This window comes from Mesoplodon bidens, assembly GCF_964165515.1.
Source record: "Mesoplodon bidens genome assembly, chromosome: 5".
NCBI classification, from domain to species: Eukaryota; Metazoa; Chordata; class Mammalia; order Artiodactyla; family Ziphiidae; genus Mesoplodon; species Mesoplodon bidens.
The window spans coordinates 29,947,183-30,235,540 of NC_138161.1; the positions used below are offsets into that span (position 1 = coordinate 29,947,183).

General features: G+C 35.4%; 1 pseudogene across 1 annotated transcript; it reads right to left on the reverse strand.

Annotated features, from left to right (window-relative positions):
* Nucleotides 1-202,511: 202,511 nt before the first annotated feature.
* Nucleotides 202,512-202,769, reverse strand: LOC308617599 (U6 snRNA-associated Sm-like protein LSm5; annotated as a pseudogene). Its single transcript has one exon. The product of its transcript is annotated as a U6 snRNA-associated Sm-like protein LSm5 (transcript).
* Between the last annotated feature and the right edge of the window lie 85,589 nt (nt 202,770-288,358).

Consider the following 288,358-nt stretch of genomic DNA (forward strand, 5'->3'; position numbering starts at 1 on the left):
ACAGTATGACTAGGGAATACTTCTCTTCAACAAAAAGACCAAGGTCACAACTCCACCTCTTTAGAAGCCAATCTGCCCTTTAAAATGTCTGGCTACACAGAAGAAGTCCCACTCATTGCTGGGCTTAAAGTAAATGCTTTTCATGTGCACCTTCCTATAGCAAATGAGGAGTACTAGGGGAGGCACAGTCTAAGAAGCAAGTAAGAATATCTGGTAGATTTTCCTAGGCTGTAAATCTTTACATAACTCCAAGCCTAATGAGGTGATGTATTGTTCTGTTTTTCGCCGTGAATTATACGGACACTTCTTTGTGATCATACTGCAGAATGGAACTAAATACTAAATACCAAATAGAATTCCCATGGTTCTTACAGATGTCATTCATATGGCATATTTAAGCTTTTTTTTTTTCTTTTTTTTGCACTTGGGATTATATTCCATTTTTAATTTTATTTTTTAACATGTTTATTGGAGTATAATAGCTTTAAAATGGTGTGTTAGTTCCTGCTGTATAACAGAGTGAATCAGCCATATGCATACATATATCCCCATATCCCCTCCCTCTTGCGTCTCCCTCCCACCTTCCCTCTCCCACCCCTCTAGGTGGGCACAAAGCACCGAGAATGCGGCTGCTCCCCACTAGCTATCTGTTTTACATTTGGTAGTGTATACATGTCCATGTCATTTTTTTCTGATATAGCAATTCTTCTTCTTAGCTTTTTGGTTGTTTGTGAATTTTTTGTCACTTTAATAATCTTATTCCATTTGAGAAATGCAAGTTGAAAATTCTAAGGGGAAAGACTATCTTGATTTATACTGGATGCTTTGTGACAAAAAAAAAAATACTGAAAAAAAAAACCCCACACCCTGATTCTTTATAGTACTTGAATATTTTTGGAGCTACTTCATTACAATTTCTCATGGATAGTATTTGGTATTCCCCTTATTAATCTGTTATACACTGTGTTCCAAAAATTATTGGAGAGGCTTAAAAAATTGGTCATGTATAAATAAAGTTAATGAAATAGAAAGGGAACCACAGTCAGGAAATGGAAGGTGGAAGCAAATGTATTAACCATGGGGTAAACAGAGCTTCAGCTTTGGAGTGGCCGACGTAGCCAGAGTTTAAAAACCTTGTCTGATTCACTAGCTCTGTGACCTTAGGGAAGTTACTTAAAATTTGTGAATCTCAGTTTAGTGGAGGCTATGAATGGCAACTTCATAGAATTATAACAAGTATTATATAAAAGACTCCACTTAGTGTCTGGAAGAAGGAGGTCATAAGGTTTATAAGATTACAAAGTGTTAGTTACATTTTTGTTAATATTGCCGTTATTATTTTCACAATTATGATATATTCTTTCCTTGACTATGCAATTTGGAAATGAAGGGCATTATAAAACGGTGCTTCTGACGTTTAAATGTGTATATGAATCATTTGGGTCTTGTCAAAATGAAAATTCTGGTTCAGTAGGTGTGGTTTCTGAGAAGCTCCAGGGGATGCTGATGCTATTGGTCCACAGACAGACCACACTTTGTGCAGCAGCAAATCTCCATATATAGAACGTCATGATTGCCTTAGAAGTGGACGTATGTCAGTTTCTCACATAAAATGGAATTACAGGTGAAAAGACTGATCTGTATGTCCTCACCATTTAGCATTTGTCTCTCACCACTAATGGTATAATTCAGACTAAAAATCAGCAAAGAGAAATATTCAGGTAATCTTCCTATGTTTATTCATTCAGTAACCATTGGGTTACTACTTCTGGATTACTTGCTGTAGGTGATAGAGAACTTTGACAGAGCTCCTTAAGAATCCCATTACAAGCTTATTTTATAGGAATCTGAAAGGTTTTACATAAATAACCATAATTCAAGAGAGAGGCTGAAAAGTACAATAAAACATCTAAGCAAAGGGCTAGAGGAGGTCAGAGTAGGGGGGAATGATCCTAAAACAACATCTATTTGTCACATTAATCTGGCTGTCTTTTCCGGGCAGCCTTCAGCCAATTGTCAAAGTGAACTTTTAGGCTCCCTTATATCTTGCCTTTAAGTTGCCTTATCGTACTATTTCTGGAAGTTCTCAGTTTCTTCATATACTAATAGCAAATACTTAGTGTATACTGTGTTATCAGAAAGTATTCTGTGTGTTTTATTTGCAGAGATTAATTGATCCTCACAACGAGCTAGAAAGTGATTATCATTATTTTCCTCATTTTACAGATGAGGAAACGGAGAATCAGAGTCATGAAATTAACTCAGGTTTCTAAAATATCAGCCCTCGCCAGGTTTGTTTATCCCCTCTAAAATCCTAATACTCCTTGCTGATTCTTTGTGAGGTCCCCTTTGCTCTCACCTTTTCATTCTCCCCATCACAGCTAACCTCTCATTTCTCCAAGTAACCTCTTTTATGAGATGACTCCACATTTGCTTGTGCATAGCAGACTCTCGAACGTCTTTGTCATATAAAGTAAATGGATAAATATATAAATGCATACTAAATTTTAGTGAGTGATTTAATAGCCTAAAGATTTATTTACTCCTCTGCCAAAAAAATTTGATTTTAGTATCAATCTCCCGCCACATTCAAAGGTATGACTCCAGCAGTGAAAAGTTTTGCCTGTGAGTGAAGAAGATGGTAAGCCATGGTATGTTCTAGTGACAGCTCACTTTTGTAGTACTGAAGTATATTCCTCTTTCTCCTATGTGTTTATCAAAAAAATACATTTTATTTTCTGAGGTGTAAATGCATGTCTCTTTTATTGAAAAAAAAGACGTATGGAAAACTTTAAGGGTTAGATCCAGTAGACATTCTTCACTGATTTATCTGCTCTCTTTATTTTTATGCTATGCTTTAAGCCTGTAGACAGTGTATAGAATTATGAACTATGAGCTTTTAAAAATGCCAGTTAGGTTGCCTTTTCCTCTTTCAGAACTTTTTTGATTTTTGTGAAATTTTTTTTCTTCCAACTGCTTACTAGTATATACTCCCTTCCCTAACTCCACTTCATGAATACTTATACACAAATAAAATTATGACATTTAAAATATTAAAGCCATTTTAGGAGACAATTTTGGTCATAAAATATGATCAGGTGTGAGGTGCCTTAGCCATCCTAGGGCCTGGCTGTCAATCCTTTCTTTAATATTTGAAAAAGATCAAAAAGCAAAATGGGTGAAGGGAGCCAAAAGGTACAAACTTCCAGTTATAAAACAAATAAGTCATAGAGATGTAATGCATAGCATGGTGACTGTAGTTTATAATACTGTAGTGTATAATTGAAAAGTTGCTAAGAGTAAATGTTAAAAAGTTCTTCATTGCAAGGAAAAAATGTGTATGGTGATAGATGTTAACTAGACTTATGGTAGTGATCATTTACATACACATACACAATATATATTCAATGAATATAAATATTGAATCATTGTGTTGTATATATGAAACAAACATGATGTGATATGTCAGTTGTACCTCAATAAAAGAAAACACGACACCACTGCCAACAAAATATTCTGATCTGAATTGCTGTGATAGCCCCTTGGATATTCTTCCAAACATCTTTTCCCCTTTTTCCCTTTAACTTCCCTTTTCTGATTTAAAAGTAAACACTTGCAAGTTTAAATCCAATCCAGTGTGGATGTGTGTGTTACTATGTGATGGTAATCAATAAAAGTAGAAAAGGAATTTTATCATTGTAAGCTAAAAGCAAAAAGGCATCAGAGAAATGAGCTAGAGCATGAGAATGACTCATAGACAGTTGTTCAGTGCAAAATATTTTCACCAGAAAATCCATTAGATTCAGCTAAAAGTTAAAACCATTTTAGAGAAAAACAGAATGAAGTTTGTGAAAACAGTATGTGAAAAAAATGTTATACTCTGGGCCAAGACTAATACTGTCCACAGTGTTGAAAGGTTTGTGGTCTTGCCTTTGAGGAAGCTAAAAGGTCAGAAACCACAAAGATGCGTGTATGCTGTCATTTGCACAGTTACTAATTTTTCTCATTATTTCCGTAATGAGATGTACTATTTCAACAGAGAGTCCCTTTTGGCAGTTACTTTTAGTGTTTTCAGGCAGGCAGCTCTTTTGCTTTTATGTTATGGCCTTGGCCAAGGAGTTCAGATAGACTTTTCATTTATTCAGCAAGAATGTATAAATTTATTATTGTTTGTTCATTACTCTTCATTACTACACTGTAAATTCCATGAGGTCAAAGACATATCAAGTTTGAACACCACTGTGTTGATACATCCCAAATCTTATGCAAGGCTTAGACAAAATTAGAATAAGTACATATTTTTGAATAAATGAAGGAATGATTAAATTAAGTTTAATCAAATGCTTTGCTCTCAACTCTGGTCCAGGGCTTTATATTGATAATGTGTGAAAAACATAAAGTTTGCAGGCAAAATCCCTCTCCTTTAGAAGCTTTTAGTCTACTTGAACAGATGAAAGATACACACATAAGATCTTAAAAAAAAATACCTAGGCTTTTGCATGTATTTGAATATTTAGCTTAAATCTTCTGTCAATTCAACCCATTTTATTAAAAGTTCTCTTATTTAAACAATGCTGATTGTTTATATGTGGACAGAACTATAAAAAGTTGAGGGTAAGCATTGCAAAGAATGAAAAAGTAGAGTGTTAATGTTCAAAGGGGGAAAATACTTACATTGGACACACAAATCAGAAAGATTTATGGGTACGTGTGCACTGAGTATCGAAGGATAGGTATGATATCATTATGCCCAAATAAATATTTTAGGTAGGAGAAAAATGTAAGGGTACATATTATCTTTGCATTTCAATTAGATGTACTAGTAATATAAATAAAATAGAATACAGTTAGTCATACCTTGACCAGAGTCTTTTATGATTGTTTATAAGCATAATTTACTCTTAATTAGTCAATTAGTGATTGGCATTGATGTAGGTGCTTTAAAATTGCTCACCTCCTGTGAACCAATTACATCTCTTTTTATTCCTGAATTGCCTTGAAAGTAAGGAGAAATAAAGACCACTTTGAATAATTTCTGTAGTGGAGCACAGAATGAATAATCAGGATGAATTTGGTTACAGGAAATCTGACTGTACTTGTTTTACTTAATATTTCCTTCCATCTCTACAAAGAAAAATATAACACCCATATTATAGTATTTCATACCACAGGAGGAATCTTATCCTTTGCCTTAGGAAGGAATACATAATGATATGTTGAATTGAATTGAATTATTTACTTTATTAACTATTTATGTTTCTATAGGTCTAAGTAAATTTAATTTTCAGTGCTATTTAATATGCTAGAAGCTTGAATGGATAATGAATTTTTCATATAAGTTTAGCTGAAATGAATGACTGCTGATAGTTTTCTTAAAATTTAATATTAATTAGTAATTGCATTCTCTTAATGGGAAACAAGTGTGTTGGTTTAGTACACTTTCTTCCATTGCAAAAAGCATATCCCCATTTTAGGCTTCTTGGAAGAGCCAATAATCTGGTCTTTTTTTTTTTTTTTTTTCAAGTGTGAAGTTCAACTCACATGTGACTGAAAATTGATTCTAGAGATTCTGAATATTATTTGCCTTTCCTAATTCTGACTGTTAGTCTTTCATAAGTAATCACCATGGTTAGCATGCATCTGAACTGTTGTTACTCGGAGTACTTGACTGCTCACAAGACTCACCATGATTCTGGAAATTCAACAGGCTCCTGGTGTGTTTTTGTTGATCTATTATCTTTTTTTGGTTTGCTCAATGTCATCTAAGATGCTACAAAACATTGTACACAAGGTGTGGATTGTGGGACATAAAACTTCAGTTATTATTTAGGCTCAGAAACTTAGAATCTCTGTGACTCTTTGGGGTTTTTTTTGGCCATGCCATGTGACTTGTGGATCAAACCCAGGCCTGAGTCCTAACCACTGGACCACCAGGGAATTCCCTGAATCTCTGTGACTTTCCTTGAGCAGATAGATTATGCCTCTCTAATTCTTAAAATACAAAATAGAGTTGCTTATACTGCTTCACAGAATTGTAGTAAAGATTAACTTGGAGGGAAATGAGGTTATTCAATAAAGAGCCTGATATTTAATAAGTATTGGTTGCCTTTCTGTAGGAGTCTATGTTGTCATGACTAGTAGATTGCTAGTTTGGGTTAGAAATCCCCAAGCACACTCCAAATGGGTCGAAATAACCACTCTTTGGACTTGTAGTCCCAGAATCTAGCCAAGTTACTATCTCTGTACAAAGGATAATGCTAATACACATATGTCCTCAAACCACTCATTTACTTTTGGGCATATGTGAATTACTGGATATGTTTAGGAAGAAGTCTGAGGTTATTGATCGTGTAAACCGACAAGGGAATGTTAGATGCTATGGGGTGCAGCTGGTGGCCTCCTGCAGCCCATTTCTCCGGTGTCACGTAAGGCATATCTGCAGCTCTGCTCCTGGGATTGCAGTGTCAGGCGCGGGGGACTTGCGCACCGCCTGCCCGCCCGGGAGGAGCTGGGAGCCTCCTGATTAGCACCACGGACAGCTCGTGCGTCTGGAGGAGGGAGGTGGGAGGACTCCGCTTTCTGCGCCGCTGCTCGGAAGAGGGAGTGCAGTAGCGGCCGACGGGGGAGGATAGAAGAGAGAAAAGGAAGGAGGACTCGGTGGGGAGTGGAAGAAAACCGGGAGCAACCAAAGCAGCAGGTCCGGGGGTAGGTGCTCAGCTCCGCTGCCCTCATTATTCAGGCAAACGCTGCTGAGCTTCCCGGGTTGCTTCCCAGCTCCTCTGGGCGGAGGCTGCCGTCTAGACCTGACGCCAGGTGAGTTAAGCAGAGAGATGTACTGAAAGGTCTGGAGCTACAGGCTTGGAATTGTTGAGATTTTGCCGCTTTTCAAGCGCTGGCGGCTTTGCAGTATTTCACAAAGTCACAGGCTTTCTGGTCTCGGCATTGGCCACACAGGCTGAGGGTGAAAGGATAGGCAATGAGGGGTGGGGGGTTGTGATCCTCACGGCAAGGATGGGGGGATTTGGAAGGAGTTCAGCTGAAGTGACTGGGCTTTAAAAAATGTCCCCAAATGCACGCGTTACATGTAAGCTTTCTAGACAGTCATTTGTTTTCCTGGCAGCATATTTTATCCTTCCGTCTTCCTTCTTTTTGGCTCGTGCCCAGTTTTCTAAGCCAAGTCAAAGGATTTCAAAGGTGTGGAGTTAGGGAGTCTGAGTACACAAGGGGACAGGGCAACCTTGCCCTCTAAGTGGGGAGTGGTATTTCTTTTTCCCTGATTTTTCCCAGAGGGTAAACCTCTTGAGTAACCGGGGGTTCTTTTGCTCTGTACCCTCCATAAGCTTCTTAAAAGAGAGGGAACTTAAGGCTCTCTAGACAGGCTCTGGAGTGTGATGGCAGTTTAGCTTAAAAGCCATGTTGATGCGCTCATCTCCTCTTCATCCTTTGTTCTAAAGTTGTTACCATTTTGGATTTCTTTAACAGCACAACTTTTAAGTGTCTGCTTGACAGGTAATATATTTCTCATTCTGCAAATAAATGGGAAAAGCCATGAGTTCACAATAAGAGGAGAGCAAGTTTATTTTCATGGAAGGACTTTGGGGAAAGGGATTGATGAAGAAATTGTGGGAATGATATTAAGAACACTTCCCACAGAACTTCTTAATTTTTTTCACGTTTGCTTAATTTAAAAAAAGTCTAATATGTGTGTGTGTGTGTGTGTGTGTGAGCAGCAAAATCCCTAAAATGTGTTATGAGTTTATTTGGTTTAGAAGTTACTTTCTTACTAGGAGCACTAGTTTATAATCCTCATGGCCACAAGAGTGTTCTAAATGTTTTGCTTTTAGGTAGTTGGGGTAGCTATTTTTGTTTTTGGATTCAATACTTACTCCATGGACCTAGCTGGATACTTTTTAGTAGAATTGGTGGGCATACAATGAGTCATATGGGCTACTGTGCATTTTAATAGTAGTAAAGTATACAGATTATACATTTAGCAAGTAAATATTAGAACCCAAATTTGTGGATGAAATTTAAGTATCTTTCAGATATTTACTGAACTCTCTACAAGGGCCCAGTGTCATTTTATACTTGAAAGAGAGCTTACTGGTTTTTCACATTGAGACATATGCATCTCAAGTTTTGGTAATTAAAATATAATATTTTACTTTGCTCTTCTTTTAATTTAACATCAGCCTGGGTTTAACAAATTATGCTTGATGTCTACAACTGTAAGCCAGGTTCCTTCACATGTATTCCATTTCTAATATCTTGTAGAGTTTAGAGAGAACAGTAATGTTAGCTCCATTTTTCAGGTGAAGAAACTGTGACATAGTGGGATTAATTTTCCTAAATTTCTATAATGATTATGTTATAAATCAGGAATTTAAGACTCAGTTATTCAACTTAAAATTCAGTTCTTTTTCCCAAAAAATGCACAGCTGCTTTTGGTTGGGACTATTGTAATAGTGATATATGAGTATGACTTATGTGAAATACCTTAAAATATTTCTTGTTATTTTTCTGGTTATTTATTCAGACTAATTTCACTTTTTTATATAAAAGATACTTTAATATAATTGTACCGAGTTACACTCATACTCTCCTCACCTTCAAACAATTACTTAACTCCTAACAGTTAACTTTGTGTCCTCCTTAATAAGAGTAGATTGAAAGGCAGACTCAATATTATAATAAGGATGTTCTTGGGAATAATTTATGGCTTATAATCCAGATAGAAGACTGTCCCCATTTAGATGCATTTTAAAACTTCTTAGTGTGTATTTGAAACTACAGCTACAACATGCTTTCAGAGTAAACTGCCAGACTTGACAATGAACAGTCTTTAAGATTCCTTGAGAACACTGGCAGATAGTGTATGTATAATATAGGATTTATGAGAAGAGGAGGGTTAGGAACTGAATGGTTTTATATTTTAATATGTGACCACATTCATAAAAATTTTCCCATGCTGTATATACCATGAGTGCTTCAATGTCTGATATAGTCTCGTTCAAAGGAAGCTCATTATAACTCTTGTGGGAGTGAAAAAACCTATAACCTTGATTCAACTTTTTCCTTTTCATTCTTAAGTGGTAAAACTCTGCTGTACATTGGCCCTTGAAGAGTCCATTTGAATTTCAAAGACAGTTTGTGATTTTCTGCCCCGGGGAGGTGTTATGTGTGTGTGTGCATGCTCAGCAGACAGTGTAGGCATATGAGAAGAAAGTGAGCCGGAGCAGTGAATACTAGACAGAGAACTTCTTGGAGTCTCATATACTTTGAAATTCTTTCTCCATGTTACACACATAGCATTAATCGCTGAATTTGGGAACTAAAGATGTGGTATGCAACTTTACATCTGATTGCAGGAGTCCATGTGTACACATCACTCAGGTGTTCTTGAATGAATCTGGATAATAAGTTCTATGACTCCTGACCATCTGACCAGTTCCCTTTAGGTTCTGGCACTAAAAGGATGGCTTAAATGATTTTTCTCAAATCTCAACATCTCCTCTTGTCTCAGAACCTACAGAGCAGCTCAACAGGGTGTGTGTGAGGCTTCCCATAGCTTTAACCTTTCTGAGAAAAGGGGTCCTCTTGAGAGTGCTGACCAAAGCCTTATTTCTCTTCCTTTGCAATTCTTTCAGATAGACAGCTGAGCAAGGGAGGAAGAACAGAGGAGGATGAGAAGAGATACATCATTTTATCCCTCAGGAAAGAATAAGGACCATTGTACATATTTATCCAGAAATATTTATCTACAGACATTCTTGATCAAGAGAGATTTGCATACACACTGCAGTAAAATACCTAGGCAACTTCTAGTCATTTCTGTGCAATATAGGGAGTTGGAAATACGGTGAGCAATAGGACTCGATCCTGTTGGGGAAATATGGGAGACAGTGCAAAATATGTACAGGGCAACGGAATGGGGTAGTTTCTTTCCATAATTTCCCATCATTGATTAAGGGCTGCTCTAGGAATGGGCTTGGGGGGGCGTTAATGCCCTAGAATTTCTGGAAAAGCATATGCACAAGCTGAGACAGCTCTGGTGATGCAAGAAAGCCTTTGGGCAGAGTCACTGCTTATCCTTGACATTGTTTGACCCACATGCATGAGAATAGTGAGTGCTGAGGAGGTGTGGGTAGAGTAGGGACGGATCTTGTTATAGGAGTATAATGAACATTCACTTATGAAAGTGAGTTCTTTATTCCACATATGTGATGCACATTGGGTCAAGAAACTGGTTAAAAATTTGCAGTGGTGTGAATTGAATTTTGGATTTTGCTTTCCTGTAAGGGCCATGTTCACTTGGTTGCTCATTTTAACAAGAATAGTTCAGAGGAGGCATGAGATACCAGGGAGATGATTGAACATCTTAAATTTTAGTGTATATACATTCATTGTGAACTTCATCCCTGATTGCCCTTTGTGGTGACACTGATGGCATAAGGGAATATTATGGGACATTTAATGCAGAAAATATGGAGACATATAAACAGTGGACATGGTTGGCAACCACAGTATTCATTGCAGTTGTTTCAATGTCAGGGTAACTTTGGACAAACATCTTTTATTCACGACTAATAAGAGAAGGTGGAGAAATTGGTCTTAGGATGTTGACTTTAACACGAGTTTTTAATTCTTAAAATGGGCAGCATTATAGCAAAGAAAAAGAAGTCACTGAACAAAAATTTTTGTCATGTATAATTCATGGGTTATTCTGATTTGTTGAATCAAATCTTTAAATGTATTATTTAAGCATAGGAAGAATTATAGAAAATTATGTTTTTTTATACAGATATACAATTAATGAGCTGTACTGAAGGTATGGGAATGAACAACCCAATTATTTTTTACCGAGTGAAGAATTTCCTTTTTTAAAATTCTGAACTAAACTAGCAGTTTACTGTGATGTGCTATTTATTACTTGAGCTCCAAAATTTGCAACCAAAATGGATACATATGTTGAACTTAGTTTTTCTTGGAGAACTGTGATATGAACGAGCAGTGAAATTGCAGAAGACAAATGAATAAGTTTAATAATTCCGATACTAAATAATAATAAGGTTAAATTATAACACACTTATCAAGTGTCAGACATTCACTTAGGGTTAGCAAGAATTATCTCAGCTAATCATGGAAATAATGCATATGTATCTTGGAGTAATAAAATGTCTTACACACCTGGATTTGAAATTGTCTCTTGCTAGCTATGTGAGCTTGAAACAAATGATGTAGCCTCTCTTCCCCTCAGTTGCTTCTTCTATGAAACAGGGAGATTAATAGTATCTAACTTATAGATTCTTTGTTCATGTTTTGCTTCTTAGTGTAGTTCCAGGTCCAATTAGGCTGAGGCTGCCAGTTTTATTAATGCCATGATATTTAACCTAGTTCTGCCTTTTATTAGTTGTGTGACATTGATCAACTTCCCTTTCTGTACTCTCCTTTCTTTATCTATAAACTGAATAAAATGCCTGTTTTGTAGAGTTTTCATTAGTATATTAAAGAGATTCAATAAAATCATTTATGTAAGAGACTTAGCACATGGTAGACATTCAATAAGTATTTTTCCTGCCCATTCACATATTGCTGTGGAGATATTCTACATATTTTCCAGTTTCATATTTCTCTTTTCAAACTCCTTGTCAATCTTGTACAAGACATTCCCATCTCCTGCTTCTCTTCTGATGTTCTGTAATCATTAAGCTCTAGAAAAGTTGAAAAAAGTATTTTTATAACTTTTACTGTGCTTAAGCTTTTGAAGAGAAGCATGCTAGGTCTCGGGACCAGTTTTGATAAGAAAAAGGAACTATTTATCCCATACAGCATTTACTCCTTCCCACCCCTGACAGTTTTGTACGGTCATTCTTTCAGCAATAAGTGAGATTTTTCTGTTTAAGAGGTTTTCTATTTGTGGTGGCATAATTCATGTGTGGACTTCATCCTATTAACATAAATATAATGGAGAGTTGGGCAACGATTTGTTTTTAACAAGAGGAAAAATTGGACACAAAATGTTTCTAATATTGCTTTGAAAATCTCTCAAATTAACTTTGATTCTGTTGGCAAAGGTAACATCACAAACTCACTCGTAGGTGGTGTTCTTGAAAAGTAATGTTTGAATCTTCTAGGAATTGTCCCCAGACTGGCTTAATAGGATTTAATTTTGGTTGTAACTTATCTGCTAAATAGGAAGATTCTTGCATGAAGATATTAGCTTCCTCAGATATAGGGTCGCTCAAGGCTTTCTGTATGGGATTAAAAAAAAAGGTTGAAATAGAAAAATTTCATCTCTAAATTAAACATACTGGTGTATTCATATTGACTGTATGGTCATGATAATGATATCAATAATATGGCTCATATAGACAAGTAATGTATAATACAGTTACCAAGATAAATCCTGTTACTGAGTTTAATACCCCATTTTTTTCCAGGATCTCTCAAATTCATCACTCTTTCATTTTCGTTCCTTTGCTTATTATACTGGTGTATTAGTTTCCTACTGCTGATCTAAGAAATTACCACAAACTTAATGACTTAAAACAGCACAAATTTATAGTCTTATAGTTTGGAGGTCAGAGTTCCAAAATCAGTTACACTGGGCTAAAGTCAAGATGTCTACAGGGCTGATTTGTTCTGGAGGCTTTGAAGGGAGAATTCCTTTTCTTGCCTTTTTCTGCTTCTAGTGGCTCTCTGAATTCATTGGGTTATGGCCCCTTCCTGCATTTTCAAGATGCATTTCTCCTATTTTTGTCTCTGTCTCTACATTGCATCTTCCACTCAACTCTGAATTCTCTTCCATCCCTCTTGCAAGAACTCTTGTGGTTATGTTGGGCTCACCTGATGATCCAGGGTAATTTCCCCATCTCAGTGTACTTAACTCAGTCACATCCACACATTCTCTTTGATTATGTAAGATAATACATTCACAGAGTCTGGGGATTAGGAGAAGAACATCTTTGGGAGGCTATTATTCAGTAACCACAAATGGGAATCGTACTTTTGTGCTCTGAGACCCTGAGAATAATGTTCTTGCTTCCCCATGGAAAAAGCAATGTGCATATGGGATTTTTAAAACATCCTTAAGGAGACATTGATGGAGACTTTTCCTAACAAAGATGTTAATCAATTAAACACCGTGTAAATTATTAAATCTAGTGTTAGTAAAATGTAGGTGGAATTATTTGCACTTCTAGGGTCAAAACTATTAATTAAATCCATAGTCAATCAAGGGCAACATCTGGATTACTTAGGTTTAAATTACAGAGGGCAATGTCTATGATGGTTCTTACTTATGACGTTTAGCTCTTGTGTACAAAGCCAAATCCATAAAAGAATCCACGGAGAGCTTGGTTCTCTTTTAAAACTTGGCAGGACATAATTTTCAAGGGGATGTCAGACAGCGGTTCCATAATAATTGGTGCTCTTCGTAAATGTGCGTTGTGACTATTTTACCTCATGAGTTATATATACTAATTGTAGACTTCCAGGAGAAATTGAATGATGGTCATGTTAGCTTTCAAATCTTTTCTGTAACCCAGAAGAGGACTGTTGCATGAGATGGATTTACTTTTCCCCCATACCACTGTTGCCAAAGGGAACTTGAAATATCCTGTTCACATTAATTTAATGCAAATGAATTCTTGCTGCCTCACAAATTTGTCTTTCATTTTTCTTAAAATTATGTGTAAATGGATGTGACATGCTTTACTGGTTGTTGTGCAGGGAGCATTGTCCTTTCTAAGAGCTCCCTCATTTGTCAAAAGAAGCCATTAGGAGAAAAATAAATTATCTTATCTGATTACAGTATTAAGAATGACCTTAAAACTATAAATTGTATTATCAGTACAATAGCTGAATGGTCTTTGCAGTTGTGGAAACTCCAGAGGAAACCCTTGTTTAGATACAAAGCTATTATAATCATCCAAAATCCATGTTTATTTTTTACCTTGTAAAAGGTAATGTATGTAGAATACAGTTTTGCCTTATAGCTCTCTCCTTGCTTTCCAGAAACTAGTTCAAATACTCTTAAGTTTTTAAGTGTTTTTCGCTGTCTTTAATATTTTTAATGTCAAAGAAACAATGTAATTTTTATGGAGACCCAGGCAAAAATAAAAGAGAGGTTTGTATAACATGGAGTTAAACAAGGATGATTATGAATGGTCATTTTTGATAGGGGACTGCACATCTATCCTTTTGCATGTAAATGCAAATGCATTATTGAGGGAAGTCAAGATTTGACTAAGGAACTCTGCTGATGTTTAAGTAAGTCTTAATAAGAAGAGTAATGCACAAGCATATTTTTAACTTCCATGCCCAGAGATATAGTAGTTGTACAATAAATGGTCTTTTTCTACTACTGAGGAGGCATCTTCTCCAGCCATGCTATTCATATAAGCAAGAACTTCGACTGAGTTTTCAGCAACCGTAAGTAAAGAGGATGACGTGATAGGCTGCTTGTACATATGGCCCTCTTTAGCAGGCCAGCTGTTACTTTTGTCCACCCACATCACTGAGGACATATGGCATTACTTTGGCTGTGGCAACAAGTGTGTGTGGACGTGTCTCCCTGTGGGCATAAGACTGCTGACTGTCTTCCTCTTGTTGCTCATGCAACCAACTGTCTCGGGTGGACAACTTATTATCCATAGCACTAGATTTAAGGATGGTAAATTATGTTACTATTAATTGATATTAAAGTAATATGATCAGTTTTCTCTTCAGTTTGATTACCAGACCTAATGTATGTTTGCTTTTATAAAGCTTACAGAAGAAATGATGGCTTTTCCAAGAATAGTAGTCAGGGCTTTTCAAAAAAAATCTGACTCATTCAAAAGTACAGAGTTATATAGAACCAAAATAGGGGCATCAGAAATGCTACTGAGATAATTTATTGTGGAATAATCAATTAATGAAATGTAACAATGAATCTGTTGTTAGTTGTGGCTATGAGGAAAAAATAAGGAGAAAATGTGATCAGATAGGCTGGAATGAAGAGTCTTCTAATCCTTGTGTGACTTATTTCACAGAGTTTGCAGTGTTCTATAAAACAATGTTTTTAAATTGGATTCATTTTTTTCAGAACTGTGAGTTCTAAATTTGCAAAGTGAGGTATTTAAATACTTGCAACAAGTGTATGCTTTTCAGTGGTGGCCCTAGAATTCCTATGTACAGGGACTCTTAAACTGCCTTCTCATAGGAAGGCAAGACGAGAGGGCACTTGCTGAGGGCATGTGTGCAGAACTTGATTTAGATTATACGTCAGTTCTCTAAAGAGAAGAATGGGTGGTGCTGCTGAGGATTATGGAGAAAATAACAACATTGCAAGGTACTTTTGTTGCCACTACTGGAACATTTTTATAATCAGATTTGTTTTAGATCTCTCTTATAAAATCACACAGTAATTTCACATGCTACATTTGGCAAATCTGAAAATTGTTCAGTAAGACTGTATTTACTAAATATTAGGTACATAAAATCAAGGTTTGCATCGGTCATATTGACAAGCAGTATTTCCAGATGTAGAAATAATCAATTTTCAAAGTGCTTTTGGATATCACTTATCTACAGAGTCTCAGTTTCAGTACTGTGGCACATCTATTAATCACCATTAGGCTGTATGTGAAATATTTGGCAATACAGGTATCAAAGATTTGTGGTAATCATGATGGATGCATGGAATACAGCATCATTATTATTATTCGCTGGCCTTGAGAACTTCAGTTTTCATCCTTTTTCACCTTGCTGTACCATACTGACTGACAACTTTAAATTATTTGAGCCATAAAAATATATATTCTTGGAACTCACTGATTTATTTTTTATTTTTGGGGTCATTCTGTATTTACTGTGATGAAGTATCAGATAACCAATGTGGCAGTTTAGATGGAAGCAAGCAGAATGTAAACATGTTTACTACCAAGAAATCTACTACATTAATTAATTAATTAATTATTTTTTAATTTTTATTTTTTTTTTGCCGTGCGCGGGCCTCTCATTATTGTGGCCTCTCCCGTTGCGGAGCACAGGCTCCAGACGCACAGTCTCAGCAGCCATGGCTCACGGGCCCAGCGGCTCCACGGCACGTGGAATCTTCCCGGACCGGGGCACGAACCTGTGTCCCCTGCATCGGCAGGCGGACTCTCAACCACTGCACCACCAGGGAAGCCCTACTATATTAATTTTATTGACAGAAAAAAATGTACAGATAATTTTACTCAGAGTTTTTGCTAAATCTTTTTGTTATGTGTGTATATGTTTACATTTGACCTTTCTTTGTTGAGTGTGTTTGTGTACACAAAATCAATCTTAGAGATCTTAGCCAAAGGGTGGATTTCTTAAGGTGACTGTTTCAAATATATATAAATTATGGCATAATAGTCACAAAATGGCAATATAAGGAGCCATAAAAATGGGCATAAGATGGGAAATAATGGTTAAAAACACCTGCAAATGAATAATTTATTTTGTTTTAAATTCTCTTTGGTTTTTAGTTGAGAAAATGAATAGAACTGAAATTATTATACAAATCATTTGTTTTATATTTGTATACATATATGTGTATATTATAAATACAAAAAAAGATGGTATATTATTTAGCATATATATTCTTACTCATCTGTATACATATATGCATCATGAAAATGAGCATATGTGATATATACGCATATTGTACACTTTCATTTTTATTTCTATTTTCTCACTTTTTTTTTTTAGCAACGAACTAAAGAAAACAAGGAGAAATTTTTATTTGGTAATTTGATCTTTCATATTCTTCTTTTTGCCTCAGATTTATGGTTTTCTTTGTGACTAGACCTCTGAGATCAACAAATATAATCCTTGTGGATATTTTGAAAGCAGTGTGCCACTATAAAGTGTGCATGTGCAAAATTGTGTGAATGAATGTTTTATCCTTGCAGAGAAAAGCCAGTTAAAATTATTTACTGTGGGGCTTCCCTGGTGGCACAGTGGTTAAGGATCCACCTGCCAATGCAGGAGACATGGGTTCGAGCCCTGGTCCAGGAAGATCCCCACGTGCCGCGGAGCAACTAAGCCTGTGTGCCACAACTGCTGAGCCTGTGCTCTAGAGCCCGCAAGCCACTGAGTCCACGTGCCACAACAAGTGAAGCCTGCGTGCCACAACTACTGAAATCCATGCACCTAGAGCCCATGCTCCACAACAAGAGAAACCACCACAGTGAGAAGCCCGCACACCGCAACGAAGAGTAGCCCCTGCTCACTACAACTAAAAGCCAGCACGCAGCAACGAAGACCCAACGCACCAAAAATAAATAAATAAACTAATTAATTAAAAAAAAATTACTGCGTGGTAGCACCAATGCAATGAAAAATCAGATATCTATCAGTGTAACCATTAAACAAATGTTTTTGAGCACCTATTCAGTACCCAGCACAAATTTAAGTTGTGGAAATATAGCCATAAACAAAATTAAGGTCCTACCCTTAAAAGCGAATGTGCAGGACAAAAGAGTGGTCAAGCTGAAACACAGTTCAGAACCAGGAATTAAAGTTTCTGTGTAGTTCAGATATTATTTAAACCATGTTATATCACCCACTTAAATTACAAGAAAGCAGTTCCTCCATCCATCCCTTGGGGAATAGTGGCAGAGAAGTAAGTCTGTTATGCTTGAACTTAAATGATTCAATAAATGTAAAATGCTATATATGATAAAGGCAGTCTTTCAGATTACTGGGAAATGATTTTTAAAAAAGCATAAAATGGTGTTGAAGTAATTAGCTATATGTGTTTCTTAGTCGCAAAAAGGTATAATGAACCATTCACAAAAATTACTTCCAGAGTAATTGTCAAGTAAACTCTTCAAAATATAAAGAAAAAACCCTAGAAGCAAATATCATTTATAATATTAGGGGAAAATTTACTTTCCTAAGTACAGCCCCAACCAATGACAGAAACAATAAGGAAGAGATTGATGAACTGGACTTTGTTAAAATAGAAAACTTTTATATTTCAAAAGACACTATAAGTAGGTATAGAATGTAAGTGCCAAATCAGGAAAAAATAATTGCAATTTATTTGACATATAAATAGTTCCAACAAATCAGTAAGAAAAGATTAGTAGTCCAATAGAAAAAAAGGCAAGGTACATTGGCAGGAAGCATCAAGAGCCTCATATGAACAGTAAATGTATTAGAATTTCTGTTGTTCACAAACAAAATGCAAAAAACAATAGAGAAAATCATTTATATGGGGATATTTGTACTATTTTAACAAAATTATAGTATGAATTTATTCATGTTATAAATATATCTGTGAAACTATTTGCAGGTTCATATTCATATAGTTTTTCTCTTCTTTTCAACTTCTGCATTTTCAAAGGTATGTTCAAACCTCAGAATACACCCTTTGTTGTTGAAAGCAGCCTTTCAAATATACACTCACATATCATTTTCTATAAATTTTATAGAGAGTAAGGGCCAAAATGCCTTATCAGAAACTATATTTCAGTAATGATTTGTTATTGTGTTTAATAGTTCGTACTCTGGGTTTAACTGATAAAGGAAGATTCTTTTTTTTTTAAACAAAGCTTTCTGACATACCTTTTTATTGGAAAGAGCTTCTATTTCCTTAAGTGTTTTGTTGCCTAAGCGTGAGGAGTATCCGGCAGTGGAATTTAGTGGAACAGATGCTTATTGTGATATATGAGATGAACTTGCTTCCCTAAGCATGCATAGGCATGAAATGCGTCTGGCTTCTGTACATAAAAGTCAATTATGTTCCCAAATGCGTTTCTGCACATTACAGACTTTTAGGGGTAGCAACCTTACTATTCTCTCACATGGGGGCTTTGCTTAACTGTGAAGTTTAATTTAGAGTAGAAATCAGAAAATACTAAGTTCTAGGCTGGAGACAGAGCCTAATCCAGTGATATTACCACTGTGTACTAAGGTGATAAGTCCTGCAGAGGAAGCAACTTCTGTGGGGAAAAAATTTTGTGCATAAAACTAGAGAATGTTGTAAAGCAGAGTATAATCAAGTGTGTGAGCATGTGGAATACATAAGAAATAAAATCGAGTTCAGAGGAGACAAATAAGGAGAAGCTGAAGAAAAGAAATTCATGAAGGTAAGCCTGAAAAAGACTCAATGTAAATAGTGATGAGAGTGAAGGCATTTGGTAAGCTTGGGGAAGTAGCATCCCGACAGGAAGGAATTTGGCATGTGTGCATACTGACGGGCATACCCTACAGAAATCAGGCCTCTTGAGGCATAGCAACTATATTCCTTTTCTATTGTCCAGATAGCCTTGAATATTCCTTTTTTATTTTAAAAAGACCATGTGCTGTGTGTAATGAGTTAACATCAAGGACATGAGATTTTTTTTTCTAGAATATACGAAAACTTTAATCAATAATCTACAAGCTAAAACATTTAAAAATAGTTTGTGATAGAGATCTTCATAAAATGTATTATTTCATTGCCAGAATTAGTAGTGCATTATACATAATTTTATCTTGCCCTAATTTTTTACTGTGGTGGGTAGAATAATAGCCTTCTAAAGATGTACACATTCTAATACCCAGAACCTGTGAATAAGTCATGTTACATGGCAAGGAGGAGTTAAGGTTGCAGATGGAATTAATGGAAAGTTCTAATAATCTGACCTTAAAATGGGGATATTATCCTGATTTATCTGTGTGGGCTAATGTAAGCACAAGGGATCTCATGAAAGACCATAGAAGGAGATAGACTCTCTGAAGCAGAGGTTGGAGTGATCAGCTTTGTACATGGAGGCAGGGGTTGGCATCCAAGGAATACACTTGACCTTTAGAATGATTCTCCCCTAGAGCCTCCAGAAGAACAATAGCAACAAAAACATATAGTCCTGAGAATGATTTGATCTTAGCCCAGTGAGACCCATTTTGGACTCTGACCACCAGAACTTTACGAAAATAAATTTGTGTTGTCATTTTAAGCCACTGAGTTTGTGGTTCCAGTAGGAATAAGAAACTAGAAATCACATTTTTTTTTTGCTGTAAATGGTGTATTGAATTGAGTTGGACATTCAAGGAAATAAATGAAAATTAATTTTCTTAAGTCCTTCATATCAGAATAATGAGAACTGTAGAGATGAACTATTTATGAAAGATGATATTTACAAACACTATGTGGGGTTAGAAAGGGGTGTCATTTGAAGACTAATAAACTCATAGAAGTGTCGTCCAATTTTAGGAGGCATAGATGTTGCATCAAATGTTGTATTAGATAACCCATACTCTTTCTGGCACTATTACTAATAATATTAGTTTAAGAGTACCATGGTTCAAGACCATTGGACCAGTACTCCCAAAGATGGTTAGAGTTGTGAAAGCAGCTTGAGTTATTTGAATTGAAGACCAGAATGTTAGGCACTAGGATATGCTGTTGGTAATCCAATTTCTGTTGTCCTTTCTAGTAATACATCACCAACCATTTATGTATGGGACATTATGTTAAGTAATGCAGACATAGTCTAGTGGAAACAGATGAAAAGTGTGACACTAGTGGTAGGGAAACTTCTGTGGAGGAGCAAAGTTGAAAAGTTGGTGACACTTGACATTTCTCCAGAGCAACAGTATTAAAAGCAAATAACATTATGAAAGGTTGATTTCATTCAAGATCTCTAACTAGATAATTGGTCACTAAACTAGTCATAGTTTCTTCAAACTCAAAGAATGTTCCTTTTGATGAAAGTTTTCAAATATAGTGTACCTTTGGCTTTGATGTTTTTTTGTGTTTTTTTAAAATCTTTTGTAAACTGCTCATAGGAAACCAGAGAACAAATCTGACATATGTTGATCACTAAGTCTGTGTGGAGTTCATCCAGGGAATAGAGACTTTGACAGCCAAGAAGTTAAATTCATAAAATACCCCTGTAATATGGAAGGTATCTGGTTGAAATTATTAGCACAACTTTATAACAAAGATTACTTTCCATAAAGTTTTACAGTTACTTTTTATTTTCTGATTAATGCTATCAGATTCATAAATTGAAATTATTTTTCAGTAACTTAACTCCCTCTGGAAGGTTTTTTAAAAAAATTGTTCCCTAATTTCCCAAGTCTCCTTTGCTAAAACCCTCTCTAAAACACTGTTAAATAAAGTACATTCACTCTAGTGCATTATTATGAAAAAACACATCTTCTAGGTTTGAGCCATTTCAAAGTTTTTAAGGTGTTTATAAGGAATCGTATGTTCTACAGTTTAAGGTATCTGAATAATCTGATTAAATATTGGCAGCAAATTGAATTCGATAAAAAGGTAACAGTGATAAATCTCAGATCATGACTTCAAAGGTCTCCATCAAACATTTTAAAGCAATTTTTAAATTCATTCATCTGAGTCATTATACTTGGCCCTAATAGTAGAAGCCCTTAAAATGAAGCTGAATTGAACTTGGCAGTTATTATACACTAACTTTTTATAGACACAATTCCTGTGCCTCATTAGGAAAATGGTTATTTCCAGAATCCCAGTGCTTTGATCAGAAATGTATTTATTATTCTCTAGCACTTTTATTGAGAAATTATCCTGATTTCTCATTTGTGTAAGCTCTTGCAGCTAAGATTCTAATTTTTGAATGTAAAGAAAACTTTAGGGCATTGGAGGCACCTGGAAGATAGGAATGAAAAGAGAGGATCCTCTTCTTTCCACATTCCATATCAAGGCCCTCTAATGAGCTTATAACCTTATGGAACTGCTTGATTTTGATATGTTTAAATAGTGAATTATACATAAATTTATTGGTTCAGATATTTCCCCCTGCATTAGAAGGGCATCCATTTTTACTCCTCTGAATTTCCTGAAGTTGGGAAAGAAAATAGGAGTCTTGTGGAATAGTGAAGTTTAGAAGACGCTCTGTGTTATTACTTTACTGTTTAGCAGGATAAGTCTGTTGAAATCAATATAAATGTAACCTGTGGGACAAACTCATCCCCTTCAGTTTACTACTAAAGAGAATTAATATTTGGTTAAATAGCTATTGCAAGGCCATTTACACAATTAATAGCCTGCCAGGTTTCTTAACTTTAAGACTATTGCTCATCAAACTACCTCTTCCACAGAGTCATGGGTAATCACGAGCTAACACTAGCAGGTAGAACAAAATGTATGTTGCACATAGAATACAGAGCAAAACAAAGCATTGTTTTTCTCTTCCCTTTTCCAAATCCACATGAACAAAGTGTCTTGTGGAGTTTCCCAAATTCCAAGATGGCTACATATAACAGAAATCAAATACTCAGACTTTCAAACTGTAGAAACTCAAAATTATAGAAAGCAAAGGACATACTACATTGATTTACATCTTCTAATTTTTCCACTCATTGTAACTTGCCCTGAAATAAAATGCTATATATTTGTTTGCCTTGTTTGCAGTCAGTAGTTAAAAGAAGATAGTGTAATGGCCGAAGATCTACAGCAAATTCCAATACACACACACGTGTATGTGTGTATTTTATATATGATATATATACATATCATATGATTATACATTTATGGTATATAAAATATATAAATATATATACCATATATAGCATAACTTTCTGCTAATTTCATGTGTTTTTTGGATAAGTTAGCTCTGTCTAGGAAAAAGCAGCAACTTATTTTTGTAGAAAGCAAGTATACACTTATCCAATAGTACAAAACCTATGCCCGCCTATGTCTCCCTAAATAGATCTCTTATTTTAACAAGTATCTACTTCATCTTCACAAAATTTGAGTCAGTGAACTCTCATCCAGATGCTATATCTTGGCCAGGTAATCTAGAGTTGAACCCCTTAGACAGGTGACTTCCACTTCCTTTAAAAGGCTCTGAGAGCCCTGTGTTACTTCTTGATGCCATGCCAGTGGCACAGGGATGACTAAGCTGAGTCAGCTTCCAAAGTTGGGCTCTTCCTCTTTTTTCTTGTACTCAAGTCTAACTTTTTATAAAAGACACATTCCAATTTCTCAAAATCTCCATGCTTGTAGGTTATGGAATGATTTATTTACTTTGTTTATTTATGTATGTATGTATGTATGTATTTATTTATTTATGGCTGTGTTGGGTCTTTGTTGCTGTGAGTGGGTTTTCTGTAGTTGCGGTGAGCAGGGGCTACTCTTCATTCTGGTGCACGGGCTTCTCATTGTGGTGGCTTCTCGTGTTGCAGAACACGGGCTTTAGGCGCACGGGCTTCAGTAGTTGTGGTGCATGGGCTTTAGAGCACAGGCTCAGTAGTTGTGCTCCACAGCATGTGGGATCTTCCTGGACCAGGAATCGAATCCATGTCCCCTGCATTGGCAGGCCGATTTTTAACCACTGTGCCACCAGGGAAGTCCTTTTACTTTGAATATAGCTTCAAAATATCATCTACAGATGGATAAGACATGTATGCACACTTGAGTGTATGTGTGTATTTTAATGGACTAATACTGTTCATTGAATAAGATAAAGCAAATTTTGTAGTACAAGAAGAAGTTTAGAAGAATAAGGAATTATATGGTTTAGGAGATTTTGAAGAGGATTCTGTGCCATTGGAATTTTGCTATACCTTTGTGTTAAGTCTTAATTTTATATAGTACTATTTACTAAGCTACTGAAAACTGTAAAAATGACTATTGCTAATTGCCTTTTTAATTCTCTTAAAATGAAACTTGGTTGACACCAAAGAAGACTTTTCTGTAGTCTCCATAAATTGAGACTTGTCTTTTTCTCATACTCCACATACTTTTCAACCAGAAGTTATTCTTGCTCTCTATTACAACTTCCAGACTGCTATTTTATCTCCCCCTTGCAAATCATACTCTTCTTTTGAAATGCAAACACTTTGAAAATAGTAGCCATGTTCTTTTTGTATTGTTGACATCAGCAGACCTCCTGGTCACTCTTGTCATTTATGTAAGGCTTTAGATCCCCGCTTACATCTTCTTCAGCCTAGTCATCTTGTCATTTTCAGTGACTTCAGCATCCACAAGGAAGGACCATCAAAATCCTATGTTTTCTCTGTTTCTTGGCATCCTTATCTCCATTGCTTGTTTTCCTTTCCACTTCACTTACCCCTCTTATGGTCAAATCTGAGATCGATAACAGTAAATGTACCACCGAGATCTTGATGGCAAATATCCCACCTTCTGGACATCATTCTCCTCCTGGCTCATTTGCTCAAGTATCATCATTTCTACAATTCTTCATCTTCACTGACACACCCTAGGCCACAGCTTTTGCCATTCCCTCACAATCCATCACTACTCCACTGTCTTCAACTCCCACATTTTAAATTTTAGGTGTTATGGTTCATATTTAGCACTCTCTTACAAATATCCTGAGCTCAATTTCTCCACTATTAATAGGACAATTTTTTGATTCTGTTCCCCCATCTAGCATTTAAATATTGATTTTTCTTTGGGCTCCATCCTAATCACTCTTCTCTCTCTACACACACCCTCCCTAAGAACTAAACACCCTTTCTATATTTAAGAGCTAGTGATTTCTAGTTGTAGAGTCTGGCCCAGACCTTTCTTCTGAGAGTCCATGCCTCACTTGACAATAGCACATGGATAATTCAGAAGCAACATATCCTGTTAAATGTCACCACCAACCATTTGGATAATTAAGCCATGAACTTATGGGTCATTTTTGTGTCCCCCCTCTATATTCCTATGATATCCAATCCAATGTTCATTTAAAAAATACTTTGGTTCCAAATGTATCTAGAATATTTCCACTTATTTTTTTCTAATGTCCAGTGTAGCCAGATCCAGATCTTTTCTTATCTACTCTATTATCCTATCCTCATCATTATTCTAATAAATTTCATACATAGAAACAAAATTGATCTCTTAAAGTGTCTGTCAGTTCATAGCTCTCCCTACTTTTTCAGTGTACTTGTGCTAACACCTACATTCTTTGCCATTACCAATAAAGCCCTGTATAATCTCACATCATATCTTTTTTTTTTTTCTTCTTTGTGGTACGCGGACCTCTCACTGTCGTGGCCTCTCCCGTTGCAGAGCACAGGCTCCGGACGCGCAGGCTCAGCAGCCATGGCTCACGGGCCCAGCCGCTCCGCGGCATGTGGGATCCTCCCGGACCGGGCCACGAACCCGTGTCCCCTGCATCGGCAAGTGGACTCTCAACCACTGTGCCACCAGTGAAGCCCTCACATCATATCTTTTAGTCACATCTCATCAGTCTTTCTTCTTGCTTCACTTAAACCAGATTCATAGTTTTCATTCCTTCCACATGTCAAGATTGTCCTCATATCAGGGCCCTTAAATATTCTGGTTTCTTTTCCTGAAAGACTACCCCACTGTATGCAAAGCTAGCTCTTATTCTCAGGTCTAAGCTTAAATATTGTTGCCTGAAAGAAGTGTTTAAAGTAGATATCTGACGTTTCCCCCAAACCCTTTTTGGGTATACAGTTCTTTGTTTGATTTTTCATGTGAACACATCTTGTAATGATTTCTTCTCTGTGTTTAGTTGGATTTCTGCCCCTAACTTCCTCTCTAGAACTCAAGCCCTAAAAGTCCAGGGACCTTGGCTTTCTTGTTCACTACTATAGCTCAGTAACTAGTATAATATCTGGCACATATTTTTTGAGTGGATTAACTAGATCCAGTGGAGTCCACAGTCTGTTCACTTCCTATAGTTTCCAAGGCTGAAAGTCTCCTTGCCCTATCTTAAAAAAAGAGGTGTGGGCCAGGAAATCTGGGCTGGGGATGGTTCCTCTTTAAGTCCACTTGAGAGGATATCAGGACACACAGGAATGGTTTTATGCTATGTCAGTAATTCCACAGAGTTTAGGAGGATAAATCACTCTTCCTCTCTGGAAAGACTTTAGGCCCCTATGGCTCTCTTGGACTCTCACACTTTAGGGTGATTACTGCTAAACTTGTTGTTTTAGGTCTCTTACTCATTTGAAATTATACGTAGATGAGTAGTCGTATTTCACTGAAAAGTCAGTCATTAAGATTAGAAAGACTGTAGATTTCTATGAAATCTATTTATAATTTTTTAAGTAAGTGCCATGGTATAAACTAGTTATTCCCAATTTTATAATTAAAAATAGTCACTTGAATGGTTTATTACGGTGCATATTCCAAGGCTTCATCTCCAGGGGTTCTGATTCATCATGTCCACAGTGATGTTCATGCCTGTACATTTTACCAGGCATCCTGGATTATTCTGAAGCAGAATGTTGATGGACCACACTTTAGGACAGAAGTACATGTTATATTACATTTTGAGATGTCTGTTTTTTTATAATGCCAAATGGCAAGTGATTTATCTGTTTCTCCTGAGCCAATGACATAATAGAATTTTCACACTTTATAGCTTACAGGAATTTTAGAGGTTTGTCACATATCCTGGAAACTGAATCTTAAAGAGGTTAATTAATTTGTCATAGATATTAAACAGGGTCAGCATATAAGTGTCCTTTCATTGTTTGGGCTCTTTATTCTAAAGCATGATGGCCGAGAGTAATACTTTCAGCCACCAAGTTTTATCCTATTGAAAAAAAAATGTATTCATGTATTGTGTCTGTATATATAATTTATATAAATTGTACTATTAGTTTGGATTACACCGGACTTTGTCACTATTATATGTCAGGTATAGTTTGGACTGAGATAGATCCTACCTATGAGAATTTACTAATGTCAAAAAGACCCCTTTTAAAAATGACTCCATGGCATTTAGACCAAGGACGGTGTTAAAGTGAGGCTCCAATATGTCTTAATCTAAGTTATTACTGAATGTAAGTCATGTGCTGGCTTCTAATGAAAATTTCCCATTGAAAAAAATCAATGTTAATTACTGGAACTCGAGATCTGTAATGGGCTCTGCTGTTTTTTTCTGGCTTAGATAGTGTTCCTATAATATGCTGAGAAGAGAAATTGATGACCTATGAGCTATGGTCACTTCCCGATCCCAGTTGATTCTTTGGTCTTTAGTTTTAAAAGCGTGACCAGATAGGTTGCTTTATAATGGAGAAGTTGAGTGAAAAAAACATCAACCTGGAGGGTCACTGGCACATCCCAACACTCCCTGAAAGTGCACTTCAATGAGGAAACCAGTTGCCAGGAGAGGGACTTGCAAGGAAACCTTTTTTTCCAGAAAAGAATTTTCTTTAAGGAAGCTGTTGTAAAATGTATCCTAGAAGGTGACCAGAGCCACTCTCTATAGATCACAATGAAATAGCAAATCTGAAGGCATTACCTGTATGGTTGCTGAGATAGATTTGTATATATACATACAACCTAGGCTGGTTCATTGGGTCTGCTGGCTAGGGAGGAAGAAAATATTGAAAAGATCCACATGAGAGGTGGAATGAGTGGGAGAGGGCAGAATAATTTTTAGGAGTTGGCTGCACATAAAACCCAGAGATGGTCTGTAACAGGAGTGGCTCTATTACCTAGAAGTCTTCACTTCCATTGATGGTAGGTGTTCTACAGCCTAACAGTCTTATTAACTTAAGACCGTCCTTCCTAGTGAACACCTCTAGATATGAAGCAACCCTCAGACCAGGTGGTATGACTGTGGGCTCCATCTGACAGAGCAGCATTCTGGAGAGAGTCTATGGAGCCATAGCACTCCATGACACTGTCTCATAATGCTATTTGCTCCAAAATCCTTGCATCGCCAAGTTCTAATTCTCTGCTCATTGAATATCACATTTATTGCCAGAAAAGCACAATGAATCCAACTGTCTGTGTTTTCGGACTTATTCCAGTCTTTAAAGAGTAACAGGTTCAAGTAAAGTTCATAAGAGAAAGCAGCTATTTTTCACTTAGTTTTTATTTTCATATGCATGAAAAGAGTGTTTCAAAAAAAATTTAGAGAAGTCCATTGCATGCCTTTATGGTACATGATAACCTTATTTTCTGGTTCATCTAGCATACCCCTTTCTAGCTATTTTGTTTTTCCTTCATAAGAATAAAGAAATGGACTGGTTTTACCTTATGTGAGTCCATTAATTAATATAAAATTTCATAGAAAGTCATGATTTTCATATTTATAGAAGGGTAGGAATAGCATATAGATAATACATTGTAGAAACTTGGCATTTAAGAACTATTGGTTTTCCATAAACATCAAATTGGAAAGGAAGGTTACATTTTCTTCTGATTATAATAACAATTTGAAAGCCATCTGTTCTTTAAAATTTTACTAAAATGTATAATGGAACTGGTGTTTTATATGCCAATCCTTCTTGAAGAGTATTTTAAGATTTTTCATATACTGCCTCAATTCTATGTAGAATAAGAACAGAATGCCATTTAAAATGATTATGGTGTATAGGAGTTAAGGAAACAGTAAATTAAAATAAATTGCAAAAATAGTGCATTTGAGGGTGATTTAAATGTGAATTTTGACATTATTGCTACCAGATAAAAATGGTTACATGTTGATTAGAAGGGAACAAAGATCTATCAGTTAGTGGTTAAAAGTGTGTGTGTGTGTGTGTGTGTGTGTGTACACACAGACATTACAGATGCATACCACTAAAGTTGGTTTTTGATAATAACCTCCTACCCTGCCCCTTGCTCCCTAAACAAATAATCAGGCATCAATCACTATAGCCCTTCTGTAATATTATTCATCTTATTCTTCAATGTAAAATTATTAGTAATGCTAAGGTGTGTTGGGAAGATGTTGAGATTTGCTCTGGACACCCCATGTTACTCTGGAAAGGGCTGATGCTTTTTTTTTTTAACTGTGATAGCTCAATTGTCTTATGTTTTAATGATTTTCAATTTGAAGATGTTTATTTGGGATAAGTACACAAGGTTCTCTATGTAAGCAATCTCCTTTTCCTCTTCTCAGCATCATTTTCAGAGTGATTCCTGGACTGTAGCTGGGAGATCTAGGACTAAATTCCTGCACAGTGATTGCTAGTTCAGAGGATAGGCTTTGAAGTCATCCTGTTTTGGCTGAAGTCACAATAGTACATACTAATTACATGACTTGGGAGTTGTGTGGCTTTTCTCTAAATCTCTGCTTTCTCAGCTATGAAATGGTGATTGTGATATTATCTCGTAGGGTTTCTGTGAGAATGAAATGGAACTAGGAATGTAAGGCAATCAGTATATTAAAATAACCTGGGAAAATATAAATTTTCAAGAAATATTTCTTAGTACTAAGACTATCATCGCCATCATCATTCTCTTGTTACACGTGAACTTGGAAATGTCATTCCAACCTTGGCCTCTTTGCTTATTTCAAATGAGGAGGATGGATTAGTTGGCTCTAAATTTCCCTTTAGCTTTGACATTATGAGTCTGAAATAAATAATTCAAAGTGAGTAATTAAATCCTCTTAATGTAGAAGAAAGGGAGAAGAAAAAGTTCTGATGCCTGGATTCCCTTCTAAATTTACTAGAATTAGGATTATGTAGCATTTTGAATATGGAATTTATTCAGGAAATCATTAAATTCACTTTCCTTAGCTCCATATTTTGTTAATGTGGAAACACTGGAACTTAGGGGTAATCTTCTCTGAAGATTCCTCTTAATGACTTTATAAATTTTAATCTTGAAATTTCTTAATTTTGGAAGGTGTTTATCATTCTTATGGCTTATTATGTTATATATGTAAACATGTATTATGTTTATATGTATGTTTTATATATAATCGTATATAAAATTATATTTTTATATATTTATATGTTTACATATAAAAGACATATTATTGAACCTATCATTTTGCAACTTGCTATTTTTGTTTAAATTTTTATTTTTGACACTGATCCATTTTGGTAAAAGTGACTTAAGTCTATTCATCTTAGCTACTATATATATCATTCAACTGTATGAACAAATAATATCCCTTTGGGCATTTAAGCATTTTCATTTTTAGTATTAAAAACAGCATCAAAACGAATATTCAAGTATATTTTATCATTTTATGTGTATGACTTCTTATATATATGGTTTGTATATTTGGAATTAGAATTGCAAGTGTTTTGTGGTTTCTGTAATTAATTGTACTCTCAATTTTAAGTACACAAGATTAGTTTTGTGTACATGATGAATCTCTATGCTGTTAAAGTTACTGATTAGCTAGAATATCATTTTACTCAAAACTACAGAGATATGAGGTACTTATGCTAAGTTTATACAAATGTGTTGAAAAGTCTTATTTGTATATGTTTGTAGAGATGATATAGTCTTTTTAATACATGAATTTACTGAAATAGCGACTTATATAGAGTGTCCATGTACAATGTTTTGCTTGACTGTAGTCCAGTGGGTATTTTGGAAGTCCTTTTTAAGCATTCATAGATTTAATAGCCGATTTTGCAAACTGATATTGAAAAATATTCAAATGAATGTTGAGAATATGAGATTTAAGATGAATGAGCTTTCATATTAATCATCATAGTGAGAATACCAAAGAGAAGCATGATTTTCAAATGCATCCCCTTGTAAGCAGGGTGATTTGTAAACAAACAATGCCTATTAGATATGGGATTTGAGTGATAATACATTTCTTTTAGGTTGTAATTTATTATACTTTTCATGCCCACTCCTCTCAATATGCAGAATTTAAAATGCAATGGCCAGAATACAAGGAGATGTCACTAGAAGAATGTGGACATGGACTCCAGGACTGCTAATGATGATTGTGATCCTTTGGAGTCAGCAGGGGAATGGACAAGGTCAAGGTAGGTGCAGGCATGTTTTACTATTTTGAGAGCTGGATATGAGATTTGAGATTACGTGGACCTTTGGTTTGATGTTTTAAGTGATTTGTTGTAATCTTTCCCCAAGTTTTTTGTTGAAGTGGACTATAATGCTTACAAAAGCAGTTAAATTGAGCTAGAGTTTGGTGTATTGGTGTATCAAATTTGAAGCCATTGCTTCAAGACTGGCTTTACTATGTTGCAGTAGATGCTATATACGTAGATATATTTGTGTGTGTGTTTATATGACTTTACAAAAACCTATTAAAGTTATTATATTTTTGAAGTGAAGCTTTTGGATCTCTTTAGTGACTTTTATGTTTTCATTTTTTAAATTTCAAGAACATATTCATTAAAGGTTGTGATGTTCTTCAGAAATTAAGTGGAAAATTTGATGTTCCTCATTGCTTTGCCAAGTGTATTTGGAGGAAATTAATGATAGAGTGGAGCTGCAGGTTTGTTGTGTCCTGAGGTGTCCTTTGCAGAGTTGAAAGGGATCATAGATTTTGTAATAAGGTTTTTCAGTATACTGATTTGATCAGTAGCTCTATGGAGTGGTTTATGCCAAAGCTAGTGTCTAGAAAATGTGTTCTGTGATAAGTATTATTTTTGGAGGTGTGTTGCCTACTCAGATGCACATAGCAATTTAATGTTGTATATGATGAAAAGAAGTCCTGACCCCACGAATTTTGTTTTCTCTTAGAGGAGAATCCATTTTGACATTGTTTCTGTATTTGTTAAGCCTTGAAATCTGTGAGCAGGAAAATATGAGGGCATTGCTCTAGATAAAACTGAAAATGTATAGTGGTGTTGACCTTTTGTTAGTCCTATGGTTTCCAAAATATCCATTAAATATTGTACATATTCAAGTAAGTTTATTAACTCTTTTGAAAAGATTGTTCAAAAAGAACATTGTTTCTTTATAGTATATAATTTCATTCATTAATTTTTGAAATAAAGTAGGAAGATGCTTTTCAAAAATAAAAATACATGTGTGTCTTGCATGTGAATAGGTATGTATACATATATGCAGATAATCAATTTTAATAATGAAATAAACTTTGGTTTTTAGCTTTTCTTTCAAGCCATTAAGAATTTATGTTAACAACTAGTTGAATTCTCATTTTGCTTTTCTCTTTTGTTAAAAGTAATGTAAGAAAATCATATTTAACACACGTATTCTTTTCATCAAAGGTCTAAAACAAGAATCTGTAGGCGGCATTTCTGTTGGCTAGGAGAGTTGTTTATTCCTCCAGCAACGTGTCGGATCACTAAAATGCAGCAGGACAACTGTTTCTCTGCAATAGTGATCCAACAGCATGTTTAGTATTACAGGAGTTTGCCAAAACCCTTTCTGTGGCCGTCATTTCCAGGGATTATGGTTTTTTCTCATTGGTTAAGAGCTTATTGGATATTTCAAATATTTGAAGAAGAATAAAAGTATTGTCTCTGTTATTTGCCCATGCTCTTTATTCTTTCTTCAATATTGATTGCTTGGATATTCTTTCCTTTGATAGTGACCATCATTCGTAAAAAAACATGCCCCGAAATCGATATCATGCTAAGCTATAGTGAAGCTTCTAATGGTAAATGCAAGTTAATTAATTTAATTTCTTTTTAAAAGTATAAATTAAAATAGGCAATGATTCAAAGGACAAAACAACTTAATAAAAAAGATAATGGAATGCTTTAGTACTATGTTAAGGGAATTTGGCTTCCTTTACAATAGCTAGATTGAATGAAGCAGATTTCTCAGGCATGGTAAGCAAATCTTAGAATTTCAAGTACAACCCAAGCTACCTATTACCATTTAGATCAATAAGCCTCATTAAATATTAATTTTTCCTCACTTTGGGACATATAATTAAGCAGGATTTTAAAATAAAAGTTTCAAAATTAAAACTTTGTATTACTGGATATGTTTGTAAATAAAAATCTCTTAGTACTTTACTATTGGTAAGAAAATAATACATTAAAAATCTGTAAAGTTTTTTCTCTATTAAGTTTACAACTTTGTCTTAAACTTTAATTATTAGGACCTCCGGAGTTGTGGTTACATGTTAATGAGTATGATTTTTGTAGCAAACATGCATGCAAAATTAATAAAATTATTTTCATGTAAATTTAAATTTCTTAGGAATGATAAGCAAAGTTAAATTGTATTTTTTATACAAGTGCTCCATATTTATCAGTAGATTATATTCTAATTATTTGTAAGTCATTGGGAAATCTGGATGTTCTTTCCCATAAAAACCGTGTTAGAAATGGTAATTAAGTTTGAGGACAGAAGACAAAAATCCACTTATTCTAGAATGTATATGAAGCGTCATACTCTATTAATTCAACTGTGTACAGCCATCACTTATAACGAATGCTATAGGAAATGCATTCTGAATTCTAAATAAGAATGTTGGCCGATAATCCCCCTGGGGGCATCAGGGTCAAATAAGAAGAAAAGAGTGGAAAGAGTAGGTGGGAATCAAGTAGATGTCCCTTGTCAGTTTTTTATATCTGTCAAGAAAATCATCCACTTGAGGACATCTCTTTTCCTGACATTTGACTTATGGAATAGTAGATGCTTATCCTTACACTAGCATTCCCTGACTTGGACTCTCCCCATTCCTATCCTGCCTAAGTGGCTAGTATATTAGAAACTGTGTAAAAAGTGAAAATTAAGTCAATCTTAAGATAAGTAGAATATACATCATTTTTAATAGAAAATATGTCTACTATGCAAATAAAACAAGTAACATAAATGTTCAGATTTATTTTTGTCTTTAAAGGAACTGTTACAATTGTACACATATATGTTTCCAAACACTGAATTAGGCATTGACTCTGGGGATAATCTAAATAAAACTGAACTAATATCCAATATGTATAGGTGTAATTTATAACACAACAGGTAAAATCATGGGACTTTTGACTGGGAAGAGGGCTATAAAGGCAGCAGAGAGTCCAGTAGATTTACAGGATTTTCAGAAGTGCAGGCAACAGTTATTGTATTCAGAACTGAGAAATTTTTTCCAAACTCAGAAATCACATTTCTTTCTTTCCCCAACAATATGATCAAGTAATAATGAGATGTGTATAAAGGTAAAAGTGTAATTTATGTAATATGTTTAAACAGTCACTGAGATGCATGTGAATTTAAAGGCAATGTGAGGCAGTTTGGGATTAATATGAATACTTGTTAAAAATAAAGAAATTGATTTGACTTTAACAAACAAACCATTCAGAAATATTGCTTGGTAATTCATAAAAATATATTTCTCTCTTAATGGCGTCAATAAAGGAGCTCTATTCTGGTACATAATAAAGGTATGCTATTTTTCTGGTACAAATTAAGAATAATAAAAAGAAGAATGAATATGTCAGTCTGTTTCTAAAATCAAGTGTCAGAGTTTTTGAATTAGCACTAATTTCCTGATTTTTGTAGCTAATATAGGGTTTAAACATAGTGATAATTTTTAATATATTATCATGAGTGCCCACAGAATTTTAATCAGTTTGGTTTCTATGAAAATTTACATGTTGAAATTCCAATTGGTCACCCTGAAGCTAGATGTAAGAGTTTGAAATTTTGAGGAAACAAATGGAGATCTCTCATATAACAAAATTCACTTTTGAAGACAAATCAATTTATCTTCCATTTTCATGACCAGATTTTGTGTAATATATTGAGCATTCAAAAAATAAAATCTGATAATATTTAGCAATTATAATCTTTACTTTCATGATCTTCATCATGAAATATTTTAGTTAAGAGGCAAAAATTTTGGAAAAGTAAATTATTTGGCTGTCCTATTTTTCAAGTTGTTAAACTATATTATCTTTGAATCATTATATTTACATACACAAAGCTAATCACTTGTGTTTTGCATTCATCACACATCCATTTTTTTTCTCTAGAGAGATCAGAGACAAGCTTTGCTAGGATGGATGGATGGATGGAGAGATAAAGAGTCCTCTCTCTATATCTTTCTCTCTTTCCCTTGAAATCTTTTCCCAGTGTGTGCCAAAGCTATTTTTATTGTTTCTCTCATTTTCTTTCATTCAATAAATTTAAGTGATTATGTAATTTTGTCAGTAAATGAAGATAGTATCCAACTTTGAGTTGAAGGTTTACAGTTATAGCTTTTCAATTAGAATATCTCAGAGAATGTGATCTATGAATTTTAATATATTAGAATCACAACTGGTAAGGAATAATTACCTTGAAGGACCTTAATGCCACCTAGAGTTTATGTTTTTCAAGTTAACTCGGGTAAAATATTTTTATCTTGTAACTGAATATTGTTTTAAGAGAAGTAAGCTCAGTCATTTGGCAGTGAATATTAAAAGATAATTATTTGTATGTCTCAGGAGACCTGACCTTAAAATATCATCGAGCTAAATAGTGGTGAAGTTGAACTTTCTGTATAATAGAAGCCTTAATGTGTCCACCATTGTTTACCAAATGTAAAGAGTTTTCCATTGTTCTAGATAACGTGTATGTGTGTGTGTGTGTGTACACATACAAAAATATGTATGGCAGAATTTAGTCTATGGCAGAATTATGTTACTTATGTCCACTTTTGGTTTTGGTTTAAACTGCTTAAAGTTTAAATGCAAATTATCCCAAACCTGAAAACCCGAATAGATGCCCACCTCAACAACATTTAAAATTCTTCCAACAATTCCTAACAGCCTCTTCCTACAAAAAAAAGCCAGCCATTTTTAGCAATTGGATGCAATACACCATTTCCATAACTTGAAATATTCATATTATATTGTAAATAGGGAAAGTAGTGATTTAAGAATGCAAGTGGATTTACCTTAAAGACAATATTTTTGAAGAACTTGTCCTCAAAATTTGGATTTTTGAGAAAACTATCTGTGCATTTCAGGTTCTTCGCAGACACCTGAAGGTTATCTTCCTAAAATAAGCCTCAATGCACGTCCCCTCATGCAGTCTGCATGGGAGCCCGTGAAGTAAGGGAGGTGATACCATAAATGTCTAATTATAAAGAATTGCTTTGGAGTGCTTGCTTATATATATACATATTTTTTTTCTGCAGAAAGGAATTCCTTTTCACAATTTAGATTAGATGCTTTTAATGAAATTATGACATAGTACTTTTTTTAATGTTTTCAACTGTCTTTTTGATCATCAAAGCCATTGCCATGGGGAGAAAAAAGGCTAGGTATGAAATATTACATTTGTATGGGGGAAGAACATGGCAATTGATACCTCTTTATACTGAAATTATATAACATTATCCAACATTTAGATGACATTTGTTCACAATATTTTAAAACATATTTTTACTGTGCAACATAATAAAGTATGTTTGTTTTTCTTTTTAACATCTTTATTGGAGTATAATTGCTTTACAATGGTGTGTTAGTTTCTGCTTTATAACAAAGTGAATCAGTTATACGTACACATATGTTCCCATATCTCTTCCCTCTTGCGTCTTCCTCCCTCCCACCCTCCTTATCCCACCCCTCTAGGTGGTCACAAAGCACCCAGCTGATCTCCCTGTGCTATGTGGCTGCTTCCCACTAGATGCCTATTTTACATTTGCTAGTGTATATATGTCCATGCCACTCTCTCACTTTGTCCCAGCTTACCCTACCCCCTCCCTGTGTCCTCAAGTCCATTCTCTGGTAGGTCTAAAGTATGTTTTAATTCCCATTTATTTTATTCTTTAAGGTAAATCTCACTTTATGAAGGTTCTTCTAAGCTCTAAAGTTTAAATTTATTTAGGAAAAAAATATTTTAAACACTGTTCCAAGTGCCCTTAGCATTTGTTATTGGGGAGCTTTAATGTTCTATGTTTACACATTTAAAGGCAGTGGGCACTTGGTTTAGAATTAAAATTTCATTTGAAGCTTTTTGTTGTATTTGAAATTTGTTATGGCATTTGACTTGAAGAATAGATAAGTTTACAAGACATTATCTTCTATGTGATATGCTAGCCTTATCTTTCTCCCCAGCCACACATATGGAGAGAAAAAAGAAGTTAAACTGGGAGTAAAGTAAGACCATAAATAGCTAAAGAGATAGAGGAATAGAAGAAAGTGGTAAAAACAGGAAAAAAGGGAGAAGTGACAAGAGCCGGTGTGAGAAACACATAAGTTAGAAATATGTAATTCTAACATATGCTAATAATAGTAAAACGTGATGTAAATTCTGAAATTTATCTGCATATGAAGTTTTTAGTAGGATTTTTGCCACCAAAATATAGAAATAAATTGGAAGAAGGCTGAGGAAGGCAGTGACTCCTTCCCCCACGCAGGCACTTACCCTACTCCACCTGAATTTGTAGTCAGCCTTGTAGCCAACTGGTGGTATGAAGTGTTAAACTGTGCTTTAAAAGCAACTGAAGTTCTTTGTGTACTAATTAAGGACAAACAAACTAGACTCCTTAGACATTGGAGTCAAGAGATTCAAAATAGCCTGTGTGTGAGACTGGGCATCTTGGTCTTTGGCAGAAAATACTGCTTTTTCTTAATTCGTTTTGTTTCTTTCTACTGCTTCAACCTATAATGTCATACCTACCTCAGCGTAAAGACATACTTGGGAATCACTTCTCTGTCACTTATTAGGTGTCCTTTAAAAAGCTCATGAATTACACATGAATTTCAATGTTGCCAAGTTAGGTTTCAAGAGACTTTAAAAAAATTAATCTGGCACCTTTCCATTATGAAGGCTGTACACAGTGTTCAAAAGCTGTGTATTTTCTTTAAGGGATATGTGCCTCATCCACCAGCGACTTTGCTTCCCAGAATCATCATGTATCTTGTCTAGAAGATTTTCTGAAAATTTAGAAACACAGGTTTATATTTGGTCATGTCATAGTGTGATCTGTTTTTCAACTTAGCTTTATCAAAGTATAAACTGTGTTTGGTTTGTATAGTTAATTGTATAAAACATAATGGGATGCAATATATCTTACGTTTTTTCTTTCATGTGATGATTTTTTTTAACTTACTTTTCCTGCAGTAACTTCTGATGCTCATTTGTAAGATCTTGCTTTCTCTCTTTTTTCCATCTATCTTCCTTTTCTCCCTTAACTCAGATATCACCTATTCTGTCTCTGCCCAGATTCTACATTATTATTTTGATGTTGCTTCTGGCAGTTTACAAAGCTCCCCATATACAATATTTCTCAGTCTGCCTTATAATTGTTCATTAGTGTCTTTTCCTTATTTATGTATAAGTTCCTTGATGTCTCAGAGTACATATTCATTTACTCAACAAAACTTCATCAAGTATTTACTTTGAGCAGTTTAGAAAATTGGCAAAAACCCCTGCCATCATGGAACTTGCATTCTAATGTGGGATACAGATGACAGACAATGAGCAATGTAAATATGTAAAGTATAGCAAGTTAGATGGTGAAAAATAATGCTGTGATGGGGATCAGATAATTCTAAGAGGGTAATTTTTAATTGGATAGTTAGGAGTGACCTTATAGAGAAAATAGCAATTGAGAATACAAGGCAGTGAGAACCTGAGGCACACAGAGATTCTGGGCAAGAGTATTCCTTGCAAGGGTACAACAAATGTATAAATCTTGAGTAGGATCATGCCTGGTGTTATGTAAGAACAGCAAAAAAAAAAAAAAAAAAAAAAAAACCCAAGAAAAACTATGTGGCTAGAGCAAAACACAAAGGGTGGGGAGTAAGAGAAGAGATAATAAATAGCATAGGGAGGAAGGGATGGAGACTGTTGAGAGTCTTACTTGCAGTTGTAATGAGTTTGGGTTTTGTTTGGAGTGAAGTGGGAAGCTATGAAGGGATGTTGAAATCTCTTCTGGTAATTCACTTTGACTTTTCAGATTATTCAGTGGTCATTGTTTAGGAGTCAGTAATATCACTTTATTGCTCTCGCAGTCAACTGCAAACTACTGTATTAACATGATGTTAAATTTTATTTTAAACTGATTAAAATAAGCTTTTATTTTCTCCTTTCCATTACTGAATATCTCTTTTTACATTAGTTTGAAAGCTTTCTAGAATAGTGAGCCAATGCAAATTTAGCATGATGTATAACTAATTCTTCATCAGATTTAGGTATTTGGTTGAATATGCTAATTAGAAAGGGCATTTGTTCTGTTGGAAAATGTTGATAAAACTTCTTTTGAATTACTATCATGTCAGTCAATACCATATTAAGTTGTAGACAGTTGAAATGAGTTAATAACCGTAAGTACACATATTTCATCTCTATGTTCAAGTCTGCCTGAACATGGGACGATTTACTGGCTTCAAATCTGGGAACCAGGAATAACCAGCAGTGTTTTTGCTTGTTTGTTTCCTGGTGGAATGGCCCTTCCATGGGAAGGTGTCTCCTTACACCAAGGAAACATTTACTCTATTTTGTCTTACCTTATGCCTTTTTTTTTTTTTTTTGCCAAAACAGAGGTTTTTCAGGAAATTATTCTCTCATTATAGAAAGGAGAAATTCTGAGGACATGAAATGATATGCATTTCAAAATTAAGTAGAAAGCCAAAGGAGAGATAAGGGAGACAAATACAGAGAGGGAGAAAGAAAAAATGTGTAGCAAAAAGTCAAAAGGATTAGCATATACATTGTAGTCAACAAGGCAATTAAAGAATAGTTATAGAATGCTTACTCTATGCTAGGCACTGGGGTTGTAGCAATGAGGTAGGTAGAGGCTCAAGTGGTTAGTAGGGAGAGAAGGAAGAAGAAGACACACAAATATGTAACCAAGTTAATGCTGTGAAGAGTACTGCTGTGAAGAAGATTAGATGTGATAATGTGGATGAGTGTAACTGACAAGTACAGAGGCACTGATGTAGCTAAGGAGGTCAGAGAATTCTCTGAAGAGGTGATAATTTCAGTTGAGATTGGAATGAAGAGAAAGAGGCAGGTCCTTCGAAGATACAGGGTGTTCTGACCAAAAGGAATAACAAACGTAAATTTCTGAAATAAAAATAAGCTTGGTTAAAAAACCAAAATCAAAGAAATTAAATAAATGAGGAAGATGGAAACTCTGCTTTTGAATGTTAAGAAGAGATTACATATTTTTGACTGTGACTTTTAAACTGCTTTATCAGTTAAATAATTCTCTATGTTTATGATCGGGGCCATTATTCCTACTGAAGTTGAAAGCTAATGGAAACGTTGTGTCTGTAAAGTATTCCCTCTTCAAAAGGAAAGTTTCTTGGTGCTTTGATGTGAGCAACACCTCATCTGCCTTCTTACACCGTACAGTTCATTCCTATCTAGGATTTCTGATAGTCTTTAATATGCCTCTTTTCTCTAAAGCCTCAGGCAGATTCACTCCACACTTAACGGCTCTTTGGATCAAGTGTAATTATAGATCTTAGACTTTCAAAGTGTTGTGTAAAAAAAAAAAAACTCTATTAAGACTATTTATAATCTTACCAGAGTTTTGTGATAAGTAATTCATACAAGAACCATCCTGTTTTTTCTTTTAATCTTTTATGTGACTTTACAAGACCTGGAAAACACTGAGGTGTGAATTATCCAGATCATGTAATGAAATATTTTGTTCAGGGAAATAAAATCCTAACTTTATCAAAAACAAATATGCTTGGTAGTTTCTTAATAAGAAGGCCAGTTTGGCTGGAATGAAGGAAGGGCACGGGAGAGACATGAGGATAGGAGCTCTCAAGGGACTCGAAAAATTAGGATTTTGTAGGCAATGTTTAGATGCAAAACAAATCCATTAAAAGGTTTAAGATAGAAATGTGATATGATTAGATTTACTTTTACACAGTTCCTTCTGTCTACAGTATGGAGGATGTACTGCTGGGAAGAAGTAAAATAGTAGTTGAAGAGGGACCATTTAGCTGACCATTGCACCTGTCCAGGTGAAGGATGACAGTGGTTGGAATTATGATTGTAGCACTAAACTTGGGCAAAGTTTGTTGAGATTGCAAATTGTTTTGAAGGTAGAGCAGATAGGATTTACTGATTAAGAATTACAGGAGGCGTTTGGATTTAGGGTCATGGGGTGTTATGGTGTCTTACTGGGATGGGGAAAGTTTGATGACATGGGGTAGATTCCAAGTGGCAGTGGTGTAGGTCAGTACATGGGTATGATTGATTTTACTTTTCTCTCCTGATGCCTGATAGAATTCAAGTGGAAATATCAAGTTGACATCAAGAAGATGACTTGGCTAGAGATGTAGGTTTGGAAATCATAGGCCTATAGATAACGCTTGAAGTCATGTGTCTAGGTCAGGCATTGGTGAGCTATTATAGCCCATGAGCCAGATCTGTTCTGCTGCCTGATTTTATGTGACTCATGAACTATAAATATTTTTTTACATTTTAAAGTGTAAAATATAAAATATACAAAAGATTATCTGTCTTTCAACACAGACAATTGCACAAATTTGCCTCTTGGCCCACAAAACTCACAGTATTTACTCTCTGGCTCTTTACCCAAAATTTTCCTGACCCTTGGTTTAGATGAAACTGTAAGAAGAGAGTACTGACAAAGAAGAGGGCAGCATAATTATGGAAATTAAAATTATGTCAACTATAGTGGGCAGGGTGGAGAATTTAAGCCTGAGTATAATGGACATTAAGAGTTTAAAGCAACAGTTTAATTATCAGCATGATCAGTGAAAACTTGGGGGGGTAAAAAGAAAATATCATCATCAGACTATTCTTTCTGTCATACAAGGAACCTAGGAAGGAAGTGAGCTGTGTTTGAGGAACTGAGAGAAGGCTAATGTAGTTTGAACAGAGAGAGCAAATGGGAGGATGACACCAAATACTTCAGGCTTTTTAAAGTGAACTTTAGAGAAAGAGGAAGTCATTAAAACAATCTGAAGGGGGAAGAACAAATCATATCTGGTAGGAGATGGTCACTCTGACTATATGTGCAGCCAAAATGGAAGGAATCCAATATGGATGAGGAATTAAAATTGCCCATTGGTATTAGTGAAGACCCCAGGTAACCTTAAGGGGAGGTTTGATAAAAAATCCATATGGCATAGTCTTAAAAGTGAATGGCTGGGAGGGTGGGAGGGAGGCTCAAGAGGGAGGGGGTATGGGGATATATGTATACATATAGCTGATTCACTTTGTTATACAGCAGAAATTAACACAACATTGTAAAGCAATTATACTCCAATAAAGATATAAAAAAAAGAGTGAATGGGATAAGGACCTAGCTATTATGTTTAGTGAAATTTTATCAGTCTTCTTACTGTGTTAGGATATATAGGTGGTCAAAATAAGGAACTCCCAGGTTGTTTTATGAACTCAGATTTGTGACTCTAACCCGTGGAGATTGTGGTATCATAAGTATAGAGTAGGGCTAGAATATTTTTTTTTCTAAACTGCTCTAGTGAAGAGAATGTCAGTCATGAATCTAGTAATACTGAAATATTTTCTGACACTTTATATTTCTTATACTTTCATTATTTTTCCACATAAAGGAAGTTTTGCCATAGCCCCACGCAAATGCATAAATTTACCACAGCTCAAATATGTCCTTCCATCTGCAGTTTCCATGGTCCTCTCATGGAGTACAGCTCTCCCTGCTCGGGCCTTCCCTGTATTGCCCTCTAAGATGAGATCCTAGTCTCATAACAGAGCCATCACATTATATGGTAATTACCACATCACCCTCACTTGAGGATGGCCTCTCCATGAGTCCTGAAATTTCATAGTGTTCCTCTGAGATGTAATAATATTTATATTCAAATAATTAAACAAATTCTTCTACTTTGAATGTACCATATCTTCTAATTTGAATATCCCTTTTTTCATTATATTGCTTAGCTACTGAGTTATATTATGGAAACACATTTTAGCTGTCTACAAATACTTCCAAATCTAACCCTTACAGGAAAGATTAATGTCTAGTCAACATGTGTAAGTATATTTCTTTCCATACAGTATTATAGCCTTTATTGTTGTTTTTAAAATGACTAATGTTTATTTTGGAATAATGCACCATGAAGATTGGAATGATAGATGTGTAACTCTTATACAAATATATTTTTATATTTTTGTATCTAAAATACCACTTATCAAAAGAAAAAGCCAAGTGTTATTTGTTTTTGTTTCCATTTGACTATTGAATCAATTTCAAGTCATATTCTCAATATGAGCATATTTACTTATTTTTGCTGAAATAATTACACACTATCTTTGGATGCTTTTTCTCTTAACATGTCTATGTGTCACTCACCATCTCTGCCCCACCCCATACCCATTCCTTGATTATCTTTCCTTGGTAGGCTTTTACTTTGAGGATTCTTCCATTTTGGAAATTTTGCTACTTTCTAATAATTATTCCCTTTCTTGCAAATAAATAAAATGGGAAAGAACATCTATGGATGAATTTATCTCAGAAGCATTCTGCATGTGCCTTTTACCCATAGCTCCTCAGAGGTCTCTTTTGAGGATACTGATTTAACATGTCACCTAATGTAAAGCTTCAAGAACATGATGTTTGCAGACTCTTGCTTTGACATAGTTTGAAATGTTCACTCAGCATGGAGTAGTGGAAAGTTTGAGGTATTTTTTTTCCCTTCAGTGTTACATTACCTTAAAAAAAATCCAGAAATTTTGGTGTTTCGGAAGGTAGCCCCTTTCTGAATAAAACAGGTTTTTCATCCAACTTTGCTTGTCAATGTTGAATACATATCGTACTCCATGTGCACTCATTCACTGGACTGGAAAACATTGCTGTGACAAACCAGCAGAAAAATTAATTCTGCTTGTTGTTCACATTCCAAAGATGACTCCTCTGAAAGCTATTTGAATTTATTTTAAATAGTTGTGTTTGTATAACTTTAATTCATTTGTAATCTGAACTTTATGTACAGTTCATTTGTTTTCATGATTAATCATTTTTGTATGCTAAATCATTTAGAAACAAATGGTTTGTCCTTGAGAAAGAGTTTTAGTGCTAACGTTATATTAAGTGTCAGCTAGGATTCTGTGCCAGTAGCTTTATCAAAAAAAAAAAAAAGATTGACAAAATTGACATGCAATCTCTAAATCATAGATAGTATTCCTGCATTCAGAGTTGTCCCTCAAATTTAAAATTTCATCCTAAAATTCATAGTTCCCTTTGTAAAACTAGTTCTCATTTGTGCAAAGGAAGGAAAAATAAAACAAGAAACAGTAAACTCAGTAAACAATCAGAGGTCAGATTTCTCTTGCAGGCTGTCCAGTCCCTTTCTTTCCTCTCCACCCTCCCCACATACCCACATATCAATATATAGTTTGTAAATTTAGAGCACATATAACGAGAAAACATGTTCACCATGCTGAAAAAATGTAGTATTACACAATTAAGATTATATCTTAATTATAAGTAAAAGATATATGTACATATAATCTAAATTCTATTTGTGATATAGTTCTAGTGTGTTTTGTGGGTAGACTAAGAACATATTTCCGGGGAATTTTGATATTATTAGGAGACACACCATATGAAATAGAAGAAAATATATGTATGCCACTTAATTTTGAAATGATTGGAAACAACTGGTCCTTTTTTGGTAAGATATGTTTTTGTTAGGATTGACAAACTTTTTTTGTAAAGGACGAGACAATATTTTAGGCTTTGCCGGCCATATTTAGTCTCTCACTCTCTTCTTTTTTTTTTCTCTTCCTCTTCCTCTTTCTTACAGCTTTGTAAAACTGTGAAAGCCATTCTTAGCTCTCAGGCATACAAAATAAACCATGGACAAAATTTCGTCTGTGGGCTTATAGTTTGTAGATCCCTTAAATCATCAGAGTGCTATTTTTCTTTTTAAACATAATATGTTAAAAGTCAACGGTGCTTCTGGTAGAGAGACATTAGCCCAAGTTAGCTTTGAGGTTTAGAATGCAGTGGACGGTGGGGGGTGGAGGGGGTGGAGGTAGGATGAAATGGGAGATTGGGATTGACGTATATACACTAATATGTATAAAATAGATAACTAATAAGGACCTGCTGTATAAAATAAATAAATAAATAAAATTAAATTAAAGAATGCAGTAACTTTTAAAACAAGTTACACACTATGCATTCATTCTGATATTAGAAATACATGAGAACTACTTATTTAAAGGGCTTTCCTTAAGTTTTTCAGTACATCTACTCATGTTTGGTGGAACAATTTCCCTTTCAATTTGAGTTTTCATGCAATGAGAAGTTCCAAATCCGATTTTTTTTTTTTCTGAACAATTGCTGTTATCTCTACTGTGCTGTATGCACATTTTGCTGCTACTTTTCGGTAACTATAATGGTACAGTCTGTGCATTTTGTTTTTTCAAGCAAAGTGAAATAAAAACTTTAGGTAATATTTATATTAAGGTGAAGGATAAGGTAATATGAAAAAAGAAAAATGCAACAAAATAAATTGACCTTTTGATAACTGCAGAGGACAGCAGATCAAAGTGGAGGAGTGTACTTTAATGTCTTATACTTCAAGATCTGACACAGTAAGTCCACAGTATCCCAGCAATTGGTCTTAAACCTAAATTGCAGTGCCTCACGGTACTATCATAACTTGGGGTTTGGTGGAGAAAGTGAAGTTAATGTGTCCCTCATTGTGTTTCTCTTTGTATCAAACAGTGTTTTTCACCTACAGAATGAGCTATTTGGTTCTAAAGAGCAGATTCTGACTTTGGAGGTGAAAGTGTTTTTACTATGATTATTGAAATAAATTTCTCTAGAGATCTGCTCTTGTTTTACAACATAAAGAAAGAATTTATATTGTTGAATGAAAAAGAATCTAGAAAAGCAATATAAGTACGATTGTCAGGCACTTTCCAAACTTGTGCCAGAGTTTGTTTGATTAGGTGGAAAAATCTGCCCTACTTGTTTCAATAGACTAATTTTTAAGCAGTTTTAGGTTGACAGAAAAAAAAAGGAGTGAAAAGTACAGAGTTTCCATTTACCCTTTACTCCCACCCCAATTTCTCCTATTTTTAACATGTTGCATTAGTGTGATATATTTATTACAAGTGACCCAATATTTATACAGTTAGTCACTAAAGTCCATAGTTTACATTAGGGATCACTGTTTGCGTTTTACATTCTGTGGGTTGACAAATGTATGAGGATGTACTCGCCATTATAGTTTCATACAGAATAATTGTTTCACTGCCCTAAAAATCCTCTATGCTCCATCTGTTCATCTGCAGAGCAATTTTTTTTTCTTTACTTTAAGTGTAACGTCAATTACTTCTTTGAAAGATTCTAAGCCTAGAAATGTAGAAAACTTTCTACCAATTAAGATAACTTAATATTCAGACAAACACTACACAGGAGTCCTTGAAACAGTCATGTAGTCTGAAAGCTCTCGCATCCAAACAAAACAAAGCAAAATGACAAAAAAAAAAAACAAGAGCAAACAAAAATGACTCAGATTCTGATTCTATTTGTTCGTTCCTCATTTTCAATTCAACAGCAGATTGTTGAACAGTATAAGCAACACATATAGTCATTATTTTTGCAATGAAATACCTTATGAAAGTTATCAAATCACCTTGAGTCTGATCTACATTATTGTTATTAAACCTAAATGTAATTAACCATACATAAATCTTTTTGTAGTAATTTTTATTCAGGTGTATCTTTTAGCTTTTTCAGTTCTCCATTGCTGTTTCTCTAGTATGGTCACCGGTATTGTTTACATGGGCTTGTTAATACCAAGTACTTTAGGAATACAATTATTTTCCCCAAACACTTCAACACCCTCTCTGTTCATGAAGTCAACATAAAGGAAACATGCCAAGAGGAAAGCATGTTCCATGTGACTTGTTAGCTTGAGGGGAAAGGTGGTAAGACCATGTCTGAGCTTCCTTCTGTGGCCTTTGTTCCATTTGAGGCATATACGTTTTCTATTCCTCAGGCTTCCCCAGCCCTGCCACACTCAGTGTTGCTTGATACAACCCTGAAGCTACTTCTTTATTGTATCCCTTTTTGCTGCCAGGCCAAGGGTAGGACATGGAGAAGACAGTGCCTGTACCTTCATTTTGCAGGACACAGGGCAGACACATAAGCCTTCACAGCCAGTGTGTCTTCTCTTTAACCATTAATCATCCATCCCTTCAACTCCTACCACTTAAAGGACTAAACCAAATTCATGATTCACCCTCATTTAAAATATTAAGGACAAGGGAAAACCTGTGTTATTTTCCCCTCAAACTTGCCTTAACAGGGACATTCCCAAACTACAGTTAATGTATGTCCTCTCTCCCCAGCCCAAACACAGTTTTCTAAGAAAACTAGATAAATTTAGGACAAGTTGTGTACTATTATCTCTGCTTAGAATTCCATCATTTGCTGTGGATAGTAAAGCTCTGAAAAAAACTATAGAAGGACTGTATTTAATATTTTTTAGCTAGTATTTTCCAAACATTTGTGAGGAATATTACAGAGCTAATGTTCTATGAGAAAACTTAGCAGAAAATCAGATGTTCTATGCAATAATATAGATATATACAAAATTTAATAATGATATAAGTGAATTTTTAAAAAAGTGTCAGTGATCCATTTTATTTTTGTTGTTGTTCCGGTGAGGAGGTTAGAAGTTAGAAAATTAAGAAAACATAGAACACCCCAAGTTAGAGAGAGGAATGCTACTGCATGATGTCAGTAGAAGGAAATACTAAAGAAATAAAATAAATTCACCCTTTTGCTCTCTTCCTATTTAGCTTTTTGCTGGTACAAATAGAAACAAATCAATTTCATGGTTTTGTCATTGTAAATGTATAACTCAGCAGTAGCTAGAGCCAACACTCAATATATACAACAAGAGATTATATGTAGGTTTAACATTGTTATTTCGTTTATTTGCATGAATGCCAGTGAGGAATTTCCACTTATGTTCTTGTTTTCAAGATGAGTGTTTAATTGAATTACAGAATTCATTTTACAGTACGACTCTGAGTGGCATATAAATTTCTTTTCAAGAAAAGCATTTTGTACACATGGGTCTGAGAGTTTAACGTAGCTATAACCCCATTCCAGACTTCCATTTCCTACTTTTTCAGAAAAGGAATAATCTTATAGTGTGGTTGCAAAGGTCATAAAAGATAATGCTTATACATATACTGTTTTCACTCAAAGTGTACTCACTTCATTATTGTTACCATTTTGGGTTTACGAGACTACCATTTGTTGGCAATCCAAATATGACTCCGAGTTAGGTTCTCAGTGTGGGAGACGATGCTTATCATTTAGAGCGGCAATCCTGAACCTTTTTGCACCAGGGACCAGTTTTGTGAAAGAGTTTTTCCATGGACCGGGGTGGGGGATGGTTTCAGATGATTCAAGCGCATTATATTTATTGTGCACTTTATTTCTATTATTATTACACTGTAATACATAATAAAATAATTATACAACTCACCATAATGCTGACAGGAGGCGGGGCTCGGGTGGTAACGCGAGCGATGGGGAGCGGCTGTAAGTAGAGATGAGGCTTTGCTCACTCGCCCGCCTCTCACCTCCCAACAGACCTCGGGTTGGGGTCCCCTGGTTTAGAGCATAGGATGACAACTAGACAATCTTAGTTTCCCATCCTGTGCCACATACCCTCACTGTGCCCTTTCCTAACTGTTTGAAACAGCTTTTTATCATCTGTGAGGTAGGCTGTGACCTCATATGGCTGTCTTAGGAGAGATTAGTATTATATAAGAAGGGCTTGAAGCAGTGGTTTGTGTCTAAGTCAAAAATTATTGCTATGGCTGAGTATTTGCCTAAATTAGAATCCATCACACTGTATGCTGTATACTCCATGCTTACCAAGGTGCCTAGTATACAGTAGGCACTCAATCTGTATTAGTGTTTTGACTGCTCAGGGGTTAATTATATCATATTTACCTCCCTCAGGTGACAGCATATCCCAAGATACCTTGTTTAGTTAGAGCAAAAGCTGGCACTTGTTACAAATATAAATTTGACCTTTTAAAGTTGCCTGATTTCACAGAGCTAAGGGAGTTCCATCTTTTGGAACTAAATCATTGTGATCAGGAGGAAAACTACATATTTTGGTCTCCATCCTACCAGGTTTTATATTGCTGGAGTCTGACACATAACTTAAGGGATTTTCTGCAATGCCTTTCACCTCAACAAAATTCATGAGATCTGCTCCCTGGGTTAGGCTTTTCTGTGCATTTGGAAACAGGCTGCCCTAATGGCATTGGAAAGCCATTTGAAATGACCCATTTTAGTTTCCTGTGAAGTTTTTATGTCAACCATAATTACTTCGAGCTTTACATTTTAATTTGGTGATATTCAAATCTATTAGCATTATCCTTGAAATATCATAAAGATCATATAGGATCATTGAGGTAAATGTGAAAATATCTACCAGTAGAGATTTTACCAAGAAGTTTTGACTATATTGTTAATACTGCTGGGATTATATTCTTTATATGCTCTCCAGTTGAATATAAAACAAAAATATTGGTTTCGTGTGGGCAAGTATTCTTATTTGCTTAATGAAGAATGACTGCACATAACAGTCACTCAATTAATATTCATTGTTTGAACTCATATTGAATGACAGGTCTTTTATTTACCACCAGTGACTCTCACTAGCATTGGCCCACTGTGTAAGGAAAAGAAAAACTGGACAATATATATTGAGACTTTCTGAGAAAATATTTTTTTCTTTTTTTTCTTTATGGTTATAACTCTAGTTGCTATCATGGTCTTGATTTTATTTTAGACCATAAAATGGAGGATATTATGCAGTTTGCAGTTTACTTAATAATACTTTGAAGCTTTAAGTTTTCACTTCTCTATAAATACTTTATTTTATGATGGAGTTGATTATCTTAATTGGTATTAATACCTACGTATAAATATAACAATTATATCATAACCTAATTTGAAAGAAAAGGTAGTACTTTTACTAAAATATTTTTAAATGGAACATATTTAAGTAAAATTACAGGTAATTATATATATGTGTGTATATAGACACAACTATATATATATATAAAGTTTTTCATTTGGCTTCTTTGTTCCTTTTATTGAAATTCCTACTCTAATAAACTTATCAGTTTATAGGATTCATTTTAAAAAAACAGACCTACAGCATAATTCGTTTGCTTTAGTGATTATTTTTCCTTAATTTATAATTAAATAATTTAATAAAATATGCAAGGGCCATTTTGTATGAATGTCTATGCAAGCCACCCACATCATTTCCTGCATAAACTCTTAAGTAGAAAGGTTTTTTTTTTTTTTTTTTTTTTTTTTTCTTTAGTGTCCACGTTAAAGTCAATCCCATTGAGTGGTTTTTATTTTACAGATTCAAGCTACTTAATGTGCAGAAAGAAAGCCTTCTGACTTTTAAGGCAATAGCTCTGTGATTCCTGTCTGTAATCCAATTAAAATCTTTCCCAATAGAATAGTTATTTCTGTCAATATTGCTGTCAGTACTGTTAAGAATAGAGTTTGTCAGGACATAGTATTCTGCTCTTACAGTTTATATGAAATGTCTCACTTTTCCAAAGAGCATTAGAGGAGAGCTATGCAGCATCATATGCAAAATAAAAACATAATCAGAATGTGTGTGTAAATTAGTGCAATGCGATGATGCTCGTTATCATTATTATTATTTTTTTTTTTTTGCGGTACGCGGACCTCTCAGTGTTGTGGCCTCTCCCATTGCGGAGCACAGGCTCCGGACGCCCAGGCTCAGTGGCTATGGCTCACGGGCCCAGCCGTTCTGTGGCATATGGGATCTTCCCGGACCGGGGCACGAACCCCGCGTCCCCTGCATCGGCAGGCGGACTCTCAACCACTGTGCCACCAGGGAGGCCCGATGCTCATTATTTTATTGATGTGTTCCTGAAAGTAGAGTCAATTTGGAAAAACATTGGCAAAAGGGATTTTTGTTTTATCTTTGAAGAGCAACTTGAGATAAATGATTACATTTGGTCTTTGCCTTCCTCCCTGCCCTCATCTCCTTATCTTGGATCTCTAGCTAAACTTGCACTGAGTTTAATATTATATTTTATCTTTCTTATCGAACTGCTAGATACAACTTTGTTCAGTTTATATACTGCACAAAGGGAATCTCCACTTAACTTTTTAATCTCTTATTTACATAACAGATTAGTTCACCTTCAAATTTATAATCTTTAAGGAGAGAATTTATTAGAAATGTAAGAATTTTACTTTACATGTAATGTTCAAGAGAAAAAGAATAAAAATTACTGCGTCAGTGGCTTACATTTGTCATCCTAATAGAGAGCAACTAAGATTAGGAAAGGTAACACCATATTACTGAATGTAAACCCTGTTCCGTTTTGAAATTAGACCATAAACCAATTTTAGTACTTCATTGCTACAATCCCTGTTATTTCTAATGTGATTTTTATACAGTGTGATTAACTGCCATGTCCTAGCCCCAGGATCTCATTCACACTTTCAGTAAACACAAAAATACCTATTTATTCAGTAACTTATTCATTCCTTCATTTATTCAACAAATACTTATCATTACTACTACAGAGCAACACTCTTATAAGCATAGGATTTAAAATGCTAAGTCATATCTGATACCTGCATTTGTGGAACTTACACTTAGTGGAAGAAATAAGCAATAAAGCAGAAATATCTAAACTGTATAATTATAAATGGGATATGATTTTATGAAGGAAAATGTAGCACTATGAGAAAAAATTATAGGGGAGATGAAGTAGGTCAGGGGTTTCTGGGGTCAAAGAATGAAAGTCTGAGATGTGAGTGCAAGAGAGTGGGAGAGGAGGTCAAAGTGATAGAATTTTATGTTTACAAGGGGTGAGCTGATATAGCATCACATAATTTTGTATTTAAAATGAAAAATTAGAACAAAATGTGGCTGACAGTTTTCTGAGCTTCTTTAATTTTTGACACTGTTTCAAAAATTATTATAATACTTGATAAAACAAAATAAATGAAAAAATGATCAAGTAGACACCTAAATATGTTGCTAGCATAGTTGGGTACTGAGTTTGGGAGATCCATTAAGTCCTTTAATCCACAAAAGTTATCCTGGTATTAGTTTGCTAGGACTGCCATTACGAAATACCATGGATTGGGTGATTTAGACAACAGAAGTTTATTTTCTCATAGTTCAAGTCCAAGATCAAGGTGCTGGAAGGTTTGATTTCCTCTTAGGCCACAATGTTCCACGCTTGTAGATGGCACTTTCTCACTGCTTTGTCCTCCTATGTTCGTCCCTCTGTGCACACATACTCTTGATATCTCTGCGAGTCCAAAGTTCCTCTTCTTAAAGGGACATCAGTTAAATTAGATTAGAACCACCTAATGGCTTAATTTAATTTAGTCATCTCTTAAAGACCCTTTTTCCAAACACAGTTACATTCTGAGGTGCAGGGAGTTAAGCCTTCAACATATGAATTTGGGGGTTACACAGTTCAGCCTGTAATACTGATATACAGTAAGGAGCTATTTCCCAAGTTACTCAAGTGACTCAAAGAAGATGATTCACCTAGTTTAGAGAAAACGATTTTTTAAAAAAATTCTCAGCTGTAGATCAGACTAAAAGTGTGTTTCAAACAGAAGTAGCATTTTAATATGTTGTAAGAGATGTAGCTGAACCCTAAATATAGGAAACTGTGATTTTTTTTTACATTTCAAATCCTCTTTGCCTATATTAGGGTGTTTTAGAAGAATATTAAACACAATCTAATGAATTAATTGGAGGGTACAGGAGCAAGAAACAGTTATATTTTCAAAATAAAACTTTTGCATGATTCTCTCAAAAACATAGCTGTCTTATTTACCTCATTCTTCATATAGATATTAGAATATATTTTGTTAGTTTTTGATTCCCCTGATTATTCTAACGATGGTTCTCCCCAAAATCACCATTTGTTGCATTTTGCTAAATTTTATTATAATATGCATATAATCTCAAAGTTTATATTTTTGTCTCCATTTTATACATATATATTTCAATTATAAAATCATGTTCCTAAATAGTTCCATTATAATGGAGACTATAAGATTTCATACTTCTATCTAATTGCTAACTTAGTTTTCCATCTACACTTACCTAGTTAACACTCTTTACTCTGTGCTTATCTTAGACAGTTGAAATTTTCACCCAAGCTTTAGTCCAGTTAGAAATATATTTTACAATTCAAACTCCAAAGTGTCAAGTTCATACCTTTCTACAACACAAACATATTTTCACTCCTACTCAAACCCATACCTTTCAAACTCTGTGTGGTAGATATGGCTCATCAATAAGCCATGCTGGTTAACAGTTTACATGCGTTGGCTATTTTGTATTTCAGTGATTATTGTCTCTTAGGCAATGGGTGTGCTTAACTTGTTCTATAGTTACCATTCATGGAAATATTAAATGTGAGACATTTACTGGATATTAATAATTCAGATATATAATATGCACAGGGATCTTTTGTGATGCCATGTGATTGGTATGCTTATGAATACCCATCTTGATTGTGAGTTTTTTGACCATTCCAAACTAAACTAATCACTCTCTAATTAACTTTATGCTGTAGGTTTTTTTTTTTCCTGGTAATTTCTGTTAATGTCTATATCTTAATGAGACATAAATGCTTCAGACTACATGAAAATATCTCCTTAAGGTTTTCCATTTTACCACAGAGTGAGGGTAACTAAGGCACATGATTTAAAAGATTTAAGAGTTAACTAAGTAGAACAGGCTTGGAATTCTTAGAACTCATATCTATTCCTGTATTTTTCTTATGAAAAATGAAGTATCAAGAAACAAAATAAATACATTAAAGCATCTTATTTCGGGCTTCCCTGGTGGCGCAGTGGTTAAGGGTCCGCCTGCCGATGCAGGGGACACGGGTTCGTGCCCCGGTCCGAGAAGATCCCACATGCCGCGGAGCGGCTAGGTCCGTGAGCCATGGCCGCTGAGCCTGCGCGTCCGGAGCCTGTGCTCCGCAACGGGAGAGGCCACAGCAGTGAGAGGCCCACATACCGCAAAAAAAAAAAAAAAAAAGTATCTTATTTCATACAACTAAATGGTACTTTGAAGAAGACTTTAATGCTCTGTCTCTTGACATAGAAGTAAAAAAGTGAGTTTATCTTGAAATCCAGTAGGATAATGATATTAGTAGTTATGTCCTCACATTTTGTTGCTCTTTAAATTGAAAAATCTGAATTATTTCTCCAAGACATCACAGATATGTTCATATTAACTTGGCTACTATAGAGACAGGAGTTTAATTAGTTCATTTTAAGAATCAGTCAAACCATTCATTCCATGAATGGGTAATTAACTAATCCTATTAAAATAGAGAGACCATGCCTAAAATTGGCTGGGTGGAATCATAAGACATAATTTCAGGAAGGTGAGATAGCTTCTCATTAGCACTTTGTCTGAGGAATACATTTTTTAGTATCTTATGTGCAAAAAGAATATGAGTGCATACCTGATTAATTTGTTCATGGTTCCTCATAAAATAGTCACAATAGCAATCAAAATAATGATAAATTAAAAGTTGTGAATATAGATCTTTTAGATGAACAATTTTCTTTTAGTTTAATTCTGGCTTATTTTTCTGGACTTCCATACAACCTTTATAGTTTTTCTGATATAGATTTATCTGTAGTTGGAAAGCAGTGGTTGCATAATGGATGGCATATAGACTGTGTAGCTGACATGTCTAGATTTGAATCATGCCTCAACCACTAACCAATATGGCATAAGTAATGTGAAGTCTCAGAACCTCGGTTTTCAAATATATATATAAAAAAAAAAACAGACATAGAGACACTAAACTCATAATGTTGTACTGTTTAAATGAGATAATTTATGTAAAATGCAAAGCACAGTGCCTGACATATAACAGGCACTCAAATATTAGTACTTGTTTCCTAATCCTGAGGTCTTCACTTTTCTATTCCTACAAATGATAAAAGCAGCTTTATTAAAAAAAAACATTTTTCCACTCTGTACTTTCTATTGAAGAAAAATAGAGGAATCAACATTTTCCTCTCTAGTAACTTTTATCTCTTTCTTGAGTTTTTAAAGTTAGATGTTATCAGATATATAGTTAATTTGACCTCATGCCTCTACAGATGATTTTTTTTATCCACACATTGTTCACTGTCATTGGGTTTTGGCACATAGGCTCAGGCTCATGTCTTTGATTTCTATGGGATATGTGTGCGTGTATTTATTTATTTATATGCTGTATATTTTGCCATTTGAGTAGGTGGAAAGAAGACGGGAGATATCATAAGTAAAAATTTTACTCCAAAATAATGTTCTAACTTTTCTTTGAAGGAATATTTAACAATATAATTATTTAAACTTGGAACCTGTTAAACTATACATTTTTTCTCTTTTCTTTGTAAGAATCTCAAAATGACATGACTGTCAGCAGGATGAGGCACATGCCAGTATATACTGCCAGCTTGAGATAGATCTTATCCCAGGACATTTTTAGAATTGTCTATATGCCAATATTGAGAAAAATCTCAGTTGCAGAGTTTTCCTGTGTGTGGAAGTGAATTCAGTTCACATATACTTGACTACTAAAACTGCATAAGTCATTTTTTTCAATAACTGGGGCTAAGTGAACCATCTTTTCAACGAATTCTAGATGTCTCTTGGCTTATTATATATATTAGTCCAAAAAAGGATACTATGGTAACTACAATAATTAATTTTTTTATGTGTGTGTTCCTTACTACATGAGTGACATATTTCTTTAAGGAATCACTTGAGTAAGTTGCCATTCCTAAGAGTGATTGGAGGTGGATATTAATGAAAACAATATTTAACATCTCATAATCACTTTGAAGTAATGGTGACTTGAAATGTCTCGAGTACCAAGCAATGTTCCTGGCATGCAGAAAATGCTTAATTAGAATGTGTTGAACAATTTAAAAGGTTTTTAGAAACGAAGAGATAGCTAGAATCTTGAACAAATAACTTCAAATATAAATTTCACATGATATTTCTAATGTGTAAGATACACAGTGATTTTTTAAAAAATTATGGTGACCAGGGTGATATATACATGTATGATCATAGAGGCAGTCTGTTACAATAAATACTGGAATCAATATTCATTTTATGTGTTGCAACAATGACGTGTTTGAGCCAAACTCTTTGATGGTTTGACTGTAAATACTGTGGATGTTCTTAATATGCCCACGGGCTTCACAGATTAGTCTGTATTTATGAGATTATCTCCTTCCTCTTTTTTATCTTCAGTCATTCTCACCCTCATAGTATTGAAGAAGTTGTAAATTCCTATTTTAAAAAACAGAACAAAAACACACCCCTGTTTTCCCTCCCTCTTCTTAATAATAGAAGTTGATAATAATATATTAATAATTGTTGTAGTAACCAGGATTTCTTATGCAGTTAATACTTTCTTTGTTCATGAAATATGCTATTACCTTACTTATATGGTCTTATAAATCTTCACCATAAACTTTGAAATTATGTCTATTATCAACTTTTTACAACCTAAGAGACTGACACAGAGAGAGAAAGTAACTTTCTGAGGACAAATAGTGAGTAAATGGAGGGATGTAAACCCAACTCAGTTCCATCTTACTTTGAGTTTTTTCCTGTTTTGGAGACCCAGTCTGTGTCTCTTGCCTTTTCTTCACTTTCTTACCACCTATTAAAATACCTCCTTCTGATTCCCTTCCCTAGAACCCCCAATCCTTAAAGCACCCACAGAAAGTGCCCTCCCCTAGGTCTTCAGTGGTGTCACTATTGTTAAGGGTGTCAGTAAAGTCTATATTTTACTTGCACTCTTGCAGTTTTGGACTATTTTGACCCCACCCGTAATCTAGAAATGTTCTTTGTTTATCTCCTGAACACTCACAGTCTCCCTACTTCAGTTTTCGCTGTAGGACCATGCTTTCTCAGCCCCTTTTTCATGCTGATCCTCTTCCTATATTTCTGCCCTTAAATGTTGAATCTTCATTAGGGCTTAATTTATACACACCTAAGAAATCTCTGTTCCCATGACTTCAACCACCAGATAGTCAAGAATAATTGTCAAATCCTTGGCTGTTCTGATTATCTCCTCCCAGAGACAGACCCTCACTGCTACTTCTTCACAGGGACTGTTCCCTATTCTTTGCTCCTTTTTTTTGCAGAGCAACTCCTACTCATCCTTCAAGGCTAAATGCAAATCCTCCTTCCTCAGGAAGGCCTTGGAGGCCTTGTAGATTCAATTAGATTGCCTTGCTGTTTGTTCTACAAGGGGTTTATTTTCTTTCTCACTCAAAATTCTACCTTTAAAAGACATATCCAATAGAATATATGGTTTGCAAGAGTGAGAACAAAGTCTAACTTGCTCCATAAGCTTTATTGAAGTGAAGGAATTTTCGTGACACGCAATAAATGCTGAGAAGGATTTGTTGAATTCAGTGAAAACCTGCAACTCATGTTTATTTTTTAGTTGTGTGAGGTATGGATACCCAACATTTCCATGATAAGGTTTTGCTTTCTTTCAGTTATGTGGAAGAAATGCCAAGAGAGTGTCATATCTAGATAAAATGAAGCATTCCGAAGAATATATATGGTTTATTTGAATCGTTTGCGGGGGAAGGAAAGACAATTTTCTAAAGGCTGTTTCTTCTAAATTCTGTCTTAAAGCTGTTTGTAAGCAGAAAATTGAGTTTATAATACTTAGAAGATAGTATGAAGTCCTCATTAAATTCACTGTGCAATCTTTAATCAAATAAGTAAATGCGTTATTTCCAAGATTAAAGCATATATTGTCTTCAACTGGAATGCCAGTTCTGGAGGAAAACACATCTAATAATATATAAAACTGAAGGATGATTTTACGTTTCATCATTCTTGCAGCATTTAAAGACCTAAAGCCTGTCTTACTTGTTGCATGTTTTCAGTAAATATGCTTTATAGAAATTATAGCTATTCTTATGCATATGAAATTAACCTCAAAAGTAATTTATTTTTGAACATTTCATGCTAATGAAAAATCCTGGTATGAAACATTTTAATACTTTAATGTTTCTCAAGCAACTTTGACAATAAATTGACTTTCAATGGAGAATATTTAAAATGTCTGCTAGAGATTAAAAACCTTCTTTTGATCAGCGAATCCCTATATTTCAAATGCTTAAGACATGAAGAATTAGATGTGACTTTGACCACTAAATAACTAAGTAAAATATACATCCTTAGATTAGGGAGTTTAAAGGAAAAGAGCTTACAAGAATATCTTGATGAGATCATGAGCCTCAAAAAAAAAGAAAACAAATTGTCAAGTTGTACATCAAAATATATTAAATAAGCTGTCATCTCAATCAGAGACCTTTGAACACCATCATAAAAATTAACATACCTCTTTTTAGTGATATTGGAGTGAGAAAAGCTATCACAAACTTGGAGCAAAAGAAGAGCTTGAAGCAGAAGAATAATAGAAACAACTTAGGCCCAAATCCTGGTTCAGTTGCTAGTGGCAAAACTTAGACAGCAGTTAGCCTCTCCTTTTCTCCTCTTCATCTGTAAAGAATGAATAACTGAACTCATCCTACTCTGTGAACCGTTTTTATGAGGAAGTTGCATAACTGTAACTTTTGTGGTAGCATATAATTATTTAGCCAGCTAGATTAATGAAAACTTCTTTAAAAATTAGCTCTTTGATTTGAAATAAAAATTCCAACTAATTTCGTAAATCTACCTTGTCCAACTTTGGAAAATTTTAGGCGATATGGCCACATCATGGGGAAATACAGCATATATATATATACTAATATATTCATATTTCTTGTAAACTTTTAGAGATTATTAAATTTTAAAGATTATGCATTCACAAAAGGAGTTGCTACATATAAGAATAGAAATCCTTCAGCCTCTTCTATTAATTGGAAAAAACTGTATAATTGAAAAATTCTACTTGTTCAGAGTACATAATAGAAGATAGCACTCTGAAATAAATATTTATTACTTTTCTATTGTTTATATTGTGAAAGCAAGGCAAATTAAAGGCAAAAATCTGTTTTGTCCATAGAAAAATTATATTTCTGCCCAATATCATATGATTCACCTTCCTCATAGAAATGGAAAGTGGTGCTAAGTCAGCTATATGTTTGTTCTTTTTTCCAAGTCACTTGTGGGTCCAATAAATTCTCATTGAATAAATGCTTATCAAAAGGCTATTTTGAGTAATTACTTTAGAAGCAAAAATTAAGATACACTTGCATTTGTAAAAGTTATGAAATATGCATAGAAATGGTCAGTAAAAAGAAAAATGTGTTAAATACCCCAAAAGTGATATACCAGCTTGTTATGGGAGCCAAATTTAAGAAAGTATTCTCGGATGAATGAGGAGTCCTGGAAATTTTTTGGCCATTGACCAGAACTGTATTTTAGTGGAAGAAAGAATAAGGGAATGGTGGAAGGGCAGGAATACTTGACATCATGTTAAGGGAAAAGTAAAGAAAAAAAATGCCATAAAATGAAAGGCCTCTCAAGAGGAAAACAGTTTGTATTTTTGCTACCAGTTTGATTTTGTTGACCTGAAAATAAGAGACTGCCAGATATTTCTCCAGCAAAGATGGATTTATTCAGGATCAGCAGAGAACTGTAATTCAGAGTCTGCAACCTTGGCGAACCCCGTGGAAGTCCCGTCACAGCAAGGGAAGCAGAACACTTTCAGAGAGGGGAAAAGGAAGCTGGGAGGGCTGTACTAACCAAAGAGTCCACCCATGGCTTTTCTTAGGCTGAATCCTTACCAGGAAATGAAAGGACTCTTTCTTCTTCCCATTGGGCTCTACTGTCTTCAAAGGACATGAGAGCTCCCCTCTGGTCTCTCTATTTAATTGGGGGTTTTGTTTATTAATTTTTTACAAGTTATTTGTCTCTTATAAGCAAATTCTAAAGAAATGAAATCACTTCATATGATTATTTTAGGGATTACCTGGACAGAAACATGCATTTTAGATACACTTAGGGCCTGTCATCATTTTTCTGAAATTAAAACTTGTAGACTAGCGATACTCAAAATGTGGTCTCTGGGTCAAAAGCATGTGTCACATTGAGACAGAAATTCTTGGACCCCTCCCCAGATCTACTGAATCAGAAACGCAGCAGATGGATTCCAGCAATCCCTTTTGTATCAAGTCCTCCTGGTAACTCCATTGCATACTTGAGTTGGAGAATCACAGATGCAGACAAACAACCCAAGTCTCTGTAAGCTTGTCTGGTACTAACTGTGGTAGCCCTTTAAGTGTGGCTCCTGCAGGACTAACCTTGTTCATCCTATCTAAAATCCAGTGACCGAGGAAAGAATGACAAATGAGAGGACACAGCTTTGTATATAAAACAAAACCCATGGGATAATCTATTTTCAAGTCTTCTGACTAGAAGACACAATTGAATGTTAAAAAAACAACAACAACATATTTTATTGATATGAGAAAACCCACTGTGTGCCAGGGACTATTCCAAATACTTTACATATACTACGTCATTGAACTCACCTAAGTTTCCAAATATCAAGAAAAAATTATCTTAAATCCACATGATACCATAGTATGTGGTTATAAAACTATAAAATCAAAAATCAAGATGCAAAATCTTACATAGAATGAATTGTCAACTTTGTTAAAATAAATACATGAATAGAAAAAAGGACTAACATTTAATTTAGCAAAGGGATGCATAAAGCTGATTATCTGACATTGGTTCATTTATGGGCAATTATATAATAATAATTTTATATGATATTTTATATATTATATAATTAAAACTGTATATTATTTATTTATTTTTAATATCTTTATTGGAGTATAATTGCTTTAAAATAGTGTGTTAGTTTCTGCTTTATAACAAAGTGAATCAGCTATAAATATACATATATCCCCATATTTCCTCCCTCTTGCGTCTCCCTCCCACCTTGCCTATCCCACCCCTCTATGTGGTCACAAAACACTGAGATGATCTCCCTGTGCTCTGCACTTGCTTTTCACTAGGTATCAATTTTGGTAGTATATATAAGTCCATGCCACTGTCTCACTTAGCCCCAGCTTACCCTTCCACCTACCAGTGTCCTGAAGTCCATTCTTTACATCTGCATCTTTATTCCTGTCCTGCCCCTAGGTTCTTCATAACCATTTTATTTTTTTCTTTAGACTCCATATGTATGTGTTAGAATACGGTATTTGTTTTTCTCTTTCTGACTTACTTCACTCTGTATGACAGACTCTGGGTCCATCAACCTCACTACAAATAACTGAATTTCGTTTCTTTTTCTGGCTGAGTAATATTCCATTGTATGTATGTGCCACATCTTCTTTACCCATTCATCTGTCGATGGACACTTAAGTTGCTTCCATGTCCTGGCTATTGTAAATAGAGCTGCAATGAACATTGTGGTATGTGACTCTTTTTGAATTATGGTTTTCTCAGGGTATATGCCCAGTAGTGGGATTGCTGGGTCATATGGTAGTTCTATTTTTAGGTTTTTTTTTTTTTTTTTTTTCCTGGTACACGGGCCTCTCACTGTTGTGGCCACTCCCGTTGCGGAGCACAGGCTCCAGATGCACAGGCTCAGCAGCCATGGCTCACAGGCCTAGCCGCTCCATGGCATGTGAGATCTTCCCAGACCGGGGCACAAACCCGTGTCCCCTGTATCGGCAGGTGGACTCTCAAACACTGCGCCACCAGGGAAGCCCTATTTTTAGTTTTTTAAGGAGCCTCCATACTGTTCTCCATAGTGGCTGTATCAATTTACATTCCCACCAACAGTGCAAGAGGGTTCCCTTTTCTCCACACTCTCTCCAGCATTTATTGTTTGTAGGTTTTTTGATGATGGCCATTCTGACTGGTGTGAGATGATACCTCAGTGTAGTTTTGATTTGCATTTCTCTAATGATTAGTGATGTTGAGCATTCTTTCATGTGTTTGTTGGCAATCTGTATATCTTCTTTGGAGAAATGTCTATTTAGGTCCTCTGCCGATATTTGGATTGAGTTGCTTGATGTTTTGATATTGAGCTGCATGAGCTGCTTGTAAATTTTGGAGATTAGTCCTTTGTCAGTTGCTTCATTTGCAAGTAATTTCTCCCATTGTGAGGGTTGTCTTTTCATCTTGTTTATGGTTTCCTTTGCTGTGCAAAACTTTTAAGTTTCATTCAGTCCCATTTGTTTATTTTTTGTTTTTATTTCCATTTCTGTAGGTGGTGGGTCAAAAAGGAACTTCATGTGATTTATGTTATAAAGTATTTTGCCTATGTTTTCCTCTAAGAGTTTGATAGTGTCTGGCCTTACCTTTATGTCTTTAATCCATTTTGAGTTTATTTTTGTGTATGATGTTAGGGAGTGTCCTAATTTCATTCTTTTAAGCTGTCCAGTTTTCCCAGCACCACCCATTGAAGAGGCTGTCTTTTCTCCATTGTATATCCTTTCCTCCTTTATCAAAGATAAGGTGACCAAATGTGCATGGGCGTATCTCTGAGCTTTCTATCCTGTTCCATTGATCTATGTTTCTGTTTTTGTGCCAGTACCATACTGTCTTCATTACTGTAGCTTTGTAGTATAGTCTGAAGTCTGGGCGCCTGATGCCTCCAGTTCCGTTTTGCTTTGTCAAGATTGCTTTGGCTATTTGGCATCTTTTGTGTTTTCACACAAATTGTGAAGTTCTTTGTTCTAGTTTTGTGAAAAATGCCATTGGTAGTTTGATAGGGATTGCATTGAATCTGTAGATTGCTTTGGGTTGTATAGTCATTTTCACAATGTTGATTCTCCCAATCCAAGAACATGGTATACCTCTCCATCTGTTCGTATCATCTTTAATTTCTTTCTCAGTGTCTTATAGTTTTCTGCATACAGGTCTTATGTCTCCTTAGGTAGGTTTATTCCTAGGTATTTTATTCTTTTTGTTGCAGTGGTAAATGGGAGTGTTTCCTTAATTTCTCTTTCAGATTTTTCATCTTCAGTGTGTAGGAATGCAAGAGATTTCTGTGCATTAATTTTGTATCCTGCCACTTTACCAAACTCATTGATTAGCTCTGGGAGTTTTCTGGTAGCATCTTTGGGATGCTCTATGTATAGTATCATGTCATCTGCAAACAGTGACAGCTTTACTTCTTCTTTTCCATTTTGGCTTCCTTTTATTTCTTTTTCTTCTCTGATTGCTGTGACTAAAACTTCCAAAACTATGTTGAATAATAGTGGTGAGAGTGGGCACCCTTGTCTTCTTCCTGATCTTAGTGGAAATGGTTTCAGTTGTTGACCATTGAGAATGATGTGGGCTGTGGGTTGTCATATATGGCCTTTATTATGTTGAGGTAAGTGCTCTCTATGCCTACTTTCTGGAGGGTTTTAAAATAATATTATCATTTGCGTGTAGCCTATTCTAGTGTTTAACAGAGTAGTCACTAGAGGCCGACTACTAGGTATAAATTTTGTCCCCATCTCTTTCTTATTTTGTGAACTTGAGTAAGTATTTGAGCATCTTAGAACCTTAGGTCCTTCATCTATAAAATGGTAATAAAAGTGTTTACCTTAAATTAAAAACTGAGTTAAACTATTTATATAGAATAAAATGGTGATAAATATTATAATTACTCAATGAATGTTATGTCTAATAAAAATTGTTTTAATTTCATATAAATAGAAAAATTCTGTTAAGGTTACATGAGGTTGAAAATATTTGAATCTGAAATTGTTTATAATGTAAAGATAAAATTCTCTAATTAAAAAAGCAATAAAGCAGTAACATGCAGATTAGTTAGTATTCTGTGGCCAGTATGTCAGTAAGAACATAAGGCTGCACCTAAAGGAGCCATATTGCTGTCCAATTCAATAAGTGTTATAGTAGCTGAGAGTAAGTTGAATTTGCATTCTGCTATGACTAGGGACTGTTTTATGGAGGCAAGTTCAAGGGCATTTCTTGGATGATATATCCTGTGCCCTATGACAGTTTGCAGTAAGATTGAGAGCACAGATGTTTAAATGCTGAGATATGGTCCATGCAAAGCATGAACATATAAGGGGTTGTTCAAACAGTGATGTGTAGAGTTGTGGCCACTTGTGATGGCAGACTTGTCTGTGTTTGCCAATTCTAGTTGGTGTTGATCTTGGCCAGACTACCAGGGAATTTGGTGATGAAGGTCAGGGAATCTGGAGTCAGAGTATAAGGAGAGAATATGACTTCTAGGAATATTAATACGATGGTAGCTTGTGTTAAGAGCAACAAGAAGGAGAGATTGGACTGCAGAAGACCTAGGAGTCTAGGAACTAAAAAGGGGAGGAATGGTATGGAAAGAATAAGAGAGCTGTGAGATCTTGTTAACAACAACAAAGCAACTGATATAATTTATTACCTGAAAACATATAAATGTATGGGAAAAGGAGTAGTCAAAATGTTATCTGGGAAATTGGTGGAAATTCTGAAAATCAGGAGAGTAAGAAAAGAGAACAATTGGAATGTTAAGTTTAATTTTAGATTAGTCTGAAATGAGAGTAGGACATGGAGATGAAAGTAGCTATGCAGCAGATGGAAATGCTGATATCAGGTTCTAAGTTCTATCTAGGTTCTAGATAGACTGGTATGTGAGTCATCACATAGAAATAATATTCAAGATCTCTGAGGTAGAAGAAAAGAGGATCATTTAAAAAAAAAAAAAGAGGAGGGCTTCTCTGGTGGCGCAGTGGTTGAGAGCCCGCCTGCCGATGCAGGGGACACGGGTTCGTGCCCCGGTCCGGGAAGATCCCACATGCTGCGGAGCGGCTGGGCCCATGAGCCCATGAGCCTGCGCGTCCGGAGCCTGTGCTCCACGGCGGGAGAGACCACAGAAATGAGAGGCCCGCGTACTGCAAAAAAAAAAAAAAAAAAAGATGGAAAAGTATTTGGGGCTTCACTGGTGGAGCAGTGGTTGGGAGTCCGCCTGCTGATGCAGGAGACACGGGTTCATGCCCCGGACCAGGAGGATCCCACGTGCCGCGGAGTGGCTGGTCCCATGGGCCATGGCCGCTGGGCCTGCATGTCCAGAGCCTGTGCTCCGCAAGGGGAGGGGCCACGGCAGTGGGAGGCCCGAGTACCACAAAAAAAAAAAAAAAAAAAGAGGAAACTTAAAAGCAGAAGATTAAACTGAAAGGACCAGGTTTAGAGAAAGAAGTGGTGAAAGAGAATCCAATAGAGATGGTGAGAGTGGGCTGATGAGTCATTAGGGGGATGAGGAGACAAAAATTGTGGGAATGTGCCAAGTGTAGAAGAGAGGAGAATTTTTTTTTAAGGAGAAAGTAAGGAAGAGAGCAGTGTGTGATGAAGAATCTCAAATACTGCAGAGAAGTCAGCTAAAACTCAAAGGCCATCAGGGTTAGCCATTGTGAGGTCATTATTATTGTAAATATAAAGTAATTGGTGAACACAAAATATAGAGAGTGAAAGGAGTGTGTAAAAATGTTTAAACACAAGAGAGAAATGAGTGCACTCAGTAAATGTAGAAGGTAGTGGGCAAAGAAAACAAACTATAAAAGTGCATGGAAGGAAGGGATAGTAGGTTCAGATGAATAATTTTTTGGTTCAGAAGCAAGCAGCTAGAAAGGGAAATCATGTTTACTGTTGCAATTATGATCAGCATAAGAAGAGGAAAAATTACATTCCCAGTATTTTTAATAATAGGTGTATGTGAGGAATTGAGAGTAGCTACACTTTGAAGTAGCTAATGTGGAAGTGTTACTGGGGGTTAAAATACATTAATAAAAATACTTCCTAAAAATTAGTCAAAATACTGTTGACTACAACAGACAATTTAATTTTCAATTTCTATGGCTTGCCCCAGCAATCCCATTGACTAATTCATATGTAATTAGGCAAAATGATGTTTTAAACTTTACTGTAGTAACAGTTATCCTGTTACGTGTATGTTATGTTATATAAATATTTGTAATATTTTCAATTATTTGAGTCTAATTTCACAAGTGACTTCTTGCAAACGTTAGCATGTTTTATATTTCTGTAGTGTAAATAGGAATTATTTTTGAGAAGCTAATATATTGTAGGTATATTTGCTTTCAGTAACTTTTTAGTCTTAATTCACATAATATGTTTTCAATAACAAAAGGAAAGAATTTGTTGATCTTATGTATATACACAGATGTATGTTTATACAGATGGAATATCTGATAAATTGATAATAGCTTTGTTTATCTTTATGGTACCTTAGCATATTTCTTGATTATGTCCTCAAAATATGAATAAAGAATAACAAGTAAAAGGAGTCTATGATAGTCTTTTTCACAATAACTGAAAACATTATTTTTAAGAGTCTTAGTGTATGCTTTACATTTGGAACAAGATACATTTGGTTTGGAATTGGCCAGATATAAAATATTTGGTTGATATCCAGAGGAACATCACTGTGTATCTTAGTCTGTTCATTTTGCTGTAACAGAGTACCACAGACTGGGTAGCTTATAAACAACAGGCATTTAATGCTCACAGTTCTACTGGCTGAAAGTTCAAGATCATGGATCTGGCATGGTTAGATGAAGGCCCTTCTTTAGGTCACAGACTTCTCATTGTATCCTCATATGGCAGAAGGGACTAGGGAGCTCTCTTGAGCCTTTTATAAGGGCATAATCACACTCAAGTAGGCTCCACCCTCATGAGTTAAGTACCTCCCAAAGGCCACACTTAGTAGTACCATCACCACTGGGGCTTAGGACTTCAACATACGAGTTTTGGGAAGATGCTTTCAGACCAGCACTGTCATAGATTGTTTTGTTTTCTAATTGGGTATGATAAATGAATATTGGTAAATTAGGTAAATAAGATTTGCTCAGATACAAATTTAATTAAAAAATATTTGTACCAACTGAAGTTTGTTGGCCTTTCCCTAGATAATTTTGTAGGACCAAATACCTTTTCAGATTATTTATATAAAAATAAGTATTATATGTAAATGATTAAGATATTTGTATATTCAAAGAGAAACGTCATCTACCCCTTATTTATAGCTATTAATAAGTTTCAGAAGTCCCTATTTAGATTATTTTTAAATGATATTCATTAGCACTTCTCCATTTATCAGACTTTTTTCCATTATTCATCTGCTGCTACTTACTAATGTCTGTTTTCTTCAGTATGCCCCTTAATATCAACAGCTATAACGATTGATAACATGGCTTAGAAAATTACTCATCCTCTCTGATGTAGTGTCAATAAGAGGGGATGCTAACATGACTATATAAGGTTCCTGTGTAAGGATTACATTAATATTGTTGGTGAATCTATGGTTAACAACTGATTAGCATGAACTAGCTAACCAGCGAAATTCCATCTGACTATAATTGGAAGAGATAATTAATAATATAAGATAGGAAGTAGTATTAATCTAATTTTTATATAACCGGGAGGCTTTTTTCTTGTTGAGCACAAGCTGGAGGTTGTACTAGAGACCACCTAAAGAACCAGGGACCATTAACACACTAAATGCTACTTTGCAATTGTGAAAATCAGTATAGAATAGTAACTCTGAATGTATATCACACAGAAGCACCATTGTCAAAGTAATGGGGATCTGTAGCTGTTGCTTTGAGTCTTTGTTGGAGAAACTGGGACTACCTCAAGATCTGTACAAATGGGAAGATCAGAAACACAAACTGTAAACATTAAATAATTAAAAAGACAACTCTGTACTTAAAATTTACATGTTTATATGCATATGCTATGACTTAGCAACCCAAAAGAAATGTGTACATGTTTTCAAAATAAAAATGTACTAGGACTTTTGTGTCAGCAGTATTCATAATAGCCACATGTTGGAAACCACTCAAATGCCCAGCAAAAGTAGGATAAATACATTAATTGTAGCATATTCATGCAGTGTAATACCACAGAGCAATAAGAACGGGCTACAACCATAAGCAGCAATATGAATGACTCTCACAAGTAGAATGTTGAGTAAAAGAAGCCAGACACAAAAAGCACACCCTATATAATTTAATTTATATAAAGTAGAAAAGTAGGAGGCCTTTCCTGACTGGAAGTGGCAAAAGGGGAGCTTCTGGGTCACTGGTAATATTTCATTTCTTGATTTGACTTTTGGCTACCTAAGTATGTTCAGTTTGTGGAAATCACTGAGCTGTACACTTACATGTTAACTTTTCTGTAAATATATTACACATCAATAAAATTTTTTAATCAATTTTTGTTACAAAAAGAATGAGGATTTTCAGTAATTCATAGTAAAAATCTCACATCTAAGGGAGTTTCCATTTGATGGAGACCATTGTAAGATATAGACTATGTAATATACAGAGAGGAATTAGAATCAACAGACTCAGGAGGAACAACGAAGACAGAAAATTCACATATGACCAGCATGAAGACTTTTCTTAGCTACACATCTGTGGAATGGGTACTTCACACTGTAGACTGGAGTGATTGAAGACATTTGCTGCATGGTATGATTTTAGTTGGTTGCATCTAAAGTTGTTTTACCCATTAAGCAAATTGTTTAGAGTTCTCATCCCATGGTTTAGTTTATGTGCTTTTAATTATCCCTGCTTTCTTTATAGAATGTTGCATTAAATAACTCTTTCATGTAGTATTAAATAATTGCTAATTACTTTTGTGCCTAGAATTGTATGATATGATCAATAGCAACCATTTCAGAAAGCATGCTAATAAACAACAGATCAAAGCTTAATGAAGTTAAATCTTGCCTGACAGCACTCCGTCTTGCAATAATGCCGGGCAACATATAAGAAACTTAGGTTCTGGGCTTCCCTGGTGGCGCAGTGGTTGAGAGTCCGCCTGCCGATGCAGGGGACACGGGTTCGTGCCCTGGTCTGGGAAGATCCCACATGCTGTGGAGCGGCTGGGCCCGTGAGCCATGGCCTCTGAGCCTGCGCGTCCGGAGCCCGTGCTCCACAACGGGAGAAGCCACAGCAGTGAGAGGCCCGTGTACCGCAAAAAAAAAAAAAAAGAAAAAAATGAAACTTAGGTTCTGGAGTAACCAGACCATAGATTAGAGGAGATGTCCAAACATATACTTAAACAGGTAGCTAAGTGGTGAATTTGCAAAAAATATATGTATGTATATGTGTGTATATATATATTCCTAATTTGTGCTTGTTAGAATTATTGATCTCAAAATACTCTTAAAGAACATGTAATGAAAGGGTAAGTCATTGCATATAAAAGTGTTGAGTTGCATATCTGTAGTTGGTTTTCAGTTGATTAGATAGAGAACCAAAGTTTTCATAAGTCAAAGAACAGAAACTCCTCCCTTTTGAAAGTGCTTAGAAATATTTTTCTACCATTAGCAAGTCTCTCTATATACTGTATTTTATACCACTTAGATATATTTTTAAGATAACTTAAAATTTAAGGAAGTATATTTATCTAAAGAAATGAATAGAGGTATGCTAGTTCAATTTAACTAGGATCAATAAATATTCATGATGAAGGCATTTGAAATAGTGAAGTTGCCATATTGATATATACACTTCAGCAGGGAATTTGGACTCTTTTCAAAGATCTAAAAAACATAAAAATTGACAAAGATGGATCACATTATATATATTTTTCTGCTATTATTTCCACCATTTCTTACTTGTTATAGTTTTAGTAACAAGATGAGACATTTTTGTATACAGCCAAAAAGATTCTGAAAGCTCTGAGTAAATTATTATGGTTACTTTAACATTTTCTCATTGAATTTGTCAGTTTAGAGATACTGTCTTAAGACCAACATTGTTGAAAGATGACTGTACTGTAAAGGAATTATAAAAGAAAAGCAAAAAATACAACCTTATATGACATATATTCCAATTTCTGAAAAATACTGATATATTTCACATAAAAACAGTTTGTTAAGACTATACACAAAATCAGCAATAATAGTTTTAGTTGAGAGTAATGAGAGAAACATGAAGCTGAGACTAAGAAGAAACAAATATGTGACATTCAGATAATATTTCAAGGAGGAGAATGTGATCAACTGAGTTTAGGTCATTTGTTGAAGATAAGTCCAGTCATGTGAGGACTTGGAAGTGACACTGGATTTACAGTATAGTTATCATTGGTGACATTGATAAAAGAAGTTTCGATGGATTTGGGGAAATTAAAGCAGACCAGAAAGATGGGTTCAAGAAAACCATGGCAAAAGAAACAGGTGTGAATGGAGGGAAAATTTTTAAGAAATGTCATTAAGACATGAGAGATGTGGGAAGTAATTAAAGAGGAATACAAGGATGATTGAGACTTCTTTTAGAAAGTGGGGAAATATATAGATATATATGATATATATATATATCATATTTTCATATATAATGGCCTTGCATATTTAGTTATAGGCTAATTATCTTAGCTGCTTAGCAGGAGAAATGCTAAAACAATTTCTTTGAATAGGCGAGAGGGAATAGGATCCAAGATGTAACTTGAGATAGGTATAGGCGGTCTATGGATGATGATGAAATCCATGAGACTGGATAACTTTATCCAGTAAGTGACTATAAATGGTAAATAATTCCGAGGACAGGTTCCTGAACACACTAATGGGAGCATGTTGAAATTCTCTTCTGATGTAAAATTTTTAGTTATTAATGAAGTCTGAAGACATAATGTGTCTGAAAATGCCTTGCCTGTGGGATGTCCAAAATAAAGTAGGCGCTTCCTTTGTTTCTTTCCTCCCTTCTATTTCTATATTCATTTCACCTTATGAACCCTGTTGTCCTAAGTCATGACCTTCAGCACACATCTCTTACTTCTTCGTAAGCCTTGAAAGCTGTATATTATTTTTTGTTAAATTCTTAATTGCTTCAAAAGTAGAAGTTTTGTACAGATTGATGTTGATATCATTTATTCCAATATATGTCATTTTATCCTGTCTTGAGTTGCATAGTCTTGTTGGTCACATTGTTTTTCAAGATGTTCTATTTCCTAAAAATATTCATGAGAACATTAGAGAGGACTATTAATGCCAAATTATATTAATAATAAAAATTTAAAAATCAGTAAGTGATAAAATTTTAAAGTTTTAATAGCTTACCATCAACCAGATGAAATGTTGCATCAACTGAAATCTTCTCTTTCCAAATTTCCAAATGATGTAAGGGAAAGGCCTTTGTGATTGAGGGCTTAAAATTTTATACAGTGCTTACATTTCTCTTATGAAATGAAATCTCAGAATCCTAAAGAATATGAATTTTAAGAGTATGTGGAACAAAACCCTCCCCCCTCTCTCTGCTTTCAGAACAGTGTAACTCCTTGTAGAAAGAAAATACTTAAATACTTTAGGTTGTCAAGATCAACCAAATGCTGTTGATATTTATTCCATTAACTATCTTTAAAAGCTTCCATGAGAATTTTTGAATTTGATTTTCAGTAGGAGCCAAATATGTATGTCTTTAAAACTATTTTCCTGCTCAGTATGCACTGTCATACTTACTGCTGAATTTATAAGCACTGTGGTGCAACAAATGAAAGTGGAAGGAAAGAAACTTTTATCTCAGATCTTCCTCATATTTATTTTTGAGCATCTTCCAAGCATAAGTACCCATGGATGTGGAAGTAGTAGTAGTTTATTTTTTATAAGAAATATGGTGAATTTCTCTATTCAAAGGTATTCAAAGCTGGGCTGCACCTAACTACTGGTATGGATTATATAACATGTTTATAATAATAAATTGGAAGACTCAAAGCATTGCTAGTCACTAAAATCCAAATTGGATCAGGATGAACACATGCATTCCTCACTTTAAAAAAAAAAAAGTCCTAGTATAGTATAGATATTTGTATTGGCTCTCCTTGATTTCTAACCAATAATTGTTCCCCTTCCATTTCTCTCACTCTTTTAAGAAAGTAAGCTGTAAAGTATAGGGACAAGCATTACTAATGAGAGAGAAAATTATAAGCCTATATGGTAGAACATTCATTGACTTGAAAATATATTGAATTAGTGTTCATATTTGAAATTTTACAACTATGTTCACCATGTGAAGTAGTCAAATAAAATATTACTTTTGTGTAGTAGAAACAAGATGGTTAATACTTTTGATATGATAATATTAAACTAGCTCAAATATTAGCCAAGCCTTTCAATTTACATATCAGAAATTAATGAAAAGATTGTATCTGCTGTAATGCAGCCTTATTCTCAGTAGAATGTAAGATCATTGAAGGCATGGGCCTATGTGTTTCTCAACAACATTTCATAGAGAGTCAGCATCTCATAGTGGTGAAGAACCTTGCCAAAGGAATCATACAATCTTACTTGGAATAAATTGCTTAACTCTTCTGTTTCTCAATTTCCTCATTTGTAAAAAGGGAACATCCACATACTATATCCTATATCTACATCATAGGGTTGTTGTGAAGATTAAAATGACTCATATCAATCTTAAAAGACAGTGTCAGTTCCATAGTATATATTCAACCAATGCTATTTTTTGTCATTATTCACAAACAAAAATTCAGCAAACTCTAGGTATTGAATGCCTACTATGTATGAGAGGCTTGGGCTACACTTTACATCAGTGCTTTACTTTCACTATTAAATGTTAACATTTATATTAATATTAAATAAATGCTGTAACAAACTAGCACATAGAATAAGTTTAGTCTTTAGTTCTTAAAATTCAAGTCTTTTAGCACTAGTTAGAGGATTTTGCTATTTTACCTTTGTAATTTCAACCACACCTTGTGTTTTGCATAATAAATTGTGGCTATCATTGCCTTCTCTCTAGGATGAATGTGAAAGTTGGATCACACTTTTGACACTTGACTATGGAGTTGCCTGCTAGTCACCTTTCAACCTTGCCAGCAAATCCAATCAACTTAAGAGCATTTTAATGTACCTATGTAATTCCTCAGAATTTAAGATTAGGAGAGAAAAGCAGGTCTTGTGACCTTCATAAGCAGTATTCAGTGGTTACTCTGGAAATGATAGAATTAGTTTAATTTTAGCTGCAATTTGATTGAAATGTTTTCCAGCTTAAAATCAGATATTTGACCAGTGCCTGCAATGTGAGGGAGGTTATATGCAGTGTATTTCTAATGCAATAGAAATGCACTCGAGTCAAATAAAATCATTTTGTCATCAGTAATCAGGAAGAGGTTGCCCTAGATGTTTTAGATTCCAATTTTTAATTGAACAAGAAAGCTTAAGTGTAGAGTAGTGTAGAGTATACACGACTCAGCTCTTTTTATGTAGGTAAAAAGTGCACTATTTTACTTCCCTCTGACCTTGAGTCAAAACTTTGTGAAGAATATGATTCTGAGTGGATTGAGGGTGAAATGAGATGAGAAAAAGGGAAGAGCTGCTTTTAACATGACCAGATGGTAATTTTTACTAGTTGGCAGTGTATTAAAACACATTTTCTGAAAGGAAACTATACATTGTAGACTGGCATCACTAAATGTGTAAAAGCATCCCAAAAATAGATTAAAATATTCTTTAGCTTTGAAGTAAAGTTTTGATAAACTTGTATGAATGTATGGTTATCTGTAGGGTAAAGATAGCAATGAAGACTAACTGTACAATCAAAGATCCTAGAGGAATTAGCACTGAGTTGACAATATCTAATCTCCGATGTTATATCTTACAAAACATGAATCATGTTCTTTGTGCTGGTTCCAGGATAAACCAGGTATAACACTTCAGTATTAACTGCTTTCTTGCCCTACTGAAACCATGATCAGTCTCACTAATGCACACCCTAGATTTCCCAATTAAATTTTTGAAATCAACTAAATTTTAATCATCACAGGGGTAGTCATCTTGGAGTCTGCTAAATTATTCATTAAATAGTGTATTGCTGTTCTTTATGCATACTGAGAAAGTTGCAATGACATAACCTGAAAACCATTAAAACTCACTTGCCAAAAGTCCAGAAAACACAAATATTTAATTACTTATGAACAGTTACTCTATAATCAGTTTCATGTGTCTTACTTTTGGCATGACTACTCTGATTATGCCAAAATAATTAGGCAGACACAGTGACTCTGCCTAATCCTTTGATTGTTGACATGATAAACTCTTTAAAACATGTTGGTAATTTTTAAACCTTTCTAGTAGTGGAATATATAAATATTTTATCTGGAAATGACTGAAACACTAAGTTACACCATTGCGAGTTAAAATTAGAGCAGTCTCACATTTTGGTAAAGGCTACTGTAAAAATTTTATAATATTGAATAGATACAATGTATTCTTACAAGGTGTATGGATCAAATCAGAGCAGATTGCATTGTTGAGCAGCCATATATGCACTGTTTGGAAGCTCATTGCTTGAAAGGAGTTTTAAACCAATTATTGAGTTGATTTCTCTTTCACTCTAGTTTTTGTAATAATCGGTATGATAAAAGTGAAATGCCCATCATGGTGATTTCTTTTTTTTTCATTAATTGTAAGAAACCCAATGTGATATTTCTTCTTTACTTGAATTTTTTAGAGCATGATTGGAAAAATGACTATAACACAGATTAGAATCTCAAGATACATTACATAATATAGAGAGAGCTGAGAGCATTTCAGTACTCAGTACTGTAAAAGAAGCATAAGTATTTTAAAATAAAATTTTAGTATACATCTTACTTTATACTGCAGTCATTTATTCAGGGGTGAACACAGTTCATCTTATTTAATATAGCTCATCAAGGTAAAAACAATAATAATTTTAAAAGAACCAATATTTTTTTCTGCATGCTATGTGATACAAACTGTTTTGTGCAGGTGTACATTTGTATTATACATGCCTTTACATGCTTAACTCTCACAAGAAATTTATAAGGCAGAGAGAAGTTAACTGGCCAACTTGCACAGCTGGTAAGTGATAGAAGACCTACGATCCCAATCCAGGCAGTCTGGCTGCAGAGTCTGTGTCTGACCATCATAAGATACTGCTTTTCTAAAAAATTAGAAGAATCTAATTGTCTACAGTGATTTCACCTTAGTTAGTGGCATATTTTATATATTGGTGTATTTTACAAGTATAATATACACTTGAAGCATCAAGATAATGCTGGCTTATTTAAATAAGCACCAATCCTACTAAAGATCTCTAATCCCTGTTAATATCTGTGTTTCTTTGGAGATCTTTATTTCAGTCACGTAAAATATACATACACACAGAGTGCAGACAGCAGAAGCAAGAAGAACTACAATCCTGCAGCCTGTGGAATGAAAACCACATTCACAGAAAGATAGACAAAATGAAAAGGCAGAGGACTATGTACCAGATGAAGGAACAAGATAAAACCCCAGAAAAACAACTAAATGAAGTGAAGATAGGCAACCTTCCAGAAAAAGAATTCAGAATAACAATAGTGAAGATGATCCAGGACCTCAGAAAAAGAATGGAGGCAAATATCGAGAAGATGCAAGAAATGTTTAACAAACACCTAGAAGAATTAAAGAACAAACAAACAGAGATGAACAGTACAGTAACTGAAATGAAAAAGACACTAGAAGGAATCAATAGCAGAATAACTGAGGCAGAAGAACGTATAACTGACCTGGAAGACAGAATGGTGGAATTCACTACTGTGGAACAGAATAAAGAAACAAGAATGAAAAGAAATGAAGACAGCCTAAGAGACCTCTGGGACAACGTTAAATGCACCAACATTTGCATTATAGGGGTCCCAGAAGTAGAAGAGAGAGAGAAAGACCCGAGAAAATATTTGAAGAGATTGTAGTCAAAAACTTCCCTAACATGGGAAAGGAAATACCCACCTAAGTCCGGGAAGCACAGAGAATCCCAGGCAGGATAAACCCAAGGAGAAACATGTGGAGACACATAGTAATCAAACTGACAAAAATCAAAGACAAAGAAAAATTATTAAAAGCAACAAGGAAAAAATGACAAATAACATACTCCCATAAGGTTAACAGCTGATTTCTCAGCAGAAACTCTACAAGCCAGAAGGGAGTGGCACAGTATATTTAAAGTGATGAAAGGAAAGAACCTACAACCAAGATTACTCTACCTGGCAAGGATCTCATTCAGATTCGAAGGAGAAATCAAAAACTTTACACACAAGCAAAAGCTAAGAGGATTCAGCACCACCAAACCAGCTCTACAACAAATACTAAAGGAACTTCTCTAGGCAGGAAACCCAAGAGGAAAAAAGGACCTACAAAAACAACCCCAAACAATTAAGAAAATAGTAATAGGAACATACATATCAATAATTACCTTAACTGTGAATGGATTAAATGCTCCAGCCAAAAGTCACAGGCTTGCTGAATGGATACAAAAACAAGACTCATGTATATGCTGTCTAAAATATACATATATAGATCATTTTTATTTTGATTCACATAATAGGATAATGTAATCAGTGATGAGAAAATTATTTTTCATGTAATAAATCATGGAAATTTTTCTTTATGTATTGTGTCTCTGTAGTAAATTCTGTGACTGACTCTGCTCCACCTGACAAATATCCCTATTCATTCTATTATGGTTCTCTCTTGCTTCAGGCTGGCCAAAAGGCCTAATATAGGCAATAATAAGTGGAAAACAAAATGGTAATTGTACAAAATTCTCTATGTGTGAGGTCTATGTAAAATTATATATATATACATATATATATACACACACACACACACATGTACATATAGTGGTAGAATACACTTGACATTTACCATCTTAACCATTTTTAACTGTATGATTCATTGGTATATTCACATTGTTATACAACCATCACCACCATCCATCTCCAGAACTCTTCAGTTTGTAAAACTAGAACTCTATACCCATTAAGCAATAGCTCCCCATACCCCTCTCCCCACAGGTCCTGGCAACAACCATTCTATGTTTACTCTCTATGATTCAGACTACTCTAGGTATCTTATATAAGTGGGCTAGTACAGTATTTTCTTTTTGTGATTGGCTTATTTCACTTAGCACAATGTCTTCAAGTTTCCTCCATGTTGTGGCATATGTTAGAATTTCCTCCCTTTTTAAAGCTGAGTAATATTCCTTTGTATGTGCCACATTTTGCTTAGCCATCCAATGGATATTTGAACTTCCATGTTTTAGCTGTTCTTTTGAGTATATACCTAAGATCATATGGTAATTCTATTTCTAATTTTCTGAATAGCTACAATACTGTTTACATTAGCAGCTCTACCATTTTACATACCCACCAGCAGTGCACAAGGGTTCAGATTTCTCCACAACCTTACCAAAACTTGTTATTTTCTGTGCTTTTTTACTTCTTTATTTTTTGGTAATGGTCATCCTAATGGGTATGAGTTATTATCTCATTGTATTTTGATTTGCATTTACCTAATGGTTAGTGATGTTGAGCATCTTTTTATGTGCTTATCGGCCATTTGTACATCTTCTCTGCAGAAATGTCTATTCAAGTTCTTTACCCATTTTTGAATCAGGTTGTTTTCTGTTTGTTGAGTTTTAAATGTTCTCTATTTATTCTGGATATTAATCTCTTGTCAGATATTTGATTTACAAACATTTCTCTCATTCTGTGGGTTATCTTTTTTCTTCTATTGATAATGTATTTTGATGCACATATTCTGGTTAAAATATTATATGATTTTATTGTACATATCATCTGATGTACATGCCTCCAGGGTATAGGTCTAGGTGTCTAAGAGAACCACTAGGTCAGAGATATGGATATCTTTAATTTGAAGGAAAAAATTTTAATTTTCGTAAGGTTCAATCTGCTAGTTTTTCTTTTGTTGCCTGTTACTTTTGGTGTCATATCTAAGAAATGTTTGCAAATCCAGTGTTATGAAACTTTTGTTCCATGTTTTCCAAGCGTTTTATAGTTTTAGGTCTTATTATAGGTCTGTGATCCATTTTGAGTTAATTTTTATATAAGGTATTAGGTAAGCATTCAACTTTATTCTTTTCCATGTGGATACCCAATTTGCCCAGCACTGTTAGTTGTAAAGACTGTCCTTCTGTTGAATGGTCTTGGCCTTTTTGTGAAAAATCATTTGAAAAAGCTTATTTCTGGGCTGTTAATTCTGTTCCTTTTGTTGATATGTCTGTCTTTAGCTAGTACCACATGGGAGCTTTGTAGTAAATTTTGAAGTCAGGAAGTATGTCACTTGGTTTTGTTCTTTATCAATATTATTTTGTCTATTCAGAGTCCTTTTGAGACTCCATATGAATTTTAGAATAGATCTCTACTTCTGCAAAATGTTTCATTGAGTTTTTGATAGGGATTGAACTGAATCTATAGACTGCTTTGGGTAGTATTTACATTGAACATAGGATGTCTTTCCATTTATTTAAGTCTCTAATTTCTTTCTATTTATATCTTTATATGTTTAAATTCTTTCTAAAGTTCTTTGATTTATTTACTGTTTTGTAGTTTTCATTGTACAAGTCTTTTACTTCTTTGGTTAATTCCCTAAGTATTTTATTTATTCTTTTTGATGCTATTTAAGATGGAATTGTTCTTATGATTGCCTTTTCAGAAAGTTCATTGTTAGTGTATAGAATATAATGGATTTTTGTGTATTGACTTTGCCGAATCAGTTTTAGTTATAACAATTTTTTGTGTAGATTTTTAGGATTTTCTGTGTGTACAATCACATAATCTACAAAAGAGATAATTTTTACTTCCTTTCTGATTGGATAGGTTTTACTTCTTTTTCTTGCCTAATTGCTCTGGCTATTTAATTTTGTTGACTAGAAATAGTGGCAGTAGGTATCCTTGCCCTGTTCCTGATCTTGGAGGAAAAGCTTTTATTCTTTCATCATTGAGTATGACATTTGCTGTGAATTTTTATATATGGCTTTTATTATATTGAGGTAGCTGTCTTCTATTCTTAGCTTGCTGAGCGATTTTTATCACTAAAGGATATTGACTTTTGACTAATATGTTTTCTGCACCAGTTGTGATGATTGTTTTTTTTGTTCATTCTGTAAATGTGTTCTATTACATTGAACAGTTTTTGTATGTTGAAACATCCTTAAATTTCAAGAGTAAACCCCACTTGATCATTTTAATCTGCTGCTAAATTCATTTCACTGTATTTTGTTGAGGATATATGCATCAGTGTTCATAAGGGATATTGGTCTATAGTTTTCTTTTCTCATAGTATGTCTGGCTTTCGTATCTTAGTAATGCTGGTCTCACAGAATGAGTTAGGAAATGTTCTATCCTCTCCACTTTTATTGAAAAGTTTGAGAAGCATTGTTATTAGTTCTTCTTTAAATGTTGGTAGAATTTACCAGTGAAACCATCAGATCGAGGGCTTTCCTTTGTTGGTAGAATTTTAATTACTGATTTAGTCTAGTTACTAGTTATAGATCTACTCAGAGTTTCTATTTCTTCATGATTTAGTCTTGGTAGGTTTTGTATTTCTGGGACTTGTCCATTTCATGTAGGTTATCTGATTTGTTGGCATACAATTATTCTTAGTACTCTCTTATTTTTATTTTCTGAAGAATGGGCAGTTATGTCCCCATTCTCATTTCTGATTTCAGTAATTTGAGTCTTCTAATTTTTTCCTTAGACAGTCTAGCTAAAGTTTTGTCAATTTTATTGATTTTTTAAAAAACTTTTGGTTTTATTGATTGTCTCTATTGTTTTCTATTCTCTATTTTGTTTCTGTCTGCTCTGATCTTCATTATGTCCTCCTTTCAACTAGCTTTCAGTTTAGCTTCTTTTTCTAGTTCCTTACATTGTAAAGATAGTTTGTTAATTATTTCTTCCTTTTCAATGTGAGCATTTATAGCTATAGATATCCCCTTTAGCACTGCTTTCATTGTGTCCTATGTTTTGGTAGGTTATGTTTTCAATTTCATTAGTCTCTAAGTAGTTTCTAACTTCCTTGTGATTTCTTCTTTGAGCCATTGGTTGTTTAAGAGTCTGTTGTTTAATTTTCACAAATTTGTGAATTTTCCAGTTTTCCTTGTGTTATTGATTTCTAACTTTGTTCTGTTGTGGTGAGAGAAGATATTTTATATGATATACATCTTTTAAAATATGTTGATACTTAATTTGTTATGCCCGGTATATTTTTAACTTACAATATTATAAAAATTATTTCTAATATGATTTGAAATCTTATGATGTTGGATATGTTTATAAATCAAAAGTAAAAGGCTGCTTTCTCTTGGTTTTGTATTATAGATCAGACTAACATTTCATTACATCCTAATATACTTGTTAACCTTAATGATGTTTCTTTTCTCCTCTGTTTTTCCATGAACTATTGCATTACATAACTAAAGGACCCCTATATATCATGGACATATCTAGAAATTGGTTAATTCAATAAAGTGATCTTGTTTCTCAAATACAACTTATAATAACTAGTATGTCAATAAATCCCACTGAATATTAAACTATTTTATAATCTACAGCCAAGAAAAAAACTAGATATAAAAAAATTGATAACTCGCCTAGGCTTGCAGGTTTTCAAAGATCAGGTTGAAGATAAGTCTGGATACTTTTAGGGAAGATTTGTTTCTCACACTTCTCTGCTCCCACTTCAGCTTTGCTGGAGCTGTGTTAACATTATGAATAATGCCAATACCAAAATAAAATTTGAAGGTAACCTACAAAATTCGTAGAGATATCAGAGGGACTGTGGATGAAGAATTGGATTAACATATGAGAAGTTGTAGAAGTATGACTAAGAATGTTTAATATAAATTCTGATATTGGTGACAATTTTTCATGTGAACAGTTTATTTGGTAGTATTTCTGCCATGATGTTACTGATCACAGGTTGATCACTTAGTTGGTATGTTTTTTATTCATTCATCCTTGAAATAAATAATTGATTTCTTAAGATAAAAGAAAATTGTCAAAAGGTCATCCTACAGAATTTCTAAAATAACTTTTTATTTTTTTACTAAAAATCATTGTTAAATCCATTAAAAAATTAAACAGACTTATAAAGTGTGATTCTAATACTTTGGTCTCTCTCTGTCATGCAAGTTCCTGAAAACTCTCTTTAAGGGGTAACAGGATAATAGTGGTTAGAATTTGAAGAGTAAAGAGTTTGGTCTGTGTCACCATGTCATTTGCTTTTGTCCATGTATTTGTTGGGCTCTGGCTCTGGAACAATATGGTGAAACATGGGAGTAACCAAAACTTTGTGAAATATGTTTATAAAGAAATGTCTTCTAAAGATGGCTCATTTTTTAACTTCAAGCTGGATTGAGATAAGGTGTGTTAGTGCTCAATTTAATTTTATCTGGGGTTATGTAACTAAATGGTGTTTTTTTTTCCTTATAAGATATTATAAAATAGATTAGTCTTTCTGTGGTCCATTATTAAAATGGAAATAAGTAATTAGATACTTTTGAGTTTGAGGAGCAATGCTGGGCTGGTATATCATTGTGGGGGGTTGAGGTAGGAGTATTTTATGCTTTAAACTAAATCACAAAATAAAATATACATCCATTGCTTTTGTTCTTCATCTTGTAACTGTGGGTATAAAAGAAAAGATTCATAATGGCAGATGATGAATTAATAGCACTAGTCCATTAGCTAAGTCCCTTCTAACTTTCAAAATTATAGGTCAGAGTTCTCCTTTGCTTGTGAACTATACTACTTTACTTCCTGTGGGAATTTCTGTTATTAAGTAATTGTGGTAGGCAGGATATGTGTGGAAATGGAGCTTCTTACACTCTTGGCTTATTACACTCTTACAATAATCCACATTGTGGCAGTGAGAAGTGACAGGCAGTCATCATGTCCAGGAACATACAGCACATGTGGTCCATTGATTAATCAGCAAATCCCTTCTATTTCCTCACTTTTCTTTTCAAATTGCTCCCAAACTCAAACCCTCTACCAAGGTAACATTTGACAGAATATATGTTGCTTTTTGTTTGTTTGTTTTTGCGGTATGTGGGCCTCTCATTGTTGTGGCCTCTCCCGTTGTGGAGCAGAGGCTCCAGACGCGCAGGCTCAGCAGCCATGGCTCACAGGCCCAGCCGCTCCACGCATGTGCGATCTTCCTGGACCGGAGCACGAATCTGTGTCCCCTGCATCGGCAGGCGGGCTCTCAACCACTGTGCCACCAAGGAAGCCCTGTGTTGCTTTGTTTACCATTACTGTTTACTTTGTTTAAAGATTTCTGTTTTCATTATAATGATCTTAATGCACAGGATCTGCTACATGACAATATGGAGCCCTTTGTTTAAAAATATTAAGAATATCTAGACAGCAACAGCAGAAAATTTAACAGGTGCAGGGCATTTACTAAGCCCAGGGCCCTTTGTGACTGCCCATGAAGCTCACCCAATTAACACAAAGCATCCATACCAAGCTAAATTTGGAGCGTTATCAAGTCAGTTATTTTCTGAGCTGGACCTTTTGCTCCATTTATTCAAACTCCACTTTTAATTGTGTCTTACTTCATTCTTGTAATTAGAATGTTGGCACTCTGAAGCCTTCTTCAATTTTTAAATAAATCTTAGTGAGTAAAACGTATCTTCATAAATCTACTGATTTAGGACTTTCTATATACTTAATATAGCATGTGTAGTATTTGAAACTATTTATAATCATTTGACTATAACTTTACCCATTGTCTAACATTATACACTGTAAAAAAGTTTAATATCTTTTTTCCTCCTAAAATACAGGATATTATATTCTGCTACATATGATCCAGTATTACTCTATATGCTACATGATCCTTGCCAAAATTTGTATTTCTTTATATTATTAAGCTAATAATTCATTCTTCATATCACTGTTTCTTGAACAATACTCTCCCTTCATGTCTCATTCAATAAATCATATAAGTGTAATATTAAATTATGACCTAATTATATCATCTCTTTATTTGTCCACCATTTGCCATTTTAACTTAGTTGCCCAAGCTTTAATATAGAACATCATGTAATTAGGTCTGATCAATATAAGTATTTGTTCTAAATAATATTGGGAATGTATATATCCATTATAGATAAATTTTTAATACTTTTAAAATTGAACTATTAATTGACTTAAATATTATTTTAATTTCAGGTATACAACATAGTGATTTGATATTTTTATAAATTATGAAATGATCACCATGATGTCATTATACAATGATATTAAAATATTATTGACTATGTTCCCTATGCTGTACATTACATCCCTGTGACTTATTTATTTTTTAACTATAAGTTTGTACCTGTTAACCTCTTTCACCTATTTATTCCATCCTCTCACCCTTCTCTGTTCTGGCAACCAGCCATTTGTTCTCTGTATCTATGAATCTGTTTCTGTTTTGCTATGTTTGTTCATTTGTTTTGTTAGATTCCACATATAAGTGAGATCATATGGTATTTGGCTTTCTCTGTCTGACTTATTTCACTTAGAATAATACCCTCTGTGTCCATTCATGTTGTTACAAATGGCAAGATTTTAAGTTTTTATGGCTGAGTAATATTCCATTGTGTTTATATACCACTTATTCTTTTCACATTCATCTTGGACAGTTAGGGTGCTTCCATATGTTAGCTATTGTAAATAATGCTGCAGTGAACATGGGGGTGCATATATCTTCTTGACTTGGTGTTTTCATGTTCTTTGGATAAATACCCAGAAGTGAGATTTCTGTATCATATAGTAGTTCAATTTTTAATTTTTTGAGGAAATTCCATATCATAGTGGCTGCATCAATTTATATTCATACCAACAGTGCATGAAGGTTTTCTTTCCTGCACATCCTCTCCAACATTTTTTATTTCTTGTCTTTTTGATGGTCACCATTCTGACAGGTATGAGGTGATATCATGGTGTTTTTTATTAGCATTCCCCTTATGACTAGTGATGTTGAGCATCTTTTCAAATGCCTGTTGATCATATGTGTGTTTTCCTTGGAAAAGTGTCTATTCAGGTCCTCTGCCTATTTTTTAACTGGGTTATTTTTTAACTGATAATGAGTTGTACGTGTTCTTTGTATATTTTGTATATTATAACCCCTTATCATACATATCATTTACAAATGTCTTCTCCCATTCAGTATGTTGCCTTTAGTTTTGTTGATGATTTCCTTCATTGTGCAAAAGCTTTCTTAATTTAATATAGTCTCATTTATTTATTTTTGCTTTTGTTGTCTTTACCTGAAGATACATATCCAAAAAATTGTTGCTAAGACCAGTGTCAAAAAGCTTACTGCCTATGTTTTCTTCTAGTAGTTTTATGGTTTCAGGTAATTTTCAACACATTTTGAGTTTGATTTTGTATATGGTTTAAGAATGTGGTCTAGTTTCATTCTTTTGTGTGTAGCTGTCCAGTTTTCCCAACACTACTTATTTAAAAAGATGTATTTTCCCATTGTATATTCTTGCCTACTGTGTCATAGATTGTCTGATCATATAAGTGTAGGTTCATTTCTGGCCTCTCTCTTCCATTCCATTGATCTGTGTGTCTCTTTTTGTGCCAGTACAAACTGTTTTGATTACTATACCTTAACAGTATAGTTTAAAATCAGGGAGTGTGATATCTCCAGCTTTGTTCTTCTTACTTAAGATTGCCTTTGCCATTCAGGATCTTTTGTAGTTCCATACAAATTTTAAGATTATTTGTCCTAGATCTATGAAAAATACCATTGGAATTTTGATAGGGATTGATTTGAATCTGTAGATTGCTTTGTAATCAACAATGTATGGACATTTTAACAATGTTAATTCTTCTAATGCATGAGCACAGTATATCTTTTTATTTATTTGTGTCATTTCCAATTTCTTTCATCAGTGTCTTAAAGTTTTCAGGGTACAGTTCTTTCACCTCTTTGGTTAAATTTATTCTTAGGTAATTTATTCATTTTGTTACAACAGTAAATTGAATTGCTTTCTTACTTTCTCTTTCTGATAGTTTGCCATTAGTGTACGGAAATGCAGCAGATATCTGTATGTCAATTATGTCCTGTTAGTTTAATGAATATATTTATTCATTCTAATAGTTTTTTTGTTTTTCTATATATAGTATCATTTCATTGCAAATAGTGACAGCTGTACTTCTCGTTTCTATTTTGGATGCCTTTTATTTCTGATTTTCTTGTCTGATTGATGTGGCTAGGACTCTATTCAATAAAAGGGGTAAATATGGACATCCATGTCTTTTTCCTGATCTTAGAGTAACAGCTTTCAGATTTTCACCATTGAATATCATGTTAGCTGTGAGTTTGTCAACATATAGTCTTTATTTTGTGGAAGTACGTTCCCTCTATACCCACTTTGTTGAGAGTTTTTTTCATAAATGGTCACTGAACTTTGTCAAATGCTTTTTCTGTATCTAATGAGATGATCATATAATTTTTATTCTTAGGTTTTTTTTCTTTTTGCTGTTCTAAATTGGGTGATTTCTACTATTCTGTCTTCTAGATTGCTAATCCATTCTTCTATATCTTCTAATCTGCTGCTGATTCCCTCTAGTGTATTTTTCATCAAAGTTAATGTATTCTTCAGCTGTAAATGGTTCTTTCTTATATTTTTATTCTTAGTTGAAGTTTTCACTGTGTTCCTCCATTCTTCTCCCAAGTTCAGTGAGTATTTTTATGACTGTTATTTTGCATTCCTTATCAGTTAAATTACTTATTTCATTTCATTAGAGGTTTTTGCCTGGGTTTTAATCTTGTTCTTCCATTTGGAACATATTCCTGTCTCTACATTCTGTTTGTCTGTGTTTGTTTCTATAAATTAGGTGAAACAGCTACCTCTCCCAGTCTTGAAGGCATTGCTTTGTGTAGGAGAGTCCCCTGTATGGACTCCAGGTAGACAGAGCTGGAGTAGGTGTGGGCTAGTGTGTCCTATAGTATGCCTTTCCAGGGATGCCCTGATGGGTTGGCTAGAGCTGGAGTAGGTGTACGCCAGAGGGGTCCCAAGATGTGCTGTGTCAGGGCCACCTTGGGGGGCTGGCTATAGCTGGTCTGGGCCAGGGGTCTGGGGTACACTGGGGCACCCTTGATGGCCTAGCTAGAGTGCTGGATTGTGTTCCTGCCCGCATTATCAAGGTAGAGAGGCAACGCAAACTCATACTCTCTGGTCCCTCTGATCCTACAGAGAGTTCCAGCAGTTCTCCACCTATTTTGCAGATGCTCTAGGATTAGTAAATGTGTTTCCTTCACATGTAGTTTAGGTGCCTTTGAAACCGCTGTGTTTTCACTGTGCCCCTGGCAGGTAACTCTACACATGGGCCCCTCAGTGATATCTCTCCCTACTGCAGGTCAGTGTATTGGAGGTGAAGTTCCCAACAGTACCATGTCTTCATCTCTCCAACCTGTCTCTGGTTGGTCCCTCTAATATTTATTGTGCAGAAGCTCTTCAGTCAGCCCTCAGTTCTTCTTCAGGAGGAATTGCTCTGCATGTAGGTGTAGGTTTGGTGTGTTCATGGGAAGTGGCGAGTTCAGTGTCTTTCCACACCACCATCTTGGACCAGAACAACTCCCGTTACAGCTAATTTTAAGAGTCCTTGTTAATATTTCTGTTGCAGGGTTTTTTTTCAATAATATCCTTAGTAAATGTTGGTACAGTTTGAACATATCAAATGTAAAATCAGCAATATTGGATAGTTTGTTTCATTTATGAATTTCTTATCTGTCAAAGGTCAGCTTTTGATAGCTGTGTTACTTGTGATAACCTGGGAGGTTCTTCAGTATATAATGATACCTTTAAATATGTCTCTGAAAAAAGCTTTTGAAAATATTGCTTTTTTGGTCTCAGTGCCTAAGCCTTAACCAGTGCCTGATCACACCAGGCCCAAGTCATTTTGTTTACATCTTTCACACCCTCCCTACCTCCTGTCTCTCACCATTCAATTTCATCTGTATTCCAATTTCAGGTTGATAAAATTGAAGTACTACCATCCTCATGTGTCTTTTTGAATTAGTAATATAAGTACCTCCTGTGTCTGTGTTTGAAACTTTGGACTTACATTGGACTTCCTCTTTTTCTTCATAGCATGCATCTTGGTCTGAGAACAGAGAGTTTATTTCTGTCTTTCTCTACTTGTGTCAAGCGCCTGTTTTATTACTTGTTCTGCCAACCCAGATTTTCTTACTCTTTTAACACTTATTCTCCCTTTACAGCCTTCACTATTTATTTCAGCTTATATTTTCTCTCACACATCTTTAAACTTGTGTCATCTTTGTAATAACTACTAGAATTTAGTACAGTTGTCCCTTGGTATACATGGGATTTGTTACAAGGGCCCCCATGGATATCAACATCTATGGATTTTAAATTCCCTCATATAAAATGGTGTATAACTGTCCACCCTCTTCCACAGGTTCTGCACCCATGAATTCAACCTACTGCAGGTTGAAATTCAATCTGCAGTTGTTTGAATCCATGGATGTGAAACATGCAGATACAGAAGGCCAACTGTACATTTACTGAAAAAATTCCACATATAAATGGACCTGCACAGTTCAAACCTGTGTTGTTTAAGGGTAAACTATATTTAATTTTCTTCTAGTTTGTATGCATGGAGGAGGGTATGGGTACTTCATTTTTAAAATAAATATCTACTTTTACTCTCCAAATATATCATTTCAAATATAACATAATTAAATATATAAATTATTAGGATATTTTCTCTCTCTTAAAAATCATCTTTGTTTTGCAGACCATCTGCACAGAAATATGTATTGCTTATAAAAGCCACATTCTTGACCTCTTATACTCCAACTGTTATCACGATGTGTACATTGAAGAAGTAACTAGCTATGAAATAGTTGTTAGAGAGGTTCTATTAAAACTTTAGTCTTTAAAATTTTGGCAGATCACAACTTTCTAAGGAGAGGAAAGAAAACCTACATGAATGATGGTGATATAATTAGTTTGTTATGATAAAAATAAAATAAACCTATTGCTTTATGGCAATGGATTTCAAATTCAACAAAATATATTTAGAAACAAGGTGTAAAATGTAAGTAACATGAAATAGGAGGAATTACAGCTAATATTTGTCAGGAGATTAATGTATACACATCTTACTGGCCGCTGTAGAAAATACAGTAACATGTATTGTAAAGGTTAGAAATCTAATTTTATGAATTTTGTGTAGATATAACAGTATTAAAATTTAACTGTCTGATTCTTGATAACTATAATCTAAGTAATCTGTTTACAGATCTTTCTCTTACCTTTGGTTAGATTCTTGTGAATTTATAAAATTATTTATGATATTTTCAATTCAAATGGCATGAGACCTTGGAAACACAGGGTACTAGGGATCAATATATAACAGATAAATGACTTGAACAGGTGGTACTTAATGCTTTTGCACATTTTGGTCGCTTGGGAGAGTTCATAGTTACTGAAGTGAATACCAATTAGAATAATGTTCACCTCAGTGACTAAAGAAACTAAGTCAGGAGACACCACCTCTTAGAAGAATGCACAAACATTATACATAGTGTCTTTAATTCAGTTCAGATTTCAGCCTGTCAGCAACAAGCTAAGTCCAGCAATAAGTTAACATTTGGGGATAAAAACACTAAGGCTCAGCCTTATCTTTTAGTATGTGCTACTTTTGAGAGAGAGATCATCAAACACATTAGTGTAAGGTAGAGGACAAAGCCCTGGAGTGAAAAATACAAAGTTTGACTCAGATTTATTGGGATGTCCAACAAGGCAAGTAACTTGTTCTCTCTTAGCCTCAGCTTCTTGAGTTGCTACTGCTAGATACTTTGTAGGTTTTCCTCTGACTCAGACTTTAATAGGGGTTGGCTTAAAGCAGTTTCTCTTTCAGCACTAACTTCATTTCTCTAGCCTTACTAGACTTCAGTCATGAATGTCAATATGCCATTAGATATTATACAGACACAAGGTTCCTTGAAGGTGGTCAAGTTTAGTGATCAAACAGGTTCTTAAGAGTAATGTCTGGGTTCAAATCCCACATCCTCAACTTTCTCACTATATGATTTGGACAAGCTAGTAATTCTCTGAGCCTCATTTTCCTCATCTGGATTGTTTTGAAGATGTTAGAACTTTAAATAAATATATAAGATAAATAAAATTAAACAATATGTAAAAAATGTAAGTCTCTGGCATATCCAAATCCTCAAGAATATTTGCCATTGTTAGTATTTAAGAATACAAGAATAATGGGGTTTGATCAAGAGATCCTTGATAAATTTGAGTCAAATGGAAATTTTCTTGCTTCACGGATGATTGAGAAAGCCGGACTTCTGAAAGAGCAAGGGAACTTTGGATAATGCATGAGAGGAGTGATAAAAAGTAGGCTACAAATTCAGAAATCAGTTATCCGTTATTCACTGGTTAAGAGTATGAAGTTGTCTCATGTATGTATGCTGAGTTTGGAACATAAGAAATGTGCCTGAGATTTATAATACCTTAGTGATAACTGATAAATCCAGAAATGCTCAGAATATATAAAAATAAAGGTATTCTAGGTTTTTACAGTTCCCCTAAACTTAGAGTTGACATTTCACTCCTCTGAAATGATTGAAAGTGGGAAAATAGCATGTTAAGTATTTACTTCTTTTTTAGAACAGTATAAAGAAAAAAACTAGCAACAAATAAAAAATATTCATATATTTGTTCATTTTATAGCAACCCTTTGAAATGAAAGATCGCTTCGCATTCCTTTAAGAAATTTACATACAAAAGACAACGGCAATATTTGACTCCTAGGCTAATATCGTTCACCTCGTGAGAATACACATAAGCCTTCAAGAGAAGTGATTTGAGCTTGTGCTGTGTCACCATGGTTGGGGGAAAAAAAAACCCAGCATCACTATACATGAAAATGCCATGAGTGATAAATGAGGGGGTTGTAGATGAAGAGATCATAGGAAATCATCTTCTGTGAAAAATGCTTTCCTTCATTTTAGGGAAATTGGAGTAGTAGAAATTAGATTAATTCTTGGTAATTTTGATTAAAAATGCTGTATATTAAAAGGCATGTTCTTTTCTGTGACTGCTTTCTACTTTAGATTCCTCAGTAAACATTAAGATGACAGTTAATTTCCTTTAATCAAAGCTTATTGTGAAGACACTACAAAATGGATTCTCAGAATAATTGTTCTAAGCTAGGATCTCCATAAGTGCAAAAGTTAATCATGAATTATTAAATGTTACAAAATAAAAATAAAATATGAAGCTTTATTTTTAAAAAATAGAACTGCAATGTTTGAACTACAAGAAGAAATGATAATTCTGTGATGTGATAGAGATGTTAGTTAATGCTATAGTGGTAATTATTTTACAATATATAAGTATCAGATCATCACACTGTACACCTTAAACTTACACATGTTATATGTCAATTATATTTCAATAAAGCTGGAAAAAATAATTCAAGATTGATGGATATTTTTTCTCAGCACTTTGAGGAGATTTTTATTACCTCCTATAATTTTAAGACACTTTATTTTTTTAATTTTAAAAGCGAAAAATAGAAACTTAAAAGTATACAGTTAATAGGTTGACGATGTAATGGGCTGAATTGTTCCCCAAAAGATATTAAAGTCTTAGCCCCCAGTACTGTAAATGTGATCTTGTTTGGAAATAATGTCTTTGCAGATGGTCAAGTTAGGAAGAGGTTGGTAGGGTGGGTCTTAATCCAAGATAACCGTGTCCTTTCAAAAAAATTTAGACATAGTGACATGCATGCACAGAGAGAAGATGATGTGAAGACACATGGAGAACCTTGTCTCCGAGCTGAGGAATGCTTGAGGTTACCAGAAGCTAGGGAACAGGCATGGAACAGATTTTCCCTCACAGCTTTTAGAATGAACTAACCCTTGAATACCTTGATTTTGGACTTCTTCCTTCTAAAACTGTGAAGTATTTCTGTTGTTTAAGGTACCCCTGTTTGGTACAACACTTTGTTAGGGCAGCCCCAAGAGATGAATCTAGACACACATATTTTAATCAGCAGAAGTAAAACCAGGGAACACTAGCACCTCCAGTTATCCGTGAAGTACCCTATCACGTCTTTCCTGGGGTCTTTATGAGGCACTCCAAGCATTAAGTAGCAGTTTTGTAGACCACTATATAGGCCCACCATTTCCCCACTCTTTTCCTGCACTGGCTCTCCCCGTCAAATATCTGCAGTGCTTACCAGGCAGTAGTTTTATTTCTACTCGTGATGCTAGACACTGTGCCCTCTCTGAATCATGACAGCTCCCAACTCTCTAGGTAAATACCAGTGGACATAGCCACTGATGTGCTGGCGTCCTCAGCATCTTCTATTCCATGCAAAAGTACAAAGAAGAGCTCTTTCAATTCCTACTGTTGTATTTAACACCAGGCAGGTATCCAGGTAGTGCCATCAGTGCACCAGTGATTCATAGAAATTTCAATGAAAATTCTTTTCTGTTTAATAAGGTCACACTATGAAGTCAGACTTATAATCCATCAGTTCCTGGTTTTTTAAAATGCATTTTCCCAAGAGAATCCTCAAACCCCTACACAAAGACAATTTACCAAACATGGTGGTAGTTAGAAATGTCAGTAATTGACAGACTCAAAATGAGACCTCCCCAAAATATATATCAATGGCAAATAAGCACTGAAATTTGCTTGAAATCATTAGTCATTAGGAAAAATACAAACAAAAACTACAATAAGATGCTACTATATGTTTACTAGAATGGCTAAAATGAAAAATCACACAAGACAGAGGGCTGATGAGGATGTAAAGAAATGTAAACCCTCATGCATTATTGGTGGGAATGCAAAATATTGTAGCTACTTTGGAAAACAATAGAGAAATCTCTTTTAAACATATATTTATCATATGACTCAGCTCACGCCTATGTATTTACTCAAGAGAAATGAAAACGTGTTCATACAAAAACCTGTTTGCAAATGTTTCTAGAAGCTTTATTCCTATAACCCCAAATTGGAAATAACCCAGATGCCCATCCATTGGTAAATGGATAAACAAATAGAACACTACTCATTAATAAAAAGAATGTCATAAGTATATATGTAACAACATATATAAATCTTCAAAGCATTACATTAAGTGAGAGAAAACAGAGAAGATTATATAGTATATGATGCCATCTGTATGATTTTCTGTAATAAACACAACTCTAGGAAGAGAAATCTGATTGTAGTGGCCAGGGACTGGGTGTGGAATTGGGATGAGGATTGATTACAGGGGGGGAACAGGGAACTTTTTAGGGTGATGGACATGCTCTGTGTCTCCACTGAAGTGGTTGTTACTGTAAACATATATCAGTATTCATCAAACTGAACATTGAAAAGAAGAAAATTGTGTTAAATGTATATTGCACTTCAATACATAACAATAAAAATTGGACTTTTACCACAATACAAGGATCTCATAACAAGTCCTAAATCCCTGTAATCAAGAGCTGGACTAAAGTCATAATGACAGATGAAACCAGATTGTTACCTTGAAAGCAGAAAGTATAAGAAATTCTATAGCTCAGTGTTCCTATGATGGTAGCAGTAGGAACTGAAAATTCTTGGGTTTTGGTTTTGTTTTGTTTTGTTTTGTTTTAGGAGGGGAAAGGGACTCTTTGAATGAAGGGGGTTAAGGAAGCAGCAACTATTTATTTTGTGTGAACAATTATATAAACTCAATGTAACAGTTATCTATAAAAAATTCTTTGGAGAGAGCCTAAAATCCCATCTGCTTTTTAAGAAGTGTATCATGGATAGACTTGATCTGCAAAAGTTTTGCAGATTTTTGGGAAGCCAATAATTTCCTCTCTATAGGTAACCGAAATTCAGGCTTTGGAAACTAGTGTTTCTAAATCTGCAATAAAATGATCCATAATTGAATCATGAGACACACAATACTTTTCAAGATGACTCCTTCTGAGTGTTGAATGCATGTAGTTGATACAGCTGCTAACAGAAGAAACTAAAAGTTTGGCAGCTTCTGAAACTTTAGTCAAATATGTAAGGCATTGTTTTATTTGATGGCATAGCCAAAAAATAGAGGAGTTCCCATGCTTCTTTTTAAAAATATTTCACGTAACCTAAGAAGGTATAAATCACTGGCTAAGATCTAAATAAATACATGGTTTGTTAGGAAACAAAAAAAATCCCATGTTGAAAGTAATAAGGAAAAAATAAAAACAAGCTTGTTTTCTCCATTGTTCTTTTATTGTTGTTACTTTAATTTTTTAACCATTTAAATAATATGTCATACTTCTTTACAGATCAATACTGGATTAATAATATTTGTCATTTCAGGACTGTTATGTTTTCTTATACCTCAATCTTCAGATTGTTCTTGAATAATTTAAATTGCATTTTCAGGTTACATTCAAATTTGTTCTGATTTTATTAATATTTGAAATAGTTGTTTTGAAGAGGAAATGGTATGTGGTAGTGGAAATGGTGAGTGCTTTTAAATGGGGAATCCTGGATAGTCAAATATTGGTTCAAATTCTAGACCTTCCAGTTATAGCTGTTTCACCTAGAAAGCAGTGATGTATGTTTTGCATTATCTTTAGCCTTAATTTCCTCATTTGTAACATGGAAATAAAACATTTTACAAAATTTTATTGATGATGGAATGATACCTCACATACTTAACACTCAGTAAATGAAAGCTTCTGACTTATTGATCCATTGATTCATCTAGCTGTTCACTTACCCTTCCTTTATTTTCTTTTCTGCAGACAAAACAATGTTCAAGTTCAAATTCTAGACTGATATTGTATTAACTCTGTGACTTTAGACAAGTTACCGACTTTTCAAGTCTAAATTTTCACATACATAATAGATAACTCACACCGTAAAGGAGTATTATTAATATTAAAGAAAGTATATGTAATAATCTAGCTTTGTGCTTGGAACATAGTAGGTGTTTATTTATAATATTTGCTTCTATTTTAACTTTTAGACTTATATTACATAGATTGTTTTAATATTTGACCTTTTTAAAATATATTTTTTGTTTAAAACATATATTTTCCTGCATCAAAGCTACATCAGAAATTAAATATTTAAATGAAAATAATAGTTTTAAACAGATAATTGTCATAGTGATTTTTGAATAAAAGACAAAAATCTCTAGGAAAAAATAACACAAAAATTATTAATGGTATGTTTATGACAAACTACATATATGAGCATTATACATATGCTGGAGATGACTAGTTTTTAAGGTGCTGGTCATGAGGTGTTTTGATAACTGACATTATTCAGATAATTACTCTAATACACGAAGTCTGTCAAAACCATGGATAATGAGTTTAGCATAACATTTTTATCTGCATTGGTTTGTTACTTTATCCATTGTTACTGAATGCATTGTGGTTATACATTGTTACTAATTGTATGCATAGAATTTTTAAAAAGTGTTCTTATGTAAAAGATTATTTTACAGTATTAAAAGTACTATTTTCAAGGGTTGTCACTTTTAACACATTAGTCTTATGAGATCAATTACTTAAGATTAAAAAAAATGAAACAGATCCCATTCAAAGTTAATATTTTTATTTTTAATTACTCATAGGATATCCTCATTAATCTATGATATGAAACATTTTTCTTAGTAAAATAACTAAGTAAAATAACTGCTTATCCAAATTATACTTAAGTTGGACTTATATTTTAAAATAGATGAAAAGCAAGTATTTCCACAGAGATAATCTTAAAAATACCTTTTCGTGGATCTGGAAATTAAATAGTAAAAATGAAAGAAGTAAACAATGCTACTTCTAAACATATTGCTGCCTCTGACATCAGAGGTAATTAGAGGAAGTTAAGACAAGTGTATGGTATCATAGATGAATGAGGATACCCTATGAGTATCTCAAAATGAAAATGTTTATTTCACACAGGAGCTGTATTTCATATTTTCAAAAAATTTGAAGTACAGTTGAGCCGTGAACAATACGGGTTTGAACTCTGTGGGTTCACTTATACATGGATTTTTTTAAAGTAAATACTACAGTTCTACAAAATTCACAGTTGGTTGAATCTCAGATGTATAACCACATATATGAAGGAACTACATATAGGGAGGATTGACTGTAAGTTATTCATGCATTTTCAACTGTGTGGAGGGTCAGCATCCCTAACCCCTGCATTGTTCGAGTCAACTGTAATTTAACTCAAAAGAAAAAGAGATATTAAAATATGGATAATCCCTATAAGATAAAAGCGTTCTCTCCAAAAAAAAATCTTTGGAAATGGCCTTGTTGATCTTCATTTTAATTTGTAAGAATGCTTTAAAAAGTCACAATAGTACAATTAATTAAGGTAATTAGAGGAAATTATAAAGGTAATGCAATGTTCAACAACTTCTAAAATTGCTGCTAATTTCACTTCTAGTTTTTACTAATTTCTATTCATACTGGTCTAATTTATGCTTCACTTTTTAATAAAGAATTGTACTATTACAGGAAAGCACAGCTCTAAGGATGAGATGGTTTGACTTCTCATGATACAGTTTGGGGTAAACTCCAAAAGGCTTAGTACTAACAGTGTCAACACCACTTACTTCCAGCAAACACAATGTCATACTTAATGTGAAAAAAATAATCAGACTTCTTTGGCGTGCCTTGCGAATTGAAATTCTTTCTATGAGGGCAAATACAACAGGAATTTGGAGCACCAAAATCCTCTGAACATCAAAGTTTCAAGCATTCCTTTAGATTGTAAATTTCTGATTTTTTACCTAAGAAGACACATTAGAATTTTCTTTTTGTTTTACTTGTTAGCACATAAAAATAATATATTTCCAGTTACATTTAGTTCAGAAAGCTACCAAACTTGTTTTCTTCCACATCAAGCTTAAGATACTCAGTTGTTGCCCAACTTTTAGGTGTGTTCATTTTGTTTTTCACCCTTGGCTTTGGAGGAGTTGGGCACATTATGATATTTCTGTTAGCTTGGAATGAGAAAGAAAAGCAGTTTAATTCAGGAATACTTGGTTCCCAGTTTTGTAGAAGGTTATGGTTTACTATTTTCTTTTCACTTAACAGAAGGCATTTTGCTTTTTACCCAAATGCTGATCACAGATTTGTTACTGCCCTGAAAACATCCCTCCACTTAAAATTGTCTTATTTTTTTTTCTAAATTTTCTGAAGAGAAAGGGAAATTTGTGAAATATCAAGAGAATAGTGATTTCTGCTTCTTTCAGAAAATCAGGGTAGGAAATCCTAGGCATAAAACATACAACCTACTCTATTTTTCACATCTATGTTTAAAATAAATTTAAAAAACATAATGGTAAAAAACATACAAGCTAATTTCATATTTTTTTTCTGATTTCTATTTATGGACAATATTTAAAGAAATTCTCCTTCATATACATATTATTTTGGAAAATGAAAGTATATAAGAATGCTAGTTGCTGAAGCTTTTGTGTTCTGGAAGAGTTCATGAGCATTTCTTTAAAGGTTGGCACAAAAGAAGAAAATTTATTTCCAACATTTTAATCTTTGACTCTACACTATGGTTCTTTTTTAATGAGATAAATTAGTTTTTCATTTGAGTTCTTTATTGAAAATTGGTCCACTTATTTGCTGAAAAGAAGCTTTAGTTTTGCATTTCTTTTTTATTGGTCAATGATTATTAAATTCTCCTCTGTTGTAATGTTTCACTGATATTCAAGAAATTCTAGAAAATTCATTAAAATTATGTTGATTTGGACAAATGTAGACACCTGTACATGTGAAAACCTTTTCTATAAAAGTGTCTTTAAAAATTAGTAAAAATCAACTTAGAAACCTAGCATGCTTGGGACGTGAGTGAGTCCAGAGGAGAGAGGTACCAGGGGAGGTCAGACAAGGAGGCATTGGAAGGGGATTTGAATTTTATAATTATGGTGAGGGCCAATGGGCTATTTAAGAAAGGAATTGACAGGACTTGAACATACAGTACTGCCTGCTCTGTAAATGTAGCCGTGGTAGTGCTGCCTGTCTCTTGGTCCCCAAGCCAGAGCACAGGCTCCAAATGAACAATTCCTCCTCCACTGATGAAAGGGGTTTACCCACTCAGCTAGAGGTATGACCTTCCTTGGTATCACTGTGAACTTCTTGTCACTGTCCCAGAGGCTTCAAATTAACATTCATGACCTATAAAGAGCCTGATTTCCCCAGGGTCATTGAACACAGTGTTTTGGCCCTACTAGGCTGAAAGCCATACGGTATAAATTGTTTTGCTACCGTTTCTAAACATATCTTCCTAACTGATTTACTGTGTTGACCAGATGCTCACCTTGAGTATGGGTATGTTCACAAAAATGTTTTTTAAAAAACATTTTAAAAAGCACAGTTTTATGTATGATTAACTTTTTCCTATCAAGATGCTAAAGGAAGATGTTGAAGTAACTTCCTATTGTCAATTCATAGCAATGTATGAAATGACTTAGAGAAAAGTGTTGGAATGAACTTAATTACAATTGCCATCTTATAAGTCGAGACATGTAGGCTGTTGAAATAATAGTTTTGAGAAATTTGCAGTGTAAAATTTTGATATGAATGTGCAGAGAATAAAATAGATATGGCGCACGTTGAACTTTTGAACTCATGTAGTGTTTTATGTATAAATTTAATCCAAAATGTTACCCAAAATGCATCCTAGAGCTTGGAGATGTTTGGAAAAGAGAAGACCCCCTAGAGCCCAAAATTATTAGGTAGAATCTGTAAATGGACACAGAAAATATGGGTTCGGGGGAAATATAGGAGGAGAGCAAAAGGAGAATTTACAACTGGGGAGAAATGAATTTAGGAGAATTAAAAAAAAATGTAGAGAAAACTCTGAAAGGAATCTCAACGTAGCATTTGTGTGGGCATTGTGTTCCTCAATTAAAATTGTAAGAATGCAGTGTTGTTCCCAGCTGTCTGTCTCCCTTTCAGCACTACAGCCCAGTGACTTCCTATTATGGCATCATCAGTTCTCTTCTCAAGAAGTAGTGTTAGGCTGATTCAAAGCTTAGTTGTTCAGTGAGAAAGCAGTTTTATCCAGAATTTTTAATGTCTATTTTAATTGATTAGGAGTGATACAATTCTTGCCAAGCAAGTAATCTGAATTCATCAAGATTGAATTTTATTTTATATCTCTTGAGAGGTAGTGAACCACTCTTTTGGGGAGGCATACATTAGGATGATAGCCAACATCCATTCACTCTAAAGTAAAGCCTTGTGTATAATAAATTATTTGTCATAATTCTAGGAATGACATTTTAGCACTTAAAAACACTAACTGTATTATATTCCAAGAATAAAATATTAAGCTATATCTTTAATGTCAAAATAATGTTTAAAGAAAAACTGTAACTGTAGTCTCTAATATATTAAAATGTGATTTATTACATAATATTTTGTGTATCAATCCCTACAAGAAAAACAACTTTTTAATATTCAAATCTTCTTTGGCTTATGTACAATAAGACTTGATAAAATATTTAAAAAGTATAAATATTTGACAGGATCTGTTTCCTTCAAATTAGTTTTTAATTAATTCAATAATCATTAATTGATGACCTACTGCATACAGTGCATTTTCCTGGTACTGGGTATATTTGATTTTGTCCTGAGGTCATGAATCATGAGATTTGTTCCTGGAGGATGTGATTTATTAAATGTTTGAGAGGGTTTTTTTTAATGTAAGCAAACTAAATAAGTTAATAAATAAATGCCTAAATTCCTAAAAAAAAAAAAAGTAGTATTGAGAAATTATGTAACTTCTCCAATCTCTAGTTTCTTCCATTGTAAAGAATACCGAGTTCAGAGTTAAATGATATATAACGGCAAGTGGAACATAGTAGGTAGTTAATAACTTGAGATGATATGAATCCCTGCCCTCATGCATTGTATTATCCTATGTACTCATAACCTTTAAATCTGTTATATTCTGGTCTTGGACTCCCTTTTCTGTAGCCTTATATATTTAGATTAGATTAGGATAAAAATAGCATTATGTAAGTTTTTCCTTAACTGTTTCATGGTTATTTTCAGATTTACATTTCCCTGTTGACCAAATTATAAATGGCTACATATAAAAATATACCTTTCTGGAATGTTTTAACTTTTAAAATTTTAAAGCAACTTATATGCATTTGTATGCAAAAATGATATGAAATATGCATATATTCACATATTATATTCATCTGAAAGATATCTACTGAAATTTAGAGTTTGCAGTTACGTTACATAAAGAGTTGAAATTGCAAATAGAAAAAGACATCCCAAAAATTGGGTTGAATTTCCACCTCAGAACTATTTGCAGTCCCTCATTAATAGAACGACAGATTTTGTGAGTTTTAGATTAAATAGTTTGTATATAATTACATTTTATACAACTGTATCCATCAACAATTTATATTAAAGACTAAATTAAGCCATACATCAGATGAAAGATAGCGAATTTCTTGTGTTCTGGTGTGGGAAGAAAAAGACATTTTTAGTACAAAATTTACTATGCAACACAAAATGGACAGATGGTATGCACAATCCATTTGTTGAAAGGCCCCTAGTTCTGTGCATTGGAAGAAAACTAGGTGACAAGTTAGGCAGCAGTTTTATCTAAGACATTTTCACATTGCATATAACCTGAAAGATCTAGAAGATGGCTTCCAACTAAAACAAGCCACTCTTAATCAAAGGCTCAAGATTACACTATTAATAATCACAAATATTTTATCTTTTCAGGCTTAAAAATCCCTTCTCTTCTCACTTTCAGTTTTTACAGGAGGTTTGCTTACAAAATCTTATGTTTTTTTTCCCCTTTTTACTGGATGGATTGGGAGCAAAGATGAGAGAATAACTCCTTGCAGTTGGTGATTTTCCCAAGATCACAGAGCTGGTAAATACACCACGTGGTTCAAATAAAACATGAGAATCTAGTAGCGGGTACCTAAAAATGAGCAGCATGGCAACTATTGTAATAATACAAATATCCCTCATTGTATTAGTTTGGCTGATTACTGCAATAATCATGAATTCATGTATTATACTATGAGAGAATTAAAAACAAAAAATTCATGTTTTTAATTTTTTTTTCTTTATGGTATGCATCTGCTTGGGACAGACTGTGCTTTTTAGGTGAACAACTTTATCCTGCTGTAAGAATCTCTAGAGATGCGTGATGTCAGAACTCAGTTGGACTTGATAGTTTAAAGTCTTTGTACTAAAACACTGAATCTATTCCTAAACAATACGTGAATGAGATTTGGCATTAAAACTATAGTATACTTCAACATATTGGTGCCCAGCTAGGGTATTAATTCACAAGAAAAATATTTGGCATTTCCCAGCGTCAGACATTTATTTGAAATCTATCTGTCTTTTTGGTAGAGATACTTTAAGTAAGGAATCTGGGGAAAGAATTATGGTTCTATGTTGACTTAAAGAAGAAGACTGCTCCCCGAACTTATTTAAATGGATTATTTTTATTAGCTTGGCATAATCTCAATTTTCTAGAAAAAACATAAACTGGAATATGCAAACTCTCATGCTGTGGACCATGTTGAAAGATAGTAAAAAATTGAAATAAAATGCCAAGGTATCGATGGGTAGCCATCTGTGCCTGGTAGGATCTCAGTTTTACCTGAGCACCCTTCAGTACTTGAATATGTCCCAGAAGGCAATGATTTTTAATACATGCTCACTTTTTCTATTACTGAAAATAATTTACCAGGGAAAGGGGGAAAATGAAGGCTAACTTATTAAGAGGGAGCCCAAATAGTGGATTAAATCTAGGACAGAATGTCAGGGGGTGAGCAACTCTGTGTTAAATCTCATTTAAAATTCTAACAGCCACATGAAGTTTCAGAGCAAAAGAAAACAGCCTGTTTCATAGTGGTGAGCAACTGCAGGCCAATATGAAATGTGATGCAAAGTGTGGATGAGGAGTTAAGGAAGAAAACATTCTATTGATCTTCATCCTCCTTCTGGTTCTTAGCCAAATATAACAATTTGTTTCATATTTTGCGTAGGGCACCTTCTATGGCAGCAGTTTCTTGCTTTGACAAACGTCACTTTCTTAACAATAAGGATGTACAGAAAAGGGGCCAGCAATTCCTCTAGCTGTGCAGAAGTACCTGCTGGGGATTGAAGACTACCCACTTCATGACAAGGCATGATACATTTCCACTATTAAAACCAGTAGAGTATCTATTTGACACAGGTTGCCAAAGGATAGGTCCTGGTTTATTCTTGAGATCCATTTTACTCTAAAAAATATCCTGATTTGTCAAATTTTATCATCATCATACCTAAGGCTCATGTGTTTCCCTTACAAGAAGTGCTGGTGTTACCATTTGGCAGCAAAGTAGAATAAACTTTGTAAAAGAAGTATGAAATCATATCTGAACACCACCTCTGTCACCTTGCACTTATCAGGATGTGTGCTAAGGCAATGGGTCCACACATTTCACCATATTTGTATAACCTGAACGTAGCAGATTATTCATGTACACACCAGTCAACATGTACACCCTCATACTATGTCATAGCAGCCTTTTGGAAATGAAAGTTTCTAAAATTCAAGTAAAGTGGGGCACAACTGTATAATATTGTCTTATTTAAGCTTTAGAGTTTTTTTAAGAGGTATGGTTCAGGTGACTTATGAAAGAGATTTTTCCATTTGAATAAAACCTAAAACCTTGTATATGTCTCAAATCTTCCTTTTATAGGGACACTAAGAAGCAGTCCAGAGAGTATGTGTGTGTGTGTGTGTGTGTGTGAGAGAGAGAGAGAGAGAGAGAGATAGAAAGATACTTTATCAGATTTTCTTGAGGAATACCACTTACATAATTAATTTGCTAACATTTAGGGATGTTGGTATTACCCCTTTTCTAAAAAACTTGTAATTTCCCTTCAGGGTCCCTCTAAAACATAGGTACATAAGTATCCTGGGATGTACACTGAAATGTTGTTAGTACATAGCAAAAGAGGGATGGATGAATAAAATTTAGTCTACAGACTATTGTGCAAGAGTTAGAAGGATTAAACTATATACATCAATCAAATAGATCTTAAAAAATAACATTGAAAATGATAAAAATTGAGGTAAAATTAAGTGGAAGTCACAAAGTTTTGTGTAAAATTAAAAATGAAAAAATATTACAAATATCTGGATATATATTCAAGTAAAAATGATTAAAACTTTAATTATAGGGGTAGGTTAAATATACATATATTAAATAAGAATTAGCCTTTTGACTTGTTGATATTTTGAATTTGATTACTATTTCATTAATTGTTCTTTTTAAAATAATCTTCCTTCCCTCTCCTTGGGTTTATTTTATTATTCTTTCACTAATATCTTAAGTTAGTGGTTTAATTAATTTATTTTCAGTGTTTACTGATTTCTGGTATGTTTTAAATATGTTTATGTATTTTCAAATATATAAATTTTTTTGAATTACTGATTTTTTTTCTGATTTCTAATTTAATTGCATTGTGGTTGGAGAAAATGTTCTGCATAATAATTTCTTGAAATTTTCTGACATTTCCTTTATGGTCTTGGACATGGTCAAGTTTTGTATAAAGTTTCATGTGTATCTGAGAATAATATTTATTCCTTGAAATGATGTAATTGTTGATTTCTCATATACTGATGATATTTCTTTTTATATTGTGATGGCAAGTTATTAGAGACATCAAAGTTTAGAATAATTTCTATAAATTGAGTCATTATCATTGTTTTGTGATCGTTTCTATACTATTCAGGGTTTTATGCCTTTAAGAATATTCTGTCATATCGATATAGATGCACCACCTTTCTCTTGGCTAATATATACCTTACCTAATTTTCTATCGTTTGTCTATCAGTTTTCTCATGACTTTATGTTTAGGTGTGACTCTTGTAAACAGTGCAGTCCTTTGTTTTTTTCTTAATTTAGTTTAACCTTTAATGGTAAATTTAACCCATTTATATTTGTTAGTATTCCTTCTTATATTTGGATTCATTACCATTTTATTTCTTGTTTTGTATATTTCTCCTTTGTTTCACTACTTCACCTTTAATGCATCATTCACATTGTTTTATTTTTTTTCAGATTTCATTTTTCCCCTCTATTATTTTAGTAGTTACCATTCAACTTTAATAGGTATATTTACTTTAAAGTCTGTGTTAATCACTATTTCTACTCCTATTTGTATAACACGTGGACCTTAGAATTTTAAAAATCAAATCACCATCTGTCTAATCTTACTTATCATTGTTCTATATTTTAATTCTATATTTTCTTTCTCCCCCAATTAGATATTTTGTTGTTTCACACAGACCGTTCGTATTTAGATTCACCCACATGCTTACCACTTTCTTTGCTCAGCATTTCTTATTGCATCTCCAGCTTTCCTTCTGTGCTTGTTTACTGTCTTTCAGAAATAACATCAGAAGTTTTCTTAAAGTGAATATTTATTGGAGGTAAATTCATTCACTTTTAGCTTACCTAAATAAGGGTTTAGTTTTTCTTTTACATTTAATTACATTTTATTTGGAATAATTTCAAACAGAAAATATGTAAGAAGAGTACAAATAATTCATTCATAATCTGTACCTATAATCCCACTTGTTTACTTTTTACTAAATGTACTTTATCATCCTTCCTTCCACCCCTCTTCATTTTCAGCATTCAGTTTATTACCACGTTGCCAAGGAGAGCTGTTTTTGTTATTATGTGACACTTTTACATTAGCCTGGCTTATTTACCAATGCAGATTTCCAAAGGAGAATAGAAGTGTAACTCTGTGAATCTTTTTGTGGCTTTTTGTTGAAATGGAAATGCAGGTCTGAGAGATTACTGGTTTGGAGGAAGTTCACACAGAAAAAAATGTATGATCATGTTTCTATCATAGCAGCAGTTTATTTGTATTATATTATTTTGTTTCCTTAGTCATTTGCATTTTTTAAACTCTTAAATCCAATTAACTTGTATACAAAAGTCTACACCATTTTTACCTACTAATAAGAAGATAGAATAATGGATTGTTTCTCCCAAAAGTATTATTCATTTAAATGGTTGTCAACTGCACATTTAAAGGGTTGTCAACTGTATATCTAACTGCTCAGTATAAAATATAGCATTTAATTTCTATAGTAGCAACATTAGTAGTAACATTTTCCTCTTCTCATATAAATGAAGACATAGTTGCTCCAGGTTACAGAACTAAAAAGTGGCAGATTAAATTCAAATTCAATCTCTCTGATGCTAAAACCTGTGTTCTTAATCATTATACACTCTGTCTCTAATTTTATATTTAGGTAATATATAATCTAATTAGATTATATATTACCTAAATGAGATTTCACAGGTTTAATATAAAAATGTATCATTTAACATTTTCTCAATAATAATATGCATTGTTTCTGTACAAAGTGGGAAGTGCTATACACAGTCGAATGTTTGGTTAATTACACACTGTAAATGGTTGCTCAAATGAACTACTGCTTGATAAAGTATGAAACAAATCTTAATCTGTAATATGCATTTAAAAGTAGCATTTATAGGTTTAAAGTAAGTCATCATTCGTTTCTGAAGTAGAGAGGTAAGAATCTGCATCCGCTTAAATCTACTATAATTTATAAACAGAGATACTCAGTTGGTCCTCTTTTATAAGAGAGATGCAACTTGGCAAGATAGTGCAAAAAACTTAATTTAGGATATTAAAGGAATCACGTTAACTGATGGTTATACTTTATAACTAATTTTATTTTTTAAAAAGTCCTGAGCTGAATTTCCTTTGTATTTATAAGGTATAATTTTAAAATATTTTGGCTTATTTACACGTGGCTGGTTTCTGAATTTTAGCACAATCCAGTACTTAGTTTAGTGTAACCTCTGGTGTACCTGCCAAATATTTTAAACAGATGACTGTAAGATAGAGATTAAGATTATAACCACACATTTTCAAGCGAAGCTATATGGACAGAGTGTTAGAAAATGAAAATAAGAAAACAAATTTCTTTTGCAGTTTCATTTCTGTTACAGTTTAATAATAATATGGAAAAAATTATTTATGATGATGTTTAAATTGTATCCATAATGTTTTTAAATGTTGCATCGCATAAATTTTTGGAATTTGGTTGAAAGTGTATGAGTGAACTAGGTTTTGGAGGAATTACTCTTCTCTTTGTATTGGTGAAATGTGAACTGCCATGTCTTCATATGACCACTTGATGGAACTCTTTCATTTTGCTTTCAGTTGTCTCCAAGCAGTGACAGCCTTAAATTTCTGCCAAGGCATGAGGGGATCTCTTAAAAAAAAAAAAAAAAAAAGAAAAGAAAGCTTAGAGGAACTCATTATTTATCCTGCTATAGGATTATAGTTCTCTATAGAATATTAGCAAATCAATATGTCACTATAAAAGAATAAAATTCTACTTTATCTCAAATGAATTTTTGTTCCCTTGCTCCTTCAAGAAATTTTTACAGAAAGCAAATGTTAAATTATCCTAAATATTTTAATGTAATCTTATTCAAAATATTATTTTTCTGTATAATCAAGACAGAAACTCTATATCTGCGATGTCTTTAAAGTTAATAGTCTGTACAAATATTATCAGGAAATTTTGCTAGAAGCACACCCAGGGTCTGTGGGGTTAAAGGTTGTTAGGTTGATAGTTCCTAGCAGTTATCTTAGTTGGGGAAGGTAGTTTGGGAAGGGGAGAGATTGCTATAATAAAGCCAAGTTTCCAATTAAGTCATATGAAGCAGTTAGGAATAACTAGAAGTAAAATTCAGAGAGAAAATCACAGTATTTTCATTTCCAGAGTGTCAATTATACAACATAAAAAGGGTGGTGGATTAGGCATCAATGACCTATTTGTGACCTTGTCACTGAAACTTTCTGAAGTTTTACATAAAATAGAAATAATTATATGGTCTCTTGAGAGGTCCAAATATAATAAAATTCACCATCATAATATATTTGTAAACTCTTAAATGTTTTTAGAGTTTATGTTAGTTGTTGGAATTACTACATTGATATATATGTTTATTAGTTGTTGGAATTACTGTATTGATGTAGAGAAGGTACACAGTAAATGTGTCAAGAAGATCTTACAGAGAAGGCCAATCTTCAGTGATTCTGTACTGTAAAATCTTTCACATCTAGAAAGTTCCATAAAGCCTGGCAGAAATCTGAATAAGTTAGCACTCAAGTTTACCGTTCTTTAAGTGATCTCTGTTACTTCAGTGACATTTCCTCTTTTTTTTCAATTTTTTTATTAGTTTCTGCTTTATGACAAAGTGAATCAGTTATACATATACATCTGTTCCCATATCCCTTCCCTCTTGCTTCTCCCTCCCTCCCACCCTCCCTATCCCACCCCTCCAGCTGGTCACAAAGCACCAAGCTGATCTCCCTGTGCTATGCGGCTGCTTCCCACTAGCTATCTACCTTATGTTTGGTAGTGTATATATGTCCATGCCTCTCTCTCACTTTGTCACAGCTTACCCTTACCCTTCCCCATATACTCAAGTCCATTCTCAAGTAGGTCTTAGTCTTTATTCCTGTTTTACCCCTAGGTTCTTCATGACCTTTTTTTTTTCTTAAATTCCATATATATGTGTTAGCGTATGGTATTTGTCTTTCTCTTTCTGACTTACTTCACTCTGTATGACAGACTCTAGGTCTATCCACCTCATTACAAATAGCTCAGTTTCGTTTCTTTTTATGGCTGAGTAATATTCCATTGTATATATGTGCCACATCTTCTTTATCCATTCATCCGATGATGGACACTTAGGTTGTTTCCAGCTCTGGGCTATTGTGAATAGAGCTGCAATGAACATTTTGGTACATGTCTCTTTTGGAATTATGGTTTTCTCAGGGTATATGCCTAGTAGTGGGATTGCTGGGTCATATGGTAGTTCTATTTGTAGTTTTTTAAGGAACCTCCATACTGTTCTCCATAGAGGCTATACCAATTCACATTCCCACCAGCAGTGCAAGAGTGTTCCCTTTTCTCCATACCCTCTCCAGCATTTATTGTTTCTAGATTTTTTGATGATGGCCATTCTGACTGGTGTGAGATGATATCTCATTGTAGTTTTGATTTGCATTTCTCTAATGATTAATGATGTTGAGCATCCTTTCATGTGTTTGTTGGCAGTCTGTATATCTTCTGTGGAGAAATGTCTATTTATGTCTTCTGAGTGGCATCTACTCTTAAGCTAACTGTTGCCAAATCCATTTCTCTAGTTCTGAATCTCCACCCTAACTCTAATGTTCTATTGGCTATTTACTTCTCAATATTTCAGTCATTTCAATTTTGTAAAAACGTTGTATCTACTTTGCTGTTGTACATTTTGTTCTCCAAATTGGTGACCATAATTTTCTTTTTCTTTCTGTTACCTAGCCCACAGTAGTAAGCAAGCAATTAACCACTGAATGAATAAAACATTGTGAAGATCATGACATAGCTCAGAACAAATGTTGATAATGTTAAGCATTAAGTTACTTTATTGTTATTTAATTAGGTACTGGTTTATATAATATTACTTTCCTTTTCGTGACTGTATTTATTTCTGATCTGGACAAAACATTGAAAATATAAGGCACTAAATGTGCCTTTCTTTTCAGGTAGTATGGAAGAATTTCCATTGCTGCACTAGTGACAAAAATTCTATTAAATCTCTTTTAGGGATAAGTTAACAAATATTATTAATATTTTTCCTGTATGCACACCTTCTCTCCTTGAATTATTGGCATGAAGGGATTCAGTTAAAGAAATGACCTTCCATGTGAAAAGCTGTAAAAATAAAGTCTGTATTATTTTCACTTCAAAATAAAGCTATAAGGTCAAATATATTCACTGTACCAAAAATTACAAATGGTTTCTAGAGACCTGTGATGTGCCATGTACTTTTGAAGGTGTGGATAAAGTAATGAACAAAAATAGACATGTCCTTACTCTCGTGTAACTTGTGAGGGAGGCCCAATATAAACAAGTATCTTGTTTACATTTTATTTCAGATTATGATAAGACTATCAAGAAATGTGAAGCAGGGCAAGGTGTGGAGTAACAGAGACTGTTTTTCCTAATGGGTTGTCACAGAAGATTTTTCTAAAGGAAAACTTCGGGGTAGACACCTGCATAAAGGAAAGAAGCAAGTCTTTTAGAGAAAAATATCAGGCAGTAGGATTTGTAAGACTTTGAGATGAGACCATTCTTCACATATTTGAAGAAGATCTTAGATGTCCAGTGTGGACCAAGCAGAGGGAGCAGGAAGTGACAGATAATGAAGTGAGAGGTTGAGGCAGAGGCCAGATCTCCTGTGACCTGGTAGGTCACAAAAAGGAGTTTGAATTTTATTCTATGTGTGTAGGAAAGCCATTGAAAGATCTTAATAGAGAGTGGTTACAATTGAATATGTAAATTTTGATGTCACAAGTATAAGAAGGATGGCGTTTAAAGTTATGTCGTTAGATATTACTTGTTCTCAAACTTTTTGGTCTCAGGACCCCTCCACACTTAAAAAAAAAGTATTCAGTACTCTGAAGAACTTTTGATTATGTGGGTTTTATCTCTTAATATAAATTAAAACAAATTCTCAAAATACTTATATATTAATTCATTTAAAAATAAGAGTAATGTGCTCTTAATTGAAAAAGATTTTTATAAAGAGTAATTATATTTTCCAAAACAAAAAACAGTTAGAAAAAAGGGATTGCTTAAGTTTATATGTATCTACATATTTCTTCAGTGGCTTTGTAATAAAAGACAGCTGGTTCTCATATATCCTTCTACTTTCAGTCTGTTGAGATATCATTTGCTGTATTGCCTTTGAAAAATCCAAGCTTGTAACTGTGAGAGAATAAAATAGTTAAAAGGAAATAGCATCTTATAATTGTGAAATTGTTTTGACTTTTTGGATCCACTCAGGGATAGCTGAGCATCTCTAGACCACACTTTATGGATCTCTGACTGAGAGACTGATTGTAGAGAAGAGATATCTTAAGACTAAACTAGGACAGTCCAATATTTGGAGTATGAAGTAAAGAAAGTTCTAGAAAATGACATGTAGATTATTTTTATAGTTCTGTGGAAGTTTTTATCGTGAATCCCAGTTTTCCATTTCGTCAGCATATTTTTCTTCCTAGGTTCACACACACTTAACCTTTTTATTGACTGTAAGGAAATGTATACATGTATGCCCTAATTCTGGTATAGCATAAGCTGTTTTTTAATAATGAGAGCATGATTTATAAGTAAACATGGGTCAATCAAAGGATGAAGATATAGGTACTAAAATCAGTAAAAAGGGCACATTCTATATCTTTTTTTCCTCATTTACTAGACTTAAAATTTCTAGTGGACAGGATATCACTTGTGCTTTCTGGGATCCTTGATATTACAATACTTGTCATAGCGTAGGGGTGCAATGCTTATAATTTGTGAATGACTTAATTCCAAGGGACCCCACTGAACAAGAGTGGGCTTATGTTCCTCATTCCCGAGGAACAACTAGAGGTGAGGCCTTACTGGTGGCCATGCAAGGCTGTTTCTGAGATGCCAGATCTAATATCATAAAAATCAAGTACGTGAAAATAGAATGAAACCTGGCCTTCTCTCTTTTCTTCTGGAGATGAAACTAATGATATTTTCAGAAAATTCCCAGTCAAGATTTTGGACAACAGCTGAAGAAAGAGTTACTCCATTAGAATAGGATTTTCTGATAAATTAGAGGACACTTACTTAAATTTGAACTTCAGATAAACCACAGGTAATTTGGGACATACTTACACTAAAAAGTTATTTTTTGTTTGGGTGAAATTTAATTTTAAGTGGGTATCCTGTACTTTTATTTGCTAAATCCAGTAATTCTATGTTAGGAATACTTTGGGCATATGAGAGTAAGATAGACTTTCTGGAAACCTCCAGTGACCTACTTTTGTTAGGCCATCTATCAAAGTCAAGGAGCTGAGAAGAGAGATGAATAAGGCTAAATGTTTCAGGCAGTTGGGAAAAGTGTTTGGATGGAGTGTTTTTTAAGAAAAGGAAAAAAAAGGAAGGTAGCCTTAGAGAGAAATTAAATTGTCTGTTTGTAGACATGATTTTATTAAAAATATATTGGATTAGAAAAATTGATGCTTTCTCAGATGAGAAGAAAGCCCCATGTAATTACAGTAGATCATGTGAGGGAGATAAAGCACTTGCTGTAGAATTAAACTGTATTCAAATATATTATGATAAAGCAAGTATGAGAGAGGATAGATAATACTATAAGAAACTGTTGACTGAAAAAAATGCACGATGTGAGAGTTAAGTTTTATTTGGGACAAAATGAGGACTGTAGCCTGGGAGACAGTCTCTCAGATTGCTCTAAGGTACTAGATATGAGAAGGTCGGGGGGAGGTCAGTATATATGTGATTTTAGTGAAGGGGGTACGTGCAATCAAGCACACATTTTGGCAGAGGCTTGCTGCTGGTCATGAGGAGCAGATGTCACCATTAATGATTTTAGTGCTTTTCTAGATATGAGGAGATGCAAGAATTTGGGCTTATGAAATCTTCTCTTGAAAATATCTATCTGAAGGCCTGTTCTAGAGCAGAGTGCCTCATTCCTGATCTCCACCCTGAACACCTTCCAGGATGTGTTAAATGTCAGCAACTGCAGTGGCTAGTGACTTCATACTCATAGAGGCAGATGGCAGGTGACAATTTTTAGTTGGCAAAACCAAACTGGTCTTCTTCTCTGAAAAATAGTAGACTCATGTGACCTGTGGAGGGCCTAAGAGATTCATAATGAGAGAAGATGTAGATTCATCTAAGAGTTATATAACATTTTTAGCAGTGATATATGCAAGAAAAATCAAGCTTATGTGAAGTAAGAAGTAACAGAATTATTCCCAAATACATGATAAAGACATTAAAAAGTGCTATGACTGAGAAAACTCCAGGGTGCTAAGAGACTTATTAGTAGATTCTAAGGGAAGTTGCTAATGAATAAGAAAAGCTGTTAAACAGACTTTGAAAATCTCTGAAGAACTGGGACATGCTTTAAAAAAATCTTGAGGTAAGTGCAATATAGTAAGATTTAGACAAAAATTTTAACTATCTCAGGGTATAAAATTGCAATGGTATCATGGGCTGTAACATGTCAAACACAAATGGCTCCAGGATTTTGAATATTGTTTAAAGAGACAAAAAAGAAAGAAGACCTTTCTACCAAAAGTCACTACTATATCAAAACCTTAGAATATCTAAATAACATAAGCAGCTGACTAGATTCAAACTGCATGAGAAAAATGCAATGATTGCAAAAATTTGATGCAGTATTTTTACATCAAAAAAGGCATGGGCTATTTGAATTTGGTCTTTAAGTGTAGCTGAGTGTTTGGAATTAAAATCAGATCTCTAGCATCCTAACTCTGCTGTGGTGACTTTTGGTGGCTACTTTCTGACAATAATGCTGTGATGTTTACTTTCCAAACTACTTGAAGACAAGCTTTTTGTTTATTCAAATATCAGGGGTTGAAATTCATCATCCATTATATATATGTGTGTCTATCTATCTAGCTATCTCTGAAATATAAAGCAGTTGCATACGAATCAGACTTATTTAGCTTAACTAAAGCTGCAGAAGAGTAGAAGGAGATTGGTTCAAGATGGCAGACTAGAAGGGCGTGCTCTCACTCCCTCTTGCGAGAGCACTAGAATCACTACTAACTCCTGAGCAATCGTTGACAGGAAGACACTGGAACTCACCAAAAAGGGTACCCCACATCCAAAGACAAAGGAGAAGCCACAGTGAGACAGTAGGAGGGGCACAATCACAATAAACTCAAATCCCATAACTGCTGGGTGGGTGACTGATAAAGTGGAGAACACTTATACCACAGAAGTCGACCCACTGGAGTGAAGGTCCTGAGCCCCACATCAGGCTTCCCAACCTGCGGGTCTGGAAAAGGGAGGAGGAATTCCTAGAGAATCAGACTTTGAGGGCTAGTGGGATGTGATTGGAGGACTTCGACAGGATTGGGGGGAAAAAAAGACTCCACTCTTGGAGGGCCCACACAAAATAATGTGGGGGAAGGAGCAGTGACCCCATAGGAGACTGAACCAGACCTACCTGCTAGTGTTGGAGGGTCTCCTGCAGAGGCAGGGGGTGGCTGTGTCTCACCATGATGACAAGGACACTGGCAGCAGAAGTTCTGGGAAGTACTCCTTGGTATGAGCCCTCCCAGAGTCTGCCATTAGCCCCAACAAAGAGCCTTGGTAAGCTCCAGTGTTGGGTTGTCTCAGGCCAAACAACCAACAGGGAAGGAACTCAGCCCCACCCATCAGCAGACAAGCAGATTAAAGTTTTACTGAGCTCTGCCCACCAGAGCAACAGCCAGCTGTACCCACCACCAGTCCCTCCCATCAGGAAATTTGCTGAAGCCTCTTAGATACCCTCATCCACCAGTCGGCAGACAGCAGAAGCAAGAAGACTAAAATCCTGCAGACTGTGGACAAAAACCAGATTCACAGAAAGATAGACAAGATGAAAAGGCAGAGGGCTATGTACGAGATGAAGGACCAAGATAAAACCCCAGATAAACAATTAAATGAAGTGGAGATAGGCAACATTCCAGAAAAAGAATTCAGAATAATGATAGTGAAGATGATTCAGGACCTTGGGAATGGAGGCAAAGATCAAGAAGATGCAAGAAATGTTTAACAAAAGACCTAGAGGAATTAAAGAACAAAAATACAGAGATGAACAATACAATAACTGAAATGAAAACTACACTAGAAGGAATCAATAGCAGAATAACTGAGGCAGAAGAACAGATAACTGACCTGGAAGACAGAATGGTGGAATTCACTGCTGTGGAACAGAATAAAGAAAAAAGAATGAAAAGAAATGAAGACAGCCTAAGAGACCTCTGGGACAACATTAAACACAACAACATTCGCATGATAGGGGTCCCAGAAGGAGAAGAGAGAGATAAAGGACCCGAGAAAATATTTGAAGAGATTATAGTCGGAAATTTCCCTAATACGGGAAAGGACACAGCCACCCAAATTCAGAAAGCACAGAGAGCCCCATACAGGAAGCACCCAAGGACAAACACACCAAGACACATAGTAATCAAATTGGAAAAAATTAAAGACAAAGAAAAATTATTGAAAGCAGCAAGGGAAAAATGACAAATAACATACAAGGGAACTCCCATAAGGTTAACAGCTGATTTCTCAGCAGAAACTCTATAAGCCAGAAGGGAGTGACATGTCATATTGAAAGTGATGAAAGGGAAGAACCTACAACCAAGATGACTCCACGCAGCAAGGATCTCATTCAGATTCAATGGAGAAATCAAAAGCTTTAGAGACAAGCAAAATCTAAGAGAATTCAGCACCACCAAACCAGCTCTACAACAAATGCTAAAGGAATTTCTCTAAGTGGGAAACACAAGGGAAGAAAAGGACCTACAAAAACAAACCCAGAACAATTAAGAAAATAGTAATAGGAACATACATATCGATAATTACCTTAAAAGTGAATGGATTAAATGCTCCAACCAAAAGACACAGACTCACTGAATGCATACAAAAACAAAGCCCATAAATATGCTGTCTACAAGAGATCCACTTCAGACCTAGGGACACATACAGACTGAAAGGGAGGGAATGGAAAAAGATATTCCATGCAAATGGAAATCAAAAGAAAGCTGAAGTAGCAATACTTATATCAGATACAATAGACTTTAAAATAAATAATATTACAAGAGACAAGGAAGGACACTACATAATGATCAAGGGATCAAACCAAGAAGAAGATATAACAATTATAAATATATATGCACCCAACATAGGAGCACCTCAATACATAAGGCAACTGCTAACAGCTATAAAAGAGGAAATTCACAGTAACATAATAACAGTGGGGGACTTTAACACCTCACTTACACCAATGGACAGATCATCCAAACAGAAAATTGATAAGGAAATACAAGCTTTAAATGACACAATAGACCAGATAGATTTAATTGATATTTATGGGTCATTCCATCCAAAAAGAGCAGATTACACTTTCTTCTCAAGTGCACACGGAACATTCCCCAGGATAGATCACTTGTTGGGTTAAAAATCAAGCTGCAGTAAATTTAAGAAAATTGAAATCATATCAGGCATCTTTTCTGACCACAACACTATGAGATTAGAAATTAGTTACAGGGAAAAAAATGTAAAAAACACAAACATGTGGAGGCTAAACAATACGTTACTAAATACCCAAGAGATCACTGAAGAAATCCAAGAGAAAATTAAAAAATACCTAGAGACAAATGACAATGAAAACACGATGATCCAAAACCTATGGGATACAGCTAAAGCAGTTCTAAGAGGGAAGTTTATAGCAATACAAGCCTACATCAAGAAACAAAAAAAATCTCAAATGAACGGTCTAACCTTACATCTAAAGGAACTAGATAAAGAAGAACAAAGCCCAAAGTTAGCAGAAGGAAAGAAATCATAAAGATCAGAGCAGAAATAAATGAAATAGAAATAAAGAAAACAATAACAAAGATCAATAAAACTAAAAGCTCATTCTTTGAGAAGATAAACAAAATTGATAAACCATTAGCCAGACTCATCAAGAAAAAAGAGAAAAGACTGAAATCAATGGAATTAGAAATGAAAAACGAGAAGTAACAACTGACACTGCAGAAATACAAAGGATCATGAGAGATTACTACCAGCAACTCTATGCCAATAAAATGGACAACCTGGAAGAAATGGACAAATTCTTAGAAATGCACAACCTTGTGAGACTGAACCAGGAAGAAATAGAAAATATAAGCAGACCAATCACAAACACTGAAATGAGACTGCTATTAGAAGTCTTCAGGCAAATAAAAGCCCAGGACCAGATGGCTTCACAGACAAATTCTGTCACAAATTTAGGGACGAGCTAACATCTGTCCTTCTCAAACTCTTCCAAAATATAACAGAGGGAGGAACACTCCCAAACTCATTCTACGAGGTCACCATCACCCTGATACCAAAACCAGACAAAGATGTCACAAAGAAAGAAAACTACAGACCAATATCACTGCTGAACATAGATGCAAAAATCCTCAACAAAGTACTAACAAACAGAATCCAACAGTACATTAAAAGGATCATACACCATGATCAAGTGGGGTTTACCCCAGGGATGCAAGGATTCTTCAATATGTGCAAATCAATCAATGTGATACACCATATTAACAAATTGAAGAATAAACACTGTATTATCATCTCCAACACCCATTTATGATAAAAACTCTCCAGAAAATTGACATAGCAGGAACCTACCTCAACATAATGAAGGTCGTATATGACAAACCCACAGCAAACATCATTCTCAATGGTGAAAAACTGAAAGCATTTCCTTTAATATCAGGAACAAGACAAGGATGTCCACTCTCACCACTATTATTCAGTATAGTTTTGGAAGTCCTAGCCATGGCAATCAGAGAAGAAAAAGAAATAAAAGGAATGCAAATAGGAAAAGAAGACGTAAAACTTTCACTTTGCAGATGACATGATACAATACATAAAGAATCCTAAAGATGCTACCAGAAAACTACTACAGCTAATCAATGAATTTGGTAAAGTAGCAGGATACAAAATTAATGCTCAGAAATGTCTTGCATTCCTATGCATTAATAATGAAAAATCTGAGATAGAAATTAAGGAAACACTCCCATTTACCACTGCAACAAAAAGAATAAAATACCTAGGAATAAACCTACCTAAGGAGACAAAAGGCCTCTATGCAGAAAATTATAAGACACTGATGAAAGAAATTAAAGATGGTACAAACAGATGGAGATCTCTTGGATTGGAAGAATCAACATTGTGAAAATGTCTGTACTACCCAAATCAATCTACAGATGCAATGCAATCCCTATGAAATTACCATTGGCATTTTTTACAGAAGTAGAACAATAAATCTTAAAATTTGTATGGAGACACAAAGGATCCCAAATAGCCAAAGCAGTCTTGAGGGAAAAAAGTGGAGCTGGAGGAATCATGCTCCCAGACTTCAGACTATACTACAAAGCTACAGTAATCAAGACAATATGGTACTGGCAGAAAAACAGTAATATAGATCAATGGAACAGGATAGAAAGCCCAAAGAAAAATCCACACCCCTATGGTCAACTAATCTATGACAAAGGAGGCAAGGATATACAATGGGGAAAAAGGCAGTCTCTTCAGTAAGTGGTGCTAGGAAAACTGGACAGCTACATGTAAAAGAATGAAATTAGAACACTCCCAAACACCATACAGAAAAATAAGCTCAAAATGGATTAAAGACCTAAATTTAAGACTGGACACTATAAAACTCTTAGAAGAAAACATAGGAAGAACACTCTTTGACATAAATCACAACAAGATCTTTTTTGATCCATCTCCTAGAGTAAGGGAAATAAAAACAAAGTTAAACATATGGGACCTAATGAAATTCAAAAGCTTTTGCAAAACAAAGGAAACTACAAACAAGATGAAAAGACAACCCTCAGAATAGGGGAAAATATGTGCAAACAAATCAATGGACAAAGGATTAATCTCCAAAATATATAAACAGCTCATGCAGCTCAATATTAAAAAAACAAACAACCCAATTCAAAAATGGGCAGAAGACCTAAATAGACATTTCTCCAAAGAAGACATACAGATTTCCAAAAAGCACGTGAAAAGCTGCTCAACATCAATAATTATTAGAGAAATGGAAATCAAAACTACAATGAGGCATCACCTCACACCAGATAGAATGGGCATCATCAGAAATCTACAAACAACAAATACTGGAGAGGGTGTGGAGAAAATGGAACCCTCTTGCACTGTTGGTGGGAATATGAATTGATACAGCTACTATGGAGAACAGCATGGAGGTTCCTTAAAAAATGAAAAATACAATTACCATATGACCCAGAAATCCCACTACTGGGCATATACCCAGAGAAAACCATAATTCAAAAAGACACATGCACCCCAGTGTTCATTGCTGCATTATTTACAATAGCCAGGACATGGAAACAACCTAAATGCCCATCGACAGATGAATGGATAAAGAAGTTGTGGTACATATATACAACGGAATATTACTGAGCCATAAAAAGGAATGAAATTGGGTCCTTTGTATAGACGTGGATTTGTCTAGAGCCTGTCATACAGAGTGAAGTAAGTCAGAAAGAGAAAAACAAATATCGTATATTAATGCATATATGTGGAACCTATAAAAGTGGTACAGATGAACCGGTTTGCAGGACAGAAATTGAGACACAGATGTAGAGAACAAACATATGGACACCAAGGTGTATAAGCGGCAGTGGGGGGCAGGGTGTGTGTGATGAAATGGGAGATTGGGATTGACATGTGTACACTGATGTGTATAAAATGGATAACTAATACGAACCTGCTGTATAAAAAAATAAATAAAATAAAATTTAAAGCTGCAGAAGTGGATTTTATTTAGAAGATAAGAACAAGGATTTAATATATTTAGTTTTTGTTTGTTAAAAAAATTTTCCATTACTTTGAAACCAGAAAAGAGTTAAAATTAAAATAGAAATTATCATGGAATATTAATAAAACTTTATCATTTCTATTTGTTTTGCTCAACTGGGTTTGGTAAGTGTGCAGTAGAATCATGGCATTTTATTAGTGCCTCATAAATGTTTGAAAATCTATAATGTAGCACTGTTAAAATTTCTAGTGTACAAACTTTTTAAATGCTATGGCATGCTGGCTTAAATCATTACATATTGGGGTGCTCCACAAAGACCATAATGTTTTTCTAAAAGCAATATTCGTATCACACACATTGAAGCATGTGACACTGTATGACATTGTGTTTTTAGGAGAATTAATGTTTTAATATTACAGTGCGTAATATGTTGTAAAACTTTGTGTTGAAGCTCTAAAGAGAAAAATAAGAGAAAACTGCACAAATTCTGACTGGTTTTCACAGTAAGAGTAAACAAAACTTCTAAAACATCATGAAGTGGATATAACAACAACAAGAAAAGCAGGGGAGGTGTATTCATTCTTTCTTTGCTTCCTCAAGGAAAAATTTAAAAAAATTTTTTATCATAGCTGGCCTTCACGTCTAAAGAAAACGAAGTCTAATGTTTTCAATGGATTTTCTAATATCTTTCTTTGGCCAAGATTCCTGCTTGGTCTGGCCTGATTCATCTGTGGCAGACATACATCACTGCGTAGGGTTTGCTGTGCTGCTGTTTCTTCTTCTTGGTGTGAGTGTTGAAAAGGCCATTCCTGTGTATCCTGCTGTGTACAGGGCCTGCTACTGTGGCTTTGCCTCTGTGTCCTACATGCTGTGATGCTTTTGTACTGATTGAGCCCACAGATACCTTCTACATGCCAGCCTGGTCTGCACTGGGGTGTCTCTTTGAAAAGGTAGCATGAAGCATGTTACCACTTGTATTGATTATCAGTTTCTGTGTAATAAACCACCCAAAATGTAATGGCTTGAAACCACAGCTATTTTATTGCTAATGATTCCATGGGACAGTGATTTGGGCAGGCCTAAATAGGGATAACTTATGTATGTTTGACAAGGCACTGGCTGGAGAGCTGAACTGAAGCGGGTAGATTCAACTTGACCTCATTTACACATCTGGGGCTTGTGGGTTTACTGGCTGGATTGCCACTTTTGTCCTCTATGTAGACTCTTTCTCTCCTGTAGTCTCTCCTCCTCCAGGGCCTGTCTCTCCATGTGTCCACCACCTCTAGCAGGAAAACATGCATTCTCTATGTGGGAGTTGGGTTCCAAGATGGAAAGTAGTAGCTAGAGGACCTGAGCTCAAAATCCCAAAACGTGACTTTTGTCACCTTCTGTTGGACATAGCAAAGCATGAGCGCAGCCCAGATTCAAGAGTGGAGCAAGTAGACTTCAACTCCTGATGGGAGGAGTGACACACTTTACAGACAGGCATAGGCATGTTGATTGGTAGATGGCTCTTAACCTTTAACCAGGCTGCTTTTAGGAATGACTTGCAGTGGTCTTTGAAAAGGACCTGCATCTGATAGCCTTTTCCTTTGAGGAGCAGAAGCATGAACTTCAAGTTTTTCCCTCTGTGATTTCCTGAAGAAAAAAAAAAAAGTACCTGGTTGTTTGTGATTACAATGTTAAGTAAAAAATAGTTTGAAATTTCAGTCTAATCACCTTCTTCTCAAATAGCTCAGCTGGTTAATTTAGGGGAACTACATCCTTCTGTCGGTCTTGTATTTCTCTCTTCGAGATAAGCAAGTCACTTGTAGTGATTTTAGATAGTAAAATGTGGAAATTTGTGTGATACTTCCTTGGAAATAAGCACACTCAGAACTGAATGAACAAAATTGGAAATCTATTGTTGCAGGAGGGAACAAAGTTCAATACTTAATAACTGGCATCAGTTCCGTTTGCTGGAATTTTTTTGTGGGGGTGAGCAGTACTTATTTGCAGGTAAATTACACAGTTCTACTTCCCAATTCATTTAATAAAGAAACTTTTTGTCTCACTAACTTGAATCTATGTTTATGTGATGTTGTACTATTGTTTTGCTTAAAGACTTTCAGTGTCTTCCCATGGCACGTAAAAAAGAGTGGAAATTCCTTGGTGTGACACTGAAAGCCCTGACTTGTTTCCAGATATAATTTATCATGCCCCATCTCTCAACCCATGCCTCAGCCAATCAAACTGCTTGTACATCTCCCAATTACAATGTGGGTCAAACCTGTACGACTCTGCTATTTCAGCTCTCCCTGTTGAAGCATCTTATTTTGGTCCCTGACTTCTTTTACTCCCCCTCTTCCCCCAAATCATGCCCAGAGACACTGCTACTCTTTCTAGTCTTAGCTCAAGTATTAACTCTTAAATAAATATTCCTTAGAATTACCTTTTCTTATTGTTACTGAACTCAGGTTTGGCTGCTCACTGTTGAAAAGCCAATAATTCGAGAGGCAAGTGTCAATAGAAAGTAAAGGTGATTTAATCATAGAAGCCCATAATCTGGGAGATGGTAAACTTGTGTTCTGAGGCCAAGTGAAGATTCTCCTCAGCCATGACAGTTCTTAAAGAAGAAAAAGGGGGAAGAATCTCAATTACTCATCGAGGCAGGAGGTTGGGTTCTTTATCATTCTCCATTGCATGCAACTGGCTGACTCTCTCTTCATATACTATCTTGCCCATATCATCTGCCTGCAGGATTGCTAAGGGGGCTGTTGATGGGGGTGGGGAGAGCTAGTCATTTTTTAAATTAATTAATTAATTATTTTATACAGCAGGTTCTTATTAGTCATCAATTTTATACGCATCAGTGTATACATGTCAATCCCAATTGCCCAATTAATCACACCACCATCCCCACGCCCCCACAGCTTCCTCCTCTTGGTGTCCATACGTTTGTTCTCTACATCTGTGTCTCAACTTCCACCCTGCAAACCGGTTAATCTGTACCATTTTTCTAGGTTCCACATACATGCGTTAATATACGATATTTGTTTTTCTCTTTCTGACTTACTTCACTCTGTATGACCGTCTCTAGATCCATCCAGGTCTCAACAAATGACTCAATTGCGTTCCTTTTTATGGCTTAGTAATATTCCATTGTATATATGTACCGCAACTTCTTTATCCATTCGTCTGTCAATGGGTATTTAGGTTGCTTCCATGAACTGGTTATTGTAGGTAGTGCTGCAGTGAACATTGGGGTGCATATGCCTTTTTTAATTATGGTTTTCTTTGGGTATATGCCCAGTAGTGGGATTGCTGGATCATATGGTAATTCTATTTTTAGTTTTTTAAGGAATCCCCATACTGTTCTCCATAGTGGCTGTACCAATTCACATTCCCACCAGCAGTGCAAGAGGGTTCCATTTTCTCCACACCCTGTCCAGCATTTGTTGTTTGTAGATTTTCTGGTGATGCCCATTCTAACTGGTGTGAGGTGATAACTCATTGTAGTTTTGATTTGCATTTCTCTAATAATTAGTGATGTTGAGCAGCTTTTCATATGCTTCTTGGCCATCTGTATGTCTTCTTTGGAGAAATGTCTATTTAGGTCTTCTGCCCATTTTTGGATTGGGTTGTTTTTTTTTTTTAATATTAAGCTGCATGAGCTGTTTATATATTTTGGAGATTAATCCTTTGTCCGTTGATTCATTTGCAAATATTTTCTCCCATTCTGAGGGTTGTCTTTTCGTCTTGTTTATGGTTTCCCTTTTTTGCAAAAGCTTTGAAGTTTCATTAGGTCCCATGTGTTTGTTTTTATTTCTCTTACTCTAGGAGATAGATCAAAAAAGATCTTGCTGTGATTTATGTCAAAGAGTGTTCTTCCTCTGTTTTCCTTTAAGGGTTTTATAGCGTCTGGTCTTACATTTAGGTGTCTAATCCATCTTGAGTTTATTCTTGTGTGTGGTTTTAGGGAGTGTTCTAATTCATTCTTTTACATATAGCTGTCCAGTTTTCCCAGCACCACTTATTGAACAGACTGTCTTTTCTCCATTGTATATCCTTGCCTCCTTTGTCATAGATGTGTTGACCATAGGTGCATGGGTTTAGCTCTGGCCTTTCTATCTTGTTCCATTGATCTATGTTTCTGTTTTTGTGCCAGTACCATATTGTCTTGATTACTGTAGCTTTGTAGTGTAGTCTGAAGTCAGGGAGTCTCCTCCAGCTCCGTTTTTTTCCCTCAAGACTGCTTTGGCTATTTGGGGTCTTTTGTGTCTCCATGCAAATTTTAAGATATTTTGTTGTAGTTCTGTAAAAAATGCCATTGGTAGTTTTATAGGGATTGCATTGAATCTGTAGATTGCTTTGGGTAGTAGAGTCATTTTCACAGTATTGATTCTTCCAATCCAAGAACATGGTGTACCTCTCTATCTGTTGGTATCATCTTTAATTTCTTTCATCAGTGTCTTATAATTTTCTGCATACAGGTCTTTTGTCTCCTTAGGTAGGTTTATTCCTAGGTATTTTATTCTTTTTGTTGCAGTGGTAAATGGGAGTGTTTCCTTACTTTTTATTTCAGATTTTTCATCATTAGTGTATAGGAATGCAAGAGATTTCTGTGCATTAATTTTGTATCCTGCAACTTTACCAAAGTCATTGATTAGCTCTAGTAGTTTTCTGGTGGGATCTTTAGGATTCTCTATGGATAGTATCATGTCATCTGCAAACAGTGACAGTTTTACTTGTTGTTTTACAATTTGTATTCCTTTTATTTCGTTTTCTTCATGTACACTTTCATAGTGTGCATTCAGGAGCACATAACTTAGGAGTTAGGTTAAATTGCTTAGTGATCTCATTCCTGTAATTAGGTTCTTTTAAGGTTAGAGGGGAACAGAGATGGACAAATAGGAAAAGGGCATTAGGTGCTTTCATTATGTTGAAGTGGCTGTTTTATCTCATGTGCGCCAATTTCCAGACTTCCATACGTTTCTATCTTTGTATGTATTGCACTGTATTGCATTTAATTATTTGTCTTCCTCTGCCAGGTAACATGCAATATACCTTTTTATTTCCCCTATATCTTCTCTCACTAAGACAATGCATGACATATGTTTGGTATTTAAAAAATAATGTTTGTTGAGTTAATGAACCTATACTAAAATCCTTTTTGATATTAGACTTCCCCTAGATAGGTCTCAAGCAGATACATAGTATTATCTCAGCATGGATTATCCCAATATGATTCAGAACAGATTACTCATGTATGATGTTCTGCTTTTTAATCAAGACTTGAAACGTGATTAGAAGCTGAAGAAATGCTAGGCTAGATTTTCTCTTCTGTGCCATAAACTAATCAGCAGACTGTTTAAGAGCAACAAGAAAATCCCTTTTTTCTTTCAGAAGTCTGTATGATGCAGTGTTTGATGTACTTGCTTTTCAAGGCATACATTAGTTGAGTGCAATTAAATAAAGGAATGTTGACTCCACAAGCCATGTTACACAGAGTATGTTTCACAGAAATGTACCTTGATATGTCACATAATTCCCATCTGCATTTGGAGGTCTTTGCTCATTATTGGTTGGAACTGATCTCATCCAAAAGTGACAGTCCTGATGGAAATTTTCATTTGATCTTAGAAGTTACATCTAAGGCCACAGTGTTGGCCCATTTCTAATGCATGTGCCTCCTTCACCCTCTACCATGGATTTTGCTCCCCCTTTCCACAGGAAAATACAAAACCCCCAAATCATTTTGTTATCTTAACATTCTTCAAAACTATTTTCCTCTTCCTTTTCCTTTCACTTAAATTTCTAAAGCTAGAGTCAGAAAGGTTACTCCTGGGGCTGAAAAAAATTAGTTGATATCCATTATTATAAAGTACTTCACATTTCTTTGAAGTAGTGTCAGTGTAGTAGAAAACGGTGCACTTAGGGATTAGAAAGAAATTAGTTCAAATTTTAACTATACTACTTTTTAGCCAACTATTTTGTGACAAGTTCCTTCTTCTTCTTTTTTTTTTTAAAATAACTTCTTTCTCATCTACAAAATATTCTTTATCCCTGAGTACTCCCATTCACCCAGAAGGTCAAGATAACCTTGCTTCCATTTGTTTCACAGTTTTTTAGATGTTTTACCATGAGGAGGTTAGCCATGCTTGTTTTGTAGCTTAGTCATTTAGACAACTTCAGAAAAGCAAATTATTTTGCCATCCTCTGTGTCATCTTCTGTTTTCTATTGCCTATTTCTCATTGAGATTTTATTCTTCCTTCTGGTAATAGGTAATTACCCCTCTCCATTGTATCCCAATAGGCCTTTGAAACTAATCCTAATTGTAAGTCCTGCCTATCGAATAACTCATTCTTTGGGTCATACTGCTTTATTCAGCATATACATACATATAACTTTTTCTGCATATAAAACCTTATGCTAAGCACTGGAGATAGACTTTTTCCCCTACCTTCTTGGAATTTATAGTCAAACAGGAAAAAAATGAACTAAAGAATTATATAAATGAGTTAAATTTCCATTTAAATTAACATGAAGATGAAATGAGATTCTAGACAAAATCCCTGGAATACTCTGAAAAAAAAATGAATGATGGAGCTTCTTTAAAAAATATCTCATATAAATTGAGACTTTAAGAATTAATACTGATTAGTCTCATGGAAGGGGTTAGGGAGAAGACTGGATTGAATAAAATTAAATAGAGGAAGTTGGGGAAAAAAGTGAATCACAATGTGCAGAGCTTTGGAAGAGTCATGTTAAAGACATTTTGCTTTTTCTGAAGGGCAATAGGAAACCACAGAATGGTTGCAGTAGAAGGGTAATATGCTGTAATTTTTTTTTTAAAAATTGCATTCTGGAACAAGAATGTGTGTGGAACAAGAAAAAAAAAGTATCTTTTTTAGGAAAGAGCAGGAGGTAGAAGGAGTCATGGGTAGAATTCTACAATTCTCTATGTCCAGGGCTAGAAGACATGTCTGTTATAGATACAAATTTGAGTTACTGCAGCCTGTAATTATTAAAAGCATGGGAGATGAGATTGACTTGAGAGAATATACTGTAAGATGAGGGGTGAAAAGGAACTATGAGGCACTCCAAAATTTAAAAATTGGGTGGAGTAGGATCTGGCAAAGATCAGTCTAGAAACAGGGGTTGTAGAAGGGTGAGGAACATCCTGAGAATGGGGTTCCATTGTATGATGGGTGTTATAACAGCCCTCTTTGGGGTTTGCTTCAGCTAAAAACACCTGCCATACATAAGGTTGCATCTACTCTAGGGTTGCAACCAACGAATGGTTAATATGGGTGTATTAAGACCCAGACCCTTGCTTCAACTTGGGCTTGGCCTGTATGTGTTAGTCCATCTTAGGGTATCTCCATGCACTGCATGAAATCCAGTTTCTTCCCTTGCCTTATCATGCTCTTCTCCCCTTCTTTCCTGGGTACTGATCCCAAGAGAATTCTGTAATAGATATCCTTCTTGTTAATATCCATCTGAAATCTCCCAGGGAATCTTGAAACCCAGCCTGAAATATGCCAGGTAACCCAGCCTAAAATGTGTGTGTGTGTGTGTGTGTGTGTGTGTATGTATGTATTTATTTATTTATTGAAAGAAAGAAAAGGAAAGAAGGAAGGAAGGAAGGAAGAAGGTGTGCTGGATTGTGTCTGGTAATCTTACCCATCTTACCCAGTCAAGACATGATGTCTGGGATAGGAAAAATAGTGACTAACTCTTTGGTTCAGTAAATGAATGCAGCTATTTAGGTTGAATCATAAAAGCAGGAATGAGAGGAATAAATAAGAGATAAAGATTTAGGATGAGGGATATTGACAGTCGTATGGAAAAGCTTAGCAGAAAAACATAGGCTCAGGAGAATGTGGGGTACATGGATGATTTAAGATGGAAGAAACCAGATAATTGATTCTGTAATACATCTGAGCAGATAGAGCAAGTGGTCATAGTACAGATTGGTTGTAGGTTTGTTTAGAGAAGGATGCAACACAGTTTCCTTTTCATGGATTCTATTTGTCTCAAGGAAGAAAGAGGCAAAGAGTAAGGAGAATAGAGGGGATTCAGAAGATTGTATAAATGGGGAAAGACTGAAACAGTCATTCTGAAGAGTGATGGATTGAGTCAGAAGAAAACTACAATAATTTTTCTAAGCTTTGGTAGTCCAGTTGATGAGAGCAGTGGTAATGAGTACAAATGTAGACAATCAAATATCCTTCTATTTGCTTTCTTGTCTAATATAAATGCCGTGCATTTGGGGTTGCTTGATAAGTGGTGCTTGTGATGAAAACGTCTGTTTTTTTTTTGTTTTTTTTTTTGCGGTACGCGGGCCTCTCACTGTTGTGGCCTCTCCCATTGCAGAGCACAGGCTCCGGACGTGCAGGCTCAGCGGCCATGGCTCACGGGCCCAGCCGCTCCGCGGCATGTGGGATCTTCCTGGACCGGAAGGACCGGGGCACGAACCCGCGTCCCCTGCATTGGCAGGCGGACTCTCAACCACTGCGCCACCAGGGAGGCCCCTGTTTTTTTTTTTTTTCCTGTTCCCTTAAGAAAAAGCCATTCAAAAAAAAACTTTCAATTACCTTTCATTAACAAGTTTACATAAACATCTCTGTTGGACTACTCCTATTGACTCTTATCTTTATTACACCTGTCTATAGGGCAAAATGAAGGAACATATTTGACTAATAAGTGAAAAAGGGTTCTTTGTGAATATATAATAAGCATATATGCTTGTCAGTCTAAATTTACCCTGTATAATCTCTGTAGTTTAAATGTGTCTGATGAAGAGAAGGAATATATGTGTATAATACAATGAATGGTTTTGAGAAATAAATTTCTGTAGGAATCTGGGTTGATGGACTGCTCAGATTCATTAGTATCACATGCAGAGCTGATCAAAATCTGCCACAGAAGATAAACTACATACCATCTTGAAGTTCCTTTGAATTCCATAAATTGTGTGAAAGGTGATTTATTAGTCCTTTGTTAAATATCTTATTTTTTAATTAAAATGAATAGAGCCCTTTTTATGATTTTGTTCTTGTCTTTCTGTGTGAAGAGAAAACTTCTGGAGCTTAGTCTTAACACTTGATATTCAATTTACTAAATTTACAGATTTAGAAAATTATCCGTCCTTAGGCTTTTCTTTACTAATTTTATTTATAAATCTATAAATGTTTAGCAGTTATTTTAAGGGTTTTGAATAATATTTAATCTTTTAATAAAGGTAAAAATCTTCAAATATTTTTAAATTCATTAATAAATTTAAATAACATTTTATTCTTAAATGCTTCAATTTTCTGAAAGTAAAATTCTGGGTATCTAAATAACTTTTATAAGTCTAATTAACAAATATAGTGAATCAAAATTTCTTCTGGTTATTACAAAACAAATTATAAACAATAAGATATCAACTTAAAATACTGTGTCTAAATCAAGCAATTAATTGCATATTTTAAATTTGAAATTATGAAGCTATCATTATAATTCACAAGCATTTCTAATTGTAATATACTCTATTCCATTTTTTTTTCTTTTAATAAATTTATTTATTTATTTTTGGCTGCATTGGGTCTTTGTTGCTGCACACAGGCTTTCTCTAGTTGTGGCGAGCAGGGGCTACTATTTGTTGCGCCATGCGGGCTGGCTTCTCTTGATGCGGAGCGTGGGCTCTAAGCATGCAGGCTTCAGTAGTTGTGGCACACAAGCTCAGTAATTGTGACTCACGGGCTCTAGAGTGCAGGCTCAGGTGTTGTGGCACATGGGCTTAGTTGCTCTGTGGCATGTGGGGTCTTCCTGGACCAGGCCTCGAACCTGTGTCCCTGCATTGTCAGGCAGACTCTTAACCACTGCACCATCAGGGAAGTCCCTCTATCCCATATTTAATTTCTTCAATTTGCTATATGAACAAATAACATTTCCCTGATAATTTTCTTCTTATAAGAAAAATAAATAAGGTGCATCCAAAAGTTTTGTAAATATCGCAGTACTATGCATGATAAAAGTAAGATATTTAAAATCAGATATCTATATAAAGTATTCAGTTGTACATTTGTACATTTGATATTGTACATTTAAACCATTACTCTCATGGCTAGGTTCTCTTAAATACTACAAATATATATTTTTTCAAATATACATTGATCCCTTCCTAATGCAAAACTACCTTCCATGTTTCTAAATCTTTAAAATATTTCTATATTTAATTGTAAATGCTCTTGAGTGGGAGGGAATATGTATCCATTAAGAATGTAATCACCATCATGGTAACTGAAGCTACTCAGATTACTCTGTACTTAATTCTCAGTCTTTCTGCTGAGGAAGATGATGTCATGCTACAATGATTGTGGTGTGTTGTGACTAGTGACATTGACCAGAAAATTTATTGACTGGTCTTTTTTCTTTTTCTTTTTCTTGGACGGGTGGGTAGCAACTAATGGAAACCTATCCTATTTAGAGTTAATGTCAGAGACTCCAAACCTCAAGGGGGAAGTCACAAAGCTCATAGCTCCTAGACTCAGTTGACACAGGTTTTCTGATTCTCCTGTCCAGTCATGGAACTCTGCCCTACCACCCACGTTGTCCCCTTGTTTGTATTTTGAATGTATAGTTTTAGCTCTTAAGAAATGTATATATGTTTTCCAACTAGATTTTAAAAGTTTGTTGAAATCTTAATTTTTTTTTTCCATCTGACTTTAAAGAACTTGGAATTAAATGGACTTCTATATTTTTTTCATATTCTTAGTACCACAAAATACTTCCAGATATTAATCAGATGAACTGAAATTTGTATATATCATATAGCTTTTTCTGACTTGGGCTTAAAAATTATAAGGTCATGCTGTTGACATTTATTTAATTATTGCTTCTAAGATTTTCTTTGGATTGATCCCTACATTATTGGCATTTGGAAATAGAGAATGCTGTAATTTTGCTTGTAGTGAGAGAAACGCATTGCTATTCATTGACATATCAGTGTACTTCAACTTTAAAAGATGTTCAGGTGATGCTTTTGTTTTTCTTGATCATCTGAAACCTCAGAGTTGCCAGCACCTGGGGAGGCGTGTGTATATATGAGAGAAAGAGAGAGAGAGAGAAAGAGACAGAGACAGAAGAAAAATGTAGATTATTCTGAGATTTTAAAACCTTAAGAAAATCAGAAAGTCTTTGGCAGGCAACAATCGATGAACGTCTTCCAAAGCTTATTAGCTCATTAATCTCAAAGAAACAGATACACAGAGTAGGGAAAAAAAACCCAAAATATATTAAACTGTCAAAAACAACATAGAGGGGTTAATTTCATCTTAACTTTAAATATAGTCATTCTGTATTTTTGAAAAAGTTGGGTAAAGGCTTCTAAAAAGACCAGGTTGTAGAAAGCACAGAATACCTCATTAGTACAGTGACATGATTTTAAAGAAATGAAATGAGCAAAAGACTTGATTATTTAATGTGTGATATACCAGATGTATTTAAAAACTTTGATAAAAGTTCCTTTCTAAACAGTAACAGATGTTTCCAGGTGTATAGAGGTGTGAATGAATATCAGAGATTAAAATAGAAACTGAACAGAAAAGCTGTGCTACTATGGAAAGTTTATACATTTAACAACTGTGTTCCACTGAGGAAATATTTTAATGCTGCATTGTATGTATACAGTTATTCACATCTGCCTAAATGTTTTTTATTTGACATTCACAAAATTTAGATTTGTTGCAATACTATTTTTAACCTTAATAAACAGTTTCTGAGTCTTGGAAATGAAAAAGGATGGAATATCCAAATATCTAAAATAAGGCCTTTGACTTTTAAGAAATTATTAAAATCTTTTGAATAAAAGTTTTTAAAGCACATGGATAATTCTAGTCTACTGTTTTCACCCTATAGACCATCATCCTGTAGATTTTGTCCATTAATATTTAGGCCCTTACCTGTGCTTTCAAGGTGTTTTTTTTGTGTTTTTGTGCTTTTAAGGTATCTTCTTCCCTTTTGTCCTATTGGTCCTTGGAATATTTCATCCCTTTCCACTTGGAAGTGTGTTATCTTGGACCTGGAGATTTTATTGGTCTTTTTTCATCACTGCTCTGTTTTTTCTCCAATGCTAGGCCCTGGTAGGGTCTCTTACAGTTGAGAAGGGAGAAAGCACAGCCCTAAAACTACTGACACATGGGAACCGAAAATCATCCTTTAGGTTACAGAATTTCCCTTAGTCCTTATCAGTCTTGTTCCTCTGTTCTCCAGGGCTGGAGAAGAACTAGCATTCACTGCAGCCTGTCTGGATCACTCAGCCTTTGGTAGTGGAAGCCCTGAGCTTCAGACCTTAGCACCCAGCCAACTCTTCAGTGGTAGAAAATACAACAATGTCTACTTCCACTCAACTCTGGCTTCTATTTTAGTGTTCAATAAACAATCATTTACTTAATCAACAATTTATGCTGTGGGATGATACTAAGCATGGGATAAATATCAGTGAGCAAACAGTATCTCCCCTTTTGGAATCCACATTTTCATGAGACCATGGAGAGATTGCCTTTCAATCACTCACTCGGTCCTACAGTGGTTCCCCTCCACCCCATGCGTTTTGTCTGTCTCCTTCCCTATTTCTTCGTAAAATTGCACTATGTTGAGTGCTGGTGTTTTACAACCTGATGCCCCATAAAGAGATTTTTTAATATCCTCTATTGGTGATAATTATAAATGACCATTTTATATGTAGTGGTAAGTGCCTGTAAAGTCGGAAGAAAAAGGAACATTATGTTGTTCTCATCATGGATGGGAATGGACACCATTAAACTCCTCTGTAACCCTTTTTCTGCATTTCTGCCTTAACAAGCGAAAATACAGAATGAGGCAGCAAGAATGATGTGGGGTCTTGGAGCAAGAACTAAAATCTATGACAAAGGTGTGATGAAGATGACAAGGGTAACACTCTTCCTTCAGTGCTTTGAGTTCTTCCTAAGACTATATGTCTTCACCCTCTCCAAAGAAGGATGAGTTCCATTTAATTACTAGTGTAAGGGCGAGGAGACTGTGAGGGCAGGAAGACTGAAATGTAAAGGAATTCAGAAGATACTTTCCAACTGCTTCCTACCATTCAGGCAACTCCTTCATAAAGCCAATGAAGTACAGATTTCCAGTTCTTGGGACGGAAGGGGACCTTCAAGATGGTGGAGGAGTAGGACATGGAGATCACCTTCCTCCCCACAAATACATCAGAAACAACTACATGTGGAACAACTACAGAACACCTACTGAACACTGGCAGAAGACCTCAGACTTTCCAAAAGCCTTGTGGCTGACAGGGTCTTGGTGCTCCAGCCGGGTGTCAGGCCTGTGCCTCTGAGGTGGGAGAACTGAGTTCAGAACATTGGTTATACAGAGACCTCCTGGCTCGACATAATATTAAATGAGGAAAGCTCTCCCAGAGATCTCAATCTCAGTGCTAAGACCCAGCTCCACTCAATGACCGGCAAGCTACTGTGCTGGATACCCTATGCCAAACAACTAACAAGACAGGAACAAAACCCCACACATTAGCAGAGAGGCTGCCTAAAATCATACTAAGGTCATAGACACCCCAAAACACACCACCGGACGTGGTCCTGCCCACCAGAAAGACAAGATGCAGCCTCATCCACCAGAACACAGGCACTAGTCCCCTCCACTAGGAAGCCTGGACAACACACTGAACCAACCTTAGCCACTGGGGGCAGACACCAAAAACGACGGGAATGACGAACATGCAGCCTCTGAAAATGAGACCCCAAACACAGTAACTTAAGCAAAATGAGAAGACAGAGAAACACACAGCAGATGAAGGAGGAAGATAAAAACCCAGCAGACCAAACAAATGAAGAGGAAATAGGCAGTCTACCTGAAAAAGAATTCAGAGTAATGACAGTAAAGATGATCCAAAATTTTGGAAATAGAATAGAGAAAATACAAGAGATGTTTAACAAGGAACTAGAAGAAATAAAGAGCAAACAAACGATGAAAAACACAATAAATGAAATAAAAAAATCTCTAGAAGGAATCAATAGCAGAATAACTGAGGCAGAAGAATGGATAAGTGATCTGGAAGAGAAAAGAGTGGAAATAACTACCACAGAGCAGAATTAAAAAAAAAAAAGAATGAAAAGAATTGAGGACAGTCTTAGAGACCTCTGGGACAATGTTAATCACACCAACATTCGAATTATAGGGTTCCCAGTAAAGGAAGAGAAAAAGAAAAGGACTAAGAAAATATTTGAAGAGATTATACTTGAAAACTTCCCCATTATGGGAAAGGAAATAGTCACTCAAGTCCAGGAAGCACAGAGAGTCCCATACAGGATAAATCCAAGGAGAAACATGCCAAGAAACATATTAATCAAACTATCAAAAATTAAATACAAAGAAAAAATATTTAAAGCAGCAAGGGAAAAACAACAAATAGCATACAAGAGAATACCCATAAAGTTAACAACCAATCTTTTGGCAGAAACTCTTCAAGCCAGAGGGGAGTGGCAGGACATACTTAAAGTGATGAAAGGGAAAAACCTACAACCAAGATTACTCTACCCAGCAAGGAACTCATTCACATTCGACAGAGAAATTAAAACATTTACAGACAGGCAAAAGCTAAGAGAATTCAGCAGCACCAAACCAGCTTTAAAACAAATGCTAAAGGACCTTCTCTAGGCAGGAAACACAAGAGAAGGAAAAGACCTACAATAATAAACCCAAAACAATTAAGAAAATGGGTGGCTTCCCTGGTGGCGCAGTGGTTGAGAGTCCGCCTGCCGATGCAGGGGACACAGGTTCATGCCCCGGTCCAAGAAGATCCCACATGCCATGGAGCGGCTGGGCCCATGAGCCATGGCTGCTGAGCCTGTGCATCCAGAGCCTGTGCTCCGCAATGGGAAAGGCCACAACAGTGAGAGGCCTGCGTACCACAAAAAAAAAAAAAAAAAAAGAAAAAAAAAGAAAAAAAAAGAAAATGGGAATAGGAACATACATATCGATAATTACCTTAAATGTAAATGTAATAAATGCTCCAACCAGAAGACGTAGACTGGCTGAATGGCTAAAAAACAAGACCCATATATATGCTGCCTACAAGAGACCCACTTCAGACCTAGTGACACACACACACTGAACATGAGGGAATGGAAAAAAGATATTCCATGCAAATGGAAATCAAAAGAAAGCTGGAGAAACAATTCTCATGTCAGACAAAGGAGACTTTAAAATAAAGACTATTACAAGAGACAAAGAAGGACACTGCATAATGATCAAGTAATCAATCCAAGAAGAAGATATAACAATTGTAAATATTTATGCACCCAACGTAGGAGCACCTCAATATGTAAGGCAAATGCTAACAGCCATAAAAGGGGAAATTGACAGTAACACAATCATAGTAGGGGACTTTAACACCCCACTTTCACCAATGGACAGATCATCCAAAATGAAAATAAATAAGGAAACACAAGCTTTAAATGATACATTAACAAGATGGACTTACTTGATATTTATCGGACATTCCATCCAAAAACAACAGAATACACATTCTTCACAAGTGCTTATGGAACATTCTCCAGAATAGATCATATCTTGGGTCACAAATCAAGCCTTGGTAAATTTAAGAAAATTGAAACCATATGATGTATCTTTTCCGACCACAACACTGTGAGACTAGATATCAATTAGAGGAAAAAATCTAAATAATACAAACACATGGAGGCTAAACCATACACTACTAAATAACCAAGAGATCACTGAAGAACTCAAGAGAAAATCAAAACTACCTAGAAAGAAATGGCAATGAAAACACAATGACCCCAAGCCTATGGGATGCAGAAAAAGTAGTTCTAAGAGGGAAATTTATAGCAATGCAATTCTACCTCAGGAAACAAGAAACATCTCAAATAAACAACCTAAACTTACTCCTAAAGCAATTAGAGAAAGAAGAACAAAAAAAACCCCAAAGTTAGCAGAAGGAAAGAAATCATAAAGATCAGAGCAGAAACAAATGAAATAGAAACAAAGAAAACAGTAACAAAGATCAATAAAACTAAAAGCTCATTCTTTGAGAAGATAAACAAAATTGATAAACCATTAGCCAGACTCATCAAGAAAAAAAGGGAGAAGACTCAGATCAATAGACTTAGAAATGAAAAAGGAGAAGTAACAATTGACATGGCAGAAATACAAAGGTTCACGAGAGATTACTACAAGCAACTGTATGCCAGTAAAATGGGCAAACTGGAAGAAATGGACAAATTCTTAGAAAAGCACAACCTTCCGAGACTGAACCAGGAAGAAATAGAAAATATAAACAGACCAGTCACAAGCACTGAAATGAGACTGCTATTAAAATTCTCCAGGCAAACAGAAGCCTAGGACATGATGGCTTCACAGGCGAATTCTTTCAAACATTTAGAGACGAGCTAACACCTATCCTTCTGAAACTCTTCCAAAATATAGCAGAGGGAGTAATACTCCCAAATTCATTCTACGAGGCCACCATCACCCTAATACCAAAACCAGACAGAGATGTCACAAAGAAATAAAACTACAGACCAGTATCACTGATGAACATAGATGCAAAAATCCTCAATACAATACTAACAAACAATCCCACAGCACATTAAAAGGATCATACACCATGATCAAGTGGGTTTTACCCAGGGATGCAAGGATTCTTCAGTATGTGCAAATCAATCAATGTGATACACCATATTAACAAATTGAAGAATAAAAACTGTATTATCATCTCAGTAGATGCAGAAAAAGCTTTTGATAAAATTCAACACCCATTTATGCTAAAAACTCTCCAGAAAATGGGCATAGCGAGAACCTACCTCAACATAATGAAGGCCATATACAACAAACCTACAGCAAACATCATTCTCAATGGTGAAAAACTGAAAGCGTTTCCCCTAAGATTAGGGACAAGACAAGAATGTCCACTCTCACCACTATTATTCAGCATAGTTTTGGAAGTCCTAGCCATGGCAATCAGAGAAGAAAAAGAAATAAAAGGAATCCAAATAGGAAAAGAAGAAGTAAAACTGTCACTGTTTCAGATGACATGATATTATACATAGAGAATCCTAAAGATGCTACCAGAAAACTACTAGAGTTAATCAATGAATTTGGTAAAGTAGCAGGATACAATATTAATGCTCAGAAATCTCTTGCATTCCTATACACTAATGATGAAAAATCTGAAGTAGAAATTAAGGAAACACTCCCATTTACCACTGCAACAAAAAGAATAAAATACCTTGGAGTAAACCTACCTACGGAGACAAAAGACCTGTGTGCAAAAAAACTATTCGACACTGATGAAAGAAACTAAAGATAATACAAACAGATGGAGAGATATACCATGTTCTTGGATTGGAAGAATCAACATTGTGAAAATGACTATACTGCTCAAAGCAATCTACAGATTTAATGCAATCCCTATCAAACTACCACTGGCATTTTTCACAGAACTAAAACAAAATACTTCACAATTTGTATGGAAACACAAAAGATCTGGAATAGCCAAAGCAATCTTGAGAAAGAAAAACGGAGCTGGAGGAATCATGCTCCCAGACTTCAGACTATACTACAAAGCTACAGTAATTAACACAGTATGGTACTGGCACAAAAACAGAAATATAGAGCAATGGAACAGGATAGAAACCTCAGAGATAAATCCATGCACATATGGTCACCTTATTTTTGATAAAGAAGGCAAGAATATACAATGGAGAAAAGACATTATCTTCAATAAGTGGTCCTGGGAAGACTGGACAGCTACATGTAAAAGAATGAAATTAGAACACTCCCTAACACCATACACTAAAATAAACTCAAAATGGATTAAATACCTAAATGTAAGGCCAGACACTATAAAACTCTTAGAGCAAAACATAGGCAGAACACTCTATGAACTAAATCACAGCAAGATCCTTTTTGACCAACCTCCTAGAGAAATGGAAATAAAAACAAAAATAAACAAATGGGACCTAATGAAACCTAAAAGCTTTTGCACAGCAAAGGAAACTGTAATCAAGATGAAAAGACAACCCTCAGAATGGGAGATAATATTTGTAATTGAAGCAACTGACAAAAGATTAATCTCCAAAATTTACAAGCAGCTCATGCAGCTCCATATCAAAAAAACAAACAACCCAATTCAAAAATGGGCAGAAGACCTAAATAGACATTTCTCCAAAGAAGATATACAGATTGCCAAGAAACACATGAAAGGATGCTCAACATCACTAATCATTAGAGGAATGCAAATCAACACTACAGTGAGGTATCACCTCCCAGCAGTCAGAATGGCCATCATTTAAAAATCTACAAACAGTACATGCTGGAGAGGGAACCCTCCTGCATTTTTGGTGGGAATGTAAATTGATACAGCCACTATGGAGAACAGTATGGAAGTTCCTTAAAAAACTAAAAATAGAGCTACCATACGACCCAGCATTCCCACTACTGGGCATATACCCTGAGAAAACCATAGTTCAAAAACAGTCATGTACCACAATATTCATTGCAGCTCTATTTACAATAGCCAGGACATGGAAGCAACCTAATTGTCCACTGACAGATGAATGGATAAAGAAGATGTGGCACATATATAAAATGGAATATTACTCAGCCATAAACAGAAACGAAATTGAGTTATTTGTAGTGAGGTGGATGGACCTAGAGTCTGTCATACAGAGAGAATTAAGTCAGAAAGAGAAAAACAAATACCGTATGCTAACACATATATATGGAATCTAAGAAAAAAAATGGTTCTGAAGAACCTAGGGGCAGGACAGGAATAAAAACGCTGACGTAGAGAATGGACTTGATGATACGGCGATGGGGAGGGTAAGCTGGGACAAAGTGAGAGAGTGGCATGGACATATATACACTACCAAATGTAAAATAGATATCTAGTGGGAAGCAGCCGCATAGCACAGGGAGATTAGCTAAGTGCTTTTTGACCATCTAGAGGGTTGGGATAGGGAGAGTGGGAGGGAGACGCAAGAGGGAGGAGATATAGGGATATATGTTTATGTATAGCTGATTCACTTTGTTATAAAGCAGAAACTAACACACCATTGTGAAGCAATTATACTCCAATAAAGATGTTAAAAAAAAAGTGTATCAGAATTATCTTTAATTGTTGTAAACTCTAGACAAGTCTTCAGGTGTATTGGTTGGAAAATACCAGGTGACATTTACTACTGATATTATTGTAAAGATATACATGGAAATCTGGGGCTTGGTTGAAGTTTTGTGTCTGGGGAAAATAAGCCACAGTCATAGGGATTCATTTACTTATTCAATAAATAGTTTTTCAAGCTCTCTTACATTCCAGTATAGTAGGTTCTGGGGATTCAAAAATGACCCAGAGAGTTAGGATTTTAACCTCATCAGCTTAGAGCATACTGGGGGAAATAGACAAACTCAAATAGGAAAGTACATAAGTAAGATTCTTATAAATTGGGATAAGTGACATGACTGAAATACACAGGGGGGAAAAGAACCTCTATAAGAAGTTGCATGTTGTGTATGGGATACTTGCATTAAAAAAAAAAAAATGCATCTAGGTAAGCCCTCTCTAAGGAAGTTGCTTTTCAACTGGGACTTGAAAAGTTAGGGTGGGGCGGGGGTGTGTCTTTGGTAGCAATAAACAGGATGTATAAAGGCCTTTTCATTGGAAAATTCCTAGGCTGTTTTAAAAACTGATAGAGGCCAGGTTGGAAGTAGAGTAGGTGAGAGCAAAAGTCAAACAAGCAATTAAAGTTTTATTAAAAACTACATATGTGGTCTGGAAATATTTAAGAAGTAAAATTCTTAACCTTTGAGAGAACATCATTTTGTTTCCATCAAAATCTTGTTTTCACGAACTCCATTCTCATTTTATTTTCATGTAAGAAAGCTGGCCATCTACTGCCCCTGTGTGGCGAACTGCTGCATTACATGAGTCATGCTTCTGGTGTGAAGTCTTTGAAGCCTGATTTTAGTAAAATTCCTGCACACATTTTTCAGCTAATCTGAGTCACATGTAGCTGCTATGATTCAGATTCTAATATATAAAATCCTTTTTTTTCTTCATTGGATTTGTGTTTTAACACTTGTCCACATTCTCTACTGTAGAATAAATATGCACAGGGAGCACAAACTTTAATAGCTTCAGGAACCCGGCAGATTAAGAAAAAGTGAGTGAAGCCAGACTGGGTCTTATACAGTAGGGTGGTGTAAAGACTGTGGGGAATTTGAAGATACAAATTATAGAGGAAGACACTCCATTATACATATTTATTTTATAAACAAAGGATGCCAGAATAAATAAGCCTATGGGCCACTTCTTTTAGTCTGCTCTCAATTTGTACTTCCAACCTATGCACCTGAATTAATTTCTTAATCCTTCACTTGACTAATTTACACCTTATTATTTCACACATCAGGTTGTCTAATTCTATTTCCAAGTTGGACATCTTGCCACAAGTTTGTTTTGGAAAGTACTTCAGGAAGTTTTGTTGTTCAAAAGTAGGTACACTGGGCTTCCCTGGTGGCGCAGTGGTTGAGAGTCCGCCTGCCGATGCTGGGGACGCGGGTTCGTGCCCCGGTCCTTCCGGTCCAGGAAGATCCCACATGCCACGGAGCGGCTGGGCCCGTGAGCCATGGCCGCTGAGCCTGCGCGTCCGGAGCCTGTGCTCCGCAATGGGAGAGGCCACAACAGTGAGACGCCCACGTACCGCAAAAAAAAAAAAAAAAAAAAAAAGTAGGTACACTGTAGATGATCATTTCTTCTTTCCTCCCTCCCTCCTTTTCTCTCTTCCTTTTTCTTCAGGCAGTCATTTTCGTGGCAAGTGTTTTTGAACATATTGTTGCCTCCATGCTTTATGGAGTGCGGCTGTTGGACTTTATCTCCCATTTCTCCCTGTACTGGAGTAGACCCAGCTGTTTTCTGAGGAGACTCTTAGCTCTTCCGGCCACTACTGCCTGTACACATTTTGCATCAGAAATTGAGTGGTTTTCTGTTCAGGTTCATCCTTATCTGGTTTCTTCTTTCCATATGAGGAGCTTGTACTCCACACAATTTAGCTGAGTTTTAGAGTGCACGGTTATGTTTGTAAATGGAAACATAGAATGAAAGTTTTCCTGATACTTTTCAGGGACCATAATCTCAAATTCATTGCAGCTCAATACCTTTCAGACACTTGGCTAAGAGAAAAAATATTTATGGAAGCTGGTCTGGAGGAAATGCAGTCATCCATTTGGCTATAGCATCTAAAATCTATTTCAGAATTAAGGGAGACCATCAGAGATCTATCTAACTGGACCCACACGCTGGGCCCAGCACAGTTGCTCCTTTCTGAGCTGTGCTCTGCTATCATGATAAAATACTCTCTCTATGAGGGCACCAAGGAAAATATTTTCTCTTCATATTGGCATTTCTCTCAAATAACCCATTTGTTTTGTGTACATTCTTGTTACCGCCTACAGTTTCTGCTTCCTAAATATTAATTATAAGTGTCAGCGTCAAATTTGTGTTCTACTTCAATTGGGTACGTGATTCGTCAAGGCGTGTATCGGTTCACCAGCCACATTCTTGTCCCCTCGTTTTGCTTTTCTGTCTCCAAAAGGATCTCTTTAAGAGTTTAAATATTTATCTTGCTGTATTGTATGCATCTGTAAGCAACTTAAAAGCACGTGGGTCCGAAGTGATATATATATGACCATAAGGTTTTTATTGATGCTATGCTTAATTATAAAAATTATTTCCTCACTGAACAAGAATTTAAGTAGGAATTAAAATATAATGTAATTACATAAGGACTGAAGCCTCCCCCCAAATAACATGGATTTTAGAAACCATGCTAATCCTGTTTCTCAGTGGAGAGTGGTTGAACTTGTGGACTATTGATACACTGATCTTCCCCATGAAAAATATTGCTAAACAAGGAGAGGGGAGCTGAACCGTGAAGTGAAAAGGGCCAAAATATTATCTTTAGGATAAAATTTGAGCCACTACGTCGATTAGCTCAAGCTGATCCTCCTCCCCTCCCTCTCTCTCATAATGAAAGGATCTGTGCTACACTCAGTATATATTTGTGAAATCAATACATGTTTATGACATAGGGCTTTCCTTCAGTGACAAGTGGTGCCCACGCTATGTGCAGGTGAAAATGAGTCTTACTTACCAATTAGGATCTGGATCTATGGTCTGGTTCATCGTCCAACATAATCTTTCAGGATTTTGAATGATGATGAGCTTCAGGGATAATTGTATTAAAATGCTTTAACTTCATGTAAACATAATTTAATAGGATGTTAGATGTGTGTAGTGGTCCAACAGTCTAGCCTTGAATTCTTGAGACCAGAGACAATATGCCTGCACACATGCTGTCCGGAAGGCGCGTGCATTCTTAGACCTTAGTTAATTTATACTAAGAGTTGTGTTCTTTCTGTCCGTGACCTAATAATCAAATCTGCAAATTAACTGTTCTCTTATGGTGATGAAGAATTCCTGGATTATCAGTGTTATTAGGTTATCTTACCTAAAATATTGTGACAAGAAGACAAAACAGTGATAGGCAAAAAATTGAGTTTGTACATAAGCTGCAAATAGTTTCACTTAATGTAGTAAACAGTAAGGAATTTAGTAAATGTGTTTGAGCATGTGAACAACAAGTTGAGCATGAGAAAATTGCAGCACTTAATACTCTGCTGGTGAGATTGTCAGTTGTCATATCTGGTTTGGAAAACAATTTGGAATTAGGGGTTTGAAGATGCTCACACCCTATGACCCAGCAACTTCACTCCTAGACAGGCAGTGAGGAAGCTCACACCCATGTGCCTCAGGATACATAACAAGGTGCTCATAGCAGCTATGCCTGCAATAATAACACTGAACACTGGCAGGAGAATAGGTAAACAAATGAGCATATTTACAAAATGGAATACTACTCAGCAGTGTGAATGAGGAAATAGAGTTATAAATGTCAGCGGGATGAATAGCGGAGATGAAAGTAGCCCATCACAGAAAGACATAAACTTCTCGAGTCTATTTGAATAAAGTTCAAAAACATATAGCACTAAACAAAACATCTTAGTTAGGAGGAGTAGATATTATGGTAGAACTATTAATAAGATGGGAATGGAAAACACAAGCTGCAGCATAATGGTAACCTTTATGGAGGACGTTGATGTGAGCCCCCTCAGGGACCTTCATGGTTTCTAGCATTTCTTATTTTGAGCCGGATAGCTATTTTTCTTTTTAATCTTAACACCTCACACATTTATCGTAAGTGTGTATGTATTCAGTACTCCAAAAGGAAAAAAATGAGAAATTATTTTGACCTTCAATATCTAAACATCCACTCCTGGGTTATTCTTTCTATATACTCTTCTCTGGACTTAATTCATAGAAGTTATTGTCCAGTGTCCTCCAATTCCTGTCACTTCTTTATTTAACAAAGGAGATATGTGTGTCTCTCTGCCCTCTGCCTGGCATGTTGCAAACATTTCGCTTCTGGCAGCATATAGTCCATCTCAGGAAACCAGGCCAACTGGCAGTGTTCTTGACTTTTGCTTCCTGCCTCAGTCTATTAAAAACTGATACAAAGAGGGCTTCCCTGGTGGCGCAGTGGCTGAGAATCCGCCTGCCGATGCAGGGGACATGGGTTCGTGCCCCGGTCCCAGAAGATCCCATATGCCGCGGAGCGGCTGGGCCCACGGGCCACGGCTGCTGAGCTTGCGCGTCCGGAGCCTGTGCTCCGCAACGGGAGAGGTCACAACAGTGAGAGGCCTGCGTACCACACACACACACACACACAAAACTGATACAAAGATGTGCCTCTTTTTTTTTTTTTTTTAGCTCTGTAGTATGACCCAAGCATGGCACATCACTGATTATGTGGATACAGAATGATTTCCTGACAACAGTCGGTAGCTGATGCACCATTCCCTAGGTAGGAGGAACAGTCAAGGCTCTAAATATATAAACACCCACAGACTGGTTCTCACGGATGCTGCAGCTCTTGCAGTGTTAATTTCTCCACCAGGTCCCGCACAGGCTGTGTCCGTGCTGTGTTTTCCTTCTTCTCTACAGATGCCCAATGGCTCCTGTTGTTTCCAGATCTTCTTTCTCTTCATAATGTCTTCCTTTTCTTCACAGCTGACTTTTCCAACAGAGTTCAGTAGGTAAAAGGGAATTTACAAAAGCTTACTCTAATGAATGTAGCTATAATTTTTAAAAAATCCTAGCATTCTTATACTTTTCATTAAACAGTGGAGCTAGAAGAGCAAAGTCAGCAATTCCTATAAAAAAGCTCTTCCTTATAGCTGACTCATGCTTTAAATGTGCAAGCGATAATACTGATAACCTGTGATCAGCTTAGCCTTTATCATGGGTTGAGTTCCCTTCTTTTCTTTCTTATTTTATTATGTGTATAACTTTTTTTCTCCCTAGATGAATCTTATACTGTTTGTTATATTTACTTGTTCTTATAATTTAAAAAAGTAACCAAACACAAGAAAACATCACTCACTTATTCAGTGCCTAGTCTAAAAAATAATGATTTAAGTTCTTTGAAACTCTAACATACATTTTTCTCATATTTGTTTTCTTCATTTTCATAATGAAGTACTTTGTACCTGTGTACACATTACTACTTTGTACCTGTGTACACGTTACCACAAGAATAAGAGGTTCCGGTTTACAGTCCATCTAAAGGACCAACCAGTGTCATACATCTCAAGGAATTCAGCTGATGAAATAATTACAACTAATCAAGGAATAAAATTCTATTCTCTGTAGACTTTATTTTCAAATATTTGTTAAACAATAGACTATATTGTAAAATTTTTCAAGAATTCTTTTAGTATACAGATCAGTGTTTCTTATAGGTAAAATGCCTGTAGTAAGTATGGATTATATTTTTGAGTTTTATAGAAGATTTCAAATAAACAATACAGAATAAATGTGTAGTTTATGCAACAGCTATGTTCATGCAGATTTGGAGGGGCTATAAAAAGAATGAATATTTCAGAACAGACCTGGTTCACTTATACTATATGTATTACATCATCCTTTCATATCATCAGGTGCCTTGCACTTTAAGTCTGTGAACAACCATGACAAAATTTTAAAGGGGGAGTATTGTAAAATGAATTATGTATTTCTAAAGGCTGTATTGCTGTAAATTTAATTGATAAAGATCTGCTTAAAGTTTTGAAGAACTATTCTACAATAAAGGAGGTTTCATAATGGAGTGATTTAAAGTGAAATGATAAAAAGCATTAAAATGTTTTAAATGTGTCTATAAAAAATCATTCTCTAATGTACCTCAGATCTGAAATACGATTTAGTTTTTGTATGAAGTGGGGATGCAAATAATCATTTCACACAACACGCACTTCCTGTCTTATTCAATAGCAAATACCACAGACAGGGTGGCTTAAACAACAAATATTGATTTCTCACAGCCCTGGAGGCTGAGAAGTACAAGATCAAGGTGCCAGCAGATTTGATGTCTGGTGATGAGCCACTTTCTGGTTTGCAGATGACTGACTTCTCTCTGTATCCGCACAAGGCTGAGAGGGAGAGTTCTGGTCTCTTCCTCTTCTTATAGGGGGACATATCCCATCATGGGGACCCCAACCTCATGATTTCATCTATACCTAATCACCTTCCATCTCCAAATACCATCACACTGGATGTTAGGGCTTCAACATAGGAATTTTGGGGAGATAAGGTGGGACACATTCAGTCTATAGCACTTCCTAAACTTAAGTTCTTCATCTATTTTTAAAACCTATGCATAAACAACTATCTCATCGGATATGGTAGGTGCTATAACATTAAGAAAAGATTGACTTGACCCTGGAAATGGAGTGGAAAAGAAATGGAAGTCTTCCAGAAAGAGTTGACAATTGTGTTTAAGTTGAGAAAGAGATAGTAGAGTAAAATAATCCTAAATTCACCCTTGAAATAGCAGCACGTATTATCACTTCACCTAACAAATGTTTCTGCTGGGACTGATGCATGCAAATGTTAATAAAGATGATTTTTGTTCCATAGTAAAATTAATAGGTAAAATAAAATAATGTCAGCTCCAGGATTTAATATCTAGTGAAGAAATGCTAAATTAATCTAGATTAATAATGTTTGATTATGCCACATCATACACCGATTATTTCATGTTGCTATCCTGGAGATTTCTGAGTTAGATTGTCAGCATGATACACATTTTGCATTCCGTATTTCCAAAATTTAGGTTATCGCCTCATTTTCTGATTAAAGTAATCTTCTCAGGGATACTGTAATGATGGAGAAGTTTTCTTGCTGCATTATAAAACAAAGTATATACGCCAGAAAACTGTTTAATCTTACACAATCCTGACTTCTTTTCATAGACAATTTTACTACTATTGTTGTTTGTGGTTTTCAAACTGGAATTTGTACTTGTAAAATCTGACATTCATATCATCAAATCTGATATAATACACTGAGGTATCTCTTTGCAGGTGATATTTTATAAAATTCGTTCTGTATTTGGGAACAAGTGGACAAAAAGTTATCACCTTCAAAGCAGATAATGGTCATATTTCATATTATACTGAATGTGGATAATTTAAACATTTAGGATGTTAATATCTTGATTCTGCTTCAAAAATAGAATATTTTGTTATCTACATTTGAAAGAAACTAGTTTTTTAAAATTAAACTTTAATTTGGGGGTAATTATAGATTTATATACTGTTATAAAGAATAATACAGAGAATTTTCATGTACCCTTTATTCAGTTTCCCCCATTGGTAATACTTTGCAAAATTATAGTATCAATGCAATATGACAACCAGAATATTGACAGTTATACAACTCACCCAACTTATTTAGATTCAGGTTTATATTTTACATTGAAGTCTACAATCCATTTAGCTTCTCTTTTTTAAAATAAAGTATCTGGGAGCTAAATCTACTGACTTGGTACTTTAGTCAAGTTTTACCTCTAATAAATCAAATTATACTTACACAGCTCCATTGAGTTCAAGTTCCTTCTGAAGTTAAATTTAAATAAAACCTTTAAAGGGAAGTCTAAGAGATTTTCCAGCTATGAAAAGGGATAAAGTTGCATCGTAGAGGTTCTTTTTCCTTACATTTCAAGACCTAAATAATGGTTTATACTTTGAAAGTATATATTCTTTAATAAGCAAAAAGGTGTCACAATTGTGGTGAGAATAATGACATGCATGTATATTTTAGCATTTGGATGCATCCTATGTGAAAATAGTTCATTATAATTAAACTATCGTTTCTTTCAAATAGAACTCATAAGAGATGTTATGGGATGCTGTTAAAGAACAATTTATCTTTTATAATGTAAAATACATAAGGGTAATAGTAAATAAAATATAATGTACTGCATTTGGCACTGGACTTACTGTACATTTAGATGAATGGGTTCATTAACCTCTCCCACCCATCTTCTCTATTTTGGAAACTAACTTTATATTACAGTAGTAGTTAGGCAGATTGAAATCCTGGCTCACTGATGTTGTCTTCTTGTAGGTACTCTTAGTGATGTAGATTGAATGATCCAGCACATACAGTGTGACTTGGAAAATAGGTATTCAGAACAAATGTTAACAAACATTTGCCTATTTCCTCTAAGTACGATGCAAGCATTCTAAAATGGATAACCTTTATGTGACATACCTGTATCAATTGTATAACAATTTAATCTGTTTAAAACTAATTTGACTAAGGATGTTAACAAACAATATGATATGGAATTTTAAGTTTTATATCTTTACAGAAATATATTTTAAGTCACGCCTTTAAGTAATTGATTTTTTTACTTGAACATTTAAACATTATACTTAATTAAAATAATAGGGCAACCCTTGTAGTAAATTAATTCTGACTTGGTGAGGTGAAATGTATTAGTTTAATTTAAATTGATATAAAATATTTTATCTGAATTTATTTCTGTTGGCCACATAGAGAAAGCATGGAAATGATTCTAGGTGATTCTTAACATTTTAGTGGGTAATGCCCAGGTGTATGTGATGCCCAACTCAGATATACTCAACCCACCTTAACAGTCTGAAGTTATCACCACATAGCCGGCAGTGTGGCCCAGAAAATCCAGGTGCTTACAGTAAGATCCACTGGGATTGATAAATTGGTATACTGACAATATATTGGTGTTACCATAATAATATCCTCAAAATCAGCTCCTTGTCTCTGAACCAGAAGAGCAGATATGGCTGAGGACATGTCGGAAGCTAGGTTATAAGGCAAGCTTTTATTTGAAGCATTTGTTTTCCCTGAAACATGTCCAGAACTCTTCTCTAAAGGAAACATTGATTATGGTGAATGTTACCACAGTGGAAATCATGTGGGAAACATATTACAGCAAATGGTTTATTGTCAGAATTAGTTACAGTTTCCCAAATGGACACACAATGGTTGTCTTCATTGAGTATGCAATTTTTAAAGTTGCATTTATTTTTAATTTAACACAGAATTCCTGCCTGCAAACCATTGAAAGAACTGCAGTGAATAGAACAGTGTATTCACCAGTGTAAGATGTTATCTCCCACCCACCCCCCCCCAAAAAAAAAACAGGATTTCTTTCAGGAAAAGCATGCATAGATGCTTTCCCAAAGCTAGGAGACTTTAACCTAAGACACTCCTCGTTTCTGAGTGTCCTCTTCTGCCCATTCCCACCTCCAGAACCTGACAAGTCTACTTACGAACATGACAAGTCACTTGAGGAATAAACACCGAAAAGTAGGAGACGCACGAGTGACAGAAATTTAGACAGAAATTCAGAAGCAGACGTCTCAAGTTAATTACATCCCTGTCATTCACGGTCATCCTTATGACTTTCATTTTTCTATCAAAACTAATGTATGTTTCCTACATTTTTCTCTGTGAGGTTAATGTCCTCTTATTTTTAGTGTAAGTTTCTCTGAATATAGATCCATAGTCACATTTTTGAAAATAATTTTAAACATGGAACCTTGAAATGCATTTTTTGCAAATTTGATCATGAAAAGTTTGGGGGAGGAGCTTACGTTTCATTACCAGTCATCTTGGTATGCTTCCTCAGGCATGAGCTTGTTACTTCACACACCCTGTGTCCTTTAATTCTTGAGGCAAAGTTTGGGGAAGTTGTGAACCTGGGATCATATTCTTAAACCGGTTATCAGTCTGAAAGGGCAGACCTCATTTATTGTTACCACCGGCTTTTAAAAACAAACTTGATTCACTGCTTTCCTAGTGAGTTTCAGTTCCTGGTGGTTCATTCAACATTTGGAGGTTTAAAAACACATACTTAGACAGTATGAAGATAAAAATATTGTCAGACAAAAGTCATCAGTCCATATAGTATCTTCCTAATACTGACCCTGTAATATAAAAGCTATATTCTTTCAGTCGTATGGTATTTTCTTTAAAACTTGGTGATTTTTATAGGAAGAATCATGTTGGGTGTATTTAACTGTAACTGTATGTTCTAAAAGAACCCCTAAAATAAAATTGAGAAAGCACACACGCTTTTAAAATATTAAAGCTTTGTTACCTTTTCGGATGGGTGGTTAGAAGAAAAGGAAAACGGAAAAGTTTTTAAATGTATCTTTGAGACTAAGGCAATTGCCTTTAAAATATTTAGCATACACTTAAGTTTGCTTTTTCTAGGATTCTGGGGAACAGCTGTTATAGTAGGGTTGGAGAAGTCCATGATAACTTAAGGAGGTAAAAATCTTAAACATATATAAATAAATTATGAATTAAGAGGTGGCAATGGGTACCAGTTTAAAATCTGCAAATTGATTTAGTATAGACGAGCCTATAGTAGAAGAAAGTATAATGTCAGATGTAGTAAATTGCAATTCTTGGACATATAATGTTAGGAGTACACAGTTTCAACCGCCCCCATTAAAACAAAACAAACACAGATAAACATTGTGTCTTCATAATTATGGGTTTTTTTGTGTGTGTGTGCTTAAATTCTGTTACTGACCTGAGTATTCTGCCTCCTTATCTCTGGGTTTCCCCTGATTTTCTAAAGACTAATTAGAATCAAGACAAGACTGTAAAATATTCTGTCGTGAGAATCTGGATTCCCTTTCATTGTGTGTAAGATTTTTAAGTTATCATCGTCTCTCTGTTTCCATAATCTTTTTTCTTCATATTTACTAATACAGTACTTGGTTTAGGCAGGCTAACTTATTTGTGAACTGCCCCCCACCCAATCACACACACGCTGCATAGTTCCTGGGACATAGTAGCAGTTCCTTAAATGCATGAGGACCTCCCGCCCTTAGGTTTATACCACATGGTTTTTGCTTCAGTAATCCCGTCTGTGTAATCCCTCAGGAGGAACAAAGGCTTGCCCTTAGAGATGTTAGCATTTGGAAGCTTTGGAAGTTAAAAGACTTTTAAGGAGACAGACATTTTCCTTAAAGTGCTTAAATACCACTTATATTCACTTTATAAACATGTTCTCAGTTAATATTTAAGTCAGTGTCGGGCCATGGGAAGAGGTTGTGCTACCCTCTTCTGCATTGGGAATGATCCTCAGCTTGGTAAGCTTTCAGGGCGACATTTAGATGGAACTTTTTAGAAATATATCACTTTCCCGGGAAAGTACGGCAGAGTAGAACAGATTTACAGAGCTGGAAGCCTATTATGCAGAGCTGTAGATCACTGCTGTCGACCAATGAAACCAACTTTTTTTATTACTTGCAAATATTCCTTTGTCTTGTCTTCCCTTGACAAAGTAACAATTCAATTTGGTATTTTTGTCTGAAAATTCAGATTGCTCCTTATTTTAAATCATTTTTCTTGATTTTTGTTCCAAATCTCATGTGTTAAACAAATATTTTTGTTTAGTTATATTTGTCTGGAATGATAGATTTAACAGCAAAGCATAAATGTAGACAGGTAGTTAAAATCCATTACAGTAAATATTTGCATTTACCATGTGTTTGTGAAGGGATATGATTATAAAGAGAACATGTATGAAGTAGAAAAGCAAATCCAATGAGGTTATTTTAGGAGAGCAGTATTAGAAGGTTTAGAATTGTAATCATTATACAGAACATTTTTTTAAAAATGGGCAACCTAAATGCCCATCGGCAGACGAATGGATAAAGATGTGGTACATATATACAATGGAATATTACTCTGCCATTGAAAGGAATGAAATTGGGTCATTTGTAGAGATGTGGATGGACCTAGAGACTGTCATACAGAGTGAAATAAGTCAGAAAGAGAAAAACAAATATCGTATATTAGTGCATATATGTGGAACCTAGAAAAATGGTACAGATGAACCAGTTTTCAGGGCAGAAACTGAGACGCAGATATAGAGAACAAACGTATGGACACCAAGGGGGGAAAGCGGCGGGGGAGTGGTGGTGGTGTAGTGAATTGGGAGATTGGGATTGATGTATATACACTAATATATATAAAATGGATAACTAATAAGGACCTGCTGTATAAAAAAATAGATAAAATAAAATTCAAAAATCCAAAAAAAGGAAACATCCTATAGTTATTGTTACTCAATATGTTTAAAACTTCTAATAGCTTATACTATAAATGTGATAGTGCCTTTTTTGTATAAAGCACCTAGTTTATAATTATAAAACTTATTATAATCTACTTGTTGAAATAAAGTGGCAATTACCACTTGTCAGAGAGCATTATATATAAAATATCCCAGATCATAAAGCAGCTTTTTACTATTATATATATATATGATTAAAACATTACCAACTCAACATATTTTGCTGTGTTTTACAAAAGAAGCTAGAAAACCCATTTTTCTTATAAGGACATGCTATTTGAAGAGTTGAATATTATCACTTACCTTAACTATAAATCATTTCCATGACCTTACAATCTGAAAACTAACTAGAGGGTGGTTATTAGGAGTCATATCCATGTTGAATGTTCATTTATATATATATGGAATGCTTTTATGTTGACAGATTCAAATGTGCTTTTATGTACATCGGAAATAGGAAAAAAACCAATATGGGTATTATGCTAATATACATACACAGTGAGGGGACAAATAAGCATATTATAACCATAGCCTCCTAACAGATATCTTATATTGCAGTGTATAAAACTCTTCTTCTGTTGCAGCTAAGGTTCACAAAATTATTCTAGAGTGAGTTATCTTAATCAGCACTGGACATTTTGACTTGAATTATTTTGTCTAATGGAAAAAATTGGCTTCCTCAGAAGGAGGTCATTTTGAAGACTGGCAGCTATTTCTGGTTGCTGACTTCCAATGAGAATTTTCATCCTTAATAAAAGGAAGTGTAAATAAAATATGAATGCTTCTGGCTAATTTGGGTCCCATTACAACTGTAAGTCACAACTCCACAATTTTTGCTTAAAGTCATGAATAGGCATCTCTTACTGTTGTTTCATGAAAGATAATTAACAGATCTTGCCTGTGATTCCTAGTTTGGGAAACTGATTTATTACGGACAGAGAAATAACAGAAAATAAGAAATCTTGAACTTCGCTGTCTCATGATTATTCCTCTCCCCACTGTGGAATTTGATTTGCCGCCCATCTTGGACATCATTTAATGTTTCAATACCAGAAGTTGTAGAAGTATGTTCTTGCTAGTTTCATCCCAAGAAAAGAATTATTGTAAAACTCCACTATATTTGAGGGTTTTATTTTCTCTAGCATGGTTTTCAGTTGCCTAGAAAAAGGCACGGTTATTAGTTATGTTTTCCTTTGTTATAAAGATTGTGAAAAATCAATGTCAAGGTGAATACATCTTAATAATGCAAATCCTCATCGACAATTTAATGTCAAACTTTAAACTTTTGCAATTATTGATTCCTGCTAAAACCAGTTTTGGAAACCGGAATCGTTTTACTGAATAAATTCATATAAAGTCTGTGCTTCCTTTTAACACCTTCATCCTGTCAAGTTAATAATTAGGGAATAAGTTACATTTCAACTCAGTCATTTAAATTTTCTATTTTTCTTTATGCATAGCCTTATTGTTTAGTTTTCTATCAGGAATTCTGGCAGAATTTACTGTATCATGCTACTTCATTAATGTTATCCCTAAAGAATGATAGGTGTAAGAGTAACCATACAGTTTCAGAACATTAGTGAAATATTGTACCAGGTTTTGTCAATCGTAAAATGAGCTACTTTAAATCCTAGCTTCTCTCTTCTTCTACCAGGGAGGTAGTGTTGGTGAGAAGGAGGATTCATGAATGAGTGTTTCATAACACCCAACATTCCCAGGCATTCTTCTTTCTAATTATGATTAGCAACATATTCTTATACTACTGGCTTTGGGGCCTGAAGTTAGATCCTTAAATTTGTGAACCTTAGGTAACTTTTAGGTCATGCTTTATATTCTAGACATGAAGAAAATGAAGTAGACAAAGGTGAAGAGACTTCTGCAGGCTCATGTTGGTATCACGACTGGGACTAGAGTTCATTCCCAGGTCCTTGAAACTCACTCTCCCACTACCCATCAGTTCACACACAGATTTGGTCACAAAAAAATACATTAATTGCTATGACTGTGTTGAGCATCATTTTTGTTTAACTGATTTTAATTGTCTCATTGGGAGTTTATATCATTTGAGTTTCTCAGTTATCTTACCTAACTTCAGTTAGGTTAACTCTAGCTAGTTTAGGCAAAAAAATTTTTAAACGAAAAATTTTAAAGGACTAAAGGATATTAGGAATTCCCACAAACTTTATTTGGGGCAAAAAAAGCAGATATGGAGGTTGTGCACCTAATAACAGTGCCAAAGCTCACCACCAGACTACCCTAGTGGAGACGGTACCACTGCTCCTGCACTACCTGGGGTGTTGCTGAGCCAGGGCACAGGAAACTACTTCCAGGCACTCTGCCTCCATACCTTCTGAAAGGTGGATATCTGTCTGCCATGCTCTGGTACCCTCCTCAGAATGGAGTCTGGATAGAGCGACCATCTTCAAGAATCTCTCCTCCAAATTGAAATCTCAAGCAAACTCATCTGTGCTCTATGCCAGGGAAGATGAGTTTGTGCTTTAAACTTAGACAATTTCTAAGGTAAAGCTTTTCCCAGAGTCAGGCACAGTATTCAAGAAGTACAGCTAGGGTTTCCCTGGTGGCACAGTGGTTGAGAGTCCGTGGCTGGGCCCGTGAGCCATGGCTGCTGAGCCTGCGCGTCCGGAGCCTGTGCTCCGCAACGGGAGAGGCTGCAACAGTGAGAGGCCCGCGTACCACAAAAAAAAACGAAAAAAAAAGTACAGCTGAACAGTGTTAACTATAAGGCTGTCAGATCATATTTTTCAAGGAGAGTTGCTTCTAGCCCACAAGTTGATGTAATTTTGGATGGTTAAAGAGCAGGGAAAACAATAGGGAAGATGCAGAATTATGAAAATTATATATGTTGGAGTTGGGTAAGGAAGAACTGATACCACACACTGATGGTAACATGTATCTATGGGGCTTTTTAAAATAATTAGAATTCAGTTAAATGATTTCCTATCCATAAGTTAGAAGTCAGCTGATTTCAGTCCTGTGAGCCCATATGAGCAGAGGGCTCAGTGGAGTCAGGAAATTGAGATAATACATTTGGGTTGTTAGAAGCCTCTAATGTTGTGATAATCTATTACTCACAAGAGAAAACAAAGACACGTGATGAAGGTCACACAGGTGATGAGTAGCTGAGGAAATGATTTTATCTATGAAATTTGACTGCAAAGCCTCTTGTCTTTTCCATTTGACTCTTTTCTTTTAAGCTAGAGGAACCAGCAATAAGTCCAGAAGAACTGTCACAGGCCCCTCGTACTCCAGACCAGGCTCTTGGGTGGTACCAGTATCACTAGAGAATTGTAGTTTTGTCCTCTGATGACCAAGTTTAAAGGCCAGTTATTGATGATTTAGAATTTAATTCAGTACTAAGGCATAGTTAGCTCTCTAACCTTGAAAAAAAAAGGAAAATATTTTCTAACTATTATTTTGATTCTGTTAGCAAATATATGTAGTTCTGAATCAGGTCCTTTTATTTAAAGATTTTCTTTTTAGGCAAAATACAATTTTCTGGTCTGAAATAATAATACAATGTAAGACCACAATAGATCTAAGATATTTTAAAGGGAATATATACCTCTTAATACCTAATTTTTCCAAATATTGTGTCATATATACTATGCTGTTATCAGGTAAATATGTGATTTTTGTTTGTTTGTGCTTGTCCCATGTCTTTACCACAAGTATAAAGCTATATATGTGTGTGTGTATATATATATACTTATATGTGTGTGTATCTAGATATGTATATATATACACACACACATATGCATATGTACACACATATAAGTATATATATATACACACACACATAAGCTATATATATAGTCATTAATATATTTGCATTTGAAATTATTATATTGAGTTACTTATCAACATTACTTAGACAAATTGAAATAACTTCAAAAAAGAAATGAGAAAAAGTGGTCATTAAATATAATATCATAGGAAATTAGTATAGAAAACCAAAAAATACATGGCCTGATGAAGATTTCATTAGTATGTTGACAGCCGTAAACTATTTATCCCTCCATTGTCAAAGTTAACTAAATTTCCTTCAGAAAAGTGCTTTAAACAGATCACTATGTTTGTTCATCTTAGAAATATAAAATATATTCATTTTTTAATTGTAAAATAGTCATTAAAGTTTATTCTTGGGATATTATAAATAATTTGAGGGCAGTTGACAATTCTAGGAAAGATGGCTACTGAAGTGCTTTTTAAAAACTGTATAGTAATGTATCATTTTTATTATTTTTTTAAAAGTGTAAACATTTTGTTGAATAATAACATTCTTAATTCCCAATCTGTACACTGATCATTAGCTACTGATTTTTCAATATTCTCCACTATAAGAAACAATGTCTTTAGCTAAATCTGTGTATAAAACCATCAGAAGCCTAACTGGCATCTCTTTAGGGAATAAAATTTTTCTAAATAATTAACTTTCCTCCAAAGTTATATATATTCCATAGTAGGAGGGCATGAATGGGAAATATTTAATAAAATAATATTTTGAAACACAAATATGACATGATGCTAATTTTTTTATTTAGACATATGTATGCCTATATGTATGACACATACTTGAGATTTTACTTAGACATGTTGATTCATTTAAGGTGTTAGTCCATATGTTGTCTGTAAGTATTTTAGATTAACTATTCAAAAAATAGTCTTTATAATGAAAAACAGTCTGTCACATGAAAGCCCAGGGAGTAGCATTCTGTCTTCTTGTATTAGTCTGTGCTTTCAACAAGTGCTCTTAGTCAGTGTTTTTAATGAAATCTATCTTGGATTTAGGGCTGTCTTTCTTTGTGCTCCAAGAATCCTTACTTCAGGTCCTTCTAAGTTATAACAGCCTCTACAGAAGGCACAATTTATCATCTAGCTTTTATACAAATGTGACATGATCTCATTATATTTCTGCCACTAGATTTTATCGCTTTAATAATCCATTGCAATATTTATAGAATGGCATGATGAATCATATTATATTTATCATATCATGCAACAAATAGTATGACATATCTATAAACCAGTCCATTTTAGACAGTGTTAAAATTATTTTCTTAAACTTGCATCAAAATGATGTGTCATTGAGGATATGGGGACGGGGAAGGGTAAGCTGTGACAAAGCGAAAGAGAGGCATGGACATATATACAGTACCAAACGTAAGGTAGATAGCTAGTGGGAAGCAGCCGCATAGCACAGGGAGATCAGCTCGGTGCTTTGTGACCACCTACAGGGGTGGGATAGGGAGGGTGGGAGGGAGGGAGACGCAAGAGGGAAGGGATGTGGGAACAGATGTATATGTATGACTGATTCACTTTGTTATAAAGCAGAAACTAATTAAAAAATTAAAAAAAAAGATGTGTCACCATAGTCTCTTAATCAAATCTGTAGTCCTGCACAAATGTATACTTCAGAATGGTTAATGCATATGGAAACTCAAAATTATTACATTATTTTCTAATTTTTTACCAAAGTGAACTTATTTGACTATACAAAATATTAAATTCCAAAATCAAGGGCTTCCCTGGTGGCGCAGTGGTTGAGAGTCCGCCTGCCGATGCAGGGGAAATGGGTTCGTGCCCCGGTCTGGGAGTATCCCACATGCCGCGGAGCGGCTGGGCCCGTGAGCCATGGCCGCTGGGCCTGTGTGTCCGGAGACTGTGCTCCGCAACGGGAGAGGCCACAACAGTGAGAGGCCCACATACCACAAAAAAAAAAAAAAAAAAAATTCCAAAATCAAATATTTCTGTCTTATAAATGAGCTATTATCCTAAGATTATTATAGCTAATGAAAGACTAGCAAAAAATTGTACACACTGAGATGTCTGGTGAACATTTTTCCTATTTGCAAGAATGGATTAGAGGAAAAACTCTATTTTAATTAAAAGAATCCTCAGAAAAGAAAGAAATATAGAAATATGATTTAAGCTGTCAATTGTATAGACAAATAGTTTCACATATATAAAGGGGTGTAATCAGATGGACTAAAAGGTAACATCAGAAACTGGATATTCAGATACTTGGTTTCACTGTTGCTTTATAGTTAATTCTTTTTATTCTCTGTAAAATTCACTTACTGAATTTTAAGAATTTAATATTTTATGTAGATATCAAAAGATAAGCTGATATATATGGTCAATCCAGTTAGCTTAGATGGTGGCAGGATCTTTTGGAGTCCAACTGCTATTATATTGGATGTATCTTTGAGGGAAACAACTTCTTTTCTACTATATTTTTGCTTTAAAGTCTGTTCTTCACACACTCTTTAGAAACAAAGACACTTCCTGTATGGATTGAATGTTCCTGTCCTCCCAAAATTTGTATGTTGATATTCTACCCACCAATGTGATGGTATTAGGAAATGGGGCCTTTGGGAGGTAATTTGGTCCTAAGGGAGAAATTCACACTAATCCATGAAGAATCAATGCCTTTATAAAAGCGATGCCAGAGAGCTCATTTTTCTGCTGTGTGAGGATATAATGAGAACTCAGCAATCTGCAGCCCAGAAGAAAGCTTTCACCAGAACCTGATCACATGCCCTGAACTTTCATTCTCCAGAACTGTGAGAAATAAACTGCTGTTTATAAGCCATTCAGTCCATGGTAATTTGTTATTGCATCCTGAACTGAGCACTATGTCTACTTTTCATGGATGTTTCCAGTTGTAACAGCAGCATGATTCCAGGACCCCTAAGGTGTGTGGCTGAACCAAGAAGCCCGAGGGAGTAGCTGAGCCCAGTGGTAAGGACATGGATCCTGGAGTCAGCCATCTTGGTCTGAATCCCAGACCTACCACAAATCAGAAGTGTGAACTCAGGCAAGTCATCTATAGTCTCTTTATTTTTTATTTTTTTACTTTTTGCTTTATAACAAATTTAATCAGTTATACATATACATATGTTCCCATATCGCCTCCCTTTTGCGTCTCCCTCCCACCCTCCCTATCCCACACCTCCAGGCGGTCACAAAGCACCGAGCTGATCTCCCTATGCTATGCGGCTGCTTCCCACTAGCTATCTACCTTACGTTTGGTAGTGTATATATGTCCATGCCACTCTTTCACTTTGTCACAGCTTACCCTTCCCCCTCCCCATATCCTCAAGTCCATTCTCTAGTAGGTCTGTGTCTGTATTCCTGTCTTACCCCTATGTTCTTCATGACATTTTTTTTTCTTAAATTCCATATATATGTGTCAGCATACACTATTTGTCTTTCTCTTTCTGACTTACTTCACTCTGTATGACAGACTCTAGGTCCATCCACCTCATTACAAATAGCTCAATTTCATTTCTTTTTATGGCTGAGTAATATTCCATTGTATATATGTGCCACATCTTCTTTACCCATTCATCTGATGATGGACACTTAGGTTGTTTCCATCTCCGGGCTATTGTAAATAGGGCTGCTATGAATATTTTGGTACATGTCTCTTTTTGAATTATGGTTTTCTCAGGGTATATGCCCAGTAGTGGGATTGCTGGGTCATATGGTAGTTCTATTTGTAGTTTTTTAAGGAACCTCCATACTGTTCTCCATAGTGGCTGTACCAATACACATTCCCACCAGCAGTGCAAGAGTGTTCCTTTTTTCCCACACCCTCTCCAGCATTTATTGTTTCTAGATTTTTTGATGATGGCCATTCTGACTGGTGTGAGATGATATCTCATTGTAGTTTTGATTTGCATTTCTCTAATGAGAAAAGATGTTGAGCATCCTTTCATGTGTTTGTTGGCAGTCTGTATATCTTCTGTGGAGAAATGTCTATTTAGGTCTTCTGCCCATTTTTGGATTGGGTTGTTTGTTTTTTTGCTATTGAGCTGCATGAGCTGCTTATAAATTTTGGAGATTAATCCTTTGTCAGTTGCTTCATTTGCAAATATTTTCTCCCATTCTGAGGGTTGTCTTTTGGTCTTGTTTATGGTTTCCTTTGCTGTGCAAAAGCTTTTAAGTTTCATTAGGTTCCATGTGTTTATTTTTGTCTTTATTTCCATTTCTCTAGGAGGTGGGTCAAAAAGGATCTTGCTGTGATTTATGTCATAGAGTGTTCTGCCTATGTTTTCCTCTAAGAGTTTGATAGTTTCTGGCCTTATATTTAGGTCTTTAATCCATTTTGAGCTTATTTTGTGTATGGTGTTAGGGAGTAATGTAATCTCATGCTTTTACATGTCCCTATCCAGTTTTCCCAGCACCACTTATTGAAGAGACTGTCCTTTCTCCACTGTACATTCCTGCCTCCTTTATCAAAGATAAGGTGACCATATGTCCGTGGGTTTATCTCTGGGCTTTCTATCCTGTTCCATTGATCTATCTTTCTATTTTTGGGTCAGTACCATACTGTCTTGATTACTGTAGCTTTGTAGTATAGTCTGAAGTCAGGGAGCCTGATTCCTCCAGCTCCATTTTTCGTTCTCAAGATTGCTTTGGCTATTCGGGGTCTTTTGTGTTTCCATACAAATTGTGAAATTTTTTGCTCTAGTTCTGTGAAAAATGCCAGTGGTAGTTTGATAGGGATTGCATTGAATCCGTAGATTGCTTTGGGTAGTAGAGTCATTTTCACAATGTTGATTCTTCCAATCCAAGAACATGGTACATCTCTCCATCTATTTGTATCATCTTTAATTCCTTTATCAGTGTCTTATAATTTTCTGCATACAGGTCTTTTGTCTCCTTAGGTAGGTTTATTCCTAGATATTTTATTCTTTTTGTTGCAATGGTAAATGGGAGTGTTTTCTTGATTTCACTTTCAGATTTCTCATCATTAGTATATAGGAATGCCAGAGATTTCTGTGCATTAATTTTGTATCCTGCTACTTTACCAAATTCATTGATTAGCTCTAGTAGTTTTCTGGTAGCATCTTTAGGATTCTCTATGTATAGTATCATGTCATCTGCAAACCGTGACAGCTTTACTTCTTCTTTTCCGATTTGGATTCCTTTTATTTCCTTTTCTTCTCTGATTGCTGTGGCTAAAACTTCCAAAACTATGTTGAATAAGAGTGGTGAGAGTGGGCACCCTTGTCTTGTTCCTGATCTTAGTGGAAATGGTTTCAGTTTTTCACCATTGAGGATGATGCTGGCTGTGGGTTTGTCATATATGGCCTTTATTATGTTGAGGAAAGTTCCCTCTATGCCTACTTTCTGCAGGGTTTTTATCATAAATGGGTGTTGAATTTTGTCGAAAGCTTTCTCTGAATCTATTAAGATGATCATATGGTTTTTCTCCTTCAATTTGTTAATATGGTGTATCACATTGATTGATTTGCGTATATTGAAGAATCCTTGCATTCCTGGAATAAACCCCACTTGATCATGGTGTATGATCCTTTTAATGGGCTGTTGCATTCTGTTTGCTAGTATTTTGTTGAGGATTTTTGCATCTATGTTCATCAGGGATATTGGCCTGTAGTTTTCTTTTTTGTGACATCCTTGTCTGGTTTTGGTATCAAGGTGATGGTGGCCTCATAGAATGAATTTGGGAGTGTTCCTCCCTCTGCTATATTTTGGAAGAGTTTGAGAAGGATAGGTGTTAGCTCTTCCCTAAATGCTTGATAGAATTCACCTGTGAAACCATCTGGTCCTGGGCTTTTGTTTGTTGGAAGATTTTTTATCACAGTTTCAATTTCAGTGCTTGTGATTGGTCTATTCATATTTTCTCTTTCTTCCTGATTCAGTCTTGGCAGGTTGTGCATTTCTAAGAATTTGTCCATTTCTTCCTGGTTGTCCATTTTATTGGCATAGAGTTGCTTGTAGTAATCTCTCATGATCTTTTGTATTTCTGCAGTGTCAGTTGTTACTTCTCCTTTTTCATTTCTATTGATTTGAGTCTTCTCCCTTTTTTTCTTGATGAGTCTGGCTAATGGTTTCTCAATTTTGTTTATCTTCTCAAAGAACCAGCTTTTAGTTTTATTGATCTTTGCTATTGTTTCCTTCATTTCTTTTTCATTTATCTCTGATCTGATTTTTATGATTTCTTTCCTTCTGCTAACTTTGGGATGTTTTTGTTCTTCTTTCTCTAACTGCTTTAGGTGCAAGGTTACGTTGTTTATTCGAGATGTTTCCTGTTTCTTAAGGTGGGATTGTATTGCTATAAACTTCCCCCTTACAACTGCTTTTGCTGCGTCCCATAGGTTTTGGGTCGTCGTGTCTCCATTGTCATTTGTTTCTAGGTATTTTTTAATTTCCCCTTTGATTTCTTCAGTGATCACTTTGTTATTAAGTAGTGTATTGTTTAGACTCCATGTGTTTGTATTTTTTACAGCTCTTTTCCTGTAATTGATATCTAGTCTCATAGCAGTGTGGTCGGAAAAGATACTTGATACAATTTCAATTTTCTTAAATTTACCAAGGCTTGATTTGTGACCCAAGATATGATCTATCCTGGAGAATGTTCCATGAGCCCTTGAGAAAAATGTGTATTCTGTTGATTTTGCATGGAATGTCCTATAAATATCAATTAAGTCCATCTTGTTTAATGTATCATTTAAAGCTTGTTTCCTTATTTATTTTCATTTTGGATGATCTGTCCATTGCCGAAAGTGGGGTGTTAAAGTCCCCTACTATGATTGTGTTACTGTCGATTTCTCCTTTTATGGCTGTTAGTATTTACCTTATGTATTGAGGTGCTCCTATGTTTGGTGCATAAATATTTAAAATTCTTATATCTTCTTCTTGGATCGATCCCTTGATCATTATGTAGTGTCCTTCTTTGTCTCTTCTAGTAGTCTTTATTTTAAAGTCTATTTTGTCGTATATGAGAATTGCTACTCCAGCTTTCTTTTGGTTTCCATTTGCATGCAATATCTTTTTCCATCCCCTTACTTTCAGTCTGTATGTGTCTCTAGGTCTGAAGTGGGTCTTTTGTAGACAGCATATATATGGGTCTTTTTTTTGTATCCATTCAGCCAATCTGTGTCTTTTGGTGGGAGCATTTAGTCCATTTACATTTAAGGTAATTATTGATATGTATGTTCCTATTCCCATTTTCTTAATTGTTTTGGGTTTGTTATTGTAGGTCTTTTCCTTCTGTTGTGTTTCTTGCCTAGAGAAGTTCCTTTAGCATTTGTTGTAAAGCTGGTTTGGTGGTGCTGAACTCTCTCAGCTTTTGCTTGTCTGTAAAGGTTTTAATTTCTCCATCAAATCTGAATGAGATCCTTGCTGGGTAGAGTAATCTTGGTTGCAGGTTTTTCTCCTTCATCACTTTAATGATGTCCTGCCACTCCCTTCTGGCTTGTAGAGTTTCTGCTGAGAGATCAGCTGTTATCCTGATGGAGATTCCCTTGTGTGTTATTTGTTGTTTTTGCCTTGCTGCTTTGAATATGATTTCTTTGTGTTTAATTTTTGACAGTTTGATTAATATGTGTCTTGGCGTATTTCTCCTTGGATTTATTCTGTATGGGACTCTCTGTGCCTCCTGGACTTGATTAACTATTTCCTTTCCCACATTAGGGAAGTTTTCAACTATAATCTCTTCAAATATTTTCTCAGTCCCTTTCTTTTTCTCTTCTTCTTCTGGAACCCCTATAATTCGAATGTTGGTGCGTTTAATGTTGTCCCAGAGGTCTCTGAGACTGTCCTCTGTTCTTTTCATTCTTTTTTCTTTATTTTGCTCTGCAGCAGTTATTTCCACTATTTTATCCTCCACCTCACTTACCGTTCTTCTGCCTCAGTTATTCTGCTATTGATCCCATGTAGAGTATTTTTTATTTCATTTATTGTGTTTTTAATCGATGCTTGATTCATCTTTAGTTCTTCTAGGTCCTTGTTAACTGTTTCTTGCATTTTGTCTATTCTATTTCCAAGATTTTGGATTTGGGAAATAGAATCTTGGATCATCTTTACCATCATTATTCTGAATTCTTTTTCAGGTAGACTGCCTATTACCTCTTCACTTGTTAGGTCTGGTGGGTTTTTATCTTGCTCCTTCTCCTGCTGTGTGTTTTTCTGCCTTCTCATTTTGCTTATGTTACTGTGTTTGGGGTCTCCTTTTTGCAGGCTGCAGGTTCGTAGTTCCCGTTGTTTTTGGTGTCTGTCCCCAGTGGCTAAGGTTGGTTTAGTGGGTTGTGTAGGCTTCCTGGTGGAGGGGACTAGTGCCTGTGTTCTGGTGGATGAGGCTGGATCTTGTCTTTCTGGTGGGCAGGTCCACGTCTGGTGGTGTGTTTTGGGATGTCTGCGGACTTTTTATGATTTTAGGCCACCTCTCTGCTAATGGGTGGCGTTGTGTTCCTGTCTTGCTAGTTGTTTGGCCTAGGGTGTCCAGCTCTGTAGCTTGCTGGTCGTTGAGTGAAGCTGGGTGCTGGTGTTGAGATGGAGATCTCTGGAAGATTTTCGCCGTTTGATATTATGTGGAGCTGGGAGGTTTCTTGTGGACCAGTGTCCTGAAGTTGGCTCTCCCACCTCAGAGGCACAGCACTGACTCCTGGCTCCTCAATTTGGGATGATTTGTTGTCCATTCATGTATTCCACAGATGCAGGGTACATCAAGTTGATTGTGGAGCTTTAATCCGCTGCTTCTGAGACTGCTGGGAGAGGTTTCCCTTTCTCTTCTTTGTTCTCACAGCTCCTGTGTCTCAGCTTTGGATTTGGCCCCGCCTCTGCGTGTAGGTCGCCGGAGGGTGTCTGTTCTTCGCTCAGACAGGACAGGGTTAAAGGAGCAGCCTCTTCGGGGACTCTGGCTCACTCAGGCCGGGAAGGAGGGAGGGGCACGTAGTGCCGGGCGAGCCTGCAGTGGCAGAGGTCGGCGTGACGTTGTACCAGCCCGAGGCACGCCGTGCGTTCTCCCAGGGAAGCCGCCCCTGGATCCCGGGACCCCAGCCGTGGCGGGCTGCACAGGCTCCCGGAAGGGCGGTGTGGACAGTGACCTGCGCTCGCACACAGGCTTCTTGGCGGCGGCAGCAGCAGCCCCAGCGTCCCACGCCCGTCACTGGGCTCCGTGCTTTCAGTCGTGACTCGCGCCCGTCTGTGGAGCCCCTTTAAGCAGCGCTCTTAATCCCCTCTCCTCGCGCACCGGGAAACCAAGAGGGAAGAAAAAGTCTCTTGCCTCTTCGGCAGCTCCAGAGTTTTCCCGGACTCCCTGCCGGCTAGCTGTGGCTCATTAGCCCCCTTCCGGCTGAGTTCTCGCCGCCAGCCCCAGTCCTCTCCCTGCGCTCTGAACGAAGCCCGAGCCTCGGCTTCCAGCGCCGCCCGCCCCGGCGGGCGAGCAGACAAGCCTCTCAGGCTGGTGAGTGCCGCTCGGCACTGATCCTCTGTGCGGGAATCTCTCCGCTTTGCCCTACCCAGGTATGTGGGGAGTTTGTTGCCTTTTGGGAGGTCTGGGGTCTTCTGCCAGCATTCCGTAGGTGTTCTGTAGGAGTTGTTCGACGTGTAGCTGTATTTCTGGTGTATCCGTGGGGAGGACGGTGATCTCCGCGTCTTACTCTTCCGCCATCTTACCCGGAAGTCCTATAGTCTCTTAATCAGTTCTCATCTTTTAAAAATCAGAATAATGGGTAATACAGCATAGTTCATAGATCTGTTGTGAGATTAAATAATTATTAGTTGTTAAGACCAGAGGACGATACCTGCATAATAAACATCAGTAAATAGTAGATATCATTCATAATAGCAATAGAGATTAAGAGGAATTTGTTTGACCAAATGTTTTGAAAGTCTGGTAGAGACTAACAACGAAATGTAATCAAGCAGCTTAGGAAATGCCTTTGTTTCTTAACTTTTCCTAACAGTAGAGCAAACCAGAGCCTTGAAATTATTTGAAAACACTGTGATTTACCTTGCAATCCATACAATTTACAAAAAGATTTTTTTTATATTCTTCCTTATCCTGTAATGTTTTATTGTACTTGGTGTTACAGGAAAAGCATCTTCTAGAGGGCATGGTTCCTTCCTATTACAAACTATGAAATGTATCTTTCCTTTGTAGAGCTTCACAAATGTTCCAATCACCCAAATTTATTTTGGCCTTCTACTCTCACCATAAAGAAATCTAAGTGGAAAAAATATAATGTATGCAATGGTAAATTATTTAAGCCCTGTTATTAAGCACGTAGTGTTTTAGGATTTTTACACTTAGGTAAGTTCAGAATTTTCAAAAGAGTGGACAGTGTTTGAGGTTAAGCCCTAAACTATCACATGTTCTTTATTTATCAGACATAATATGCTTCTGCTATGTGACAGACACTGATTTAGGTACTGAAGATACAGCAGTGAACAATAGACAAAAAGCCTTTTCTTCCTAGAATCAACCTTCTAATGTGGTAAGGCAGTCACAAAGAAAATAAAACACATATGTCATATGATAAGTGCTAAGGAAAAAATATATATGGAGGGTAGGGATACAGATTGCAGTTATAGATAGCATGGTCAGGGAAGGCCTCACTAAGCAGATGTCATTCAAACAAAAACCCAAATGAAAAGAGAGGGCAAGCCATGCAGCATAGCATTGTGATTAAGAGCACAGCCTTAGCAGGTAGAAAGCTGCAGGTACCTGATGTGTTCAAGGAAGGGTAAGGGGTTCTGTGTGACTGGGCTGTGCTGAGCCAGAGGGATAGTGAGAACTGAGAGAGGTGGAGAGATAATGGGCCCAAATTATGCAGTTCCTTGTAGGCCTTCGTAATGTCTCAGGCTTTTACTTTGAATGAGACGGAAAGCCACTGGGGAGATTTTAACGAGGCAAGCATAATGATCTGGCTCATGTGATAAAAGGATCCCTCTGGCTGCTGTGGAGAACAGACTGTGAGAGGCCAGGGAGTCTTCATAGGAAAACATCAAGCCTTCCACTTGTGGACTAGACCCTAGATCTCTCAGGGACATGACTCCACCAACTTTCACATTTCTTCGACAGTTCTCCTCTCTGATTAATAATTTTCTTCATATACAAACATGCTACAATTCTTCTCTAACAACAGAACATCTTTCCAGATCATATAACCCTCTCGAGATACTGCCTCCTTTCTCTGATCCCCAGAGCAAAATTGCAGTAGTATTTGGTACCCATTGTCTCCAAATCTTTTCTTCATAGTTGCTGGAGATTCCACCCCAATATGTCATCTTTGCTACTTTGCAAAATTTGTTTTTACCAAGGACGATATTGACCTCTGTATTCTTCAACACTCAGTCCTTTTCTCGGCATTTGACACGGGTAATCATTCACTTCTCCTTGAAACATTTTCTTCATTTGGTTTCCAGGACACTACAGTCTTGCTTCTATCTACCTGATTAGCTGCTGCTTCTTAGGCTCCTTTGCTGATTTCCCTGTCTTCCCGATTTTTAAACTGCAGCATGACAGAGCTAAATTCTGGCACTCATGTCCTCTATCCAAACTTATTCCCTTCTTGATCTCATGCTTTAATTCCCATGCATATACCACTAACTTCCAAGTGTTTATCTCCATTTTTTATTGCTCTGCTGAACTCCAGAATTGTATATCCAACTGCCTAGTTGATATTAAACTCTAATAAGTAACTCAACATTATTATTTGCCAAATTGACCCTCCCATCTTCCCTCCCAAACCTGGTATTCCCACACTCTCAGTAGATTAATTCCATTCTTCAGTTATTTAAATCAAAACCCATGAAGTCATCCTTAACTGTTGTTTTCCTTTTGCCCCATACTCAGTCCATCAGGAAATCCTGTCAGTCTACTTTTAAACTGAACAAAAAAATCAAGGTATTTTACACTGATATTGCATTTGTCCAGGTCACCATCAGCTCTCGATGAAATATTGCCATAGTCTCCTACCATTTGGGTCTCTTAATCAACAGCAGATGAAGCTAGGTAGCAAGTTTATTGCTAGCTTTTTCTTTCTGAAAGGATGATTATTATACTTTGGTGAGTCTTAAATAATTATAAATTATGCTACCTCATTAAAAGTATCTCCTCTACGTCATTTATGTTCATTACAAACATCCTAAGTGTACTTTACTAAGATCTTGAGAGAAATTTCTTCCTGTGGTTCATTTTCAATGGTGGTCTCTTGCTCAAGAACAATGGACAAATTAGAGGAGTTAGCTAAGATAAGTCTAAGCTGACTAAATTCAGAGAGAAGAGGGCTGTTGCTTTACTGGGATTTGTAATGCTTTGAGAGTCAGTGTCACAAGAACAAGTGGATTATGCATAAAGGAAACGTTATAAGTATCTCATTAACAATCTAGTTTTTATAATCCATCTAATTAAGTGTTGCATTCCCTGGGTCAAAGGTAACAATTTATGATCCATAATTTCTACATTGCTAAAATTTTTAATTTGGTCATATTTACTGGTTTTCATTCATAATTGCATTTTTAGGACATATAATTTGAGTTGATAATTTAATCTATTCAGAATCTTCAGATAAACATCAGATGGTTCTAATAAGTCACTATTTTATTTATCTCAAGTTGCTTCATCATGAATGTTCCCTTAGGTCTCATGTTTGTCAAAAATTATTCTTTAGGTTCTCATAAAACACTTTTGTCATTGGAATTGCCCCATCATTTTCAAAGATAAATGGAAGAACTTAGAAAATTTGACCTCTTTGCTGCTTTGACATTCTACTGAATTACTACCAAGTTTCCTATAAAAGCCATTATCTCATTAGTAACTCTCTTATTTATAATATATTACATTAAATATAAAATGTTATGAACTAGTAAGGTTATCTGGCTTCATGCTACATAATTGTCCCCTTTAATTTATATTTCAACTGGGTTTATGTGCCTTGTGACATTTAGGATATATTCATATTTTAAAGTATTTTTTATTTTAGTCAGATTTCATGTTCTTCAAATATAAGTTCTTGTTTTGATTTATATCATCCTTGTGAGAAATTTGCTCATTTTCTAATGGAGTTTTTTGAGATCATATTTAGGAAAGAAAACAAAATGCATTGATACAAATGAAACACAGTGTATTTAATGATTATAAATTTTTATGATTAATGCTGATTTTTAAAAATAGAAACACATGTAGACTTGTAGATTCTGTTTTTCTTTTCTTTTTTTTAACATTAGAGTTCATTCATTGTGTTGTACATCTTACGGGTTTGGACAAATGTGTAATGACATACATCCATGATTATAGTTAGTTTCACTACCCTAAAAATCCTCTGTGCTCCACCTATTCACCCTTCCCCACTCCCCAGTCCATGGCACCCACTGATCTTTTTACTCTCTCCAAAGTTTTGCCTTTTCCAGAGTGTCGTATAGTTGGAATCATACAGCATATAGCCTTGTTAGATTGGCTCCTTTTACTCAGTAATACAAATTTAAGTTAGACTTGTAGATTCTTAATGTCAAACTCATGACTCTTTCTGGTAGTTTAGTCTAGCTTTGTCCATTTTCTTCTTTGTCCATTTTCTTCTCCAAAAGACTATTTTGGGGAACATACTTCAATGTCAAAAAAAGCCTGTCAGTAGTTATCTCTACAGTATATATTCTCAAATCCATGTTATACCACTTCCTTTTGTACTTTGTAAGCCAGTGGTTTAGGACATTAGAAAAAAAAAAAAAACGAAATTGATGTTTCTCAAATCACTTGTGATTTGTTCACACACATTGTATTTTAGAATTCTAGGAGTGTTTTTGTGGATTTAAAGATTGACTTGCTCTGTAACACTACATCTAAGAAAGTTTTTTCTTGGTTTTTAAATCTCATCTCTGAGGCTAGATAATAGTCTTTCTTTCCAAAAAAATATATTCTTTAGATTTTTTTTTCCTTTGAGGAACATCAAATTCTTAGTTCCTAAAGGAAAAGAGATTCAAAACATTGTGTAGAAACTTTTTTATCATTTTCTCCCTATTTTGTAGAGCAATATTTCAGATGGTAGCTAATACTGCATTTGTCAATTGAATTTATTTAACGTTAGGATGAATATAAAACAAAACTTAGAGATACACTGACCAGTTCATTCAATAAGATGTTTCCTTTATTTATATACCTAGATCATTTTTTTAACTTTCTATTTTATATTGGAGTATAGCCAATTAATCGTAGATCATTTTTGTTAATAAAGACAGAAAGACAGCTTAGATACTTGGATCATAACCTAGGAATTCTATAGAATTCCTTTAAAATATGTACATATAATTCTAGACTAAATAAAAGGTTTTTTTCTTAAAACCTTTTGTCCTACCAACTCCCCCTAGTATTAGAACATCTTATATTATGACTTAAGGTGTAATTCAGAAATAATGTTCTTTAATGTCATACACTTTTCTTAAAATGAAACCAATATAATTCAACTGAATATTTAACAAGACCCTCACTGGTAAAGATCTAAGGAAACATAAAAGATGCCTGATATGTGGTCATTGGTCTCAAGCAGTGTTTCATGGACCCTTGGTGTAGCAATGTAGGCAGGCCTTGGAGGCAAGTAGAACTAGGAGGTAGAGAATTCACAATTGTCTCTTTACCTATTCAGACCTCAGTTCCCTCATTTGTTGTACAGAATTAATAATAAAATCTACATCTCAGGACTAATGATGTGATGTATATAAAACATTCTTATACTCTGATATAGCAATTTTTCAGTGCTCCATAGTAAATAATTATGTTTGTATTTTGTTTTCCTTATACTTTCCCCAAGCACTTGAATTACCTGTTGGGGCCAGGGTGAGAAGACTGATCTGCCTATTGCTCTAATACCTTTGCTCAAATGTAGAGGATATTGCTTTCCACAATTTAAAGCCTAGCAACTTTATTTTATATGTATGCCTTTAATATTTTCAAAACATTTGAGACACTAAAAAATTACATCTAATTGACTTGTAAACTTTTTAGTATAAATAGTATTCTTCATTAAAATGCTGAATCAACTTAAAATTAAAGCCAATAGAGAGGACAATTGTATAAAAACTAAAATATACTCAGTTAAATTGGAGCATAGTCAATGGCATCTGGGATATTAGTTGTTATAGGTGAGCCTCGAATTGTCATAGTTGAGTCCTTGTTGTCAGAAAATTGAGTCATTGTATGTTATTATTTTATAAAAATAAATTCTATAGGCTCATCTAGAGAGATGAACCATGTCCTGACAAATGTGAATGAAGTTTCCCTTTTAAAATCATTCCTAATGGGTGCATTGCCTTGAACTGGCACTCCAATGTGGACTCTCTGATAAAGACAGGTGGACACGTGAAGCTGAGATTCAAGGCCCAGGAATAAGCCTTTTTTTTTTTTTTTCCTTCTAAGTCATTATATAGTATGGCAGGGGTTGTGGAGAGAAGTCAGGCCCTGATTCAACACTTCAGCTCTGCTGCACAGAGAAAGAATGAGTGATAGAGAGCCCCTTACTTCAAGTGGCTGGGACCAGGAGAGGTGGAGAGCCCCACGGCTACCCATGGTTTTATAATATTCATGTGCCTGCCACTAGTTAATGGAGCCTATGTAGTGGTAATGTATTAACAAATAGGTTTAGTATTTCCTCCCTCCTTAAGAGAAGTGACCAAAGACATTGGAAGAGAGATGAACAGAAATGCAGGAGCATATCTTCTCTCTGAATTTATTATCAGGAAAAACAGATGATTGTGAGTATAAATCAGACAATAAAATGAAGTTAAAGTATTAAGTAAGTTAGATGTACTGATGTGTACTAGATTAAATGCCTGTTATTAATCTGGTGGAATTTGTGTAAAGTAAAATACGAGTTCCTAGTAAAATAGTCAATATAAATAATACGCAAAGGCAAGTAGCTCGAATTTGCTACTTTTTAAAAAATGTTTTGTTCAGGCATGGCCCTTTAGGGCATATGTAAAGAAGATGCAAAAATAAGTTGAAGATCAATAAAATGGTAAAATGGTATCTGTAAGATTCGCCCTGCCCCCCCTCCCCAAATTGCTCTTTAAGCAAAGGTTAATGAAATGATGGCAGTTCTGTATAGGTAAAAATTATTAATACGTGACAAGTTTTTCACATTCATTCAAAATATATTTAGGAGGAGAGAGCTAAACCAGAGGGAGTGAATATGAACAAAAATAGAAGAGTTTCAAACACAAGTGGTAATCTATGAGCTTGGTCATGTTTAGCCTACTGAATTCTTCGTTGAAATGGCATATCTTTCTTCTGCATTACCTTGCCCCCAACCTGATGGAATCATGCTCTGCTGGTGTGGAACTGTGTCATGTGTGCTTTCTGCACCAGTGCCACTTCCTGGTGGCTCATCCAGTATCGAAGATGAGTAGCTTCCATGGCCGATAGTGCCCAGGGCAGGAAGAAGAATGTGGGTTTATTATCAGGGAACCAGGGGAAGGTGGTGATATCTGCATACTGGATGCAACAAGATTGGGGGTAAACACTATCTAGGCATCATTTACACAACTAGGAATCTCTGAATGCTGCCTCTCTTCTTTCAACTACTGTGCAGAGTTAAGTAAGGAACAGTACAAACAGATGTCTTGAGGACTATTTTCTTGCTAGGGTTGCTACCTTAGATATATCAAAGACCCTAGATGTGCTACTTCCAAACCAAATTTATAATTTCTTAGTAAGTGTGAATGAAATATAACGTTTTACATAATGTAATGACTTTTTTTAACCAGGTTCCCCTCCCTTCACCTCAGTGACTCTGTACATTATCACAATAATGTTAACAAACAAAAGATCATCTAAAATCTGGTGACTGTCTCTGCCCTCAGTGGCTCTCCATGAGTCCATGGAAGGGGAGTGAAATCAAATGGAGAAGTTACATTTATTTCATTCCTATAAAGACTAGGCTTAAGGCCAGGAACTCTGTGTTGTTTTTATGTTTAAGTGTGATAATAACACTTATGATATTATAAGTGTCATAATAACACTTATAATATGAGGCAACTATTCTTATCCTTATTTAAAGAGCAGATGATAAAATAGTATCAGAAAGGTTAAATAATTTGCCCCGGATTTTACATAACTAGTTGAGGAGAGCTGGGGGGATTCGAAGCTGTCCAAGTTTAAATTCTGTACCAGTTCTAAATCATTTACCACTTAGATTGTTTTAAGAAATACTTCATGTTGAAAACCTTTCACAAAGCCAGAAGGTTATCGAATTAATGTTTATATGTAAATTTTACCAAGAGTATGTGGTCCTTTTCATGTGACTTCAGTTTTACCCAGATTGAGATGCTTTTCCAATATTGGTTTTAGGTGTGATTTGCATCTCCTTTACTCCCATTCAGCTTCCATCCGAGATCAAATGTGTCCATTTGCTGGATGACTAACTTGAGTAATATAAGTCAATATTCATGTACCAGATTTTTTTAGTCAAATTGTGTCCAAAAATAACTGCCTTATAAGGAAATTGCTCAGGGCTTCACCGGCACAGCTGTTTTTAGTCTTGACATGCCAGCAAATAAATCCTCTGTCCCTGTGACCAAAAAAGACCATGTTAGCTCACAGTTGACTAGGGCTGGCATTTTAGCATAACGCAAAGAATTGAAATCATAAAGAATCCTACTGACATTTTGCAGTATGTGCATTCTTTTCATGGAGGGTGGAGGTGCTTCATTTATGCATTCTAAGGAACAAAATTTAGCTAATAATTAAAAGTATTTAACCCACATAAAGTCTTTTATGCAGGCTATAAAATTAATTTTATTACAGAAATTGTGTTACACTTAGCAGCTGATGACCTTATATTACTTCAGTAATGCATTTTTCATTAAAATGAAACATTGTGTTTCAGAAGCAGGACCAAGAATAAGGAGTTGAATGGAAAAGGGCCACATGTATTGTGTAGAGTTGCTGTCTTCCAAAAGAGCGTAGCACCTGGTGTTGCTCAGTTTATTACTGCATCAAGATAAGCAGATTTAAACTCTAATTAAGAGATGCCATGCATTGTCTTTTTACAACTTGGGTGACTTTAATTGTTGTGCAGTCAAACCAGCCTTGGTAAACTATCACTGTTGTTTTGGTCTTTTATGTAAGCTCTGATGTCTAGGTTGAATTTATCATGTCGTTAGAGTATTGACTATATTTCCACTAGCCAATATTTCTCTGTTTAATTCTGGCCATGCCTAGGTACTGTAATGTTTTATTTGCTGGCAGTGCAAAGTGACTTTTGTTTGTCTTTATTTTAGTTATTGTTGATAACTCGAAAGATATGATTTTCTGTAGTACATGACAAACACAGTAGGAATGGCAACTTAAATAATTCATGAATGGAGTGATTGTATTTTAAGTATTTTTCATTATGTATAGAAAAGCAAAACATGCTACTAGGGATTAGGGTATTTTGACGTCTTATGTAAGTTTAATAATCTGTTTTAAAACCTTAATGAGTTTTCAGTGTTAGGATCCTTCTTGAAGTCTAAATCAAATCACTTCATATAGTTTGAGTAGTATTTTTCTTGAGTTATTATTATAAAAATAATAGAAGTATTATATAAATGACTGACTAGGAAACTCATCTGGTTACAAAACACTAAAATTTAAAGATACTTTTAGATGTGAGGACAAAAAATGGGTAAATGTTAAAATAACCTTAGATTTTGAAATGTAATAAAAAAACAGGATAAAATAAGAAATAATAAAGAAAATGGATTTGTAAGGGAGAGAAAGATTTAAAGAGAGATTTTGTTTGAAAGCAGAGACAAACACTAGTTACCAACTTCCACTGATAACCATATCCCCTCCCTACCAAAATAAAACAGACGATCTAAATTTCTCCATTTCTTAGAATGAATGGCCAGTGCAGATTTACTGCTCATAACCTTGCCTTCCATCTCCACTGCCCTTTCCTGGAGCAATGCTTTATTTTCCAAATTAAACAATACTGGAAAATATTTTTCCTTAGCACTGATTAGAAAAGAATAAAAAATTCATACACTATTCATATGATAGAGTTAAATAGATGCAGTATCCTAACAATTTATATTTTCATTTCTGGTTGTGAGTTAGGTCATTTTCATTTGTCAGTGAGTCTGAGTTGATATTTTAAAATTGTCCCACTACTTACACCATAAAGTTATTTTATAGAAATGAATTTAGATGTATTCGGAGGATTTTACACATCTTTTGCAGGATAGAATCCTACTGTTTGATTCAGTAGTAATGTTATTGGTTTGTTTAGTATCTTAACTGGTGAAATATAATATTAAAGGGTTAGAAAAGCAAAGATCTTGGAATATGTAATTGGAATAGACAAAATATTCTGAAGTAACTTTTAGTGTTTTATTTTAGAGAGAAACTATTCTACCTTCACATTTCATATTCAAATTAGAGCTTTATTCATTCTATTTAAAATAATTTTATCCTACAAATGATGTTTTTTAATCTTAACATCCTTATTTAATGGAGTTCTACTGTAATTAGAAATTTAGTTTTGGGAATCATGTTCAACAAAATGAAACCATGAAGAGTTTATGGTGAAATGTTAGCTGATCTAAATTCAGTTTTAAAGTAAGGTCTGACCAAAAGTGCTCAAATTATAAAGGAATAATTGTAAAAGAAAATTTCTATAAAAAGTCCTGAAAATTGGCTTCACCACAAACATTGTCACCAGGAAAATGAGAATGAAAATATGACCAATACATTCCTGTTTGTTGCCCTTAAATATTTCACTCAGGAATGCACTAGAATGAGGTAATATAAGTTGATCTTCATGTAGACATAATGTTTAAATGGCTTCTCTTTGATATGGAAACATGATATAGTTTTTTTTTCTCATGTTTAGGATGAGATAAAAATCTAAGTGACCCAGCTGTCAGCTCACAAGCAATTTAATGAGGACAAGCCATTCTAATCAGGGTTTGCAGTCCTCAGCCAGGATGCTGATGAAAAACCCCTTTCTAGCCATCAGGCTCATGCCCAATGCATACTGACTATCAGAAAATTGGGTTTACTTTTGGTATCAACACTTACTATTCCTGGTTGCCATCAAATCATAGCAAGACCTCAAAACATTTACCATTCAGTCCTGATCTAAAATTCAAACACGGTGGTTTTTAATGCTCTCTAAAACCAGCTCATGCAGGACCTTCAGGAGGGAAGGAGAACTGGAGTCTGGGTTTTATGCAAAAACCAGGATATTAGACTTTGTGGAAGGGCCTACTTTCCTAAAGAATGTATTACATTCTCTTTGTTTTATTTCTGTGAAAGACACTAATTTCTGTAATTTTGGGGTTTCAGATCTACCCTGTTTGCTAATCAAATTAGCATAAAATTGCTCTGAATAGTTGCTTACAGAGTTTGTCTACCTACTTTCTATTCAAGTGTCACATTTATAAGTGAAAGTTTCTTAAGATGGGATGTCAGTCTTACTTTCATCATTTTCACCTCTTTGAGGGGCAAATTATCTATTAAATTTCGGGTTTCACCATCTAGACTAGATCTAAATATGCCAAGGATATGTAGGTAAGGTATGTAACTCTTCATGCAAACAAAGCATAGAAAATAGGTCATTTTTCTTCCTTTGGAGCACTAGAATTGCCATATTTAAAGTATCCTTAGAGAATATTTCTAATCCCTTGCTTTTGCCAATATCAAGTGCAATTATACTGTAGTTTCTCCTATTAATATTGTTTCTTAAAAATACTCTCCAGTGCTGGAGAGACTGGCTTGTTTATGGAAAGAGTAGCAATTGATTGAAATTTATAGTTTTCCTTTTAAAAAAGAAAGCCTTTTTAGGACTCTTTGGCAGGAGAATGAAGAGTATTAGTGGCCCCTTTGAAACCACTTTAAGTGAAAATTCATGAGAATTATTAAAATTTTGAGTTTTATATTTTTTATGAAATATGTATGTATATACACATATATGTGTTCTAAAACATGTACAAACTACATTGTTTCTTAGGCAGAGATTACTCAGATCTTACTTGATGGAAATTAATAATCCATTACCGAAACATAACATGGATACTTAAATTTTATCCCATCTCTGCTTCTTAATAGATATATGAATGTCTGTAACTGAACCTATCTGAACGTATTTTCTTTGTAAATTGAAAAATTGCACCTTAATAAAGAGATGTTGGGAAGAGTAATAATATTTGATACTATGAGCTTGGTTCAGCCTTACAAAGTTAAGTGATTAATAAATGGTAATAAGAATAATAGATAACTCATTGTTTTACTACTTCCCAATGCTTGAATGTCTACTATAGAATTGGATGAAAATGAGAAATTCATCTACAGGGCCGAAGCAGAAATGAACACTTTCAGGAATGCCTCACTCCACTCAGCCCCTGCTCAGAAATTTGCCATCAGAAAAAAGCCCAAATCTGAGGCTGCTGGACCTTTCGTTTCCCTTTTTCACAGGTCTTATTTCTCCCAACTTTGCTGCCACAAATAGAAATTGGTGTGTCTGTGCATGCATGTACACACACAGGAACATGCACATCAGAAACACAAAAAGCAAAGATAAAACCTCAAGAGCAAAAAACCTAAATGCAGAGAAATACACGTGCATGTAGAACCCAGTTTCTTTTCCTGATAAAATAAAATCAAGCCATAGATGTTTGTGACTGGAAAAGATAACTGAGCCCACAACCCCTAGTTTCTTTTCTTCGCCCAAACTAATTGATTCAGTCAACAAACATTTATCAGTTATCTTTATCTAACTCTGTGCCATATGCTCAAATAAGTAAAAGTCTCTAAAAGTAGGCTGATGTAAAAGATAAAGAATCCCAATCTACTGTGTTACATGCCATGACAAGTCAGGTGTAAGAGATGGTGTGACCACTGCCATTGCTAGAAGTTAGAGAAGGTTGACCAGAGGAGGTGAGATGAATCCTTAAACATTAAGGTGAAGTTTAATGGACAGAGAGGTGGAAGGCTCCTTTAGATAAAGACCAAAAAAACTAAGTAGCTTGTGTAAAGGCATAAAAGGGCATGATGTGTTCAGAGAACTGTGGGGAGTTGAGGTGATAAGAGTATAGGATGCACAGAGGGGAGTGAGGAACAGGGACAAGAGGGAAGACAGCCATGGAAAGGAGGATGAGTTCTAGACTACAGGTGACAGAGCTTCCTCAGTAGAAGAGCTGCCTGATTGATCCTTCCCTTGCAAAAAACAACCCTGTGTGACATGGAAGAGATTGTTCAGGAGGGAGTAACGATTTGGTGGAGACCAATTACAGTAGGAGGGAGTGACAAGGCTTTTGTCCTTACCTTGTTCAGATCTCTACTCAAATATTGCCACTTTACATAGACAGACCCTGATCACCTTATCTATATAACAACCCCTGCTACTATTTATCCCCATTTCCTACTTTATTATTTTTTAAAATATAACATGAAGAGTTGAATTATGATTTTCCCACTAGAATGTAGATTTTATTTGTGGAGTTCAGTGCCACTGCCTTGGTGACAAGAATGTTGCCTGAGACATAGTAGCTATTCAGTAAATACTCTTTTTTTTTTCTGGAAATATGAATGCTTTTTTGCAAACGTGATCTTACGAGGACATGAAGTAAGGCAGTCACCATGGGCATGGAGTAGACACAATGGCCTCAAGAAGCTTTTCTAAATTAAAATCAATGAAAAGTATTGGCAATATGGTGGATAATATAAGGTGGAAAAATAAATGAAGGGACTTCTTCATTCCAAGCACGAGAGATAGAATGAATTGTGACCATCTAAATAGAAGGTAATAGAAAGAACAGGTTTGGGGTGTAGATAATGAGTTAGGTATGGGACAAGTTGAACATCAGTTGTCTGTGGGCCAGTAGAATTATAGGCCTGGGACGTGAGAGAAAAATCTGAGATTAAGGTAGAGATCTATAAATGATCAAAAAAGTTGATGGCAGTAGAAGACATCAGTATGGAAGTCATGTAGATAGAAGAGGAAGATAACATAAATACTTTAAAGTTTAGAGCATTTGGGAAAATATTAAGGCTGGGAAAGAAACTAATAATAATTTTTAAATGAGTATTAAGAATAACAAATAGGTGGCACAGTGGTTAAGAATCCACCTGCCAATGCAGGGGACATGGGTTTGAGCCCTGGGCCGGGAAGATCCCACATGCTGCGGAGCAACTAAGCCTGTGTGCTACACCTACTGAGCATGTGCTCTAGAGCCCGCGAGCCACAACTACTGAGCCCACGTGCCACAACTACTGAAGCCTGTGCGCCTAGAGCCCGTGCTCCACAACAAGAGAAGCCACCGCAATGAGAAGCCCGTGCACTGCAACGAAGGGTAGCCCCGGCTCGCCACAACTACAGAAATCCCACGCACAGCAATGAAGACCCAATGCAGCCAAAAATAAATAAATAAATAAATAAATAAAAAAGAATAACAAACATGTCATCATTTTAAAACAGTGTTTTCTGGAATTGAAGGACACATTGGGAGTCTTTGAGATTGACCACCAGTTATCATGGGGACTTAACACTTTTTTAAAAAAGCAACAGCATGAAGAAGAAAAAAAATAGCACTTTTTTGCCAGTGTATTTTGTGGGGTTTTTGCATCTTAAAGTGGGGAGAGTTATTAAGTTTCTAGATCTCAAAAACATGTAGGCTAATGACTGAGCTGAATTTCTTTGGCAAGCATTAAGACAATGGTGATACCTACACAGTGCTCGTCTGTCTCTCACCAGTGACCTGATAGGTTCAGCGTCGGAACGGGGGACTCTCTTGTTTGTAAAGCTTACACCTTCCTGGTTTGCTCTCTATCCAGTTATCTTTCGCTTAAAGACGTCTTTGGCTCCATATATTACAAAGCAGAAATAATTGAGCCTTTAATTTCTCTTTAACTCATGTTAGCATGTACCCTCTCTCAGGTGCATATCCTCTTCCTCTTCTCTAAATAGGCCATGAAAATTCCATTAACAGCAGCCTCTACAATGATAGCAAGATGATGGTTATTGCTCCTGAATGCTTATTAAAGAAGCATTTGGAAGCCATCCATCTACTGGTAAGCTTAGTCCAACTTACACCTGGGAAACTGTCCCTTTGCTAGTTGCAGTCTGTTGTTTGTAAGGGGACCAAGAGTGATTGCTATAGTGATAGGGAAAAAAACCCATACAGAACCAATGATATACAAGACTTTTGTTGGGGTTTTTGAGAAAAAGGCAGACACTTTTGTGTTCTTTGCTGAGAGAATGTGAGAAACAGTTGCTGCCATCTTGTAATCATGAAGGTAACAGCCTGAGGATGAAGCTGAACAGAAGACTATGAATCTGAGAAACAAAGAGAGAGGAAAGCATTGCTAATAAGCCCTTCATAAAGTTACATGTAGACTTTTCAGTTATGTGAACTAAAAATTTGCCATTTTACTTAAGCCAGCTTGTTTGGTCTTTCTTTTCTCCACAAGCAACAGAGTCCTAAATAACACACGTATCATGTACCATTAATTATGCTATGCATTTTATAAGCATATATCATTTAATCCTCACCACAATTCTGTGAGGCAGTTATAATCATCATATTACAGATAGGAAAGTGACGAACAGAGAAGTTAAAGACTTTATCCCCAAATCACATAGTTAATTGAGGTACAGCTGCAGAATTTGAACTCTAATCCTATTCTAAATCTTACATTTAAGTACACACAGTACTATTCCATCTGTCTTGACCAGAATTTAGCTCCACATTAGAATTTGCACCATAATGTCTGGCTTAAATGTCCCTCAAAGCTCTGACTCATACTAGTTCCCCACCTACATCTCCTTCTTATGTCCACAGGATAGTTCAAAAGTACAGGGTTTATATGTCTCTATCTATGTACAGTGACTGAAGGATTTCCATCTCACAGAAAGGAAACTCATTAATTATAGTCTTTGCTGCTCAAGAGGCAGTTAGAATATTCTCCATGGACTCATTGAATCCTCAGTCCACACCGTAGTCTATGGAACATATGGAAACCTAATTTAATTAAATTAATACAATAAAATGAAGTATATAAAGATTCAGAATATATCCATGTTAGTACCAGCTAAATCATTTAGGTGATCTTTAGATATTTTTCTGTTATAAAACCTCATGTAACACCTGTGTGCTTGGAAATGCTGAGTGTTTGTGTGCTTAACTCGTTTATAGTCTGCTTCAGTGTTTTCATAACACAAAGCCTCCAGTTGATATATATGTGTGTGTATATATATATATATATATGTATATATACACACATATATATGAAAATGTGAGTATATGTATAAACATATATTTAAGGGTATTTCTAAAACTCATAAGAACCATCAGTCATACCAATAGACCTACCTGTATTTAGAAGATAGATTATTTAGGGGGAGGAAGGGGGATTAGATGAAGATGGTCAAAGGTACAATCTTCCAGTTATAAGATAACTAAGTACTAGGAATGTAATATATAACATGATTAATATAATTAGCACTGCTATATATTATATATGAAAGTTGTTAAGAGACTAAATCCTAAGAGTTCTTATCAGGAGGAAAATTTTTTTCTTTTTCTTTTATTTTGTATCTATATGCGGTGATGAATGTTCACTAAACTTATTGTGGTAATCATCTCATGATGTATGTAAGTCAAATAATTATATTCTGTGCCTTAAACTTATACAGTGCTATGCGTCAATTATATCTCAATAAAACTGGGAAAAAAGACAGTTTATTTGAAGGTGGTTCTTATGTGTGATTTGGCTGCTAATCTAATGAGTTGCACACAAAAAGGTACAAACAGATGTGAGAATAAACATGTAATTAATATGCAATAATGTTAACTGATAATGCATCAATATATAGAGACTATAAAAACATTTTGATATCTATATCATATATATTGATATATAGAGAGAATATATAAACATATTCCATATATTTATAAATAAATATATAGAATATATATGGAAACATATGTACAGTTGACCCTTGAACAATACGGGTTTGAACTATGCAGGCCCACTTATATGTGGATTTTTTTTTCAATAAATAATACAGTACTCCATGATCCTGAGTTGTTGGAATTCATAGATGCAGAACTGGCAATATAGAGGGCCAACTATTCAACTTGAGCAAGAATGGATTTTGGTATCTTGCTGGGTCCTGGAACAAATCCCCAGTGGATACCAAGGGGTGACTGTATGCAGACTTTCGACTGCACAGGGAGTCGGTGTGCCAACCCCTGCGTTGTCCAGTGGTCAACTGTATTTTTATATATACATATATGTGTATGTATGTATTATATATTACATGTCTATGTATGTATTTTTTAAAATAAAGTAATCCTTTAGACTTCCAGTTTCAATCTGTAAAGAGATCAGAAGTCATCACTTCATCCTCACAAGTAAAAGATGTAAGAGACTGAAAAATCAATGACTTGGATCCATCAGAGAAGTGAGGACACAGGAAAAATTGCTTTCTTCATAACCTGAGAGACAAATAGGCAGGTCTAGAGAATCACAACTTACTGGAGCAGAAACCTCTATAGAAACCAGTGCCAGGGGAGGAAAACTTGAACTATAATTGATGAATTGCTGGCAGCTCAGTGTGGACAACCGTGAGAGTTAAAAACTCCAGGGAACCCAGCCATGGAAGGACTTCATACTTTTGTGAGTTTTACCTCCAGTATATCTACTAGGTCCTCACAGGATTTGCTGGAGAAAAATGCCCTTGTGTTTCTGGAAGGGAAAGAGAAAAGGAACCATTGTTGACATAGGCCAGAGCATCTTGTTTGTCTTAACACAGGCCTGTTTTCAAGAGAGACTATTTTAGCAGGGGCTAAAGTGTGGAGTTTTAGCAGAGCCTAACCTAAGTAGGGAAGAGAAATAACCACCTCCAGCGATGTCTTACCTTCCATGTAGGGGAAGAGAAATACTCAATTTAAGCAACTTCTAACCTTCCTGTTCCACCTAAGGGGAAAAAAATTGACATATACCGGTTGAGGTTCATAGTCCAGGGACTCACAAGCTCACTAAAACTCTGACACTATAACTCATAGGACTATAGAATGCTACCCCTCATCCTATATCTTACCACTACATTACTAAAGCCTGCTTAATGCAGTACATAATGTCTGCCTTTTAACAAAAACTTATAAGGCATACTAAAACAACAATAACAACAACAAAAAGCCACACAGCTTGAAAACTGAACAAGCATCAGAATCAGAGTCAGATATGGCAGGCATGTTACAATTATCAGAAGGTAAAATTTTAAAAATATGATAACTATGCTAAGAGATTTAATGGAAAAAGCACATAACATGAAAAAACAGATGGAAAATGTAGCCAGAGAGAAGAAAATTCTGAGAAATATTAAAAAAAGAAATGCTAGAGATCAAAAACAGTGTAACAGAAAAGAAGCATGCCTTTAGCTCATTACTAGACTGGACACAGCTAAGAAAAGAATCTCTGTGCTAGAGGATATGACAATAGAAACTTCCAAAACTGAAAAGCTAAGAAAAAAAGACTGGAAAAAACCTCAGAATATCCCACAACTGTGAGGCAAATACCAAAAGTTTGTGTATATATATGTGTAAGTATACTCATGTATAAGTGAAATAAATGATGTCAGTGATACAAGGGGTGGGAGGAAGGAATTAGTAATATTTTAATTACAAGGTACTCATGCTACCTATGAAGTGGTATAGTGTTATCTGAAAGTGGACTTGAATTAGTTGTGTATATATATGACAAACTCTAGGGCAACCATACAAACACACGAAGTACAAAAAGTTATCATTGATATGCTAACAAAGAAGAGAAAATGGTAACATATAAATGCTTGATAAAAAACCACAGAAGGCAGAGAAAGTGTGTAAGACAAAATTAGGAACAAAGAATAAGGGCAACAAATAGAAAACAGTAACTAATATGGGAGGTATTAATCCAACTATATCAGTAATTATCTTAAACATCAGTAACCTAAACAGAACAATTAAAAGACAGAGAATGTCTTTGAAAAGAACTTAGGGGGCTTCCCTGGTGGCGCAGTGGTTGAGAGTCCGCCTGCCAATGCAGGGGACACAGGTTCGTGCCCCGGCCCGGGAAGATCCCACATGCAGTGGAGCGGCTGGGCCCGTGAGCCATGGCCGCTGAGCCTGCGCGTCCGGAGCCTGTGCTCCGCAACAGGAGAGGCCACAACAGTGAGAGGTCTGCGTACCACAAAAAAATAAAAAAATAAAAATAAAGAACTTAAAAGGCAGAGTTTATCAAAACACAAGACCCAACTATATGTTATCTCCAAGAAACACACTTTAAATGTAAATACACTCATAGATTAATGGTAAACGGATGGAGAAAGACATAAGATGCTACCATTAATCAAAGGAAAGTGTAAGTAGTTATATTAATCTTAGACAGTGTAAACCTCAGAGCAAAGAAAGTTATTCAGGATAAAGAGGGGCATTACATAAAGGAGTTAATTCTCCAAGAAGACATAAAAATTCTTAATGTGTATAGGCCTAAAAAAGTACCAAAACACATAAGGCAAAAAGTAAAAGGACTGCAAGGAAAAATACATGAATCCACTGTTATATTTGGAGTCTTTAAGATCCCTCTGTCAGAAATGGTTGTATACAACAGGCAAAAATCATTAAAAACATAGATGAACTCAACAGCACCATCAGTTAACTGAATATAATTGATATCTATAGACTATATATATCTATATTCCATCCAACAGCAGCAGATTACACATTCTTCTCAAGCTCATGTGTTACATTCACCAAGATTGACCACATTCTGGACCATAAAACATATATTAACAAATTTAAAATGCTAGAAATCATACAGTGTTTGTTTTCAGATTATAATGGAATTAAACTAGAAACCAATAACAGAGAACTGGAAAATCCCAAAATACATTGAGATTAAAATAGACATTTCTAAATACCACATGGGTCAAAGAAGAGCTCTCAAGAGAAATGAATAAATATTTTGAAATGAAATAAAAATACAGCATAACAAAATTGTAGAATGCAGTGAAAGCAGGGGTTCGAGGGAAATTTATAGCATTTAATCCATATAGTAAAATGAAGAAAGACCTGAAATCAATAATCTAAGTTTTCTTTTTAGTAAACTTGAAGAAATACAATTTAAGTCCAAAGTAAGAAAAAGAAAAGAAATAACAGAAAGTAGAGCAGAAATCTGTGGAATCGGAAACAGGAAATCAAAAGAGAAAATCAACAAAATCAAAAGCTGTTTCTTTGAAAAGATAAATAAAAACCTCCAGGCAGATTACCCAAGAAAAAAGAGAGAGGACACGAATTACTAATATCAGACATGAAAGCGAGGACATCAGAATCGATCCCATGGATATTAAAATGATAATAAAGAAATACTATGAGCAACTCTATCTCCACAAATTTGATAACGTACATGAAATGTAACAATTCCTTGAGAGAAACAAGCTGCTGCCAAAGTTCATGCAAGAATATATACACCATCTGACTAGGCCAATATCTATGGCCTAGTCAGATGGTGTATATATTCACAATGGAATCAATATTTAATAACCTTCTAAAGCAAAGTGCCAGGCCTAGATGGGTTCACTGACGAATTCTGCCAAACATTTAAGGAAGAATTTGAACCAATTATTTACAATCTCTTTCAGAGGATAGAAGCATAGGTAATACTCCCTTACTCATTCTCTGATGCCAGTATTATTCTAATACCAAAACCAGACAAAGACATTGCAAGAAAAATAAAGACCAATATATCTCACAAATGTGGATGAAAAAAATCCTGAGCAAAATTTAACAATTCCAACAATGTGTAAAAGGAATTACACACCATGAACAATGGGATTTATCACAGGTCTGCAAGGTTGGCTCAACATTCAAAAATCAATTAGTATAATCTATCATATCAACAGACTGAAAAAGCAAAATCATATAATCATATCAGTAGATACAGAAACAGCATTCGGCAAAATCCAACACATATTCATGATAAAAACTCTTAGTAAACTAGGAATAGAGGGAATTATCTCAACTTGATAAAGAATATCTACAAAAAACATTCAGCTAACGTCATACTTAATGCTGAAAAACTCAAAGCTTTCTCATTAAGATCAGGAACAAAGCAAGGATGTTGCCTCTCACCACTGTTTTTCAACAATGTACTAGAAGTCCTAGCTTGTACAATAAGACACAAAAAGGAAATAAGCGGTATACAGATTGGGGAAGAAGAAGTAAACCTGTCTTTGTTGAAGATAACATAACTGTCTCTGTTGAAGAACTGAAACAAATCAATAGCAACAAACAATAAAAAACCCTCCTGGAGCTGATAAGTGATTATAACAAAGTTGTAGTATACAAGGTTAACATATAAAAGTCAATTCTCTTCCTATATATCAGCAACGAACAAGTGGAATTTTAAATAAAAAAATACAATAGACAGACAATAGAATATTATTCAGTGCTAAAAAGAAATGAGCTATCAAGCCATGAAAAGACATGGAGGAACCTTAAATACATATTACTAAGTGAAAGAAGTCAATCGGAAAAGGGTATATACTATATATTTCCAGCTACAAATATAAGTTCTGGAAAAGGCAAAACTATGGAAGCAGTAACATAATCAGTGGTTGTCCCTTGTGGGTGGGAAGAGCTGAATAGGTGAAACACAAGATTTTTAGGGCAATGAAACTATTCTGTGTGTACTACAATTGTGAATATATGCTATTATACATTTTCAAAACCCATGGAATATACAACACCCCGAGTGAATCCTCGTGTAAACTATGGACTTTGGGTGATAATGATGTGTCAGTGTAAGTTCATCAGCTGTACCAAATGTACCAATCTTATGGGTGATGTTACATATTGGGGATTTTTATGTGTGTGTGTGTGCGTGTGGACAGAAAGTATATGGAAATTCGGTACTTTCCATGAATTTTACTGTGAACCTATAAATTCTCTAAAAAATAAAGTTTATTAATTAAAAAAATATATGTATACTTTAAAATTGTTAGAATTTACTTTGAGTCACCCAAATTCTTAATTTTACTGCTAGCTTGACCATAGAGGTGAATAAGAAACATTCCACTTCTCCTTTATCTTTGTGTCACTGATTCTAAATTTCTATCCAACATTATGGAGTCTGATAAACCTATTTTTCTTTACTAGCTGTGGTATTTGATATTTTATATCAAAAGTAATGGCTAGTGCCATAGCTTCTATGTCCTAAATTAAAGAATTAGAATTAGAATTTGTGATTTGTACTCTCTCAATACATTTATCTTCTCTCAACTAGGGTCTTTTTGGATATCCCCAGGTATGTTACCAGGTACACTACCCATATGAAATATTCTTTGAACTGGTTTCTGTTAGGACAATTCTCCTTGCTTTTAGTAGATTCAGGCTCTTTAGCTACCTATTTTATAAAATTTTATCTTAGTGATACATCCTTTGTTTAAGAATGGTTATCAGGACATATTTAATCTATGAAACTGTTTCCTAAAGAACTGATATTAAGAGTTCTTTGTTCATTTTGAAAATTAGTAAAAAATTGCAAACATATTCAGTGAGTCAGGCAACCTTGACAAAAGAGCAATTTAAAGAATTTTCTTGATAGAAATCACTGAACACTTTTATTTTTGCATTCATAAAAAACATCTTTCTCAAATCATTTTTTATTTAGCATGCTACTTATGAAGGTATTTTGCATTACAGCCCAATGTAGAAATCTTATCCCCCCTTTTCTTTTGAGTAAAACATGGTTGATTATGTCTGTTTTGGGATACTTGTGAGATGTAAATTTGATTTGAACAAAGGAAGTTGATTTGCATTTTCAAGTCTTTATATTTGTCTCTTTGTGTAATCATCATTGTGTTTCTATTGTCTTTATGTAAATTATATAGATTCTGTCCATCACACAATTTCATACTTGAAAATTCCTGATGTCATCAGCTTGCATCCTCATTTTTTCTTGTATGTGATCAATCTTATATTTACCTGCTCTGTGTTCTGGGTGCCCTTTCTTCTTCATAAGATGTGGATGTTAAATAGCATTTGAAAATAACTTATCTTTGCCCCACAAGAAGAGATTTGGCATCGGTTATTTGTAAGATTTCCTTTCTGTCAGACATGCATAAGGCATATATTTATTGAACACTCATACAGGCCTTCTGGAAAAATAATAACATTTATAATGTATGATGTGCAATATAATATATATCATCATTATATATGTATGTAATATATATAATAGTATGCATAAGACATAGATCATCATTATATAGTTATATACATATAGTTTCTTATAATTTTTTTTAAAGATAAAGGTCCTCTGACCTTATTCTTCCTAAGAATTCAGGTGGATATTTTTCCTAACAGGTAATATACTAAAATGTCCAGTTGGGGCTTTATGTCATGGTGGTTTCTCTATTTCAGTTAACGAGGGGAAGACCATAATATGAATTTTAATTTGTATAGATGTTTACATCAGAGGTGTAAGTGACGTAGATAAGAAAAATATAGTAGAAGTTCAGTGATAACTTTGGAGAAAAGTTTATGGCATTTTATACTATTTTTGTTCTATCAATTTTCATGATGAATGTCTCTTTCACAGAATCTCTTGTTCAGATTCATGAGTGTAGGAATTTATAACAACATAGTTAAAAATATCAGTAGGGCTTTCTGATTAAGATATCAGAAATCTAAGGGCTCTGATTTCACTCTCAGATTTGTGAAAAATTTAAGTCATCGGTGAAATACACACCAGATCTCCAATGACCACAAGCATGTGAAGCCCTGAGCAAAAATTGTAGAAATGCACTGGAAAGTGTACCCCACCACACACACAGTATCTAAAGAAATAAACAAGCAAATGGACCCCTCAAAAAATCTAAAGGCGATTCTTTCAATATTCTTAGTTTTGTGTATCTACCTTATAGGCACGGGCATTTCAGTAACCAGATGGATGGAGCAAAACACTCATAACCCTCAATCGCAAACAACCCTCCATAATACTACTCTAGGATAACTCCCCAACGGTACAATGCTGCTAAATTAGAAATATGTTGGGAATTTAGTTGTGTTTTGAAAGATGTAGAGTCAGTAGTGAAAAAGGACTGGGTTTAAAAGGCTTGTGGGAAAAGGATGCCCCAAGTTTCTATCTAGCAAGAGAAACAACTACTCTAGATGACCACATCATCTCCACAGTGAAATTAAGCCTATAAAATTCCAGAAAGGAGACTCCATTACCTTCTGTCATCAAACCTGATGATTGCAAAAACATTGCTCATTTTAGGGTAAATAAATAGAGAAAAAGGGAAACTGTACAACCCACCAACATGCTTAAAATATAGAATATAGCCTTCGAGATATTGAAGGAGATCCTTCTGAAAGATGCTTTGTAATATAAAAAAAAGAAATTCAGCTAAGTTGGAGTTCATTAAGCAGAATAGATGAGGTAAGACAATAGACTATATAAAAAGTGAGCTGTCTAGGAGTTAGGTGGCAGTAAGGATGATACAGTGTAAATGATAATCACAGAATTAATGCCAGCATCCAAAGCAGAAAGAAGTGGAATTAAACTGTTGGAAGAAGTGATGCAGAAGGCACACTTAAGAGTAGAGGAGTGGGCTTCCCTGGTGGCACAGTGGTTGAGAGTCCGCCTGCCGATGCAGGGGACACGGGTTCATGCCCTGGTCCGGGAAGATCCCACTTGCCGTGGAGCATCTGGGCCCGTGAGCCATGGTCACTGAGCCTGCGTGTCCGGAGCCTGTGCTCCACAACGGGAGAGGCCACAACAGTGAGAGGCCTGTGTACCGCAAAAAAAAAAAAAAAAAAAAAAGATGCAAAATATGCACAAGGAAAAGATAATACAGTAGACAGAGAAAGCAGATCTAAATATACTATTTTGTTACTTAGGTTGACATCAGAACACATGACATCAGAACACATCAGAACAATGGTTAAAGACATGATAGAAGAAATCTTAATGAGCTGAGGCAAACTCTGAGTTGAGTTGAAAAGGTTCATTGTGTAACAGGACAAATTAATAAACTACTAGGGAGAAACAAACAATTTTTATTTCCAATAATAAAAACATGTCATCACTGAACAAAAACGAAAGAATAATTACAAAAGGAAAAAAATCAAAATTTTTGTGTACATCTCTGCAACACTAAATAAGAGAAGTGAGCAATGCTGAGCTGAGCACTAATATTTTGATCCAAATTATAAGCCAAATAATGAAAAATCAAAACTCAATGGTTATTTGTACATGCAGGAAGCAATAATCTATTCTTAGCTGTATAAGGTCATCTCAGATAATGAGGGCATTGAGTATCAAAATGTGTGGAATAAAAACAAAACTCTACCCAGAGTATAATGTATACTATCTATACCATAGTCTATGCATCGGTACGACACACATGCTATGAGCAATATATGACACATAGTATGTTTGACACACACACTTACATATACACACAGACAAGATAATCATCTGGTAAATTTAATGAGGAAAAAAAACACAAAAGAAGCAAAATTAGGAATGGAAACTGCAGAAACAAAAATGTAGAAAGTAAAAAAGACTTCCATGTCTTTTGGTATTCCGGGATCCACCACATTATCCATCTCCATCTTGCTTTAGGGGACTCAATGCAGCAAAGCCAAAGCTTCATGAACTACACAGGTCTTCCTACTGCCTAAAGATCATTCCCATCTTAGCCCAGCCAGGGAGATTTGCTTCCTAGATATCGTTGGTTAGCAGATCCTTCCAAGGCAGAGGTTGCTGTTGGAAGGAAGATGGAAATTTGAACAACCCTGGGATGTTGTAAACACACCAGTCCAGGAGTGGACTAGTACCAGTCCCCATTTGTGGTGTTGACAATAATAAACATTTTTTCTTTTTCTTAAAAGAAAATTCTAAGCCAGTAAATTTGAAGATTTTGATGGCACCAATGATTTTATAGAAAATAAGTTATTGAACATGGAACAAATAGCAAATCATAATATATAACTGACATTTTAAAAGGTTTTAAAGAATGTCTTCATTCTATATATCATAACAAAATTATATCCAAGTAATTAAAAAGAACCCTTATAGATTGGTTTCTACAAGTAATTATCTTCCCATGCGTGCAATGCACACAGCTGGAATATTCATTCATAGAGAGTCCTAAGATTCAAAGAACCCTGTGATTCTGAACCATCTTCCATTATAGACCTCAGGCTTACTTAGGCCACCTTTATGATCAGTTATGTTTTAAGAAGATTCTCCTGCCTCACATTTTAAGACTGAATGACTCATGAATAACTTTGAGATCCTAAATTAGCCAACGAACAAAACATGGGTGAGAAGAATATCCAGCAAAAAAGTACTTTAAAAATAAAAGATGTTAAGCTAATCTTTAAAAAAAAACTATCCAAAAGGGATGTATTTTATGAGGAAGTTATGTTATTATTCCAGAAGGAAATCATATTATCTTGTTTAAATTAGCCCCAACAAAAAGGTTAATAACATATGAGAATATTCAGCATGACTCAATGATAGCAACTAATGTATTTGGGCTTATTTACTTATTTTAGGTTTGGTTTATTTGTTTTAGATTTTTACCTATTTGAATTTCTATAGATTACTGGCAAAAATAGTAAAAATAATAACATTTAGCACTTATTGAGCATCCACAATATGCTAGGCCCTCTGTTCAGTGTTTTACAAGTATTGTCTCATTTTATCCTTACAGTAACACCACTAGGTAGGTATTGCTATTATACTCATTTTATAGAAAAGAAAACTGAGGTATTCATTTTTATTAAAATTCAACTTCTATCTCAGGTATCATTATAGAGACTAGTTAGTTAATTAGCATTCAGCATGAACAAACATGCCAATATCCCTGCCTTTGGTATATTTACAGTCTATCGAGAAAGGCATTAAGAAAAATAGTTGTGGGAAGACATCTAGTACAACTCTCTTTCTCTGCTACATGGGAATCTGACCTTTGGTTAACACTCTAGTGTTCCCCTGGAAACCTGATAAGCATAGATTGTCAGCTATGTAATTCAACAATATTACTTAAAATTACAGATGACCCCAAGTTGGGCAATTGCATCTGTACTGGTAGGAAATGTAAAGGACCTATGAATACATCATGGAGATGCCATAATTTGGGCTTTCCTAAGTGTGATGGCTCTTGTAATGTACCTTGTGGGAGCCCTATGTGCTGTGGTTCTAGAGTTACTAAAAGAAATACTGGCTTCTTTGGAGTGTGAGGCTATCAGTTAGGGGAGGCCTTGCACCTCATCTCGTTGTAACTGAGTGGCTGCTGGAAGGCAGGACGGGTCAGGGACTGCTTCAGGGACTCATTAGGAGAAGGGCTCTTGATGCTGCCCTGCTGGCCAGCTGTGGTTCTTCAATATCCTTCTGTATAGATGGGTTCCTAGAATGTCTTGTGGTAGTCTGAATACTATTTACACCTAAGGGGACTCTAGTGAGTATTTTGATAGGCAAGGTGTGGATATGGCTGATGAGGTTAAGTATTTTGATTAGGAAAGAAAGAGAGGAAATGTCCAAGAGTGGAGGTGTAGCAGTCGAAATTAAAGCAAAACAAATTTAATAGGGTGTCAGGGAGGATCTCATGAAGAGGGTGGCCTTTTATAAAATACCTGAAAAGGGTAGAGAGTGAATCACATGCAGGACACAAGTAATGGGGAATACAAAGTCCATGAAACTGTGAGGGCTGGCACTCTTTTGTTTCCCCACTTTTTCTCCAAAATAGATTATAGCACTTGATAAATTAGTGAATTTTTCCAAAGTCATATAGCTAAAAAGAGAAAGAACTGGATTTAGGCATCTGGAAGCTGTGACTTAAGCTTGTCTTTATCTCCACTAGTACATCTGGGAAATCTAAAGAACAATGAAAAAACTCTCCATAGTTCAATAAGAATCAGCATTTGTTGGTACACGGAAGAATATAGCACTTTTTGACACCCTGAAAGTTATCCATTTGTTTGCCAGGGTGAAGTCCTGGTTCAGTTCAGCACCTTTTTATATTCAAGAGTGTGGTTCACTACTGTGATATACATGTGTCTGTTTTGGTGTCATCATGCACATGTTGTATGATTAATATCACATTTAGTATTTGTAATGTAAAACATATCAGAGTTAAAAAGATATAGTCTCCAATTTTACAACAGTTGTTTTTCTGATTTGAAATTGAATTTCTGCTGCAAAAATTTTGAATTGAATCCTGAATTCTGTTTTAAGAAATAGAATGTACGCTTCTATAGAGAATATTGATAAGCCAGTAAATTTCCAAAGAACACACATTCACCAGAATGCAAAGTATCTCTGTGTTTCTAAATTTTTACATGTTATGAATGTGATTTTTGGTATTTAGAACTTGCAATTTTTTAAAGTAATAGTATAATTCCTTTGCATTATTTTTAAGTTAAAGCCTATGTTATGCTAAGCACTGATGAGATAATAAATAAAATCATTATGCAAGCCAGTTTATATAGATCCATAAATATTTAAAGATCTGTGCTGGGTTCACCATAGGTGTCCTACAAAGACTAGGAAGGTCATTAGTCTTTTTGTTAGAATAAAAGTGAAGTGAAACATAAACAAATAACAATTCCTATCATGACCAATTCATAGGTTTTACACTGATTGATTGATATGTCTATAGGAAGTTATCATTTAAGACATATAATCCAGATAAAACAAGGGCAGATTTTAATTTGAGAAATACTGGCTTTTAACAAATAAACCTTATGATCTAAGAGGTAATGACTACAAATGGTTGGTTTAAATGCCATGGCAGTGAGTCCATTATTTTTTGTGCATTAAATAATGATTTTAATAAAAGTCTCAAGTTCATGTTCTGAAAGCTATTACCTTTCAGCTGTTGCATACACCTCTTTTTCTAGAGGGAAAAGTGAACAACATCTCATATTTTTCTTAGGCACTGTATGAAAGCATTAATTTCCTTCTGCTGCTTGGACGGAACGCAGTGCTTTGGGGCAAGTCAATGCAGAATGATCACATTTTCGCTTGTAATCAATATAGCTGGTTGACAGTGGGCATCTATTTTTCATTCCAGCATCCAGTAAAATAAAATGATATGTGGATTTTCTTCAAAAGAGGTGCTTTTAGGAAACACAGATGAAAATAGCATTTTTAGCAAGTCACTGAGAAAGTTGGTTATTACTGCAACTCCCTGGCTGCAGAGACAGATGTGAGTCTGGTGTTTTCTTTTCTCCTCTTCTCTCTCTCTCAATGGGATAATTTGAAAATCTGTATCTTTACTTAAGGAGTTGGCTATGAATCATAAATGACAGAATTAGTTTTTAAGGATAATATATTTAGTCCTTGTGGTGTCTCTGTGGACTCCTTGACTTCTAAACACCCATTATGTTTTAAGTGAAGAGCATAGATCTGCATTTTGTGCTGAAAAAATGTAATTACTAAATTGCTTCAGGTCCATTTTTTTCTGAGTCATGCATTTCCTACTCATGAGAGTTTCTAAAAACTGAATAAGCTAAATTATAGAAAATGTCTCAAATTGCAGTTAGCTGATTTTGACGGCAAAGCAGTGGATATTTGATGTTGAAGTTGAAATGTTAGACTGCCTGGAGAAAATGACTAACAATAAAAAAATCTAACTTTCATAAGCTCCACATTTATAGGATTCTGTGAATTTCACACTCATACCAAAAAGGTATATTTTACTTGTACAAAATTTGATGGATATTTTTGCATTTACTTAAATGGTTAGGAAAATGACTTATCGAAAACAGAAGGGAAGGAAAAGAGGGAGAAAGGGAGGGAGGGGGGAAGAAAAGTTCGGAAAAAAGGGAGGGAGGGAGGGAGGAGAGAAGAAAGGGGTTTTAGGGCTGGCTGATTCCAAGTGCAGAAATTGCTTTGCTTCTGTAGCCCTGGATTCTCTCACTGATATATGGGTCAAATTTTCAGCAGTTTTTGTCAGGGTAGTTTTCATTTGTAAGTGAGGGAGAGGATTAAAAGTGATGGTTCTTATTTTGTTTCATAAGTGTCCTGTTAGTGTAGGTTTGCAAACAGCACAGGGCTCGTGGGGTCATGAGTGTTTTTTAACCACCAGAAGGAGTATTGAGAAGATCTCCTGGAACAGACTTCTGTAATTGTTTATCATTCAGTGTCTAGGTACTGATGATGATATTGTGCTTCTTGACTGATTTTAGAATAACAGTTTGAAAGTGAAACATCATAATTGATTTCCAATTCAATGGAGTCACCACAATTTAAAACATTATCTTTTGTTATTTGTAAATAATACACGAACACGTTATTGCTGATAAAGGAGTCAACCAATAAATGCCTACGTGGAGTTAAAACACAAAAACCACTGTTTATGTGCTCCCTGCAGCCTCAAGACTCTTTAGAGTTCAATATTTCTTCAATATTGTCTTTACCTCTCCAGTTCTATTTCTGTACACTTATAAACCTTTATATGCACCCACAGCTAGTGTTGTTTATTGAAAAATATAGGATCATTTTGCATGTTGTATTAATTTTCTCTTGCTACAAAACAAATGACCACAAATGTAATGCCTTATAATATAAGTTTATTAGCTCACACTTAACCTAGCTCTGAAATTATCTTTTGGGTCTCACAGGCTGGAATCAAGATGTTGTCCAGACTTAGTTCTTATATGGAAACTTGGAGGAAGAACCTGCTTCTAAGCTCACTTAGGTTTTTGGCAGAATCCATTTCCTTGCAGCTGTAGATCTGTGATCCTTGTGTCCTTGCTGGCTATTGGCCAAGGGCTGTCCTCAGCTACTGGAGGCCACCCAGATCTTTTGACACGGCCCCCTCTGACTTCAAAGCAGCAATGGTATTTCAAGCTCTTCTCATGCTTCAAATATCTCTAACTTCCCTTCTGTTCTCACTCAGGAGAAAGGTCTGCTTTTAAGGGTTTATGTGACTATATTTGAATCACTTGGCTAATCCAGTATAATCACTTTCTTTTAACGTCAACTGATTAGTAGCATTAGTTACATCTGCAAAGTCCCTTTTGCTTGGCAAGAAAACGTATTCCTGGGATGTAACACCAGGGCAAAATGATTATGGGGTCCAAAATTCTACTGCCACACTTCAATTTTTGTGCAATTTGCTTTTTTTTTTTTTTTACTTAGCAATATGTCTTTGAAATCTCTCTGTAGATCTAATGTTTCTATTTTGTTTTCCTTTGTTATGACATCACTATATTTCTTCCATAGCATGGATATAGCATAGAATATTTAGTCATTTCCCTACTTGTGGAAATTTTCATTAGAAAGTGTTTAGGTAATAATATTATATGAGGCAATGTAGGTTAGTGGTCAAAAAAACCTTAGATTTCTGAAATTTAATTGCCTGAGTCAATTAGTGGTTCCACTACTTTAGTTAGTGTATGAACTAAATCAGCTATTTTACCTCTTTGGACTTTATATTTTGTTTGTTTATGGATAAATACTATCTATTTCACACAGTCAGTTGGGGGATTAAGTACAATAATAGAGGTAAAATTGTTATCCTGACATAAAGTATGCACTGACACAATGTAAGTCATTACTGTGCTATATAAGAACGAGTATTTCTAGGGTGTAATTTCCTAAAAGTGGGATTTGGATCAAAGACAAATGCACTTATTTTTCTAAGTTTAGAAAAATAAGACCAAATTGCTTCTTGATAAGTACATCCCAGAATGTACTTTTACAATGTAATTGTGGGATATAGTCATGAGCAAAACAAGCATGGTTCTTGCTCATTGAATTTACAATTTAATAATTTGTCAGTAAATTATAACAAGATAAGCAAAAAAATTTTAATTATAAATTGTGATTAGTGCTGCATAAAAAGGAACAGAGAATCAAGGAAGTATATAACAGGGAACCACATCTTGTCCAGAAAGTCATTATCCTAAAGATAATGTTAATTTGGACTAACAAATTAAGGGTAGAAGAAAGATGTGATGAGTTTACTTCTCAAAGGAGATAAAATTAGCAAGGCTTCCTATTAAATTGAATATAGATGTAATAATAATATCATCATCATCATAGATATACAAGGAATTTATCAAAATAACTAGGTTTTTACCTTGTAAAACTATATAGTTAGTGTCAATCATTGAGATAAGCGAAATTAGAGCAAGTTTAAGTTGTGAGGGGGAGATCATGCTTTTGAACGTAGGTAGTCACATTGAATTTGAGGAGCATCTGAGGCACCAAAGGAGAGATGTCAAATATACAGTAAAATATACAGAACTCAGAAGAGGCTTAGGCTACAAATAGATATTTTGAAGTCTTGGTTTTGAGGACTTAATTAAGCCATGGGGATGGATGACATATCATGTTGCTCTTTACAGACTAGAGCTGTACCATTTGATATAGGAACCACTAACTTCATGGGGGCTATTTAGCACTTGAAATATGGTTAGCATGAACCTGAAATTATTCCAGATGTCTAAAACTTAGTAGGAAACAAATTATGCAAAATATCTCATTGATAATTATTTATATTGATTGCATCCTGAGATGATAATATTTTGGATATATTGAGTCATTAAAATTATCTCATATGTTTCTTTTTACATTTTTGTTGTAGCTACTAAAACATTTAAAATGATACATGTGCCATTTGTGACTAATATTATACTTCTAGTAGATAATGGTGCTATAGTAACAAGAGTGCCTATACTTAACTTTGAAAAAAATCAAATATGTATTTAATGCCTTGGTAGAGAATGCTTATCTGCAAAAGATATTGTGAAAGAACAATCAGAGTGCAAGAGAAGAATCATACTTACCTAGAAGCAAAGAAAATAGTACATTTTGAGACAAAATGTTGTTCTTCATTGAGTATTGCTCCGAGGTCAAGAAAGGTATAAATTGAAACGTATTCACTGGATTTAGTGACTAGGGATTTTTATGAAGGTAGTTGGTGGAGAGGGATGAGGTGGGGTCATGAATGAACAGAATGTAAAGATTTCAACATTAGGAGGGCAGACAAATCTTAGAAATTTGGTTTTAAAGGGGAAGTGGGATGAAAAGACCTGTTTTAAAATAATTGTTTTTAAACTTAAAAATATATATTTTTTTGGCTGCATTGGGCCTTTGTTGCTGTGCGAGAGCTTTCTTCTAGTTGCCACATGCGGGGGTTTCTCTTGTTGTGGAGCACAGGCTCTTGGCGCATGGGCTTCAGTAGTTGGCACCACATGGGCTCAGTAGTTGTGGCTCGCGGGCTCTAGAGCACAGGCTCAGTAGTTGCAGCGCACAGGCTTAGTTGCTCTGTGGCATGTGGGATCTCTCCAGACCAGGGCTCAAACCTGTTTCCCCTGCATTGGCAGGCAGATTCTTAACCCCTGCGCCACCAGGGAAGCCCAAAATATGTGTTTTAATACGAAGAGACTTGAACATGTTTAAAACCCAAGAGATTGATCCAGAAAAGAAGGAAGGGTTCCAGATGCAGGAAGAAGTAGAAATAATGGATAGTATATAGATTTTGTGAAGTAGAGGAAGACAGACTTCCTACCAGAGCACTCATCCCATTGAAAAAACTGTGTGTTTATTTATCTGTATCTATCATTAGACTGTAGCTCCAAGAAGATATAAACCATATATTTTTCCTTGTCTAGTTATCAACACCTATTATGAAGTGTAGGTGTTTCAAGGTGTATTTACTTCTTCAAAGTCAATTTATTACCTGAAGAAAACTCAATTGCTGAATATATGTAAATTTTCTATGTGGATTATGATCGCAATGAATCTTCTTAAATGTGAGATTGTTACTGAGGAGAAGAGAATTCTGGGAGTTCGTAATGCACAATGGGGAGAAAGAAGAGGAGGGCATTGGCATCATTATGTTTATATACTGATTAGTTTTTCATATCTACATTCTATCTACAGACCCCATGGATGCCTAGAACAGTGGAAACTGGGAAGCTTAGTAGAAATATACTACTACCAGGGTAGGGCCTGCCATAGAATCAGTGAAAAAGAAATGAACAAAACCCAAGCTGCCTTCCCCGTGCACTCCTTCAACTCTAGGCAGTTGGTATTAGTAGGTTTCTTGATATCCATTATGGCTCTATTGTAGGCCCTATAGCTAGGTTAAATCATTTTGTAATTTTCCATTTTAATAATGTCTCCTAGTCAAGCTGCCGCTATTGAAACCATGTGTATGCCAAAGTTGTCTGCTAGGACCAAGCTACCTATAAATCTAAATGAATATGAGAAAGGTTTACTGTTTGGGAATGATGTAATGATTAGACTTCCCTCATTTTCTCCTTCTCTCACTTACTGCATGTTCCACTTCTCCTGGTGATATATCTTCTCTGTTAGTCAGACATGATGGAAGCAGTCAGACATGATGGAAGCATACAAAGTCCAGGAACTATGTTGTCTGAACAGTGGTCTCAATGTTATAGATCATATACTCATTGTTTTCTAGAAAATGAATTTGGAAGAAATATGACAAAGTTCAAGAGATGCTATATTTTAAAGAGATAATATTTAATGAGAACTTAACATTTTCCAAAAACTGATGTAAGCATTTTAGAGTAATAATTCATTTCATCTTGAAACCAGCTTTGGGGGTAGATACTGTCTTCATTGTCATTATTAGCATCATTATTATCCTCATTTCATGAATGAATAAGGAAAGTCACAGAAATTAAAACTGAGATTTGAGGGCCTCCCTGGTGGCGCAGTGGTTGAGAGTCCGCCTGCCGATGCAGGGGACACGGGTTCGTGCCCCGGTCTGGGAGGATCCCATATGCCACGGAGCGGCTGGGCCCGTGAGCCATGGCCGCTGGGCCTGCGCATCCGGAGCCTGTGCTCCGCAACGGGAGAGGCCACAACAGTGAGAGGCCCGCATACCGCAAAAAGAAAAAAGAAAAAAACAAAACAAACAAAAAAAACTGAGATTTGAGCCCAGATACCCTGACTGAAGCTCCCTAACTTGTATCACCTAAGTTCTTCAGATTTGCTATAGCCAGATGGAAACAAGCATTTAGTAGTTATACTCACATAATAACAGGGAGTCAGTGATCTTATGAAGTAGGTTGAAGGCATTAAAATATTAATTTAAACTATAAAAGAAAGAAAGATAGGTAGGTGGAACATTGCCTTCGGATCTGTTCTTAAATACTCACCTTTCCAACATGCAAGTGTAGCTTTATCAACAAGTTAAATCTCCGTTAGTCTTGACGTTCTCCTCTGTGAAGTCAGTTGTACTAACTGTCAGTAAAGTCATTTGGAGTCATAAAATGATGGAACTCTTGAATATTCTTGGACTATACCAATTAATAGATTTCTCATTTAAAATAATCATCTTAGCAAGCAGGCTATGAGATAGTAAATGACGAATATGTAAGTGGAAAAGGACAGTATCTCACATTTGCAGTGAAAGTTTTATGAGAGAAATCTCTTTAATTTTCCTTCTAAAACATTTTTAGCAAGGATGATGGATGACTAATTAGATGTTAATTGTTCATGTCTACTGATTAGGAAACTTATGAAGGGTTTTTAGAGCATCGATTTAATAAGGAATGACACTTGAATCTTTACCCATAATTAGCTTATTACATTTGGCTGCTGTTTGAATCTGTGCTATGGGAATGATTTAAAGAGATTAATCTTTTTCAAGGACCAAATAAGCACTGATACATCACCCTAGAACACTTTCCAAACTCACTGAAACAATGATGATACTGATTCTGTATGATATATTGATATGTTTGTTAGGTTAAGGGGAGAAGCAAGAAATCTAGAGCTTTTAAGGTAGATCATAATTTCTCAATATCAGTTATTAAAAGGTTGCACAGTAACAGCCTTTATGCCTCTCTGAATGGGGAAAATTTCATGGTGCTGAACAGTGGAAAATCCATTTTTCAGTGTGTGCATCAAAAAAGAAGCTGTTCTGTTCTTTGCCAAAACATGTTGGATATAAACCCTCCTTTCATCTCAGATTGACAGAGAACTGCCAACAGCAGAGGAAAGAGAATAAAGTGAGAGTGCTCAGCTTAGATAAAGAAAACTGCAGACATATTTTCAAGAATAATTTAACAAATACTTGTGTGCCTGATATCCAGCTTAAGAAATGGAACATTATGAGCAGAATTAAGGTCTCAGTGTTGCCTGAGGTTGGGATATATTATTTTCAGGCACATCTTTATACTTCTACTGCATATTCATGTACCCTTAAACAATATACGTATGTTTTCTCATTGTTGGAATTTGATGGAGCTTAATAAGTGATATTTTGTCTTTGCTTGAGACACCAGTTGAGAACAGATTAAGAGGCTGGGTAGGTATAGATCACTTGATATCTGGCTAAGAGGGTGAGGCTTAGTTGTGCACCAACAATGAACTCCTGAATTCTGACTTCCAGAGTCAGAGTAACCTTCTCATTGCCTAGAAGGACAGAACAATCGCACACATTGCTATTTGGAGGGAAATGGTACTGTCTGTAACAGCGGACCAGAATTCATCTCTGTGAATTCAGCTAACTCCCAAGAAGGATATCTGCAGAAAGAACACAGGAGTCACCAGGGAATTTCTTTGTCCATAACTAGTAAGGGTTTTCACCACCTACTTCCAATAAGGAGGGAGGGAAAGGTGATTTCACAGACCTACTGTATAATAATATTAGTTACTGCAAAAATTTATGTATAACTGAAAGTTCTAGTAAAGTAGACAGAATTTTATTTCAGGTTATAGGCTTAATAGTTATTCTTTCCCATCTTCAGGAAATTTTAAGTTTATTTCTTGAGATAGTATCCTGTGACTGGATTAGTGAACTGAGTGGACCCGGTTCAACTGGTAGGGACAAGATTCTTCAGTCTGAAGTTGGAGGAGGCAAATGTGTAGGGTTGCTCACAAAATTCTGTCCTATGTGTTTTATTGATATTTTTGCCTTACTGTGCTACATGGTCTGGCTGGATAACTCAGAGTCAAACATATTTATTCCTTGCAATGAAATTAATTCCACAAACCTAAAAACAAAATAATGTTAATCTGTTTGAAAGTATACATTGGAACATTAATTAAAAATAAGAACATGCATATTATACGTTATATAGAACATATATATGTTATATAATATGAACCTATTATATAGATAGGTTGTGCATTAATTCAAAATAAGAAAATGTATATGAATATATGTCCTCAACTTACCACTACATGCATAGCTTTTGAATATTTGCTTAGTCTTGGATAAAAACTCCTCTCTTTCCCACTGTTACCACACCACTCAAAGTTAGTTTAATTGAGCTGCTGAAGGGTTTTGAGTTATGGCTTATTTACCTTCATAAAAACCAGGTAAACTTACTTTCTCCCATGGCCTCAAATAATACCTGAAACTCCAAGGGACTTGCTATGTATCCTGTATTGTTCGGCCCTTGTTTGCTGTCATAAAGTGAATTGTTAACGCTGTTTGAAGGCTATTCTCGGGTGTGGTATCTTGGAATCATCTAGTTCGATGCCCCTCTATGTGGACGTAAATATACCTGGGCATTTATTCATCACTATAAGACAAAATAGGAAATAGAACTAATCAAAAATCAAATTGAAATATCACTCAAAGGAAAGGCTACCACATTATATCTGTGTAGCTTTCATAAACATTCTCTCATTTGAAGCACACAATAGAATGAGTAGATGTTACCATTACCTTCATTTTACAGAGGAGGGGGCTAACAGGGATTTGTTCAAGTTGAGGTAGTCACAGTTTTTACCCCCAGCATAGAGATGAACAATCTGAGGCACAGAGATTTAAGTGATTTATCCAACGTCACACAGCTAGAAAGGAAGTTAGGAACCCAAGTAGTCTGACTTCGGCACCAGTGTTCATAACCGCTACATTATTTGAGAGGAACAATGGGAAAACACATTTCTTTATTTAAGTCAAATTATATGTACTTACACTCAAAAACAGCTCTAAAGCATCAAAATCTAGTGACTTTTCTCCTCAGGCTTCACTTTATTTAATTCCACTAAAGCATTTGATGCCTTTGGACAAATTCTCTTCTTAAAACATCCTGTCCTTGGCTTCCACGTTGAGGAAAAGAATCTTATATTTGTGTACTGTTTTACAGTTACTTTTATGTACACAGTTTTATTTTATGTATATATAACTTGAGCTATGTTAGGAAAATTTTGTGATTACAGTTGTACAGATGAGGAAATTAACACACAGAGATACTCAGTAACTGGCTCACAGTTGCACAGTTGTAAGTGGAGAAACCACATCTAAAACTGCTACCTTAAATACTAGGTCATGTACGGTGTCCATTATAAAATGTTACCTCCTTAATTATTTTTCCAACTGAATGAATTAGATGCTCTTAAAGTTAATATTTATGTTACTCACATTGAACCATCCCTAAATTTGTTGATTATGATTGGATTTTACTGAGGTTGAGTTTAGAGTAATTGTCATCTAATATGAGTAAAGTATTATGTGTTTGTAGAGATCAGGAATGTATGGCTTACTACCAAAAAACCAGGATATATTACATACTATAATATATGCAGATATCACACTTAGGGATGTGGTATCTGTGTATATTAGAAAGAATAGCATAATTTATTCATCAGATTCTCTGTGTACAAATGTAATACTGGCAATGTGTAATTTATTTCTTAGTCTTCTTGATGACTTTATAACAGCCTACTGCCATCTACTGGGTTCTGTTCAGAACTGTCATGTTAATCACCAAATTAAAACTAAGTTTTTATGAGTTTAGAATCTGATAGCTTGATATTGAGATTTAATTGACTTTTAACCTTGTTTTACATTATAGGTTCTGAAATTATTTAATGGAAAACTGGTTTAGTTCTTATTTAGTATAAATTATCATTTTATCTCGTAGGAAAATTGGAATTCAAATCTCACCACTGGATTACCTTTAATATCATCACTATGATTCTTGTATTCCTATCAACTATTTTTTATTTGTTTTATTTAAACCTTAGATTTCAAAAGTTTTGTCAAAATTTTCTTATTCTTCTGTATTTTAAATTATATATACCATGGTTACTTCCTCTATTTAAAGTGGGAGATAAAGTCTTAAACTAGCCCAGATCTCCAACAATTCTTCACCTCTAATGAATTAGCAATAATAGTATATAATTTTACTTTATTCAAAAAATAAGTACTGCTATAAATAGAATTGTTGATTTTTTTGTATACTGAAACACAAATCATTCACTGGATACAAATTACTATGAGTTTTTTTTTTTTTTTTTTACTATGAGTTGTTGTTTTTTTTTTTTTTCTTTTTTTTTTGCGGTACGCGGGCCTCTCACTGTCGTGGCCTTTCCCGTCGCAGAGCTCAGGCTCCGGACACGCAGGCCCAGCGGCCACGGCTCACGGGCCCAGCCACTCCGCAGGATATGGGATCTTCCCGGACCGGGGCACAAACCCGCGTCCCCTGCATCAGCAGGCAGACTCTCAACCACTGCGCCACCAGGGAAGCCCTTACTATGAGTTTTTAATCAAATTCTCCTGATAAAATTTAACTAATTTCAAAGTTAAAATTTTGTTTTTATTTACATTCTGTAAGTGTTACTTTGTGTTTAAACTAGGATTAGAAGTCTGATCAGGTTATATATAAGAATGTAATTTATTCATTGATCGGGTATATTAGATAATATAGAAATATTTGTTACTACTTGTATATTTTTTCAAAGCACTTCCTTGTACCTTCTTTCATAAGTAATAACTAACATAAAGAAAATGTTCTCCAAAATTACTAATACTGGTACTGATTTTTAAATACCTAGCTATAATAAACTTATTTCCAGAGGGTACTCTGATACTACATATAGTCCAACTCATAAGCATAATAGAGCCCACAGTATAATAAACTATGATACAGACGAAGTGCTTCAAAAATGAGTTTTAAAATAATATCTTCCTAGATGAAAATGCTTTTTTTTATAGTTATATTAGAATGCCTCTCTCAAGTTGCAGAGAAACCATGACTGATTGGTAGGAACAAAATTGGGAGCAGTAATGGAATAAAAATAAAAAATTAAATTATAGCAATATTGGTATGAAGATTTAGAAGGGTAGTGAAATGCAATATTTCAGGTACTATTAGTAATTCCATATGTGACTTGTGTGGCAAAATATGCATAACAAAGTGATATCACCCTAAGGAACTTCTTTTGCAAAAGCCTTTGTATCATCACTCATTCCTCCATTTCTCCTTAACGCCACAGGTAATCATTTACCAGGAATGTGTTGCCTCCTACTTTCTACGCTTTCCTTTTCTCCTTGCTGCTGGCTGTCTTTCCATGTTACTATTGATGTTGCAGTAACTTTTTGATTGGTCTCCAGTCCTCCAGCTTTCTATTTCTCCAGTTCATTTTCCCCATGGCCCAAAGCTAAAGTTGAAGAAAGAAAGGAGGAAAGGAGTTAGGACTGAAAGTTTGTCATATGCCAAATACTTCTCTGAACACCTTACCCAGATTTTCTCAACCCTTGTGAGATAGACTAGTCCCAATTTGCAGGGCATGAAACTGAGTATTAAAGAATTTCCACAGCTAGTCTAAGTTTACATGGCTAGTAAGTGTCAGAAACAGGATCCATTCCCAAGTCCCCATTCCATCTGTCCCAGACTAGACAGATGAGAAGGTATGTACGTTGTCATATTTCAACATCACTTTATACCTTAATAATAATATCAATAGTTTATATAGTTAACCCTTGAGTAATGCAGGGGTTAGGGGCACTGACCCTACATGCAGTCAAAAATTGATAAATAACTTATAGTTGATAAATAACTTATATCTGTGGTTCCTCCATATCTGCCCGTGGTACTGTATCCACGAATTCAACCATTGTGTAGTACTGTAATATTTACTGTTGAACAAAATCCACCTATAAGTGGACCTATGCAGTTCAAACACCTGTTGTTTAAGGGTCAGCTGTACTTACACAGTACTCTCATCTTACCAAGCATTCTTTTTTTTTTTAACAAAAACACCTTTATTTTGTCTTCAAAAAAACAAACTGTTCTTCTTTTTCCAACATAATCATGATTAACTTACAAAAACAAGCATTTACAATGCATCTTCAAAGCATTTCCCTTTAACGGAAAACTTGGCTTCACAGACTACAAACATTAAAAGGTTAAAAAAAATTCTATTTTGTTGTCATTATAAGACAAAACAGAATCTAGCATAAGTCAAGGAAATCCATTCATACTTCAGGTCCTTCTCCAGGAACCAGCATTGTTATATTATTTCCATTTAGCAAAATTTGATCTAATTTAATAATTCTTCTTCCTTCTGGTGTGATTTCAAAAGTCATCAAATCCCAGAAGTGTGCCAACAATCTCCATATCACTCTTCATCACAGTGTGAATCCTTTATCCTATACACTTGTCCACAAGCTCTAGAAGGAGAAGCTGTGATGGGTTGGTGGTAGCGTTAGCCATCATGGCTACGCCAGAAGTGGTCTTCCCAAGCATTCTTTTTAATATTTTAAGTATAGTAACTCATTTAATCTTAAGGATAACGCTATCAAGTAGGTACGACTATTATTCCCTTTTTCCTCATGAGAAAATAGGGCATAGAAAGTTAAATAGCATGGCCAGTATTAGAAAATAAGTATATAGTAGAGCAGGGATTTGAACCCATGTGTTTCAGCTACAGAGTCCATGATCTTAACCATGCTACAAGATCTGGTTGTTGCTTTGAACATATTTTTTTAACTTGAAACTTGAACAGTCTAATGATTGTGTGTGGAAAAATATTTTATGGATTAAATATAAAATGGAAATAAAAATGATATTGAGGTCTTATAATTAAAGGTCAAATAGGAAAATAAATTTTACCAATTATCTATTTAAGAACTGTGGAAACTTGAGAGGGACTGAAGCCCTTTTAAAATCTCTCAACTGGGTGGAATTAGGATAAAGAAAAACTTTGAAAATATAGAGGGAAAAGGTAATTATGGGACTAACAAAATATGTCATGCTTAAGAAAACTGAAGAAATAATGAAATCAAAGTTATATTAATGTTTGTACAAACAGATCATTTTTTCCTAGTTTGAAAAGAGTCTTGGTCATAAAAATACTGTTTAAACCTTGCCCACTTTGACAAATAATAAAACTTCACATTGTTTTATAGCTTTTCAAACTTAGCTGAAGAATAGTATCATTTTTAACCTTGTGAACCGAATGTTTGTGTTCCCCACAATTCATATGTTGAGACCCTAACCCCCAATGTCATGGTATTTGGTGTGCGGCCTTTGAGTCTTGAGTGTGGAGCTTTCACAGTGGGATTTGTACCCTTTTAAGAAAATATGGAAGAGATCTTGCTTGCTTTCTCTCTCCACCATGTGAGGACATACCAGGAAGAGGGCCCCCATCAGCAATTGAACAGCCTGAGGTCCTTGATCTTGGAATTCTCAGCTTCCAGAATTGTGAGAAATAAATTCTGTTGTTTAAGACACCCAGTCTATATTTCTGTTTTAGCAGTTCTGAATAAGATACAGTCTTCTAGCCAAGCAAACTCTGACCTGAGCAAGGAGACTGTTCGTTTTGCTGAAAGTTTGGTTTACCTAGTGTTATGTGTTGAACTGTGTCTTCCAAAATGATATATTGATATTTTAGTCCCTAGTATCTAAGAATGGGACCTTATTTGGAAACAGGGTCATTGAAGACATACTAGTTAAGATGACCTGACACTGGAGTAGGCAGGGTCCTTAATCCAGTATGATTATGTCATTATAAAAAGAGGAGAGAGAAAAGTCAGAGGGCAGACAGCCATGTGAAGACACAGAGACGCACAGGGAGAACACTGTGACAACAGAGGCAGAGGCTGGAGTGATGCAGCTGCAAGCAAAGATCACCAAGCATTGATGGCCACCACCAGGGAGGCAAGAAAGGATTCTACCCAGACTCTCAGAGGGAGCATGGCTTCGTTGACACCCTGATTTTGGACTTCTAGCCTTCAGAACTGTGAGAGTATAAATTTCTATTATATCAAGTCATCCAAAATGTGGCACGTTGTTTGGGCAGCCTGAGGAAACCATTATACTCAGCATCATCCCACACTCATAGAGAAAGAAGCTCTTGATCCCCTGCCAGCCAGCTAGCCTTAGAATCTCTTCTACCTGTGAGTTTTCTATTTCCATCCATTACAGTCATATGCCATTGCCCAGAATGATTATGTTCAGAACAGGTAAAACCGTTTTTGAAAACATGTGGCATTTTTCAGCACATAAAAGATTTCAGTTATCCTCTGTCCTGAAAAGACCCTGCCATGGGATCCACTTTGCAATTTTCTTTCCTTTCTCCACCCAAAAGGGCAAAGAGATGCACCTACTCCAATTGGAATGTTAGCTACAAAGCTGCAGGAGGACAGCAACTCTCTCTCACTCTCTCTCTCTCCCCGACTGAATCAATTAGTAGAGAAATGCTTTGTCAGAAAAGAAGGACCTCACTGACTGTGTAGCTTCCTAACCAGTCTGATAACTGTATGCTTCTCAGAACTGTCACAGATAGTGGTCTTATTACCTACCACAAACACATGTATATCCTGCATCACTTTGAAATAGCAGATTCCTATCCAACCCCCTCACCCTTAAGCTATCATGATGAGCTGAGAACTGATAAAGAGCCTTCCATTCTATCCAACCATATATTCATAGCTCTCTTTACCCTTTCTTTCTTTCTTCATCAAACCTCCAGGAATATAATTTAATGTCTTCTTATTTCCAGATATTTTTCTGTCTCTTGGGAGTTCTCTTTTCCAAAGATTGGGCTGGAAGAAACTAAACCTTGACTGTTCTGTACCTTTATTGATAAAGTGATTTTTCCCCCCATTGGTTTTAGGAATTTGGTGAAATATATTACTGTTATTATCATGGACAGATTGCCAAAATTTCAGAATGCACATTTGATTCTTATATTGAAATATAACTAATCTAAGGATGTTGTTTCCATTCCTCTCTTCTTATCTAATCTTGCAGAAACTCAAAAATCTTAATAATATTACCAATTATTCCTGGGTGATAGGCTTGTTTATTTGTTTTCTTCTTGATTGAGAAACCTCCTGTTATATAGAAACCTCCTCATCTGTAGGTAATGTATTTGTTGAATTATAGTGAAACTATGGATATGAAATTTAAGTACAACATTCTTTTGTCTTTCAGAAAAATTCCTTACTCTAGACAATATTTGGAGTGTTCAAGAGTTAGAAAAATTCAAATTAGAGCATTCTTAGTCCAGAAGCAAAAGAAATTGCTTTCAAATAATTTTTAAAATATAAAAGGTATTCATATGATTAAGATTTTACAATTCATTTTTACACATCTATTTTTTTCTAGTTTTATAGTGAAATACTGCTAAATTTTATAAAATAGTATTATTGTGGCTTTATTTTATATTTAACAGGCAAAATTAGTATATGTCATTGAAAACTTTAAAATGTAAATGGATTGTTATTCTAAATTATAGACTATTTTAAAACTAAAATTTCAATAGACTATGATTGATTGACTTAGGAAATTTCTTACTGAATAAATGTATGTTCAGCCTGAATCTGTCAACACAATTAACTTGTATTAATCTTTACTGGAATAATGTCCACAAGTAAATTTATTGTCATATGTTTGCTGGGTTGCTATATTCATAGGATTAAAAATAAATGAGAGATAAAAAGATGAGAAATAGTAAATTTTATTAACTCTTGGTGGAAAAACAGAATTAATTATTAAAGATTTATATAATTATTATGTCCAACAAATGAATATAATGAAAAGATTTTAATGAAGATTAACAGAGGCCCAAAGCAGCTGAATTCTAAACATAGGTCTGAAAATCATTTTTACAGTGGTGGTAAATGTGAAGTTCAACTTGTATAAAGATCTTGGGTTATGATTTAGGATTAAACCAAGAAAAAATCGTCATGATTATTGTATTGAGATTTCACTGAAGGCAAGGGCTTTTGTGTTTAGGTCTAAGATCCTATCATTAAAAGGACAAGCAAACCTTTACCGAGCGTATTCTTCACAGTAAATGTGTGAGCTGACTTTCAACAACTGCCCTTTATGTTGATCTTGTCTTCAAAATCATGGTAGACAAAGGGAACTAAAACAGGAATAAAAATATTAAGCTTAAGTCATAGGAATTTCAGAATATTTGAAGTTTAGAATTGTATTATGTACCATTTCAAAATTAATATATGCTTACAAAAGTTGAAAAAAGAAAGTGAAATTTTAAAAAGTATACAAATATAGACAAGTCACACAAGGCTAATATTTTTTAAATGTTGTTCTAAGCTTTTTTCCTGAGAATCATCTTTGTTGTTGCTAAGATATTTCATTAACTGAGAAGAACTTTGTGATTTATATTTTTTGTGTTATATTCAACCAGTATGACACTTCTCCAGTTATTGTAACCAGAGAAGAACCAGTGCTTTTTTCTAGTTTTTATTATGGGTGAGTCATTGGGAGGTGGTATCTATCCCTCCTGCCTCTGCACTCTCTACACCCTACTTCCATATTCATGAGGAATAACACTGCTGTATTGCTATTACATGGCAAAAGTGAGATAGAGTAGCTCACAGCTGGTCAATACACATACATTCACACACACACACACACACACACACACATTCAGTCACTCACCACTTGAACAATGAAGACCTTCCTTCCCATAGAAGAAATAGGTAGAGTAAGGATAAAGCTGCATCGAATGTGTGTTCTGCTTTCTTCTGTAATTTCCAAGCCTAGTCTGAGGGTAGGATTATTATTAATGTTTATAAATTGCTTACTTTAATAGTTAATAGCAACACAGGGGAAAACAAAAAGCATAATTGAGAGGATTTTAGAAAGGATACAAAGAATCAACTCCCCAATGCAACTGTTTTAGTGTATGTCTTTCTGATCATTAATTCTAGGTATTTTTAAATTTTAATGAATTTATACAGTTTTATTACTTGCAATTTCTAAGGTGCTACTTGATTTTCATTATTTTAAAATTTGTTACAATAAATTGAATAACTGTGTCATAATTTACATGACTATTGCTCTATCATGGACTGTTCCATGAAATTCTAGAATGAGCCTGTCTGTATATTTAGACTTTTAAAGATCATTTTCTTTGGGTAAATTTAACAGTGTTTAATTGGTAGATCTAATCCATGAAAAAATATTTAACTTTCTTAATACATATTGCCAGATTGCCACCCACAATGTTGTTCCTGATTTTTCTTTTCTTTTCTTTTTTAATATCTTTATTGGAGTACAATTGCTTTACAGTGATGTGTTAGTTTCTGCTTTATAACAAAGTGAATCAGCTATACATATACATATATCCCCATATCTCCTCCCTCTTGTGTCTCCCTCCCACCCTCCATATCCCACCCCTGTAGGTGGTCACAGAGCAACAAGCTGATCTCCCTGTGCTATCTGGCTACTTCCAACTAGCTATCTATTTTACCTTTGGTAGTATATATAAGTCCATGCTGCTCTGTCACTTTGTCCTAGCTTACCCTTCCCCCTCCCCACGTCCTCAAGTCCATTCTCTACATCTGCGTCTTTATTTCTGGCCTGCCCCTAGGTTCTTCAGAACCATTTTTTAAAATTTTAGATTCCACATATATGTGTTAGCATATGGTATTTGTTTTTCTCTCTCTGACTTACTTCACTCTGTATGACAGACTCTAGGTCCATCCACCTCACTACAAATAACTCAAATTTTGCGCCTTTTTATGGCTGAGTAATATTCCATTGTATATATGTGCCACATCTTCTTTATCCATTCATCTGTCGATGGACACTTAACTCACTTCCATGTCCTGGCTATTGTAAATAGAGCTGCAATGAACATTGTGGTACATGACTCTTTGAATTATGGTTTTCTCCGGGTATATGCCCAGTAGTGGGATTGCTGGGTCATATGGTAGTTCTATTTTTAGTTTTTTAAGGAACCTCCATACTGTTCTCCATAATGGCTGTATCACTTTACATTCCCACCAACAGTGCAAGCAGGTTCCCTTTTCTCCACACCCTCTCCAGCATTTATTGTTTCTAGATTTTTTGATGATGGCCATTCTGACCAGTGTGAGGTGATACCTCATTGTAGTTTTGATTTGCATTTCTCTAATGATTAATGATGTTGAGCATTCTTCCATGTGTTTGTTGGCAGTCTGTATATCTTCTTTGGAGAAATGTCTCTTTAGGTCTTCTGCCCATTTTTGGATTGGGTTGTTTGTCTTTTTGATATTGAGCTGCATGAGCTGCTTGTAAATTTTGGAGATTAATCTTTTTGTCAGTTGCTTCAGTTGCAGATATTTTCTCCCATTCTGAGGGTTGTCTTTTCATCTTATTTATGGTTTCCTTTGCTGTGCAAAAGCTTTGAAGTTTCATTAGGTCCCATTTGTTCATTTTTGTTTTTATTTCCATTTCTCTAGGAGGTGGGTCCAAAAGGATCTTGCTGTGATTTATGTCATAGAGTGTTCTGCCTGTGTTTTGCTCTAAGAGTTCTATAGTGTCTGGCCTTCCATTTAGGTCTTTAATCCATTTTGAGTTTATTTTTGTGTATGGTGTTAGGGAGTGTTCTAATTTCATTCTTTTACATGTAGCTGTCCAGTTTTCCCAGCACCATTTATTGAAGAGGCTGTCTTTTCTCCATTGTATATTCTTGTCTCCTTTATCAAAGATAAGGTAACCATATGTGCGTGGGTTTATGTCTGGGCTTCCTATCCTGTTCCATTGACCTATATTTCTGTTTTTGTGCCAGTACCATACTGTCTTGATTACTGTAGCTTTGTAGTATAGTCAGAAGTCAAGGAGCCTGATTCCTCCAGCTCCGTTTTTCTTTCTCAAGATTTCTTTGGCTGTTCAGGGTCTTTTGTGTTTCCATACAAATTGTGCAATTTTTTTGTTCTAGTTCTGTAAAAAATGCCATTGGTAGTTTGATGGGATTGCATTGAATCTGTAGATTGCATTGGGTAGTATAGTCATTTTTACATTGTTGATTCTTCCAGTCCAAGAACATCTTGGAGATATACCAACATGGTATATCTCTCCGTGTGTTGCTGATTTTTAATAGGCAAGTTGGAACATCTTCCTATTTATAACTCAATAATCCAACTTCTTTTGATGAATGTGAATGACTCTGAGCAGTGAGCTAAGGGTACCTTACTTTATTAGTTGCTTACATTTTATTTTTCCTTTTACAAAAAAGGCATAATTTTAATTTAGATTAAATTTTAAAGAAACTTTGTATTTAGATGAAATTACCTTGGAGCCCTAGTACTTTGTAAACATCTAAACTGTAAGTGTTTGATGGCTTTTCATGAAATTAATACCCTGGGTATTACTAGTAGAATGAATAGATTCTATCCAAGAACAACTGGTGTTACATTTTTGTGATTATTATTTACAACGTTTCTGTGAAGGTATAATATTCATAATAGCAACCACATCAACATTAATTAACATTTAATGGCTGCTTAGAATATGTCAGAACGTTTATTAAATTCTTTAAATGTGTTATTTTATGCACGTCATAGCAGCTCTTAAGATAATAATACTATTTTTAAAGTTGAGGAAATTGATCATTAAAGTGTTTAAGTGATATGGCTGAGGTCATCCTGCTGGTAAGAGATCAAGTTAGAGTTAAAACCCAGATGAGTTGGACTCCAAAGCCCATGTTATTTTAACTTTATTACACTAAAAATTCACATTTTAGCTTCTGTTAAGATTAAGAGACATGGTTAGTTTAATCTTGGAAAAATAATTTCACAAGGAATATCAATTTTTATAAAACCATACCATGATCATTTGTCAGTGCTATCACAGATATTTAAATATCTAAAGGCAAATTTCTTGGGCACTTGGAGTGTGACACTACTCCTAGGTGAGCTTTGCTGTCATGTGACTAATCAAGATGACTTTAAGTTTAGTGAGGTTATGATTTATGTTAGTTCCTGGATTTTAAACAAATGGGTGTTAAGTGACTCACTCAACGTGGCACATGGTTGTGTGGAACTAGTACGTGCATGCCTCATGTCTCCAGCAAAGAGTCAGTGTAAACCTTCGGAGACTGCTGTTCCTGAACTGGTGAGCAAATCTTCTGGATGACCTCTCTGCACTTAACCCACTGTGGGAACATTCTCTGCCCATGTGTTATGAACAGTTGTCATGTTAGAAGGTGGTTACTGGAGTTGTCTGCTGTATAATGATGAGTTACTACAAATACTAATATTGGAAGCCTTAAATGTGATCTCCACATGCTATGTTTGTTAGCCAGTAGTCCTCAAAAGTCGATTTATAATTCAAAAATTTTAAGAATCCCATTTTGAAGGAAAAAATTTCCCTGAAATAGCAATAAACTTGATACTTAATGAAAATGCTATGGTTAGAAACCTCAACTTTTAATAAATCACTATAGATTGTAAAGAATAACAACACTAAGTTTGAATTGTTACTTCCTTAGAAATGCCATTTGTGGGACACTTATAGTCTGTTTTACTCCAAGTCCCTGAGATTACCATTTATATTTCTAGTAAATCCCCTTCTCACACCATTATAGGCAGTAATCAGAAGGACAAAATAAGAGTGTGATAACAGCAGATGAGAACAATTCAAATCCACTTTGTGTAATACAGTGTTTAATTCTGTCCTTTTTTATTTCTTACATTTTAATTATCTGAAATGTTTTCACCCTCATCACTATGGGAGGATTCTCAAACTGACTTTGCAGATAAAGATTTGGATTCAAATCCAGGCTCCACTGTTTACTCACTGTATTAGTTAGAAAATCCATGTTTTCATCCCCAGCTGTTTGATGTGTAAAACTGGTGTAAAAATAGATCCCTCCATATGATGATTATGAGATGCAAATGCAATCACATATGTAAAGTATTTAGCAAAGTGAGTATAATTCTTAGTATCATTAATATTAGTATATCTAACACTGCTCTAGAAAATTTTAAATTAGTAACAAATCTTGATTATTGTCCTAATGGCTCTTCCTGGCATTAGTTCTCAGAAGCAGCTCTCATGCAATTCAGTGCTTCTGCTCTTGTGTCTATTAATTCAGCCACATAGACATCTTGCACCTCAGTTTCAGCAGCTATAGATGATGGAAGCCAATCTCTTTGAGGTGTCCTCAGGGACCACAGCACTGGATTTCAAGTATGCTATGCCACATGGATTTCAAAGTTTACAATGCCAAATGCCTCCAAATTTGTTGGAAATTCATATATAAAGTTTACTGTAGACATTTTTTTAAATTGGCGTATAGTTACTTTACAATGTTGTGTTAGTTTCACCTGTACAGCGAACTGAATCAGCTATACTTATACATATATCCCCTCTTTTTTGGATTTTCTTCCCACTTAGGTCACCACAGAGCATTCAGTAGAGTTCCCTGAGCTATACAGTAGGTTCTCATTAGTTATCTATTTTATACATAGTAGTGTATATATGTCAATCCCAGTCTCCCAGTTCATGCCCCCTCCCTTTACCCCCTTGGTCCATACATTTGTTCTCTATGTCTGTGTCTCTCTTTCTGCTTTGCAAATAGGTTCATCTGTACCATTATTCTAGAGTCCACATATATGCTTTAATATACGATGTTTGTTTCTCTCTTTCTGACTTACTTCACTCTGTATGACAGTCTCTAGGTCCATCCACATTTCTGTAGGGATATCCCACTAAAATGAGAACAGTGTCAACTGGTTTCAAGCAAGACTCACTAATAAGTAGTGTCAAAATCAGGTCTAGAGTTTAGAGAAGTAGAATAACTCTGGAGCTGGCAGCTTTTGTTCAAATCCTAGCTCTGCCCTTCACTTACTATGAGAATTTGGGTATGTTACTTAATGTCTCTGTGCCTGTACCCTTATATAATACCTCAAAAGAGTATTGCTAGGATTAAATGAGTGGATTTTACATTAACTGTGTAGAGAAAGAGTTCCAGGGGTAATGTAAGAACTATGTGTGTGTTTGCTGTTGCTGATCTTCAAGTAAGTCTTCCTTCTAGTTCCCTCTCCTTGTAGGTGCTCATAATGGATTCCTCAAATAGTCAGAAGGACAGAATGAATTAACGTGTATGACTCTGATCCAGTCACTCTGCTACACCCTTTCTACATATATTCCACTGAATATTAGCAAATTGCTTCAGAGATATTAATGTCCACATTTTCCTGATGTAGACTTAAGAGGATTAGAGCCAGGGAGTAAACCTAAATCTTTTCAGTTCCTAAGTTCATTCTATTTTCATGACATTAAATCATGTCATGCAGAAGATTTTGAACATCACCATTTTTATAAACTTTTCAGTTTCTCAGATCTTAATCCTTCTGTTACCATATTTGAGCACTCTGGTCATATGCTAACATTGATTTGACCTTGAATCTCTCTGATACCACAGACATCTGAGCACCATCCATGAACCCTTTTATTTATTTATTTATTTATTTTTGCGGTACGTGGGCCTCTCACTGCTGTGGCCTCTCCCGTTGTGGGGCACAGGCTCTGGACGCGCAGGCTCAGCGGCCATGGCTCACGGGCCCAGCTGCTCCGCAGCATGTGGGATCTTCTCGGACTGGGGCATGAACCCGTGTCCCCCGCATCTGAAGGCAGACCCTCAACCACTGTGCCACCAGGGAAGCCCCCATCCATGAACTCTTTAAAATACCTTAGCAGATGTCATACTGTTACCAGATAGAAGTTTCTATTAAGTTCCTTGTGTGTGTGTGCATGTACACATGAGCACAGCCAATTTTCTCACCCTTAATTTGGCTACATTTATTTTTTTCTTTGACTTGAGTAACATGTGAGTTTAGTGAAAAATTTAAAAACAGAAGCTTCTATTGCAGATATTAAAGTTTTTTCCTCAAGTAATCATCCTAGCTGGTAGATTTCTTCTATGAGCCTGAGGCTTATGCCAGTAATAGAAAAATTGAAACTAGAAATGGATTATGAAATATCATGGGCTAATGAACTGCTTTAAAATGCTGCTTTCAGAAACTGCTTACTTGCAATTTTTAAGAATAATTGGTGGCATGCCAAAACTTTTTTTAAAAATACGGTGTAGAGTAGAAACATAGATAGGTGTTTGACATTGAGATGAGTTCTCAAATGCATGGAGAAGCTCCAAAGGTAAGATCTAATGTCACAGCACATTTCATGTATAGTGAAATCCATCTGGGAAGCATCTGCTTATTCATAGTTTTATTTGTTCTGAGAGTAATGCCATACAATTTTTAGTCAATTACCATGGCTATTTTAAAAACATTGAAGTTGAAGGAGCTGCCTAAAAGAATTGGCCTTTTTCAAGTCTGACCTTAACTCATTTGGGAATATATAAAATCTATCCAATTCAACTAGGGTAAAACTTATACAGTGATTATTAATTGCTTGTGCTTATTGTTTCCAAACAGAAATTATGGGACACCAAGTTCAACAAGAATACCTTCATGGGTGTCATTGAAAATTAGTCAGGTATGATGAATATTTTGTACTTATGTAAACTAGGCAAACAACCAAGCACTTTGTTTCAATAGCATGTCTGTTCCTACTTCATATGAACAATTTTGTGTTCTGTGGTTAAGACATTTTATTTCCCTCTTCTACTAGTTTCACAATAGTCAGCATTTAACAAATACAGATATACTAGGTTTTGCAATTCAATAGTAAGCAAATTCTATGTTCCCTGCTCTCTTGAAGCTTATATTCTAGTGGAAGAGACAGATGTCAAAGAGAAAGGACTCTAACACATTTTAAATGAAAACTATGGTAAGCATTTTATAAATTTCATACATATATTTGGTACATAAATTTCATTCTAAAAGGTAGATGTGACATAGTCTTATTGGCCAAGGAAAGTTTCCCTAAGACCTGGAAGAAAGGCAGCAAGAAAGAGCAAACTTTTTGATTTTCATAAAAATAGAGAAATAGAAAAGTGGTTGACATCATTCTTTACATTCTACTATGGTGGGGAAGTAGAGCAAGGAGAGAGAGAATCAGTCTGCAGGTCAAATGGAATACTACTTGGAGAATCCTGCAGCAAACTTTATCTGTTTTTTGTTTCAATGGTTTCCAACTGTTAATCTGTTATACAACCCTATGTAAATGATGGAAAAGCCTAGAAAGTTATCCTCAACTTGGAGTTTTAAAAAGATATGTATCAAAATCCTGGTTTGTTTGCTAGTATTGGGGGAGAATCCTGTCTGTTGAAAGAGCCCCTTCGGATATTTAATGTGGAAGTATCATGCACTGTCCTCAAATCAGAAAGAGGGACTAAAATGTAACAGAAATGAGATGGTCAGTCCCTTTCTCCTCAAAGATTTTGAGATGAGGAAGCATGGTAAAACTTGAAACCTCCAAGGAATGTGGTACAGCCTCTCTCATTACTGAATCACACTTGACCCAGACAGTTATGTGATGTACAGCAAGACTGTACTGAAGAAGAAAACATTCCACGTATTCATCTCTAGTAAGTTTATTTGCCTGGTTCTCTTAAATCTTCCCACATAAAGCTATATGTGTTTCTGAAAAAATGTAACTCTTTTCTAATTTTAGCAAGAAGAATTTATAATATATTTAAAGAGATGTCAAGTACAAATATTATTACTTGTATTATCATACAGATTTCTAGTACTACTAATCAATAAGAACAGTATTATAAAAATTGGCACCATTTATCTGAAAAATCTGTGCCAGTTTCTGTGCCATGTAAAGAATGCCAGTTTTCTTTGATCTTTCAAAATATTGGGCAAAAACTGTTTACATGAGCAAACCTTTTTGCATGGAACATCACGTCTATTGGGAAAATGAAGGAGAATCTCCTTCAGATGCTTTTTTAAAGCATCTGCCCTTGGGAAATGAATGCAATATGAGGATGTAGTGGATAGAGAGAAAAATAATGTATATAAATTGTTTCTCACCATGTACGCCAGAACAAAATGAACTGCGTTAAATTGCTTATGTAAAGTAGGAGGACTGTTTCCATTCATGAATAAATAGCATTTATAACATTGCTTTTCTAAACTAATAAGTGAATTCATTGTTGGTTCATGCACCAAATCAATTTTGGATGGGTCAGATGAACGAGATATTACACTATTATAATGGCTTGTTCAACACTTCAATTAAAATAGGAACAATAGATAAAACATGATTTTGCACTGTGAATAACTTTCATAAAATTTTTGACTATAGTTCACTTATTTAACAAATAATTAAACAATAATTAACAATAATAAACAAAAATTTCTTGATCTTTATGACCAGAATGCCAATAAGATTACAGATATTACAAAATTATTCCCAAATTCATCCAAATTACTCAAATTTAAGATTATCTTGTTAGAATTATAGGTTAATTAGCAGCTATAATTTGTTAGTGACCCAAAAAATATTAAATTTTCAAATATTTATTTTAACACATTTATTGTAGTACAATTACTTTACAAAGGTGTGTTAGTTTCTGTTGTATAACAAAGTGAATCAGGTCTACGTATACATATATCCCCATATCCCCTTCCTCTTGCATCTCCCTCTCACACTCCCTATCTCACCCTTCTAGATGGTCACAAACCACAGAGCTGATCTCCCTGTGCTATGCGGCTGCTTCCCACTAGCTATCTATTTTACATTTGATAGTGTATATATGTCCATGCCACTCTCTCAGTTCATCACAGCTTACACATCACCCACCCCCATGTCCTCAATTCCATTCTCTATTTCTGTGTCTTTATTCCTGTCCTGCCCCTAGGTTCTTTAGAATGATTTTTTTTTTTTTAGATTCCATATATATGTGTTAGCATACGGTACATGTTTTTCTCTTTCTGACTTACTTCACTCTGTATGACAGACTCTAGGTCCATCCACCTCACTACAAATAACTCAATTTCCTTTCTCTTTATGGATGACGGATATTCTATTGTATATATTTGCCACATGTTCTTTATCCATTCATCTGTTGATGGACACTTAGGTTGCTTCCATGTGCTCGCTATTGTAAATAGTTCTTCAATGAACATTGTGGTACATGACTATTTTTGAATTATGGTTTTCTCTGGGTATATGCCCAGTAGTGGGATTGCTGGGCTGTATGGTAGTTCTACTTTTAGTTTTTTAAGGAACCTCCATACTGTTTTCCATAGTGGCTGTATCAATTTACATTCCCACCAACACTGCAAGAGGATTCCCTTTTCTGCCCACCCTCTCCAGCATTTACTGTTTGTAGACTTTTTAATGATGGCCATTCTGACGTGTGTGAGGTGATATCTCATTGTAGTTTTGGTTTGCATTTCTCTAATGATTAGTGATGTTGAGCATCCTTTCATGTGTTTGTTGGCAATCTGTATATCTTCTTTGGAGAAATGTCTATTTAGGTCTTCTGCCCATTTTTGGATTGGGTTTTTTTTATTGATATTGAGCTGCATGAGCTGCTTGTATATTTTGGAGATGAATCCTTTGTCAGTTGCTTCATTTGCAAATATTTTCTCCCAGTCTGAGGGTTGTCTTTTTGTCTTGTTTATGGTTTCCTTTGCTGTGCAAAGCTTTGAAGTTTCATTAGGTCCTTTTTTTTTTTTTTTTTTTGTGGTACGCGGGCCTCTCACTGTTGTGGCCTCTCCCATTGTGGACCACAGGCTCCGGACGCGCAGGCTCAGCAGCCGTGGCTCACGGGCCCAGCCGCTCCATGGCATGTGGGATCTTCCCGGACCAGGGCACAAACCCGTGTCCCCTGCATCATCAGGTGGACTCTCAACCACTGTGCCACCAGGAAAGCAAGCCCCAGGTCCCATTTTTTAATTTTTGTTTTTATTTCTCTTTCTCTAGGAGGTGGGTCAAAAAGGATCTTGCTGTGATTTATGTCAAAGAGTGTTCTGATGTTTTTCTCTAAGAGTTTTATAGTGTCTGGCCTTACATTTAGGTATTTAACCCATTTTGAGTTTATTTTTGTGTACGGTCTTAGGGTGTGTTCTAATTTCATTCTTTTATATGTAGCTGTCCAGTTTACCCAGCACCACTTATTGAAGAGGCTGTCTTTTCTCCATTGTATATTCTTGTCTCCTTTATCAAAGATAAGGTAACCATATGTGCGTGGGTTTATCTCTGGGCTTCCTATCCTGTTCCATTGATCTATATTTCTGTTTTTGTGCCAGTACCATACTGTTTTGATCACTGAAACTTTGTAGTATAGTCTGAAGTCAGGGAGCCTGATTCCTCCAGCTCTATTTTTCTTTCTCAAGATTTCTTTGGCTATTCAGGGTCTTTTGTGTTTCCATACAAATTGTGAAATTTTTTGTTCTGTTTCTGCAAAAAGTGCCATTGGTAGTATGATGGGATTGCATTGATTCTGTAGATTGCATTCGGTAGTATAATCATTTTCACAATGTTGTTTCCTCCAATCCAAGAACATGGTGTATCTACCCATCTCTTTGTATCATCTTTAATTGCTTTCTTCACTGTCTTATAGTTTTCTTTTTTTTATCATCTTTATTGGAGTATAATTGCTTTACAAGGTGTGTAAGTTTCTACTTTATAACAAAGTGAATCAGCTATACATATACATATATCCCCATATGTCTTCCCTCTTGCATCTTGCTCCCTCCCACCCTCCTTATCCCACCCCTCTAGGTGGTCACAAAGCACCGAGCTGATCTCCCTGTGCTATGTGGCTTCTTCCCACTAGCTATTGGTTTTACATTTGGTAGTGTATATATGTCCATGCCACTCTCTCACTTCATCCCATCTTCACCTTCCCCTTCCCTGTGTCCTGTAGTCCATTCTCTAGTAGGTCTGCATCTTTTTTCCCATCCTGCCCCTAGGTTCTTCATGACCACTTTTTTTTTTTTTTTTTTTTAGATTCCATATTTATGTGTTAGCATATGGTATTTGTTTTTCTCTCTCTGACTTACTTCACTCTGTATGTACAGGCTCTAAGTCCAACCACCTCACTCCAAATAACTCAGTTTCATTTCTTTTTCTGGCAGGTAATATTCCATTGTATATATGTGCCATATCTTCTGTATCCATTCATCTGTTGATGGACACTTAGCTTGCTTCCATATCCTGGGTATTGTAAATAGAGCTGCAATGACCATTGTGGTACATGACTCTTTTTGAATTATGGTTTTCTCAGGGTATATGCCCAGTAGTCGGATTGCTGTGTCATATGGTATTTTTATTTTTAGTTTTTTAAGGAACCTGCAAACTGTTTTCCATAGTGCCTGTATCAATTTCCATACCCACCCACAGTTCAAAAGGGTTCCCTTTTCTCCACACCCTCTCCAGCATGTATTGTTTGTAGACTTTTTGATGATGGCCATTCAGACTGGTGTGAGGTGATACCTCATTACAGTTTTGAATTGCATTTCTCTAAGGATTAATGATGTTGAGTATTCTTTCATGTGTTTGTTGGCAATCTGTGTATCTTCTTTGGAGAAATATCTGTTCTTTGGAGAAACGTCTATTTAGGTCTTCTGCCCATTTTTGGATTGGGTTTTTGGTTTTTTGATATTGAGCTGCATGAGCTGCTTGTAAATTTTGGAGATTAATCCTTTGTCCATTGCTTCATTTGCAAATATTTTCTCCCATTTTGAGGGTTGTCTTTTTGTCTTCTTTATGGTTTCCTTTGCTGTACAAAAGCTTTTGAGTTTCATTAGGTCCTATTTGTTTATTTTTGTTTTTATTTCCATTTCTCTAGGAGGTGGGTCCAAAAGGATCTTGCTGTGATTTACGTCATAGAGTGTTCTGCCTATGTTTTGCTCTAAGAGTTTTATAGTGTCTGGCCTTCCATTTAAGTCTTTAATCCATTTTGAGTTTATTTTTGTGTATGGTGTTAGGGAGGGTTCTAATTTCATTCTTATACATGTAGCTGTCCAGTTTTCCCAGCACCACTTATTGAAGAGGCTATGTTTTCTCCATTGTATATTCTTTCTTCCTTTATCAAAATAAGGTAACCATATGTGCGTGGGTTTATCTCTGGGCATTCTACCATGTTACCCTCTGCTTTGCCCTCTGCACCCCTGTTGCTGCTCTCTCCTCCATGGCTCCGAAGCTTCCACTCTGCCTACCCCCGTCTTCACCAGTGAAGGGGTTTCCTAGTGTGTGGAAACTTTTCCTCTTTCACAGCTCCTTCCCAGAGCTGCCGGTCCCATCCCTCTTCTTTTGTCTCTGTTTTTTCTTTTTTCTTTTGCCCTACCCAGGTACTTGGGGAGTTTCTTGCCTTTTGGGAAGTCTGAGGTCTTCTGCCAGCATTTAGTAGGTGTTCTGTGGGAGCTATTCCACAGTTAGATGTATTTCTGATGTATTTGTGGGGAGAAAGGTGATCTCCACGTCTTACTGTTCCACCATCTTGTAGGTCTTTCAAATAATTATTGAGTTAAGGTCATTCATAGGAATTAAGAGGCAAGCTTAGGGTTAATGTTCTAACAAGCAGTTGGACTTTTAATATTTGTGAAATGTTATATTATCATGGAAAAAAATGGCATTCAAAATAGGAGCCAACTTTATTTTACACTGATATATTCTCTGGAATTTTGAGTAGATATCATCACTCATCCTCGTAGAGCAGAAGGGGATTTTAAAGACCATGTATGTCCTACCTTTTTTTTTTATGCTGATATTTATCATTGTCAGATCTCATCACTAGTGCTACATTGTCTCATATTTGAGTGGTGAGGCAAGATTCAAACTTATGTTCACAGAATTCCTTAGTCCTTATTTATTTTGCTACATAATCTGATTTTTCTGACATTAAACATGTGATTGTTACTTAAGAAGTGTCATTGTTAACTCTATAGGTTATTTTTATGTGGGTTAAAGTTACTATATACAGACTTTCACACACTTTTAAATTCTCATTTAGACTACTTAGGTAGTTTTAATTAATAAATGATGTAATATTTCTTTTCCCTCTTAAGATTCTAACATGGCTAGGACCGTTCTACCCTAAGAACGTAGCCCCACATTAGTCATTATAAGAAACATTCTTTATGTGCGTGTAAGATGACAAATTCTACCTGTTCTGCATCTCCCATACAAAATATCTCATTCATTTGAACCCCTTAGAAATTTCTATAAAACTTCTCCTAAGATATATGAAGTATTATGTGAGTTCCTTCTGCAAGGATATGTTTCTTTTCTTCATTCTGTTTTTCTCATTCCCCATCCAAACCAGAGCAATACACACCTGAAATATTAATACTTAACTCTCTGATACTGGTGCTTGATACAAGCCCTTACCAGATTGATAGCCACATAGTAAATAACCTAAACTTTTTGAGGAGTCATATTGAGAGTATAGCAGTGATAGATGAGATGGGAGAATAAAATAGAACATCTTATTATTAGATAGATTTGTATTCCAAGAATGAAAGGGAAGCAATGAAATTATTGAAGCTCTAAAAGTAGAAAATGGTGGTTACTCTGCTCAGGGTCAAGCATACCATTTGATGAGAGCAGCAATTTCACGGTCAGTGGAACAGAGTACATATGGTAGAATTATTACCCCAGTAGTAGCAACTTGGATGAGTACTCTCTTTAATATATTGGTTTACATTTAACCTTTCTAGTTCAATTTTTAGGTTCAACATAATAAAGTAATATTAGTAAAATAGTAAGGAAGGAGGAGGAAAGCAATTGTTTAACTGTAAATAGCAGAGCATCTGTGTGATTCATTTCTAAATTCCTTGTAATCAGGGAAAAGAATTCCAGTATTCTGTTCTAAAAATAGTACAGTATTCTGTTCTAAAAAGCAGATGTATGGCTATTTGTTACTGATGTTGGACAATTTCATTTATAAAGTAATGTGTTTATGTAACAGCACTGGATCAAACTTCCACCATCTGTGTTATATTCAAAAGCTTATTTGGGACATGTGCTGCCTACAGTATTGAAATAGTTCCTTTGTTTTGCTAACAATTGCGGTTGTTGTTCTGTATGATTGGACCCTGGCATTTTACTCTTCATTTACCCTGGAGAAAATCTTGTTATTCACATGTAATTCACTGAGAGACATACAGTGTTCTTTGATAAACTATTTAAGACATTCATGTCATGAATACTAAGGTATGTGTCTTAATAGAGCTCGAGAACAAGAAGGTCCCTTAGAGGCAGATTACCTCTAAAGTGTGGGTAAGTCCACTGCCAACCAGATCCTCTGGGTTCAGATTCTGATTTGAATATTGGTAGCTCTGTAAGTTGGAGAAGATATTTAACTCTCTATGCTTCAATTTATTTTCCTTTAAATTAGGCTCAATAATAATATTCATCCTCATGGAATTGATATGAGGGTTAAACATTGATACAAGGAAGATACCTGTAACATTGTATGTAAGCAATATGTAACATTAGCTATTATTTTACAGTTTAACTTCCTCAGTTTACAGATGATGGAAGAAAGACTGATGCTTTGAAAGGCACTGATGACTAATGTAAAACAAACAAATAAACAAACATACAAATTTGGAATTGATCAACAGAGCTTAAATTCAGTTCATCCCCTTCCTAGCTGTGTGGCTATGTAGCTTTTGTACTGCAAATGTTACCAAATGTAAAATAAGGGAAAGAATATTATATTCTTAGGAGGTAATTTGTGGATTGTGTCTAGGAAAATATTTAGGGTTTCCTTATTTCTATTTTTCTGGATATTTTCAATCGTATGTGGGATTTTCTCTATGACCCAAGAAGAGAGATTTCAGTTTTTTGTTTTCAGATGTTTTTACTTGTTTTTGTTGTTGTTATTATTATTACTTGCAGAGTGATTATAATATGCATACTATCTTTTCCTACTTCGGGGAGTTATTACATTTTTCTTTAGGGCTGAAAATATTGCCGCTTTTGGTAAATAATCAATGGATACTTGAAAGCAGGTTATGCTCTGTTCTCTTTTTCAAGATACAGACCTTGGTATACACTATTGGATGTTTATGTTGTTTAGATCTTCTTGGTCCTTATTTTTATCCCTTTAATTTTTAGGGATGGAGAGATAGGACTAATGCATTTGTCCTTTTCTTCCTATATGTTCTCTCTAGTTTGCTTTATGCCTGTTGATCCTGTGGTATTATGGGCATAGGTATTCATTGTGAACTGCAACTTATAACAACAAAAAAATACCCTCCATAAATTTGTCTAATGTTTCGTGGCTTGACTTAATGTTTTCCTGGTAAAAGCTTTCAATCCTGGATTTTGTGTGATTTTTTCATATACTTTGACATCTTGGTTTCACTTTTCTAAAGTATATTGTATAAAGTGTATTTCTTATAGAGCCTATAGTTGGGTTTTATTTTGGGAAAACAGATAAAGAAGTCTTTTATTTATTATGTGATACTTATATGTGATCTTAGTTCCAGCATGTATTTTATATGTTATAGTATATTTTACTTAGGTTTTTGTTTTTCTATTTATGGATATAATTTTTTTCTAATGCTAAACTTTATCACTATAATCCTATAGAACTATATGTAATATTGTTAATCTTCTATTTTTAAATAGTCTCTTCTTCTTACCTGAACATTTCATTTTATAATTTTCTTCTGTTTTGTTACTGTGATTGTCTTCTTTAGAGAGCTCAACCAAGCTTATGAATTTTCTTTGATTATTTTCTATATCTGTCATTTTAATTTATCTTTTCTCTTTTTAAACATTTGTACTCATTTTTACTATTTCCACTTTCCTATTCTGTTTCAATTTTTGTATCCTTTGTTTCTTAGTGTTATTTTAGCATTTATATATTTCCCGTGCTACATTCAGATTCACCTTATTTCTATGATGTTTTTATATTCCATTTTTTATTGAACCCTCTGTCCCCCAACTCAATTTTTAAATCCCTCCTGATTGTTTTATTATTTATTCCCTGAACTTTTGGCCTTTTGCCTAGTGTTCTTGATTCATTGAAGGAATTACTCTTTTTAACTCAGTGGTGAAAATATATGGTCACAATTTTATCATCTTCATAGCTGGGGATTTGTCATTTTCCATACATGCTTCACCTGTTCTTTCAATCCTTAAAAAACAAAAATCTTTGTACATATGTTATTCAGGATTTTTTAAAGTATACATTATTGAAGGGAGGATACTTTTATGGATCAATTATAGTTCAGGTAGTGGGTAGGGTAGGGGTTCTGTAAGGCTGGGTTCAAGGCTAATTATAATCATTATTATAATACCAAGTTTCTCCCATGTAAGTTCAGTTTTTCTTATCCCCAATGAATGAGGTAGGCAACTTCATGGGATTTTTTTTTCTATTTTTTCTTTTTATTTCATCTTTTTTTAAATTTTATTTTTTATAAAGCAAGACTCCCTTTTCTTCTGTAATCACTATGACAAACTGGTTAACTGGTTTCTGGAAAGATGACTTATGTCATCTTTCATTAGTTATTCTTCTTCTGTTTTTCAGACCTAAACCAAATTCAGTACTCTTCTGCTACCAGCCAGTATAAGTCCTGTTCCCATTGTTAAAAAAGAGAATTCCGAGTTTACTACTCCTGGAGTGGCCCACACCTTGAAGAAGTTCACTTTTTCTTCCTTTCTAAGATTCTCCATGCTTAGTTCACACTCCTTGATATACTATCTTCTTCCTATACCTTTCCCTACTTGATCCCTGTTGCTCTGGGCTACGAATCTACCTATGAGGGGAGAAGGGTTGGGTTATTATATGTTTCTCAATTTTCCCAAAATATGAAATTACCTTTTCTGTTGTTTTTTGTTGCTTTTTGGATGACTTCTTAAAAACTTTTATTTTTTGCTTTGATGTTTAAATCCATATATCCCTTGTTATACCTGTTAGTGCAAACTCATTCAGTGAAGAAAACTAATCACTAACTTAACGAGATTCATTTTAAAAGTAACGAGGATATTTTCCTTGTTTAAAAAACAAACTGGATTAATGTCAAGAAAGATGTATAAGAAAATAATCATGCTTAAGGCTAAATGTTACTTTTCTTGAATGAAAAAAAAATCAAATTACCTAATTCAAAAAGATGGAAACTATCCAGGAAAGTTTAGATACTGAAGAACTTCTCTGGATCCAGTTAGTTTCTGCTGTATTCTTTCCTGATTTCAAGGAAATATTTTTATACTTGTTACCTTGAATAGCATTTACAATTCATTATTGAGGTTCTCTGGGATTACTTATCTCATGATAACTCTTATTACTTATCTTATGATGAGTTCATCTAGTAATCTTTACTCCTAATATCTCCTAATATTTTCACTTTGGAACTATTTCTATGCTAAGGTTGCTTGGCATAATAACATTAGGATAAATTTACAGACTATCCTACATATTAAATTAGGGACCAGAATAACACTTACCATAATTTTTCATACTCACTAATTGACATAACACACATAGGACATCAGAGTCAATGAAAAAAATTATTTTTTACATTGTTTTTTCAGCTTCTATAAGTACTTTTATGAGTACTATTAATGTTCATGAGTGCCAAACCGAGTTCTATGCAATGAGATTGTAATAAGGCATATCAAGCTAGTTCAATAAAGAAGGGTCAGGGTGAACTCTTCTCAAATAAACCTAGAAAAAATGTTTCACAATTGAAACCTGGTGTCCAATACTACAGTTTTTATTGACCTAAAGAAAAATCTGCAAAGTAAGCATTTGTAATAGCATTTACCAATCTAAACATAGAAATATTTTTAAATTAAAATTGTAATTTATGTCTAGGCTTTATACTCTACTGCATCAACAATTTTATGATTCTGCACCTCCCCCACCCCCATAATCTTGTGTATTCAGTTTAACTGATGGTGTATTTATTACGAAGAACTGTGCCTTTGACTGTTAAAATAAATGTAAAGGGGAAAATAGCATTGTCAGCATTTAGTATCAAAGATAAAGAAGTAAACCAGGCCAAGCTCTTAGTTTCTAAGCTTAAAGAATGTGATTATTTATCAAACAGACATTAGTTTGAAAATAGGAGTGTCAATGTAGACCAGTCTGATAATCTGTAATTGTTGCAAGATGTTTGCTTCAAGACAGGAAAGAATTTAAATTTTATCATCAACACATTTATTGAAAAAACAGTGTCATCATGGCTCCTATCAAACTAAATTTAACTGAGGAATATAGAAATAGAAATATAATTCCTGTACTCTATGGGGTTAGGAAACACAAGCTCTGGACTTTTGAGGGAATGCAGTATCACATGAAAATTATTTCTAAGTCTGCTACTGGATAGTCATCATCAATAAGCATGATTACTTGCCTTCTATTTATAGATATAGAGTAAAAGAGTTTTAAGATTGGCACCTGGGGTAGTTAAAGTATATTAATGTCTATATATCTGATGTCATTCATTTGTGAAAAAAAAAGACTTGTTTGGGACTGAGCATCTCTTTACTATATTGTTGTGAAACGGCCAGCTACATTCCTTTTACATATTTACTTCCAGATAATGTTTGATACGTGATATAGGGTAAATAGGGGAAGGATTATGTTGTGGTCAAATTCTATCATCAAAGATTCTTAGTCATAGTGAGGGAGCTTAGACACTCAGGACTTCCTAGAGCAAAGCTTTTTCTTAAAGATTATCTGTCACTGTGATTTTATTTTTACTTGTGGGAGAGGTCACCAGTCTTTGAGAAGTTTTGCATTGATCCATGCACATCAACCACTTTACCAACTACATCTCTACCACAGTGACTTCGTAGGCCACTCTGAAAGCTGGAAAATCTTCTTGTAGAACTTTTCACTAAGTTATATCCCATTTCATTCCTTAAGAGCCATCAAATTAATAATCATAGCTCAATTTGCAGGAGAAGTCTTTGTTGTGATATGTTTAAGAAATTTTTTTAGATTTAACAGTACTTTGTTTATTGCTATAATGAAAAGATCAGGGTAAAATGTCACCAAATTGTATTACTTTAAAACAAATAGACTATAAAATAGGATGTAACTAACATATATAATTTTATAAAATATAAATATTTAAACAGTTTGACTCCTATGATACAGTTGGACAAGTTAATATGGGAAACAAATGAATATGTCTTATCCTATGACCAAAGAATTACAGGCTTTCTTGGATATGATTTAACATATAAAGCAACAACAAAACTCACAAAAAAATAACACCAAGATAATAAGTTGAAATAAACTTCAGAAAGTCAATCAGTGGACATCTGACCTTTATCAAAGAGTAACTTCTATACAATTGTTTAGGATTATGAGTTCAATTTATGGATTACAATGCAAATTGCCATGTTACAACAATAGAAAATCTGTTGTACAAAACTTTCCCAGAAACAAAATGCCTGGATACTTTCAAAATTACAGAGGGTAAAATGATCATTTTAAAGAACTGGATGTTCTTCAAGCATTTTCATACCAGGAAAAGAGTAAAGCAGCAGCACTGAAGTGAGTGCCATTTATACACAGTTACATACTGTATATTTGGTTAGTTATGTTTAGTAGAAAATGTGTCCTTTATAACACAGAGCTCTTCAGATTTCTCTTATAAAAAAAGGAGACATGAAGTGGATGATCTTAAACAAAGAACTGCTCAGTTTCTAGCCTTTGGAGGAAGAGCACATAAATCTTTCCTCTCAGACCAGTGACATTGTGTTAATTTACAATAACTGTTTTCTGATTCAAAATCTACTTTGGGGAAACTTTTTAGCAAATTATCTTGCCTAGCTGAAAAGATGAGGTCTTTAATATCTAGTCATTTTGTCTGAAGAAAGTTGTGCAGGCCCACTCTTTCCCTGAAGGAAAGGTTATCCACAAGGATGTGTGTATGTGTTTGTATGTGTGTATGTGAATGTGTTTGTGTTTGTCTTTATATGTATTCTCTGGACAAGAATCTTACTCAGGTTGGAAATTTACATACAGCCATTTTGGTTGGGTGATACCAGCCAAAACGTCTCCGCTCACTAAGTCAAGAATTATAAACTGCTACTTCTTTTGATAACATGTATTGCATTGTACATTTATTTTAAAAAATAAAAGAGAATTTAAACGTAGTCATTCAGCGCTTCATATGTAGTTGTGTGTCACTCCTTGGAAATACTTTGCATCTTTTTTTTTTCTCATAATAAGAGGAAGGGTGACAATTGCAATTATGATTTAAGCATTTGGTATACAGTAATAACTTGTAAATCATCATGGTCTGTAGCTACTGGTCTGCTGAAGTTCAGAGAATTCAGAGGTGCAACAAGTTTATTTCTGTGAGGTTATACTCTATGAAAACACAGAAGAGAATAAAACAAATGATTTGTCATTTCAAAAAATAATCTCAAGATCCGGGTACTTTTTTTTTAACTGAAATTCGAGAGTGTGATTTCCATAGCTGCATTTTCAGTAACTTTGGCAAGGATAATATAGTTCACATTTCCATCTATTGATGACCATAGGCTATGTTCAAATGATGTAAAAAAATATTCTGTGGCATTTATAGCAAGAAAGTAAAAAGCAAACAATTTGCTGCTGTACACTAGGGAATAAGATGACATACACTTGAAGGAAATTAAACTTTCATTTTATATAGGAGAATTCCTGGATGGATTTTGCTTCAATATCATATTCTTAAAAGAAAGATGTTCACTTCTTATATTCAGATGTGTCTTTGTAATTGGAAGCCAACTGAAACACAGTATTCGATCTCATAGAATTTAACCACAGCAAGACTAGCCAATGATATTAATGCTTCCATTTGTAGGGTGCTTTAGAATATACATGGGTGTTTTCACATTTATAACTTTATATTTAAGACTAAACTAAGTTTATGAAAGAGAGCTCTTTTTATGTCTATTTGAAAAGGAATTAAACATGCCCAGTGAGGCACTGTGACTGCTAAAACCTATAGCTGGAGAGGTATATGTGCTAAAAAGCATGGTACTTTCATGAGAGCACAGAAGAGCCTAAAGTATTAGGAGACGTGCCTCTACAACCAATAACCTTGATGACTGAGGTCATTCCTCAAATGCTTGGAAATTTTCTGGAATATTGACTTAATTCTTCTTGATACTAATTAACAGAGAGTTATTTCTTTATCCATGTCCTAGCATGAGGATATTTTCATAGTTTTTGACTATACCTCCAGATCATATTAACATATTTTATTTTATTTTTATTTATTTATTTTTTTTAATTTATTTCATATTAACATATTTTAGTTGCAAGGTCTCTCTTATGCTATAGGACCTGATTCATCTGAAGTGTAAAAATAACATAAACTAAAAGAAATTTTAAAAGAAACATATGAGAAGGTTCTTAGCTGCTAGTCGTTGGGGATTATATTAAAATGATGGTGAAATATCTTCACCCTTCAGATTGAGAAAATAAAGTCTGATGGTATCAGTTTTTGAAAGGATGTGAAGAAATGGGCACCTTCATATATACTTTGTGGGAGTGTAGAGAGTACAGTTCTGCAGAGCAATTGTCAGTATCCAGAGAAAAATGGAGATGTATATAGATTGCGCCCCCAACATTCCACATTAGAAACACTTGTTCATGAGAACAAGACTTAGATTTGGACATTAATTGCAGTGTCGTTTGTAGTAATAAAACTATTGAAATAGTGTTTATATTTATATTGCTATTGTCTCATTTGATGGCATGTTTCTCAGTTAAAGGAAGGAAACACATGTTCATAAAAAAAAAAAGTTGAGAGGTCAAAACACTGTTGAATGAAAAAGGAAAGATGTAAAATGTTACATAAGATATGATATTATTTACATAAATTTAAAGAACGTATATACTATATATGTATACACACATATGTCCATATATTCATATGCATACACACAATATATATAGGTATAGATACACATATTCTAGGTATCATGTATCTGTTTCCAAGGAAGAAAGACAAGCAAAAAAGTAACACCACTAGCCCTTCCACCAATATCTCCTTACATCTTATTGGCCACAAGCAAGTTACATGGCCACGACTAATTAGAAAAGAACCTGGAAAATCAACTGTCTTCAAAAGAGGAAGAGAATTATTGTCATTGGCTGGGACTAATCATGGTTCATTCATGTTCCAAACAAAATGAGCATTCTGTAGGCAAAAATGGAGGATTTAAGCAGCCAGTCGTGTGTGGCAGTTAGTAAAACACACTCTTGAATATAGTTCTATTTTTTTTTCAATATTTAGTGATGAAAATACCCCTTGAATCCCCTCCAGATTTCAAGCTTTTTTTGCAGAGATCCTATATTTACTGTTTTTTCTCATGTCCCCAGGGCATTCTGTGATGGAAATTTGCAAAACACTAAAAAAAATACTTGTTGGTTACATAATCCTGAGAAGAGGAGACACAATTTTACAAATGAGAAATTTAACTTAGTATTTCATAAAAGTTTTCTGGACCACAGTTGTCACACTGAAAAAAAAAATCATTGAATTCATTTATATAGTATATTATGTCATTTGTGCTAAATTTTAAAAGTACTTTCTACTATTTTTTTTCATAACTGCTTGAGATTGAAAAATCTACTTATGATATACTATTACATCACAGCATAATGTCCATTCATTGCAGTAGAATTTATAAAAAGATAAGGACACAGATCAAGTCCTATCTTGTCAATTCTTAAATTAGGAAATGCTTTATTATCCAAGACATCTTGAAGACCTAGGTAGACTGTTTCCTTTAGAAATTTGACAGAGACTTTATATATTATGACTTTTTCTTAGGTTGGATTCCTGAAAAAAGAATCTGAGACAGAGATTTGTTTTCATGAAGTTATTGGGGAGTGAACTGAAATCAAAAACCCATAAGGAAGGGAAGGAAGCAGGATTAGGCAGGGCAAGATGTTCATCCACCATATGTGGTATCAACTTTGGCAAGTGCTGTTCCTGGGGAGGGACTCAACTGAGACCTGTCAGCAACATAAAAGCTCAGTCCTAAAGAGAATATGGACAGAACACCTCAATATTTTTCTGTACATGTGCTATCACTGGTCATTATTACTAAATTCCCAGCACAAGCAGCAGATGAGCATTGATACTTTTTCCTCTGAGTTTTAACTGTTTTGACATAAAGCAAGTCAGTATTTAGCATTCTTCCAAGCATTATTGGAGCAAGATTATATTATTTTCAATTTAGGGATTATAGGCACAAAATTTTGTAAATTGCAATGATTATTGTTTATTTCACAAGTATCTATCAAATGAAATGTCCCTGTTAATTAGAGAATAAAGTAACTCAAATCAGAAAAATTAAACCACAGTGACACATAACCATATATCACTAGCAAACTTGAAAAATAACTAAATAATAGTAAGTATGAGCCTTGTGAAAATTCCAGTAGCCTTCTGTGTAGAGTCCAGAAGAGCATCCCCAGATTCAGTGATTCACTGGGAGGCATCACAGGACGCAAAAAATAGGCATATCACAACAAATAGGTTTATAACAGCAAAAGGATGCAAAGCAAAGGGAAGATGAATGGGGGAAAATCCACAGGAAACCATACTCAAGTTTTCATGAATTCTTTCCCTTTGGAGTAAACAGGAGGTACTTAATTCACCAGCATCAGATTATGACAACATGTGTAAAGGGCTGACAACCAAGAAAAGCATAAGAAATTCAGTGTCCAAGGTTTGTTATTTCTTCTTGTTTTGTTTTTAATATTTCCCTCAACAAATTTACTCATTAGGTTTTCTTCCTCTTTTTTTTTTATTAGACATTTTGTCTTGAGCAGTTTTAGGTTCACTGAAAAATTGAGGGAAAGGTAAAGAGATTTCCCATAGACTCCATTTCCCTCCGACTTACATAGTCTCTACTGTTATCAATATCCACCTTGGGACTTCCCTGGTGGTGCAGTGGTTAAGAATCCGCCTGCCAGTGCAGGGGACACGGGTTCGATCTCTGGTCCGGGAAGATCCCACATGCTGTGGAGCAACTAAGTGCGTGCACCACGACTACTAAGCCTGCACTCTGTAGCCTGCGAGCCACAGCTACCGAACCTGCGCACCTAGAGCCCATGCTTTGCAACAAAAGAAGCCACCGCAGTGAGAAACCCAAGCACCGCAACGAAGAGTAGCCCCCGCTAGCCGCAGCTAGAGAAAGCCCACGTGCAGCAACGAAGACCCAATGCAGCCATAAATAAATTAATTAATAAAGAAAAATCTACCTCAAGACTGGTACATTTCTTACAATTGATAAATTTATATTGACGCATTGTAATCCCCCCAAGTCCCTAGTTTACATTATAGTTCGTTCTTGGTGTTGTACAGTCTATGGGTTTGGGTGAATGTGTATTCCAGATTGTGGCCACTCTAATAGACATGCAGTGGTATCTCGTTTTAATTTTTCTCACCATTAAGTACAATGCTAGCTGTAGGGTTTTAGTAGATGTTCTTTACCAAGCTGAAGATGTTCCCCTCTATTCCTAGTTTACTGAAAGTTTTCATCATGAATGGGTGCTGAATTTTACTAAAAAGCTTTTTCTACATCTATTGATATAATCATATGTTTTTTCTGTTTTAGACTGTTGATTTGATAGAGTACATTAATTGATTTTTGGGTGTTGAACTAGCCTTGCATAAATGAGAAAAAAAATCTCACTTGGTTGTTATGTATAATTCTTTTTATACATTTTTGGATTTTATTTGCTAATATTTTGTTGAAGATTTTTACATCTATGTTCATGAGAGATATTGGTTTGTAGTGTTCTTTACTGTCTTTGTCTGATTTTGGTATTACAGTAATGTTGGTCACATAGAATGAGTTAAGACATATTTCATCGCTTCTATCTTTTGAAACAGATTGTAAAGAATTAGTATAATTTCTTCCTTAAGAAATTAAGGAATTAATTTGTCAGAATTCACTACTCAACCCATCTAGGGCTGGTGCTTTCTGCTTTGGAAGGTTATTAATTATTGATTCAGTTTCTTTAATAGGTATAGGTTTATTCAGATTATCTATTTCTTCTGTGAGTTTAGGCAGATTGTGTTTTTTAAGAAATTGGTCTGTTTCATCTAGGTTATCAAATCTGTGGGCGTAGGATTGTTCACAGTATTCCTTTATTATCCTTATAATATCCAAGGGATTTGTAGTGGTGTGCCTCCTTTCATTTCTGATATTAGTAATTTGTGTCCTCTGTCTTTCTTCTTGGTCTGGCTAGAGGCTTATCAATTTTATTGATCATTTCACAGATCAAGCTTTTTTAAAAAAACAATTAATTTATTTTTCAATTTTTCAATGTTATTAATTTTTTTATATAGCAGGTTCTCATTAGTCATCAATTTTATACACATCAGTGTACACATGTCAATCCCAATCACCAAATTCATCACACCCCCACCCCCACCCCCAGCCGCTTTCCCCCCTTGGTGTCCATACGTTTGTTCTCTACATCTGGGTCTCAATTTCTGCCCTGCACACTGGCTCATCTGGACCATTTTTCTAGGTTCCACATACATGCCTCAATATACGGTATTTGTTTTTCTCTTTCTGCCTTACTTTACTCTGTATGACACTCTCTAGATCCATCCATGTCTCAACAAATGACCCAGTTTTGTTCCTTTTTATGGCTGAGTAATATACCATTGTATATATGTATGATATCTTCTTTATCCATTCGTCTGTCAATGGGCATTTAGGTTGCTTCCATAACCTGGCTATTGTAAATAGTGCTGCAGGGAACATTGGGGTGCATGTGTCTTTTTGAATTATGGTTTTCTCTGGGTATATGCCCCATAGTGGGATTGCTGGATCATATGGTAATTCTATTTTTAGTTTTTTAAGGAATCCCCATACTGTTCTCCATAGTGGCTGTATCAATTTACATTCCCACCAACAGTGCAAAAGGGTTCCCTTTTCTCCACACAGTCACCAGTGTTTGTTGTTTGTAGATTTTCTGATGATGCCCATTCTAACTGGTGTGAGGTGATACTTTATTGTAGTTTTGATTTACATTTCTCTAATAATTAGTGATGTTGAGCAGCTTTTAATGTGCTTCTTGGCCATCTGTATGTCTTCTTTGGAGAAATGTCTATTTAGGTCTTCTGCCCATTTCTGGATTGGGTTGTTTGCTTTTGTAATATTGAGCTGCATGAGCTGTTTATATATTTTGGAGATTAATCCTTTGTCTGTTGATTCATTTGCAAATATTTTCTCCCATTCTGAGGGTTGTCTTTTCGTCTCATTTATGGTTTCCTTTGCTGTGCAAAAGCTTTTAAGTTTCATTAGTTCCAATTTGTTTAATTTTGTTTTTATTTCCATTACTCTAGGAGGTGGATCAAAAAAGATCTTGCTGTGATTTATCTCAAAGAGTGTTCTTCCTGTGTTTTCCTCAAAGAGTTTTACAGTTTCTGGTCTTACATTTAGGTCTTTAATACATTTTGAGTTTATATTTGTGTATGGTGTTAGGGAGTGTTCCAATTTCATTCTTTTACATGTAGCTGTCCAGTTTTCCGAGCACCACTTATTGAGAGACTATCTTTTCTGCACTGTATATCCTTGCCTCCTTTGTCATAGATTAGTTGACCATAGGTGCATGGGTTTATCTCTGGGCTTTCTATCTTCTTCCATTGATCTATATTTCTGTTTTTGTGCCAGTACCATATTATCTTGATTACTGTAGCTTTGTAGTATAGTCTGAGGTCAGGGAGTCTGATTTCTGCAGCTGCGCTTTTTTCTCTCAAGATGGCTTTGGCTCTTCAGGGTCTTTGGTCTCCATACAAATTTTAAGATTTCTTGTTCTAGTTCTGTAAAACATGCCATTGGTAATTTGATAAGTATTGCATTGAATCTGTAGATTGCTTTGGGTAGTATCGTCATTTTCACAATATTGATTGTTCCAATCCAAGAACATGGTATATGTCTCCATTTGTTGGTATCATCTTTAATTTCTTTCATCAGTGTCTTATAGTTTTCTCCCTAGGTAGGTTTACTGTCTCCCTAGGTAGGTTTATTCCTAGGTATTTTATTTTTTTTGTTGCAATGGTAAATGGGAATGTTTCCTTAATTTCTCTTTCAGATGTTTCATCATTAGTATATAGGAATGTAAGAGACTTCTGTGTGTTAATTTTGTATCCTGCAACTTTACCAAATTCATTAATTAGTTCTAGTAGTTTTCTGGTGGCATCTTTAGGATTCTCTATGTATAGTATCATGTCATCTGTAAATGCTCACAGTTTTACTTCTTCTTTTCTGATTTGTATTCATTTTATTTCTTTTTCTTCTCTGATTGCCATGGCTAGGACTTCCAAAAATGTGTTGAATAATAGTGGTGAGAGTGGACATCCTTGTCTTGTTCCTGATCTTAGGGGAAATGCTATCAGGTTTTCACCATTGAGAATGATGTTTGCTGTGGGTTTGTCATATATGACCTTTATTATGTTGAGATAGGTTCCCTCTATGCCCACTTTCTTGAGAGTTTTTATCATAAATGGGTGTTGAATTTTGTCAAAAGCTTTTTCTGCATCTATTGAGATCATCATATGGTTTTTTATCCTTGAATTTGTTAATATGGTGTATCACATTGATTGATTTGCATATATTGAAGAATCCTTGCATCCTTGGAATAAATCCCACTTGATCATGGTGTATGATCCTTTTAATGTGTTGATGGATTCTGTTTGTTAGTGTTTTCTTGAGGATTTTTGCATCTATATTCATCAGTGATATTGGTCTGTAATTTTCTTTTTTTGTAGTATCTTTGTCTGGTTTTGGTATCAGGGTAATGGTGGCCTCATAGAATGAGCTTGGGAGTGTTCCTTCCTTTGCAATTTTATGGAAGTTTGAGAAGGATTGGTGTTAGCTCTTTTTTAAAGATTGGTAGAATTCACCTGTGAAGCCATCTGGTCCTGTACTTTTGTTTGTTGGAAGATTTATATATATGTGTGTGTATATATATATATATATATATATATATTTTTTTTTTTTTTTTTTTTGCGGTATGCGGGCCTCTCACTGTTGTGGCCTCTTCTGTTGTGGAGCACAGGCTCCCGACGTGCAGGCTCAGTGGCCATGGCTCACGGGCCCAGCCGCTCTGCGGCATGTGAGATCTTCCCGGACCGGGGCACGAACCCGTATCCCCTGCATCGGCAGGCGGACTCTCAACCACTGCGCCACCAGGGAAGCCCAGTCTCTGTCTTTTAATTGGTTCATTTTGATCATTAATGTCCAAAGTGATTATTGATATAGTTGAGTTAGTATATACCATTTTGGTTATTGTTTTCTATTTGGTTCATTTGTTCTTTGTTTCCATTTTTGTCTTCCACTCTTTTTTCTGCCTGTGTCCAAGGTTTTTATTGGGCCCATTCACATAGACACCTTCTGCCTAGTATGTACCCAAATTCCAAACTCAAAGAAAAAAAGCATATGTTCAGCACAAGCTACATTCTTTGTAGAAATAGTTTAGGCACAACAAACCATGTTTATCAGTTAAGAAATAACAGGAACTCTTTCAAAATCCAAGTTCCCAGATGCCAGCTAAGGTCCAAACTTGCAAGCCAGTCTTTGTAAAGATAGCAGTCAGGCATGCTATGTTACTCTTTCTGCACACCTTTAATACTTTTTTATTGTACAGTCATTTTACTTTAGAGCTATGGTTGGGACGGGGGACCTGATCCCTGACTTTTAACCATCCTCTAAAATATGTAAGACATTTACATTATTCAGCAGCCAGTCTGATTAATGCCAATTTTACTATGCCAAATAAGAAGCCACAAAAGAAAGATTTCCTGAAAATTATAGAAAGTGTAACCTTCTTCTCTTTTCCTTCTTTGTGGATGAGTAGAATAAAGGTAAGAGAAGGAGCATCAGTAAAAGTCAGGTATATGCATTAGTGGGAGAAAATGAGCCAGGAGAAGAGACATCACTGTGTGTTGGTTAAAAGCATGGATGTTGGAGACAGTCTGGGGACACTTAGCCTGTGTGGGCCTCCATTTCTTCATCTCTAAAGTGGGGCTACAAGCAGTACTTGCTTCATATAGTCCTTTTTGGAAAATAAGTTGATTTTTCTAACATATTTAAAGAATCCCTGGAATATAGTGTTTGTAAAATAAATTAAATGATGTAAAATAACTAAAGTATATCTTTAAAACAGTAGAGCAAAATATGACCTAGTTCAACTTCTTAGTCTAGACTATAAAATTGATGTTAAGTCTAGTAATTTAGGAAATATGAAAAATAAATTGTGCAACCAAGTTTCTGTTAAGATTTCATTTGTTTCTTTATTGTCTTCTTACCCCCAAAACATTCAAAGCTTTTTTAAAAATGGTCAGATTTACCCTGGGATTTTTCATTCAAATATACAGTTTTTCCAGAATATCATGTTGTTGTTGTTGGGTTTTTTTTGTAAATTGGCAAATGAGTTATATAACTCCTTGGGCCTCTAGTTCACCCATTATTTTCAATGAATTTTTAAATACGCAAGACACAAGAAACAAAATACTTAATGAAATCAAGCACGTTTACCTAGCTACCCTTTAATCCTTATATACTTGCCACTTTGTGGCATTTATGTAGTTTCTCTTGTTCACTAAAAGTCGTTCTAATCTCTTTTCATTACCTGCTACATAAGTTGCTGCAGTTTTGTTGTTAAATATTTTCAGACATGAACTGTTTTTCACAGCCCAGTCTTTCAGATATAACCTAACAAAATTCACTGAGAGAGGCTGGGAGCTTCTCATGACACTTTCTTCTCTTTGTCTCTAATTTTCAAGTGACAATACTTTCTGTTTCCTTTCATCACCACTGTCAGAACAGAAAACTGTGGCAGAAACACTCAAGGGTGACCCCCAATGACTAAATGTGTAACCCCCTTGAGAATGGGTGGAACCTGTGAGTGCTTCTAGCAACGGAATATGGCAAAGGAGGGGAGATATCACTCCTGCTATTGTTATGTTACATGGCAAAGGTGAAGGGATTTTGCAGATGTTATTAAAATTTCCTAATCGGTTTACCTAGAGTTAAGAGATTATCTTGGGTGAGCTTGACCTAATCAGATAAGGCCTTTGAAAAAGAATCTGGAGGTCAGAGAATCTCTGTCTTGTTGAAGAAGCAAGCAGCCATATGTTTTTCAGCTGTGAGGAGGAGCCATGTGAGCTTGGGAAAAGACCATAAGCTTTCCAAGAGACCTCAGCCCTAGCTGACACTTTGATTGTAGCCGTGTGACACTATGAGTAAAGAACCTGGTAAAGGCAAGCCTGGACTCCTGACACATGGAAACTGTGAGATAATAAATATGTTTCATTTTAAGCTGCTAAGTTTGTAGTAATTTTTTATACAGCAATCAAAAACTAATAAAATAACTACAATGAAACCTATTAATTTTTGAGAAGTATCTCAGGTAGACTCCAAACCTCACAAAAAATAGAATAGACTAACCTGTAATAACAAAAAGATCCGAGCATACTGTGGTTCAACTATATGAAGACAATTGAAAGTTGACCACATAACAATCATGAGCAGTGCCACAGCAACAAGAGGGCTTTCATCATAGTCACTCAGGACCCTGGGGGGCCAGGAGCTTTGCCATCTCTGACCTCTGGCTTCCAAAGTCTCCCTTGGAGTTCCCCCTTCAGTTGGTAGGAAGGGCAAAGGAGCAAGGAGGTGTGTGGGAGGCAGGTTTTATAGGACACATTTCCCTTCTCCTCACATCTCATTGGCCAGAACACAGTCACATGCCTGGTCATACAAGAGCGGCAGAGGAAGATGTGATCCACTGTGTGCTCAGGACAAAAGGGACGCGTATTTTAATGAATGACCAGGCTTTTAACACACGCCACAAGATAGTGATAGAAACTCCTATTGACATTGAAGAAATCTATGCTCAAAACATAGTAACCTAGTCAAGGCCAAATAAGTAAATGGGAGGGATAGAATTTGATAATTACTTTTTTTAAAATGCTTTTTGTGCTAGAACACATAGCCTAAAAGAAAATTATGTCACAGGTGCATTTTTACTATCTTTGTCTTCCCAAAGATTGTTCCCTTCTATCCAGGAGATAGTTGTGCATTATTCACGTGATGCTGGTATTCCTCCTCTTCCCTTGTTTTCCCTTTCTCTTTAATGCAGAAGTGTAATATTTGTATAGGTAGGACCAATATGCTACTTTTGCATAGTTTGTTATAATTTTCCAAGAAGTTTTCTGGTTATTCTTTAATAATTCATTAATTCACTCAACACACAGTTTTGTTCAATGAAAGATAAATTGCTAGGGGGTGGGACACAAGCATGTCTGATGTATCACATTTACCCTTAAGAAGATAACCCATGAGGAAGTCACTATTGTTCTGATTTTTCAGAAAACAGATCAGTGATCCCCAATTTTCCTTAACTTGTAAAGTTAACATTTCTTATAAGTAGCTGAGCTGAGGCTAGAACCCAAGTTTCTTGACTTCTGATTTATTGTTTCCTAGAAACAATTTGGGGAAAAATTCAAAAACCTCAGATTTTGTGTTAGTTTTCTATTGCCGCCAGAACAAATTATCACAAATTCAGAGGCTTAAATTATATAGAATTATTATTAATATACAGTTTTTGAGGTCTTAATTCTAACATGGGTCTCACTGGTTTAAGTGTTGTCAAGGCTGCGCTTCTTTCTGGAGGCCCTAGGGCAGAATATGTATCCTGCCTTTTCCAATTTCTAGAGGCTGCTTTCATTCCTTAGCTCATGGTCCCATTCCACCATCTTCAAAGCCAAGAACTGCCAAGTCAGGTTTTTTTTCACATTGCATCTCTCTGATCCTTCTGTCTTCACATCTTTCTCTCTGATCGAAGCCACAGTGGGTTCTCCACTTTTAAGGATTTGTGTGATTAGATGAGGCCCACTTGGGTAATCTCCTTCTCAAGCTCAGTATCCTTAATCAAATCTGCAAAATCATTTCCATGTAAGGTACCATATTCACAAGTCAGGGGATAAGGGGGTGAACATTATTCTACCTACTACAGAAGTGTAACTATGACTTTGCCAGCATATCATTGACTGTAGATGATTGATAAATTTATCTATAATAAACTTCCAAATTTATCTATAAAGAATAGATAAATTTTTAGCCTTTTATGGAGAGCTACAATCAATTGAAAATGCTGAAAGACTCATCAAGATATGTGATGCCCAGATAATTGCAGCTTTTTAAACTACCTACTAGGCTAAAAGAAGTGTAGCAAAAGAACTTTTATTTCATGTATCATACAGTCATGATATTTTGTTACTTACAAATGTGGAAATATTTTTTTAAAAATAGAAATTGTAAATATTTGTATAGAACAATGTTGTTCTAGATTTAAAATATACATACTTTCACTCACCATATAAATGCAAGGGAAAACATCTTATAAGATAATGGAGCATGTAAGAAACTAGAAAGGTATTGTACTTTAAAAGAGAATCTCACATGTAGGATGACATGGCATGTTAGAATTTTCAGTAAGATTATCTGAAAGTTGAGATCTAGGCACTTTTTGGGTAAAGTTACTGGAAGCTTACTTCAAGCAGTTCAAACTTTTCCAAAGTGGAAAAATTAATGCATGAGGTGATGACACAAGTGTTTTTATTAGGGAGGCTATCTAGTGTTTATTACTTGTCCTAAGAATCTGATTATCTGTAGCATTATAGTGAAATCATGTAAGAAGTCTGAGCTCTAACCCTTCATATTTTCTCTTAATGCATTGCTGTGTTCAAATGACATTTTTATTTTATTACAAATTATGGTCTTTTATAGACCATAGACTTCTCAAATACCTCTATTTTTTAGAAGTTTCTGATAAAGTTTTCAAAATTCAGTAAAACAGAGAGTTACCTGAAAGGAAAATCCTTTAATTGATCAATGGTCCACCTGGGTAGACAGATTTATTTATGTGGAATTTGCCCCAAGAATGAGCCACAAGAGAATGTTTTGGAAAGAAATGAGGCTTGCTTCTGATTTCCGATAAAGATTTGAGTTGAAACAGTGTGTGTTCACTTAATCTTGTTAAATGTAGCACAAAACACTAAGTGTATTAGAGCGTGTATTTAAATGATAACAAACCCTGCTGTTAAAGCTAATAGGAAACAGTTCTTTTCTCATTGAGTTTCCACATCCAAGCATTCCTTTAGATATCATTTACTAGGAACTCTTATGGTTGACTACAATATGCTTTTGAGATGCATTTCTAAGCCTTTGTCTTTCCTTATTCCTAAGCAACAGTTTCCTTTTTTTGTTAAAGTGGTAAATTTTGGTGACAGCACTCTACTTAAAAGAAAACCCACTAATGCAAAATACACAAATATTTAAACCTAAGTAGATAATAATCATTGAAAAATAACTGGATTTAGTAATGATGATAATAATAGGCATTAAAATATTGAGACTAACGTTTTCTGTTGAGGATTATTTCCTGCATTTAAACTGTTGCATCTGAAGCTTTCTATGCATCAGTTGAAAAAAAAATTAAAGTAGCTTTCTTCCTGTGTGCATAAACTTATTGGGTTGGGCTTGGTTTGGGGGGTTAGGGGTTCGAGGAGGGTAGTCCTGTGGAAGAATCGTAGAATTCTTAAATTCTTCATCTTTTTCTTCTAGGAGAGTTAGGTTCACTCTGCCTTAAGGCAGGGCAATGGACTCTCTCTCAGGAACCCTTCCAGCCTCAAGCACCTGTGAAGTAAAAAGCATTTATAAAAACTTTAGAACACTTCTTGAAATATATAGTTATAAAAGATAAAGAGTCCCTGAAGCATTTTCTACACGGAAGAACCAATATTGTTTATTACCGCTGTGTTAAATTTAACAAGAAAATATCAGGTGAAACACTGAGAAGTTTGTTTCCAAACTCACATTACAACTAATGGAAATCGCCATATTCTTACAAACATCAGTTAGATGTGTATGCGAGACTTAAGAGCTTGTTATATAGCTACCATCATCGATTCTTTTTCATGGCTATTAAAGAGTAAAATGCCATACACCTGCCTTCTTAAATTTCATTCTAATTTATTTGATCAATAAAACTGACATGAGTAGCCAAATTATTGCATCATTTTGGCTTCTTCCCTCTAATAATAATGAATGTGAGCTATATGTTATTGTCCCTTGATCAGTCAGCTTTTGACTCATCAACTGACATTCAGTAATCAAATATAAGTAAGTCGCAAAAAAGAGTCAATTTGGGGAACATAAGTGAAAGCTGAAGTGCATTTGCATAGAGCAATTATGACATGCTTAAATAGAAAATATTTGTAATAACTTTATATTATCGTACTGGAATATAGGAGCTGAATAAAGAATTTAGTCTAAGATCAACCTCACTAGTTCCAGTTTTGTGGGTAAAAAAATGAATAAAGCTTAAGGATAATAACAGCTAGGTTTCTTTGTTTTAGGCACTATTTCATTTGCTTTATTTTTTACGAGCAAAGTTAATCCTCAGACTATCATGTTATTATCTTCATTTTACTGATGTGAGAGTAAGCCCAAAATGGTGAAATGGTAAGTGATCAAATCAAGGCTTAAATCCTTTCTGTTGCTGTAGAGGCCGCCCTCTACACTTCCACATCCATCATAAATATCATGTCAATAATTACCTGTGCCTTTCCTGAGATTCCCCGCTTAACAGGATGTCTTCCTCCCCAGTTCCACATGTTGAAAAAGTCTGGTATAGAGCTAACGCATGGATTCCTAGGGAGAATACTTACATTTTCTTACTTCATAAATTCATTGTTTTTCCTGTTACGTTTCAGTGCATCTAGATGTCCATTCTCCTTTGAGGGTGAGAAAAGGAGAAGAAAAAGGTCAATGAATTGATATTTTGATTGTAATATCACATCCTCATTATCTGTCTTTGTGCAAGCACTATATGAGATGTGCTGTGAGAGAAGCGATAATAAGAGCTATTATATTTTAATGGGAGAGATGAGACTGTTACAAAATATTAATACCTCAAATTTAACTTAGAAAACTGATGAGACCCAAATATGTATTATATATATTTCAGAATTAAAAGAGACATTACTTCTGGCTTTAGTGATCATGAAATAATTTATAAAATAAGTGATAACCAATTTGGCCCTTAAAAACGTGTGTAATTTTGACAGTAGAGATGGGAAGGAAAGATATTCAATCAGCAGTAACTGTGTGAAAAGACTTGGGAAAGAACAAATAATAAGGTTTAGTAAAAACAAACACAAGGTAGGGGTAGAGAATTTGTAGAAAATAATTTGGAAAGCAAGGTAAGTTATATCTAGTTATGTCTAACTTTAGAACCCAAGACAAACTATTTAGGCTTTATGAGATAAGTGGCAGGGTGTACTAGATTTTTAGAGCTAAGTGGTGTCTGAGTCCCAGTGAAGCGATCAGCCATGGCTAAATGAAATATCTCAAGGTTGGTTTGGGATAGGAGTAGGGGGAGAGTAGCTTTGTCTAATACAGGTTTTTCCTGAAAGATAGAAATAGAATTACATTCAAATAGAATGTAAGCACTCCAAAGGCAGGGACATTATACATTTTGTATCCTCAGCCTCTAAAAGTATGTATGGTTCACAGTAGCCACTACTATACATTGGTTAAATGAATGACTGAAAAGGTCAAGGGTTTTAAGCATTGGGTAAATAAATACCTAAACAGAAAGGGCATTCAGAATTTAGTAATGGAGGGGGTCAAAAGAAAGATACAAGTGGAATAACAAATTGATTTAGCAAAATGTTTAGAAAAGAGGCAGTGAAAAGAGAATTTATAAAATGCCCAGTCCGATTAGATGTTTGTCAAGCAGCATGTGACAGAGTTCCTAACACTAAGGTATATACTAGGTACTCAGTAAATATTGGCTGAATTAAGGAATGAAATGACTGCTATCCCCCCCAAAACAGCAACTACATTGTTAACTGTGGCTTAAGAGGATTAATACAGTTAAATTAGTAGATGAATTGAATGTGGCAGAAGAGACCACAGGCAGTGAGAGTAGTTAGGGGTCTATTGAGGGCTCAGGAGAGCCACACAGGAGTGATTGGGAGGGTAGAGCCCACAGAATTTGACAAATAATCGAAGGTAGAGATGAAGGCATGGTTGAGATCAAAAATTCAGTTGGATGGTGCTGATGCCATTAACTAAATAAGGGAAGAGCACACTGGGAAAGGGGTGAATTATTTTTTAACATGCTGAGCTGAGGTTGTTGTGGGACATTTACAGAGAGATTACAGGTAAGAAATGTGAGATTTGAATTCTAGTTATAATTCAAGGCTTGTGACATAGATTTGGTAGTCATTAGGTCAAGGATTATATTTAAATCCAGATTATATTTAAATCTATACAAATAAGTGAGGTCACCAAGGAAGAATGATGTAGAACGTAGAATGAAGAACGTGCTGAAAGACCAACTCTGAGAAATTTGAACATTTGAGGAACAGTAGAAAAAAGGGGAGACAGAAAGAATGGCTAGAGAAACAACATAATCCTGTGTCAAAAAAAAAAAAATTCAAGACACTTCCTTTATCATCATCTTTCCACGTGCATTGTTTCATTTAGTGTTCAAAAGAACCTGTTATTATTTGAGGCTGATAAAAGAATTATAGTTGAGATTAAAATCTTGTTTCCTGTGACTCTAGATCGCAAATTCTTAAAGGTATATGATTCTAGAGCTGAACAAAATGGAGACTAAGCAAAGATGTTTAGACTTAGCAGTCATGATATCATTGGCATCTTTTGAGAAAACAGATTCTATAGAGAAGTGGAAAATGGATCTGTAGTGCAAGTAGTTAGAATCATTGAGCGGTGGGGAAGTAGAAGCAATTATTAGCACTAACACACACAACTCTTATAGACTTAAAAAGACATTTCTAATTACCTATAAATAGAAAGTAGAGGGAGGAATGTGTTACCAATCTTAAGAGAAAAATGATAGACTTCAATAGTTGAAGTACTTTAGCTATTTATGAATTTCATGAACCTTCATTTGTGAATATATTACAGCAAGAGGGAAGAATTCATCAGATTTTAAAAGAACTTGTCTCTAAAAAAAGGTACAAAAACTAGATTTGTACTTATCACTAAGCTCTTGGGCTCATTTCAATCAGACATATAAAAAGAAACTAAGGTAAAGCCATTTTACTCAGACTGGTTTATACCTCCCTAAATGAATTAATTATAGGTTTTAGACACAATTGGGCTCTTAACATCATATGCGTGTTGGAGAACTTTAGATTATGGAAAAGGAAATGAACAGTTCCTTGGGTGGTCTTATTTATTGTCAAACTTGGAGTTAATTTACTTCACAGTTCAGTCACACCGAACTGAAGAGCAGTGATGTTTTCATTTTCAGGGTTCGTAACCTGTGGAATATGGATAGACTTCCGCTGAGCCCTAGGACTTGAAATTAGACACAAAATGTTGAATGCATGGACATTTGTACAGGGGAAAGTTCCATGGCTTTCATCAGGATCTCTCACTGCCCATCAATTTCCTTGCTGAGATGAGCATTATCTGCAGTTACAAGCTGGCTTTCAAAAGTAGTAATTTTTAGGGCATTTTTGACTTGGTAAAATGACCTTGTCACGCAGCTGTGGCTTAAATGTCAAAAATTTATTTTTGCTTCCCACAGCACATTTTTGTTCCAAAATTTCTTTATTTATTTGTAAAATCAAAGCAGTCATACAATTCCTGTGGTAGATGATTTGAGGTACTTTGATTTGGTAACTTGTGAGGAAGAGAAAAACTGGCTTTGAAATCACAGGTTTTTATTGGGAGAGCTGGTGAAAAATGATTTTCCCTATGTAATAGGCGACAAGGGCCTTCTAACCTTGGAATCTGACTTAAAAAAAATATATTTCACATGTTAGAAATAGCAATTTCTAGGTTCAGATAAACCTTTGTAACATAAGTTTTCATGAATTGTTAATTTAGAAATACAGGAATAAGAGAAATATATAACCAATCAAAATATATAACCCATGGCTCTGAATTGCAATGTTCTCATCAGATAAAATTATGTTGAACTGAATAGCCACTGAGGTATTATCCAGATCAGGTGAAAGGTATGAAGGAGTCCAGTCTGATTAGTAATTCATCGTGACTCCAATGAATTGACTATCATGCATTTTGTCATGATGTTTGTGATTATCTATCTTTTTTACAAAAATACAAAATTAGTAAGGTTATGTAAAAGAGAAATTGTAGTCTACTATACCATAAAATTTAATACATGAATACAGCTACAGATATATATATATATGTAGAGAGAGAGAGAGAGATAACATTTTTAACTACATATAATTCATTAGAAATAGACCTCAATAAATTTTTATTTATATTTATTTCTCTGAGTATGAATCCTATTTCATCTAAATGAAGTAAAATATATTCAATAAACTCTATTTTTCAAACTAATTAGATATCCTTAAATTGTTTTTGTTACAGAATAGACAATCCCCAAATTTCAGCACTCTGTTAATTCAAAAATATCACCTGTCCATATTTCACTTTCACATACTGATCTTTGCATTTTTGCATCTCTAGGACTTGTGAATAGTAACTCACAGAAGTTGGTGGGGGGGACTTGAAAATATTTCTAACTAGCTTTTACTCATTTGTTTTTAAGCCTGAAGTTGAGCAGCATCTAGGTACAGTGTGATGCAGGGAAAAGAGCAAAGACTTTGGTATTGGAGACCTGCATTGAAGTCTCCTTTACAGTGTGTACTAGCTTTAAGACTTCTGACATTTCGTTCATTATCTTTGTGCCCTATTTCCTCATTTTTCAAATGTGGATAATGACATCTATTTTACTTTCCATGCTGAATTTCAGGAGTATTAAAGGTCATTAGATGAAAATGGTGTGTAACCTCCCCCCTCAAAAAAATACATGAACATCCCTGGTGGTGTTTGTAACCATTTGTACAAAAATCGTTTTTAAAACTATTTCACCTCTTCTCATTGGCCTCCTCATTTCTACCCTCTCACTTTCCTGTCATTGCACACAGTGTCACAATGTTGTTGATAATCTGCAGTGTCATTTTTTAAAGTTCTTCATTCTTTCTCAGTATCTAGTAGCATGAAAATGAAATGATATAGATTATTCATAAATGGAAGAATTGCATGAATGCCTTGTTCCTGCCAAAGAAATCAGTGGAAAATAAGATTATTAATTTTATTAATTTATAGGGGTGCAAATGTGCAAACAAATCACTGTTTATAGGTTTTTCATAAGCACATCTTGACCCAGGCAAATGATGCAAGTGGAGGAGAAGCAGCAAGAACTGCCAGAGATGAACAGATCCTAGCAGATAAAGCCCTTTGTGGTCATGGCAAATACTTAAATGCAACAATAGTAGGTTTTTCTTTTCCTTTTTTTTTTTTTTTGGTACAGTTAAAGGCTTTAGAAATATATACTTATTTCATGAAAATTTGTCAAGAAAACAATGCTCAGTTCAATCTTCTTTTTGGAGACATGGATTATCCATACTGTTACTAGACTTTCATGAATTCTTAGAAGTTAAACAATGCTATTGTTTAATTTTTAATATTCATAAAGGATTACAGTCAAGCTGCATTTTTACATAGTACTATATTTCTACATTGAGGAATATCTCTAAGGGAAGGCTGGTAGTACCAGGAGTGCGGGCCCGGATTTTCACCATTATATGTTTGAGAAGTCTTTAATCATTTTAGCTATCCTAGTTATAATGGAAATTGTGTTGTCCAAGAGGCAATGTCTAGACTTCCCTCATGACACAGTGGTTAAGAATCCGCCTGAAAATGCAGGGGACACCGGTTCAAGCCCTGGTCTAGGAAGATCCCACATGCCTTGGAGCAACTAAACCCATGCGCCACAACTACTGAGCCCGTGTGTAACAACTACTGAAGACCGTGTGCCTAGAGCCCGTGTTCCACAACAAGAGAAGCCACTGCAATGAGAAGCCCACTCACTGCAATGAACAGCAGCCCGCACTTGCTGCAACTAGAGAAAGCCCGTGTGCAGCAACGAAGACCTAATGTGGCCAAAAGTAAATAAATAAATAACTTTATTAAAAAAAAATGTTTAAGAGACAATGACTGTAGTTGTTAAGAGACAGACTCTGGAACAAGACCCCCGGTTTTAAATCCTAGTTCTACTCGGAGTAAAATGGGGATTAAAAAACAAAATACTGATTTCATAAGCCTAATGAAGCTCAAACAAACTCATAACAGACTCATGGTACATGTGGCTGCCACAAATAATCAGATGTGAACTATGATTATTGTTTATAATTCATAACTGGCTGAATTCTGGTACTATTTTAAATACTTACAGGGGCCAATGGTGTACCTTTACATGTGTCTTATATTGGCAGTCATAACCATTTTTGACACTAAGATTTGATTAAGTGCATATATTTTATTTTATTTTTATTTATTTATTTATTTATTTTGCGGTACACGAGCCTCTCACCGTTGTGGCCTCTCCCATTGTGGAGCACAGGCTCCGGACGTGCAGGCTCAGTGGCCATGGCTCAGGGGCCCAGCAGCTCCACGGCATGTGGGATCTTCCCGGACCGGGGCAGGAACCCGCATCCCCTGCATCGGCAGGTGGACTCTCAACCACTGCACCACCAGGGAAGCCCTAAGTGCATATATTTTAAGAGCTGTAAAATTATTGATGACAGATGGGATTATAATAAGTGGTGGCTACCTATAGCCAGTTCCATGAAGGCCATGTAAATGTTTTGTAGAGTGCGTGTGTTCCAATGTGATGTAGCCTCTCTGTGATTGATATCTACTTTTAGACCAGTTTCTCTTCAACGAAGATTTGGCAGTTCTTTAAGGCAAAATAAAAATATTATGGATGAGTTTCTAACAAACAATTTAGTAAAACATTTGGTTTTCTCGATTCTCAGTTGTCAGGCTGCTTTGTAAGTAAACACACAAATCATAATGTTTGAGTCCATCATGTGTTAGACGTTATTAAGTATTTCTCTTTGGCTTCCTGCCCTTATCATATGGTTAATATGACTAATGAAAAAAAATACATAGCCTGGATGTCTACTTTTCATCATTTATTTTACTATGGAGTGGAAAAATTTAATTAGATGTTTGACATGTATATATATGTGTATATGTGTGTGTATATATATATATATATATATATATATATATATATTCAATGGAGAATGTTCTAAATAGCAAAGCTGAAGCTTAAGTTTACTTAGAAAACTTGATCTGTGTTAAAAAACACCAAAGAAAATAAACAATAGTGAAAAGGTTTCCCAGACTCAGTTGCAACATGTGTATGTGGAGGCTTCCCCAAACCAACAAGTAATTCTCAGAGGCCAACAAAGTGTCCAAGAATTCAACTCAATTTTGACACTATCTACTCATAAATAGAATCAGATTCCACAGGCAAAGAGCTCAGTACCACAGGACCACTCTCCACTTGAGCTGCCAGTTGCAAGCCCAGGTTGTTACCTGTGCTTCTGATTGACCAGCTACAAACTGGAGGTCCCAAGGATCGCTTCCAGTTCAGGATGCTAGTCACAAGTCCAGGTTGCTACCTCTGCTTCTGACTGACTGCCTATAAATTAGAGGTTCCCATTAATCAAACTCAAGGAAGGGAGTCACAGAATGCAGGGAAACCCAAGTTTATGCTCTAGATTTCCGATTTATTATAAAAGAATATCGGAGAGACTATGAATCTACAACATATGAGGAAATGCATAGGGCAAGGTTTTGAACAGAAGTGCTTCTGTCCTCATGAAGTGTGGGCCCCAACACCGTAGCACTTGGAAACATTCTGGTTCTCCCTTCAAATGCTCTCTGGGGGGGAAAAAAAGACAGAAAAGGTGCCCTTTGGGTTTGTATGTTGTCTTCATTACATAGTCATGATTGACTAAATCATTGGCCAACACTGGTTGGTTCAACCTCCAGCCTCTCTGTCTCTCAACCTGGAAATCAGGGGTTGGGAATGAATATTCCAACTTTCTAATCACAGTTGTGGTTCTTCTGGCAACCAGCCTCCACCCTTGGGTGAGACCTAAAAGTTACCCTCCCTGAAGCATTTTCAGGAAATTGTGGGATAGACAGTTAATAGAGTCTGCCACAGGGCTTACTCCCTGTGTCTTTATCAAGTTTTCAGGAATGGGACGATTACATTTCTGCCACTCAACTTTTCCTGTTGGATTAAATACCATTTTTTCCCTAAAAACTTATTTAATAGTTCTTTAAATTAGAGACAAGGAAGAGAATTGATAACCGAAATTTCAGCAACGGAGACCTGATTGAAATTGAGATGTTTATTTGGGGTTTGTTAGAACTGCAGTCTGGGAGACAGAGATTCAAGAAGCACTTGAACTGTGTTCAGCCTGACTACAATGGGAGAGGCCTATAAAGGCAAAAACTGCAAGGTTACAGTTAGTTTTGTGACTTGTTTATCAAGAATTATAATTGGAGCTGGCAAAAAGTAAGGGTAATTGTTATGTAAGGATTGGTTGGGGTTTGAAATGGTTGCACAGTTACAAGGAAAGACCTTAGGGACATAACGCTGCAGATGGCAAGTGCTATTCTGGATACAGCTGGTGCTGTCCTTGGACCTGGTACAGTTCAAAGAAAGTTCAAGTTCTCAGTGGCGTTTTAGAGACATGTCTAAGACTAGATCCTCAGTGGCTGCCCAACTCCATTTTTTGTAAGACTGAATTGTAATTACTGCATTATATTTCAATTTGTTATCAGAATCATAGGTCTAATTTTATGTGTCTAAATCTATAACATTATAATTAGTCAAACAATAAAACTAAGGCTACTACCACCTCCAGGATATCCGGAATGAAGTTACACAGGGAAGGCCATGCCATGGGTGAATCTGTTTTCACCTAGGATCCAGACTAGAAGTTGCTCTGTTTTAGAAAGAGTAGAATAAAAACATCCTCAGATTGTAGCACAATAGCCAAACCAGAGATAACTGGCCAGGGATAACAAGCATGAAAAATGTTGACAACTCCATCTCCTAATAAGTAAGTCAACAACAAGCCATGTAACCCAGTCTTTCTTCCCTCTCCTCACTCTCTCCCTCCCCCTCCATTCTACTATAGGTCCCTGAATTTATGTGATCTGCAGGTTCTTCTATAGTCTCAATCTATGATTTGAATGCTGGCTTGAATTCCTAACATCAAAGTTGACTGTGCAGCCTGCCCAGGTGGAAGCTGTTGCCCCTCTCCCTTTTCTTACCACAGGACAGGATATAGCATGGATGTCTGCATTGTGATACCCTCACTCAAGATTTCCACTGGAAATATTATTTGAACTGACTGCAACTTTAATCCCATTGTTCCCACTATTTCTTGCTCCCTATTCATCAGCTTTAACTTGGGCTTATGCTATACACAGTTTAGATTCCATCTTTACTGTAATTAGTCCCTTACATTTACTCCCCACTTGCTCACCTCATCTCCACCTTACTTGCTGGCAAAACTCTAACCCTGGCTCCACTTAAACTCTTACTTTTTCATAATTGTATCCTAACAGTAAAACATTTCTTTAAACAGTTGCTCGACAAGACTAATTGCTTTTACTTTTATTTCATGATCAGGGACATCAAATGTTGTATTATGTTTCTTTTGCAGGCTCAATATTTCCCACTGTAGGGTAACAATTTCATATGTTTTCTTTCCTCAGACTGTGCTTCTTGGAAATCAGTATCTGTCATCAGGAAAATCCCCTATGTCTCCATTCTTTTCAAAGGTCCTCTTAATTCTACTTCCTATTCTAAACGAATCCTTTTTCCCTTTCTTTTTTTTTTTTAATTTATTCATTTTTATTTTTGGCTGTGTTGGGTCTTCATTGCTGTGTTCGGGCTTCCTCTAGCTGTGACAAGCAGGGGCTACTCTTCGTTGCAGTGTGCGGGCTTCTCATTGTGGTGGCTTCTCTTGTTGCAGAGCATGGGCTCTAGGTGCATGGGCTTCAGTAGTTGTGGCACGTGGGCTCAGTAGTTGTGGCTCCTTGGCTCTAGAGCACAGCTCAGTAGTTGTGGCACACAGGCCTTGTTGCTCCAAGGCATGTGGGATCTTCCCGGACCAGGGCTTGAACCCATGTCCCCTGCATTGGCAGGCGTATTCTTAACCACCACGGAAGTCTCCCTTTTTTCCCTTTCTAGTTCTCTAATCTAGAGACTATCTCTGCTACTTCAAATATGTCTGACCTCTTTTATGGAACGCACCTGATTAGACCAGTCCTACTTAACATAATCCTCTTTGGATTATTTTAAAGTCAATTTATTAGACTTAACTATATCCACAAAATCCGTTTACCTTTTCCTAGCAAAGTAACCTAATAGGAGTAATATCCCATCATATTCATAGTCTTCATTTCCATTCAAGGAGAGGGGATTACATATGGTATGTGTGTGTCTGGGGTGAGAATGGGGGTGGGGGATGGTTAAGTGAGAATCTTGGTACCATCTTAGAATTCTGTCCTTACCACAGACACCCACTGGCCAAGACAAAGAGAAATTTTGAATTAAAAAATAATAGCACATTTAAACTTATTCACAAAACAGAAATCGAGTCACAAATGTAGAAAACAAACTTATGGTTACCAGGTAGGAAAGTGGCCGGGTGAGGGGATAACTTGGGAGATTGGGATTGACATATGCACACTACTGTATATAAAATAGATAACTAGTAAGGCCCTACTGTATAGCACAAGGAACTCTTCTCAATACTCTGTAATGACCTATATGGGAAAATAATCTAAAAAAATAAATAAAAGTGGATATATGTATATGTATAACTTATTTACTTTTCTGTACACCTGAAACTAACACAACATTGCAAGTCAACTATGTTCCAATAAAAAAGTAATAATTATAGTTAATTGAAATAAGTTGGATTTGCATTAATTCATAATGCATACTTAAATTTAAAACTTGCAGGATACATAGTTATCATGATGTAAAAACAAGTGAATATAATGAACATATTCAACTTTTTATAAATTTTAGTAAGGAAAGGGTATGTGCTTATATACATGCTTATTTTGTTTCTTATATCTTTGACTGTTTAGAAAGTACAAATCCATCCTTATTTATGTCCATGTAACTAGGGAAAACAGTTTCAGAAATGACCGTTTGTCATCTTTTTTCTTGTCAAGCATTCAACAGCCTCTCAACTCAACTCACATTTCATAATCTCACTTCCCATTTCACTGAGAAAATAGAAGTAATTCACAGAAAATGTACTTCCGCCTGCAACACAAGCAAACCATAACTACCTGCCTTTCTATGGATGAGCTGCCTTTGTTTCCTCTGAGGACAACTTTTCCACATGTACACTCTGTCTTATCTCCTGTCATCCAGGGGAAGACTTTTGCCCCTTTAATTACCTCAGATCTCTCCTAAATCATCCCTCTGCCCTGTGTGTGGGAAAAGTTCCTCAGCACGCCAGCATGATGTAATGTCTCCCAACATAAACAAACAACAAAAGAAACAAAAGCAACCTTTCTCTTCCATTGTACTCTTCTATTCCTCTGCTTCCTTTTATAGCAAAATTTCTCAAAAGAGTGCAAAATACTGTCTTATTCAATTTGCCAGTCTCAATCTTCAGCCTAGCCCAATCAGACTCAATCTCCCCCCAAACCTGCTAAAGCCCTCCTTTTCAGCCCCTAAGAGCCTCCATCATGCCAAGTCTCAGTATTTGATTATCAGCCTTATTTTATTTGAACTCACTGCCTTATTTTAATAAAGGAGTAAAGAGTGGATTCCTCCCTTGGAAGAAATATATACTTCACTTGAATTTCAAGACACTTAATTCTCTCATTTCCTCCTATTTCTATGGCTTTTCCAATCTCCTTTGCTGGACCTTCCACTTTGTTTCTGATTGTTTAAAGTTGTGATCCTCTAGGATTCCGTGTTTGGCTTTCTTCTCACATCTCTCTCCATACTCATTCTCAAAGATCTCATTCAGTCACCTACTTTTATTTTGTGTATACCATTTATATGCTAATGACATCCATATTTATCTCTCAGCCATGAGCTCCAGTTTTAACACATCTAAAACAGAATCCTTGATTCTCTTCCCCCTCAAACCTGTTTTCCTCATCGCTTTAAGTGGTATCAACATTCATTCAATTTCTTATGATATAAACCTTGATTCTTTTCTTTTTCTTTTGCCATATGTCCAATGTAACAACAGTTTGACTACTCTTCTTTAAATGATAACCTAGATTTGCCATTCTCCTTTACATTATAACCTGGATATGATGAAGAATCTCAAACTCCACAAACTCCCTCCAAGTCTAAACCCCCATACCCTTTCTCCTAAGGGGTGAAGCTTTAAAAATGTAAATCAGAGCATTATCACTCCCTGCCTAAACCACCAACTTAGAAAAAAATGCAAGACCAGCCTTGCAGGATCAGGCTCCTGACTGCCTCAGTGGCTTCAGCTCCTATCTCTCTTCTCACTTGGATCTTGAACCCACATAGCCCTTTCCCACCTCTCCATCTGAAACACACATCCTCTAGGACGTCACATGGTTAATTCCTACTTTGCTCAAGTATCTGCTCAAACATCACCTCATCAGGGAAACTGTTCCCGGCCAGGTATGAAAATATCACATTCCCCTTTTATCAATTTTGATTTTTTTTCTTCATGGCACGTTTTCAGTACTTGCAAACTTATTATGTATTAATCAGTTTACTTGTTCCTGATGTGTCGTTATGATTAGAACTGAAGTCTGTGAGGGTGTCTTGCTGTCACTGAATCTCCATAACTTAGAAAACTGCCTGCCTCGTGGTAACTTTTTGCTGAATGAATGAATAATAGGATTTAATGCAGTATAAAATAGGAAACTTCCTTGAATTGAAAATCATACACTATTATTCCTAAAACTTCAAAGCCATGTTCTTCTAAGGTTCCTGATCTCACCATATTGCTGGGTCTGGCCTCTCCTCTCTTGTATCTTTCCTCTTCTCCATTTTGCCTCCCCTCCTTTTCACTCTACAGTAGTCAGAGAAAAGCTTCAAAATCCCTGCATCCTTATTAGGAAATTATTTACCATACCAGATTAGTTGCTAAATCCCTTGTTTGTAGAACTAAAACACTGTATTAAGAAATCCTCATAAACAAGTCTTCCATCCCTAGCAGGGATTATCCTGGTCTTCTATAATGCTCATGTGGAAATATTTCTCTCTCTCTCCTCTCTCTTCCTATCTATTGTCTTGTCTTCCCTTTTTCACTCTAAAATGGAATAGCATCATAATAGAGATAAGCCAAGGCTGGCTGCTCAGTGAGGCTCCAGAACCACCAGGGCATGGTACCTCCCAAGGCAGCCTATTCTAATTTCCAACTCTAATTTTAAACATGCTCTTTTTATATGATGAGCTAATGTTTGCCTGGCTGTAACTTTGATCCATTGGTCCTATTTCTGCTGGCAAGGGCTCCTAAGCATAACTCTTTCCTGAGCAGAAATAGAACAGCTGCTTAACACCTCCCATATGCTATTGCTTTATATATTTGGAAACTGTGAATCCCCCAGCCTCCGGCACCTCCACCGTACACTTCGTCGGCCTTCTTCTGTTCTCTGTTGACAATAAATTCAGTTCTGTAGCCTTTCCTCAAATGACCCATTTCCCAAACAGTTCATTACTTCTGAACTCAAGAGAGAGGACCAAGCCTTTTCTGGGCAACTCAGTCATTTCTGGGCTCTTTTATTCAGGGAGGGAAGTATAGTATAAGTACATAGATTGTGAATTCCAATTTCAGCAACTTAACTATTTAATTGAAGTTTATTTAAAGTAGCACAAGTGTATTGATTTATTCAATAAACATTTTCAGGTGTCTCATTAGATGTAAAGCACTACACCAAGGTTAAAATAAACCTAAGGCATCGCCACTGGTCTTGATAATTTTGGTTCAATTTATGCAGTTGCTAAATATTCTTATGAGCTTTAAAATGCCACTTAAGGTTCTTTGGTGCCCAGTGCTTTTGTTAATGGATGCATGAGGGTTTAGTAACAGCCTTAATGCACCTCCAGGGTTGTGGTGTCCCAGGGCTGAACTGAAGGGTGCTAAGCCACTAGGCCATCTCCCCCGTGATGGGTCCTGCATTTTGACTCCTCTGGGTAAATGGTAGCTACATTCATTTCATTAACTTGTGGGTCATAAGTTAATTTAGGGGAATATGCTATTATAGAGTTGGATGAGTTCCATTAAACTCCATTAAAACTTTTGACTGTAAGATGCATTAATGGAGCTTCGTAGTCAGTCAATCAAAAGATTGATGGAGTATGTATATAGAATGGACCATAAAATGGAATATTTGATATGAACTATTAAATCTTTCAGAGGAATTCTTTGGAGGTTTGGTGAATATACATGATTCAATTCTTTTTCCATTTTAGATAGGAATTTGGGGATTGGCTTTCTAATGTATGTATCTGTGTTAATGCTGATGAATGGAAGCAGTGTAAGATATTTAATTAGGGTTCTCTGTGATTCTATTGTGATAAATTAGTGTACCAGTTTAAGTTCCCAGTGAACTCTTACAAACTAACATTGTCTGATGGTTTTAAATAAGGAAGGTTTCTGAAGATCTTTGAAATTCATAAATATCTGTAAAATTTCAGGAAGGGAACTAATCTCTCTTTTGTCCCAGAGAGTTGCCAGATACTTCTAATCACATTTTATTTACTTGATATAATTTTCAAGGTAAATATTGTTATTATCCCTATTTTTCACTTGAGAAAACTGAGACTCACAGATGTATGCCAATCACTAATATAATTGAGTAAAACCAGTATTTAAATTTTGATCTGCCTTATTCTAAATCCCAGAAATAAAACAACTGCTGTTAAATTAATATACCAGGCTGTCTGCTGGGCAATAATGATTATAGTATGATATCCAACATCAGTTATTAGAATGTGTTGTTTGTGAACTATGAGTAATATGAATATTAAATGAATAAATATGAATAATCGTAAATGAATAAATCTCTTGTGCATTTTAGTCCCACGAAAATCCAATTAAAGACTGAATAGTACAGATAAGGGAAGTAAATTCTCTCTATTATTATACTCTTTATAGGGCTTATGATATTCAAGGAGAAATATTTTATTTGTAACATAGAGGAAAAAAACTATATCCTAGAGATGTTAAATAATTTGCCCCCAGCTGCACAGCTGGAAAAATGCAGAGCTGAAATTCAAACATATGTCTGCCTGCTTCTCTAAACTTGCTCTTTTTATACCAGAAGAAATGACTTAGTTTGGCCTCAGTTTCATCTGAAATCAAGTGAATGGCCAGCCAAAAATTAATTAGGAAAGACGGCTATTTTTGTTTTGTTTGTTGTTGTTTTTTATTTTGGAGATATGATGAAAACATAATCAGGGGAAGTACCCTAAAGCAAAATTTTTCCAGGAATTTCTTCTTAAAATAAAAATTGTACATATTAAACCATTCTATTTGTTGTTGTTGGAGTGAGTGATGCTAAGTGTTGCAAAAGGCAAACCTCACAATCCCCATGACTTTACACAAAATAGGTTTATTTCCCTCTCACATGGAGTTCATTGTGGGTCAGGTCTTTCCTCTCCAAACAGTCTTAATTTCCACCTTTCAGCTGTCATTTGGAAGCCAAGCTTCCAAAGTCCCCAAAGAGGGATCAAAGAGTTTGGGATTCATGTAGGATGATTTTAAGCACCAGGCCTGAAAATGATTTACATCACTCAATGCCAAGAACCTGATTCAAATAGTGACAACCCAATTGCAGAGGAAGCTGATATTTGTACAGGAGCCTATGGGTATTTGGATAACACTTTGAGTCTGTGCTATGCTTTAGCAAGAATTTATTTAAAGATTCCTTCTTGGCACCTACTAAAACATTCCTAGGTGAACTGGACACTGCTGAGTCACTGTAATGCAATCAGAACTGAATGGTAGAACATAATGGGTAAAAGGAGATTGCCCTGGCAATCAGAAAAAAAAAAAATATGCCAATGTTGGGTTCCAGGTTGAAAGGAGAAAACATGACAAAAAAGAAAAAATGTCTTAAGAGGAAGGTTGGAGAGATGTGAACAGATATTCCAAATCAGAACACTGCCTTCGTGAGTCGCCCAAAAGCAGCAGCAACTTCGCCAGAGAAGGAATTTGATATAAGTTTGGTTTACCTTCTCTTTCACTGTTAGAATCTTCATCTTTGGAAAAAGCTAAAATGAATTAAAGGTTTATTCTTTGAAATCATCAGGTTAAAACTAATATATTTCTGCAGCTATGTAGGCACTAGTGGTATGAGTCAATCAGTTGCAGTGATTTTTAGGATGATTGCACTACGCTAAAGATTAGATAGAGAAGTTCAAAGAGCACAATAGCTATAACTAATATAATACTGAAAGGATTTCAAATTGATATAAAGATGGATAAGGTAAACAGAGGTTTAAGAAAAAATTGTCATTGCCGATGACAAGACAGCTGTTTAGAAATTATTTTGCCAGCTAAGCCATTTCCAGATTGGATTAGTATTAAAGAGTAGTGGAGGAGTTGAGATTTTAGTATATTTTATTTAATTTTTAAGGTACTCTCCATGCTTTCTGCTATATATAAAAAAAGAATCAGCCTGTTATTAGGTCACCACAGGTAAGTAAGTGAATTATGTCACTATATTGCAACTAGTTTTGAAACATTCTGACATTTAACCACCTTTTATCTTCTATTTTAAAACAAATAAGCATTTATTTTTCCCAGGCAGATGAAATATGTGTTTTAGGGATAATGACACAAATATATTGATTTTCAGCAACTGTTTCAGCAGCTGTTGACTTTTTGGTTGATTTTATGCAGTATACTTTCTGGACAGATACATGTTATAGTTATTTCAGTATCATGATTGGTAGCTTAAATAAAGTCATGCCTGATTGAGAACACAGAAGAAAAATGAATTGAATGATTGAAAAATGCCATATTAAAGATATATGAAAAACTGGTAAATAAAGGGAAAGATTTATCCTGTCTTTTTTTTTTTTTTTTGGCTGTGCCACACAGCTTGTGGGATCTTAGTTCCCCGACCAGGGCCCTTGGCAGTGAAAGAATGGAGTCCTAACCATTGGACCACTGGAGAATTCCCATCCTGCCATTTTGATATGAACTGTACCATTGACCAAATAGTACTTGAGAAATGTCTCTCTATAAAAATATCACACATAATACATTAAAAAGAAATGTCAAAATTTGAATATCATCATTTTTGGAAGCCCCAGTAAATTAGTAGAGATAGATCCAATGATTCATGGTTTTTAACATCACAAAAGGATAGACATCTAGATACTATATGCCTCCAGATGACAAAACGCACCACCACCTATGGTCTCACAAATGAGATAGAACCTGAGTTTGATCCAGCTTCCAATTTGTAAGATATACAGAGAACAGAGGAACATATGGAACTGTACCATGAGGATGCAACTAGCAAAATCCAGACTATGCAAAACACCACTGGGAAATAAACAGATGGAGAGAAACTATCAATTAAAAAAATACTTAAAAGATGTAACAAAGTTTAAAAATGGGTAAAAGTAGATTATAATATTTATGGAAGTATATTTAGGTGATAAATCTATTTCAAAATAAAAACAAGAGATTACAATAAAAGTCAGAACAGTGGTTGCTCTTGAAGGGAGAGAAGACCTGTGGTAGGGATGTGGTCCACCACAGTAGCTTCCAGGGGGGATAGCTTCAAGAAAGTGGAAGAGTAAGGCATGGAGATCACCTTCCTCCCCACAGATGCATCAGAAATACATCTACATGTGAAACAGCTCCTACAGAACACCTACTGAACGCTGGCAGAAGACCTCAGACCTCCCAAAAGGCAAGAAACTCCCCACGTACCTGGGGAGGGCAAAAGAAAAAAGAAAAAGAATAGGGATGGGACCTGCACCTCAGGGAGGGAGCTGTGAAGGAAGAAAAGTTTCCACAGACTAGGAAGCCCCTTCTCAGGCGGAGACTGGAGGTGGCGTGGGAGAAGCTTTGGAGCCACGGAGGAGAGTACAGCAACAGGGGTGAGGAGGGCAAAGCGGAGAGATTCCCGCACAGAGGACTGGTGCCAACTGGCACTCACCAGCCCGAGAGACTTGTCTGCTCACCCGCCGGGGCGGGCGGGGCTGGGAGCTGAGGCTAGGGCTTTGGAGGTCAGATCCCAGGGAGAGGACTGGGGTTGGCGGCGTGAGCACAGCCTGAAGGGGGCTAGTGCACCATGGCTGGCCGGGAGGGAGTCCGGGAAAAAGTCTGGAGCTGCCGAAGAGGCAAGAGACCATTATTTTGGGGTGCGCGAGGAGAGGGGATTCAGAGCACCACCTAAAGGAGCTCCAGAGACGGGCGTGAACCGCGGCTATCAGTGCGGACCCCAGAGGTGGGCATGGGATGCTAAGGCTGCTGCTGCCGCCACCAAGAAGCCTGTGTGTGAACACAGGTCACTCTCCACACCTCTCCTCCCGGGAGCCTGTGCAGCCCGCCACTGCCAGGGTCCCGTGATCCAGGGACAACTTCCCCGGGAGAACGCACGGTGCGCCTCGGGCTGGTGCAACGTCACGCTGGCCTCTGCTGCCGCAGGCTCGCCTCGCATCTGTACCCCTCCCTCTCCCCAACCTGAGTGAGCCAGGGCCCCCAAATCAGCGGCTCCTTTAACCCCGTCCCCTCTGAGTGAAGAACAGATGGCCTCAGGCCACCTACACTCAGAGGCGCGGCCAAATCCAAAGCTGAACCCCAGGAGCTGTGCGTACAAATAAGAGAAAGGGAAATCTCTCCCAGCAGCCTCAGGAGCAGCGGATTAAATCTCCACAATCAACTTGATGTACCCTGCATCTGTGGAATACCTGAACAGACAATGAATCATCCCAAATGGAGGAGGTGGACTTTGGGAGCAACGATATATATTTTTTTTTCCCTTTTTTCTTCTTGTGAGTGTGTATGTGTATCCTTCTTTGTGTGACCTTGTCTGCAAACTTTTGCTTTCACCATTTGTCCTAGCGTTCTGACTGTCTGTTTCTTTTGTTTTTTTTTTTGTTTTTTTAGTATAGTTTTTAGTGCTTGTTATCATTGGTGGATTTGGATTTAGTTTTGGTTGCTCTCTTCTTTCTTTCTTTTTTCATTACTTTTTAATTTTTAATTTTTTTATTTTAATAACTTTATTTCATTTTACTTTATTCTTTTCTCTCCTTCTTTTTTTCTCCCTTTTCTTCTGAGCCATGTGGATGACAGGGTCTTGGTGCTCTTGGCTGGGTGTCTGGCCTGTGCCTCTGAGGTGGGAGAGCCAAGTTCAGGACTTTGGTCCACCAGAGACCTCCTGGCTCCATGTAATTATCAAACGGCGAAAGCTCTCCCAGCAATCTCCATCTCAACACTAAGACCCAGCTCCACTCAGTGACCAGCAAGCTACAGTGCTGGACACTGTATGCCAAACAACTAGCAAGACCTCTCTGGAGGTTGGCTTATTTCCTTGCCATCCAACCTCCAGACCAGCAGTCTCCAAAGTAAAGTAAAGGATACTTCAAAAGACCTAAGTTCACGTGTTTATGGATACTATACCTAAAACCTTCATAAATTCATGTAGTTGCATTTGTACTATCTCCACTCAGTTTCTTTGAAACTATTTGATAAGTGATCAAATACACTGAGCAGTGTTTATAATCCCTTTCCTAAACATACTTAAAATGAAGGGAGGGATATAGTAAAGTCAGGGTTTTGTTGGCAAATGAGTGATGGGAACATTTATATCTTGAGCTAACTTGAGACACGTAACCCTGTATTCTCTCTCTTTCTCTCTCTGGAACTTGGCAGTTTGGCAAGAAAGTCTTGAAAATACCCTTGTTTTGGAGACTCTAGGGTCCTTTTTCTGACAAGGCTAATTTCCTGAGTCAAGATACCATGAAGCATTCTATTATACAGTTAGATTATAAAGTCAGAGTACTTATTATCTTTTGCATAAAATACCATAAATTCTACATTGTTTTTATGTGTAACATTCCGTACAGTAATTCTTATGTACAGTGAAGTTTGAGAACTGCTAAACTAGACTAAAAGAAAGAATAAAAAGAACTATACGTGCAGGAGGCTTGCAGACATTTAAACCATTGCTCCTTTAAGATAACTATCATATTTCTAGAGGTGAATGTGAGATGTGTAATGAATTTTAAAGTGTTCTTTCTTTCCTGCATGATTAACTCCATTTTATCTAACTATTTACAACCAATTATTTTAATAAAAGCTAAAGACTTGGGTTTTGTTTAGTAAAAGATAGTGGAATCATAGTGCGACTTAATTGAGATTTAGTTAAGACTCCACTACTGGTATAGATGTGAATATTTGTGTCCCCCCATGTATATTTGTTGAGTCCTAATCCCAATATGATGGTATTTGGAAGTGGGAGTTTGGGAGGTAACTGGGTTTGGATGAGAAGTTGGAAGTAGAGCCCCCATAATGGGACTGATGCTCTTATACTGGGATATAGAGTATAGAGCTCTCTCTCTTCCACGTGAGGACACAGAGTGAAGACTGTTATCTATGAACCAGGGAAAGCACCCTCACCATACACCAAATCTGCTGATGCCTTGATCTTAGAGTTCTCAGAATTAAGAACTATGAGAAATAAATGTTAGTTTTTTAAGCCACCTAGTCTGTGGTATTTATGTTACAGCAGCCCGATCTAAAACAGCTGTATATCAGTGGGAGCCAAACAGAATCACTGCAAGTCCTTGTTTGCAGCCTACAAAGTACATCTTGACAGAAAGAACCAATTCTCTTGCTAATACAAAGGATTTCATCACTTCAGACATTCCTTATCTAAAGCCAGTGATAATATTGCACTTTTTGCTTATTAAATTTTTGCCTTAAACCTGAACAAAATGGAGGCTGCAAGAAAACAAGAATTAAAGTTCATACATTTTAAGGCAAATTTTTAAGCTGTTACTTACAGCATTCTTCAGTTTAGAATGTAGAGTCTTATTAAAAGCAGAGTATAGATGCAGTAATCACAGGCTAATCCTACAGAAAACTTGCCCATGCCCAAATTGGATTTAATGAATGCAAGATTTTCTCAATATTAGTTTCATGGCAGAAAGACACATTGCTTTCATGCTAGGAACAAAATCACAATGGTATCTATCAAGTAAATTATTGGCCAGTATTACCTTGTTCACCAAACTATGATGCATGAAATACTAATATGTGATAAAAGAGTATAGGGTAGAAACTAAGTTATTAATAATTTTGATCCAAACTCTTAAGAATTTATTAATACCTATGTTAGTGAAACTGTTAATAGTATAGCAAGATTTTGTAAATAATATTAATATACAAGAGACATGTAAAATATAATCCAGAGAATATGGAATCTTGTGTGTTACATAAGTTGAAATCATAAGGAAATGAGTTATGAGTTTAGAATTGATGTTATAGTATTATTAAACCAAACAATATAAGATGATTAAAAAAAGTCTTAGTAAAAGGTTTGTATCAGACATTGAGCCCATACTGGGAAGAGTTATCACAAAGAAGTGGAGATCACCAAGATGAAGGCCATTATAATATCTACACAGCCTGGTCTGGGTTTGCCATTGTCTTAAATAAACATTTAAATTCCACTGTGAAACTGTTCCTGTAAAGATTCTGACATGTTAAATACATTTTTTTCCATATAATTTGAAACTGTCAGGCTATCTATAGCTCATACCACATGGTACTTACTGAGCAATGTGAATCCAGAGGAAAAGATGCTAAAGTTCCTGTTTCTTCTGAATGACAGCAGTTTCACAGATGTTGTATCTTTTTATAAAGCACAATTAGATTCTTTTTGAGGTGGTTGAAGTTACTTTTCATTCTTAGCAAAGACCACTCAATATTTTAAAAAATATAGTGATTTTGGTAACAGAAAAGGGTGAAAGAGTCAAATAGCAAATTTATTGAATACATTAAAATTTCTAATCAAATCTGACCCCTGAGGGGAAAAAGAAGGCAATTTTTATAAAATGTTCTTATTTTATTTATTCTCGAGTTATTTTTGTGTCAAAGGGTATGGTTTTATTTTCTGTTGTGCCTGTTGTTGAACAGTTGAGTGTTAATATAAGAAAAATTCTAAAATACATCATTGTCCAATATAAAGTGTAACAGGTTGACAGCATATGTGAATGTGAGCTAAACTGTTGTATATTTCAGTTTAACATCACAAGTCTCCAAACCAGTGGGTCACCTGAAGGAACTCTGCTTACAGTGACCCAGTGAGTAAGGGTCACTGGAGAATTATGATACACTTCTGCTCCCTACCTGGGAGAGCCTTTCTCTTCTCATTTTCCTTTTCTCAGAGAACTCCTATTTTATAAACATTTCCTGACCTCCCCTGCAAGCATATTAGTGTATTTTCCTGTTTTATTCAAATTGAAGCTCACAAGATGCTTTCCTGTGCTTTCTTGGTGCCCTTCTTCTTACTTTGTTGTAGAGTTTATCACATTTCACTGAGTTTTTCACTTGCCTTCATCTGTTTGACTACACAACGCTCAAGAGCATGATTCCCATACGTATCTGTCTCAGTATTTGTTATACTTCTTGATATTTCACATGCATTTGAGCACATTAAATGAAAGAGTGACCTCTGAAATTTCATTTAAGTCTCCATCTGAATTTTTATCTCATTTAAATCAATATATATGTGATTATAATATATATTTTGATATGTGTGTTAGACATCAGGCATTGATAATATTATGTAAAATTTTTAGTTTGGTAAGCTTGAGTTCCTGCTACCCTGTGCTACTACTGAAAAAAGTTAAGTTTTAACTAATTTGGATGGAATTGTGTGGGGATATTTAGGTGGAAGTACTTCTTTCCCTGATAGCTTAAACATTCAGGAAAAATTTATTATTTACATGCTGTGTGAAGCGGTGTGTTAGGCAGGTGCATACAAAATGACTAAGGGAGCATACTCTCAACCTAGCACAGAATAAAGAACAAGAACTTGAGGGTGAAACATCTTTGAGTTGACCTACTTCTTTGTCATGAGCAAATTGTTGTATTTTATTGTTTTTTTCTCATTAGAGAAAATTTGGAAAGCATATAACTCATTTAAAAATCTTATACATCAAATAAAACTTAACAGTTCATATTTTGAATATTCATTCCCTATTTTTAATATATGTCAAATACAAAATTGGGACCACAACATATATGTACTTTTGTATATTGATATTTTTCTTACCTAGCATCTCTGTTTTTCCTTTGTGTTATTATATTGACTTCAAAAATATTTTGATAGCTATATCTTTCTCCTCTTTTTCAGTGTCCAGATTATTTTCAATTTTTCATTTGATAGGGCTATAGAAAACATACTTGCATACAGCACTTGGCCACATCCGTGATGAATTCTTTAGAATGGATTACTAGATGACAAATTTGTGTCAAATGACTTTGGCATAGTACAGCAAACCATCAGTGTTGCTGAAATCTATTAATTTAAACAGTTTTATTTTCTTCATGGATGATCAGATTAGTTGAAAATAATGATAGTTATTTTATCATATGTCTTATTACATTTTTCATCTTATTACTTTGCTAGAAATTCTAATGTTTAAATTGTTGAAGAAATAGTGGGCTTTCTTATTTTTTACCTCCAAATTTTAATGGTGAGTCCTCTAGTTTTTACCCATAAATATAATGTTTTATATTGGTTCAAAAGAATTATATTTAGCAGTTTAGGGAATTTTGACTTATTGACGTGATGGAGATTTTCTAAAGCTGAAAATCACTGAATTCTTATTATAAACCTACTTAATAAGGATGAAATATTATAATGTGGTATTAAAATTAGTTTTATAATATTTTATTTAGAATTTTACATGGATATTCATATGTAGAATTGATTTATATTATATATCTTATACATGCATTTATGTATATATTTTGGTGTGGCTTTGGTGTCACTTCTATGTTTGTAATATGACTTTTATATTTTTCAAAGTGTCCCTATACATGGGATAGAGATTATTCCATTACAATTTGAAATGCCAACTTCTAAAATCTTAAGCTTTAATATATTCATTTTTAACTACTATTTTGAGTCTATGCAATCCTCTTATTTTATTGTTCTCAGACCAGTATTTCACCGTCATCATCATCTGATTTTCTGGGTCCTGGAATCAAATATTGTCTTTTAATTTAGTAGCCTTTTTTTCTATTTTCTTTCCCATCCCTATACAGCTAGTTACCTCAGCCCTTAAACTAATCTAGATTTAGCCCAACATCCAGCAACCTAATTCCAAAATTCAGGCAGTTGAAAAAAATTACAGCTCTCTTTAGGGAATTTCCAGTCAAACTTAAGATGAATCGTCAAGTCTACCTAAAAACACAAATTGAATAATTCCAGGATAATACACACAAGAACACCTAGTATATAAACTTTAGCAGGGCATGAATTACTGATTCTTGTGGACTCTTGTACCCCTGCACATAGAAAAGTACTTGCCCGTATTATGTTGGTTGGTTGAATGAATGAACATATTTCCTCAATTCTTACTGCTTTAGCTGCCTTTCCTCCATGACATTTTTCTGCAATTTGCCATCTTCATTCTTAACTTGGCCTGGCTTGTACCCTGATTAAGTCTCCCATTTTAATGGTTACATGCTTCCTTCACACATTACGCTTGAGGATTATTGAATTAATTGCAGTTCTCTGAATCCACTCTACTCGCTCACAACTCTGCTTTGCTTGAGTTGTCTGTTCTGCTTGGAATAACCTCAGTGCTATTTTTGGCCTGTTTAGCTCCTCTTCCTCCTCCAAACTTGGCCTGAGAACAAGCCATTATGTGAAGTCTTTTCTGAGCCCTTCCCCCTGTATTAAATTCCTTTTCTTTGTTTTTCCATCATGCAATGTACATCCTTCCACTGTAGCATTTATACCACTATATCGTGCATATCACACATGACTGCTTACTTCTCTGCATCTTCCCCTAATTTATAAGCACCTCAAAGAGAGAAACTCTCTTTAATCTCTGGGTCCCCAACACCTCACACAGTGTCTGTCATATTCATTATTAATTCATCAATGAGAACACAAATTATAAATCAGCACCCATTCATCTCCTTTGCTTTATATCATTCTCCACTTATAATATTTTTCTTTAACAAAAATAATTAAATTTCTGAAAATGCTGACTTTCTTTACATATTGTATTTGAAAAGTGAAACTTAAATTATTGCTTAATAACTACAGATTTGTGTTCTAAAGGAAACTGGACTCCAAAATAGGTTGACAAGTATTGTATAACTTGTGAGGGGTTTAGCTATACTTTTTTTCCTGTTTATGTAGCATTGCTGCTGTCTGCATCAGTGTGTGAGCAGAACATTCCTGATAGGTTGAGGGTCAGTTAACAGAGACTCCAAATCTAATGGAAGAAGCACTGGTGGTATCTGAGGGCTCTGCTGGTTCAGTGTTAACAGTTTTAGACAAAGTAGATGATCCAGTCAACTTTGGACTAACTCATGCTGTTTTCTATTCCTTTTGTCTTTTTTTTTTTTTTTTATTGCCAACCTACTCATTGCTGAAAAGAAAGGAACGTAGGGAGAAAGAAATGCAAGTTAGAGCATAGTTAGGGTCACTGTCTCTGAATGAAAAATGGTTCTGAAGGCATTTAGAGTGTATCATGTCATCTCAATGCCAAACTCTTAAATGAACATATTTGAGTATTCTGCCCTTATTTTTGTATTTTAAAAAAGACGAGATAATCTCTTATCTACCACATATTGAAACTAATGGGTAATGTTCTTAGAGGAGACAGTATCCTTGAAATTTTTTTTTTTATATCCTGTATTTTGGTTTGTTCTCTGATCCATTTTTGACACCAATACTAGACTCTTCCACTGATTCTTTTTTATTGATCTTTACTTGCACTGAATTGTCAAAGTCAATTCTCCTCAGGTGGTACTATTTTCTCTTTGTAATCTAAATTGTGGAAAATGGAGTTTCTGGCTACAACTTACTTTATTACACCTAAGATTCATCATCCCTCACATATCCAGATACACCTATGAAATGGATCTATATCTTTTTATCTGTAGTATCATACTTCTGAAGTTTAATCATGATAAACAAACACTCCTCAAACTTACCATGTGCATCTTAACTGAAAATGTAGATCGTAAGAATTATTATTAAACTGTCTTAATGTTACATTTTAATGTTTTATAAATAGGATTAGGAGGAATAAAATGTATCTGCATTGCAGTGTAAATATTGGGGAATCCTTTGGTGGTCAGAAGACTAATACTCTGTTGTAACGCAGATTGTGACTATTGATTGTTTATCTACTATGCACAGGGTACTGCTAAGCACTGAGGGAAAAAATACCTATAAGTTAGTGTCTTTGTTCTCAAGGCATTTATGTAGCAGATTAATTATTTTCATTGATTTCCTGAGTTTTTAAAAATGATAGTATAGTTCTTTTAAAACAATGATTCTGGGCTTCCCTGATGGTGCAGTGGTTGAGAGTCCACCTGCCGATGCAGGGGACATGGGTTCGTGCCCCGGTCCGGGAAGATCCCACATGCCGTGGAGTGGCTGGGCCCCTGAGCCATGGCCACTGAGCCTGCGCGTCCGGAGCCTGTGCTCCACAATGGGAGAGGCCACAACAGTGAGAGGCCCGCATACTGCAAAAAAAAAACAAACAAACAATGATTCTGTGTAGTACCATCTAAATTTATGATACATGTGCATTCTTTTTAAAATCTGAAAACTTGAAAAGTTAGCATGTGGTCTACTATACTATGTATGCTGCTAGAGAAAATTCATAAAAATTTATGAAAACATAAATTTTATTTTTAGAAGGAACCTTAGAAACCATCTTCTTCCAGATTCTGTCATCGCTCTCTTTCATCTTCTTTCCCACTTTGTAGGTGAGAAAACTGAGATGGATGGGGGCTAAACAGGCTGTCTAGGATCAGTCAGTTGGGCAGTCACACTGGTTTAAGTCTGCCTGGGTACCCTTTCAAAGACAACCTAAGAAAATTGGCAGGTTAATCTCCATCCTCCACCAACAGCCATAACAGAGGCATTAGCCTCATCTGGTAACAATGAACGTTTTCTGAATAACAATGATATGCAGGTGCCCTGCATGGGGCTTTAAGCAACAGGAAGAACTTCTCTATAAGAATTGCTGTATAAGAATCTGTCATCATAAGGATGGTCTTAATTTCTTGCCTAGAGAAAAACCCTTGATCATATACTTCATTAGGATAAAGTAAACTCTCCTCCCAAAATATGAAAACTTCTGATCCAGGTATAGGTGAATGCATAAGTATCTGACACTTAGTCTGACTTTATTGTGTTCCTGGGGGTCATAATCACTGAGAACAAATAATAATTTATTGATGTATAGTAAGTTTGTTTGATTAAAACTAATAATATCTTAATGGCTTCCTGCCCTTTCACCAGATTAACTATTCTCACTGTTGTTGAGCTGTTTTATGTTTGACTCACTGTCACATATCTCATTTTCTTTAGTTCCTTTTAAGATAAATTTTTACTTATCATGGAAGTACAGAATCAATTTCCTGGGCATATTCACATTCATGCATTTGATAGAATGGTAAGCTCTAGAAAAAATGAAACTTGCATTATTATTTACTTTTCAATTGTCTATTAAAATCCACTCGCTGTATACTCCATTCTGTTAATAGTAGTCTTACCTAGTGACTTTTTGAAGTAGTTCTATTAGATATAAAAAAAATTAATCTACAATGACTTTGCACATCTACGTAGAAATTGAGGACACATAATATCAAATGCTATCTCTGTCCAAGAACCTAAAACATACTTTATATATTGTTGACAAGGCCCTGCATTCTAGCTCTTGAAGTTTCCTCAACAGCAGCTGAAACTGGTCAATAGTATTATTCCAGGTCATTTAAATATCAGTTATGATGAAACAAATGCAGGCAAAAGAGGTAATAGTACCACTTTTGGCTTTGAAGCCTGAAAGACAGCTTTTATACTTACTAGGTTGACCTTGGGCAAGTTACCTCAAGAACCTTTACCCACGTAAGGCTCTTTGTCTGCATATGTGAAACGGGGATGGTAATGATTCTTAGACCTGCAAAATTGTGGAGAATTAATTTCAAAAATTATTTAGGGAGATTAATACATTGCCAGCATAGCTGTATATATCACTTATATGAGATTATGCCAAATAATGCTGTTAGAAAGATAAGGTAGGTAGTTTTCTGGCTATTCACTTTGAACTTTGTGTACCTTGATGAGCAGATTAGGATATGATTTTCTAAGGTTAAATATTTTGTAGAAATTGTGTTGATTAATTTTATGTGTCATTTGACTGGCTCACAGAGTACCCAAATATTTGGCTAAACGTTATTTCTGGGGGTGTCTGTAAGAGTGTTTCTGAATAAGATTAGGATTTGAATTAGTGGACTCAGTGAAGCAGACTGTCCTCCACAGTGGGGGTGGACACATCCAGTTGCTGAGGGCTTGAATAGAGCAAAACACAAAAGAAGGGGAAATTTTCTCCTCTGCCTGTTTGCACTGGGACATAGGTCTTCTCCAGCCCTTGGACTGTGATTTACACCATCAATTCCCCTGGTTCTCAGGCCTTGAACTATGACTAAACTATAGCACTTTCTTTCCTGGGTCTCCAACTTGCAGATGGGGCTTCTTAGCCTCCATAACCACATGAGCTAAATCTATCTATCTATCTATTTTTACTATTGGTTCTGTTTCTCTGCAGAACCCTGAATAATACAATACTTAATACAATAACATAGTTATTTATTATTATTATTTTTGTGTGTGTGGTACGCTGGCCTCTCACTGTTGTGGCCTCTCCCATTGCGGAGCACGGGCTCTGGACATGCAGGCTTAGCGGCCATGGCTCACAGGCCCAGCCGCTCCTGGACTGGGGCACGAACCCGTGTCCCCTGCATCAGCAGGCAGACTCAACCACTGCACCATCAGGGAAGCCCCTGTTTATAATTATTAAGCACCTGTTTTGTGTGGTAAATTTTTATTAAGTGTTATATTACATTCAAACATTCAAAAATGTATGGCTCACTAATACTCTGTGAGGTCGGGTTCACTATCTCATATAGTACAGAAGAGATAACTGTCCTGAGAGATGTTTAGTAAAGACTCAAAGTGGAATTCATGCATTGGTCTATCTGCTGTAATATCCCACTGTCTTCCCAGGAGCCCTGATAGTTTATTATAAGTACTTGTACATAAACTTTCCTAGGGACTTCCCTGGTGGCACAGTGGTTAGGAATCCACCTGCCAATGCAGGGGACACGGATTCGAGCCCTGGTCCAGGAAGATCCCACGTGCCACAGAGCAACTAAACCCACGCTCCACAGCTACTGAGCCTGCGCCCTAGAGCCCACGTGCCACAACAACTGAAGCCCATGCGCCTAGAGCCCATGCTCCACAACAAGAGAAGCCACCACAATGAGAAGCCCGCACACCACAATGAAGAGTATCCCCACTTGCTGCAACTAGAGAAAGCCTGCAGGTAGAAACGAAGACCCAATGCAGCCAAAAATAAATAAACAAATAAAATAAATTAAAAAGAAAAAAACACTTTCCTAGGTCACAGTCTCAACTAACTATTACCATGCTTTCTGGTACAAAATTTGGATATTTAAAACTCTTACACTGATTTCTCTTTCTCACCAGGATGAAGGAATCCCACTGTAGTTTAATTCTCCCACTGATTAAAACTAAACACTCTGAACAAAATGAAAATAATAAATGAATGAATGAGTAAATAAAGAAATAAGGATTCTGAAAAATAATAAATAGCACTCAGATAGAAGAGATACATCAAACCTTGAATAGCAGTGGTGATGAGTTTCCTATGGTTTTATTTTCTTCCTTTATCTCCTGACATTGAACTGAGGACAAGACACACCAGGAACTTTGTGATGATCATGGTCAGCAAAACTGGGCCAGAGGATTAGGAGAATAAATAGCCTTGGTGAACTGTAGATTACAGAAGTCCTCATTTCTTTTGTCTTTTTCTTCTCGTAGCACTGACCTGAGACCAGCCCCAGTGAGGCAGCTGGTGTAGGTACATAAGACTCAAGAGAAAACTTCTCCCTTTAGATTGAGAAACCAGGAAAAGGGTTTCTGAGTATGGGGGAGGAGGAATCAGTCATATTATGTTTCTCTCTCACCCTTGCCTCACTGCTATTCTTCTAGTTGTCCATATCTGGGCAAGAGTGCAGAAGGCTAAATATCTGAAAGAACTCTATATTTGACCTGATGAGATGACTCTGGAAGCCAGAGAGTGAGGGATAAATACACAAGAAGCTAGAAAGAGGGATCCCTAATTTTGTGTATAAACCAGCACAAGTTCCAAAGTCACCCCCCCAAGCTGGGCTTTGGCAGAACAGAGCCAAAGAAACAGAGCAAAGGCTTCAAGAAGAGCAGGAATATATAAAGCTCCATCCAAGCTCTCAGGCCACCTCCTGAGAGGCTCATGTGATGAGCAGAGCCAAACAACACAGCAAGAGCTTTGAAAACTAAACCAATATTTCAATCACTTTCTATAGAAAGCAAAACAGACCTTACAGGCTAGACCTAACCAGGTGATTGCCTGCTAAAATGAATAAACAAACAAATATACAAATCAACATTCTCTGCCTAAATTTAACAGAACCCGAAGTCTCAAAATGTAATATTCAAAATATCCATAATACAATCCAAAATTACTAGTAACCAGAAAAAAATAATCAATTCTCAAGGGAAAAGACAGTAAACAGATGCCAACCTGAAATGACCCAGATGTTGGAATTATCAGACAGTGACTTTAAAGCAGCCATTGTAGCCATGCTTCATGAGGCAAAAGTGACCACTCTTGAAACAATTGAGAAAATTTAAATTCTCAGTCAAAAATTAAAAGTTAATTTTAAAAATGGAAATTTTACTGTTAAAAAATATAATAGCTAAGATTTTAAAAATTCACCAGGTGGATTCAGGAGCAAAATGGAGTTGAGAAAGGGAAAGGTCAGTGAATCTTGTAAATACAAATCAAAAGGAAGCTCAAGCGAAGGTAGGATGGCTGGGCCTCAGTTAAATAAGTCATATAATGCCTGAATTAATGCATGATGTCTCTGAACCAACTATGTAAAACTCATCAAAGAAAATAGGACTACACTGTGTAATGGTGAGGAACTTTACTTTGAGATTATGTACAAGGTACAAAATTCTTTGAGTCTGAGTTTCTTCATCTTCATAAATTTTTATGAAGATTAATATGTAGAAAAGTATCAAATTCAGTGAAATATACCTTACATGAATAAAATAAATGCTAATTCTCCTTTTGGTGTCTCATCATGAGCTATATTTTGAAATATTTATAGTTCTAGTCTCAAGCTTGATTGAGATAATTAGCATGTAGAAGAGAATTTATAATGCATTTTCTCTAAAAATTATTTGACCATGCAGTCTTTTTTTCTAATGAAACAAACAGCAACATATTATAGAAATCTTATCATGAGAAAAGTGGTTGAAAGATTTTCTATGCTATATGTCTGTAATAAGGCTACCAGAAGGCTGTATTTCCAAGCCTTGCCTCTTAGATCCCTGGAATTCCTCTTCCCTGACTTGGTCCTAGTATTTTGGTTTATACCTACATTCAGTAAAAGAAACAACTTTTTGTGAAACAAGTCTATATTTATTTGAAAACTCTGACCTTGGGCATTTTTATTACCCAAAACCCATTATAAAAATATCTTCATAACTGATTCATCTCAGAAATTAGGGCCAAGAGAACATGTTTTCCCTCATGAGTTAGTATGCTTCCTAAGCATGGAAAATTCTCTTATCCATGTATTTTTCCTTTTCACCTGTGTAGTATAAAACTCAGAGATAGTACATATGCTCAAATGTGGAAATCGTACTCACCAAGAATTATTTTTTTTTCATCTTTCTGTATAGCCCTTAGTACCTGCCTTTGAATTGCATTGAATTTATCGTAAGCTGTCAAAAATGCTTTCTGGAAGTAATAAAAACCATGAGTCCTGTGTGACATCTATTTCTTCTCCACAATGATTTTTGTGTTATATATTCTTTTATTTTTCTCTTCCTTCCTAGCATATTCTCTGATTGGCAAATTCTGGAAGTCAACAGCAGAGCTTCACTTTTTTTTTCCTCCATGCAAGTCCCATCTTTGTCATCATCACCACCCCTCCCCCACTCCTGTACCTAATAGGGAAATGATAGTGAGATGTTTCATGTCTTGAGTAGATAGTGTATAAAGCCTCTGGATATGGGACAGTTTGCATTACTACACAGCAAACTTATTTTCATATGGCCAGGTGTTCTTGGGACTCAGTCAGATACAAGGATACAAGGATAAACAAGACTATCTTATTGCCTGTAAGTTGTTCATAGAATAGTTAGTGGATACAGACTAAAATTATAGTAGCTTATGATAAGTTTTACACTAAAGTGAGGAATAAGGTACTAGTGCACAGAATGATACATTTTTATATTGATTTAAAACTTTGAATGAGAAATATTGAAATTTATGGAAAAGGATCAGAAAAACTTTCTTTGAGATCTGAAAAATGGATCCACTGGGAGGAAGATTTTCAATTTCTTTGAACTCTATATCATCTGGGAGACAAATAAAAATACTTTTCTTTTGGTATTTCTGCTCTTAATGTATGTATATGTGTGTGTGTATGTATATGTGTGTGTGTATGTATGTATGTATATATAAAAAAACATACATATTTTAACCTAATTGCTTGTTTCCAAATGAGAATAGTTAAATATAACTCAGTTATATTAAAAATTTAATAAAAATGAAACCCACTGTTGTTACTCTTAATTTTTATAACCACCCAATACCATGTTTATATTATTCCCATTTTATCAAACAGTAATCAAGGGTAGAGAAGTTAAATGCCTTATATAAAATTATACAGCTATTAAGGGTAAAGCTAGAACTTGAACCCAGCTCCTTTGATTTGCAAAACTATGTTTTCAATGCTTTATATTGCTGTCATTGCATCATTTTATTTTTTGCCATAGTTTCCAAATCTTTTCAGAAAAAAAAATTAGCACAAGTAATTCTAACTACAAATTTCTGTATTATTCCAAGTGAGTATTCCTAGTAGTTCTCACTGGTTACTGCCTTTTATGTCTGCATCCAGCTACAGTTCTCAAATGCCTTATGTATTTGACAAAAAAATTAAGGAAGTGGCCTTTTATTACATAATGGGTAATTTTTTCCTTTGAAAGGAGATGGTGAGAAGTATGGTAAATTGGGTAGGATAAACACTCAGATTTGACTCTGCAGTTTATTCACATGGAGAAAAAGAACAAATACAAGCTACATTTTTTGTACCCAATAACCTGTCTTTTTAAGAATAATTGGACTTAATTCTGTCTGTTCAAATTTATACACACTTGGAAGAATTCCGTCCCAGTGAAATGGAAGACGAGTGCTGAAGTAGTGTGGTAAGCACTGTTTGGGCTAAATAGCTGTCGATGACATTTTGTGAATATCTTATTTATGAATATGTTGATTAGAAAATACAAGGCTTGATCACCCTGCTCTGTCATTCGGTGAGATGGTAGAGATATTTATTTCAAGTTTCGTCTTAATGTTCCCTTCTATTTTTATTTTGGGCTAATCACCTTTTTCTCCTAGCAGACTAAGGAGATGTTCTATTCTACATACATCAGCCTCCAAAGTCAGCTGATTTCTTTTATATCTTCCCTGTCAGCTGTAAGAGAGACAGACAAGATGAAGCCTTTCTACTGTCAGACACTGACAGAGCAGAGAAATATAGACAGATGAATAACAGATAGTTGGGTTCTAAGTACCCTACAATTTGTTGAGGCAAATAGAGGAGAGTTGAGTGGCAAATTACCTACACTGTTGACAAACCAGCAGGCAGCCCTGTTTGCCAGTGATCCAAATTGTTTCTGGGTAATCTGGCACATTTCTGTTTTGTTGTGCTATATCTAAAGGTATGACTTTGAGTTTTGAAAACCCCCTGTTGTGAAAGATCTGCCCTACAACAAGCAATATTTGGAAGGCGGTGTTCAGGGAAATACACACACTTTTGTTTGATCATCCTAAAAAGAAGATTTAAGGTATGATCTTTTCAAGTATTAAAAGGAAGAAATAGTTTCTCTTACTTAATATTTATAGAGTTTTCCTTTCCCTTTTAAAACCTCACCATCTACAATATTCATCCATCTTGGAAATTTGAATTTAATGATATTGGTGGAGCTCAGATATGGAAGTGACTTTTCAAACCCGTATTTTTTTTTTTTTTTACACCCTGCAGCAGATTTAGATGAGAATCACATCGAACAATGATATAGACTGGTGAATTACAAATGGGTGTTTCACAGAAATACTTTGGGGAAAAAAGGAGAGAGTGGTGAGGAAGTCTGGAGTTGAAATTAGTACAGGAGAAACAACGTTAAGCAGGTGTTTATACTATAGGATTCTGTAGAGCCTATTACATATTGTTGTTCATCATGAATCTCTATGAAGGGAACATGGCAAATCACTTTTCTCAGGACACCACTCATTTTACCAGATGTTGTGATCCATGGAATACTTTTTGAAATAAATGCCATAGACAATAATGTGACTCAGTCACCTTAGCAGTTTCATCATAATTTTTTTCCCCTGGAAAAGGGCACTTGCCTTTCAGAGCTTTTGTGTTTACACTGAAAACTTACACTCAAAGGATACTTTAAATTAGAAATGTTGTTATTATCATTATCTGCATGAGAGATATTTGAAACCACATGCTTTCTAAAACAATTTAGAGTGGTTCACTAAGAATTAATAAGGCATAGTTTTGATGGCCTACTAGATATCAAGTAGTATAATAAGCACTAGGGATGCAACACTGAACAGCATAGAAGTGATCATCAGCTTCACGGGGTCTTCAGTTTAGTTAATAGATTATCACAGTTTACCTGCTGACCTCCAAAGCATTACAGTGTAAAATGCCCCAAACTGAAATCATCATCTTTCCCATTCCCTACTGCATGCCCACTCCTTCCTGGGTGTTCCATATTTTAATAAATGGCATCATGATGTATTGAGTAATTCTAGTCAGAAAGCTGAAGTCACCTTGACTTTTCCATCCTCCTCACCTCCCACTGTCAGTCAATCATTAAATCTCATTAGTTCTAACTTCTAAGTATCTTTCAATTTCTGATCTGTCCTTCAATCATCACTGCCTCCATACTGGTACATCTTTATCATCTGTCTGGCATACTTCTGTAGTCTGTGGACTTGTTCACTTCCCCTCCTTCCCATTCAGTCTCCTAATTCTAACCAAGGTTATATTCTCATATTATTTTTTGTGTATGTGTAGCTAGTATGTAGTTATTCTACAATTTTCAGTTGAAACCTCACTTTCTCATAGATGTAATACCTACCCAAACTTTACATTGCCTTAGTTCTTTCTATGTTACTTACATTCATGCATTACCTCAAATGTATATTTCTTGTAACAGTGATTATACTTCTCAAAAGATGGTGAATGCCAGTCTGAGTCAAGTATAAGCTCACTGAGGACAGGGACCAGGTCTACCTTTGTCCACAACTGTAAAACCAGTACCTGGCTTAGCAACAGATATGTAGAAGTCTCTGGAAGTTATTTATTTATTCTATGACATTGCTTCTGCTGCTCCTGCAGGATAGAATGTTCATATCCCTCTTTTCTATCTATACCTCCCCCCAAATTATTCATTATTCAAAATTCAGATCAAATGTACTTCCTGAGTGAGTGAACTGTTCCATTATTGCCAATGCCCCTAAGAATTAACCACCCTACAGAATACTTTTTCCTCTGCTTAGCATCAGTAATAATATCTATCCCCCTCCAACACACACACACACACCACGCACACAATGGTATCTTCTTTAAAGCAAATTCCTTGAAGAGCACCTTCTGTAAAGGGAACTTTCAATAAGAACTTGTTGAACTGAATTTGGGTCTGTCGATTCTGACCTTATCTCATTATGTAGAAAGATCTTTCTTTGTGCTCCCGACACACGTATCCTACTGTCTTAATTTTTTTTCAATTTTTGAATTTTATTTTATTGATTTTTTATACAGCAGGTTCTTATTAGTCATCAATTTTATACACATCAGTGTATACATGTCAATCTCAATCTCCCACTTCATCACACCACCACACCCACCACCCCGCTGCTTTTCCCCCTTGGTGTCCATACGTTTGTTCTCTACATCTGTGTCTCAGTTTCTGCCCTGAAAACCGGTTCATCTGTACCATTTTTCTAGGTTCCACATATGTGCATTAATACACGATATTCATTTTTCTCTTTCTGACTTAATTCACTCTGTATGACAGTCTCTAGATACATCCACATCTCAAAAAATGACCCAATTTCGTTCTTTTTTAAAGCTGAGTAATATTCCATTGTATATATGTACCACATCTTCTTTAGCCATTCATCTGTCAATGGGCATTTAGGTTGCTTCCATGACCTGGCTATTGTAAATAGAGCTGCAGTGAACATTGGGGTGAATGTATCTTTAAGAATTATGGTTTGCTCTGAGTATATGCCCAGTAGTGGGATTGCTGAATCATATGGTAATTCGATTTTTAGTTTTTTAAGGAGCCTCCATACTGTTCTCCATAGTGGCTGTATCAATTTACATTCCCACCAACAGTGCAAGTGGGTTCCCTTTTCTGCACACCCTCCCCAGCATTTGTTGTTTGTGGATTTCCTGATGATGCCCATTCTAATTGGTGTGAGGTGATACCTCATTGTAGTTTTGATTTGCATTTCTCTAATAATTAGTGATGTTGAGCCGCTTTTCATGTGCTTCTTGGACATCTGTATGTCTTCTTTGGAGAAATGTCTATTTAGGTCTTCTGCCCATTTCTGGATTGGGTTGTTTGTTTTTTTTAATATTGAGCTGCATGAGCTATTTATATATTTTGGAGAGTAATCCTTTGTTGATTCGTTTGCAAATATTTTCTCCCATTTTGAGGGTTGTCATTCTTCTTGTTTATGGTTTCCTTTGCTGTGCAAAAGCTTTTAAGTTTCATTAGGTCCCATTTGTTTATTTTTGGTTTTATTTCGATTACTCTAGGAGGTGGATCAAAAAAGATCTTGCTGTGATTTATCTCAAAGAGTGTTCTTCCTATGTTTTCCTCTGAGGGTTTCATAGTGTCTGGTCTTACATTTAGGTCTCAAATCCATTTTGAGTTTATTTTTGTGTATGGTGTTAGGGAGTGTTCTAATTTTATTCTTTTATATGTAGCTGTCCAGTTTTCCCAGCACCACTTATTGAAGAGGCTTTCTTTTCTCCATTGTATATCCTTGCCTCCTTTGTCATAGATTAATTGAACAAAGGTGTGTGGGTTTATATCTGGGCTTTCTATCTTGTTCCATTGTTCTATATATCTGTTTTTGTGCCAGTACCATATTGTCTTGATTACTGTAGCTTTGTAGTATAGTCTGAAGTCAGGGAGTCTGATTCCTCCAGCTCTGCTTTTTTCCCTCAAGACTATTTTGGCTATTCAGGGTCTTTTGTGTCTCCATACAAATTTTAAGATTTTTTGTTCTAGTTCTGTCAAGAAATGCCATTGGTAATTTGATAGGGATTGCAATGAGTCTGTAGATTGCTTTGGGTAGTAGAGTCATTTTCACAGTATTGATTGTTCCAATCCAAGAACATGGTATATCTCTCCATCTGTTGGTATCATCTTTAATTTCTTTCATCAGTGTCTTATAGTTTTCTGCATACAGGTCTTTTGTCCCGTTAGGTAGATTTATTCCTAGGTATGTTATTCTTTTTGTTGCAATGGTAAATGGGAGTGTTTCCTTAATTTCTCTTTCAGATTTTTCATCATTAGTTCATAGGAATGCAAGAGATTTCTGTGCATTAATTTTGTATCCTGCTACTTTACCAAATTCACTGATTACCTCTAGTAGTTTTCTGGTGGCATCTTTAGGATTCTCTATGTATAGTATCATGTCATCTGCCAACAGTGACAGTTTTACTTCTTCTTTTCTCATTTGTATTCCTTTTATTTCTTTTTCTTCTCTGATTGCCGTGGCTGGGAATTCCAAAACTATGTTGAATAATAGTGGTGAGAGTGGACATCCTTGTCTTGTTCCTGATCTTAGGGGAATGCTTTCAGTTTTTCACCATTGAGAATGATGTTTGCTGTGGGTTTGTCATATATGGCCTTTATTTTGTTGAGGTAGGTTCCCTCTATGCCCACTTTCTGGAGCATTTTTATCAAAAATAGGTGTTGAATTTTGTCAAAAGCTTTTTCTCCATCTATTGAGATGATCATATGGTTTTTATTCTTCAGTTTGTTAATATGGTATATCACATTGATTGATTTGCATATATTGAAGAATCCTTGCATCCCTGGGATAAATCCCACTTGACCATGGTGTATGATCCTTTTAATGTGTTGTTGGATTCTGTTTGCTAGTATTTTGTTCAGGATTTTTTCATCTATATTCATTAGTGATATTGGTCTGTAATTTTTTTTTTTTTTTTTGTCGTATCTTTTACTGGTTTTGGTATCAGGGTTATGGTGGCCTATGAGCTTGGGAGTGTCCCTTGCTCCTCAATATTTTGGAAGAGTTTGAGAAGGATGGGTGTTAGCTCTTCTCTAAATGTTTGATAGAATTCACCTGTGAAGCCATCTGGTCCTGGATTTTTGTTTGTTGGAAGATTTTTAATCAGAGTTTCAATTTCATTACCTGTGATTGGTCTCTTCATATTTTCTGTTTCTTCCTGGTTCAGTCTTTGAAGTTTATGTCTTTCTAATAATTTGTCCATTTCTTCCAAGTTGTCCATTTTATTGGCATAGAGTTGCTTGTAGTAGTCTCTTAGGGTGCTTTGTATTTCTGTGTTGTCTGTTGTAACTTCTCCTTTTTCATTTCTAATTTTATTGATTTGAGTCCTCTCCCTCTTTTTCTTGATGAGTCTGGCTAATGGTTTATCAATGATTTTTATCTTCTCAAAGAACCAGTTTTTAGTTTTATTGGTCTTTGCTATTGTCTTCTTTGTTTCTATTTCATGTATATCTGCTCTGATCTTTATGATTTCTTTCCTTCTGCTAAGTTTGGGTTTTGTTTGTTGTTCTTTCTCTAGTTTCTTTAGGTGTAAGGTTAGATTGTTTATTTGAGATTTTTTCTTTTTTCTTGAGGTAGGCTTGTGTAGATATAAACTTCCCTCTTAGAACTGTTTTTACTGCATCCCATAGGTTTTGGATCGTCATGTTTTCATTTTCATTTGTCTCTAAGTATTTTTTGATTTCCTCTTTGATTTCTTCAGTGATCTCTTGGTTATTTAGTAAAGTGTTATTTAGCCTCCATATGTTTGTTTTTTTAATGTTTTTTTCCCTGTAATTGATTTCTAATCTCATATCATTGTGGTCAGAAAAGATGTTGATATGATTTCAATTTTCTTAAATTTACTGAGGATTGATTTGTGACCCAGGATGTGATCTACCCTGGAGAATGTTCCGTGTGCACTTGAGAAGAAAGTGTAATCTGCTGTTTTTGGATGGAATGTCCTATAAATATCAATTAAATCTCTCTGGTCTATTGTGTCATTTAAAGCTTGTGTTTCCTTGTTAATTTTCTGTTTGGATGGTCTGTCCATTCATTTAAGTGAGGTGTTAAAGTTCCCCGCTATTATTGTGTTACTGTCAATTTCCTCTTTTATAGCTGTTAACAGTTGCCTTATATATTGAGGTGCTCCTATATTGGGTGCATATATATTTATAATTTTTATATCTTCTTGGATTGATCCTTTGATCATTACATAGTGTCCTTCCTTGTCTCTAGTAACATTCTTTATGTTAAAGTCTATTTTATCTGATATGAGTATTTCTACACCAACTTTCTTTTGATTTCCATTTGCATGGAATATCTTTTTCCATCCCCTCACTTTCGTCTGTATGTGTCCCTAGGTCTGAAGTGGGTCTCTTGTAGGCAGCATATATATGGGTCTCATTTTTGTATCCATTTAACAAGCCTGTGTCTTTTGATTGCAGCATTTAATCCATTCATGTTTAAGGTAATTATCTATATGTATGTTCCTATTACCATTTTCTTTTTTCTTTTCTTTTTTTTTTTTTTTTGTGGTATGCGGGCCTCTCACTGTTGTGGTCTCTCCTGTTGTGGAGCACAGGCTTCAGACATGCAGGCTCAGCAGCCATGGCTCATGGGCCTAGCCACTCCGTGGCATGTGGGATCTTCCCGGATTGGGGCACGAACCCATGTCCCCTGCTTTGGCAGGTGGACTCTCAATCACTGCCCCACCAGGGAAGCCCCCTACTACCATTTTCTTAATTGTTTGGGGTTTGTTTTTTTTGGTCCTTTTCTTCTCTTGTGTTTCCCACTTAGAGAAGTTGCTTTAGCATTTGTTGTAGAGCTGGTTTGGTGGTGCTGAGTTCTCTTAGCTTTTGCTTGTCTCTAAAGCTTTTGATTTCTCCATCAAATCCAAATGAGATCCTTGTCAGGTAGAATAATCTTGGTTGTAGTTCTTCCCTTTCATCACTTTAAGTATATCATGCCACTCCCTTCTGGCTTGTAGAGTCTCTGCTGAGAAATCAGCTGTTAACCTTATGGGAGTTCCCTTGTATGTTATTTGTTGTTTTTCCCTTGCTGCTTTCAATAATTTATCTTTGTCTTTAAATTTTGCCAGTTGGATTACTATGTGTTTCGGCGTGTTTCTCCTTGGGTTTATCCTGCCTGAGATTCTCTGTGCTTCCTGGACTTGGGTGGCTATTTCCTTTCCCATGTTAGCGAAGTTTTCAACTCTTCACATATTTTCTCGGGTCCTTTCTCTCTCTCTTCTCCTTCTGGGACTCCTATAATGCAAATGTTGGTGTGTTTAACGTTGTCCCAGAGGTCTCTTAGGCTGTCTTCATTTCTTTTCATTCTTTTTTCTTTATTCTGTTCCACAGCAGTGAATTCCACCATTCTGTCTTCCAGGTCACTTATCCATTCTTCTGCCTCAGTTATTCTGCTATTGATTCCTTCTAGTGTAGTTTTCATTTCAGTTATTGTATTGTTCATCTCTGTTTGTTTGTTCTTTAATTCTTCTATGTCTTTGTTAAACATATCTTGCATCTTCTCGATCTTTGCCTCCATTCTTTTTCCGGGGTCCTGAATCATCTTCACTATCATTATTCTGAATTATTTTTCTGGAAGGTTGCCTATCTCCACTTCATTTAGTTGTTTTTCTGGGGTTTTTTCTTGTTCTTTCATCTGGTTCATAGCCCTCTGCGTTTTCATCTTGTCTGTCTTTCTGTGAACGTGGTTTTTGTTCCACAGGCTGCAGGATTGTAGCTCTTCTTGCTTATGCTGTCTGCCCTCCATACTGTCTAATTTGATGTCACCAACCAAAGAGCCTGACAATTAAAATAGCCAAAGAGTATTCTTTATTTACACGAAATCTGTGCCTCCTGAATCTTTTCCCTCCAATTAAATGGCACCACCATCCATTTTCTCAAGTAACAACTTTGACATTGCCTTTGGATCCTCACTTTCTCTCACTATCCCTCCTCCTTCTATCAAATATAACAGCAGGTTCTATTAGTACTCTCACCAATTGTTTAATTCAGTATTTTCTCTATATCCACTTCAACCATTTTATTTAAGCCACCATCATTTCTTCCCTGCCTCTTCACAATATTTTCTTAAATGGTCTTTCTGAGTTTGCTTTCACTCTTCACCAATCCGTTCACAATATAGAGCAAATGAAATATTTTTAAAAGATAAATGAGATCACACGACTCAATTACTTTACAACGTTCAGTAGTTTTCTATATCACAGAGAATAAAAGAAAAACAACTAGCCTTGCAGCAAGGCCCTGCATTCTATGATATGTTGGAGCACGTGAACCTACTCTTCAGCCACCACCCCTTTCCGTCCTGTGCATCTACCTCACTGCATTTCCTTCAGCTCCTGGCACAGGTCAACATTTTCCATCCTCTGCTCCTGACACTGTTGCCTGGTATGCACCTTCTCTACTTTCTACATCACCAGCAACTTCACTTCCTTTGGGGCTCTGCTGAAATTTCAACCTTCCTGGATTGTTCTGACAGTACTACCTGAAATAACACATTTTGTTCTTTTTAATATCTAACATTTTGTTTCCCTCATAGCCAGTATTACAATTTGCAATTATTTTTCTTTACCACTTACTTGTTTGTTGCCTGGATTCACTAATGAAATGTGAGATTCATGGGTTCAGGGGTAATGTCTGTTATTTCTATAGTACTTATGTGAGAATTTTATCCAGAATGAATTAAAGTATTTGAAATAATTAAAGACATTATATGCAATATAAGTAAAAAGATGTTTAGTAGAGAGATCTGGGTGTGAATACTGATTTAGGACCTTAATAACCTTGTGGTCTGGGCAAATCATGTAAATGTATGAAACCATATTAGTAGTTTCCTTCCCTCTAAAATCAACATGTAGATTTGTGGTAATGATTTTTGAGATACTGTATATAAAGTGTATATATAAAGGATTTCCATGCATATAGCAGGAGCTCAATAAGGGAAGCAATTTTATTTAATTAAAATTTAATTAAAATTTTATAATTTTATTTAATTTTCAGAGTAAATAGAAGTTGCAGTAAATAGTAGTAGTATGTATATAGACTTTTTGTCTTACTAATAGAAATGTAAAAATTAGACCAACAAGACTATTTAAATCAAGAAAAGGAATTATAGGTTCAGTTTTGTAAGAAAGAAAATAAAGTAAATTTCAGATTTTTTGTTCGATTAAATTTTTTAAAACTTCCTTTAGGTTATAATTGTATAATAATATGCCTAATAATATATTTACTTTTGGGGCTTCCCTGGTGGCGCAGTGGTTGAGAGTCCGCCTGCCGATGCAGGGGATACGGGTTCGTGCCCCGGTCCGGGAAGATCCCACATGCCGCGGAGCGGCTAGGCCCATGAGCCATGGCTGCTGGGCCTGCGCGTCCAGAGCCTGTGCTCCACAACGGGAGAGGCCACAGCAGTGAGAAGCCCACGTAATGCAAAAAAAAAAAATATATATATATATATATATATATATATATATATATATATATATATATATATATATATATATATATATTTACTTTTAAGAATAATGAAAAGAAAGAAAATTCAAATGCATTTTCTCAGTAGATTCTGCCATGGCTTCTCATATTTATTTATTTAATTAATTTATTTTATTTATTTTTTTGGCCACGTCAGGTCTTAGTTGGGCACGCACGATCTTCATTGAGACATGCAGGATCTTCATTGCAGCACGTAGGCTTCTCTCTAGTTGTGACACACAGGTTTTCTCTCTCTGGTTGTGGCACATGTGCTCCAGGGTGCGTGGGCTCTATAGTAGTGGCATGCAGGCTCTCTCATTGAGGTGTGTGAGCTTAGTCGTTGTGGTGTGTGGGCTTAGCTGCTCTGTGGCATGTGGGGTCTTAGTTCCCCAACCAGGGATCAAACCCATGTCCCATGCATCAGAAGGCAGATTCTTTACCACTGGACCACCAGGGAAGTCCCTGCCATGATTTCTAAAATATAACTTCTGTTATGATGGGAAATTAGAGCTCCGTAACTCTCTACCAATTTCCAGGTGTTTAAAATGCAACCCAAGCATCCCTGAAAAGTGGTAAGTAGTATATATTTCTGAAGATGTGTTCCATAGCATGTGTTAGTTACACCTGGGATATTTCTCATGTTTCAAATAGAGTATTTTGACTACTTTTCTTTCAAATAATTACTTAGATTCCACTGCATTATTTAAAAAATGTTGAAAACTTTCATTCTCTTTTTAATAGCCATTTCCTCATTCTCTAGCTAGCTTTTAACCTCAGTGCCATTTTGACACAGAGATTTAAAATATCCTGCACCAATCATAAGATATGTGACCTTTTATGTCCTAAAAGAAAAGGATATAGAAAAAGATGATATCATTTGTAGGAGAAGTCTGTTCAACTCCATAAAAATGTCTCTGTATGCCACATTTTTATTATATAGCTTTGTTCCCATACCATTTTTCCCCTGTGTATTTGTGTCATAGATATTTGATTCAATTTTATGTATTTGTCTTTTGATTTCTAATAGGAAGCATTAATAAGAAGAAAAGATTAGGAATGAGTTTTTGAGTTCAGTGTATGAGATCTAGGGTATGTATGGCATACTTAAGTTTGAAATGAAGAACGGTCAGGAGCATTAGGTGGTTAGATAATTGAGTGATAGAAGCCTAAACCTTGAATTAATATATTTTCAAGGGAAAAAGGAGCAATAGCATTTTCTGTAAACTCTCTGCAGCTCATAGCCAGTTTATATTGGCCTTTGATTTGTGCAATTATTTGTTTGTTTAGCCAATTACAGATCTGTCTCTTATGCTTTGCAGTAACCTTTCTGAATGCATATATTCTTTTCTTTTTTTTTTGCCGTACGTGGGCCTCTCACTGCTGTGGCCTCTCGCATTGCGGAGCACAGGCTCCAGATGCGCAGGCTCAGCAGCCATGGCTCACGGACCCAGATGCTCCGTGACATGTGGGATCCTCCCGGATCAGGGCACAAACCCATGTTCCCTGCGTCGGCAGGCAGACTCCCAACCACTGTGCCACCAGGGAAGCCCTGAATGCATATATTCTTTAATTCATGATCCAGAAACTTGAAACAGGTTTTTCCTCTATATTTCTTTCTCAAATATCAGAAAGGCAACAATTGGCTTCATTCGGTAATTATGTTCAACTGCAGTTTTCTGGATCTGGAGTGTGATAGACAGAAACAACATGGGAATAGGCTCAATTCAGAATTAAATTTAGTTATCCTATTTGGTGATAAACTTCTAGGCCCTGCTAAAATATTGATTAACCCCTGTGTCCTTCCAGTAAGCCTTCTAAAAGTCCTGCAAGCTGATGGTTCCATATGGACCACGCTGTGCTCTCTAAGACTTCTCACTTGTCAGCATTGCTTATCACTCTGTGACCAACCCATGCCATTTGAATGACTGTAGGATACCTAAAGTGAGGGACCATAAATTAGAGATTCAAAATTAATGTCCTTTCTTGGATTGTGTACAGTCCTTTTTGGAAATAGGGCATACATCCCAAAATGATTTCAGTTTTTTAGTGGTTTGAACAAAATGTGGTTTTAAATGTTCAATTACCACATAAGAGTTGAACCAGTTATTATTCTTGGAAATATTTTTCACCTGTTCCTGGAATCTGTTGCTGTATAAACAGTTACTTGGAAGCTCTATGGTTAAACATAGTAGCCATTTTATTATCTTATAATCTGGGTCAGGAATGTGGGTGGAGCTCAGTTGTGTGAGTTTTCTGTTCTAAACGATGTCAGTGGCTTTGTTTGATGATATTCAGCAGGCAAATGGACTGTTCAAGAGGGTCCAAGATGTGTCATTTACATACATTGTGCTTTTGCAATGATACCTGAAGCCTGAGCTCAGCAGGGCCTGTCCATCAGAGTGCTCACAAGTGGTATCTCCAGGATAGCAGTTTCAGGGCATTCAACCTGCTTACGTGGCAGCTCAGAGATTCTCCATTGTTGAAAGTGGTCCAGCAGAAGTTGAAAGGCTTCTCATGACTTAGCCTCTAAATCCTAAAATATCACTTCTGATCTGTTCTATTGGTCAAGTAAGTTACCAAGGCAAGCCCAAATTTAGGAAAGAATTGGACTCCCCTCTCAGTAGGAGAAATGGCAAAGAACTTGTGATTATCCTTAATGTCTCACATTGCCTTATTCTCTTTTAGTAATGACATATGTTAGGTGCGTTCTACCATAGTGGAGAACAACTAAAGTGGCAGGATAGTGACATTGGGTCAACTAAAAATTGACCTTCATTGTCATTTCCCCTTCATTCATTCATTCATTTGTTCATTCATTCGTTCAACAAAGATTAATTGATGGCCCATCACATGCAGGCAGTGTCCAAGGTGATGGGGAAATGGAGTTGAATCCCTCATAAAACTTAAATTCTAGTGAGGGAAAGCAGAAAATTTACAGATACACTCTACTCCAGATATTCATTGGCTGATTTATGCAGTCAATGTTTATAACAGCCCAGTGAAGTGGATGTTTATAAGTATGCTTTTAAGTCAAATTAGAAAACTAAAGTTCATAGAAAAATCTTACTCAAGTTTACACAGCTTATAATTTAAAAAATCAGGTCTTCCTGACTCCAGACTGTGTATTTATTATGATGAAGATTAACTAATTTTATTTTAGTAGCAAATAAATGTGATTATTTTCTTTTTATTATAAAATTACAAGTTATTTCTGAAATAATTTAGAAAACACAGTAAAGCAGAAAATGACATTGAAAGTCACAGACCTGTATTTCTACTGCTCAGGTATATTCAGTGTTATTACTTGGGTATATCCCTCTTTCTGTTCACTATTGTTATAAAACAAACTATCTCCCAAACTTTGTGGCTAGTGTGTGGGTTGTTAATTTAGACTGGGCTCAGATGAGCTCTTCGTCTGGCTCTCTGTTGGGCTTTTACATGCTTCCATGTCCAGCTGTGAGTTAGTTGGCCAACTGTGCTTCTGGGTATTGGCTGGCTGATGGCTCAGGGGCAGCAGGTCACTCACACATGGTCTCTCCTGCTACAGCAGGTTAGCCTGGGCTTGCTAACATGCAAATCACAGGATTCAAAAAGAGAGGACAGAGTATGCAATGCCTCTTGAGGTCAGGACTGGCATATAAACACAAAGAAAGTTACAAGACCAGCCCAGGTTAAAGAGATGGGAAATTAACTCCACCTTTTGATGTGAAGAGATTCGAACTTATATTTCAAAGGGTATGGAATCAGAAAATGGTAAAGAATTGCAGCCATATTTTCAATTAAACTGCCACAACTCTTCCATGTTTCTATCCACCACCCAAGCCTTTTTTTAAGTAAACAGAACTATAAACATAAAAACACACAGGTTTTATATAAACATATTTATATATGACAGATATACTCTGAACAATGGCTTGGTTAAAATCATTTGCTTCTTTTTTTAAGCAGAATGATCTACTATCTTTGCTTTAATTTGCATTTGTTGGATTACATGTGAAATTAAATATATTTCCACATGTTTGTTGATTACTTGTTAGCAGTATTTATGATTTGCTGCAATGAGAGAAAGGAGGCAAGGTATTATTGGGGAGCA